The sequence below is a fragment of the Crinia signifera genome, chromosome 4 (genome assembly GCF_055691185.1).
Source record: "Crinia signifera chromosome 4, ASM5569118v1, whole genome shotgun sequence".
NCBI classification, from domain to species: Eukaryota; Metazoa; Chordata; class Amphibia; order Anura; family Myobatrachidae; genus Crinia; species Crinia signifera.
The window spans coordinates 251370727-251659084 of NC_139220.1; the positions used below are offsets into that span (position 1 = coordinate 251370727).

The window sequence follows — 288358 nt, forward strand, 5'->3', positions numbered from 1 at the left end:
GCCCCCTCCTCTCTGTCGCCACCTCACACAGGGGGAGATTCTCTAAAGCAGAAATGCGGTAAAAACCGTATTAATGGGGTTTTTACCTCATTTCTGTATGCTGTATGGCCCCTCCGTAGTGGCAGCGCTGTGGAGGGAATCGCCAGCAAAAGCTGGCGATTCCCTGCAGAAGCCTATGGGCTTCTTACCGCAGCGCTGTTTGAGGGATCCGTCACGGATCCCTCCCAGCATGCCCTGCAGCCGGAGCCGTCACTCTGCGCATGCGCACATGCGCAGACCGGGAAGTCACAGACCCGGAAGTCACAGACCCGGAAGTCCAGTGCCGGCACCGCATCGCAAGGGTACAGCTCTTATCGCAAGAGCTGTCCCTTGCGTTAATAACCGCATAAGTTAGAGTATATGCCGTTATTAATAATGCGATGCCCAGCGATACAGGGCTGCGGATGTTACAACATCCCGCCCACACTACTTATTCTACCTGATTCTGAGTGGGATGCATCTGTGGTTGCATTTCCCTACTTCCCTACAGCTATGCCAGCCAGCTTAGTCGTTTATGCTAATGTCCGTACTTGCCTTTATATACTAAGAGTCATATTCAATTATCCATGGAAATTTACCATGGGGGGGGAGATAGGTTTGAAGATAGTTTTTTGCCACAGAATAATATTTATTTACAGCACATTTTACTTGCACAGTAAATTTGCTACTAGTGTACGTTGACCATTTGGTTCCCTGGAAAAATATCAGAACGTATATGTTAAGGAATTAGCTGCATTCACAACAAGAGAGCTTACCATGGATGGTCCAAGCCTCCCTCAGATTGGAACAGAAATGCTGTACAGCCTGAAAGCTTATCGACAGCTGTAATTGGATAGCTCCAGCTGACCAATTAGCTTGTTGTTAATCACTGTGGCTTATTGCATCTGGCTATAAAAATCCCTGCAACTGCATGGTAAAGCCCTTCCCACACACTGTCCTAATATCTGCTGCTGTCATCATTAGTTCTGAGGCATACACCAACCATATGCTGGATGCAAAAGAACCAGCTGAAACAGACTTCCTATCCCAATCTGAACAATACAGTCCAGCAAAGTAGTCCGCTTACATGCAATAAGACAGAATAGTTCTTTGCTCTCATATAATTACCGCCAGGAAACACACATTTCACAAAAACTGTGACCCAGTGACAGATGGAGCAATCTGTGTGCACAAGCTATCTCCACCAGGGTTGCCTCCCCTCTCCTTCAGGGCGAAAATGCTCTGTTACCAGACTTCCCTGGTAATATATGATTGCCATCACCTGTGGGGAGTTAGGTAATTGATAAGAAAGATGTTTCACCACAGGTGACGGCAATCATACAAGACCAGGGAAGTACAGGAACAAAGCATTTTCTCCCTGAAGGAGAGGGTCATGTAGGCAGCCCTGGCAGATTTCTGATATGGCACATGTGCACAAAGCAAGTTCTTTCTTTGGCGTGTGTGCAGTATGCTGAAATCCACAACATCTGTGAACAATGTGAGTTGCATGCAAGTTCTAAGCAGCCCCCAGTGGTGGATCCTGGCTCACATGCATGCTGTCATTAAAAGAGGGCTGTCAGACAATTGACTGGTTAATACTGAAAGAGTATCAAAGCTTGGAAAGATATTGAATGGATGGAAAGAGATGTGTTACAGTCTGTGCTTGAAAAATGCCAGTTAGGAGTTGGTTGGTATTATATCATCAGCCACTTTAGCTGTCTCCAAGCTTGTATAAATCTACTCCTCCCTCCCTTAATTTGGGTGTTCTCTTAAAAATGTAGAGGTGTTAAGGTCCCCATACACTAGTCCTTAGGACAAGGCAGACCAAGTTTCCCCTGAGCTCCCCCGGCAGCTCCCCAGGAGGGCTCACTTACAATTTGGCATTGATGTGCCATTTTTTTTTACATGCGATAGATCAGCGGAGGGGGCCAGGAGAGAAAAAAAAACTTTTAAAAGACTGGCTGGCTGCTGATTGGCTGAGAGAGCTCTCTCCCTAGGCACTCCTGCGTTTATTCTGGTATGCCTGTGTTTTTTTAAGCATGCCTGTTAAACGCCAGGTTACAAGCATCAGACTCCGGCTTCCTGTCAATCACCTTGCAAACTGCTAGTGAACCAAAAAAGTACCTGGATTGCATCGCTGGAGAGCGTTGCACACATTGCATTACCGCCCAGCCGAATGCGCAATCTATACTTGATTAAACTTAAATTCGCACAGCAGCAATCAAGTCTGAATCGGCCCTTTGTGTCACAACTAGAATTCCATTATAATATTGCTTGATATGTTGGTCATGTATTCCTTTTACGCATTTCATTAATATAAGTATGTTGGGTAAAACTGAGAGTTATTTAACAGAAAAAGCAGTGTTTATATGCACATTTTCCACATTAGGGGATTGTTCCTGACAATAACATTTTCAGCATTTCTTTTCTCTAAGTGGCGAGAATTGTGTTTTAAACAAGGAACAGCATGAACTTCAAAGATTAATGACATTTCTACTGCTGAGCCAGGAAATAAAGTAGGCTGGGAGATAACATCCTGGTTACGTGATGTGGGAAATAATGTTTGTTCCTGTGCTATGCAAAACGTCAGTGACACATGTAATTAGCAGGTTGCCATCTATCAACATAAAAACAATAGTGGTACGTATCCCTAAGCATGGGGCACTCTCTACTAAAGAAAGAATCATCAGCTGCCAGAGCCTGTAGAAGTTCAAACTTGGCAAAAAGACTGACTAGACTCAACAAGTTATATCCCGGCAAGATGGTGTCATCACAATAGTGAAATATACAGTATACTTGTCTACGTTTAAAGTCTCAGAGAGGAGACTCAGCTGTCAGCAGCACTTCTGGATGCGGGGCTTAATGTAGATGTCATCAAACCCCGCCCCCAGTACAGAAAATGCCGCAATTAAATGGTCTTTGAGGAGGGGGGGCTAAAATTATACGATTTGCATATTTAGCCCCCTCCCCCCCAAAAAATTGCGAATCACGGTAATTTAACGCTGCCGCAGGGGAGATGCAGGGGGGTCCGGCGGTATCTGGGAGTGTTGCCCACCTTTCCGGGGGGCCGGGAGGGAAACCTCAGCCAATCAGAGGCCAGCTAGTCATTTGACACATTTTTTTATTTTTTAAATTCTAATACCCGCCACTGCCCGAGTTGTCCGTCCCACTAATCACACAAGCGCCTACTGGTTTCCCTGTAATAGAACACAAGCTGCTGCTGGTTTCCGTGTAATGGAATGCAAGAAACTTTAAAATTCCAATTTGTGGTCACATGCAGAAATTGTAAAGTGGTCATTGTTAAAGTTGTGTTCATACTCTATCCACTTTGAGAAAAAGGGTGAGATTTAATGAAGTGTGATTTTTAGTCACTTTCCGAAATCACACATTATTGCACCTTTTTTAAATTGCATTTTTTGCCATGAATTCGCATATTTAATGAGATACGAATTCCGGGCAAAAAAGTGCGATAATGTAGGATTTATAGTCATGAAAATGTGCGATTTATAGTCACGAAAATGTGCGATTTTGAGGACGTGCGATTTTTACTCATGAAATTTGTGAATTTGAGGAAATGTATGATTTTGTGTTAAAAAAATGGCGTGGGGTCCCCCCTCCTGAGCATAACCAACCCCAAGCTCATTGAGCCGGACCTGGTTCCAAAAATACGGGGGACAAAAAGTGTAAGGGACCCCCGTATTTCTGAAACCAACTCCGGACTCTTGGACCAGTCATGGTTCTAAAAATATGGGGGACAAAAACACTGAGCCCCCCCGTATTTTGGAACCAGCACTGGGCTCCAACAGCCCGCCGTGTCATGCCACAGCCGAGGGACACTTTTTACATAAGGTACCCCAGCCGTATTATGCTCACCATGGCTGGTCTGCCATGGAAGAGGTACCTGGGACCCCCCTCCCCCCCCCCAATAAAGGGAGTTCCCCCCAGGCTTCACCTGTCCGGGGCTGTCACTGGCATCCGTGGGAAGTGGACGCTGGCCTGATACGTTTAAATCACACAAAAAACATTGCTTTTTACAGGTGAACTACAAGTCCCAGCAGGCCTCCCCGCATGATGGGACTTAGCGAACCACAAGTCCCAGCATGCGGGACTTGTAGTCCACCTGTAAAATGAATGTTTTAAAAAAAACATAGACACTTAGAACAGTACAAGTTTATTACACGCACACACACACATTAATTTTACACCAATATTACACCAAGAAAAGATAGGGAGGACTAGCACAGACCATCAGCAGGATATTTCACATCACAATATAAAACCAACGTTTTTCTATCTCAGGACCTGACGTCCCTTAAGAATTTCCTCGTTGGTGGTGCTCCCAAAGTCACAATTAGTATCAAGAAGGAAAAAGAAGAAAGGGGTGACTTTTTTGTCGGGGCACGACTTAGTATTTCTATATAGTTTATATAAAACTTTATAAACTGGCTTAACCCTATACCTAATCTATAGGAGGAAAGTCATACAGGGAGAGATATTTTTTATGTATTTTTCAATTATGCAGTGTTAGTGTGATTTTATGTGTACTAGACTTAATAGTATTGTTTATCACGAATTCACAAATTAATGTGAATGTATCAGCCGTGATCACTTCATGATCTCAATGGCGGGATATTCTCCCATGAGGCATCAATTGGCCTGGCTGATTTTTAATGGAGTGACAATACTTAAATATAAGTGAAAAAATTTTTTTTTTAAGAAATGTGCAATCAAATTAATGATTGATGTGTTTTAAAAGATAAAAAATGGCGAAATATCTATTTATCAGGTGCTTTGTCACAGAGGGGTTACCACAGCATATGGTTCTGTGGTTTGTAGGGCTAAATACCCAAGATCTGTTGGTGTTATATTAATGAGGTTTTTATCTAGATAATTAGGACAATTATTAGCTGATTTCCCTTAGTCTCCAATCTCTCCTACTTTCTGGCCGTGTGTCTCAAGGACAGTGAACGGACCAGATGAGGGGATGATTGTAGGGAGACCTGTGGTCGGATCAGTGAAAAAAGATAGCAGAAGAAGAAAAAGTGAACAAAATAGGGATCTGCTGTTGAAAACCAGATTCAGTTTCTCCCCTGATAGTTAACCCAGTGCAAGGGATCACCCTGGTACTGGAACCAATGAGAGTCCCTTAAATTGAGAAATAATAGTCTTTAATGAGAAGAGAGTGTCTTAGTCTGCCTGATGGTCAATTATATAACTTTGAATTACCTCCTCCTTTTAAGTATAGATCAAATTGGATTCAGAGATACATATCTACTTAGAGAGTTAGCTGATTTCCCTTAGTCTCCAATCTCTCCTTCTTTCTGGCCGTGTGTCATAAAGGCAGTGAACGGACCAGATGAGGGGATGATTATAATGGAGACCTGTGGTTGGATCAGTGAAAAGGAAAGGAGGGTAAAGAAAAATAGGGATCTGCTGTTGGAAGCTCGGGTCCAGTTTCACCCCTGATAGTTATACCAGTGCAGAGGATCACCCTAGCACCGGAACCAATGAGAGTCCCTTAGGTCAGAGAAATAATTGTGTATATTTCACTCTTACTATTTCTCAGTAGTATGCGACGGTACAATAATTCCTCACTTATGCAATAGTTCAAGAAGAATTTTGCTATTAATTAGTATTGTTGCATCCTCACCACAAATATGGGGTATTAAGTCGTTATATATATATAAGATCTTAGGTTAAATTTCAGCAGCTTAACTATAATAACAGCAATGTAGTAATTCGGGAGAAAGCAGCCAATAAATTTTGCACACAAATTTCACTGAGTCTTGTTTGATACACCAATCTGAATATTCAACTCAATACAAATTGCTGTCAATCTGTGTGTTGCATCCACACCCCAAATCTTGTATAGTTAAATGCTACAATGTGAGTGTTTTTACCATAAGGAGAATAGCCCATACATAGTATCCTCCTATATTGCGCTGGATCAATTCCAGCACTTAACCCATAGCCACATTGTATAAGGTAAGCAACAGAATCAGATAATAAAAGACCAATAAAAACACAAAAATAAGCAAATTGATACTTATACAGCCTTCACTGGATCCTCCTTAGTACACCAGGTTCCCCTCTGTGACATGCAGCCCTGATACTGGACGCGCATTTCGCCTGGAGGCTTGTTCACCAGTACCTAACTGTACCTGCCTTACGTATATTTATACTCCCCCTGTTTCGCGGGTAATCCCTCATTTCTATTTAATTGGATCCTCCATTCGTCAGGGCAGCTGACGCTATTGGTAGCGCCAGCTGTCATTCACTACGTGAGCTCATTCTCAGTGGTCTGCGCTCTCATCTTCTGCCGAGACGCGCAGCCACACCTCCTCCGTCAGGACGCCGTCACCGTCTGCACCATGGCAACGGGTCGGCGTCCCTACGTAACCTATTGTCGGGGCGGTCGGAAGCATACTTGGAACAGTCTGTGCTCTCACCTATTGTTGAGACGCACAGTTTTTTACTTCTATGTCATGACACCGTCGCGGTTTTATGCAGCAGATCTGCATGATCACTCAGTCCAGTGTCGGAGCAGGTACGTCAGTACTCTGACGTTTCTTGTTCCACCCCTTGGGGCGGGCTTGTTTCATCTGCCCTAAGTTAGATAGGTGCTATGATAATTTTGGGCGGATATTGTTATTCTGTATCCTAGCAACAGGTAGCGTCTCTATATCGTCAGCTGTTTATCGGATCTCTTTGTTAGAATACACTCATAAGCTGTATGACACTGCTCGATGCTACGTTTGCAGCCATAGGATATGGAATGAGATTGCCTAAGAAGGGATCTTTTACTATATATTTTTATTGGGCTGGATTATAGGAAATTTGTGGGTTCTCATACTCTGTATTGATCTTTATTGGCTACATTTTAATCAAAATCAAGGATCTGTCAGGGGTGTGCTCCTTTTTATGTAGTCGCACCCTATTGATATTTGTTAATATATACTAAGTTTGAGTAGTCAGTGTTTATTATGATAATGGTTATTATATATGAAGAGGTGAAAAAACTAAACGACAACCGATTGTGCGCCAAAGTGAAAAAAGTGTAAAATTAGTGTTAAGTGAAAAAAATATATATAATAAATTGTTAAATATAATAGAAAGATATATATATAGTATTAGCTATATATCTATAGTAAATCCTACATATATAGGAGTGAAAGAAGGATATAGGAGTATATCTGAGTATAGTGGACAGAAAAGTGGTGACCACTATTATGTGGCATTTTGATGCCCCGCTAGTCTGGGCCTCCAGTGATGAGTGCCTATCCCTTTGAGGGGATAGTATTGAATAGTAAACCAATTTACACAAGAAATTGGTATGTGAACGTGAGTATTAAGGTATAGAGATTACCTAAATCGTGAATTGGTGTGAAATAGTTATCCTGACCCCAAGATTTATAGAGACTTCATTATCTATTTATATGGTAAAGGGTGCATACCATTCCTTGATAGAGATATTACAGAAATACTTGATAATTTATATATTCATTTAAGCCTGATGGTGAGAGGGCATCTAATTTGAATGTCCACTCACTTTCTCGCTGTAAGAGGTTCTTCTGGAGATCTCCACCTCGAATTCCTAGTCTTACTCGTTCCAGACCGATAACTTGTGTTCCCTTGAATGAGTTCTTGTGGTGGCGATGATAATGGCGTGCCACTGAGGTCAATTTTTTAAATTTGGCCATATCAGAGATGGAATTACGTACTGTTCCCACGTGTTCTAATATCCTTTGTTTTAAGGCTCTGGTGGTCATGCCCACGTATTTCCTTTTACAGGGGCATATAATGCAATATATAACCCCTGTTGAATTACAGTTTATGAATTGTTGGATTTGAATCCTATTACCATATTTATCGTCCACTTCCCCACATTTATGCATGTATTCACATGCTTTGCAATTCCCACAGGCGAAGGATCCCTGTGCAATGTCCGTTTTCAGAGTTTTTTTATTGTTGTAGTGACTATGGACTAATTCGTCCCGCAGATTTTTTGAACGTCGCCAACTCATGGCTACTTTAGGGTCAAGTACTTTGGAAAGGTCTTCATCAAGTAGGAGCACTGGCCAGTGTTGTTGAATAATTTGTTGTATGTTCCTCCATTCTCTGCAGTAGTTGCCTACAAATCTGATTTTATTTGTGTCTTCCTCGGCCTTCTTTTTGGAGAAGATCAAGGTTTCCCGATTGATTTGGGTTACTGCTTTCTTGGCCTTCTTTATTGACCTTCTACTGTACCCCCTTTCCATTAGTCTACTCGTTAGATCTTGACTCTGTTCTTTAAAGATCTTGTTATCGGAGCAGTTCCTTCGTAACCGTAAAAATTCCCCTTTGGGGAGATTCTCCACTGTGGGAGGAAAGTGGGAGCTGGTTTGGTGTAATATGGAGTTGGTGGATGTTTCTTTTCGATATAATTGGGTCTGAATAATTCCATTGGACCCTCTATATATCTCTAAGTCCAAGAACGGAACTGATTCTGTGCTCAGGTGGTGGGTCAGTTTGATGTTGAGACTGTTATGGTTCAAATGCTCGATGAATTTGAGCAATGTGGGTTGATCTCCTTCCCATATTAGCAGTATATCGTCGATATACCTCCACCATGCTATCACATGGCTGGTATATCGATCGTTTTCCTCATTGAACACATATTCACGTTCCCACCATCCTAAAAACAAATTAGCATACGTGGGGGCACAGGCGGCCCCCATTGCAGTGCCCCTGGTCTGCAAGAAATGTTGATCACAAAATGTGAAATAGTTCCGTGTTAGGATGAAATCCAACAACTCCATAATGAAGGTATGGAATTCAGTATAACCTTCCATCCGGAGAAAATACTGGGCAGCAGATAGGCCTAAGGAATGTTCTATGCTCGTATACAAGGACTCAACGTCCAATGTTACGAGTATATGATTTTCCTCCAGTTGTATGTCATCCAATTTGCGCAGAACATCAGATGTATCCTGGATATACGATGGTAGTCCTAATACGTGATGGCGTAAGTGTAAATCCACAAATCTGCTTGGATTTTCTGATATGCCACCGATCCCCGAGACTATCGGGCGACCGGGAGGTTCCAACAGGTTTTTATGAACCTTTGGCAGCAGATAGAATGTAGGCGTCTTGGGATGTTCTGTTTTTAGGTATCCATACTCTGGTTTGGTTATAACTCCATTATTCAAGGCTCTATCCAAAATTCTCACTAATGCCGTATTGAAGTTCTCCGTGGGATTGAACAGTATTTTCCTGTAGCACCCTGTATCCTCCAGCTGTCTTAGAGCTTCTTTTTTATACATGTGGGTTGGCCATATCACGACATTACCACCCTTATCCGAGGGTTTGATCTGTATGTCCTCCCAAGTTTTAATCTCCTGTAGTGCTTTGATTTCCTCTTTCTGGAGGTTACTCTGGTATTGTCTTCTGTGGGTTCTTTTATATAAGTTGTCGAGATCACGTGACACCAATTCTTGAAAGACTCTTACTTGCGGACAGGTGGTATCTTGAGGAAAGAATTGTGATTTCTTTCGGCATTGTGGTCTTATTATGTTGAGAGTCTCACTGCTATGATTTGATTCTTGTTGCAGTTCTTCTAGGGCTGCCAGACATTCGGCATCTCTGCTGTCTAATACAGTGGGCATTTCATGATCTTCATTGCTGTTAGCGTAGAATTTTTTTAGAAGCATTTTCCTGCCAAACAGCTTTAGATCTTTTTCCCAATGAAAGCGATTAAATGATTTTGTAGGGGAAAAGGAGAGACCCCTCTCAAGTACTGTGATCTGTGGTATTGTGAGTTCTCTATCGGACAAGTTGATAATCCTAAGATTATTTGACTCACATTCTACGGTTTCTTGGTTCTGGCAGGGTACTTCGATGTTCTCTGGTACACCACCAGGCTCCAGCGCTGATTTCCTCCTCCACTGCAGGATCATCCCGTACTGACAGCAGGGCGAGCCGGATTCCTCCATCCCTGTCACAGCGCTATAGAAGCTGTTAGCATGGTTGGCTCTATGCAACACATGGAGACACTTTCAGCAAATCAGGGCTGAGCTATGCATCTGGAGAATTAGATAGAGAATTTGCTTTTAAAAGTGAACTAGAATCAGGCCCTTAATGTGAATGTTTTTTCCTAAACGTTAAAGAACCAGTAACTGAAACAGACAATAGTACACCATTTATTAAGTTTGATTCAAAGGTGCCCCATTATCATCCTAAGGGAGGACGCATTGCCTTAAGGGTACCACAGAAGGACAATTGAAGTGTGTTCATCTTTCCACAATTGATATATAATAGAGTACACCCTTTCACTGGGAATCATACTTTGGGCATCTTCATTTCATTCACTTATTGTTTAGGACAACTCAAGGGTCTGTTTTATGCATGTTCATTACCCATTCTCTAAGGAAGTCCTGGAGGATCAAACAGAATTTGAGAAAGAAACTCCATGGAGTACTGCTATGCTCAAATATAAACCTGTCTAGATTTTGGGGGAAATTTACTAAGGTAAAATCGTATAAAAAATTTGTATTCCTACAGCAAGATACAATGTTTTTATGCGTATTCGTATTTTCAGGATTTTCTATCCTGAAAATACGATGATGTGTATTCGTATTCATGGTGTATACATGGCGTATTAATATTTTTGAATACGAATACGAATAAATACAACATTAATAGAATACGCCTATTTTTAACATGAAAGAAAACCGAGGGCTGATTAAGCTAGAGGGACATAAACTACCGAAGGAGTCTGAGATGCCTGCACTTTAAGTTGTGGTTTTGATAAGGGCTATGATGCTGCAGCAATAGCCAATTAGGGAGCTAGGGAGGAGTTTCCTGTAGTAGGAATAGCCAGAGAGTCAGGTGATCTGCCCTCTGGCCTGGTTTTCCCAAGGAGCAGGTTGGTTTCCCTCCTGCAAAACCCCCCTTTATTGCTACTTATTCTCTATTCTGCTAATCTCTACCTTTCTTCCTTTCATTTATCTCTCTCCTTCTTCCTCCTGCTCCTTAGGGCTTTTTCTCAGATCCCTTGTAGTCTGCCTGCTGCTGCCCGCCCTACCAATGCCGCGCCCGCGTAGAATCACGCACCCGCCCGTTTCGCGCATCCCCACTCCCCCTCTGATCCGTCCCCGGCTAGCGTCGTGCAGGCCGGGCGGGGAGGCAGAGAGGCGGCGAGATCGGGACCACGGCGGCGGGGCGCGAGGGGGACCGCGTCGTCGGCTTATGACGCGGTCACCCGCAGCGCTAGGCCGCAACCTGTCAGAGCGGCTAGCGCTCCCGCCCGGGGTAGCGGAGGCACCCCCGGCGGAGGTAGAGGGCGAAGAGGCAGGTGTACATGGTCACGGGGGAACGCTGCAGTGGGGGCACAGAGGGGGGATGCGCCTGGCGCGGACACGTCCATCCAAGATGGCCGCCGGGCGCAAGCAGCGGGTCTCATCCCCCAGCTTGGGGACTCATCCCTCCCGGGCACCCTTAGCTCCCCATCGACCATCCCCATTCTAAGTCACCCCTCCGGGGGGTCCCCCATAACTCCCCTATGGAGGGCAAGGAGGAGGTGGCTTAGCAGGACGCGCCTGCTGCCCCAGCGCTTCAGGCCCTCCAAGGCTGCACAGGTGGCTACACCCCCAACTCAGGGACCGGTTCTGCCTGGCGTTGCGCAGGCGTCTGCCCCTGATGTCGACATGGCGGTGGTCCGGCAGTTAGTGGCGATGCTGACGCCGCTGGCGGGTCAGCCATCTCCGCAGAACACTAGGTCAGGGTCTGGGGCCCAGTCTCCAGCCATCCTCTCTTCTGGGGCTCTTTCTACCCGGGGTCCTGCTTCTCATGTGCTGGCCGCTCTGGGCAATCCACCCGCGGTGGCGGGTTCCACCCCTTCAGGGGACGCAGTCCTATCGATGCCGTAGCATCAACAGTCGGATGGGGCCGTTGCCGGGCCGGTGGAGGTAGCCGGTCCTTCCGGGTCCGCAGGTGCGTCCGCAGCAGGAGCTGTTCCAGGTGGGTCCTCCAGTGCACGCAAGAAGCGCAGGCGTCGGTATTCCCGTACCTCCTCCTCCTCGGGGTCTGAATCGGTGACCTCAGGGGAGGAGGGGGGACGTAGGTCCAGACACAGGTGCAGACGCTCTAGGAGACACCGTAGGCGCTCCCAGTCCTCTAGTGGCGACTCGGGCTCCCCGCTGTTTCCTAGAGGGCAAGTGGTCCACTGCGAGAACATGGCAGTGCTGAGAGGCCTCCGGTGCAGCGTAAGGGATAGGATAAGAGATGGCAGATACGTCAGCTTCTTTACCATGACTGCGCAAGATGAGAAAGATTATCGCACAGCAAAGCGTAAAGGGGGGATAGGCAAAGCTGCATATTGCACGTATCAGAGGTGGCAGGTGGGGCTGTTCATGTTCGATGCATGTTATCTGGAAATCAGAACCCAGGAACATATGAATGTGATAAGATACATCCATATGATGCACGCCATGTACATGGACGACGGCGAGAACGTATGGCGGGCCTATGATGAGCAATTCCGACGGAAACAGTCGGGTTGCGATATTATGGCCCTTGGGGCCAAGGATGTCGAGGTGTGGATGGGTAAGAAGCCGTCGGTTTCGACCTCCACCACCTCTGCTTCTGCAGCCCCGGCAGCCCTGGCCGTCCCGCGCAGGGCCCCCTCGTCCTTTTGTGGGGGCGCCGGAGGGGGACAGTCAGCGGGCAGATGTTTTGCCTTTAATGGGGCGGGATGCGCAGCGGGTACTCACTGTAAGTTTTGCCATCAATGCTCAAAATGCTGGGGAGGGCACTCTGTTAAGGACTGCCCCCGCGACAAACAGGCGGGAGGGGCTCCCAGGCAAAATATTGGAGCCGCTCCGGCCCCTGCCCCTCCTCAGTAAGGCACCTTCTCCGGTGAGGGGTGACTGCCTGGCCGTCTGGCTGGGGCGGTATCCCCTCAGGGAGGAGGCGGAATTTTTGGCCACAGGTTTCTCGCGAGGATTCCTCCTCCCCATTCATGGGGAGGTGGCGTCCGGGTCTCTGAGAAACCTGAAATCCGCAATTGACATGCCCCAGGTGGTCCTGGACAAAGTTGAGAAGGATGCAACAATAGGGATTTCCAAGTCTCTGGCGCAATACTCGAATCAGGTGACTCTGAAGGTCTTTATCTTCAGATGTCTTTACACTTTTCAAGAATGTTCTCAATAATACATAGAAAGAGAGAGGGGATCAATGGTTATACTGATTCTACCCAAATTCGAAGAAAAAACAATATAGAGGAGATGAATGTATGGGCGTACCCCCACTCACGGTAAGTAGGGTGATGTATAGGCACGTAGCGGTTTCTTCTGTTCTCTTCTCTTTCTTTATTTCTTCTTTTTTTCTCTTCTTCTGTTTTTCTGCTCTTCTATTGGGTCTTTCTCCACTGGGTGAATTTATTGGTCTCCGTGAAGAATGGAAGTGAAAAAAGGGGAGGTTAATACGTGGATCTGTAAATGTCAACGAACACCCCGTGCAGATTAGATGTAGAGAGACGTGATGATCGTACCTTACTCACCCAAAGATAGAGCAAGATACATGTGTAAAGGTATCTTTAGATATCACGGTTTATACCAGAAAGAAATGGATGTGCGTACCGCACTTACGTGAGGGGATGATGGGTATATACCCGTAGCGTGTTCTTTGCCTGTGAATGATTCTGTTTCACCGTGAAACCAGATTTTTCTCAATTGGAAGTGTAGAGTGGATAAAATAAATAAACATTCACTCACTAATACCATTTTTATTATCTCTATCCACTCTACACTTCCAATTAAGAAAAATCTGGTTTCACGGTGAAACAGAATCATTCACAGGCAAAGAACACGCTACGGGTATATACCCATCATCCCCTCACGTAAGTGCGGTATGCACATCCATTTCTTTCTAGTATAAACAGTGATATCTAAAGATACCTTTACACATGTATCTTGCTCTTTCTTTGGGTGAGTAAGGTACGATCATTACGTCTCTCTACATCCAATCTGCACGGGGTGTTCGTTGACATTTACAGATCCACGTATTAACCTCCCCTTTTTTCACTTCCATTCTTCACGGAGACAAATAAATTCACCCAGTGGAGAAAGACCCAATAGAAGAGCAGAAAAACAGAAGAAGAGAAAAAAAGAAGAAATTAAGAAAGAGAAGAGAACAAAAGAAACCACTACGTGCCTATACATCACCCTACTTACCGTGAGTGGGGTACGCCCATACATTCATATCCTCTATATTGTTTTATCTTCGAATTTGGGTAGAATCAGTATAACCATTGATCCCCTCTCTCTTTCTATGTATTATTGAGAACATTCTTGAAAAGTGTGAAGACATCTGAAGATAAAGACCTTCAGAGTCACCTGATTCGAGTATTGCGCCAGAGACTTGGAAATCCCTATTGTTGCATGTTTGGTATTTGAAGGGTTATTGGGTGATAACCGGGGAAAGTACAGTTCTTAGGCAGCAGTGCGCCACTCCAGGTCATATCCTAAACCTTGTTTTGCAGTTGTAAAGTCGAGAAGGAGGTGACTCTGGGCAGGATGGTGGGCCCATTTCCTGAGCCTCCGGTGCAGGATTTGGTACTGTCACCTGTGGGGGTGATGCCCAAGAAAGAGCCGGACAAGTTTCGCTTGATACAGCACCTGTCCCATCCACCGGGGTTGTCCGTGAATGATGCAATTCCTGCGGAGTTGTGTCATGTACGGTACCAGTCCTTCGAGGAGGCATTAGTGATTGTGCGCAGCTTCGGGAGGCGGGCACTGCTAGGCAAGGTGGACGTCGAGTCGGCATTTAGGCTGTTGCCTCTGCATCCGGACTCCTTCAGGTTCATGGGGTTTAAGCTGCCTTCGGGTTATTATGTAGACCATTGCTTGCCCATGGGCTGTTCCGTGTCCTGCGCCTATTTCGAGTGCTTCAGCAGCTTCCTGCATTGGTGCGTCATGGAGTGTTCGGGCGAGACGGGGGTCGCCCATTATTTGGACGACTTCCTGTGCTTTGGCCCGGCTGATTCCCCGCGCTGCTGGGCTCTCCTGGCCACAATGCAACAGCTGTTTTCACATTTCGGAGTCCCAGTCGCGGCGGACAAGACAGAAGGGCCAACTGAGTGCCTTTCTTTCTTGGGTATTGAGATTGACACGCAGGCCGGATGCTGCAGGTTGCCCCCTGATAAGCTTGCACGGCTACAGGGGGCGATCTCCCAGTTCCTGGCCTCTGGCAAGCTCAGGGTATGCCAGCTACAGTCCCTACTGGGTCTGTTTCACTTCGCGTGTCGGGTTATCCCCATGGGTAGGGTTTTCTGCCGAAAACTGGAGCTAGCCATGGCAGGTCCAAATAGGCCTCAATTCTTCGTACGCCTGAATGCAGAACTCAAACGGGATCTTAGAGTTTGGGAGGTCTTCCTCCGCGACTTCAATGGTGTGTTGCTGTGGCCTAGCCCGTCACATAACAGCTATACACCGACGCTGCGGTAGGAATTGGCTTTGGCGCGTTCCTGCATGGCTCTTGGTGCGCTGCGACCTGGCTGGAGGAATGGGCGGGGGAGGGGCTCACTAGGAACATGCTACTGCTTGAACTGTTCCCAATTGTGGTGGCCTTAGAACTGTGGTGCGACCGTCTGCGCGATGCTTGCATCACTTTCTGGTGTGATAACCTGGGGGTGGTCCAAGCCATCAACAAACAGAGCTCTTCTTCACTGCCGGTGGTGCGTTTGCGGGTGCGCCTTGTGTTAAAATGTTTGCAGATTAACTTGCATTTTGTTGCCAGGCACGTTCCCGGGGTGGATAACTCGATTGCCGACACCCTGTCCAGGCGTGACTGGGCTAGGCTTCGGTCCCTGGCTCCGGGGGCCGACTTGATTGGTGAGCCCTGTCCTCCTTATGTTTGGCAGGTCATCAGGCCGTCATGGAGGAACTAGCCATGCGGGCTATTGCTCCTAGAACGCTGCGTTGTTACCAAGCTGGCTGGCTGGAATGGGAACAATTCAGAATGTCCGCATCACAACAAGGTAAGGCCCCGGGCGATGCCATGCTGGCGTTTGTGTGGAGTTTGTACTCCGGAGGGCAATCGGTGTCGGCCGTGAGACGGCTGTTGGCCGGTGTGTCGTTCTTCTCATCGCTGTATGGGAAATCGGACCCCGGTCGGTCTTTTCTCGTGTCTCGGGCCTTGAGGGGCTGGCGGCGCGCTTCCGCTGTGGCTCCGGATAGCAGAAGGCCCATTGACGTGTCCCTGCTGCCTCCTTTATTGGGGGCGGTTCGGGATGTATGTCACTCTGAGTATGAGGTCCAACTGTTTCGCATGGCATATGCCATGGCGTTCCACGGAGCTTTCAGGGTCGGCGGGCTGGTAGCCCCATCGAGGCATCGACCTTCGCCTCTGTTGTTAGAGGATGTGTTGATTCAGGTCGATTTGGTTTGGTGCCGGGTGCGGCGTTCCAAGACGGATCAGGCTGGGAGAGGTCAATGGCTGTCATTGCAGCCGTGCCCGGTGGAAGGGATTTGCCCAGTGGCGATGGCAAGCGCCTACGCTCTGTTGCGACCCGACCGCCCCAGGGCATGGTTAATGCATTCAGACGGCTCTTCATTGACCAAATACCAGTTCTGCCATGTTTTGCGACATGCCCTGGGATCGCTTGGCCTGGATCCGAGGGAGCTTGGAACACACTCCTTCCGGATCGGGGTGGCCACATCTGCTGCTGCTGAGGGTCAATCCGACACAGAGATACAGTCTCTGGGTCGATGGCGTTCGGCAGCGTTCCGCAGATATATTCGGCCTGGTCTATCTGTCCATCTGCATGACCGTAGCCGACTGGACGCATAAGTACTCGCCTCACTTTAGCGGGAGTCTTGAGGTGGTCCACTTTCCCCCGGGGGCACAATTCGGCTTAATTCCAATCTGACATGGCGTCCTGGTTAGTTTACTCCGGGGGTTTTCTGTGCAGTGTGCCTCAAGGTCTGGTCGGCTACGGTTTCCTTTTTCTTCTCTCCCTCTCCAGTGTGTTTGAATTGTTGAGAGCAGCGAGATGTTGATGGCATGTGTCCTAACCTGTTTACATCTTGCAGGTCGCAGAGACGCCAAGACGGTGTGGGTGATGGGACACTCTTTTGTCCACTGGGCATCGAAAGCGTGTTAAAGTCTGAATGAAAGTATGCGGGTGAAAGCTCGGAAGGTGCTATGGTTGGGTGTGCGAGGCATGCTTTGGGGAGCGCTGCAGGGCCTGTTGATAAGGTCAGTGCGGGACTTTGGAGTCCCTGAGGTGCTAATTTTGCACCTGGGCAGAAATGATCTAGGCCGATGCACTGCCTTAGAGCTGAGGTCAACTATCGTCAGAGACCTGCACCTTGTGGCCCAGGCGCTCCCCTGCTGCCGACTGATCTGGTCCTCAATGATTCCTAGGTGAGTCTGGAGGAATGCTAGGTCAGGGCCCCGCTTGGATAGCGCACGGAGAAAGGTGAATGTTGCGGTGCAGCGATTCCTGTTGGCCAATAGCGGTGGTGTCATCAGGCATGACTCCATCGTCTACAAGCGGGGACGGACGGACGGTGTCCATCTTAGTCCTGAAGGAATGGCCATATTCCTGGACGATCTGTTTAGAGGTTTTAAGTTGAGGTTGTTGTTGTTGGTAGAAGTGCTGAGCGTTGTAGGGTGGCGGTGCTGCAGCCTAAAGCTTGGCTTGTGGCGGTAAAGAACGGTCCTTGTTCAAATGGAAGTGATATGAGGATAGTGGGGTGTGCTCTCCCGTCAATGATACGCTAGTAGCCCATGCCCCTTGGACAGGGGTGGGATACACCATCTGCCCGGGTGGGTAGCGTGGGAGAGTTGAACACTAATGATGTGTGAATGGTGTGATGTCATCTTACCCCTCTTTTCTCTATGACCGTTCTTTAGGGCCGCCACCCTCTTTTATAGAATAATATAAATAGTTGTCAATCAATAAATTTGACATTCATATTGAAACGCCAGCACTTGTGTCTGTCTCTTTATTTGTAGTGTTAAGTTAGATAAGATTAGATAAGTTATTAAAGTGTTGGGGCATAAAGATTGCCGATGGTAAGTTTAAGAAAACCGAGGGCTGATTAAGCTAGAGGTGACATAAACTACCGAAGGAGTCTGAGATGACTGCACTTTAAGTTGTGGTTTTGATAAGGGCTATGATGCTGCAGCAATAGCCAATTAGGGAGCTAGGGAGGAGTTTCCTGTAGAAGGAATAGCCAGAGAGTCAGGTGATCTGCTGTCTGGCCCGGTTTTCCCCACCCTCCCTCCCTATTTTTCTATCTTTTCTTGGCGGCGGTAAAAAACGGTCCTTGTTCAAATGGAAGTGATATGAGGATAGTGGGGTGCGCTCTCCCGTCAATGATACGCTAGTAGCCCATGCCCCTTGGACAGGGGTGGGATACACCATCTGCCCGGGTGGGTAGCGTGGGAGAGTTGAACACCAATGATGTGTGAATGGTGTGATGTCATCTTACCCCTCTTTTCTCTATGACCGTTCTTTAGGGCCGCCACCCTCTTTTATAGAATAATATAAATAGTTGTCAATCGATAAATTTGACATTCATATTGAAACGCCAGCACTTATGTCTGTCTCTTTATTTGTAGTGTTAAGTTAGATAAGATTAGATAAGTTATTAAAGTGTTGGGGCATAAAGATTGCCGATGGTAAGTTTAAACAACGTACTTTAATAATTAACTAACAATTCAAATCGTAAACGCATACGAATCGTAAAAAAAATACGCCTTGATTTGGAAGTGTATTTCACATCTTAGAATTTTACACATGAGGAAAAAATTTGAAAATAATGGGCCCCAGCTGATCAAAATCACAAATGTGTGACTTATAAAAGGCCACTAAGCACACATACACACTTCTCAGCTTCAAACATAGCACAAGGTTTGCATTCACAGACCATTTCAGTGTAGGCTATGAGATACCTGGGCCGAGATTTAATGGAATATGAAAAAAAATCGCATTTTCCGAAATCACACCACATCGCACTTTTTTAAATCGCATTTTCTTCCGCTAATTTGCATATTGAATGAGATGTGAATTTGTGGCAAAAGAGTGAGATATGGTGCGTTTTTAGTCCTGAAAACATGCAAATTTGAGGACATGTGGGATTTTGTGTAAAAAAAGGTTATAAAGAAAATGGCATGGGGTCCCCCTGCTGAGCATAACCAGCCCCAGGCTCATTGAGCTGGACCTGGTTCCAAAAATAAGGGGGACAAAAAGTGTAAGGGTCCCACATATTTCTGAAACCAGCCCCGGACTCTTGGACCAGTCCTGGATCTAAAAATACGGGGGACAAAAAGTGTAAGGGTCCCCCATATTTCTGAAACCAGCCCCGGACTCTTGGACCAGTCCTGGTTCTAAAAATACGGGGGACAAAAAGTGTAGGGGTTCCCCCTATTTTGGGAACCATGCCTGGCCCTCGGGGCTGGTCTTAAAAAATCAGCGGAGCCCTATTTAAATGGTTTTCTGATGTTTTAAAACCAGGCCCGGCTCTTTGAGTCTGGGGCTAATTATGCCCGTGGGGAAGGGAGACCCCATGCCGTTTTTTTTTTTTTTTACACTGCAGCCTGCACGGATCTGACTGATCCATGCAAGCTAAAACTAATATGAATTTGTATTTTAAAATACAAATTTGTATTTTAAAATAAGAATTTGTATTTGAAATACGTATTCATATCAGAGAAAATACAAATCAATACGCCTGCGGATAATACAAATGTCAAATACGACTGATTAGTAAATTATCCTCCGGAATACGAATGAAAATACACCTACACCAGTCGTATTCATTCGTATTAAGAATACGAATACAATTTTTTGTATTCATATTCTTAGTAAATTTCCCCCTTTGTGTCTTCTGGAGAACCTACCAGGGCCTGGATTGCTGCTTAGGATATTCTAGATGACCACTTCTTCAGTCCTTCCTATTGCTGGTAACCATTTCATTATGTGAGTCCATGTCCAAGGATGACCTCTCTTTATGGACTCACCATATGACCCTTCCTTTTTTTGTATATCCTATTGGTGTAGGGATTCAGTATTGAATCCCGGCGGTCGGGATCCCGGCGTTCAGAATCCCGACGCCGGAATCCCGACAGCCGAAATGCCGACAAGGGGGGGACGTGGATCGCCCCCCCTTGCGGGCTCGCTGCGCTCGCCACGCAGCGGGCCCGGTGCCTGGCTACGCTCGGCACGCTATTTTATTCTCCCTCCAGGGGTGTCGTGGACACCCCAGGAGGGAGAAAGTGTCGGCATTTCGGCAGTCGGGATTCCGGCGTCGGGATTCTGAACGCCGGGATCCCGACCGCCGGGATCTTAACTGCATCCCTGGTGTAGAACCTGTGTTGTTTTCAGTAGGTACCAGCAGAATGTGATTAGGATTTATTATTCGATAACAATTATAAAACCAGATAAAATAATTTGGGGGTGTTTTGTTATTACCATATTAACCTCAAAAACATTGATTTCCACTAATTTACATCTACATCTATTCTGAACACCTCCCAGCTCACAATATTGTCTTTAGATTGACTAAATTAAGCGATAGAAGTGGGCGGCACAAACACGTGGCATCTAGGATTGGCACTGCATTTCACAGAGTAGGCAATCCTCTGTGTCTCCCTGGTCTTTTCAGGATAACAGGTGAGCATTGTTAAAACATGTCCCTGGAGTCCACTATTAGCTCTCATCTGCAGGAGGTCATGCATTCCTCCAACCACTCCTAGTGGGAGTTTGAAATGGAGGCATTTGCTTGAATTTGACATGGATCACTGGCAAATACATTCTGTCCTATTTTGTGCACAAGATGCACGTGCACCACACCCCCTAACCCTGTCCGTCTCACTGAAGTGGAGATGGGCAGGGTTTACATCCTCAGCTACAGAGTGTCTGGGATGCTCGTGCATATGAGATGCTCGCCCGTTCAACTAACATGGAGTGCCTCTCTGCCGGCATCCACCAGGGTTGGGGTTCTGGTGGTTCCCAGCACTGTATGTGAAGCGCGTCCTCCGATGCTATTCTGGCGTCTGCTAGCGCACTCGACCCTGTGGCAGCTTTACTCATTACTTTACACTACATTGACTATGCTTGCTATGCTGCCTTAATACGTCTACACTGGCTGACGCTGACAACATAGCTCTGACTACGTCAACTACATTGCACGTCACTGCGCCATGATAATACACAAGTACCGGTTATTATTAGAGTTTCCTGAAAAAGGGGGAGGGCTTTGGGTGGACATTGAAGGGGCCATGGTAAGTTTGGTTTGTGCTTTTGGGGAGGGGCTGTGACATGATTATTAGAGGCGCTGTGGGAGTGCTTTGGGATGTACATTGAATGGGCCAGTGGTTAGTTTGGAAGGATGGTATGGGGTTATTAGGTCAACAGTCAATAGGTCAACAATTAATAGTTTGACCACTATTGGACCACACACAATAGGTCAACATACTGTATGAAAAAGGTTGACATGCATTAGGCATAGGCAAAATGTTGACACAAGCAAAAGGTCAGAAACTGGGTGCAGAATAAAGAACAGATGGATAGAATTAGGAAGCAGTGATAAGTGTAGCTCCTAACTGGGCATTTTTAAACCCAACCCGTAACTTAACAGTCAGGAGCTGATTGGCCTGTGATAAAGTATCCGGCACTTTATCACTTCTCCTCCCTTATCACTGCTTCATACTGTACATCTACCCAGGGAGTGGTTGTAAACGGTGAAGTGCCAAATATGATACTGTACCAGTACAAGTGGAGTGCTAGATGGTTCGGTCTTAGGGTCTTTATTATTTAACATATTCATTAACGATATTGGGGTGTGTATACACTGCAAAGTTTTCATTGTTGCTGATGACACAAAACTGAGCGGAGTAATTAGAACAATCAAGGTCTCCATGCTTCAGAGCGATCTAATTACAAGTAAGATAGGTTGAACTTGATGGCCTAACGTCTTTTTTCAGCCTTAATTAATTACTATGTTACTACAGTAATTACTCTAATTGGAAAATGAGGTTCAATGTGGTCAAATGCAAGGTTATGCATCTTTTGAGACATAACCAGTGTGCTAGTTATAACCTAAGAGGAATGGCATTGGGTAAATCACTGGAAAAGCATATAGGAGTTTAAATTGACAACAAACTGGGGTGTGGTACTCAGTGTCTTGTAGCAACAAATAAGACCAACAGGATACTAGCCTGTATAAGAGTGGGTATAGAGACTAGGGACTCATTTGCAATTATGCCTCTTTAAAAAGCATTGGTTAGACCACATGTAGAATAATGAGTACAATTCTGGGACCCGCACTACAAAAAGGAAATCATAGAACTGGAAAAAATCTAAAGCAGGGCAACCAAGCTAATAAAAGGGTAACAGAAATTATGCTATGAAGACAGAGTATACAAATTAGGATTGTTTACGCTAGAAAAGAGTCATTTAAGGGAAGACATGCTTATCATGTACAAATATATATGGGGCCCATATAAGGACTTGTCAGGCACCCTTTTTACTTTGAAGAAGGACTCTGGGACATGTGGGCATGTGTTTACACTAGTATACCCTTAGAAGGAAATCATTTTTTGACGATCAGGGCAGTTAATTTGTGTAACTCTCTTTATGGAGAGGTGGTGTCGGCAGACACATTAAATACATTTAAAATAAGGTTGGACAAACATCTATTAGGTAAAAACATCCAGGGGTACAAACAATAATCATAATCTCTCTATTAAATCAGAATACACAACTCGTATATAAACGGATGTAGCAAATAGATCAAACACTGTAACCAAAGATGGTCGCACATCTTTATTCAGCCTTAACTACTATGTAACTATGTAACTACTGTTCTTAGACCATATACTCCCATCATACAGGATTCCGCCTATTATGCATATTACCAGTGCCTGTACTCCCTTAGGTAAAAGCCCCGGTCACTAACCAGGTGTCATTGTTAATAGTGCACCTAGTATTTACCTGTCCCTTGAGTCCACTATTAGTTCTCATCTGCAGGAGGTCATGTATTCCTCCAACCACTAGAATCCAAGTCATTATACGGTGGCTACCGATATGCTGTCTCCGTTCGGTAAACAAAGGATGGCCTTCTCTAACATTTGACAGCATGCACAGCCTCTGGCGACAATCACATAAGACAGGTTATTCCTGTTGTTTGCTATTGTCTGATGCGTTTCCCAGTGCCGCTTCTACCACTGACAATCTTCTTAATTGTAATTGTTAAGTGAAAATTTTGCAAGACACAATGGCCCTTTTTTCAGAATCATCTTAATGGAGTCTTTCAATTTTTGTCATTTTGTAACTGAAGTGTTACTTATAGATAGATATGATAGCTCAACTTGAAAGAGTCAAAGTCCAAGTACTGTACAGATGGGGCCGGGCTCATCTTTGCAGGGGATGGCGATGGCGACGCCATTCGCCATTCCCTGCTCCCGCGCCATCTGTGTGTCGGAAGGGGACGCGCGCGCACGAGGTGCGCGCGCGTCCCCTTCCGACGGTGCTGCCGTCCCCTTCCGACGGTCGCCCGGTGCCCACACCGGGCGCCCGCACCCCCCCACAGCCTCCTCGGGTCCCCCCAGCCCCCCTCGAGCGGGAGGCGGACAGTATTGCGTCCGCCTCGCCCGCCGGCCGCCCGGATACTGAGACGCACGTGCGTGGGGGACGCACGCGCGTCTCAGTCAGATGGCGCGCCGTGTTGCTGGCGGATCGCCAGCAGCATGCTGCTGGTGATTCGCCAGCAAGCATAAGGCCTGCCCTATCTGTATGTATGCAAAAACAATGGCCAGCGTGTTGCTGGCTGAAGTCTGATATTTTTTACAGCAGTAAATATTTACAAGGCATTGTTTTGGACTGTAGACTTCCCACCACATATACTGTATCCAAAAAATGCAAGAAGTGGTACAGGTGGCTTTTGAGGAGTATAAAGGGGAAAACAGGTGCTGCTTTATATTACTGTAGCAATCACAATCAAATATATTCTATATATATTATATATTTGATAATTATTTTAATTTAATTTTTTGTTTCATCCTTCCATATTTTTATATAAGCCCCCAATATGCCAGTGTCTGCCCACCTATATCTGTATGCACTTATGTCTGTACGGTCCGTAATATTAGTTATATGTTCTGTGTTGTGCTTATCTACCCAACCCCCACCCCCATATCCACCATTATTGTGCTCCCCTCCATATGTTCAGTACTGTTCTCCCCTGCCCACATGTTGCATGCTGGCAACATTATACACCACTAATCATCACAGCAAAAGAATAAGATTTTAAAAAAAAATTCATATGATTTGCTCATGCTAAAAAAATAAATAAAAAAAACATATTTGCAAATGTGCAATTTTACCTTCAGCACGGAATGGAACTTGCGGTCCAACTAGATGCCAGGGAGCTGCCAGGTCAGTTGTTTATCACTTGAGATTCTAGCTTGCAATATTTCGGCCTAGTGCATTGCCACCTTAAGTCTCTAACATTCTAAGGGATCAAGTTCTAGGGCGTTGGCCAATGAGGGTGCCATATTGTATGCCTTCAAGTGTACATTTAATACACAATATAAGATATATAGATAGGGACCCTAGATTGCACAACCTACGCAATTATTTTTGCACTGTCTTTGGACAAATCTGCTATATGAAAATATGCTGATGCTGCAGAAGCCATCTCTGAGGAAAAATAAGCCTCCTGTTGACGTTGCAGATCCGAATTCTGCATTCTTATATGCAGCATCAGATCATCTGAGGATCTCTGAAGATACATAGGTTGGACCTTGCCCCACATGGCTGCAGCCTATCAATCAGGGCTTAGTCCTAGGGCATGGTTAGGGACCGAGGACAGGGGGACAGTAGACAGACAGTATCAGATCAAAGAACGGAGGCTGAGAGAGAAAGGGGGAAAACTTGTCAATGTTGGTGAATCACTGGTCAATAAACAATGGATTGGAAAGCAAATTCTGCCCTGGCAACAACTCAAGGCACTGTGAATAATCTAAAATGTTCTCATGTTTGTGTTAAGTATTTTGTCTTTGCTTCCCTGAGCAGATGTAACCACAAGTATGTACAACCTGTGAATGCTAGATCCAGTTCCACCGGATCATAACAGGAGATATTTGCTGTTAAACCCATGACTAAAAAGATTTTATATCAATTGTGAAAATGTAATTTGAGTTCTATTTAAATATCCCTTTTGTTGTTGGTTGGACAAGGCTTGTTATTTATCTTTTTTTTTCTATTTGTATTGTTCAGCTACACAAAGGAAATTTTGTCAACAATGTATTGATCTGCAATATGTTTGTTTAGCTTTGAATATATAGAACATTAAACGGAGAAAAAAATAGCAAACTTAAGATAAAGGTAATGTTCATTCATATTTACAATACTAATTATCACTGGTCTTAGAATCAGGGCAGTGTATTACCATTTTCCATAGAAATATTTGATCAGTTTCCTCTCAATGCCATTCTAGACTTCCAGGTCACTGCTGTCAATCGAGCAGAGTAATTAGAACAATCAATGATGTCTCTTTGATTGATCTAAATGATCTAAATAAACTAGAAGAGTGGGCAAAAAAATTGGAAAATGAGGTTCAATGTGGTCAAATGCCAGGGTATGCATCTTCAGAGACATAACCAGTGTGCTAGTTATAACCTAAGCGTGGTGGCATTGGGTAAATTGGGTAAATCAGAACTGGAAAATGGTATAGGAGTTTCAATTGACAACAAACTGGGGTGTAGTGCTCAGTGTCATGGAGCAACAAACAGGATACTAACCTGTATAAGAAGGGGTATGGAGACTAGGGACTCAATTGTAATTATGTCCCTTTAAAAAGCATTTGTTAGATCATATCTGTTACAAGTTGTAGTCATAGCTTGTGTCTGTGTTGCCTGGTTTTTGCTACGGTTTCCTTTCAACAAATACGTATACATAAGATGCATAAATATATCTTATGTATACTTATTTGGGATCATCTTGATATTGGGGTCTGTTGACCCCTCCTCAAGGGTGTGGGGGGGGGGGTACTGTCAATGGCTCATTATTTTTATGTCAGTTTCTGTGAGCTTTCAAAGATTCTGTTTCTGGTATGGGACTTGCTAGTGACCCCCTGTGGTGAGTCTGTGCTATTGCAACTCTATTCTGTGTGATTGTTCGGCACAAGAACTGTTGCTTAATTAGCTCGTTAAATTTAGGTCTCAGCTGCAGTAATTTGTGCTTCGGGAGGCCTGTGCCTCTCCCGCAGTGTTGATTGGTGCTTGCTCCTGTTATATTCTCTGCAGATGTAGACCCTGGTGCCAGTTATAGCTTCAGCTCCAGCTCCTGTGCCTTGTTTCCAGCTTCTAGTACCAGCTTCCTTCTTACTGATTCCAGCAGTCTAGTTCCACCTTGGTGGTATTCAATTGCCCTCCAGTTTGTTCCAGTTTCCTGCAGCAGCTTCTGGTCTCATTTGTTCCTGGACATTCCTGCCTGCTTCCAGTTCCAGTCCTGGGACACTGTAAGTGCTCCACCTGGAGCCCTGGTTTATTGCTTTCCTACTTGTTGCCAGTTACCTTGTGGACAGTATTTTTATATCTCTCTGGTCCATATTTTGTACATTCCCTCTGGGATCGCCAGAGGATTGCTACAGGTCTGCGCTACCTATTGGTTTATTCTGATCCATACAGGGTGGTTTCCTGGTTTCCTGTTTACGACTAGGTCATCCTTGGTTTGTGATGAGGTCGCTTATACATTTTGTTTACTCATTTCCCTGGGATTGGCTCAGGAGCGTTTAGTGTTTTTCCCAGTCAGGTCAGTGTTAGTCAGTTTCACCTTTTGACTGTCTCTGAAGGATCTCCAGTACCTTGTTCAACCATAAGACCTGGTTGCACTATAGATGGGGCAGACTAAATTTTCCCCTTCAATCGTGGCAACTGAAGATGAAGCCTTAGCATCTGCAGGTCCTGGCCATCTGTTGGGACAGTTCAACAGAGGCAGTGTAGGGTTCACTATTGCCATTGTAAACAGCGATCACAGCTGTGGGGTAACACCCATAAAACAACATCTAGAACATGGAGAACAATTTGGCCCCCACACTACAAAAAGGACATTATAGAACTGGAAAAAAGTCCAAAGAAGGGCAACAAAGCTAATAAAAAAGTTTATGGTGTCAGCGGCTTCTTTAGATCGTGGTGAAGAAGCCCTGACACTACAAAGGAGGCTGGGAAACGCGTCATCCTTAACTATAACAATTTTGGTAAGAAAAATTTATTGCAGGAAGCAGTTTTTCAATTGTAACACAAAATGTGCAGTACAGATGGAGCTGCTCCCATTGTGCCATCCAATGTGTGACATCCTGCGCCAGAATGGGGGCATGCACATCGAAATGCTTTCATGCCCCATTCTTGGCAAGAGACGCACGGGCATCTGAGATGCTTGCATGTCCATGTCCTCTCCCCTGCCACCAGATCGCCATCCGCCAGAAACCTGCATATGGAAGTCTGGCGGCAATGCTGAGCCTGGCCCAATCTGTATATTAACAATACATAATTAATGAATATGCATGAACTACATAGAGAAAGACGAAGTGAGAGGCCTACTATCGACATTGTGGATTTGTATGCAATTTTCATATGAAAGCATGTGAGTGGAAGCTTTGAACAATAAATAATATAATTTTTATACCAGCGATATTGCACCTAGTTCCCTTTCTTGTTTTTTTTCCAGGAAAAAAAAAATCGAGAAAAAAAGAAGAAAGGACATAAACTTTCTGTAAATAAAAGAAAAGTTATTTTTGTGTAATTTTGGTGTATAGTAGTATATGGTAACCACTGATGGCGCTATTTAGAACACGCTTTTTTATTTGCTGTAACAATCCTTGCTTATGCTATTTAACTGGCACTGTATGCTGTATACCGTACCTTCTACAAAATAAAGACCAAGAATTTTATCCAGTGTATGTGATGTCTTGCCACAGTATATTTTGGTAGTCAAGTTTTATTTATATAGTCATGTGATAACATAATAATTTCATGAGTATAAAGAATTTTATAACGCTCTATTTAAATAGAAGTTGGAATATATTAATATTGTTACATTTTGCAAAATAAAAGAAACTCCTACATAGCTTCATTTTTCTTAATGATTTATGTGCTCTATGAACAATTTCCTACAGTCATGTTGGGTATTTCTAGATTTCCCATTCAAGTGCCAGTATTATTCAAATTCATAAACAGCAGGTGATCAAATTTAATTTCCTACATTAAGTGTGATTCAAGAGAGACACAAGTCGTCACATGAACTGAACTTAGCTCCAAGTTGCATAACTACAGTATAGCATACATGTGAAAGCCTGCAGTGTAATTTTAATGTGGTTAACCATTTGACAACTTTTTCCACAGACACAGGGTCATTTGGGAAGTTGTCATTATGATATAAAAAGAGTAAGCATAGTTGTTTGACAATAAATGGCTTCACCCAACCACTAACCATGAGTGAAAGAAATGTTTGTGAGTTATCATTCATATTCTCTGACAAATGGCCAGAAAATCACAAATTCTGCTAGGGTATGTAAACTTATGAGCCCAACTGTATGTATGTATATATATTGTCAAAGTCGAGTTATATACACGCTATTTTAGAATGGTATGGCTGCCATTTTGGTTCGCAGAGTTACGCAAATAAAGTATAATACCCAAGTTTTAGTGACAAGGCGAACCTTGAGCGCTGCCATACTAATACACATAAATTCATATCCCACACTTACACAAAATAAAATACAGTTAAATATATGTTTAGTTCGCAGCATATAGTTAAACCAATAATACACGACCGTTTCTGTTCATATTTCATATCTTTATGTTCCGTGTCTTATGCGCATCACTCCGGTCTGAGCTAGAAGTCCATATCTTGTAACGGCCAGAAGTTATAGAACTAGTACATATTTCATGATTATTTCACCATGAGGACAGTGTAATCAGAAGACCCGGAAGTAACAAGTTTCTCAGGATAAGCCATGAAAGCAGGGGTGATACCTGAAGACAAAGGAACAAGTTTCTCTTGATAAGCCATGAAAACCTAGGGTGATACCTGAAGACAAAGAAACCAAGGTACATTCCCTCTGCACCAATCCACGTAAAGTGCATTCCTTTGCTCCAATCCTCAAGAAGTGCATTCTCTTGCACCAATCCACAAGAACTTGACTTTTGAACTCTTAGACCAATGGAGACCCTCACTGCCCTCTCTTTGGGCCTTATTCTGATCGGTGCAGCCGGATCCGAATATGCGGCCAGGACCGTACGTGCGAAACCCCGCCTTCCGTACGGATCGCCAACTCCGTCCGTACGCGGTAAGAAGCTGGCCGAACGGACCGCACGGGTATTTTTCATGGAATACGCCTCCTCCATCTCAGGGAACCTCCCCCATCATTCGATGGTCGCAGACCATCGAATGCAGGACCGAATGGTCCACCAGCTCCCGCAACCTCAGACCACACGGACATTTTTCCGTGCAAAAGCAGGGATCTGGGCGGGCAGCTGACATCCGGCGATGTCATATGTCCGCCCCCTACACGTGCGTCACGGCCGCATTACCATGCGTACGCCCAGCGTTTGCATGTGAACGCCCATGAAACGCGGGGCGTATGCATATGGTAATGAGCCCAAAAAGCCTTTCACGCCCCTCTCCACCCCCTGTTCGGAGTGTTCACATTTCATGCGGGATTTGGCCGTACACCCCGCTCTCACATGCGAAGAGACGCCTCTGCACATGCGCAGACACAAAACATCGGCGGCCCGAACGCACGCGGATATTACCGCACCAACCAGAATAAGGGCCTTTGTTTTGACACTATAAAGTAGCGACCTCTGGGCAGGATCAGGCAATACTTCTTCCCCTTCATCCTTACTGGGCTAAGTTCTATTAGAACCTAGTGAGCTCGACCGGACTGCGCTGCGCTATTAGATGAGATGGTAACATTTGTATTCCTGTTTGTAGTGTGGCTGATTGTATTTTATATCTGATTCTTTTCCCCCTAGTAGTGTAAAGCATATTTTGTATTGTTAGACAACTGTACAGTGTGTTATACTGTGTTTCTCTTTCTGTAACCCCCTGCTTTCTGCTAGGGACTAAATACATTATTTGGAGACTCTATCTCCTTATTTCTTGAGTTATACTTGAGTCTTGACTTTTATTCGCATTTAGCGACAAAGGTGTAATACGGACATTGTCCTTAAAAGGTGTACTCAAGTTGGGTACTAAGTACTGCGAAAGATACTGTTTTATAAGTATCGGTATAGCATGTATCATACACGGACAAGGTTCGCTACGCTGTGTTATGCTTGGTACGCTCGTAGCTAGGAGTAAAAGGTATTAGTTTACGGACATAGTACGTAAACTGCTCACTTCACTTATTGTCCATCTGGTCATATTTATATGGATATTGATAATATATATATATATATTGCCCTGGAATATATATATTGCCCCTGGCAATAAGCATGTAACATGTAACCTGCTGGCAAAGGACATGTAACTCTCTAACAATGAGCATGTAACTCACTGATAACAAGCAAAGACACACTGGCAATGAATATAAAACCGTGGCGCACGCAGAGGGGGTTTTGGGTTGCACAGAACCCCCCCAGACGAACAAAGTTCTTTCTTTGTGGGCCGCCGACCTCCTGCCGCAGCTGCTTCAACGGCTCAGTGCTGAAAAGCTCTCTGTAGAGCCATTTGGAAGCAGCAACAGTGGAATGTTGGCAGCGGCAGCGGCAGGCAAGCGCAGGGGAGAGCGGGGTTTTTGTGTGTGTTTGTGCGTGTGTGAAGCAGCGAGCTGGGAGCCGGCGCCAAGGGGTTCGCAGGGACACGGTGCAGCGCAGTCAATGGCCTGCCGTGCCGGGGCTGCAGGATGTAATCAGGCTGCTCCCTGGTTACAGATCTGGATGAAAGGTCGCTTTGTGGACCGGAGTGATATGGATAGTGGCACACTGCCTATGCAGTGTAGTTTTGTGAGGTGAGCAGCATGTGGATGTGCAGGGGCAGGGAGGGTATGTCTTTTCTTTGTGTTATTGAGGTGGGGTGTGTGCATGTATGCTGTGTGTATGCTTTGTATGTGTGTAAATATGTATGTTTGCATGGTGTGTGTGTGTGTGTGTGTGTGTGTGTGTGTGTGTGTGTGTGTGTGTGTGTGTGTGTGTGTGTGTGTGTGTGTGTGTGTGTGTGTGTGTAAACTCCCTCATGAAAATCCTGCATTTTCCACTGTAAAACCCCTGGAAATTATCATAAAAACCCTGGCTATGAGCATGTAACTCCTATGAACAAGCATGGAACCCTTGAAAATGGCCATTTAGGTAAAAAATAAATAAATGTATGGGGGGTGAAAGGGGGTACCAGACATTTTTTGTTGTAAGGGGCACACAATTTCTAGTTACACCACTGCTGGTGTGCCCTGAATTACATGCCATGCACATGGCATCTAACTGTGAAGGAAGCTGTTCAAAGAGCACTGAGCACACTCCCAAAATGATAAATGAAATAAGAGATGAGGATATTAATGCACAAGCAAAAAATTATGTGAAGTAATTTGACATTAACAAAGATCTAAACAATTTAAGTAATAGGTTCAACTCGAAGTGACACACATATAATATGCAGCCTCATTAAATCCTGTGAAATGTCACCACATCTCAAGAAAACCATGTAAACAAAAATATTTTGATTGGACACTTGGCAGCTTGCAAGTGCGAATAACCGTGAATACTTAAAATACAAACGTTTAATACCAGTACAGAACTACACAATTTATAGGGATGTGCACCGGCCACTTTTTGGGTTTTGGATCTGGATTTCTTTCGGGTTTTGGGTTCTAACGGGTTTTGCCAAAAACACCCTTTTTTCATTTAACTTAAAAAGGGGCACTGATATGGCAAACTTAACAGCACTTAAAAAACAAAACAAACAAACAAAAACACTTTTTTTTCTCTTCATTAAAAAAAATGGGGGGGGGGCAGCCCCCCCAGACTGATACGGTACACTTAATAGCCCTTGCAGTATTAACCCCAAAAAAAACACCTTTTTTTCTTTTAATTAAAATAAGGGAGGGGGGGGGGCAGGTCCCCTGGAATGATACGGGACACTGGGTAACATAGCTGTGACCTTGTATGACTGGCTCCTGCACAGTAACAGGAGCTTAAAACTGCACATAATGTTATTTTGCAGGGTTGCGGTATATTAGATCTACAATGTCTAGGGGTCTACATTCAAAAGGTTGTCCACTATTGGTTGATGGGGTCAAAAGGTCAACAGAGCCAAAATCTCGACAGTTATAAGGTCGACATAGTAAAAATGTTTACATTCAATAGGTCAACATGGTCACAAGTTCAACGTTGAAAAGGTCGACATGGGTTTTTCATCGTTTTTTTGGTGTCTTTGTCAACATAGTTGGCGTGGACACTGTCTGAGTGTACCGCATCCCCTCGGATGGCTTTCGTTTAGGCTCGGTGCTTCGTTGCCCTCGGCAAACTATTATATTCTCCCACCACACAGTAGTGGATGGTAGGGTATGAAATACTGCATGTTGACACATTTCAACTAAAAAAAAATAATTAAAAACTTGTGTTGACTTTTTTCATGTAGACCTTTCTCATGTCGAACTTTTGATCATGTCGACATTCTGACTGTCGACATTTCCACCATGTCGACCTTTTGAGTGTTGATGTTTTGGCCATGTCGATCTTTTGGCCATGTCAACCTTTTGGCTGTCGACCAATAGTTGTCGAACTTTTCACTGTCGACCCAGTCACTGTAGATCTAATGACTGCATGCCGTTTTGCAGTACCATGTTCCTGTCGCTAAGCAGGCATTTTGGTATCACCCCTAGGCCGTGATACCCCGGTGCGACTGACACCCTTCCTGTGAAATACACAATAAATGCATAATTATTGTTGATGGAGGGTAAAGCACTAAAAATAAACTGATTAATGGAATGTGCCCTAATAAATAATCCTAAAGACAGTATTTGATTTTGGATGAGGATTTTCCCTTTTAGAATTACACATATTATATTTTTAGTTCAAAATAAATATCAGGCCCTTGTGAAATAAAGACATATATTATATGATACAATCATACAGTAATGTCGGCTTTTAACAGAATGTACAGTATATTTTATGTGATCTGTTTAAAAGAGTGGGAGTTGGGTATAATACCTTAGGGATGTGAGTTGTTCTGGAATTTTATAAACTGTTTTCAAGGTTCATTTGAAGGTTTGGAGGCTACAGAAAGGTATTACATGGTAATTTGCTGCGTACAATATAAGGAATCTGTATTTTTACTAATGGAAATTACAAGACATTTAATTTTGCTTGCAAACCCTTTAAATCTGAAATTAAACTTTAGGAGTTTTTAGTTTGCAATAAGATAAAGATGTCTAAATTGCCGTATTAGGGCCTCTTACACTTGTGAGATTTTGTCAGATTTTACCCAATTCAGATAGATTGGGCCAATTTATCTGACAAAATCTGATGTGCCTGTCTGACAAAATCTGATGTGTAAGACCAAATGCACAATTCCGTGCCATTGGGTATACCCAAGAGATTGCAAGAGATTGATCCTCCTGCACATAGGATAAAACTTGAGTCAATCAGGTCCATCTTGTTGGACAACAAGTTCAACAAGTGGAAGGGGCCTATTTGAGTCCTTGATTTTAAAATGAGATACTGCAGAAAACTGCTGTACTGCCTCCATTATAAGCAGGATTTAAAGTAATCCCCCCCATCGGGGGAACCTGTGCCAGGGCCAGGCTTTTTGGCAGCCCTTGCAAGCTGCTATATATTTATAAAGGGACAGTGGCCTCATAATAGGGTCCCCCAATTCAAATTATGACACAGTAGGACAATCAGATTCACATACCACTACATGTAGTGACCCTGATTTCTATTACATCATAAAGTAGTGACCCTTATTCATGTTATGACATACAGCAGTGCCCCTTATTCAGGTTACACTACACAGTAGTATTCCTTATACATGTATGCCACACAGTAGTGGCGCCTACAAATAATGACCACAGTAGTATTGCTTATGCACATAATGCCCACAGCAGTAGTACCCCTTACACAAAATGTCCACAGTAAGTGCCCTTTATACACTTATCAATCTCTGTCCTTTTAGCAGCTTGCTCTTCTCTCTTGTTCACTTCAGCGATAAAGACGGCATGACATAACAATAGTGATAGCCATTTCCCACTGCCCAATTATATTACTTGTTTAAACTACCCCATGACTATGGATGTCTACATGGTGTCCACCGCTAGGCAGTGAAGTCACTGAAATGAAATCTCTGTTTAAGCAACTGCACTCAGGATGTCTCCCGGGGCCTGACTCTGATGCGATCACTGGGCTGCAAATCTTCGTACTCCAGTGATTAGGTAAACGACTTCTCACCAGAGTTTCCCCCCGCTCCTGTGCAAGACTGAAGTGCAGCTGCAATGACAGTGGGGAGATCAAGGCTGCTGGTGACATCAGCAGTCCTCCCTCCCAACGGCCAGGCACAGCCTGCTTTTTCCGGGGCACTCTCAGAAAATGGTGGGGTGCCGCCCACAAATGCCTGCCACCTATCAATCCACTTGCAAACCAACACCGATGACAAGCCATTGCTGGCTTTGTTTGCAGGAGGACCCTGTGCATGCATACTGCGTACCCTACGCATGTACAGTAGGGCTGCATATTCATAGACCCGCAAGGGGTATGAATCATGCCATTAATGTAAACAATGTATCAGTGAAATAATATTGATAAAAATGTAATTCTAATTTGTTTTTAAAAAAAATAACCATCTGTCATTTCAGGGTATCAAACCAAAGTTTAAGGGTATGCTAAGCATAGATGCTACCACTTTACTTGGAAAAATACACACAATCTGCACATTGCACAGCTTAATGCCAAAAAATATTTTTTTATGTGGGGATACTTCTACAGTAGTGCCCTAGTATAAACACAAATAAGCACAAATTGCAGTGTGTAATAAAACAAGTGCAAACTGTTAGAGGCCCCAGTAGCGGCGCTTGCCCGGCACAGCTGGGTCCTGCAGCACTGGTCCCGGCCGTTGATAAGCAGCTGGGACGACGCGTCACTGCCGGTTCCGAACTTTCATTCCTGGATGGCATCATGGCAACAGTTGCTAGATGCTCAGTGCGTCTCTCCCTGCCAGCAGCACCTCTTCCCCAGCAGTTGCCTTGGCGACGGGGAAGCCAGGCAGCAGCAGGGAGATAATTGGCCTGTACACCTGTGGCAGCATGCAGCTGCTCTCTGTTACTAATCAGGGGTGGACACACAGGAAGCAGCCTTTATAAGGGATTCATTTTGGCTGCTCCAATGCCGATTATAGAAGTGTTTGGAGACTGCTCTTATCTTGCTGTTATATCCGGTCCTGCTTGTTAACCTCTTGATACCTGAATCCCGGGAAGATACTTCTGGCTACCTCCAGGCTCCTCATTCCCTTCTCCCCTGCAAGCAAGTACCATCTAGCTTTTATTATACTGTTTATTGGCAGGGAGATTAGCAGACATTCCTAGTTAGCTGTGTGAGGTCAGCATCTCAGTTTGGGCCTGTGCTTAGGCTGTGGCTTTAGGCCACACAGTTCAGTGTATGTATATACCTTAGTTGTTACTGTTTGTCCATGTCTCTATAGTCTGCGTTTGCATTTATTCTTGTTTTTAGTCATTGCACCTTCCTTGTCCAAGTATTGTTCACTTTGTCATTGTGCTGTGGTCTGTCTCAGTTAGCCTGAGTTTATGTATCCCAGTCCTTGCTTCTTGTACCCCTTCTTGTCTCTAAGTCCTGTCATTTAGTTTTAGGTTAGTTTTTGTAGGCAGTGTAGTTCCATGCTTGCTGCTCCCTACCGGTAGCTGCAAGGGGCCCTTGGAGTTAAGTCCACACTGCCAGTTGCCGATGTAAGACCAGGCGGCATACAAGTACCGGTAGACGTATAAAGTCTTATGGGAAAAGGGCTGTTATTGGCAAGAAGGCTCACTTGTGTGCTCTGTGGACTTAGACATGGGTGGTTACCCAGAAGACGTCCAGAGGCCCCTCGGCTGAAGACCTGCTGTCTGGTATCCATAGTGGTCCTTTTCTTTCATCTGTTCCTTCACACTCCAGGCGTACCCCAGGAAAACCCTGCTAGGGTTCATCAACAATCCCTGATGAGTGTAACACAATCGTGGTAAGGCTTACCGATGGAAGCTGTGAGCATCGATTATGACTGAGACTATTGTCTGGAACTGGTCGTGGTTGTGAGTATCCATGGTGACTAAAGGAAACAGTAGATATTGCCTGGAATCCACAGAGACAGTAAATATCGACTGGAACTGTTGGTAGACTGTGAACATTGTGTAGGATCGATGGAGCCAGGTGGTGCGGCATATGGAAGATTGCACTGAAGTCACTGTACTGGATACATACCGCAGGGGCTTCACATGAACCACATAGCTAGGCCAATTAAATCAATACACTTTGATATGTCAGTGACTGTTGAGATGTACAGAATTCAGCATTCACACAGGAAGATTCACACAGGTGACTGGTGAACATCAAGGTTGATTCAATATTGAAAATCAAGTCCATTTATTTGACTTTGCATAAAAAGTCTCAAAGCCAATGTAATAAGGCTACTATCATGGCAGGATGTGGTAAAGGAGAGGATGAGTCAATTCCTTGCTTCCCTTTTTATCAACAGACATACCATTTGGATTCAAGAGATTGCAATTTCTAATCTGGCTCTCTTTTGCAGTGATTATCAATAAGGCCCAAGGTCAATATTTGAAGGTAACAGATATTTTTACAGTAGCGCCCTAGTACAAACACAGCACAAATTGCAGTGTGTAATAAAACAACTATTATCGTGCAAACTCATTATTTTCCTATGGGCAGTTGTTGTGGCAAGTTCAAGAGTGGGGGCTTCCAATAACCTTTTCATTCTGGCTCCTAATGGAAAAACAAAGTGTCTAAATCAGTAGTAGCCAACCCTAGCCCTCGAGAGCTACCAACAGTTCACATTTTCCAGACAACCTAGCTGCTGCACAGCTGCACTCATTAATCACTGACACATTTTAAAAGATACACAGATGGAGCTAATTAGCTCACTTGTGATTCTGTGAGGAGACCTGCAAAACATGCACTGTTGGTAGCTCTCGAGGACTAGGGTTGGCTACCCCAGGTCTAAATACTAATAATGCTACATAGGTTTTTTCGAAGACTAAAGGTCCATACACACGTGACTATGCCCAGCATGTATGGACTGCGATGATCGCTATCACCGCTGGGGGAAAGCCGCTCAGTGCATACACACTGTATGCCCAATGTGTATGGGCCTTTAAACCAAAAATTGGTGGTCTGTACATGTCCTACTTGTCCATACTCCATTCAAGAATGGAAATACTGTTAAATTCTGGACTGGCAGTAATAAATTAAGCATCCAACTGCCGCCCACCAGCAAGTGACAATACTAGGCATGAGTCTAATGGAAAATTCACCACTGATCCTAAAGAACAATGACTCAATAACTAGAGTGAACATAAGGGGAGTGAGAATGCATCCTTATCCAGTGTGTTAGTTAAACACTTCCATTTACCTGGAAAGAGGCAAATATACACACATATTACTCTCCTCCTTGGTAGTCAGGAACAGAGACTAGCACACCACCATTTCAATCATTTCAATACACATATTTCACAAAAAATGTTTTAACATCAAGCCACTGCAGCAGCTTATCCCAGATTATATCCACAATTAGAACATACTTGCCTAATCACCAGTAATGGTTAGGAAGCCCCCCAAAATCAGGTGGTACTCCTGCATCCCCCCCCCCCCCCATGCATCAGTCTCATCTTACGATCAAACACCAGCAAACGCGGCTCTTCAGGAGGGGCTAAAAATTATGCAAATTGCATCATTTTTCCCTTTCCCCTTCTTGTAGACCTGTGAATTGGGGCATTTGGCTAAAATAGGGTTGGGCTGGATGACATCAGACTCCACTCCCCAGATCAGCGTCTTCTTTCTTGGCTTCTCCCAGAGAAAATCAAAAGAAAGTGGGTGAGTATGAATAAGAAAAGTATGTAAAATATATAACATGCCATTTATCATTTTGTAAACTATTAATACATACATAATAGATTTTAATGAACCAAGTCATCTTCTGATACCTTGTAGGAACATGTAAGAATTCTTAAGTTCTCCGAAACCTAATGAAGGATTTTTGGCGTTATCATATTTCTTTATTTCCTGGCACAACGACGTGTTTGCTTCATTGTTGATTTTGCTCATGCTGCTATTGTTTTTCCATTCTTTACATTCTCTGCCCATGTAACACACCTTAGTATATCTTCTGCTCCATGCTCACAAAACATGTTTGTGTGCATAAATGTATCTATTTTATAGATTGCAGAAGTATGTATCTGCAAATGACAGACCAATATCTTTAGAACAAAAGGATTAAGTAGCATTATCAAATATCTACTGTTTCCAGGGCTGTCTTAAGGTCCATACACACTGGGCGACTATGCCCAGCGTGTATGGACAGCGATGATGCCAATAATCACTGTGGGGAAAGCCGCTCAGTGCATACACACTGAGCCACTTTCCCTCTGCACGGCGCCGATGAAGGGGGGAGGATGGTGTTGCATAGCGCAGAGCTATGCAAAGCTGTCCTGAAAGCCGCTCATCTGCTGGTATAAACAGCAGATGAGCGGCTTTCCCGGCAATGATGCGGGAGCGCGCAGCAGCGCTCGCCACTCGTCGCTGGGGCATACACACTGGGCGGCTTTGAGCTGAAAGCCGCTCAAACTGGGTGTTTTGAGCAACTTTCAGCTCAAAGTCGCCCAGTGTGTATGGGCCTTTAATAGCAATATGGACGCTAAGCAAATCAATGCCCCTACTTTAGTAAAAAAAAAAACATTCTGTGGTGTTTCTCCACCTATCAGCCATCCATTAATTGTTTGGCCGGTAGAGAATGTTTCCCAAAAGCTCAGATTTTGTGTAATTCACAACCAAAGCAGCAAGGGAGCAATCTCCAGAGGCACCAGCAAACCCCTGCTCGAAGGCTCCTATAATTGTGGGGCTCTAGGGCAGCTGCCTAATAAGCCCATGTGTTAAAATGGGCTTATTAGGCAGCACTATGGAGGGTATCGCCAGTTTTTGCTGGCGATACCCTATAGAAGAATATGGGCTTCTCTCCGCAGCGCTGGGTAAGGGATTAGTCACGGATCCCTCCCAGCATGCCCCGAGGCCGGGCCATCACTCTGTGTCTGCACAAAGGGACTCCCGGATCTCAGACCCGGATGTCCCGCAAAGCAAAGGTCAGCTCTTGTAGCAAGACCTGTCCTTTACATTGCTAATCGCATATGTTAGTGCATATGCGATTAGTAATTACTGTATGCATTACCTGGCGGAGAGAAGAGGTGGCAGATGGTAGAATATCCCACCCTGTGTCAGCTATTGTGTATTATCTAACAGCATGCTGATATGGCATGCTGTTATATGACGTTTTACAGGTTTCCAAATCCTGTGTTACAGCATACTTGCACATTATCCAAAATGTTTGGAGGTTTTTATAACCTATTTTAGACATAAGTAAATTTTAAAAAGTGATGTCCATCTTAGGTTTAGTTATGGTAGCAGTTATGAAAAAAAAACGGAAAGTGCCTGCGCTCAAACAAACTAGTGGAGTGAGGGGGGCGTGGCCTGGCGGCTGAACGGACAAGACGCATCCAACATCAGCTCCTCAGCCCCGGCGCCTAAAACCAGAGGAAAAATCCTTTTAACCCCACACACCCGCTCCCTATCCCACCCCTTCCTCTTCTACAACAGCCCAGACACCGAAGAAGCCAAGCCGCAGAGCCGGGGAACACTCCTAAGTGCTCCCGCAGGTTGCGGCCTAACGGGGACCTGAAGCCGGGGACCTCGATTTTCAAGACGTGACGCCGTCCGAGGCGTCGGAAACAGAGAGGCGCGAGAAGAGGCCCGCAGCACCGCCGGGAGCAGCGACAGAGGGGACAAACAACAACCCCACACCCGAAGCTCCGGTAAGCCAGACGGGGGCCCCACACGCTGACACACCGGAGCGCTCAGCAGAGTCTCCGGGGTCGCGTGTAGGCGGCCGGACGCCACTACAAACACGCTGCCCGACGGGGGACACTGCCGCCAACACTCACGCCGCAACAGCCCAGGGTGACTGCCAGCGGTTAGTATAGCCTAAGGCACCATCCACCCACACCTCAAACCCCCCTGTGCTGGAAGCCTGACAGGGGTGAAAACGCTGGGAATCTCCATTGGCGGCCATCTTAGAAAAGGCAACCCCCGCAGCCTAAGCCCTATCCAGGCCACACACAGGATTCTGCTCCCCATAAAGCCCACAATTCCAAACCCCACACCCATAAAAGGACCTCAGGTCGTACTCCACAGATCCTACGCATAGAGGGGTGAACGAATGCTCAACTGACCGGCAATCTCAGAGATATTTAAAATCAGGGCACCCACACCACCTGTACTGCTACCTCTCCTTGCTGGACTGAGACCTGTACTATCCATATACGATCCTCTGCCAGAGTTGCCCTCTAGACACAGAGGTGCGACACAGTCCGGCCAAACATTTCAATATAGTGTGGCCGCCACCACCCCCCACTGTATACGGCTTCCTTTCAACTTTATCTCTCTCCCCATTCTGGGAGAAGAGCCGTGTACGCAATGGAATAATCTGAATACCATATCTGCCAAACTGGTCCAACATGGCTGATGATGCTGCTAATGTCTACACTGTTTTTTCTCACTGACCGCTTGAACATGTGACTATAATACAATCAGCCTCGGATGCTTTAGCGGATACTAGCTATACCTCTCTATACATAATGTTTTCTCAGTGAAATGTGACTTGCTCCTTTCTCCTTTTCTGGCCTCAAGCACACCTGCAGCAGACCATACAGACATCCCTGCACTGGTTGGCACCCACCACTCATTCCTGTTAGAGGAGGTGCATGGAAAAATTCTTAGTGCCTTACTCAATGTCCTCTGCAGGCTCCTCCCGTATCCCACCTTCTGACCCCCAGTGTGGCTATTCATCAGACTCTGATCGCTCCGTTACCCGCCTAACCTCTCAAAATAAAAGAAAAACCACAAATACACCCAGATCTTCAAAAATGAAAGCTGCCGATATTGCAGCCGTTATAGGCCCAATGCTAGATGAAAAGTTGGCAGGCCTTAAGACATCCATTGACTCCACCTTGGCCCAACTTACTCAACACTCCCAACGCCTAGATACGGCTGAACAAAGAATCTACTCCCTTGAAGACGACCTTCAGACGGCCCAGACCACAATGGCTGCACACTCCAAGGAGATACTTACCTTGTCTGAGAAATTGGACGACCTGGAGAACAGAAATCGACGTAACAACTTGAGGGTGGTGGGCATACCGGAGTCGGTCAAGGGTCATGAGCTTATGGATCTGCTCGCTTCATGGATCCCAGAACAACTGGCACTGGACCTCAAAGGAACGCCTATAGCGATTGAAAGGGCCCACAGGATCGGCCCAGACAGACCTAACCCCAATGGCAGACCAAGACCAGTCATAATGCGCATCCTTAATTATGCCGATAAAGTCAAAATCCTAGACCACTACCGGAAAACGGACAGTATCACATACCAGGGTGAACGCCTCCTCATCTTTCAAGATTTCTCTAATCTGGTGGCCTCCAAGCGCAGGGACTTTGCACCAATATGCAAATACCTTATTGACTCTAAAATAAAATTTTCATTATTGTACCCGGCCCGCCTCCGTGTGTTTGGGGATGGCCAGACCCTCTTCTTTGAGGACCCTGCTAAAGCCAGGGCTCATTTCTCAATTCCTGAGACTTGACTGGGAGAACTGGCGTCCCTGGCCACATAGAGGCTCGCTGATAAGTATCCCTTTATTTTCTTTTATTGCTACAACCTTCTGTTGTAGGGTGTGCTCCTACTGTTTCTCTGCTGAGAAAATGTACTAATTTAACCGCTAAGCATCTGTTAGGCTTAGAATAATGACCTTTTTACTATTATTACAAATTTGTTTGTTGTTATGTTATGTGCCTGCCCGTCCTTTTAACGAACCCCGTCTCATCATGGGATCACCCCCCTCTGCTCGCTGGGACAGAGAGGGGCCCCTTTTTCAGCTACTATTCGTTTTTAATATGATCCGCCCAGCAGGAATTGGCTGATATGACCAGTCAAATTCCCTCTTTAAACCCACCAGGAGAAGAATCCACACTTCTTGCTTTTAATATAATTTCTTGGAATGTCGAGGGCCTTAACCATCCCATTAAACGTAAAAAGATTATGTCTCACCTCACCCGTATGAAACCCCATATAGTTTTCTTGCAAGAAACTCACTGGGTGGGGGGCTCCCATCCCTCTCTCAAAGCCCCATGGCTGGGAGAATGCATATCGGCATCCTTCACCAACAAGACCAGGGGGGTGGCAATTCTACTTAATAGGAACCTCCGATATTCCATCACTAGAAAATTTATAGATCCAGAGGGCCGATTTATTCTTTTAGACCTGTCTCTCGATGATACCCAATATACACTGCTTAATGTATATGCACCAACTAACCCTGATGCATCTTTCTTTGCCATTCTATTACAGAAGCTGCTGTCATGGGGTTATACTAACCTTATTTTAGGTGGAGACCTCAACACGGTCGTGGACCCATCCATGGACAGATCGGGGGTGAGTATGGCCAGGTCCCAAACCTTTTCTACTCTTCTATCTCCTCTATGTTCCCAACTCGGCGTCAGTGACCCCTGGCGTATATTTCACCCCCTACAACAAGACTTCACTTTTTACTCACACCCACATTCAACACATTCCAGGATAGATTACCTCTTTCTCTCAGATCATCTGCTTCCCAGGGTGACACATACGGCCATACATGATATAATAATTTCTGACCATGCACCTATATTATTAACTTTACAATTAAACAGACCCCAAACTTTCACTAAAAGCTGGCGATTCCCTGCACACCTGTTTCATTCAGAAGACTTTCTTCTACATCTTAAACAGGCATGGTCCAACTTTGTCATTGACAATACAGCCCAGGTTGATAATCACCACATCTACTGGACTGCAGCAAAGACAGTACTAAGAGGACACATCATGTCATACGTCAACTCCAAACGCAAAAAATTCACAGCCCAACTTCATACCCTCAGCACTGCATTGACCTTGGCATATAACACATATAAAAGACAAGACACCCCGACCCATAGAGAGGAATATCTGGCCGCAAAACAAATTTATGACACTTTCCTCACAGAACAAGCCCAATCCTCGCATAACTACTACCGTAATAAACTACACAGATTCGGTAATAAATCTGGAAAACTACTGTCCAATCTAATGAAAGGCCCCCAATCCCGCACATGGGTTAAGAGTATACACAACTCCGATATCCTTATCACTGATCCCAACCAAATAAGCAGTGAATTCTCTAAATTCTACGAATCCTTATACACTCAAGAACCACCAGACACACAGACTAGTGAGACATTCCTGGCGGGAACAGAACTACCCACACTGACCCAAGAGGAAAGGGACCTGTTAGACTGCCCAGTCACAGAGGAGGAGGTGCTGGACACCATTAAAGCTCTACCCAATGGCAAAAGTCCGGGCCCAGATGGATACGGGGCAGAATATTATAAATTATTAAAAGGAGACATAGCACCTACCCTTACATTACTATACAACCATATAATCACAACCGGAGAGATGCCTCTTAGATTCAACGAAGCCAGAATAATAGTATTATTGAAACCAGGTAAAGACCCCACTGCGATGGGCTCATACCGTCCAATTTCCCTGCTAAACCAGGACTTTAAAATTTTAACCAAATTAATGGCTAATCGCCTGCAGAAATGCCTACCCCGCCTGATCTCGCCAGCCCAGTTGGGTTTTGTAAAGGGCAGACAATCGGTGATGGGAGTTCGCGCCGCCATAGCGGCGATAACGCACACCCGACTTCACAACCTCCAATCCAATATACTTATTAATCTAGATGCCGAAAAGGCTTTTGATAAAATCTCATGGTCACACTTGCAGACCGTACTATCCAAACAACTCTTTGGGAGATCCTTCAGGGGGCTGATTCAGGCGATGTACACCCTCCCTACAGCCCACGTGATGGTAAATGGCATAGCGTCCCCGCCCTTCCTACTTGAACGGGGCACTAGACAGGGATGCCCCCTCTCGCCCCTGCTTTTTAACTTAGCACTCGAACCGCTTATAAGACACATCATTTCCTCCCCAGACCTTGCAGGAATAACAATTGGCAACAGAGAACTAAAAGTTGTCGCATTCGCAGATGACATTCTCCTTTTCCTATCTAACCCAAAACACTCTGTCCCTTATCTTATAGAAGCCATAACACGCTTTTCCTCGTTTGCTGGCTTTTCTATAAACTTCGCCAAATCAGAAGCACTGGCCATTTACGGCCAAGTGAGAACGGACTGGACTGCCCCATTTCCATTCAAATGGGCCACAACGTACATCACATACCTAGGCATAGCTCTTCCTCCCCACCCCCACAAACTATATACGTATAATATTACCCCGGTCATCCAAAAAATCCAAACAGAACTCAATCTATGGCAAAATCTGCCACTGAATCTATTAGGCAGATGCAACCTATTCAAAATGGCCAGCTTCCCAAAACTACTCTATGTGATGCAGATGACGCCAGTTCTAATATCTGATTCAGATATATCCTCACTCCACTCCATGCTAACCAAATTTATTTAGAATGCAAAAAGACCCCGAATTAGTCTGTATAAATTGATGCAGACAACTCAGAGAGGAGGCCTTAATCTGCCTAACATAAAGTACTACAACCTGGCATGCATCCTCCGCTTTGCAGTGGACTGGATCAATGACACAGCTATTTACACTGACGTGGCCTTAGACTCACAACTTAGTGCCCCTCTCTCACTAGGCTTCCTCTTACATGCGCGCCCATCACAGCTAACCAGCCCCCAATTTGATAACCCCCTATTGGCCTCCACAGTTCAAGCATGGCGACGTGCGAGAAAATCCCTAGGCTTAAAACATTTTTACTCCCTATCCCTTCCGTTGGTTGGTAACTTGGAGTTCCAGAAGGGAGAAGCCAGATCACCTTTCATAGCCTGGCGATCCCAAGGCATCTCATGTTTACGACATTTGCTTAATACATCTCACACTCCACTTACATTTGAAGAAGCGACACAACGCTTTAAGCTCTTGCCTAATAATGTCTTTTCCTACACTCAAGCTGTTCACTACCTCAGATCTGTCCTAAACAAACTCCAACCCCGGGATATTACGAATCCACTAGATTCGGTGATACGCACTCAAACACACTCAATTTCCAACATATATGGGCGCATACGTCCAGAGCTAGACACAGATACAGATCTACAGGCACTCACAAAATGGGCCTCCCAGTCTTCCTCTCTGGACTCGGAGGCAATATTAGACACTTTCCTTATCAATTTAAAACTTGTTACGGCCAGTTCCTACCAGGAAATGTTATATAAAATTTTCCACAGAGCCTACCTCTCACCCAAGCGTTGCTACCTGATGGGTACAACTGAAAGATCAGACTGCTCTAAATGCCACACACCGGAGGCAGATATACATCATTGCCTTTGGCAATGCCCACACATACAAACTTTTTGGCACGCGCTACATAATTACGCCACGACTACACTTAAAATATCATTTAGTTGCACTGATTCCTGGGCACTATTTGGATACATAGCGGACCAACCTAATATACCAAAAAATGACAAAAAATTATTGGTACTCCTCTCAGCGGTAGGACAAAAGGCAATTTTACAGCAATGGATACATACTGAGGCCCCAACGGTTGACATGGCAACTTCACGTCTTCTCTTCTTGTTCACGATGGACTGGCTGGAAACTTCACTTCACAAAGAACTCCTCACCCCTAAACTATTTGCCTGTTGGAATAAATTCATTCATACGCTCCCTTCCCGCACCAAACAGGCCATACAGGGATGTTTCCAAAATACATCCTGGTACTCTCTTCAGCAACTGCAGAACACCCCACCAATTACCATAGTTTGATGATTAAAGCTCCTTTACACTAACCTAGAAACATACCCCTTCTCTTCCCTTTTGCTCTTCCATCTCCCTCCCCCTCCTCCTTACTACATATTCCTACTCTATACCTTGTTCATTTTTTTCTTATTACTCCCTATTCTTACTCCTCGACTTTTCTTCTCCTGACTTTTACGCCAAGAGGATCTCTCCATGGATGGGTCGGCGGTCCGGGACGGCTGCTGGGCAGGCACTAAGGTTCATATTTTTCTGGATGCCTGCCATGTTGGGGTAGGACCAGAATATACGTTTACATACTTTTTTCTTGATACTACTCACAGTTAATTTATTTGTTGTTGGTTTGTTATTATATATGACTTAGGATATTTCCACTATATTAATTAAATGACAAAAACAGGCTGATAAATGGAGAGTTTCTCCCAACACCATTTGTTAAAAACTTTCAACACCCTAGGAACTCGGGAGTCTACTCCTTGTCTCATGTATATATAGTGAACTGTTATAAATATAGAAAATGTTAGAAAATGTTTTGAATCTCTATTGATGTTACTGTGCCAATATCATCCGAATTAGGATGTGATGTATCAATGTTCTATTTTACGAGATTCAATAAAAATATTTTGGAAAAAAAACTAGTGGAGTGAAGTTCTGCAAAGGTATAGGAGTTGTCCAGTCTCCTGGTTAGATACAGATGATGGATTTATACCTTGCGCTCTCCTGACCTTAAGAGTTAAAAAACAGAATTTCATATATAAGACATAATACACTGTATCAGCATAGGTGTTTGACTTGACTTCTGTACTCAAGTCAAACACCTATGCTGATAGAGTGTATTATGTCTTATATATGAAATTCTGTTTTTTAACTCTTAAGGTAAATTGTATACACATGTTTTTACAAATGTACTTTGATTTCATTTAAATACATCCATTTTAATTATATAAGGTCTATCTTTATTTTATTTTACTTTAGCACACACATATAGAATCAGGAGAGCGCAAGGTATAAATCCCTCCATTACAGTTATGGTAGCAGCTAGATCCCCTTCGCCAGGAGGACCTTTCCCATCATGCACTGGGTCCTCGTCTACCTTGAGGGGGAAGATAAACCTGTGGCAAGCAAAGCAAGCCACCGTGCTCCAAGGGTGGCGAGTGAAGAGAGCCTGCGATGGTCCACTGCAGCTAATATAAAAGAAAACAACAACCTAAATAACAGACAAAATAAAAGAATGCCGTAAGGGCATCTAACAAGTTCTGGGTCCTTTCCACGGAGGGAAAATAGTCACAGCTGTTGTTACTGCTACAGTTGTTTACTGGTTTGCAATCTATATAGTATTTGGTCTAAATGGATTTAGAAAACTGCATCCTTTAGAAAACTGCATCCTGCTTCGCTGCAACAATTAGCATTCATCTCTGCACTAGGCAAATCCTATGCAGCCTTCTCTAGCACTAAAGGGTTTAACTAATATGCCCTCGTGGTGCTCTGAGATTAAAAAAAGATTACTGCAGATTAGGGAAGGTCTCAGCAGCCCATGTTGTATTTTTGCCACATAAATGAATCCTACTGTGGCTCTCACTTACCTACACTTCATAATACACAGATTCCAAACAAAGCAGTGTTGTTTTTTTTAACTCCTGCAAGTAGAAATAGTATGAACAGGTCGGGAGGGCGCATAAGGCATCCGCTCACCATGCTCCGGGCTGGCGTGGATAGTGGGGGTTTGAAAAGGAGGCATTTGCCAGTATGTAGCATGGAGCACTGGCAAATGCCAGTTCAAACCCAGAATGGCCCAACATAGGCTGGCTATCCGTGCAGCTATCCTCTCTGGCACCAGCAATCAGCCGGTGGCAAGACATTATGCAGAGGCAGGGCACTCACCTACTGCATTTAGGCATATGGTAATTGACCATGTCCAGCAGGTTTGAATGAAACCATGGGCTTGCAATGTTTTTTATAAACTTGTATTTATTATATGTACAACATTTGTTAGAGTACATTACCATGTCGTTTTTGCCAATACCCTGTATTTTGTTATGTATTCAGCTTTCCCTTAAGCAAGATGGCGGTGGTGGGTTCACAGGGTGATGACTTCCGGGTGAGACACCGGCAGTGGCCGGATTCCGCCCAGAGGCACGGTTTGGTGAAGGCGAGCACTACATAAATGGTGAGTACTGTAATATGAATTGCTGCCCTGACGAAAATGCCATAAAGCATTGAAACGTTGGCATCATCTGGCGTTCTGTTTAATTTATTTCACTGAGTGCCGCCGATTACCGTACATATTGTGACAGACCGAGTCCGTGGACAAGCCTGTCAGCGGAAGTCACCGGGACCAGTATATCTACAGCTAATAGTGAGTGCCGGGGCCTCCCAAATATATATATATATATATCACCCAGTTGTGGAATGGCGCCTTAAATTAATAAAAGTCCATAAATATGGTGGTCCAATCTCCAGTGAAGCACTCAAAGCAGTTCTTTCGATATCTTTATTTTCAGAAAGTTGTTCCAGACACAAATAAAGATGTACAGAAACGTACCAACGCGTTTCGTCTTAAAAAGACTTCATCAGGGGAACAGTTTTGTGTCTTCAATTTAATACAGATTTCCAACAAGCAATGGAAATTTTGGTGAGGTGCCTCCTCCACTTGGAGTCCTTCATTAGGACTATCTTAGATCCGTTAGCCTTCACTGAATTCTAGGCCGCGGGTACTCAAATACTGATGGTGAGTATGCTTAAGTACAAATAACCCAGTGACTTTAATATCCACTTAAATGTCCTTCCCTGCCAGTACTTTATTGAGTTGCCAAGTATTACAACTTTAACAAGAAAAACAAAAAGAGAAAGAAACTCGGGTGGGGTGCACTCTTAATATCTCAATCACAAAAGTTGCTCAATAAAGATATTATTTAAAGTTTTTTTAGTATGATTTTTTTATATATTTGCTGGGTGTTAGAATTAGTAACCAATGTTACTTATTATTTTTACATTTAATCTGTTCTGGCGATTTGTTTAACTATTTACAGGATTTAGTGAGGTTGGTATGCGTGTATATAGCTTTAATTAAGAGAGCTGACCATCATAAATCCTTAATGCCTTTAACCAAGAGGCAATTCAATGTAGTCTCAATTAATTTTTGAGATAAGGATTATAATCATTGGTCGGCGTAACTCAAAATTTCAAGGGGGTAGAGAAATAATGATAACTCATTTATATACACACACATCAACAATTAGCATGGCATTATTTACATATATACAGTTTTAATTTTTAATTTTTAATTCCAAAAGCTCCCTTGGCTATCATTTGGTGCAATGGTTAGTATAATTTCCTCTGTGATTTGAAATGGCAACAAATCCACTATGTGGCAGACCTGCTGTCACACATTGTAACAAATTTTTTTTTATTTTATAAGCAAAGAGGTTAGCAGGTTAATTACCATAGCTAAAATACAAGTTGCTGTTTGGGAATGCTAGTGGGCTTGTAGGACGCTAGTTAATAATACACCTATGCCTCACAGATTGCCTTCAATGGCTCACACACACCCATACAATTTTGGGATGCAATAAACACTCAATGTCCACCAGATCAATTCTAACAAGCACCCCAGATGTAATCAAATAGGATTCACAAAGTCTAACAAGTCAACTATGTGGCAGACCTGCTGTCACACATTGTAGCAAATTTTGTATTGTATGAGCAAGGAGGTTAGCAGGTTAATTACCCTAGCTAAGATGGAAAATTGCTATTGCGGAGTGCTAGTGGACTTGTGAGACACTGATTAGTAATGCACCTATGCCTCACAATTGCCTTCAGTGGCTCACACACACCCGTACAATTTTTTGGATGCAATGAGAACCAGAACAATTTAATGTCCACCAGATCAATTTCAAACAGACCCCTCAGATATAACCAAATGGGATTCACAAAGTTTGAATCATTCAAGAGGCCAGGCTGCGCTTTTATTTAGCCCTCAGGCTTTGGTTATAATAAATAGAAATAATTATATTCACCTGACTGGATTACCCTAAGCGCTGAAACACACAGCGCTTCAGTATCCAACAGAGATACAAATTTAAATGCCCGGCATGAATGTCTACAAGACCTTATGGCTCTACCACACGGAAGAGAAACATATATGAAATGAAATAACAGACTGCTGATTAAATTGCCACAATTGTTGCCACTTCACCACTGTAATAATCAGGGAAGGGAAGCACCAAAGCTGCGCACAAGGGAAAATGCCAAAATCATACGAGTAAATAAATAAATAAATTGAAGGACCACTGCCCCGTGTCTAGAGCCAAGCCGACTGGCCGGCACAATAATACTCCACGGGGAGGGGGTCCCTCGTTACCAATCCTGTAGGTAGTGAGGTCTCCTGGAGTCGCTGGCGGGTACTTTCAAATTTCGTGCAGGAAGACGCTCAGACGGTCACGTCCAGTGCAGACTTCCCTCAATTTTTTCTTTTAGTAAGTATTACAACTTGTCAGATCCAATAGTTGAAATGGGTAACAGCATATCCAAAATATGCAGCAGCAAACCAATGGGTCTTTTTCAAAAATCACTGTGTCCTGAAGGGAAGATACAATACATATATATATATATTCTGGGAAGAAAGAGGGGACAGGGGGGCGCCCAACAGTGCAATACCGTTTTATTTAAAAAACACAAATATAAAAAACACAAGTGGTCACTCTATGTACAAAACTCGTACCGAGTTATACGTCTGGAGTGGACTGGTTACCACTAGATTCAATAATATTTCCACTGGCAAGTTCAGCATACACAATGTCACTGCTACAGAGTGGTTGTAACTCACGGGACCTCTGCAAGGCAGAACGGGGATAATTGCCTGCGTCTCCGGCTGCTGCAGGCTGGCGTTGGTTCGGCTGGAAGCGTGTGCTGGTTGCCAGGGGCTTGGATCACGTCACGTTGGCCACGCCCCTACGCGTTTCGTCAGAGACTTCGTCAGTGGGGTTATGAGCGCACACATATTCCGCATCGCTTTACAGAGAATATTTGAACATTCACAGTAGTCCCTGCCCCAGTGGAGCTTACAATCTATATTCCCTACTACATGTACACACAGACATTCTAGCTCAAACGGGGTCTCCCGTTTTCACAATTACTTCAGGTAAAAAGGATAACAAGCTCCCCCAGTGTGTTAGAGCAAGACCTTGACACCATGTCAGCTAAATTTAAGCAACGCGGGTATTCCCAAGAGACCCTTACTAAAGCAAGGAGCAGAATCGATGTCTTATCACGAGCTGAAATCTTGAAAAGAAAAAACAGAGACACACCTATCCCAGACAGACTAGGATGGGTGAGATCCTACAACACGGGAGATACACACATCTCGGCTGCTTCCAAGTTACTATGGCCGCTCATCCAGAATGACAAAGACTTGTCAAAACTGAAAAATACTCATCTCATGCCGATATACACTAGAGGTCGAAACATCAGAGACTGGCTGGTTAGAACCGATTTATCGACTAGACTTCCACCTGGCACCCACAAAAACCCGGTGGGTGCTATAGGTGTACGGGATGTACCACCTGCAATGCCCTGATCAGCACCAAATTCTTTATGCACCCCCTTTCCGGAGTCAAATTTAAAATCCACTATGCACTGTCTTGTACCAGTACCTACGTGGTCTACTTGTTGAAATGCCCGTGCGGACTTTGTTATGTCGGCAAGACCATCAGGACATTCCGTGAGAGAATAGCGCAACACTGATCTGCCATCCGGGCTGCTTTGGCAAATAGACCAAATGAACAACCTGTTGCCAAGCACTTTGCTCTACTTAAACATAACCTTTCGAGTCTCAGATACATCCTTATTGATCATGTGCCGGATAACATGCGTGGTGGAGATAGGAACAGACGACTCCTCCAGCTAGAGACCCGTTGGATTTATAAGTTGCAGACTGTTTCTCCCAGAGGCTTAAATGAACAAATTTCATTTAACATTTTTTCTTTGATATATTCATTGATATGCCTTTTCCCTGCTGCTTTATTGTATTTACACTGCTGTTTTCATGTTTATCACTATATATTCTTGTCACAATCAGTTTGTTTTATTTCATGCTCGAAAGAAAGAGCAGCAGCACACAGGTCTGCTATTAAAAGCGCCATCTCAACAGGGACTAGCGAGCAACCTGTGGCTCGCCACTTTGCCACAGTAAGACATCCGCTATCATCCCTCCGATATCGGATTATTGAACAAATTCCAAATCCCAAACGAGGGTGAGACAGGGGTTTGGCCCTTTGTCGAGCAGAGAGCCGTTGGATTTACCGACTTGAAACCTTGGCCCCCAAAGGGCTTAATGAGCACGCAGGGTATTCCTATTTCTTATGAAAAGGCCGGCAGGTGTACATGGCCTCATTCAGGAGGCAGAAAGTCCATCAAATCTGTTTTTATTGCATCTAGTGTGACCATCTGCTATTTTATTATCATACTGCAATATGAATGTATCAGAGATGGGAGGTAGCTTTAATACAAAGTCCCTATATAGATACATAGCACTAAACTGGATACATTGTCCCTACATCATGTTTAGTTCTAGGAACAAGAGTGGACTACGTCCACATTATAATGTCAATTTATGTGCCAATCAATATCTGACACAGTAAGCAATTGGCAGCATGCAGTGTGCGCAGAAGTTCACTATTTATCACTATGTCACTTTTTACACTTGGTTTTTAGAGTGGTTTTAAAGTTGTTGCACGGTTTTATATGCATAGCAATATGCTCTTACAGTATTTAGTTTGACATATGGTTTTGTATTGTATTATAACGCATAATGTGTTACAGTTTAAGCACTTACGCACTTTCATTCATAAATTTGTTACCAGTTACGTGTATGCCCGCCCTCCTCCCCCGCCTCTACTCGGCTGCTAGAGCAGCGGTGACGTCATCATACAGAGCCTGCAGATCCGGCGGCCGGTGTGGACAGCCCGGGAGCTGGAAAGGTATTTAAACTTTTCATGTATCACATGTATTTGTCTTCTGCACTTTGATAAAAGAGCCGCACCAGCTCAGAAACGTTGGTGACCATAACCAGAGTCCTGGTGTCTTTTATTCACTGAGTGCCGCCGCTCCCCTATCCTGCTATATATATATATATATATATATATATATATATATACACATGTGTGTTATGAGTTTCTTATAGAGCGCACACATATTCCGCATCGCTTTACAGAGAATATTTGAACATTCACATCCACAGGGCCATGGTGGGAATCAAACCAGTGACCTCAGCACTGTGAGACAGTAATGCTAACCATGCACTAGTCCTTTTGTGCCACTTTGACATAACTCCTCTGATAGCCATACCTTTAAGTCCCGTACACACGGGAGAGATATATTGCTCAGCAATATATTGCTAGCAATATGTTGCTGAGCAATATATTGCTCAGTTTCTCCTTCTCATCAGTGACCAGAGATGGTCGCTGATGAAAGGGAACCTCTGCCGGCGGTGCCGCAGAGGTAATCAGCTGCGACCAGCGATTATAACAGGGCTGAAAACGGGAGCGCGCACCCAGCGATTTATCGCTGGGGTACACTCCCATCACTGGCAATATGGTCGCCAACGACCATATTTCCAGCGATTTCAGCCCCTATCGCCCCTGTGTGTACACAGCTTAACTTTCCTTGCTGCGACTGCTCGCATAAAAAGTGACACATTGCATGTAATTTTCCTGCGATTGCGATGTGAGGCACTTTACCGTGCTCCTTACATTGCAGATCCTATGGGCTGTCATGAATATTTGTTGCAGCCCGTAGCCGTTGATAGGATTGCATATAGGACTGCATACAATGTATCATATGCGATCCTGCCAAACATCAGGGCAGTTTAAGAGCGGAGAGGGCTAATGTTCAGACCCTGAGCAGGCCTCTTTCCTCTCTAGTAGCACAGTAGACTATGGCACCTTCCCTAAAAGCACCTGGGCACACCTGCATTTTACCTGACACTCATTAAAAGGCCGGTTACCACCCCCAAACTTGTGAATGGCTTACGATCAGAAAAGCAGTATTTCTTTGCTGAATGACCTTGTGTTTGCGTGCTAAAATCCATATTTATGCATAGTTAATCGATAATTAATTCGTTTGCAAATTCACACACAGCGATCAAGTCTGAAAAACCCTCATGGTGCTCATGCTTTGTTCCCTGGGACTTCTCCACTGCGTGACTCACTGTGAACATGGTCATTGCGCCATTATCTCTGTGATCTCTGCAGTGCTGTGCCACCAAACCTGAGATAGTAGAGGTAAGTATAAGTACCTGTGGATGCAAGGTGTGCTCTGCGGGTCACTCTCACCCAAGGGCCCCTATCCACTACAGACCCTGCACCCATACCGTTTAGTATGTTATTGTTTTGCAGAAACAATTAGGCAAATAAGACGCACTGTGCCACAAAGGTTCTAGTGTGACATGTGGCGCAGAGTAGTCGCAAAGTACGTGGGTGCACTGACTGGGGCTATGTGGTGTGCGTGCCATGTGGGCACATCTGTTCCTTCCCTGTGCGTGATTTGTGCAATAGTCACATACGAAAAACTTCCTGTGCAACACAAAGGGCTTCTCAGCAGAGTGTGCTCAGGGCGCTGCCATGGCACAGCCAGCCCAGTGCAGTGTGTGCGTGTGATTGCTGGCAGTTAATTACTTTTCTATTTCGTTACAGGAGAGGAAGAGGTGCAGAAGCAGCCGGGGCTCAGTCACTGCCGGGAAGGCACCTGGGCAGGCAGCCCAATCCCCCGTGCTCCTCCCCGGGCTGAGTGAGGAGGGACAGGTTAGCCGCCTCCCCTTAGGGGAGGAAGTCAGTGAGTGTGGCTGGCAGCGGCGGGAGGTGGAGTGTTGCTGCCCCAGATACGGACTGCAGTTACCGGTGAGCGGAGAAGCCAGGGTGTGACAGCAACCCGGGGAGATGAGCAGTGAGCGGCTGGACAGGTGAGCACATGGTCGCCGGGATGATGGAGCAGGGGACGAGCTGGATCGGAGCAAGTAGTGACGATGTACCCATCACAGTGGTGGTGTGCTGTACAGCAACGCTGATGCTATGCGTCTTCTCTCACCACTGTGCCTGGGACCTGTCCCAGCACTGCCCCCTCTGTGCCCGGGACCTATCCAATCTCTGCCCCCCTCTGTGCCTGGGACCTGTCCCATCACTGCCCTCTCTGTGCCCGGGACCTATCCAATCTCTGCCCCCCTCTGTGCCTGGGACCTGTGATGGCATCACTGCCCCCTCTGTGCCCGGGACCTATCCAATCTCTGCCCCCCTCTGTGCCTGGGACCTGTCCCATCACTGCCCCCTCTGTGCCCGGGACCTATCCAATCTCTGCCCCCCTCTGTGCCTGGGACCTGTGATGGCATCACTGCCCCCTCTGTGCCCGGGACCTATCCAATCTCTGCCCCCCTCTGTGCCTGGGACCTGTCCCATCACTGCCCCCTCTGTGCCCGGGACCTATCCAATCTCTGCCCCCCTCTGTGCCTGGGACCTGTCCCATCACTGCCCCCTCTGTGCCCGGGACCTATCCAATCTCTGCCCCCCTCTGTGCCTGGGACCTGTGATGGCATCACTGCCCCCTCTGTGCCCGGGACCTATCCAATCTCTGCCCCCCTCTGTGCCTGGGACCTGTCCCATCACTGCCCCACCCCCTCCCCTGTGCCTGGGATCTGTCACATCACTGCCTCCTCTGTGCCCGGGACCTGTCCCCATCACTGCCCCCTCTGTCCCCGGGACCTGTCCCATCACTGCCCCCCGGTCTGGGACCTGTCCAATCTGTCACCCTCTGTGCCCGAGACCTGTCCCATCACTGCCCCTTCTGTGCCCCGTACCTGTCCCAGGAAAGAGTTTCTTGGCTGTGTGTGTAATAGTAATCATGTCTGTCTGTACCGCTATTAGCTGCTGTGCCCAGGCAGGGTAGCCACTGACCTGATGGGGTGCTTATACTGTACACACTTTAGGTACAACACTAGTACAGGAGCATGTTCAGTAAAACGTGTATGTTTATATATTTGGTACTATACCTTGTGTGTGACACACGGGCTTCTGACAGTGCTTAGTAAATACCAGCTGTATGCAGCATGTCTTTTATATGTGTCAGGTATGATGTGGCATACTTCCCTCTGGAGAACTATTAAACTGATAACTGCAAATTCATGATCTGCTGATTGTCATTCCAACAGTGCTCATCACAGGTCACATAAATATCATTGGCCTGATTTGGACACAATTCCAAAAGCTGACAGATCTCGGTTATCTGCAGAGAGCGCATGCACCACAGAAAGCATTAACAGCAGGTGGTGTACAATACATATGCACATGATTGAGTGGGGTATCCAATTACCTGAGGAAATTGTCTTGTCAGGGACTGTCCAATTAGCAACCAATAAACTGGTGGGGCCTTGGCTTTTTAGGGATTTTGTTACACCTGACGGGAGCAAAACCAAATCCCTGATGTCAGCGCCACTTTCGAGGGAATACAGACAGGTTTCACTGTGTGGTTTGGGGAGAATTTTATTTTTTTACAAGAGATCTAAATTGAATAGCTTTAAAAAAAAAAAAAAAAGGAAAAAAAAATATATTTGCAACACCGTGGACAAATCGCACCCAATGAATTTTCACCACTAATTGGCTACCCCCCGAAGTGTGTTTGTGATGGATCATTCTTCTTGTGTAATACTGTATGTTATAAGTGGCTACTGTGCCAATGCATGTAAGAGATAAGTCTTATTGCAGTGTTGTGGTTGTGTAGACGACTTCTGTGCTCAGTGTGTGGACAGCGTAGGGCCATGTCTCAAGTTGCATCTGTTATAATCAGCCTAGGCATAAATCACAATACTAATTATAATGACTGCAGATAAAGAATCCGCAGGTGGCATGGTGATTCCGTATGAAGATGGGCAGGTACTGGCATTATCATAAGGCAATAGGCTATCGCCACCGATCATAGTTATGTTATTGCTGGGATAAAAATAAACCGTCAACAGTCACTATATAGACATGAGAAAGCTGGTGCTGGAATGAAAGTTGGATTAAAGTGGTATGTTAAAAGTTATAAGGCCGCCAAGATACATGCTTTCAGTAGCGTTTGAACTGTGTTGGTATTCCAGTGGCTGCTTATTATGTTTACACATATTTAGTACCATTGTATACATTCCATTATCACTCATTGCACACATATTGCTTTAAGCTAATTTAATATAATTGTGTTTAAATTCATAACGTATCCATTATTTCAGCTGTAGTGCTAATATACTAACATTGCATTTAGGAATTTGCACTAATTGATAGTAACCATCATGTATTTAATGACTTATGTGCACTTGACAGAAAAATGCTGACTAGGGTTCAATGCAGTAGTGCAGCCACTTGTAATGTTAGTGTTCTGCAGTTAGAAAAGCAGCACTCTGGCACCAGGGCCGACTTTACCATAAGGCAACTGCCTAGGGGCTACAGAATCTTGGAAGCTCCCCTGATTATCACAAAATTGAGGATGACTCTGAGAAAGGCATCCTTTTTTGAACTGCTAAGACGCCAGCTCCACACTTTCACCTGAGGATCTGGAAAGTTGGTGGGAGCAGTAAGCTAAAGTTTTGCCTAAGGTTGTGAAAAACCTTACATCGGGCCCTGCACTGCACATTGCACTTTTAAAGCTCATGTCTCTACAGTTGCACCAAGGAAGCTAATACTAAGCAACTGCAACTAAAGGTCCATACATACCGGGCTATTTTGCCGAGCGTGTATGCTGACCGATGCTGGGGAAAACCGATGGGCTGAAAAATGTTTTTTGCACTTTTTAGCGATTTTCTGGGACATGGACGACTTTTCATAGCAGGACTCTCTGCAAAGCTGTCCATCTCATCGCTCATTGGATGACAATACCAGCAGATGAGTGGCCGCATCACCGATGATGCATCAGCGCTCACCGCTGGCCCGTACAAACTGGACAGCTTTAGAGCTGAAAACAGCTCAAATTAGTTTTACACCATGTTCCAGCATGTGATAAATAACCAACCAATCAGCTGCTGCCTGACATTTTTCAAACACCGTCTGTGACATGGCAGGGAGGAGCTGATTGGCTGGTTGTTTATCACTCTCCATTTTATCACTTTTGAAGTCTAGTGCATCTGGCTGTCTATGTGTAATCAACTAACTTATATTAATTGCACATGAAATAGCACTAGACACTGGCCGGTAACTTCCTGTCCTATCAAAACACCATTATATCCTCTCAGGAAGCTGCTCACATCACTTGATGGGGCAAGACCAGATTGATAAATAAAGGTGTTGTTACTTTATTTAGCATAGTCACGCTTGCACCATACATCTTGGTAAAGTGCAACTTTTAAAATGACAACTTTGGTCTAAATATTGTTTTATTATGTAAAGATGTTTTTGTGAAGTGATGTTTAAAATATTTGCAGAAAAGAGTTGTTTGTTCTTGGGTTTGAAGGAAGATGGTCATAATAGGAATAGATAAAAAATAAACACATTTGAAAAGGCTTATTTGCCAATTGCATTCTGAAATGAGCAGATGAGCCACTGTACTCTGAACATAATAACCACATTAGCTGTTGTGCATAGGCCAAATTGGCACCAGCCAGCATCTGTGGAAAAATAAACGTTCATTGATAGATAAATCTTCCTGACAGCAGTGCTGCCTAATAAGTGTGGGCTTTCCCTTTTGTCAGATATTAAAATTATCTATCCCATTAACCTGAGCATGCAGTGATTACATTTCACTAGGTCAAAACAAGCACAGTATAACCATCTTTTGTTTAATGATAATGTAAAATAAAAAGTAGTGTCTTATTTACAGGGTTGCCTACCTAACCCTCTCCATGAGGGAGAAAATGTTCTATTCCTGGCCTTCCCTGGTAATGTATGATTGCCATCACTTGTGGTGAAACACCTTTCTTATCAATTACCTAACTCCCCACAGGTGATGGCAAGCATACATTACCAGGGCAGTTTCCAGGTAAAAAAAACTTTTAATTTGTAATACTTGAGCCTTGTCTTGAAATTGGTGTTCTAGGAAATTGTAGCCTTCAGTAGTTTCAAGAGGGGTTATGGAACCACTCCATATTGTATGTAACTCTGTAACTGAGATTTGTTTCCCATGTTTTTGCCAGTAATGTGCTTTTTTATACTTCACTTCAGAGCGACAGCAGCTTTTAGTGAAGAAGGTTCCCTTGCTTTCGCACAATTATGCAAATGTCTAGCTCACGCACCTTCCTGCTGAGGTGAACAGGAGCTGCAGAGTTCTAAGTTATTAATGGCACGGAATAGTTTCAGCTGTTGCAGCTTATTGCTAAGCTTCTACGGTGATAGGATAATGTTAAATCGTTGTAATAAAATAGTACATGATACTGGGATAAGTAACTTTAGGAAATATATATAATGTCTTAAAGTAACTTATCCCAGTAACATACTACTTTATTATAATATATTATATTACATGTTTTTTTATTATTAGTGTTCATTCTAGCACCCACTATCTTTGAAAACCCATGCAGTTCCTCTTCCCTGCCTGGGGTGTTGCTGTCTGCTGTAGTGTTTCTAGCATAGTGTGGTCTGTATATCAGCACTGATATGCAAACCAGACCTGTGCTAGAAGCACCACAGTAGACAGCGACACCCCAGGTAGGGAAGAGGAACTGCATGGGTTTTCAAAGATAATGGGTGCTAGAATGAATACTAATTATTATTATACAAATGCCACACAGTTAGGGCCATGGTAGCAATCAAATCCATGACCTCAGTGTTGTGAGGCAATAATGCTAACCGGTACACCATCGTTGCTGCGCCACTGGGCATAGTATATATGTAAAACATTTGCCTATTTCTCAGCAGCCTATGATTGCGACTCATATGTCCAACTTGGAATCCACAGTGTTAAGCCATGTACACACGGCAGCGATAGAGGCTGATATCACTGGCAATATGGTCGCTGGCGAAATAAATCGCCGGGTGCGCGCTCCCTTTTTCAGCCCCGTTCTAATCGTTGGTCGCAGGAGCTTGCTCCTGCAACCAGCTGATTACCTCTGCGGCTCCCCCCGGCAGAGGTTTCTTTTTATCAGCGACCATCTCTGGTCGCCGATGAAAAGGGGGCATTGAGTGATATATCGCCGGGCGATATATCACCCCGTGTGTACGCACCTATAGTGAGCATAAAACGCTTGTACATACTGGCTGTGGTGAATAAAGAGGATCTGTAGGTGGCTGGGAATAGATTCAGAGGGCTGTATTCAAATATTTTTAGTGTCGTCAGCACTAGGGTGGCCAATCCCGGGATCGGGATCCCGGGATTTGGCCCCTAAAATGCCGGGATTTCAATCCCGGGATTGGAGTTTCCAATCTCGGGATTAGACTGCCGGGCAGCGTCTGAGCTAGTGCTCAGACGCTGCCCGGCTTCTCCCGTCCCGGGCAGTGCGGCTCTGCGCAGCGTGACGACGTCAGAGGTCGCACTGCGCAGGCCACATAACAGCAGCGGCATCCTGCGTGCACCGCGGCCGCGCTGACCTCCTGCCGCCTTCATTATACCGCCCACCAACCCAACCAGGCTGCCTGTCTGCCATCGCCTCTTCCCAGACCCCCATACCAGCGCCGGACGCCCGCCCAACAGCAGCCTCATCCTTGTGTGCACCGCGGCCGCGCTGACCTCCTGCCGCCTCCATGATACCGGCCACCAACCCAGGCTGCCTGCTTGCCTGGCATCGCCTCTTCTCGGAACCCCATACCAGCGCCAGACGCCCGCCAACCCACCCAGGCTGTATTTTACTGCCTAAACCCCCAGCTCCATCGCCCACCCACCCGGCCGCACCGCAACTGTAAGTAAATATTAGGGCGGCCGGGCCGGGTTTTTGTATAAAGGAAGCCGATCCCGGGAATCCCGGGATTGGGCATTTTTCGATCCCGAATTCCGGGATTGAAAAAATGCCTGGGATTGGCTTCCCTAGTCAGCACCCATAAAGAGTACCCAACAGCCCTATTGAAATGTAGCTCCCTTCTGGTGCATCAGGCTACTGGTATTTTAGTTCACACCCCCTGGGGGTGGTGAGCTGACATCTGCTGAATTTCACAGCGCTCCCATTGGTTTGCTGCACAAAGCGGCTAAACCCGACAAGATCAATTGCATATCGCCCCGCGTTCTCCCATCACTTTAGGTGAAGATCGGACGCAATATGACAATTGAATACAGCCCAGAAAGTGACGCTGAACATGTGCACCACAACATCACTTATGTGAAAAAATAAATTTAAAAAACCTGGTAGGGGGGATGGGAAATATAGGTGCGTATAGCTCCCCAACTCTGGCACTAGACATCTAGGGACACGCTTCTTTCTAATTAGAAGATAATGGTCACCAGGAAATAAGCTCTGTGGAAGCACCTGCAGTAACTGGCCAATAACCCTACACTACAGGAACATAACGGTGTCTGGGTATTTGGGGAATTTCATCTGTGCTGACATCCCTATATTCAGAGTTACAAACATTACATAGTGATACCTTCTTATATGAGTAGGTGCCCTTGTGATCCCCAGATTATTTTACCATGTGCTATATAAAACCTATTTACCTGTACTTGGGGGCACCAAATATGTATGTGTGTGCTAGCAGGCACTTCCTGGTGCCGGTAACTGGGAAATTGACCACCGGCGAGTCATCTTGTTGCCTGTATGAGCTACTACGGCGTGATTTAGTCTTTATAATTGATTGAATAATCCCTTCAGAGGCTACACGAGTTCAACCTTTGAGCACAAATTGAAATTTATCAGCTGGGTGACCCAGGTAATTGTACCAACTGTTTTGGCAAAGGTCTGTCAACAGACCAAACATTAACCCTTGCTATGTGATGCTGCTGTGATTTTAATAAAGCTTCACCTTCATCACTATATACCCTATATACATGATACAGTATACTGCAGCATGTTTAGTGTAATGTTCACCATTAAGTCCCACCAGCTGATAATGCTGATATACATGTATCGTGCTTTCAAATGAATGGCTGATATATTGTGAGCTTGTAGGCCGGTGTGCACCCCCCCCGATATGTCTGTGAACGGTGTTGTTCACTGACTTTTTGCGTCCGCCCTGCAGGACATAATGGTGTCTGTATGGCCAGCAATTGCTGCAAAAGGCCACGGGTGACTGACATCACAACTGGGTTGGCATGTGTAAATGCCCTGCAAGTTGTTATATCAGGCACACACCCCAGGTCGACAATCCGTATCAGGTAGGTCAGCTGATCTGAAGCATGGTGGATCAGTCGGTCTAATGCAGTGGTCTCAAACCGCGACAAAATAAACCGCCCGAAGAGCTACTAAAATAAAAAAAATCTACGTAACCAAAAAATGCCTTTTACACATTATGCCACACACCGTAATGGTCCTGACACATTAAACCACACATCCCAATGCCCCAGACACAAAATGCCACAAACTGCAATGTCCAATATGTCGCATACATACCTCCCAACACTGGAGGCAGAGGAGAAGGGACATCTATGTCATGCGCTCAAAATTAGGGGGCTCACCTACTACCGTGGTACTCCTGCGAGGCTGCATACCCCATTTTTTCCACTGTGGGGGCATGGTCAGTGCTCTAAGAGCTGTAGCCACATGGGGTTGCTGCCAATGCAAATGTGGGTGTGATACACATATGCCCCCAATAGTGCCAGATACACACATGCCCCCACAGTGTCAGGTATGCCCCCCCCCCCCACACACACAAACACACTCACCCTGTGCCCTCTAACGTTTAAAAGAAAGCCAGCAGATGTTACCAGATTTAAAAATAAAATTAGGAGACAACTGATTTTAATTAACAGACCTGGCAGGGTATATGCCCAGTGTGGATACTACACTCACACAGTGCCCTCTAACTAACATTTAAAAAAATTGCCAGCAACACGCACACATTTGCGCCAGCAAATGTTACCAGATCCAATGCACAGCTGGATAAAAGATGTCTGAGGCCCCTGGGAGCTGACCAGCAGTCCAGTAAATCAGTGGCGACGAAGGCGTGCAGCGCGGGCATGTAGAGACGTAGTAGGAGGTGTGAAATCTCCTTCTCACGCTGCAAGAAAGTGACCTCCTGCTGCAAAGTGAGTCACAGAGCCAGAGGTCACTTTCTAGTGCTTTTGACCTCCTGCCGCCAAGCAAGAACCGCTACACGTCGGCGGAGCGGCAGGAGGTCACTATCTTGCGCCTTTCACCTCCTGCCGCTCCAAGTGCGGACCTCAAACACGTCGGAGCTCAGCCGAGCTACCGCTAATCACCTGGCGAGCTAGCGACCGGTTGGCAAACCCATTTCTAATGTATACCCAGCTTAACATATCAATGCCAGGCAGAATGTTTATTTATTTTTTGACAATTGCTGTTTCTATCTACTTCACCTCTGAATGGGTTTATGAGTGAGATCAGGAAATAGAACTAAAAGGGACATGTATATTTAAAATCTCACTCCCCTTCTATTATACAGGAAGCACCAATTTGGTGTAGTATACACCTGTTTGTGAGTCACATGGAGTCGCGATGTTGGATGCAGTACAATGATCGGAGCACCTTGCAAAGGTTAATGTAATTTTATGAAGATGCACAGACTTAAAAAAAAAAAAAAAAACATGATAAAACTTGTATGAGTACTGCAAAAAAACCTTGTGATATTGGCAAAGGAATATGTTGTGCACAAACGCAGAGAAATGGTCTTTATACAGGTTAAACCCTCCAGCTGTGCAGGGGTTAATGTCTCTTTAAAAAGTACTAAGAGAAATAATGTTTACTTAACCTGATTATTAAAACAGAACAGGTTACTCTGTAAACTGCATATTGTGAGTAAATATTGGCTAGGTGAACAATGTATTCCCATGCAAGCCTACTTCACATGCTAAGAGGTTACAGTGCTGGGACTGTCAATCACACAACACAATCTGACATCACTGGTTAGGACCCAGCATGTGAGATGGCTTTGCCCTGTGCAGGGTGCCGCCTGCATGCTACCGCCGAGAGTTGCTGTTTGGTGGAAGTTCAACTCCTCATACTGTATTAGGCCCTAAATTTGCACAAGAGAAAATATATGCGAAGGCCTCCCATTAACAAAAATACTCCTAATATTAAACGTTTGAGAGATGGTTATTAAAATCCACTTGGAAATCCAAAGAAGATGCCTGATTATATCGGAAGCTTTACATCAGGGGTGGGGAACCTTTTTTGTGCCAAGGTCTGTTTGTATGGGAAAAATCCATCGGAGGCCATATGTAAAAATTTATTTTAAGCGGTGTACACACGGGGGCGATAGGGGCTGGCGACCATATTGCCAGTGATGGGAGTGTGCCCCGGCGATAAATCGCCGGATGTGCACTCCTGTTTTCAGCCCCGTTCAAATCTCTGGTCGCAGGAACTTGCTCAGCTTGCTCCTGCGATCAGCTTGCTCCTGCGACCAGCTGATTACCTCTGCGGCTCCCCCGGAGAGGATCCCTTTCATCAGCGACCATCTCTGGTCGCTGATGAAAAGGAGAAACTGAGCAGTATATTGCTGAGCAATATATCTCCCCCGTGTGTACGGGGCTTAAATTGTCCTGCTGCAGCTGTCCCACACTACGGTGGCTGCCGCTGAATAGGACTGACAGTCTCTGGCTGCTGTTGATTAAGAGGGATCTTGCGAGAACTACCGACCTCTTGCGAGAATTCTCCTGTACTTGACTCCTGGCAAAGCTGCCGGGCGGATGGGAGGACCACTCAGGCCTGAGGTTCTCCACCCCTGCTTTACATAAAGTTATGGGAGTTGCTTTAGCAAACAATTAATGGGGAAAAAAGTTCAGCTCCATACTCACTAGGCGATGCTGGCTGCAGAAATAGTTAAAATCGGCAATAGATGGCAAATATTGAGTGTACACACTGAAAAATATCGGTGCACAATATCATTCAGTGGCAGCACTGAGACCCACTGAAGATGCGGGTCACGTGAATACTTAAGAAGAGAGTGCTTTTCATTACAACTATATCCAAATTTAATTAAAGAAAAATATATTTAAAATAAATATGTAAAAAAACAATACAAATACTTAAAAAAACAAGCACATTTTAATCTGGTCGTTAATGCGATTCTGGTGCATATAAACCTCAAAGAAAGAGGCTTAAAGTCCGCATTTTATAGGAATTTTAGTTAACATAGCCTGCAGAACTTTTCAAGCTTAGTACAGGTTGAGTATCCCTTATCCAAATATCTGTTATCCATATAATTCTGAAATCCATACATTCCAGAAAGTGATTTTTTTTTTTTTATTTTGCTAAAAGCACTACTGGGTACACCTGTAACAGCACTACTGAGGGCATGATATGTAACTGGCACTAAATGTTTGCAAGACAATGATTGCATGGCATTTAAATTCAGTTTCTGAGATAGTAGTACACAAACTTTGTTTCATGGTTTCTGGCATTTAAATTCAGTTTGAGATAGTAGTACACAAACTTTGTTTCATGTTTTGAAACCTTGTTTTATGTACAACATAAATGCAAGATACATCATTGAAATATAAAAATATTCTGAAATACGGAATAATCCGTTATCCAAAATTCTTCTGGTCCCGAGCATTTTGGATAAGGGATACTCAACCTGTACATCTCACCCTACTGCAAAATACTCTTCCAGCAGCCCCCAGTCTCCAATCGGCTGTGCACTCATGGTTCCTCCCCCAGTGTTTTCTGATGTATGCTGAGAGCAGTGATCAACCAGCCTGTTGGCATTCCACACCTGCCAGTTGCAGACACATCTCTGCAGCTTCTGGGGAAAAGTAATCGGTGGATGGCTCTGTCCCTGTCTATTTACCCAGTCAATGTAATACTGACGCCGGATCCCGACCGCCGCAATGCCGACAATGGGGGGGGGGGGGGGGGGGCGTGTATTGCCTCCCCCTTGCGTGCTTGCTGCGCTCACTTTTTTTTTTTTCCAGTAGTGGCCGGCACTCACATAAGTATATGTGAGTGCCGGCCAATATGTCTGGTAAGCTGCCGGGGTGCCAATGCAAGGATATAGATGCAGCAGAAATGGATGTCACTCCTCCGGACTTGTAAATAATGAACACAACACACAGAATTGTGGTCAACGTTTCGGAAGCTTTACTTCCTTTTTCAAGAAAGTGCCTTCACTCCAATCATATTCCAAGCATCGTTGGCAGTGCACTCTAATAAACATACCAATCCAATAGAATATGCACACACACTTCAAGTTTTGCTGCATCAAAAGTGTATTGGGCAATACATCAAGCGCTTTCGGGGATAACAGCCCCAACAGACCACATGTGTATGACTACACTTGGTCTGTTGGGGCTGTTATCCTGAGGACGGGGGTGCTATCCCCGAAAGCGCTTGATGTATTGCCCTATACACTTTTAATGCAGCAAAACTTGAAGTGTGTGTGCCTATTCTATTGGATTGGTGTGTGTGTGTGTGTATGTATATATATATATATATATATATATATATATATATATATATATATATATATATATATATATATATATATATATATATATATATATATATATATATATTTTTTTTTTTATTATTTTATTTTTTTCAATTAAAATTGTGTAGAATATGCTTGAAGTTGTTCCTGACCATTAATAAAAACAGCTGTTTTAGAGCATATCACACAAATATTTGATTAATAAGCACCTACAGGTATTCCCCTTTTTAACTACAGGTAGGTGATGAGTATTTTGTGGAAAGGGAAATGTTCCTGTTCAGGTTAAAGTATAAATGTTGGTTAGGCTTTGCAGAGTAGAATCTTAGAATAATAACATCAATTTGTTCTGTAGTTAGTTATCCCACCTTCCCGAACTGTCCTATGACGCGAGCCTACAGCATGTACCATACAGAATCCCAGGATTTGTATCGCAGCTGGCTGTACAGATCTGCAAGTCAGAGTCTCTAGCGTTACTTTCCATCCATATCATCCTTTTGGAAACGTGTGCAAAAACTTAAGTAAATATAACTATAAGAATGGCAATGGGTAGTATTCAATGCCGCTCACCGCGAGGGTCTCAGAAAACCAGTGATCCTCGCTGTTTTACGCCCTCGCCCGGCGCTCGCCCTATTCAACGTTCCGGGGGAATCTTTGCCGTCACAGGACTGCGAGGATTCCCTCAAACTGCGAGATCCGCCGCTAATGCAGCGAACCCGCTGTATTTAGCCGCAAGTCTCGCTGCTTCTGAAGCCACATACGCCGATTCCCCCTTGCTCAAAAAACAGAGCGAGTGGGAATTGGCGTATGAGGGGGGTTACGTAGTTGAATACTGACAGGGCAAGCAGTGATAGCGAACAGGAAGCCCTGCTTGCTGTCACCGCTCACCCACGGCATTGAATAGACCCCAAATTACTTAGTCTGCTATATAAATATTTAAACACGATTTCATTTTGTAAACCACTTGAAGATGCATTTGGTGAACACATGCTAGCAAATGTCTGTGCGTGCCTGCTGTTCATTCATTATATGGCACAAACAACGTGTTTACATGGAGACGTGCTCAGCACTCGACCTCTCCCATACATTAACTTCTCTGACTAGAACCACCGAGGAAAGCTAGCAAAATAGGAAGCTGTGTTTTTTTTTTTTTTTTTTTTTTTTTTTTTTAAACCCCTGAAAAGAAAGATACAAAAACAATACAGTAAGTCATGGCAGGATGTATATGAATGACATGTATGTAAATGTATGCACACGTGTTTGCTATGGGAAGACCACATTTGAATTTTTAGTGCATTTTAAAGAAAAAAAATAGCATTTAGATGGTATGAGCTTTTCCAAAAAGTTGTTCTGTAATGCTGTGTTAATTATAATTCTGCATTTTTGATTTTCCGGAACTATATAGAATTTATGGTACTTGTGTATTATCACTGCGCCCGCGACATCGGTCGCAAATCGCATGCAAAAATCGGATGCGATTTAGCTGCCGATTTTCCGCCGATTTGCATGCTATTCCATCCTTGCACACCCCCACTATCCAAGTTAGCCCGAAGCGTGGTGAGCGTACGCGGTACGCGTCCTCCTGACCTGTTCATATCCCCACTATCCATATATATAAAGCTTGGCGAGCGCAGCGAGCGGACACGGATTACTTGACGTGTATTCCGCTGCGCTTGCCACGCTTCGGGATCGTTTTCTGCATCCCCTCGCGGGGCTCGCTGCACTCGCCACGCTTCAGGCTCGGTGGCTCGCTACGCTTTATAAAATCAACTCCACGCCGATGTGGATAGTGGGGGTATGAACAGGTCGGGAGGGCGCGTACCGTGTCGGCTCGCCGCGCTTCGGGCTGACTTGGATAGTGGGGGTGTACAAGGATGGAATACCAAATTTATATTTTATATTATTAACTAGTAAGCTCGCTCGAAGCAAAATCTTTGAAAGCTAGTCTGCTATCTTCTGTGTTTGTGCATACATGAAACAAAAATGTAGTTTCACTCTCTCTGCCAGCAGGTGACAGTATTTCGGAGACTCACGGACAGTAGATATCCTGTCTGTCTGTCATTGGTGGAAATAATTGAATTATCTCCCTGTTCTTCCTGTGTTTACTTTGTTTCATTAACTTTTCCTTCTCATTTGGCCACCTGTTTATTGTAAAAGAATCATTAAGCTTATGATATTGTCGGGGTTATTACAGTCACATGCATATTTGCCAGTAGCTTATCAGAACTCACTGTACTGGTGGTAAGCCTTATCTGTGGTGGCCTATCTCTTTCTGTGCACACAATACTACTTGTCTTTGTGGGCATTGTACTGGGTCTGTCAGTTTGAATTGGCTGATAACACAACAGTTAAAACTTGCATTGAGTTATGACCTGGAGATGTGATGGGCAATTGTTAATGTAATCCTTCAGTGATCACATAAGATCTGTGTCCTTTATTATCAGACTGCACAGCATTGATTTGCATAGTATTGTAGGCTATTAATTAATACTTATAAAAGATGAGTGCCTTAATTTAGTTATGAACATGTCTGTCAGTTGTGTTATTTAGTTGAATGTTGGCAACTATATTGATTTCATCAGTCTCCGGCCTGATGATTGATTGAATGTTAAAGTAGGTAACTCTGGCTAGTGTTACTTTATACTGCAACTCTTTTCACTCTGACCTGCCTATTGCACTTGGGTCAGCATTCCTTCCTTCAACCTCTAGACAATGTCTAAATGTATTGATGAGGTCGATCTTGAACCCAACTTGACTAGCATGTCTTTGAAACATGTTTTCCCTAGCACAACGGGGACAGTTCTTATCAGTTCCCATCTCAAGATTAGTACTCTCAATCCCACTAGCCACAGGAGTGCTGGGTGAGATGCAACAAGAGTTCTAAACAGTATGGAGAAGTTGCCCATTGCTTCTATCAATCATTTTATAAAATATACTTGATACATTCTAGTGAGAGCTGATTGGACGGTATGGAACACATGTCCACTTGTCCGCTTGTCCGCTCTTTAGAAGGCTTAATACATTTTCCCTTCAGTCAAGTAGATACAGCTTCACTTCCCATATATAACCATAGCTGCATCAGTAGAGGGTGCTGGAATAAGTATCAGCATGGCCTAAAACCACAGGATTTGGTGCCATCAAAGATAGTTTTAGTAAGAGAAGAAAACACACATAAGGGAAAAGGAGCCACCTGCATTTAAGAGCTTTTAAATGTAATTGCCAGTATGTCCCATTTTGAGTAGTATACTCTCTATAGGGCACATACATAGGAGTGTAAAGTCTATGGCTTCTCTTTGCTTCAGCTCTGTTCCATTCTCCAGAATCTAGATGAAGTGGAATTTTGAAAGACATGATAGATACCTGTGACAAATATAAATATTGTTCATACCACTACTCTGCCAATGAGGGATGAAAGGTCTACAGCCATAGTTCTCATTGGCCCTTATTCTGATCGGTGCGGCCGGATCCGATTATGCGGCCAGGACCGTGCGTGCGAAACCCCGCCTTCCATACGGATCGCCAACTCCGTCCGTACGCGGTAAGAAGCTGGCCGAACGGACCGCACGTGTATTTTTCACGGAATACACCTCCTCCATCTAAGGGAACCTCCCCCATCATTCGATGGTCGCAGACCATCGAATGCAGGACCGAGTGCTCCACCAGCTCCCGCAACCTCAGACCACACGGACATTTTTCCGTGCAAAAGCAGGGATCTGAGCGGGCAGCTGACATCCGGCGATGTCATATGTCCGCCCCCTACACGTGCGTCACGGCCGCATTACCATACGTACGCCCAGCGTTTGCATGGGAACGCCCATGAAACGCGGGGCGTATGCATATGGTAATGAGCCCAAATAGCCCTTCACGCCCCTCTCCACCCCCTGTTCGGAGTGTTCACATATCATGCAGATTTTGGCCGTACGCCCCGCTCGCACATGCGCAGAGATGCCTCTGCACATGCGCAGACACAAAACATCGGCGGGCCGAACGCACGTGGATATATCCGCACCGACCAATCGCCAAATATTGTGACCCCACGAAAAGTACTATTCAACTCTAAATGCACAAGTCTAGTCTGACTGTACGACCTCAGATTGCTCAGAGAAGCAGAAGCCTGCCTCATCATTAGGCAGGTGTTTTAGAGGGCATTTTGGGGGCAATGCAAATGGTAAAAGGGAGAAATTGGAGTGCTATGGAGCAGGCACTGGGAACAAACTAGGAAGGTGATGTCTGTATACTGTATGTAAGTAAAGTACGGTATATCTATATATGGTTTGTCCTGCCCCAGAATTGCTCACCACTCAAGGGTAGCCTCTGCAGCGGCCAGTCCTGACTCCCCAACCCGCTCCAGTCCCGGGCTCCCCTGCTGCTGCCATTAGCAGCTGCGACCAGGTGTATGATCGCCGGGTTGGGGACTGGCACGAGGTAAGCAACAGGAGGGGGGGAGTGATGGGGGAGGGGTGCCTCTAGAGGTGGTGCACAGCTGGCACCCACACCTCCTTGCTGGAAATTTTTCGGGAGAGCCCGCTCCTGCAAATTTCCAGGCCTGCCACCACAGTAGTTAATGCCGTTTTCACACTTCTATAGAGCATTTTTCAAGGAAGGTTTAAGTGTATGAAACTGTAATCTATGACAAAAGAGAGCCAAGCAGTGACTATTTTGTGAAGCAAGTTAAAGTAAAAACAGTTGTTCAAGCAGGATTGTCTTAAGAGAGGAGAAGGCCCGTGTGCAGCCTCACAATCTAGTGCTTAGGCCCTACAGTGCATGCGCGAACCTCTGCTGCGTTGTGGAGTCTGTGCACTAGAGCGCTCAGGCTCCACTGCGCATGCACAGATCGCGGCACTGCAAAATTCCGGAGAGGTAAGTCTTTGTAAAAATGGTACAGGCGCCCATTATAGATAAGCCCTTTGAGCACTTTCTCGGCTTATACTGCCTAATCAGACTTTATTTAATGCTACAGTATGTAGAGATTGATACATATTATCCTGGTTTCTCCAGAAACATTTCTATAAACCCTCTCTACTGATTAGAAATGAATCTTAGAAGCCCTCTGTTTATTGCCGTAAATGAAAAAATTCCGTTGTGTACTCGTACTCCAGTTGAGATGTGGCCTACTCCTAGTTATTATTTACTAGAAATGTTTCGATTGCCACTACCACTGGTCTATGGAGTATAGAAATCACATGTATTATTTTCCTTCCCTCCCCTGAATGCTGCTCCTCACGTAAAAGGGTAATACCGATGTAGTTTTTGATATTTTTGCTGATTGGCTTGTTTTAAACCAAAAATAAACAATTAGAAAAAAAATATGCGCTAGCTTTTTGCCCAATAACTGCACTACTAATACGATGCACCAATTGTTCATTTCGGGTAGTCCTTGGAGCTAATCTTTCTTTTCCCATGGGATGAGCATTCTGCTTTTTACATTTAGGAAGCAAATGGGATTTATCCTCAATTATGTGTATACCTATTTTATAGTTGAACAATGTACTTTATGGTTTTACACTCTTGACACTCCTAGATGGTTCTGTTAATGAAGTAAAAGGTGCGGTTAAATGGAATTTAGAGAAGTACTGCTGGATATGGTCCAATTCGTTGTGGTGCAATGTCCAATCCTGGAATGCCCTATCCATCTTACTGTGATTACAAAACTTAGGAAAGTATTCAGCCTGTTTCTGGGAAAACCTTTTCAGCTGAAAATGTCAGACTTTCAGCAGTCCCCACCTTATCCTTCCAGATCCTTGTAACAAAATAAACGTCCCATACCCTTGTCGATATGATCTACATTTTTCCTGGCATTCCAATTATTTCACTTCTACTGGAACACAGACCATATATATTTTTTTTTTCTTGATTACTTCAACATGCACTGCTCCATGTATTACAGTAAGCGTTCTTACAAATGCTATTTGTGGAACTGAATTAGATAACTTTTTTGCCATATTAGACTTTAGGGTTTAGTTACAGTAAAACCATATGCTTTTGATTGTGTTTATAACTATATTTAAATGGACGATCTGTTTACTATCTATCCTTCTAGTAAAAGCATTGTCCTTTTTAAATATGGGGCACAAGCCCAATGCTTGCTTAATAAACTCTTTGTAAGAGGTATATAATATTTAATTTTTATTTAATGTTTTTAGCCCAATGGAGCTGGAAGTTCACTATGTGTGTGTGTGTGATACAGTTGGCAAGTGTATACCTATCTCCACATGTGTGCTAAACGGGATGCAGTCATCAGGTCGACAAGCGCTAGGTTGACACCACAAGATCGACATGCCTCAAGGTTGGCATGGGGTTAGGTTGACCGGGTCATTAGGTCGACATGGGGAAGTTTGACAGTTAAAACGTTGACATGGGGTTTTTCACTTTTTTTGAGCCGACATGTGCCGACAATAGGGCGTGATGGGAGAATAAAATAGTGTGTGCCGAGCATAGCGAGGCACCATGCCCGAAGCATGGTGAGCACAGTGAGGGGGCGCGGTTCTACGTTTGTGTCCATGTCGACTGTGTCTAAATTCGGGGAAAAAAGTGAAAAACTACCCCTCCTACACCTTACACCTATTGTCTTTTGACTTTCGACCTAATGCCTGTCTGCCCAGTGATCCCATTCCGGCTAAACAAAGTAGCAGAATATCGCTCAGCTGAATTTAATAATAAAAATATATACAGTATATATATTTTTTCATAAGTGTGATCAGTTGCAATCAAAACTGCTGATGGCAGTACCATTTGTCATCCAATAAATCCCTTACCTTGGTGTTATACAGTAGTATCTGTGCAGTGTGTGGCTTTTTACTGAACTTCTTTATCTGCTTTTGATTTACAGTAGTATATTCCCTGATAATCATGCAAACCCTTCTATAGTCAAAGGGAAGGATCAGTAAAATTGAGCAACTGGGAATACCAACTTTAGGTGGCGTATGCAGTTAGGCAGGAGTGATACTAGTGACCAGCCAAAATGTGACTGCACAGGCAAGGCCAAACAGAGGCACTGTCATAGATACATCTATTCTAGACTAAACAAAAATATGGATAAGGCGCTCCCACTTGGGGGATAAAGATTACAATGATGTGACTGTCCTTTTTTTCCTGAATGTTGGAGAATCCTTCAGGGGTTCAAGTACCTCAAAGAAAACCAGAAAAAAGCACTTCTCATAGTGTAGATCATCTAGAAAGGATGTACAATCTTTTTCTTTTTTTAGTTTAAAAAATTTACTCCGTACCAAAGATGAGCCTTCACTTAGGCCGCAAGATGTTTCGTATATATTAATCTGGTGCTTCTGTCACAGTAAATCCTCTTCAAATTGCACCTCGGATTAGAAATTACACCACATAGTTTGAATATGTAAACATTTATTATATAAAATAAAAAAATATATAAAAGCGAACTGGCATAGTACCGTATCCGGCCTTCTGATCAAGGCTATTTATGTTGCATGAACAGAAGGGAAGTGTATCCTGGTCTCTGCAGAAGGTTCACCTCACAGAAATAGCTCAAATGTGTTAATTACCAGAAGGTCCAGGTTTACGTTCACTATGTCCTGTTATGCTGCTTTCAGACCGCAAAACTGGCTTTGACCCTGTATTTGGAAACGTTTCCAAAAACGGGTCTGCCAGGTAAAACCCCTTTCACACCGCATCTCTTAAACGGTATATTACCGTTTAAGTGCGTTTTTTTTTACACTGGCAGACCTGTTTTTGGAAACTTTCCAAAATCAGGGTCAAAGCCAGTCTTCAGCGCGCGCCGCCCCCGCCCCCCCCCTCCCCCGGGGGTTAACACCCCCAAATCCCCCCCACCCCAGGGCTAACACCCCCCCCTGTGCAGCCGGTACCTCCGTTGCGTGATCCGGCACTGCAGTTGGTCAGGAAGCACTTATGAAAAAAAGCGTCTTTCAGAAAACGGCTGCCCCATAGGAAAACCAGTTTTAAAAAACTGTCTTTCGTATGGGGGCAGCCATTTTCCGAAAGTCACTTTTCTTATAAGAAAAGTGACTTTCGGAAAATGGCTGCCCCCATACGGAAGACAGTTTTTTAAAACAGGTTTTCCTATGGGGCAGCCATTTTCTGAAAGACGCTTTTTTTTCATAAGTGTTTCCCCGACCATACTTCACTGCCGGGATCCACAACGAAGGTACCGGCTGCACGGCGGGTGTCGACACACGCGCCGCGTGGGGGGGTGTCGACACATGCGCGGGGGGGAGGCGGGGGGGCGGCTCCAGTGCTGCAAATATTTAATGAGTGCTCATTAAATATTCGCTGCTCTGAATTTAGGACCCAGCTCATTGGCTGGGTCCTAAATACCGTTTCAGACCCGATTTTGATGCAAAAATACCGGGTCTGAAACGGGTAGGACCTTTTTACAAAATCGGCTTTTGTAAAACGGTTAAGGGGTCCTGCACCTTTCAGACCGCACAGATTACCATTTTAAAACGGTAAAGAAACGGCAATATACCGTTTACAAAGTGCGGTCTGAAAGGGGCATTAGTCCTCACCAACGCGTTTCTGCTTATAAACAAGCCTTCCTCAGGGTGTATCATTGTGATAGTGTGGTGACTATCTTTTGCGTTAGGGCTGCACCCTTTGTTTAGAGCGCAGGTTTTCTTCTTTTATTTCTGTATTTATTATAGACTGCACAATAAATTCAGTACTGGCCAGATCAACAGTAGAATCAACTGCATATTAGCCATCACTCATTGTGCTCCCAATATGTCAGACCAGCTCACTTCCTTTTTCTTCCTTTCATTCCTTGAAAGCGATTAGAGCTGCAACAACTATCTCCGTACTGCAGCGTATGTTTGCAAGGCTGCAATTTTTGCTGACGTCCAAACCATGCTGCACTACAGGTGGGGCATACAGATGGAGCCGCTGCGCTCGCCACGCTTCGGGCTCGGTGGCTCGCTGCGCTCGCCACACTATATAAAATCAACTCCACGCCGACGTGGATAGTGGGGGTATGAAAAGTTCGGAGGACGCGTACCGCCGCCCCTCGCGGGCTCGCTGCGCTCGCCACACTTCGGGTTCACGGTCATACTGGGGGGTGGCGTGGGAGTGCATTTAACATTGTAAGCACCCATTAGGGTGCTTAAAAGCACCCATTAGGGTGCTTATACAATTTAACATCGTATAGGGGGCTTACATCGCATCGCAGTGCATCGGGTGTATGGCATGCGATGCGATAAAAACATTGTGCGACTTAATATCAGGGGCGCCGTGATAATACACAAGTACCGGATTTTTTTCTATTTTCTCGCTGCTACCCCAGACCCTGCTCTACGGTTCCTGCTCCCTGCCTGCCTCTACCCCAGACCTTGCTCTCCGGTCCCCGCTCCCTGCCTGCCTCTACCCCAGACCTTGCTCTCCTGCCGCTATCCCACCTGCAGCTCCCCTGGGTTTCATGTGATAAATCGCATCCGATTTTATCACATGCAAAAAATGGCACATCAACCGCCAAATCTTATCAAGCACTGACGGGGGAGATCAGGGCTGACTCGTCCTTACGACAAGTGAGCCTTATGTATGGGGGCCATAACTCTCTGCACATGTTACATCTGCCCCACCTGCAGTGCAGCATGGTTTTGACCATTTGCATAAAATGCAACCTTACTAACAGGTCTGATTCAGCCCATTTATCACACAGGCACATTTACACCAATAGATGGTTTTGGGGAACGATAGTGGAATTTTAGGGCTTATTTTAACCTTTTTTGTCACTTTGTTGGACTGTATCCTGTGAGATTTTATTTCTGGATTGGCTTATTTATACCATCACATTGTTATACTTTTAAAACTGCTATATAGCACCTGTAAAGTGTTCATGAACATTTAATGGATCAGTTTATGTACATGACTCAGCCACATGAGAGGTGCAGAAAGACATTTGTTTGAAGATAAACAGAAGGATTAAGGGCATGTGTTCCTCCCTCATAACCTTTCCTTGTGCATTGTCTAATTCTGCAGTATTCTACGTCAAAGCAAGCTGTAGTCCCTGTGCGCACTGGGAATGAGTCTCGCTCTGCAGTCTGTTTGATTATAGAAATGTATTAAGGTTACTCCACCTGTCAGAGAGAGAGAGGCCTTATCTGTGCTGCAGCTGTCACACTGGTTTAACTGTGCTAAGAAGCATTTGTTATCATTAGTATCTTCCAAGGATGTACCTGCCTCTGGGAGAGAGATGGCTGGTGTTTAATGTATCTCCATTCAGGTCAGACTGTGTTCAACATTTGTTGTATCCATTTTGGGCACTGTTGATTTCGGTGTACTGAGTGTTTGTTTTTACTGCCATTCTCCTGAGATGCTGGCATGGTAAACTGGTTTTCAAGGAAGAAAGACAGACTTGTCTCTTCTGTACTAAATGAAAAGCATTTCCTTTATTTAGTTAAACTCTCCTGCAATTGACTCTTGTAGAAAATATGAATTTACATTATTGGTTTATCACCTACGCACACCACCGAAGTAAATTCATTCAGTATTTCAGTGATTATACTGTGCTTCAGGGGACAGGTAGAGGCACAGAAGCCCTTAGGCCTTGGATACAAGAACATTTCTTTTAAGTGTTTTACATACTTTCTAAAAGACTGTTTAATGTTCTTCGCCAGAAAAATGATGTACGCTGGATCTGTATACACTGATAAGTGTTCACTTTCCATCAATGTTTGTGTTACCTATAGCATTCCAAAGCTCTGGAAAATACAATGGGAGCACTCACTAAGTACATTGAGAATAAGCTTCTATTGCTCTATAACAAGTGAGGCTTGGACTAACCATCTCCAACATCCTCATGTACAAGCTCGCACAGTTAATAAATGTTAGTGAATGCTGGCCGGCCATCCTGGACTCCAGTTGTTGAACTACACTTGTGGCAATGTTCCCTCTAATTTTACAAAGGCTGTGTGCAGCTAAAGATTTTGGCTGTGCAACTTTGGAATGAAATTAAAATTTTTGTGCGTCACTTATATATAACTGGAAAATGACGTTCAGCATTTGTGTTAACTTTACTTCAAAATGATATTAAACATTTAAACATTCAAAATACAGTACACAATGTAGTTAATGGGTGAAACACACATTAATTGAGTCCACAACTGCAAAAAGAGACCACTTCTGCTTTGTGCGCTCAGTTGTAATGGTTCCTCCTCAAGGTGTGTGCGCGCGCACGTGCGCACAGCTTAGAGGGAACACTGACTTGTGGATGTGTATTTTAACAGCTGGAGTGCCAAGGTTCTCCAGTGGGTATGGATAATTGGATAGACAGCAACTAGGTCGACATGGGGTTAGGTCAGCAGGGTCATTTGGTCGACAGTCAAAAGGTTGAGATGGGGTACAAAAAAAAAAAAAAAAAAAGTTCATTTTTATTACACGAACACTATTACACCAACATTTTCTTTCCTAAGAGTGAGCCCAAAAATCTTTTTATGTCTTTGGCTTGCTCATCTGCAACCCATTCTCCCCACCCCATATACTCAGTCATTCCCAAATATATTCTACATGGATCATGTAGCAAAAAAAAGTCCCAACAAAAGAAAAAAATTCTGAAAAACGAATTTTGACCTAGTGCATGTCGATCATATAGTGTCAACCTATTGACTGTCATCATATCACATGAATACCCAGTTAGACGTCCAAACTTATCAAAAGACACATCGACAAGCGATTTAAAGCATGGTAAAAAAACAAAACATGCATTTTTTGGTTGGAAATGGCGGATCAAGGATTTCCAGCATGTTGGATTTTGTTGATTACCCAACCCAGTCAGTTTGGCCTCCAATAGAATTTACATAAATATCTTCTGAACTAAGATGAGCTGTGACATACTGTACTGTAGGCTGACATAGGTTTGGTAGTATACAGGAAGTAGCTTCAGTTTTGGCTTCCATGGCAACAAACTTCTAGGAACAATAACACAAGTATGCAGTTCCTGTATGAATGCTTGATTATTTGACTACATGTTAGTTAATCCATACAGTCTGCTTTGATGGATCCTTGGACTCTGGTTTACTTTGACATTGTTTAGTGGACTCTTTCCTGTGACAGGTTGCAATTTGATTTAAAAACAGATTTTGCTAGACTGTGGTGGTTGCTTTACACAGACAACACATCCTGCTTTAGCAGCTCAACAATGGCTGAATAAATACAAGTTGTAATGCTTGCTCTTTGTGAATAAATACATTAAGGATCACTCAGGAATAGTCTCTGTTTCCATTGGAGCTTTGTGGAGGAAGTGATGATGTGGAGATATTGCGTGGCAATGTGTCTCACACTTACTGCAAAGACTTTGCACTTGATCAACTACAAGTTCCTTTGCTGGCTTCCGATGGAGGTACCTGCATAATGTGGTTATTTTTATTCATTCATTTCCTTTTTTTAATTTCTTAGTTACAATTTTGAAGAAGGGATTATTTCAGGAGTCTGTGGGGTTGATTCTATAAATTGTGATGAATTCGTGAGTGCTGGGATTCGCACAAAAGTGCTCGCTGCCCCATAGGATAGCGAGAAATTTTGTGTGAATTCGTGCTGAAACCAGCCTGAGATGGGTGCAAAATCAGGTGCGGTTGCTGACCTTTAAACGCCAAGGAACCTTGCACCCTGTGCAATTAATAGGACTGACCCCTATAAATAGCCTCAGTGTCAGAAAATTGTCTGTAGTCCGTTGAAAAGGCTGAGTAATGTTTTTTTTTCTTTGTCATTGTTATTGTTTTGTTGCAAGTGTTCTCATAAGAAGGGAAAAAAAAAATCCCAGCACTGTAGATTGAATCGCAAATCTTTTGCCACAATCATCTACAGTAACTTCAGTCTTGAAATTGCTTTGTAATCTTGTGTAATCCTGCAGGTCCGTGTGTGTGGGAGTTTGGGTTATTTATTGTATTTTGGCTAGGAAAAAATATATCTCAGGGATTTTTTTCCATTAATCTGTAAGGAAAGTGTTTACAATGTAATTTTTGGGATAAATTGAGCAATTAATGTTGCTTTCCTTTAAACCCTCTTTTGTTGTCTGATTACTATCTGTTAGGCATCATACACACCAGAAAGATCAGGATCGTCTAACGATCGTCTAACGATTTTGTGTGCACTTTCCTGCGGCGCTCTCCCGTGGCCTTTTAACGATGTGCTAACGATCGTGTTCTATGTTCCATACGATTTACTAACGATGTACTCACGATACGACATCGCACATGATGGTCGTACGACAGTCGGATGTGCGGATCGTGAGTGCATCGTGAGTGCACTGGTCACGGTCGTTTTTGGAATGTAAATAAAGGGCCGGGCTACCAGAGGGGAGACAAGGGGGGGACAAAAGAACACAAAGAATTATGGGCTGGGCTAGCAGAGGAGGGTAACAAGACTAGGAGCCATTTTGCAGGACCTCATTTCTGCTTTGTGACTAGTGAGGCTTGGTGTATACCTGCTGAACGCTGCACATTGCTATTTTTGTCTGCTTTGTTTTTGCATTCCTTCTGAATGCTGCACATTGCTATTTTTGGCTGCTTTGTTTTTGCATTCCTGCAGAACGCTGCACATTGCTATTTTTGGCTGCTTTGTTTTTGCATTGCTGAACAAAGTGTGTTTTTTTCCCCCATTTTGCTTTTTTGAATTATGGATTCGTTCCAGCAAGATTTCCTGCTTTCCTACGTTGTGCTCAGGGTGAGGAGGATGAGGGCCCAGCGTAGGAAGGCTCGATCCTGCTGGACCAAGCAGTGGCTCCTGGGACGACAAGCGCGGTCTCATATGCCCCTGCTGATGGAGATTCGCGAGAATAATCCCCAGGATTATCGCTATTTCCTTCGCATGGACGATGAGACCTTCCAGGAGCTGCTGCGTCTGGTCACCCCCCACATCCAGAAGCAGGATACCAAGTACCGGATGGCTATCCCTGCTGAGGACCGGCTGGTGGTAACCCTCAGGTTTCTGGCTACAGGACGATCGCTGGCGGACCTCAAGTTTGGATCCATCATCTCCCCGCAAGCGTTGGGACTCATCATCCCGGAGACCTGTAAAGCCATCGTGAAGGTCCTGCAGCATCAGTATTGCAAGGTAAGGAAAAATATACCACACACTTGTAGTGAAAAGATAACGTTTTTTATTTAAATAATGGAACTGTGAGTTTCACAAATACTGATAATTTTTTTTTTTTTTTTACAGTATAAATATAAAAATTGCCAAAAAAGTTATGCAAATATCAAAAATATAAAGCAAATGTATTGTCTTTGTTCGGACATGAGGTAGATCTCAGTATGACACATGGTGCTTGTGCAGATAATGCATGTCCCCTCCACCTCACGTGATGCATAGTGCAGATGCAATAGTCCTGGCACCATTGATATGCACTATGTGCCACGTGGCCATGTCCTTTGTCTGTACCACAAGTACCATGTGTCATACAGCACATTGAGTACACATAATTTTTAAAAGTGCTTTGTGTTGATTTAAATATTGTTATCCTAAATGCTTATATAGTAATGTTGTTTATTTAAATATTGCAAGAACATTATATTAATTGACTGGAATGCAGCAAGGGGGCAGTATGGCAGACGACGCATGTAGCGCGGACAACAAAAGCACCCTCATGCATCCATGGCGCATAGTGCAGAAGTAGTGGTCCCGGCCCCATTGCTCTGCACTCTGCGCCACTGTAGCATGAAGGTCCTTTCATTGTCTGCACAACATGCACCATGTGCCATACTGCTCCAAGCATGGACCTATAGAAAGAACACACATAGCATATAAAACATAGGCAAAGTGCCCTAAAAATAACAAGGCATTTCAAATGCTTCATTGCCATGCGGCAAGGGACAGTATGGCAGACGACGCATGTAGCGCGGACAACAAAAGCACCCTCATGCATCCATGGCGCATAGTGCAGAAGTAGTGGTCCCGGCCCCATTGCTCTGCACTCTGCGCCACTGTAGCATGAAGGTCCTTTCATTGTCTGCACAACATGCACCATGTGCCATACTGCTCCAAGCATGGACCTATAGAAAGAACACACATAGCATATAAAACATAGGCAAAGTGCCATAACTACTAAAATTATTTTAACTTAAAACCAAACCAGTGCCTCATTGCCTTGCAGTATGGAGCAGTAGAGAGACGGCGCTTGTAGCGCAGATAAAGAAAGGGACTCATGATTACCTGTTGCATACTGCATATACAATGGTCCCGGCCCCATTGTTCTACAAGTATGCAACAAGTCAGCATGGCCATTATCTCCGCCACAAGCACCGTGTTACATACTACTCCATGCCAACTGCGAAATAATTCTATGGGATGCGGTCATAAATCTTGCAAAACCGGTGTATCATCCAGGTTCGTGCTGTCTCCCAACAATGTTGTATACATGTGACTGTACCGGGGTGGGGTCTGAGGTTGGGTACAGGATTGTCTGGGCGGGGTGTTTAAAGGCAATGATGCAATGGCTGGTGAGGGTACGGCAGGCATCTGTTGCAGCGTCTGGTGCAATGGAAGAAGCCCCATCAGTGTGGTTTTGATTGACAGGCGGCCCTGTCGGCCCATAAACAGGAGTTCGCTTGTGACGCGTTCGAACGCCATCTGTTGGTCCGGATGTAGCTTCCGTAAGCCATCAGCCATGTACTTTCCAAAGGTGTCAAACTCATCAGATGGCCTACGCAGCACCTGTTCGGCTCGAACCAGAATATCATCGGGTTCTTGTTCAGGAACTGCCTTGGTTCTGCGTTTTTTCTTTTTGCCAAATAGTTGAGGCGGGGTGGGGGTTTCCGGAACTCCATAGATTGTTCCCGATGAGTCTTGTGGCTCTGGGGTTGGATTAGGGGTTGAGGTGTGGACCACCTCTATCTCTGTACTTGTTGTCTGTGGAAAAGAAAACAACAACAATTAGTTAACATCACCTTCTCTTTTTTTCAGTTCCCCAACACCGTTCAGGAGTGGCAAAACATCGCTGCTGAATTTGATGAGGCGTGGAACTTTCCTAATTGTGGAGGAGCCATCGATGGGAAACACGTCCGGATCAATCAGCCACCCCACAGCGGTTCGTACTACTTCAACTACAAGGGGTACTTCAGTATTGTGCTGATGGCTGTGGTCAATGCGAACTACGAGTTCCTCTTTGTGGATGTCGGCAGGAATGGTCAGGCCTCAGATGGTGGAACTTTGAAGGACACCAAGTTCTACCACAGGCTCGCCTCCAACACCATGCACTTGCCCACAGCTCAACAAACCAAGCATGGGCTGAACTTTGTATTTGTTGCGGACGAGGCATTTGGGCTTCATGAACACATCATGAAGCCCTATGCCAAGCGTGTACTGGACCACGACAAACGGGTGTTCAACTACAGGCTCTCCAGGGCACGCCGGCTTGTGGAAAGTGCATTCGGGATAATGGCCAGCAGATTCCGCATTTTCCACACAGCCATCAACCTCCGGCTGGATAAAATTGACTGGGCCGTCATGGCGTGCTGCGTCCTGCACAATTTACTTCGCCGCAAAGAAAGGGCACATCGCCCGGCAGGACCAGCACCGCCGGAGGACCCAGATGATCCCAGGGAGGTTGCCCCAATTGTGTCCCTGGAGATGCCGGCCCAGCAGTACCGGGGGACAGCACGAGCCAAACAGGTCAGGGACCAATATAAGGCATATTTCAATGGTGTTGGTGCTGTCCCCTGGCAGGAAGACCACATTTAAAATCTTTTTGGATAAAGGAACAAAAAAATGATTGAAAGAAAGAAATGGGGCAAAGGGGTGATATACACATTGGACCAGTACTTACTGATAACGGCTGGGAACTTTCATCCATGGCCGCTGTCACGTCATCCGCCTCGCCTTCCACCATCATGCAGAGCCCTCGCCTTGGCACCTCCTGGCTGAGTGTGAAGGTCAGCAAGTGGTAATACCACAGCGACGTCTCATACACCTCTCCTGCACCAGCACCGGACCTTTTGGAAGACTGTATTTTTTTATGTTCCTTAAGAAACACAGTCCGCAAATTCTGGATCTTTTTACGGACCCATTCCGTATCAGCCTCTGGGTTGTAGCTCTTGCTAAATTCAAGGAGATCTTGCAGCGCTTGAGCTCTTTTGATTTTATTGCTATAGTCTTTCGACTTTGTCTTCCAGAGGCATTCAAGTTCGCGGTATTTCTCTATGAATGCCTCCACAAACTCCTGTTCTTTGGCCAGTGCCTGGGACATTCCTGCCAAAAAAAAATAAAATTTGACAATAGTCTATGTACATATTTTTCAAATGTCAATAGTTTGGTTAATATAAATAGTAGTTAAAATTAAATGTTTCATTAAACTGTATATAATTAATAAAAATAAATGTTTTGTTTTTATACATTTAAGAAATTTTAATAAATCATATTTCTATACATTTATCATCTTTACATTACATTTAGTGGTGGTGGCATAATATTTGGTAGGTAGGCCGCAGGGGAAGATTGGCGGCTGGGCTGGCATAATACATCTGGCCACCTTTATTAGTGGGCAGCGGGGACCCAGGTGGGGTGTTGAGTTCAGCGGTGGCCTGGTATGGGCAGCGGGGACCCAGGTGGGGTGTTGAGGTCAGAGGTGGCCTGGTATGGGCAGCGGGGACCCAGGTGGGGTGTTGAGTTCAGCGGTGGCCTGGTATGGGCAGCGGGGACCCAGGTGGGGTGTTGAGGTCAGAGGTGGCCTGGTATGGGCAGCGGTGACCCAGGTGGGGTGTTGAGGTCAGCGGTGGCCTGGTATGGGCAGCGGGGACCCAGGTGGGGTGTTGAGGTCAGCGGTGGCCTGGTATTGGCAGCGGGGACCCAGGTGGGGTGTTGAGGTCAGAGGTGGCCTGGTATGGGCAGCGGGGACCCAGGTGGGGTGTTGAGGTCAGAGGTGGCCTGGTATGGGCAGCGGGGACCCAGGTGGGGTGTTGAGGTCAGCGGTGGCCTGGTATGGGCAGCGGGGACCCAGGTGGGGTGTTGAGGTCAGAGGTGGCCTGGTATGGGCAGCGGGGACCCAGGTGGGGTGTTGAGTTCAGCGGTGGCCTGGTATGGGCAGCGGGGACCCAGGTGGGGTGTTGAGGTCAGAGGTGGCCTGGTATGGGCAGCGGGGACCCAGGTGGGGTGTTGAGGTCAGCGGTGGCCTGGTATGGGCAGCGGGGACCCAGGTGGGGTGTTGAGGTCAGCGGTGGCCTGCTTACCTGCTGTCAGGTGCGCGCAGTAGAAGACGCCGTGTGCTCCTTCGCTGCTGCATCCACGGGGCAATATGGCTGCGGTAGGAGTGTCCAGGAACTCGCGCGAAAACACGGATCGGATGGATGGTCGCGACGACGGAAGCACACTCAATGTGCTAACGATGTGCATATGATCAACACACAATCTGCGGTCGGATCGGCTGATTCTGCTGCAAGAGGCAAAACCGCCAATGCGACATACGAGCTGACGGGAGCGCACATCCAATCGTTAACGACCACAATCGTGAGTAAAAAACAAACGATAGTGATAAGATTCATGCACAACCGTCGTTAAGAAGGACGAATTGTACCCTAATCTTGCATGAATCTTTCTGGTGTGTATGGGGCCTTACAGTTATTACTCAATTCCATTTTCAGTTCCTCTTCATAAACCACATGCTGTTAGGAGTATTTCTAAATGGTTTGCCTTGCCACCATTGTTTTTTTTTGTTTTTTTTTATGTAGTCTTTTTAAATGGAGTGTCCTACTATGCCAGCTGGGAGAGGCAAAAAAGGTGTCAGTTTTTCACTGTGTTCTGCCACATTGATACAGCTCTATATCTATCTATCTATCTATCTATCTATCTATCTATCTATCTATCTATCTATCTATCTATCTATCTATCTATCTATCTATCTATCTATTCTCATTTTGTAGGATGTCTAATCCATCATTTGCAAATTTATCTGTGTGGAAGTATTTTATGACTACTTCTCACCTGGAGTTCTAGTTGGTTCCTGGTAACCTTATGCAATTTATAGCCCTCTATCCATGTACATACATGTTAGCACAGGATGGAGTGGGTTGGGAGAATTGTGCTGCCAGTGAGCATGCTGAGAGATTTCCTAAGCGTCTTTGCTCTCTGTATCATATAGTGTAACTGTGGTTGTCATGGTAGTAGCATGAGCTAGAAGTCTGTACATCATGAACTTGAAGAAAAACAATAAGAAAATATTAGAACAACACCACGTACCACTTAAAGCAGTGGTTTCCAACCTCGATCCTCAAGTACCTCCAACTGTTCCCATTTTCCAGGACTCCAAACAGAATCGCAAGTGAAGTAATTAGTATCACCCATTAATCTTTTAAAATGTGTCTAACAAATTATCACATTTTCCAGGTCACCCAGCAGGTGCGCAGGTGTAATCGTTTGTTTGACACATTTTAAAAGATTAATGGGTGATGCTAATTATTTCACTTGTGATCTGTTTGGAGACCTGGAAAATGGAAACCGAGGTTGGTAACCACTGTCTCACAGTTTTTTTTTTTAATTCTTGGATATGCAGAATAACACTATGGGCATTTTCTTTAAATCGGATATAAAGTCTCAATATATGATTGTAACATACCTACAAACAGCCCCCCTTTTCAGGCACAGTCCCTCTGTTTAAACCTGTGGGCTGCCATGTCCCGCAGGTGGAGTGGTACTTTAACACTCTGCCTAAAACTAATGCATTAGCACAGGACTAGCAAGCCTGTGGCTCTCCTGTTGGTGTAATATGACAAGTCCCTGCATGCCTTGCCACAGATGTTCTATCAGAGAATGCATAAACTGTGGCAATGCATGTTGGGATGTGTAGTTTCACAACCGCTGGAGAGAACCACGTGTTGGCCAGGCCTGTACTAGCACATCCTCTTACAAGTGATCATCTGAATAGAAAATAATCTTATTTACAGGCATAGCAGTGCAGATCCATGAGAGGCTCGGACAAGCTCCCGGTGTAATGACAAATGGATGTGACAAGTGGTCACGCCTCCATATAGTTACACATACATTAAGGGTGCATGGCCTCATGTCTTCCATGCTTGCACGCCATTGACTCATGCTTGCTTTCACACTGCGCAGTTGTATATTTTTCTCAAGTCTTCAGGAATATAAATGCAACTTCAATGTTTAATTGGTCATAATGAAAGTACAGTATAGGCATGTTCTGGTCATCTAGTCTCAAGCGAAGATAATCCTGGCTACCAAAAAGTCTCATATGCTCTTCCATGCTTGCACGCCATTGACTCATGCTTGCTTTCACACTGCGCAGTTGTATATTTTTCTCAAGTCTTCAGGAATATAAATGCAACTTCAATGTTTAATTGGTCATAATGAAAGTACAGTATAGGCATGTTCTGGTCATCTAGTCTCAAGCGAAGATAATCCTGGCTACCAAAAAGTCTCATATGCAGCATCCTGTCTCCTTTTGTCTGGGTACACACTAAGGCAAATTAGAATTTGTTCCGAAATTGGAAAGAATGTCCGCCACCTCGGATTGTCTGTACACACTGGCATGCATGGTGTCTCTAGTTATATTGTTAGGTTTAATGTGCAGCACATAAAACCTAACATTGTTGCATGGGAGTGTGCATACCGTCAGGACACACTGAGCGATATAGGCAATATGCCAGTCCAATCATCCTGGCCAATCTGCCCGACAGTTGATAGCGATGTCTGCAAAGTTGCGAATGATAAAAACACCTATTTCTTCAAATACATGTGAACAGCAGGAGCAGAGCTTAGTAAAGAACCTTTACACGGTAGGGAACCCTCATTTTTCTGAAGTAACGTGTGATTCATTTATAATTGTGGAAGGGGAAGCCTGCATGTATATTTAGAAGTGTTGAAATAAGAATAATAATAATTATAAAAAAAAAAGATGTGAATAAAAAAGCATTTTTTTCCCCTAGACGCTATGCAGTGAACACCTGCTTCCTGCTAAATTCTGCTGGACAAGCCAGTATATACCTAGGGAGCTACTGGATGTACGTATCTATGGGGAAGGCACCTCGGTCTTCTAGATATTACCTAAATGCCTATACACACACTATGGGCCTGATTGTGGTTCACTCGCAAAAGCAAATTCTCTCTCTAATAGACAAAAAAAACATGTGCACTGCAGGTGGGGCAGATGTAACGTGTGCAGAGAGAGTTAGGTTTGGTTGTTGTTTTGTTTCTGTGCAGAGTAAATACTGCCTGCTTTATTTTTACACTGCAATTTTGATGTCAGTTTGAACACACCCCACCCAAATCTAACGCTCTCTATGCATAGGTTACATCTGCCCCACCTGCAGTGCACATGGTTTTGTCAATTAGAGAGAATTTGCTTTTGCGAGTGAACCAGAATCATGCCCAATATATGTGTGTATGTCACATGGGGAGGGATTTGCAGTTCCAGTTTTGCACGTGGAATAGGGTACAGGAAGCTGGAGGTGTAAGGCCGTATTTTTAAAAGCAGTAATCTGTTACAAGGCAAAGCCAACCTGGTTGTGAGTGTAAAAAATAAATCACAGATTTTTTTTTTTTTTAACTCACATTTTTTTTAAAATGTATGTAATGTACATATTTATTTGTAAACCCATTTAGGGGGTCATTCTAATCGACTTATTAACCTGCAAAGCTCACAGTTTACCGAGTCCATGTGATGCCGCCCCATAAAAGCCCTGCCCCCTTTGCCACCGTTTCCCCACGCAACCATGCAAGGGGACTTGTTATAAAGACCCATCACCTCGCATTTGCCCACAGCAGGAGAAATCATTCGATGGTCCGCGACCATCGAATGATTTCTCCTGCTTTCGCAAATATAAGTCAACAGACAGGGCGGACTGCTGACGTCATGTGACATCAGCCACTCGCCCCCAGCAGGCATCGGCCTGTCCACACACCCATGGAAACGCCATGCATTTTCATTAGGATCCTCAAGAAACGCTCGGCGTTCCCATGTCCCAATGCCGCCACTGCTCCCTTTCCCTCCCTCCCTTCTGCGAACGGTCTGGCGACAGTGTAAATTGCCAAGGCCGTTCGTAGTCAGAGATTGCACAAGCGCATACCCAGAGCATCGGAGTAGTGGGCGAATTTGTGTCTCTCTGAGTGAACCAGAATTGGCCCCCTTTATTCTGTTCTGTGGTGTTTGCAGCCGTCACTAATCAGGGGTAAAAATAGTTTCCCAAGGTATTAATTTATACATGTTAGTAGTTGACCTCTAACTTATGAGGCTGTAGTTCTATATTCTATCCAATTTAGGTTATTTTTAGCGTGTTGTACACTGCTTGTACAATACGAATGTTTGCAAAATTGCCATCAATTCCACAATTTTTGTCACATGTTTACAAAATGTTTCCTTTCCGGGCTGCAGGAAGGCACAACAGTGTGTCAGCTTCTTATATTAGCCAGTGTGATAGCTATGCTGGATACTTCATTTGTTGTCTGGCTTGCTCACTCTGAGCATACACTGGAGACACCATCCACCTTCCTATATGCTTTGAATGGCAGCCAAATGTATTTTCTTGGAACTGCCGATGTTGTATCTCATGCAATTTCCTTATTTCCAGCTCTCTGAAAGCCGTTTCGCTCTCCTGAGGCGGTGTGACGGCAGTACTAAATTACTTTTGCAGCTCTTACTGCTGAAAAGGAAATTTTGGTATTTTTGTTTTTATTTATTTTAACTAAAGTAGATTATATCAGGAAGGAACTTTAAAGTCTTCCCAATCCTTCCATGACAACGGCTGATCTAGCTTTCCTGCTACACCACAATATCCTCTTGTATTATGCAACCTGGTTAGTAATATTCCAGGTCAAGTGTCTCATGTGAATGTTGGTAGATACCTGATACCGAAGTTTGATTGTCTTCATGTCCTTCATTATTTGTGTGCACTTATATCAGGTGTGGGTGCATAAGGTTAAACAATACCTACAGGTAACATGAGGAATCTCCCCAGATCCCACCTGAAAATGCAGTTTTAGCTGGTCTAGAGCTTAAACCATTGATGCAGTATAATACCACTCTAGGCTTCATTATTTCACTGATTCTGTGCTGCAGGACCAGCAATAATCTCCTCATTTCTGCTGACAATGTGGTGTTTGTGTCTCATCACATTCTGGCTCATGAGGGTGCTCTGCTTTCCTACTGCGTGCTGCAGTCCCGGAATGTTTCAGTTGATGCCCAGAATTCCCATGCACACTGGAGCGATGCTAATGAAGGACAGAACGAACATCCACACTCATTACTCACTCCCACTTACACTTGCAGGATTTCTGTCGGGCAGCACCCACATGGAATGCCCTTCCACGCACACTAAGACTCTACTCTAGCCTCCAACCTTTCAAGCGTTCCCTGAAAACTCACCTCTTCAGGCAAACTTATCATATTCAGGAACAACACATATCCTCCAGTAGCATTCATATCTAATGCATCCCATCAGGACTGTCTTGTAATCTGGTGGGACTGCCATGCTATGGAATTCTATCCTTATTTATCCCTCCTATTATGCCTATATTATCCCTATAGATTGTAAGCTTGCGAGCAGGGCCCTCAGTTTGTTTCTACCCAGTTTGTTTAATCACTGTTGTTTCCAATTGTAAAGCACAACGGAATCTGCTGCGCTATATAAGGAACTGTAAATAAATAGACACTGGGGCAGATGTATTAAGCCTTAAAAAGAGAGAAACGCTTTAGTGATAATTGTCCAGCCAATGCGCATTCGCGGGCCCCCCAACATTGAAAAAGGGGCCAAATTCGTACCTGTACGAATGGGGCTGAAGCCTGAATTGACACCAATGTTCCTATTGGTAAAAAATCCAGCAGAAATCAACATTTGGTAAACCGCAGTGATATTAACCTCATGCTGCAACTCCTTTTTCTAGATAGATGTCAGTTTAGGTGCTGATTGACCCTTTGATTTGTTGAATGCCAAAACAACATGGTGCACTAAAAGCTGTAATTCACCTGCTGAAATGCATAGAGGTAGGTGTGCCACGTGTTAATGCTGTTTTACTGTATGCACACTTTGTTGCAATCCTTTATGTAAAGGCATGAGTCACTTTGTGTTAGTAACTATTTAAAGTATGCCCATAAAATGACGGTAATGTCAGAGCTTGGTACTTGCTGCATAACCTATAAAATAGTTTGGCATATGATGCACTGAAATTATGTTCTAGTCATCTGCCGTGTGGAATGTCTGACTCCTCCTAGCTCTTACATTTTTTATGTTTTTTATTTGGGATTAGTTGTAGTTGTGGTCACCTTTTCAACTTTAGGAAAAACATGAATGACTTTGTTTTGTAGAATGTTATTTTGTTTGTTTATATTTGTGTTCAACTAACTAACCTAAGGGATTAGTTGCATGGTCACAGCTGTTATTCATGGAAATTGGCATACATTGTTGCTGGTTCGTATTTGTAACCTCAGTATACCAAATCTTATTCAATCTATCCGGTACTTGTTTCCTAGCACGGCCACAAATCTTGGCCATCGGGGGTAATTTTAGTGGCCTGCGACGCGATGCCCCCGATTTTTCCATTGAAATGCATTGAAAACAGTGAAAAATCGGGTCGGTCGCGTTGTGTGCGCCTAAAAATGCTTAAATGGTCCACCCGCGATGGCCGCGATTTCCCCATAGGGAACAATGTTAAATGCCTCAATTTACCCGCGATGACCCCGATTTCCCATAGGAAACAATGTTAAATGGGTCAATTTACCCAAATCATCATAGGGAAGAATGGTAAATGGTCCAGAAAGCCCAAAAAAAACCCCTGACCAGTAAAATGTCCCCCCAAAAGTAGTTCACGCCACCCCGCGATGAACGTGAACCCGAAGCGTTGCGAGCGGCGGCGGTACGCGTCCTCCGACCTTTTCATACCCCTACTATCCACTAGGGCATGGAGTGAGAATAGAATAGTGTGGCGAGCGCAGCGAGGGGACGCGGATACCTTCACAGGTAAACGCGTCCCTTCGCGGGCTTCACAGGTATCCGCCTCCCCTCGTGGGGCTCGCTGCGCTCGCCACGCTTCGGGCTCGGTGGCTCGCTGCGCTCGCCACACTATTCTATTCTCCTATGATATTCATTGTTCCTATGATAATTTGGGTAAATTGAGCCATTTCACATTGTTTCCTATGGGAAATCGTGGTCATCGCGGGTAAATTGAGGCATTTAACATTGTTCTCTATGGGGAAATCGCGGGCATCGCGTCTGGCCCATCGCACCCGATTTTTTTGCGCATGCGATGCCCGCGATGGCCCCGATTTTACCCCCGATGACCGCGATTATGATCGTTGTGGCCGTGCTAGGAAACAAGTACCATCTATCCTCTTCTGATCTGATTTTTCCCCCCCTCCATATTTGGAAAAACAGTGACTATAAAACAATGGTCCTCTTTCAGATGTGTACAGAGTGGAGGCTCATGCAGAGATGCACCAATGTTCAGTACTTTGCATGTGCACCGCACTCGTACTGCGCATGAGTAGTACCGGTCTATGACATCGGTCATACTTGTGATTGTGATAGTGAGTGAGAGTCTTCGTGTTCATTCTAGCACAAGTTATATTTCAAAACCCATGCAGTTCCTCTTGCCTGCCTGGGATGTCGCTGTCTGCTGTAGTGCTTCTAGCACAGTGTGGTCTGTATATCAGCACAGATATGCAAACCAGACCTGTGCTAGAAACACCACAGTAGACAGCGACACCCCAGGCAGGGAACAGGAACTGCATGGGTTTTCAAATATAGCGTGTGCTAGAATAAACACTAAGTCTGATGCCATATGAGGGGGTGGGGGTGGGGGTGGTGATGGCCTCCATTTCTCCAAATAAGGAATGGGCAGGAGTGTTGTTGGCACCCATTATGTTTTGCCTATTTCAAGCACAAATTAATTGAGTTTAGCCATGTAAACCTAATAAACTTATGAATAGTGCTGGGTTTTGAGTGCATTACCTCTAACCACCTCAGATGGGTGCAGACTGTAATGGGTGCTTATCGGTACAAACAATTGAATTGCTGTTGGTCAGAATAGAACGAAGCAATGGCACCACTCAACAATTGAATTCCCCCCCCGGGGGGGGGGGGGGGGGATTTTGAGGGAAATCTTTTGTCTTTTAATGTCTCTTTAATGTGTAATCTATTATTGGTGGTTAGAGAATAATAAATCCAATCAGTACTTGAATAATTGTATTTGATTCTTTGTAACAGTATGCCATCCAGCATGCTTATGAAAGGCACAAAAGCAGTGTATGTGAATGCATTGAGTGCCAAAAGGTTTTCAGACTGAATGCCATCCATTAACCCCCTGGCTTAGGTGTTTCTTTTACACGCCCAAAAACAATGACTGTAGTTGATATAATCTCTACTAATGTGTTTCTTGTGCAGTTCTTAATTCGTCTGCTCTCGTAGTCGAAGTGGCATTCTTCACTAGAGAATCAATGAGGGCTGTTCCCTAGTGATCCCTTTTAGGAGTGTAGCTTGGCAGTTTTACATCTCTTGGATGGCACATGTATTACTGGAACGTATGACCTGACAGACCTTTATCAAGCTGATGTGACCCCAACATAGCTAATCCTCATAACCCATTTTTTTTCTTTTCTTTTTACTGCGTGACACTTTTTGTTTGATCCATAGTATATCCCCACCCCCTGTGCGCTCACACAGCTCTGTCCTGCCCACTGCTGCTGTATTTACCCATGGTTGTTTGTCTGTTCTCCCTCCATCTGCACATGCATTTGGGAGAAAGATTGGACCATGAAGTTAAGCTGGGTACACATATATACAATTGTCGGTCCGTTCTTCCGTTCTGGGTCGGACAGCCGTTCAATTGTATATGTGTGTACGCTGTCCCGTACGAGTGATAAACGGCAAAAAACTGTCTTGTCCGTCCATACTCGGTCGGTCGATGGTTCTTTGCAGTTTAATTTTCATCCAACAGGACGGCCTCATATCGGAACAAAAGTGCAGTGTGTACGCACGTTCGACCGATATGCTGCCGTCCTTGCGACTATACTGCCAAAGCTGGAACGCCCATGTGGGCGTTCCATAGCTACATGATCTCTCCTACAGATATAGTTACACTATAATAAGTACATTGCATTCAGAACGCACACATGAATAAATCATGTGTGGAGGTGACAAGGTTAATGTAGTTCACGGAGCCGCGGCTCCGCTGCTCATGATATATCAGGCTGTCACAACATAAAAGAATTTGAGAGGCACAAGCAGACCGACAATAGCCCTTAAAATGAAGGATAATACAAGGCACAGTTGCTAATATTTCAATATGCATTACATAATGTGACATACACGGAGCACCAAACTTCTATAAAGCCGGGTATGCGACTAGTCAGTTTGCGGTAGTCACCCTGACAAACTTCTATAAAGCCGGGTATGCGAGTATAGTCAGTTTGCGGTAGTCACCCTGTAGTCGCATACCTGGCTTTATAGCAGTTTGGCAGGGTGACTACCGCAAACTGACTAGTCGCATACCCGGCTTTATAGAAATAATGAACTACAATAGTTACACTATAATAAGTACATAGATTGCATTCATGAAGTTGTAATGGCTGGACGAACATGCATATTAGATGTAAATGTGTAGCAGCAAATGATATCAGAAATAAAAAGGGGAGATTTATGAGGTGAATATACTGAACACAGTTTATTTAATCAGTAATAGTGCAATGTTACAATGTTGTCAAAACAAGTCTAGATGGTAACAATTGGAAGCAACACATGTAACAATGTTAGATAAAAGGGTATGTGCACATATAATGTCTGAAAATGGTGAATGTTAATGTGGCTATTACAAAACAATATGCATTACATAATGTGACACACACGGAGCACCAAACTGCTATAAAGCCGGGTATGCGACTACAGGGTGACTACCGCAAACTGACTATACTCGCATACCCGGCTTTATAGAAGTTTGGTGCTCCGTGTGTGTCACATTATGTAATGCATATTGAAATATTAGCAACTGTGCCTTGTATTATCCTTAGCCATTTTAAGGGCTATTGTCGGTCTGCTTGTGCACATACCCTTTTATCTAACATTGTTACATGTGTTGCTTCCAATTGTTACCATCTAGACTTGTTTTGACAACATTGTAACATTGCACTATTACTGATTAAATAAACTGTGTTCAGTATATTCACCTCATAAATCTCCCCTTTTTATTTCTGATATCATTCAAGTTGATTCAGAAATATGAAAGAGGTCTGTTCACTCCAGCATTTTTTCTTTTTTTATATAACTTGCAGTGGTGATGGACTGGAGAGGGGCAGCCAGACTGCATTAGTCAGTGGAACTGCCTTTCCAACATCAGGAAATAGCAAGCATAGAACGCACCTTGAGATGTTGCCCGCATAATGCTGACCCTGAATATTGACAATTGGCATGATGCAGTTGTGTTTTTTTTTTATTTTATTTTATGAAAGTCCCAAATATTGTAAGAATACACACACCTGAGAAATACGAGATCCAATTAGGAAAAGCAAATCTTGGTACTGTAGCTGCTGAAAGTTGTCTGACTTTTTTCGTCTACAAAATGTCAGCGGCGAGAAGTGCCTGAAAACCATCCTGGACCTCAAAAAAGTGGCAACTGAGATAGTAGGATCATATAGAAGTTTGTTAGTACCCATAAAGAAAGTACTGGAGGTTTTACTGTAGTTGTCAAATGGATATTCTTTGCACTTTATTAATGGTTGAAAAATGACAGCAAGCAAGTGTTCTTCATCAAATGAATGTATTTTCATAGTGTTCATTCTAGCACCCGCCATATTTGAAAACCCATGCAGTTCCTCTTCCCTGCCTGGGGTGTCGCTGTCTGCTGTGGTGTTTCTAGCACGGGTCTGGTTTGCATATCAGTGCTGATATACAGACCACACTATGCTAGAAACACCACAGCCGACAGCGACACCCCAGGCAGGAAAGAGGAACTGCATGGGTTTTCAAATATGGTGGGTGCTAGAATGAACACTATTGTCAGTATTTTGGGGGTACACACAAGTTCATAAACCTCTCTCCCATCAATACCACACTTTAACGTGCCTAGTCCACCTCATTTAACATATTATTGAGTGCCTTGAACAAATTCTTCATACGGCCATGTCTTTATAGCCCAAATTATGCTGTTTAAATCTTTAAAGTGCATGATTATTTATTAGGAGGCTTGTACTGCCTTACTACCTGGTAAAAATAAAAATAAAGATTTCCCTTACCTTTACACCTGTGGGGTGCCAACAAAACCCAACAAATTTCATCTCGAAATTTTAAAGCGAGTTTGGAATTAAATTGAAAATGTATTGCACAGGGCAAGTTTGCCGGAGAACCAAACTCCTACCTTGGTGTATTTTAATCCTTGAATAGGTGGTCTGCCCCTGGCCTAAGCTCTACAAAAAAAATATTGAGGCATCTTCCTGTTTATAACTCACAGGCAACTTCAGACCTGCTAATAACTAGACCCTAAACCCGTTTAGTGGATTTTATAAGGATGCAAGAGAGCAACAAGGAAGCAGCTGTGTTTGGTAGGTTTTACTGTAGAGATGTCATCGATCATTCCGGACACGTTGAGGGGTGGCCAACTGTCCCATTAATCAACACAATGTTTCTTTTCCCTGAAGCTGACTAAATGTTGTCTGATATGATGGACTCCGATGAGTCCATATATTTAGTTTATATCATCCTGTGTACAGTCCCTGCTGCTTTCTGTAGGTTTATGAAATGTTATTGGGAGGAAGAAAAGCGAATGTTATTTTTAGAAGCAATATACAGTAGGTTGGGTGTATTTTCTGATGGGAAGATCTGACATTACTAACATCTGCTCAGATTTCTGGTAACACCTTTTACTCTTTGCAATCAAAATAGTTTTTCTTTCTGTAATGCATATCCATGCATAATGTATATAAGCGCAAAATATTCCTGTAATACTTACAGTGGGTCATCATTACTGTGTCTACAAGCCTGTGTCCACTAGGTGTAGTATTGTAGAGGCTCATATATTCGGGATGTTGCTAAGAGTACCCTCTCACCAACAGATTACCCGACAAGAAAAGGGCCCAATGGGATCAGTAAATAATTGACAACTTAATTAATTTTAAAAATAAATAAGGTGGCAAAGTATCCACAATTACAATTCAGTTGAAGTGATCATCTTCCATTCCTTCCACCACCCTTATGGATGTGAGCTCAATTGGCAGGATCCTGTTGCATTGTTCATGGACGGGGCCTGAAACCCTACATGTTTTGGACAGAAATGGATTTATTCAGGGATTAAAAAATCAAAAATGATACTGCAATGTTGTAATCGATGTAGTTTCTTAGTTATCTCAGTAAATCCAAATAGGAAAGAAACTGGTTGGTTGCACGGTAACTCAAAATGGGATATGGTCATATTGTCTACAGCATTTAGGTCTACACCACTAGGTTGACCTGCATTTAGGTTGACCTGGTCATTAAGTCGACTTTTATAAGGTCGACAGGGTCATTAGGTCGACATGGGGAAGGTCGACAGGCAAAAGGTCAACATGTGCCTACAGGTGGTATTTCATGCCCTACCATCCACTAGGGCGTGGTGGGAGAATAAAATAGTGTGCCGAGCGTAGCGAGGCACCGTGCCAGAAGCACGGCGAGCGGACGCGGTGCTATGTTGACTGTGTCGATGCTTGAAAAAATGGAAATTTTTCAAAAAAAAAAAAATGTCGACCTAAATGCGTGTCGACCTAAATGCAGTCTGACGAATGATCTTATTCCCTCAAAATTGGGAAGTCACATCCAGTGGATAAGTGGATCCCAAAAAATGGAGTGGATTCTGGGAGTCCTTTTGATCAGTGTAAAAATACCCTCCAAATATATGTTCAAAGAGAGAATTTCATTGCACTTGGAAAAGAAACATATATTTGGCGAACAGGACTTCCAGGGACACTTGTAGCACATTGCAGAAAGGTATTAGAATGCATGTAATAACATTAGTAATGTTTGGAAAAGTAAGGTGTAATCAGTGAAAACCCGCTTTCTCCAGAGAAAGGGGTTATCCCAGTTTTCTGTGGGGACAATGTTTAAACTTAAGGTGCGTACACACGGGGGCGATTATTGCAAATATCGCTGGAAATATGGTCGCTGAGCGACCATATTGCCCGCGATGGGAGTGTGCACTGGCAATATATTGCGCTTTTGTTTTTACCCCCGTAGTGATCGCTGGTCGCAGGAACATGCTCCTGCAACCAGCTGATTACCTCTGCCGGGCTCCCCCGGCACCCGGCAGTTTCTTTTTCATCTCTGGTCGCTGATGAACAGGAGACACTGAGCAATATATATCTAGCAATATATCTCCCGCGTGTTTACGCAGCCTAAGGTAGCGTAATGTTGAGATGATGTCACTAGATGGTAGTCAATGGAGGGAAGACTGCACATATATTATATATATTTGCAAACTGTACCGCTCATTATTTGTTTCTACTTCTATTTATTACAGGTGAAAGTAAAGTTTGAGTTGCAGCCATTTCAGCAAGGATGGAGTTGGATAAGCCATCAGTATGGGGATCTCTAAAAGAGAAAACCCGCCCTTTATTTCAGAACTTGTCAATTAAGAAAACTAGGAAGAGCTCACACAAATTACTTGCTATCCGGAAAAGACACCAACTTTCCCAGCGGATGAGTGTCTCTGTGCCGAATATGATGGAGATTGGGAACACTATTCAGGAAGAGAGTGACTTAACAGACTATTCGTATGATTCTACCTCGATTTCAAACAACCAATCATCTCCACTGATGCCACGCAGCAGGCCGAGGGAGTATATCACCCATTCAAAAGAAAGCAGTAGCTGGGTGCACGAGGAAAATGTCCATATGGAATTTACTGTTACAGAGACGCAAGTTATAGATTCATCAAACTACGACACAAAAGCAGAAGTGGACGAAAAATATGAGGATGATCAAGACATACTAGATTTGCTACATAATGAATGCATGTCTGACAACACGTTCGACAAGAAGCAGGACTTCACTGAGGTAAATACCAGGCAGCAGTGTTATAAGGTTTTCCTTTTATTTTCCCCACACATATTTTGGTTCTTTTTATGTAATGGAAATAAATGTGTATTACAATGTCTGGCACACCGGTGACAGAATTACCTGATACGTAATGGGGTGCATTCAATGCCGGCCGCTCACCCTATTCAACGCGCTGGGGAAATCCCCGCTGTGATTCCCCCAAACAACGAGGCTCACGGCTAATGCAGGGAGCCCGCTGCATTTACCGCAAGCCTCGCTTTTTTAGCGGGCGCATACACCGTTTCCCTGTCACAGCTCGCGGAAAGCATTGAATACACCTTTTTATATGTAGTGCACTTGAAATAAATGTCCTTTTTCATAAATATATGATCTTACGTAGCTGATATACGGTAGTACTTGCAGAAATTTCTTGTCAAAATTAAAAAGTGCAGTCTCAAATGACAAAAAAGACACCTTTTGACCGTACGGATTTCTGAAAATGCAATTTATATGGCCGAATCTTTCATTATGCAAGTCACCAGCCTAGAGGACTGATGGGCCCGAATTAGTTGACTAAGTTCTATGTTTTTTTTTTTTTTTTATTTGCACAGGTGCTCTCTATCCATTTACACTTTTTTGTTCTGTACTTCAGACAGTAACATTTTATCTATAAAGTGGTTATAGCTGGCTAATTTATGTACCAATGTTATGTTATAGAAATGATTGGCGAAGTACTTTTGGTTTTGATTGAAAGATTTGGCAGGTAGTCATTGTTTAACTCGAGGAGCGGTAGGTCATGGACCTGGCAGAAGTTGGCATGCAAAGTGATGTGGTGTGTGGAGGTGCTTTTATCCATTTCGCCCATTCTGTGCAGGCCTACAAAAGTGTTTAGCCCGTACATAGCAGATGCCATAAATTGCTTTGAGTTGGTTTATCAAGTGGGTCCTGTGGCATTCTACATGTTGCCCGAAATCTTGGCTATGTCTCTTTAATGCTAACGTTTTACGCACCAGCTTTAGTTTATGTATAAAAGCCGTATTTCCACAACATTCTTAATTCAATTGTTTCAAGGGGGAAAATATTTGTATATACTGTAGATTGTCTATTTAGAGCTTAATGTTTCCTGGCGCTATTGTTTGAAGATATACAAATATTAGCAGATAAAAGTCAATAAACTGAATGATGTTTTATGTTGATTTGCAAATTGACAGATCCAGACCTTGGGGAATGTCTTGGTGTGCCTATATACTTTTTAGTGGGTGAGGCTGTAGGAGCTGGCCAGGAAACTTTGTTAAGCAATGAACTGAACAGGATGTGTATTGTTCTGAAATAACATGCCCTTCGTCTGTTGGGTTTGGCTGCATGCACAGTATTTATAAGGTTCTGAACAAACTATTGAAAACAGACTATTCCAACCGAAACTTGGCAAAACGGGGTTTAAGCCAAGTGAAATGCATTGTAAGATTAATGAGGAACAGTCTGAACTTAGAGGTGGGGAACAAAGCCCATTAATACTCTCATTAGCCAGTTATTGATACACTATATCTGTACTTGATCATTTTTCCACTTGATCATTATAAAAGAAACTGATGAACTAACAGTATGCAGTTTTATGTTTTGTTTTTTACATTTATTTTGAAACTATTTAAATAATAAATGGAGAGAATTTGGCTTTTGTAGAGGAAATACGTCTAGTCCAGATTTCTTGAAGGAAGTTGGAGTGCTTTCACAATACTTGACATACTAGTCGCGCAGGGGTTGATTCAGTTGTGGCCAACAACACCTGCTGGGCATCTATAGGAATAAGCGTCTATTGGAGCTATTCAATTGTTTATTTGAAGAGTTGACCATTAGCACAGGTTAAAGAACTTTTGCACATACTTTTTTCCTTGCACTTTCGGAGACTTCGATAACATTTTTTAATACTGTGAATAATGGGTGTCTGATCGAAAAAACAATTGAATATCTCCGATAGATGCCCATTTGTATAGATACACACATAAATTTAATCACCTACATAATGTCAACATTACTGCACTTATTCTACTACAGTAATAAGCTGGTCTCTTGCACGCTAAACTTGAACACTTTAGTCCTACCAGAAGCCATCATTAAAAAAATTCCTAATAATTTGGAGGTGAACAGGTGTCGTGACCATGTTAATGCACAAATTCATAAACTTTTCATAGATCAAATGAGTTTACACCTGGGACCATGAGACTTCGGAATAGAGAGGGTGGCAAAGATCACATGGTCCTCCACCAAAGTACAGTTATTGGGAAAGGAGGATATTTCTTCCTCTTTCACACCCAAAAAATGTTGAACAGGAATCTATTCACACATTTCCCCACCATGCCTTCCGCTGTCCAATCCTGCTCTCTACCCAGGTTGGATTCCTGGGTCACTGGCATCAGGTTATTTTTTTTGGCATCTTTTAATACTGAGCCGCTATCTGGATTAACCCAACAATAACCTAGGATTTTGCAGCTGTGTAAAAGAGGTTTTAGTCTACATATACAAGAAGGCAAACACCCTACTATACTGATTATGAAATCCTATTTTGTGGGAATTATTTGTTATGCAAGAGTCCTTACATTACCCATGTGGCTGATATAATGGGAGATCAACCATGTTGCATGCCACCTACACAAATCTTTAATCAGTATAGTTGTATAACCGCTCTGGAGAACTTTGATATACAGTAGGTGAGGGTACAATTCCTCCCAGGTGGAATTTGCTTGTTGTAACTAAAGTACACTAGTGGCCAATCAGTTTTGCTGTCTATTGCAATCTGCTGGACTTCTTTTTTGATGGCGATGTCCATTATGTATATGAATATACATACATAGGTGGATCCAGAACAAAATCACAGGGCACCAGTACAAGTGAAAGGGAAGTATACTTGATAAGTGGGTATAGCCTCATTGGGATTATCGGATCCATGGTCTCCTTTTCAAAACACCTATTCACCTACTCCCCAAGCTTGTGTCTGTCTTTGCTTCCTCACAGGTTGGAGAATGAGCTGAGATATGGTGTGGAGGGTATATGGTCACTAGGTCGACAAAGAGAAGTTGGTACTTGTTTCCTAGCACGGCGCCCACGATATTCAGTCGTATGGCATTGTATACCATTGTATATGGCATACAATGCAATGCGATTTTAAATTGTATATACGATTTTTAATTGTATAAGCACCTTAATAGGTGTCCTCCGACCTTTTCATACCCCACTATCCGCGTCGAGCGCAGCGAGCCACCGAACCCGAAGCATGGCGAGTGCGAGGGGACGCGTATTACTTCACATGTATTCCGCGTCCCCTCGTGGGGCTCGCTGCGCTCGCCACACTATAAATTCAACTCCACGCCGACGTGGATAGTGGGGGTATGAAAAGGTCGGAGGATGCGTTGATAGTGGGGGTGGCGTGGGGGTGCTTTTAACATTGTAAGCACCTATTACGGTGCTTATACAATTATTTATCTTATAGGGGGCACATTTAACATTGAAAACACCCATTAGGGTGCTTATACAATTTAAAATCGTATACCATTGTATATGCCATACAATGGCATACAATACGATGGTATACAATTTAAAATTGTATGACATTGGCTAACATTGCATCGCATACCATCGTATGCCTTATGGTATTCGATGGGCGCCGTGCTAGGAAACAAGTTCCGAGAAGTTCAACATGCATTGGGTTGACCCATTGCATGTTGACCTTAGTGTTGTCAACCCTATCACCTATACCTGTGAGGGTCAAGGCTGGATTGGGTGTGGGGGGGGTGAGGATGACAGACACAGGGTGACACCGTGGGAGGGGTAAGGCTGACAGTGGGAGGGGTAAGGCTGACAGTGAAAGGGTGGGGAAAGAGGCTGATACACATGAAGGTGCTAGGCTTACCTAAACAGGGTGGGGAATTAGTCTGGAAGACAGAGTCCGAGGGGGGAACTGAGAGACAAAGGGAAAGATGAGGCTATGTGACACAGCAGATCAGCCAATGGCAACGTTCTGTATCCCTCTCCGGCTTGCTAATCCTAGGCTCTCTCCCTTGTTGTCCTCGCCACTCTCCCTTGTTGTCCTCGCCACTCTCCTGGCCCCTGTCTGCTGTGTCAGTCAGTAGCAGGGGTGGTGCAGATACCCAGCACTTAGATGATCTAGCTGCTGATCTCCTCCTACTTAGGAGCTGTGTCTCATGGGACAGCCTTCACTCATGATTCTTTCTTATCTGCTTGCGGCCAGGCTGTCTGTCATACCAGTAGTGGGAGCGGGACCACAAATGGAGGAAAAATAAAACCTCCTCCTGCAGTTAGCATTTTTCTTCTTCGCGGCCACTCCATACTAGAGATGGGCAGAGTGACTCACTAAAAAGAGTGGTGCACGTTTGATCGCTGAGTGAAAAGATCTAGTTATTTTGAGCGGTTCATTAGCTCACTTTGAATAAAATTCAAATTAATAAGATTCATACAGTTCACTGACTCATGAGTCAGTGCAGTACCTCTAAGCTACCATATGTGGCACTGCTGTGCTCATGCAAATGCATTGTATGAAGCAGAACTATGCTGCCATGCTTCCTTCCCCCAGTATATTAGGTTACAGGCTACACTCCCAATCGGCCAAAGACACAATGCTGGGTGCTGCACGTTATATACTGTAGCTCTGTTTAGTCCACAAGACCTAGATGGATATGTGTAAACCTTCATGATATATAGGGGGAAATTTTACTAAAATGGGAAATTTATTTCACAGGGGATGTTGCTATGGGCAACCAATCAGAATCTATTTATTTATTTATTTTCCACCTACTAGAAAATAATAGTACCTGATTGGTTGCCCATAGCAACATCCCATGTGAAATAGAACTCCCATCTTAGTAAATTTCCTCTATAAAGTGGTGCAATTGCCCCAAGCAACCACTAAGCTTCTGTCACATCTTAGACCAGGGCTGGGAAACACCGGCCCTCCAGATGTTAATGAACTACACATCCCAGGATGCTTTGCATTAGTTTTGCTATGTGGCCATGCTGAAACTGATGCAAGGCATGCTGGGATGTGTAGTTCATCAACATCTGGAGGCGTTGTTGCACAGCCCTGTCTTAGACTGTGTAAGATAAATGACAGAAGCTTACAGGTTACTTTGCAAACTCTCTGCTTTATCTCTCTCTAAGGTCTGTTGGGGCAAAGGGTCATGTTTTTCTTCTAATTACTGTATTTTAAAAGAAGAAAAAGTGACTTAAATTACTGAATTAGATCATAATGAACTAGTCATTTTAACTGAACTAGATTTCCAGCTCAGCAGTTCAGTAGTTCACGGATTCATACAGATCACTGATCAGTCCACTGACTCATACAGCCCTAATGAGTCAGTCAGTACAGTTCCTCTAAGCTGCCATGTGTGGCACTGCTGTGGTAAGGCAAATGCATTGTATGAAAACGAAACAGAACATACAACAATATGCCTCCAAGAAGAACTGAAGAACTATCGTTCACCTTTTAGCTCACTCACACTTTCAAAAGAACAGTTCACTCATGAACAAATATATAAAACGGCTAATAAATGACAGGAGGGGGGCATCTATCTTGGTGCCCACCCTCATTAATCCACCATTGTATACCTATAGTTTATAAAACGGTGTCGGATTACCTGTTTTACAATGCATGCTTTGTTGTAGTACAAGTTTAAGAAAGGAGAAGTATGAGAAAATGGCAAAGCAACACAGGGATCCCACTTCAATAATCATCACCAGGTAGAACCAGCCGTGACTGCAGGTGCCACAGCGAAGACGCACACAATGTGATCTTTATGCCATTATGGCAACCAGCCCCAATTTGGTCAGCCCAGAGTGAAAATCACCACTCCCAAAAATAGGGGTTTCCATCCCCAAGGTCAGCCAGCAATTGGCTTTTAGTCTATGGATTTTCTCCTCTTCCCCAGGCTTTGTTTAATAGTCTAGTTAAATAATAATGTTTAACTACCAGCAGGCCTACATCAGAATGATGTCACTTGTCAAAACTCCTGTAATAAAAAACAAAACTCCTGTAAAACAAAAGATAAGACACAACATACAGTATTGTAATATAATATTAAATAAACCATTGTTTACCAATTTGTGGGCAAGATGTACTAAGCCCTGGTGGTGGGTTTTTGGTGCAGCGTGTAATGCCAGCTTTTTCAGTGCACCAACGTTTTGGTTGCCAAACACATCTTTCATCAGGATATGACCCAAGGTGCATTAAAGAGAGAGTCCTAATGACCTGTTACAGGTGCTGTTAAGTTCAATGCTATATAAATCTGGGGTTTCTATTCTTCTTCTGTCTGTTAAATAATCATAAGTCCATCCAATGATGTATCGGGGTCTAAAATGTAAGTTTTCTTGTGAGTCCCAGCCAGATTTGCCCTTAGTAAACCTCCAGATTGCAAACTTAACGCTTAGTAAATCTATTCCTAGGTGTGACACAATAGAGGACACTTATTTTCTGTTTGATGACTTCACTGATCTGGGCCAGTATCTGTTCACGTGTTGCATGCTAGGGTTTGGTGCTCTGGAAGGTTTGGAGTTAAACTGATGTTGGCAGACTTTCCCTCAGAAATCCCTGACATGCTCTGACTGCCAGCAGGCTCTGCTGCCAGAATCACTCGGTGGATCAGCTTACTGTTTTGCTCGCTGACTATGAGCACTTAGAGTATCGGAACTGTCCCAGCTGTTGTGTCTTGGAGAATTGGCCAGTGAGATGTGTGTAGAGCAGCAGATGAAACTTTATCTAAATAAGCAAGACATTTTAGCATCTTGTAGTTTAAAATCCATTTTTAACACCCAGGACTGTTTCCGTGGAGGGAATTAAAAAGACATACAAACAAAACCCTTGGACTTTCTTTACTGTCTTTGGGGAATTTCATTCCTCTTATAAAAGATCACCAGTGCTGTAATACTGTATGACACTGCATCTATTACATAATGTAGACACCTCCAAGCATATGCCATTATGTAGATTACTATCTGATTTGCCTAGTTTTACCCAGACAGACTGAACTAAAAGGGGTTTTTCTGATGGTATTAGTGGCATACAGGGTATGAACACAAATTCTACCTGAGCACACCCGTGGCCTCGATGGCGTTCTTGTGGAGGACTTTCACTGGTAGCTTGGTGCTATTGCAGAGTTTGGGTGGGTTGTGTTTTTACAGAAATATCACTGGAAACCCCCACTTTGGGGAGATGTTTGTGGGATGGATGGCCTGTACTCATTTTCTGCCTCATCGATTGCATGAAGTTGAGTGGGATTAATGATGGTAGCCTTGTTGATCTTGGAATTCAGAATTGCACCCCTCAATCCAGATTTGCCCCTTTTTGAGGTTGATTAGGAAAAAATACTGAATCAATTTTTTAGGTATTTGTATGGGAAACATTTCTAAGCCAAAACCAATCTGATGGTGTTATATGGCCTAAGACCTATTGAGGAATCGGTGAAATAACATTTTACACCTTCCGGGTTGTATTTTTAAAAATCCCTGCTTATTGGGGTGCACTAAACGGTCTTTGTATATTAAAATGAATTGCGCTCAGATGATGACCTGTGACCTTAGCCTCAGTGGTCTGTATTTGCCAGTCTGTGTAGCAGTTGTCTGTTATTACCTGGCAGTGCACTGATCAGACATGCTCATACTTGCTCCCATGCACAGCAGAGTGAAATGCACTGTATAGAGAAGTCACCATTGCACTTGTGTGCACAAGCCCATATAGTAGGGCCTATATATTAAACAATGTTACATTATCTATCCTGAGAAAACATAATTTTTTTTGCAGGATTATACCAAAACTAGTTAAAAGCCTGTCAAAATGATGGCTTCTGCAATTTTACTTTCACTACAGCCCACTCCCAGTCTCTATCTGATCATACCTCCAATATCGGTCTTCACAGCCTCCCTCTCTCCATATCCAGCAAGTTTGAAACAGAACAGTATCTTTCCAAAAATAGCTTTTTCCCTTTCTGTTAGGACATCTTTTATCAGACAAAGGAGTAATTTGGTCCGTCAAGTGGCCTCTAGTGATCACTGGTGGTACTTCACCTGATAGAGGTGAGAAGTAGTTGGCAAACTAACTTTATCTATAGTTCATAGAAACATAGAATTTGATGGCAGATAAGAACCACTTGGCCCATCTAGTCTGCCCCTATAGGATTATTTTATTATGTTCTTAAATGCTTTTTTTTTTGTTTTGTTTTTTTTAGAGCTTTTTCTCTCCAATAGCTAACCCTGGTTCCGATTGTTAGGTGGACATTGTCTAGGCCAACAGTCAATTTGTCGATGACTATGGGTTGACATGCACAAAACATGAAACGGCCGACATGAGATTTCCAGGATTTTTTCATTTAGATAGCTTTTTTATACTTTTAGAACAGTAACCTAAAGCGTGGCGAGCAAAGCATGGTCACTAATTGGGGGTCCATGTCGACAGATGTCGTCAGACAAAAACTGTGCAAAACTTATGTCAACCTTTCCTGCCTCAACTATTTCTATTTTGCCTTATTGCTGGTATCAACATTTTGTCCATGTTGACCTAGTGTAAGTCGACCTTTCCCATGTGTGGACCTTTTCACTGTTGACCTTTCATAGTCAACCTAGACCTTGTCTAATGATCCACACCTTCTAACCACCCAATGCATTTTTTTTAGATGGCATGAGTCCGTTTTCCCTATGTTCTAAAGCCCTGTCAGATTCCCTAACTAGTACACTAGAGCTTTTTACACTTGGCAGCATACACTGACGGATTTAGGGGGGGCACCCGGGCACGTGCCCCCCGTCATTTCTAAGTTGTTGTTTTTTTCCCGGGCCGCTCGCGCTAACAGGGACAGCCGCTATAATTGGCCAAAAGGGAGACCAGCATATCCAGCTTTCTGCCATCTCTCCAAAGGAATGCCACCTTGCCACTCATTAGAGGGACTTGGATCCAGCTGTTTCCAAACAGACTTCGCTCAACAACACTTTTGAGAAATACTCATTGCTACATTGGACCACCTCAGGATCAGAGGACATGGGGGACTATTTTACTCACAAAATGCACCATACAACCTATTGACTAAGCATACTATTTTATAGTTCTTCATTTTGTTATTTATATATAATATTTTCATTGTATTAATATGTTTATTAACCCCTTCCTGACAGAGCCTGTTTTTGCCTTCCTGACAGAGCCCTTTTTTTCAATTCTGACATGTCTCACTTAAGTGGGGATAACTTTTTTTTGCTTTTACTTATCCCAGTGATTTTGAGATTGTTTTTTCGTGACACATTGTACTTCAAGTTAGTGGTAAATTTTCGTCGATACAGTCTGTGTTTTTTTGTGAAAAATACCAAAATATCGTGAAAAAATGGAAAATTTAGCGATTTGCAAAATGTTAAATTTTCTGCTTGTGAGACAAATAATCTTACCACTCAAAATAGTGAATAACTAACATAGACCATATGTCTACTTTATGTTGACATCATTATTTCAACTTCCTTTTAATTTTTTGGGACACTAGGAGGCTTACAATATGAATAGCAAATTCTCAAATTTTCAAGAAAATTTCAAACACTGATTTTTTTAGGGACCAGTTCAGTTCTGATGTGACTTTGAGGGACTTGTATGTGAGACACCCCCATAAATGATGCCATTTCAAAAACTGCACCCCTCACAGTATTCAAAACAGCATTTTGGAAGTTTGTTAACCCTTTAGGTGTTTCACAGGAATTAAAACAAAGTGTAGGTGAAATTTCAAAATTTCTTTTTTTTTGCAGATTTGCAATTTTAATACATTTTTCTAAGGAACACAGTACATTTTACTAGAGAAATGTGACTAAAAATTGATTCCCCCAATTCTTTTGTTTTCATAAATATCCTATATGTGGCCCTAGTGTGCACGGTGACCAAACCACAGGCTTCATAATAGAAGGAGCACCTACTTGATTTTGGAGCCTCCTTTTTATGAGATTATTTTTTAGGCACCATGTAGGTTTCTAGGCACCATAACATGCTAAAAGTTAGGAACCCCCCCACAAGTGACCCCATTTTGCAAACTACACCCCTCAGGGAATTCAGCTAGGGGTATAGTGTACATTTCAAACCCGCAGGGGTTTCACCAATTGTGGTACAACTGGGCAGTGAAAATGAAAAATTATTTTTTTTACACAAAAATGCAGTTCTGGCTCCAAATTTGTCATTTTCAGAAGGTATGAAGGAGAAAAAGCACCCCAAAATCTGTGCCCCAATTTCTCCCGAGTACAGCAATGCCTCACATGTGACCAAAAAATACCAGTTGGGTGCATGGCAGGACTCAAAAGGGAAGGAGTGATTTTTGGATTTTGCAGCTCAGATTCTGGTGGAATTTTGGTGGGTGCTATGTCGCATTAGCAAGACCCCCCAAGCACCAATACAGTGGAACCCCCCCACAAGTCACCCCATTTTGCAAACTACACCCCTCAGGGAATTCATCTAGGGGTATAGTGTACATTTCAAACCCCCAGGGGTTTCACCAATTTTGATACAAGTGGGCAGTGAAAATGAAAAATTACATTTTTTTACACAAAAATGCAGTTCTGGCTCAAAATTTTTCATTTTCAGAAGGTATGAAGGAGAAAAAGCACCCCAAAATCTGTGCCCCAATTTCTCCCGAGTACGGCAATGCCTCACATGTGACCAAAAAATACCAGTTGGGTGCATGGCAGGACTCAGAAGGGAAGGAGTGATTTTTGGATTTTGCAGCTCAGATTCTGGTGGAATGAATGGTGGGTGCTATGTTGCACCAATACAGTGGAACCCCCCCACAAGTCACCCCATTTTGCAAAGTACACCCCTCAGGGAATTCATCTAGGGGTATAGTGTACATTTCAAACCCCCAGGGGTTTCACCAATTTTGATACAAGTGGGCAGTGAAAATGAAAAATTACATTTTTTTACACAAAAATGCAGTTCTGGCTCACAATTTTTCATTTTCAGAAGGTATGAAGGAGAAAAAGCACCCCAAAATATGTGCCCCAATTTCTTCCGAGTACGGCAATGCCTCACATGTGACCAAAAAATACCAGTTGGGTGCATGGCAGGACTCAGAACGGAAGGAGTGATTTTTGGATTTTGCGGCTCAGATTCTGGTGGAATTTTGGTGGGTGCTATGTCGCATTAGCAAGACCCCCCAAGCACCAATACAGTGGAACCCCCCCACAAGTCACCCCATTTTGAAAACTACACCCCTCAGGGAATTCATCTAGGGGTATAGTGTACATTTAAAACCCCCAGGGGTTTCACCAATTTTGATACAAGTGGGCAGTGAAAAAGAAAAATTACATTTTTTACACAAAAATGCAGTTCTGGCTCAAAATTTTTCATTTTCAGAAGGTATGAAGGAGAAAAAGCACCCCAAAATCTGTGCCCCAATTTCTCCCGAGTACGGCAATGCCTCACATGTGACCAAAAAATACCAGTTGGGTGCATGGCAGGACTCAGAAGGGAAGGAGTGATTTTTGGATTTTGCAGCTCAGATTCTGGTGGAATTTTGGTGGGTGCTATGTCGCATTAGCAAGACCCCCCAAGCACCAATACAGTGGAACCCCCCCACAAGTCACCCCATTTTGAAAACTACACCCCTCAGGGAATTCATCTAGGGGTATAGTGTACATTTCAAACCCCCAGGGGTTTCACCAATTTTGATACAAGTGGGCAGTGAAAATGAAAAATTACATTTTTTTACACAAAAATGCAGTTCTGGCTCAAAATTTTTCATTTTCAGAAGGTATGAAGGAGAAAAAGCACCCCAAAATCTGTGCCCCAATATCTCCCGAGTACGGCAATGCCTCACATGTGACCAAAAAATACCAGTTGGGTGCATGGCAGGACTCAGAACGGAAGGAGTGATTTTTGGATTTTGCAGCACACATTCTGGTGGAATGAATGGTGGGTGCTATGTTGCACCAATACAGTGGAACCCCCCCACAAGTCACCCCATTTTGCAAAGTACACCCCTCAGGGAATTCATCTAGGGGTATAGTGTACATTTCAAACCCCCAGGGGTTTCACCAATTTTGATACAAGTGGGCAGTGAAAATGAAAAATTACATTTTTTTACACAAAAATGCAGTTCTGGCTCACAATTTTTCATTTTCAGAAGGTATGAAGGAGAAAAAGCACCCCAAAATATGTGCCCCAATTTCTTCCGAGTACGGCAATGCCTCACATGTGACCAAAAAATACCAGTTGGGTGCATGGCAGGACTCAGAACGGAAGGAGTGATTTTTGGATTTTGTGGCTCAGATTCTGGTGGAATTTTGGTGGGTGCTATGTCGCATTAGCAAGACCCCCCAAGCACCAATACAGTGGAACCCCCCCACAAGTCACCCCATTTTGCAAACTACACCCCTCAGGGAATTCATCTAGGGGTATAGTGTACATTTCAAACCCCCAGGGGTTTCACCAATTTTGATACAAGTGGGCAGTGAACATGAAAAATTACATTTTTTACACAAAAATGCAGTTCTGGCTCAAAATTTTTCATTTTCAGAAGATATGAAGGAGAAAAAGCACCCCAAAATCTGTGCCCCAATTTCTCCCGAGTACGGCAATGCCTCACATGTGACCAAAAAATACCAGTTGGGTGCATGGCAGGACTCAAAAGGGAAGGAGTGATTTTTGGATTTTGCAGCTCAGATTCTGGTGGAATTTTGGTGGGTGCTATGTCGCATTAGCAAGACCCCCCAAGCACCAATACAGTAGAACCCCCCCACAAGTGACCCCATTTTGCAAACTACACCCCTCAGGGAATTCATCTAGGGGTATAGTGTACATTTAAAACCCCCAGGGGTTTCACCAATTTTGATACAAGTGGGCAGTGAAAAAGAAAAATTACATTTTTTACACAAAAATGCAGTTCTGGCTCAAAATTTTTCATTTTCAGAAGGTATGAAGGAGAAAAAGCACCCCAAAATCTGTGCCCCAATTTCTCCCGAGTACGGCAATGCCTCACATGTGACCAAAAAATACCAGTTGGGTGCATGGCAGGACTCAGAAGGGAAGGAGTGATTTTTGGATTTTGCAGCACAGATTCTGGTGGAATGAATGGTGGGTGCTATGTTGCACCAATACAGTGGAACCCCCCCACAAGTCACCCCATTTTGCAAACTACACCCCTCAGGGAATTCATCTAGGGGTATAGTGTACATTTCAAACCCCCAGGGGTTTCACCAATTTTGATACAAGTGGGCAGTGAAAATGAAAAATTACATTTTTTTACACAAAAATGCAGTTCTGGCTCAAAATATTTCATTTTCACAAGGAATGAAGGAGACAAAGCACCCCAAAATCTGTGCCCCAATTTCTCCCGAGTACGGCAATGCCTCATGTGTGACCAAAAAGTGGCAGGACTCAGAAGGGAAGGAGTGATATTTGGAGTTTGCAGCACAAATTCTGGTGGAATTTTGGTGGGTGCTATGTCGCATTAGCAAGACCCCCCAAGCACCAATACAGTGGAACCCCCCCACAAGTCACCCCATTTTGAAAACTACACCCCTCAGGGAATTCATCTAGGGGTATAGTGTACATTTAAAACCCCCAGGGGTTTCACCAATTTTGATACAAGTGGGCAGTGAAAAAGAAAAATTACATTTTTTACACAAAAATGCAGTTCTGGCTCAAAATTTTTCATTTTCAGAAGGTATGAAGGAGAAAAAGCACCCCAAAATCTGTGCCCCAATATCTCCCGAGTACGGCAATGCCTCACATGTGACCAAAAAATACCAGTTGGGTGCATGGCAGGACTCAGAAGGGAAGGAGTGATTTTTGGATTTTGCGGCTCAGATTCTGGTGGAATGAATGGTGGGTGCTATGTGGCATTAGCAAGACCCCCGAAGCACGGTGAAATTATGAACCTAATATTCCATAGATGTGTGGTATAATTTAAAACACTCCTTTATACATAGGCCGGGTTTGTCGGGGCAAGTGTCACACTGGAAAATAGTTTGCTTTCTTATTCCCTTTTTATAGCAAACTTTGCACCTTTTTTGTGTCCTGCCCTTTTTTCCAGTGGAGGGGATTTCATCAGGAAAATGCTGCCCTGGTACAATACGGGGGCCAGTACTAGAAGTACTGGGGCCCTCTGCCTGCTGGTTCCCAAATATTAGGCCCTTTATGACTTCCTCTTGAAAGTGCATAAATGTCCCCCTCTGGCCGGTAGAACGGAATAGCACGTAAGCGTTATACAGTGCCATCTGGATGATATACACGGCCACCTTCTTGTACCAGATTTTTGTTTTCCGCAGGGCACTGTACGGCTTCAGTACCTGATCTGAAAGATCCACTCCGCCCATGTACCTATTGTAATCCAGGATACAATTAGGTTTTGAGGTGTGGGTACTGGTACCTCGTACAGGGACGGAGGTGGTACTGTCTCCGTGAATTGTTGTCAGTATAAGGACATCCCTCTTGTCCTTATATTTGACCAACAACATATTTTCGGTGCATATTCCCCTGCTTTCACCCCTTCTCATTACTTGGGCAATGTGCGTTTTTGGGAGGCCTCTTTGGTTCTTGCGCACAGTACCGCAAGCTGCTGTACCTCTTGAACCAAGGGCCTTAAACAGGGGGATGCTAGTGTAAAAGTTATCCACATAGAGGTGATAACCTTTATCCAGGAAGGGGTGCACTAAATCCCAGACAATTTTCCCACTAACACCTACGAGGGAGGGGGGGCATTCTGGCGGTTGAATTCTTGAATCCTTCCCTTCATAAACCCTAAACCTGTGGGTGTACCCTGAGGTGCTTTCACACAGCTTATACATTTTTATGCCATACCTTGCCCTCTTACTGGGAAGGTACTGGCGGAATTTAACCCTTCCTTTAAAATGTATAAGGGACTCGTCGATACAAATAAATTTTTCAGGGATGTACACCTCTTCAAATTTGGCACTGAAATGATCAATGACCGGCCTGACTTTGAATAGCCGGTCAAAGGTGGGATCATCTCTGGGTGGGCACTGTGCATTATCGGTGTAATGTATGAATTTAAGAATTGTCTCAAATCGAGTCCGGGGCATGGCCATACGGTAAAATGGAGTACTGTACAGAACATCTGTACTCCAATATTGCCTAATTTCTGGCTTTTTTACTATGCCCATATGAAACACCAGACCCCAAAACGTCATCATCTCTACTGCATCTACAGGGGTCCACCTAGCAAATGATGACGTGGGGTTTTGAGCAATAAACTGCTGGGCATATAAATTAGTTTGGTCCACCATTAAATTTATAAAATCATCAGAGAAAAATAATTTGAAAAAGTCAATTTCTCTGAGACCTGTGAAATCAAATTGGATTCCTGGCATGCCCAAAAACTCAGGAACCTGGGGCTCAAAATTGTCTGGTGGTGGGGTCCATACTAGATCAATTATTGGGGGGGGAATCTCAGCTGATCTACGGGGGCGTCTTTGAGGGGGTCCCTCATCAGCAGAGGAGGAAGAGGAGCTTAAGGCAAATCCTTCAAATTCCCCGCTTGCATCACTGCCTGTGTCAGAGTCAGAAGCAAGCATGGCATATGCCTCCTCCACTGAATACATTCTCCTGGATGATTGGGAGGACATTTGGGAGGACATTTGGGAGGACATTTGGGATGCCATTTTTATTTTTGTGTTACCGGTAGTGAAATGTTTCAACACGTGTATAGTGTAGGGGGGGGCACAAACTTTATTTCAATCCGGGGGGTATGTAGTGTGTAGTGTGTATGTGGTGCAGAAAAAAAAAAAATGCTTTATACCAATAAAAAAAAAAAAAAATGAAGGGGTTAAAAAAAAAAAAAAATGAAGGGGTTAAAAAAAAAAAAAGGAAGGGGTTAAAAAAAAAAAAGGTCCTGCGCCAAAAATTGAGCACAGATGTTGGTCAGTAACGTCTGTCACTGAACAGCGCTCAAAGGCAACAGGAATTTGATCAAAAAAAAAAAAAAAATAGATCAACCCTGTGCCGAAAGAGATGATCAGTGATGTACGTCACTGATCAGCGCACAGCGGCCACAGGACACCCACAAAATCACAGTGTGTGTAAAAAAAAAAATTAAAAAAATACCCCACAGCACACACACAAAAAAAAAAGGTGATCAGTGATGCGACACTGATTACCAGTGAGGTGCAGCAGGTGCACAACCTTTGGTGCAACTGACAGGTATATATAAAAAAAAAAACCTCTGTACCCCCAAAAAAGTTGCTGATCACCTCAGATATAGTGATCAGCACAAAAGGCGGGGACAGCAGACACAAAATTTAGCACTCTCTATCACTATCTCTCTCTATCTCTCTATCTCTCACTATCTAACACTATCTAACACTCTATGACACTGCAGCAGCAGCACTCACAGGTATATCTATATATAAAAAAAAACCTGCGCCCCCAAAAAGTTACTGATCAGTTAATTTATACTGATCAGCACAAAAGGAGGGGGCAGCAGTCAGTTATATAAAAAATAGTAGCACAATCTGTCACTATCTCTCTCTATCTCTCTCTATCTCTCTCTCTCTATCTCTCTCTATCTCTCTATAACTATCACACTGCAGCAGCACAAAATATAGCACTCTGTCAGTAGGCCTCTCTCTCTATCTCTCTCTCTATCTCTCTCTCTCTATCTATAACTATATCACACTGCAGCAGCACAAAATATAGCACTCTCTGACACTATCTCTCTCTCTATCTCTCTCTATCTCTCTCTATCTCTCTCTATCTCTCTCTCTCTATCTCTCTCTATCTCTCTCTATCTATCTCTATCTATCTCTCTCTATCTATCTCTATCTATCTCTCTATCTATCTAGCTAATACTAATACAGTGCAGCAGCACAATATCACAGTATGGCACAATTATTGCACAGGATCCAGGAAGCAATCAGCAGCGATCAGGTAAGTATTGCAGCAAGTATTTCTGGTCAGTATGGCGGCAGGGGGGTACGGTGACCGCACTGCACGCTTTCCAGACCGGAATGGCGTCTGCAGTGCAGTCACCGTTAGTTTAAATCTCCCTCCTTGGCTGTGATTGGTCCGTCGGTCCGACGGACCAATCACGGCCTTTGGGGGCGGGCGGGGTGAGGTGGGGTGACACCAGTGTCACCCTTACACCCCGCGGTGATTGGTGCTGTACTTTACAGCACCAATCACCTCTGATCCCGTGTCACCGGCGAACGTTATTCGCCGGTGACACAGGAAAACGCTGTGAATGGCTGTTCACACTGAACAGCCAATCACAGCGATCGCCGACGGGGGGGCGGCATCGCAGCCCCCCCGGGGCATGCACGGACATGTCTGCTGTCAGGGACAGCAGACATGTTGAAACTGTCACCGCGTCTATAGACGCGGTGACAGTTTAAATCCATGACGTACATTTACGCCATGTGTCGGGAAGTGCTTCCCGACCATGACGTAAATGTACGTCAAATGTCGGGAAGGGGTTAAATGTCATTTATTTTAAATTTATAACCTACTACATCACTCATCATTTATTATTATCATTTGAACAGCAAGCGCAGCATTACCCACTTTTCCTTTTTCTTTTATGTATGTATTATACAGCATAAAAATGAAAAGGAGAAATGTTTTTTGTATTGTTTATTAAAGAATGATGCGGGAGAGATGAGAGATTCACCGGTCAGTAACTCACCTTCTGCAGTTGGACGTTATCCCCGTGGTCCTCTATGGGTATGGCTAAATGACAGTTATCAAGCAGTAAAAAGCCTGGCTATTCACTGCTTGCATTTGAACCTATCTTAGGATGGGTGTTTGGTTACCTGGAACAACTTTTCAGCTCCACAGAGAGCATAGAATCAGAGAAGCAGGAGTTTCTCCCATGCCTCTCCGCCACCAGCAGCAGCAGCAGCACATCCTCCCCTCCTGGTCTACACAGCTGCCATATACTCTGCAGCATACAGCAATAGACCGAGGTGAGCAGTGGGGACAGTGTGATAGAAGACTCTGAGGCTCTTAAACCATGTTCATTTGTCTATTTTGCAGCCTCATCTCTTTGGCCCCTTATTAGTCCAGAAGGAAGTGTCCCACGGCACTTTTTTACATGACTGCAGATAGGAAAGTTCTTTCCCCCTGGGGTATTTAAGATTCTTCTGCATCAGTCAGTACAAACAGCTGCTTCTCCATAAAGATCTATTACTGTATGCCTCCCCTTCACAACCCAAGGGCCACCTATAGCTAGATACAGCAATCCGAAATTCTATGTGACCTCTGATTGATAAATAGCAGTGCATTATTTATGTATGAAAACACGGGATTTACACTTTTTATGAGAGCCTGAATTCCACATAAGACGTGGGAATTTGCTACAGATGGTCAGCTCTGTGGGTCAGGGTTTGAACTTAAAGGTATACTTGTTATACAATGTGTGTGTCAATGAATCAGATGTGTCTGCAACAGACTGTGGAGCTGCTTCCTCTTACGTACATGGAGCCTCAGTGTGACACTGCCTAGGTAAACAACATAATGCCCCCAAGCATATTCCGCTGTGAATGGGCTCTGTATCCCTTTGCTTTTGGCTTAGGCTGCTGAGGGAAGGCTAGAAGCTGCGAAGTGAGGAGAGATGTAGCTTTACATTGCAGGGTAAGGTAGGGGAAGATTGGAAAAAAATCCCTGGAACAAGTTTAAATTACAGGATGCTAAACACATCTGAACGCAGCAGTTTTATTTGATTAGTAATGTAAAGTAGCGACCTTCATCCTGACCTTTATCTTTTATACTGTAACATGATCTGTACCTGATCTTTTCAGTGCAATATTGTTTAAACCTAAATGCTGTGTAGTATTGTTTATTTCTCAAGTGGGAAAATCAGAGCACGACACACCACCACCCGTACACAGTTCTGTTACTTAATATAGTTCCTATTAATGTGACTTTTACAGCGCAGTAAAAGATACATGACCATCCACAGCAGCTGCGGCACCCAGCTCCTTTTTTGCTTTGTCAGATTTGTTGTGATATACTGATCTGACCTGGGAATATCCACTGCAGAGTTTACCATCCACCTCTTAGAACTGACTTCCGAAGAGTCTGATGTTCTAGTTGGTCACATTTATTGTCTTTATGCGCCTTAAATAGAATAAAAATATTGATGCACAATTAAATTCAGTAAATACTATATACAAGAGACAACATTTTTCTAAAACTTCAGAGAAAGGACCAGGATCAATATGTGTCAGGGAGTCTATAGTTATTAAAGGCAGCCCTGGATTTAATATTTTAATGACTTTTGAAATATGTCATCATTGTACTTTTTGTTTACATAATTTATGGTACTTGTGTATTTTTACGGCGCCCGATATATCTGATGCGATATAAGTACCTAATTTATTTATTAACCGTTTTGGTACTTGTGTATTATCACGGCGCCCATCGCATACCACTAATTAAGGTATGTGATGGGACCCGATTTGAGGGTTTTCAGGGCCGACTGTACAATTTTAATATCGCATCGCATCGTATGCCATTATAATGGCATGCGACGCGATCATAGCCGATTTTACATTGTACCGGCACCCTGATGACTGATTCCTATGTTAAATGCACCCCCAGACCCGATTTTTTATTGTATAGCCACCCTGATGGGTGATTACTATGTTAAATGCCCCCCCCCCCCACTGTCAACGCCACCCAACTATCAACGACAACCCGCAGCATGGCGAGCCTGTGATGGGCGGCGCTGCGCTCGCCACACTATATAAAATCAACTCCACGCCAACGTGGATAGTGGGGGTATGAAAAGGTCGGAGGACGCGTACCGCCGCCCCGCGCGGGCTCGCTGTGCTTGCCACGCTTCGGGTTAGCGTTGATAGTGGGGGTGGCGTTAACAATGGGGGGCATTTAACATAGTAATCACCCATCAGGGTGGCTATACAATTAAAAATCGGGTTGCATGCGATGCGATATGACCGCATGCGATGCGATACGACCGCATGCGATGCGATACGACCGATATTTGATTGTACAATGCCCTACGATGGAAATCGTGGGTGCCGTGATAATACACAAGTACCACCATTTTTTATATAGCGTACACATATTTCGCAGCGCTTTACAGATATTATTTACATCAGTCCCTGCCCCAGTGGAGCTTACAATCTATAAGTTATGAGGCATACACACTGGGCGATTCCAGGGCTATTTCTAAGGGATCTGACTAGAATTAAGCATGGATCGCTCCGTGTGTATACCCTCCCTGTTAGGGCGATGCGCAGTCCCCCGCGTCGCCATCACCTGACTAGATGTATACTACATTCACTATAAATTTAGTTATATCGCCAGTGTTCTCATGGTGAGAACACTAGTCCACACAGATCGCTCAGCACACATCACTGGTGCACCGCATGTGTGCTGAGCGATCTGTGCTTAGCTTCAGTTGCCCCATGTGTTTGCAGCATAATTGCTCTTTTAATTTCTCTTTTTGTGTTATGCTCATTTTTCCTGTAATATTCTTTTACAGGATGGGACGGAAAGTATTGATCTGAACTCTTCAATATCATCACAATACTCAGAAGAGCTTGGCGTAAGTATCTGCAGATTCATATCTCTATGTTTACAAATAGTAACCCATGGATTCAGATGTAATTAAGTTGTCTCCCAATAGTGTTATAAACCAAACCAGGGCTGGCCAAACCGGTGCTCAAGATCTACAACAGTTAGAAACATAGAAACATAGAATTTGACGGCAGATAAGAACCACTTGGCCCATCTAGTCTGCCCCTTTTTTAAACATGTTACCTCAAACCATATTTGATCCTTATTTTTTTGTAAGGATATCAATATGCCTATCCCAAGCATGTTTAAATTGTACTACTGTATTTGCCTCTACCACCTCTGATGGGAGGCTATTCCACTTATCTACTACTCTTTCTGTAAAGTAATTCTTCCTCAAATTTCCCCTGAATCTTCCTCCCTCTAGTTTCAGTGCATGTCCTCGTGTTCTGTTGCTCCTCTTCCTGTGAAGAATGTCTCCCACCTGTACCTTGTTAAAACCCTTGATATATTTGAAAGTTTCTATCATGTCCCCCCTTTCCCTTCTCTGCTCTAAAGTATACATATTAAGATCTTTTAGTCTTTCCTGGTACGTTTTGTGATGTAGGCCATGCACCATTTTAGTTGCCCTTCTTTGTACAGTCTCTAATGTATTTATATCCTTCTGGAGATATGGCCTCCAGAACTGAACACAATACTCTAGATGAGGTCGTACCAATGACCTATACAGTGGCATTATTACTTCTTTCTTTCTACTGCTGATACCTCTCCCTATGCAACCAAGCATCTGACTTGCCTTCTTCATTGCTTTGTTACATTGCCTACCTTCCTTTAAGTCCCCTGAAATAGTGACACCTAGATCCCTCTCTTCCTCAGTAGTTTCCATTATAGTGCCAATTATACTATATTTAGTCTTTGGATTTTTGCAACCCAAGTGCATGATTTTGCATTTTTTGGCATTAAACTGTAGATGCCATGCTCTTGACCATTCCTCTAATCTACCTAGATCATCAATCATTTGTTTTACCCCTCCTGGTGTGTCTACCCTATTGCATACCTTTGTATCATCTGCAAAAAGGCACATTTTACCCTCAATTCCATTTGCAATATCACCAATAAAGATATTAAAAAGCACTGGTCCAAGTACAGATCCCTGGGGTACTCCACTTGTAACCTTTCCCTCCTTTGACTGTACTCCGTTTACTACAACTCTCTGTTTTCTGTCCTGCAACCATGCTCTTATCCATTCAACTATCTTAGAATCCAATCCCAAGCTTTCAAGTTTATTTAACAGTCTGCGATGTGGGACAGTGTCAAAAGCCTTACTAAAGTCTAGATAAGCTACATCTACAGCCCCACCTTGATCTATTACTTTAGTCACCCAGTCAAAAAAGTCAATAAGATTTGTTTGACATGATCTTCCCCTAGTAAACCCATGCTGTTTTGGATCCTTTAAATTGCTGGTTTTGAGATATTCTACAACTCTTTCTTTTAAGAGTGTTTCCATCAATTTCCCTACTACTGATGTAAGGCTCACTGGTCGATAGTTGCTTACCTCTTCTTTGCTTCCACTTTTGTGCAGTGGGACTACATTCGCTGTTTTCCAGTCCTCTGGGATTACTCCAGTAGCTAGTGACTGGTTGAATAATTCTGTTATTGGTTTTACCAGCTCCCCTTTGAGCTCTTTTAGTATCCTTGGATGTATCCCATCTGGCCCCATTGATTTATCCACTTTCAGTTTTGAGAGTTCTGTGAGGACTTTCTCCTCTGTAAATGTACTTGTTTCTCCCTCAGTTATCTGACTATACTTGCAACTTAATTGTGGCCCCTTCCCCTCTCTTTCAGCAGTAAATACTGAGCAGAAATAATTATTAATATTATCTGCTATTACATTGTCCCCCTCAAGAAAACTTCCACTCTCTGTCTTTAGTCTTATTATTCCACTTTTTGATTTTCTCCTTTCACTTATATACCTAAAAAAAGTTTTCCCCCCTTTACCCACTGATTGGGCCATTTTCTCTTCAGCCTGTGCTTTTGCACATCTGATTACCTTTTTAGCCTCCTTCTGTCTAACAAGATACACCTCTTTGTCCTCATTCTTCTGCGTCTGCTTAAATTTCTTAAAGGCCAACTTTTTTGCTTTCAGTTAATGTTTTCCAGACCTGGATGGTGCTAGGGCCTGATTAAAGGTTTCAGGTGATGCCCTATGCTAATACAAATGTAACTCCCCTTCTAATGCTTTTAAACAGACCTGTATGGGCGCTCAGGGACTCGCCAGTCCTACTGCCCTTGTACATGTAACAAAGGTTATACAACTGGCACGTATGATCTAATGCTTGTGGGTGGGAAGGAGACTTTGGCTTTATGTTGCCCAGCTGACTCAGAACAACGATGTACATAAAGTAATGGTCCAATCAGTAAGCTCCTCAGCTGTCACCTGCAAGGCAGCCTAAGCAGCCCATTGGTTAATCAGGCACTGGATGGTGCATAGGTGTAGTAATCATTAACAGTCACATTTTTAAACCTATGGTGCATTTATACCTAACGGTCACATTCTATAGATCCACAGGTGGTCTGTAAAACATGAACTGTTTGTAGTTATAAACTGTTTAATATGTCTTAACGTTTAGTATTTTTTTTTTTTTAATACAAACCAAGGAAATATTTTTATTGTGAAAAATTGTAAAAAAATACCTCGCCAAAGAATTGTTAAAGTAACTGGTGTGAAATGTATGTGGTAGAAGTATGGAACATATAGATTATGTACAGTAATACCTGTTTTACCTGTGTCCTGACAACAATGATGAAAAGGACTTTCCGGATTCTGTTTGCAGTCTAACCACTTGTGTCACATGACATTGAGGCATGAACACCTGTTGTATTAAATATTAATCAAGGCCTGGTTGAGCAATAGGAGCTCCTTTTCTAGCTGATGAATAGGAGGATCTACTAGACAAGTTGAAGCCTGATGTGAAGTATGTCTTCCTTCAGTACCTATAGTGCGAATGGCATGTAATGTGTTTCTGGATGTGCAGTGCATAAGATTATAGCAGACACATACTAACTGACAGGTTGTGAACTATAATTTTAATGTGTGCCAAAGTGTGGCAAGGCGGATGGAGACTGTTTTTGTGGCCAAAACTGGTCATGTACTGTAGCTACCATACCACGTGCAAAGTCACTGCAAACTATTATCCCAACCAATGCCTGCTACAAATGCTGGAAGCCATTTCCACATGCCATCCAAGAACTGACACTCAAATGTCCTTCTACTGCTTGATCATGCATCTGGAAAAAATGGAATGTTCTTTTTGTTTTGTAAATAAAATACTTTTGTCCATCCAGAAAGTATTGCACACCATTGGATCATCTACTTACACTTTTGTTGCCTCCTTATTGTTGCCTTTCCCACATTGTCCACCTGGTCTACCCACCCCTTTCTTATGGTACCGTCCCCTTGATCTTTCTTTCTATTTCCAGTTATATCTCTCTTAAACTCTATGGGCGGTATTCAATGAGGCTGATTCGCCAGGTTTTTATGGCGATTTTGTGCTGTAAGGCGAATTTTTGACTAAAACGGTGAATCACCCTATTCAATGACCAGATGGCGAATACATTTCAAGGTTTTTTTCGCCATGATTCACCGAGTAGCAATCGCTATCTTTTTATGGTGAAGTGAAATGTGAACTTTTAAAATAGTGTTTTGTTTTTTACATTTGGTGTCTAAAAATCAGGAATTTTATTCTGAGGAGGGGCATGCTATTTTTATTCATGTGCTGTAAGCACATGAATATATATTTAATTAAAAATATATATATATTTTTTTAACACAGACTAGCCAGCAGGGGGCCGGAGCCGAGCCACTCATTAGATATTCATATATTCACTTCACCCGATCATTACATATGCATGATCGGGTGTAGTGAATATACCCGGTCCCCTGCTGGCACCCCCGGGGGGCAGCCTGTGCTGCCTGGCACCCGGGGAGCCCACCTCTCCCCCACAAACGTTCTGGGGCAGGCAGGGAGACTTCCATCTCCCTGCCTGCCACCGTCCTCAGGCTCCCTGCGGCGTCCGCCGCAGGAGCTCAAATTCGCCAGTCAGGGGCAGCGAGCCCCTGACTCGTTGAATACTGGAGCCGGCGAGGCTCCGGAACGCAGCGAGCAGTGGCGAATGTGCAGCGAATCCTAAACAGGATTCGCTGCACGTCGCCAGTATTCACATTGAATACTGCCCTATGCCTCTTACCCCCTCTGTTCCTTAATAAAACCATTCCAGGTGTTCTGTATCTCGGGCCACGTCTCGATTCTAGTACTTCTTGACTTAATAGCAGATTTTGGCACCACTGATTAGACCCTCTTTCTCAAAATACACCTATTGGCCTTGGGACACCTGGTTTTCTCATGGTCACCTCCTACTTGTCCAACCACTAATTGTCAGTCTCTACACTTGCTTCAACATTCTGTCCATTCCCATTTGTTATTTCCTCAAAGTTTCGGCTTCCTTCCTTCTCCCTCCCTGGTTCTTACACCACTTCCCTCAGTGAGGTTATCAGCTATTTTGGTGTCTCCTTCAGCCTCATCTGATGGTGATCATCCTCCACTCTGCCTTCTTTTGCTTTATCCTAAATGTCTAAATCAATAGTTTGGTTCCAGCAAGGATCAGACTGCATATATGAAGTGCCATGAAGTAAGGAGGGAATTGGAGATGGCAGTGCCAACCAGGTCTGACAGGAGCTGTGCATGGTGACATTTGAAATGATCCTTCATGTAATTCTACTATCCAGACAGGTTTGTTTTCCTTTGCTCTTGGATATGACAACTGATCTTTGCACAGAACACTACTGCATATCTATTTTCATATTCCAGAGTAAGAAAAATAATCTGCTCTGAGAAAGTGAGGTTTCTCATTAAGATTTATATAAAAAAATGAAAGCATGTGAAACAAGCAGACTTTTGTATTCATCTGATGCAAGTAGAAAGTGATACCCATGTCAGAATACATTTGATGAAAGTTAATTGCCATTTAACTATACAATTTAAGCATGAAAATATTTAATATTAAGTAGAAAAATTACCTTTTACTGTGTGTTCTATATTTTCTAGGGCCTTGAAAGCTATGACCGTGTGAGCAATCTTCCAAATCTCATGTCTTACCTCCTGACTATCCACTTGAGAGAAGGCCGGAATCTTGTCATCAGGGATCGCTCCGGTAATTTATAGTAACCTTCCTTTTTTTTTTGCTTTACATATCCAAAATGCTATTGAAATCAGTGGGACTGATGTAAAAGATCACCTGTGGTGGGATAAAGTTGGAGCACATGGTTGTCGAACTACATCAATGTGTGTGTGTGTGTGTGTGTGTGTGTATGACTGGGTCTGGGCAAATCTGATCTTTGCATGGGTAATCTGATTCAGCCTCCAGGGGACCTGGCTAAACTCCAGAACTAAACCCTTACTTTTATAGCTCACAAAAAAAAAAAAAAAAAAATGGCTGCACAGGAAGTCCAGGAGAACAGGTGTCCAAAAATCTTGGTCACATGGCAGTCCTAGAGAACCCTGTGGAGGTATTTAATGTAACTACTAGCTGGGAATCAATACAGGTATTGCCTCTATAAAGTATTTTGCGCAATTACTGTATTTTTTTATGGGCACTTGTTTTAGCCTTGTCACTATGAAATATACTTTACTGTGAAAAAGGTGGGAATTTCCTGACAATTTGGACACGTTGCGAAATACAAGTTTTAAGGAGCTTGTTAAAAGGCAAGTAAAGTCACGGCTCTACATTATAGTATTGCTCATTCTCTGATCCATGAGCTTAACATAAAACTTGACATCTAGAGTTTTTATACTTCATAAAATTCACATTGTTACAGAAGGGCTCTGTGTAAGTATGGATCTCCTTCCCTAGCACAGCAGACAGACTGACTGATCGTTTCTTCATCTAAAGCTGGCCATCCACTGGTGCGATTTGGCCTCTTTTGATCTGATTCTGACAGATCTGTCCCCGAAATCAGATGAAAATTTTCATAATCACATGTGTTTGGCATTAGATCCGATCTGATGCACGTTTCAGTGTGCATCGGGTCAGAGTTGGGTATTGGACCTGATGCACATAAGATCGGAACCTCAGGCATCAGGTGCACATTGTGGCTTCATTTTTAGAACCTGCGAATAAATTACATGCGATTTGCCAGCACCCAGATGTCCCGCTCACCAGCTATATCACATGCAATAAATTGCATTTAAAAATAGCACATTCCAAATCACATGGAAGGACTTCCGGGGAGCTGCCGGGGGAGTTCAAGGGGAATCGGATGCAACTTGAGCCTCAGATAAGTCGCGGTAATGTATTACTTTTCTCTGCAGATTAACAGATTCATACATGGTAGCAGGGCCAATGCTTTCTCAGTATCGGTAATGACTTAACCTTTATGATTTATATACTGCCCAATCAGGACGCCTGTGGAGGTGGAAGGCTGTACTACTGTCTTTAGTATAGTGGTGATGTAATCATTAACTTTTTACCAGAAGTTTTGTAAAGTTCTGTATACAGCGCCCTATGTACGGCCTTTTCACGGCACCATATAAATAAAAGATACAGTAAGAGCAGTGTATTTTCTTTTCTGTGGTCATATCTGAAAATGTCAGGTTAGTGTTCTTTGAGTTATCACGTCTTCCGAGCATTTATCAGAGTAAAATAGTTGGTGTAGCTCCTGTACCAGGCCTCCCACGTGCAGTATGAAAGTCAGTCACCGGTGTCATTGGTTACATTTGTGGTGTGTTTCCATATCGCTTTGTAGTTTTCACAAGGTAGAGAACAACCTTGTAAATGGAACAGGTCAATATAAAGTGTATATTTTGGGAATTATCAACACTTTTAATACATTCAGTAGATGGATTTCTAGTCATCTCCAATAATTGTACTGAAAGTGCTTGTAAAGGGTTCAGAGGTGGATGCAAAAAAGGCCACGACTGTGTGTATCGGTGGCTATCAGTCTGCAACTTTATTTAGATGCCAAAAAAAGTCCTTTTCTCGTATACATCGGATGTGCAAGCACCGAGATGTCCGCTTGCAGTATCCGTACATGCTGTATTGCCATTTGGTGCATCTTTAGAGGCCACTCTTGTTTTCCCCATTGATACTTGCACTAGCTCTATGGCAGGTGCAGTTTCGTTGCATCCCTTGTGAGTAGTTGAACATCTGTGTATGTAATCACTTTCACAGAGGGATTCAGTATGAAATCCCGGCGGTCGGGATCCCGGCGTTCAAAATCCCGACGCCTAAATCATCGCGCTCGCCACGCAGCGGGCCCGGTGCCTCGCTATGCTCGGCACACTAATTTATTCTCCCTCCAGGGGTGTTGTGGACACCCACGGAGGGAGAAACGGTCGGGATTTCGGCGGTCGGGATTCCGGCGTCGGGATTCTAAACGCCGGGATCCCGACCGCCGGGATTTAAACTGCATCCCTCACAGAGACACCCATGGCACTGCGGTCATGTTATATATGACAGACAATGTCTAGGCCGACACCTAAGAATGGTCGACATACCCTAGGTCAACATTGACAGAAGGTCCACACAAGCTATAGGTCGATATGGACATGAAAGAGGTTGACATGAGTTTGTCACTTTTTTGGTGTCTTTGTCGACATGGACACCGTATAAGTGTACCACGTACCCTCGCATGTCACGCTGTGCATGCCATGCTTCGGGCACACTATTATATTCTCACTATGGGTATGGATCATTGGATAGACACCAACTAGGTCGACATGGGGAAGGTCGACAGTCAAAGGTTGACATAGGGGGTTTCACATTTTTTTTGGCCCGAATGTCACCACAGTCGACAAGGACAATAAATAAGTACACCGAGTCCTCTCTCATGGCTCGCTGTGTTCACCATGCTTCGGGCACGGTGCCTCGCTAAGCTTGGCACACTATTTTATTATCCCACCATGTCCTAGTGGATGGTAGGGCATGAAATGTTGGCAAAAAAAAGTTAAAACCCAATGTCGACCTTTTGACTGTGGACCTTCTCCATGTCGACCTAATGACCCTGTCAACTTAAACTCATGGCGGCCTTCAGTCATGTCGACCTAATGCTTGTCAACCTAGTGACCATATCCCCTCGCTCTGTGCCCAATTGGATAGTAAAGTATGAATAAACACCTTTTAAAGAAATAAAAGTGAAAAACCCATGTCGACCTTATTCAGGTTGGCAATGTCCATGTTGACCTTAAACTTGTGTTGGCCTTGCTATCATTGTCGATCTAGGGTATGTCGGCCATTCTTAGGTGCCGAAATAGTCACTGTCGAGCATTAGTGTTGACTTAGACATTGTTGACCCTTTCACAGCATACCGGCACTCCTATAACGTGCCCATCCTTAGACACAGTCCAGGAAAACACACATATTTAAAAAAAAAAATTCCCTGCATGCACCTGAAATTGCAAATGCAGCTGTGTACATGCACAGTTGTAACACATGCCCTGTGCAAAACATTGCTCCACTACGTCTGACATCAGCAGAGTGTAATACTTTGAAACAGGCTCAACAGTTTTGTAGATGCTGCTGCTCTGTTAACTTGCATAATTAATCCCAAAATAGTTAATTAAATTATACTACCGTATATACTCGAGTATAAGTCGACCCGAATATAAGCCGAGGCACCTAATTTTACAACAAAAAAAACTGGTAAAACGTATTGACTCAAGTGGGACCCTCACTCGAGTATAAACCAAGGGGGGCTTTTTCAGCATAAAAAATGTTCTGAAAAAGTAGTCTTATACTCGAGTATATATGGTAATTAAAGGGAGGTGCACTTAAATGTATTGATAACGGGCAAGTACAGTACTTAAATATGCATATAGAATAAAATGCAGATATCAGTTTATCTGGTGTCACATAATAAGGAGGACTAATTATGTATCATCTTAACGGGATGCAGTCACAATCCCGGCGGTCAAAATCCCAACCCCCAAAATCCTGGCACTTTGTCCCTCTGTGGGTGTCCATGACACCCATTGAGGGAGAATAAATTAGTGTGCCGAGCGTAGCGAGGTACCGGGCCCGCTGCGTGGCGATCCACGTCCCCCCCCCCCCTTGTCGGAATTCCGGCGTCGGGATTTTGACCACCGGGATTACATACCAATCCCATGTTAACAGTGCAGTATTTAATATCATTGAGGCAACCACTCCTGGATACAAATTTATTTGGTGGTTTCCAATTTGTGAAGAATGACCAACTGTATGATGTGTTGATGTTTTAAAAGGTGAAAACAAATATCATGCAAACCCATACACAATCATTTAACCCTTTGCTACACATCCAGTTCTTGTATTTTAAATGGACATGTGTGCCCTCGCTCATCGTTGTTGCAGCCATGTTAAACTGCCCTTCTATTCATGAGCAGCAAGTTTATGAATGCTGGGTGTTTTTTTTTTTGTGCCCCCCCGATAGTGCATCTTATTCGCATCGCTATGCAAATAAGACCACAAGCAGACGTTGTTGATTTTAAGAAGTTGTTACTGCATTCTATTTAGAACCCAATGTGAGATGGTTAAAACCAATGGTGTATTCATATATTACTATAGAAAGAAAGCTATAGGCTATTAGCTCTTAAATTGAGTGCACACTGACCCATTATTTTGACAATTGGGAAGATTATTTGTCTAAATGAAGGTCCTGATATCTGTGCTACACTTTATATATATATATATATATATATATATATATATATATATATATTTTAATTTAAAAAATCACCTTATTTTTTTCGAGAAATCTGTTTATGAGGAAAATTGGGTTTATCCTCATACTATCCGATTTTTACACCTTAACTTATGGTCAGATTATTGAAAAGGTTTGTCACGCATTCAATCATTTTGATAAATAGTTGAATTTTCATAAGAAACTATAGTTTTTGTGGTGCACCGCATGCCCACAGTTTGGCTAGGGAATAGTGTTTTGCTCTCAATTTATTATCCTACGATAAGGTCAGGTTTTCGCACTTTGCCACAAAGCATTTGGCCAGCCCAGGGAGGAAATATGAAAGCGGTTTAGCTATCCTGCCCCAAGCTCTTTCATACCACCACTTACATTTTACTATCATACAATTTCTCTTGCGATGGTCTCTTACAATAGATCATTATTCTTCTGGTGAACGAGCAAAATGAAATGCACAAACAGCACCTGACTTTGCAAATTCGGTAAATCTTATTGAATTGCAGCTATAACACAGTGCATATTGCTGCAGTAAAGTGTTTTCATCACAAAGACTAACTTTTATACTACATAAACCTTCTGGAATGCTTCAGTAATTCATCCTGCATGGCTTGGTGGAAAAGCCGGTTTGTTTAGTTTAAAAAGGGCAGAACAGACGGTGTAATGGTTAGCATTACTGCCTCACAGTGCTGAGGTCCTCCGGGTGCTCCGGAGTACCCCCACAATCCAAAAATATACTGGTAGGTTAATTGGCTTCCAACAAAATTTAACCCAAGAGTGAATGTGTGTGCATGTACATATGGCAGAGAATATAGATTGTAAGCCCAACTGGGGCAGGAACTGATGTGAATGTTCAAATATTCTCTGTAAAACGCTGCGGAATATGGACCCTATTCTAGTCCATTTACTCCCCTGCGATGGTGTGCCACTATGCATACGCGTGAACGGTTATGCAAATGTGCAGCCACTTGGTGCGAGCGGCCAATGTGAATTGAATATTCGAGCGGTCACACCCATGCGAACGGCCAGAGTTTCATTTCATGGGTGCTCCCATGGAAATTCGGAGATGATGGGGGGGACGGGGGACGACACAGAGGTGTCTTAGGTCTGCGAGCGCAGTAGGAATCATGCAAAACATCCATTTGCATGCCTGCGGGGGATCGCAGCGTGCAAGGGGAGGGGGCGGCCTTGCGGACGTTTGGTGGACTCGCAAGGCTGAAATATGCATACTTGCGAGTCAACCAGAATAAGGTCCTATGTGTGCGCTATATAAATAACTAATCCTAGTCGTCTGAATAAATTGTACAGGTTTACTGACAATTTTACAACTTTCACAACTATTGGGCATTGGTGTCTGTAAACAATGTAGTATGTGAGGGGTGAATTTATGAAGCTTGGAGAAGTGTTATCTATCCCCATAAAGAACGTTATGAGCAAGGTGATAATGGTTCAGCCAATCAGCTACAATATGTAAATTGACTGGTAAGAGCTGATTGGCTGAACCATTATCACCTTGCTCATAACGTTCTTTATGGGGATAGATAACACTTCTCCAAGCTTCATAAATTCACCCCTCAGTCACTTATCTGTTAATGTGTGACTGTTGTCTTCATGAACTATACAAATATAAAGGTAATTCATTGTTTACAAGATTTGGCTACTTATTATTATTTTTTTTTGTATCACTGATTTGCAAAACTGAAACAAATATTTTTTCATATGTTTTAGATTTTTCCATCAGTAGAGCACTGCTGGGTATTAGCATCCAGGATACTGATAAAACTCACTGTGGCTTATCTAAATCCGTTTGTGTCTGTGCTTTCCACTAACTATGATTATAGAAGTGCAGTGTTATGTTTCCTGTGACTTTTGTGTATCTCTTAAACAAATTAAATAATTACCAAATATAGCAGCTTCATATAGGGAAGAGTGGTGACATTTGATCCCCTGGAAGAACTGATCCCTCGTTACAATCTCGTGTTAGAGGAAGCAATTATTCTTTCCTTTTTGAGATCACAAAATTCAATCTAGACCAGAGGTCCTCAAACTATTTTGTTCTGGGACCCCATCAGACAATAAAATTGATTATGGGACCCCAGCAAGTTACTGCAGAAGGTCATCCCATCACCTGTGTGGTCAGCAGATAGCTGGCAGCATTGTGGATGCACAAAATAATGTGAGTCTAAAATAACATACAATTCAACAGATTTATCAGACTCCTTGAATCACTGATTGAGATTAGAAAAATCATCAGCCTGATGGTCACAAATATAGTCGCGACCCCATGCTGAGAAGGTCAGGACCCACAGTTTGAGAACTGCTGATCTAGACTAATGTAATGCATACTTGCCTACCTGACCCTCTCCATGCGGGAGAAAATGCTCTGTTCCTGGACTTCCCTGGTAATGTATGATTGCCATCACCTGTGGTGAAACACCTTTCTTATAAATTAATTAGTTCCCCACAGGTGATGGCAATCATACATTACCAGGGAAGTCCAAGAACAGAGCATTTTCTCCCTTATGGAGAGGGTCAGGTAGGCAAGTATGATGTAATGCAACAACATGTTTTGTGCAATATTCGATTTGCTGTCCTAACAACTTGTTGGGCATTAGATGTCAGATATTCACAAAAAATAGATGTGATTGGTGTTAGTGTATTTGTGTTTCTTTGAAAGTGTGTTTTCACATTTAAGTTGAATTTTCTACGTTGAATGAGGTATTTTGCTTTTAAAAGTGCAGTAAAGTATATTTGAGGGAGACCTGATCACACACGCTGTTGGGAGATGTGATTCGGGATCATCGATCCCAATATGAAGGCTGAATAGCCAAGTGGTGACGTGCCGGGCTGCAAATAGTGAGGACTGCGTATCGAAATTCGCTGTAGATCAGTGATTTTTACTTCAACTGATATTGATTTCTAGAACATTCCAGAACATATTTGCATGTTTCTGGTGTACACAAGACAGGTTTGTCAAAAGACATAGGCCCAATTCAGACTCATTCGCTGGGCTGCGAATTCACAGCACAGAGCGATTATCAAACAACTGCACATACTCACAGAACACAGTGCTCATGCACGAGCCGTCCGTGCGTAGGCAGCCAGCGATGGCTAGCCACCGCTAGCTTATACCAAAAAAATATGCATCAACAATATGTTTCATCATCAAAAGTCCTCCAGACTTTAGCCATATCAATCAAATCTCCATGTATTGAAGTCCCCAGATGTATTCATGTGATGGGGCAAAACCGTATGTCATATGAACAAGTAAAACACCAAAAAGGGGGTAAGATAACATGCAATGGGGCAGCTGTATTAAGCTTGGTGAAGAGATAAAGTGGAAGGAGATAACGCTCCAGCCAATCAACTCCCAACTGTCCTATTTTAAACACCGCTGATTGGCTGGTATGTTTTCTCCTTCCACTTTATCTCCACTTTTTCTCTTCACCAGGCTTAATATATCTGCTCCATTGAACTATCTACAATGACAGGGGCAGAACCTCAGTGAAGGTCAACATACATTGGGTTGACCTCTGAAGGTTGATGGGGCTTAGGTCAACACCTGAAATAGGTCGGAAGGTCAACACCAGCATTAGGTCGACAACTGCAAGGTACACAGTCAAAGGGTTGTCATAAGTTTTTCACGTTTTTTGTCCTGAATGTTGACATCATCTAAGTCAGTGGTGGCCAAACCTGTCCTCATGATCTACCAACAGTTCATGTTTCTCAGGCAACCTGTGGCTCTATAGTAGGAATGAATGCAGCATGTTTGAAAAATGTGACAGTTAGTAATGACTACAACTGTGCACCAGCGAGGTGATCTGGAAAACGTGGACCGTTGGTAGATCTTGAGGACCGGTTTGGCCACCCCTGATCTAAGTGTACTGTGTCCCCTCGCATGGCTCACTATGCTTTAGGCATGTTGCCTTGCTGTGCTCGGCACACTATTTTATATTCACCCTCCATGCCTATTGGCTCAAAAAAAACAACAAGAAAAACACCATGTCGACTTTGAATGTCGACCTTCCCATTGTCTACCTAATGCTTATGTCACCTTTCCCCAGTCTAAATATTTCAGGTGTCGACCTAAGCCCTGTTGACCTTCAATGGTTAACCTAATGTATGTCTACCTTCATAGGGTCGACCTAGTGACCATTTCTTATTTTAATCCCAAATCAGAATAGGGCCTTATTAAAGACAAAAAAATCTTTAGTGGAGTTTTATAATCTATGAAATGGCTCCATCTTGTGGATCTTTGTATATTTGCAACCAGCCTGATGTGTTTAATAATAATAACGTGGAGTTAAAGGTTCATAAATGTGTTACAATAAAACAAGCTAGTTGAAACATGTGCTGTTAATAACGTGTTAGAACCTGCTCTCATTTTATATTCTACATATGACTGCAGCGATTTTATTTAATTTCCATGCACAGAGCAGTGCCAGTTACTAGCTTAACCCATACTGTCCAGAAGGTTTGAGAGCTAGAACTGGATATAGATATACTTTGGGAACCTGTGATGAAAAATAACATATATATGGGAATGGGCAGCATTTCATGGGCGTTCTCATGCTAATGCGGCCATGACGGACATGCGGGCGGTGGGGGGGAGGGGGGTGCGGTAAACTGACATCACCTGCTCAGAGCAACCTTACATATGCGTGTACCTTCCACATGTTTTGATGGTCGCCGACCATCGAAAGATGTGCGAGGGTCCCAGTGGCATGCGAATGGCTGTTTATGCAAAAAATCCATTCAATGTGTGATGATATTTCCGACAGGCGGAAATATCAGCACACACACCTATTCAATGTGGATGCGAAACTGACAAAGTTGCGGCTTCTTTTGCCAATGCAGATTTCGCCATTTTTTTTTTTCATTATTATTATTATTATTATTATTATTCCAATGGTTAGATTGGTCACATGAAGATTCAGCCGATTATTGGGGAAAGTAGCAATAATTCTGCACTAGTTCGTATTCTCTCTAATAAGCTGAATGTGTGAAATACTTTATTGGTAATGTCGCTACCTTTATCTGGAAATGGGATACGGTCAGTTGGTCGACCTAAAGATGGTCGACAGTCATTAGGTCGATTACCGTTGGGTTATCATACTGGAAGGTCGACAGGTGTCTAGGTCTATATTGGACAAGGTCGACACAAGCATTAGGTCGACCTGGGTTAGGTCGACAGTCAAAAGGTCGACATTGGGTTTTCACAGTTTTTTTGAGCCGACATGTGCCGACAGGCAGTATTTCATGCCCTACCATCCACTAGGGCAGGCATTCCAACCCCGGTCCTCAAGGCACACCAACAGTGCAGGTTTTGTAGATATCCAGGCTTGAGCACAGGTGACTTAATTACTGTATTATCTAAAGAATTACCTAGGGGTATATTCAATGACCTGACGACGAGAAGTGCCGATTGCTCACCCTCAGTGTATTCAACTCCCTCCCCTTCACTCGCTGCTTCTACCTCGCCTGTTCCCTGAGGTGAGGTGGAAACGGTGAGTGTGGCCGTAAAAATGGCAAGGCTTGCCACAAAATGCGTCTGCATCGCTCCATTTGCGGTAAACCTTGCCGTTTAATGGGATCCTCGCAGTCCTCTCACGGTGAGGATTTGGGTTGTACATTGAATACGGCGAGAGGGTTTGACAGTGAGAATGGCTTGTTTTCAGCGAAGAAAAGCCATCCTTTTTTACAAATCTGATATTTACAGAACTGCGAAGTGCAGGATGAGTCCTGTGCCATAGCTCGCCGATGAGTGGCGACCAGGACCGCCATATAAAACTGCAGTGGTGTCAGTCCCAGGGAGCTGCATTGTCATCGTTTCTTGGACCAGTTCGGACGGCTTACTTTAAAAGCAGCATTTGGATCACATTGCAGCTGGCAGGAGAATTATTTGTAACCATACTGATATGACTATAAAGTGAGTGAAGAAAAGAAAAGGTGCCGGGTTAAAATTTACACTTTTTAAAGAATTGAAAGATTCCAATTTAAATAGGTGGTAAAATTAACGGAGTCATGTAAAAAAAAATATTAAAATTAGGAGGCTGTTGTATTCAGTATTTCCTAGTAACTGATGCCAATGTGCTGGGGAACACTAGTCATGCATGATGTTGTTGTTGTTGTTAATCATATTAAATTTCACTGAAATATACAAGATATGCTCAAATATATTAGTTTGTCAGAAACTAGTGGGCTGACCTATTAGAGTTGTGGTTGAACATTTGGTTTTTATGATGGATGGAGACCTATTATATATATTATAGTGCATGTTTTAACATTCCCATTTCTGGAGACAAAGGAGGGTAATCAATTTGTCCCTATTTATCTGACTGGCTGAAAAAAACAGGACTTTTTCAAGCCCTTTGTATTCAGTTGCAGGCGTTTTTATTGATGCAGTTTCACTTTTTTTTGGGGGGGGGGGGGGGTCGAAACTGCATTGGCGAAAACCGAAGAGAAACAGGGAGTCATTCGCAGATCCACATGTTTTTTGACCTAGACAAAAAATCGTCACTTTAACTGAATACTGTAGCTCAATTTGAAATTCAACCGAAAAATGTCAAGTGCTGATTTTTCACCTAGGCAAAAAATTTTGGCCACATTAAATACACCCATCAGTTTTTTACTAACTTGCCCCAAAAAGAGAGCAAGAACCCCAGCTCTTGCTGCAATTGGTGTATGGTATACTTTTTTTTTCATTTTTTTTTGTTTCATTAGTTGACATCAGGGGCCAAATGTAATAGGGTGAGAGTTTCAGAAAGAGAGCTTTTGGGAGCGTTTTTCCATGTTTTTTTTTTTAAAGCCGCAATCAATTACATGGCAAAATCAACCTGGTTTTGCAGTGTAATTGATTGCTGCTTTAAAAAAAAAAGGGGAAAACTCTCCCAAAATATCTCACTTTCTGAAACTCTCACCCTATGACATTTGGCCCCAGGTGTGTTTTCGGGGAAGGTGCTAGAGTCTAAAATAAAGTCCTGTAGTGCAAGAGAGGGCATCCACAGAGAGAATGGTAGTCCAAAAATTATATAGTGGCAGTAGCAGGGTCCCCCAGCAGCACAAAGTTATTTATTTACAGTTTCTTATATAGATTCTGCAGATTCTGTTGCGCTTTACAATAGTAAGTATATCAGGAGATTCATAATGTGCTGCACTTTAACTGAAATGAACAAAAAATAATAATATTATTTGAACTGTGTGTTTTAATATTTAAATAGATTTTTGCAAACAAACCTTCTTAAAATCCTAGGCAACGCTGGTCACTACAGATAGTATAAACTGCAAAGGAAGGGCTGCATGTTGGTGAAAGTTTCTGAAAAGGCTTATTTATGTTAATCCTTACTATAGTTGTCTGTACAATAAAAATGGTACAGAACTGATCCTAGTGGTCCTGTAACTGTACAGGAAGCAAAAAGATGGTTTAAGAGATATATGCACTGGGAATGCTGTTTGATAGATAAGATAAGAACCAAGCTAGGGGGAGCGGGCCTGATTCATATTTCAATAGGATTGTACAGCCACAGAAAAGTGGCTGTGCAATACTTTACAGCTAACATGCAAATGTTGATAGAGGCATCTGTAGAAAAAGGACTCCACCTGCCAGTATATTTGATCTAAATGCTGGGTACTTGTGTATTATCACGGCGCCCCCCATTTCCATCGCAGGGCATTGTAAGACCAAAAAATCGTGTTGCATCGCATGCCATGCCATATAATCGGATGCGATGAGACGCGATTATACCCGATTTTAAATTGTACACACACCCAGACCCGATTATACATTGTACACCCACCCTGATGGGTACTGACAATGTTAAATGCCCCCCCATTGTTAATGTCACCCCACTATCAACGCCAACCCGAAGCGTGGCGAGCGCAGCGAGCCCGCGAGGGGCGGCGGTACGCGTCCTCCGACCTTTTCATACCCCCACTGTCATACCCCCACTGTCCCCAGATGTATTCATGTGATGGGGCAAAACCGTATGTCATATGAACAAGTAAAACACCAAAAAGGGGGTAAGATAACATGCAATGGGGCAGCTGTATTAAGCTTGGTGAAGAGATAAAGTGGAAGGAGATAACGCACCAGCCAATCAACTCCCAACTGTCCTATTTCAAACACCGCTGATTGGCTGGTATGTTTTCTCCTTCCACTTTATCTCCACTTTTTCTCTTCACCAGGCTTAATATATCTGCTCCATTGTACTATCTACAATGACAGGGGCAGAACCTCAGTGAAGGTCAACATACATTGGGTTGACCTCTGAAGGTTGATGGGGCTTAGGTCAACACAAGCATTAGGTCGACAACTGCAAGGTACACAGTCAAAGGGTTGTCATAAGTTTTTCACGTTTTTTGTCCTGAATGTTGACATCATCTAAGTGTACCGTGTCCCCTCGCATGGCTCACTATGCTTTAGGCATGTTGCCTTGCTGTGCTCGGCACACTATTTTATATTCACCCTCCATGCCTATTGGCTCAAAAAAAAAAAAAAAAACAAGAAAAACACCATGTCTACTTTGAATGTCGACCTTCCCATTGTCGACCTAATGCTTATGTCACCTTTCCCCAGTCAAAATATTTCAGGTGTCGACCTAAGCCCTGTTGACCTTCAATGTATGTCTACCTTCATAGGGTCGACCTAGTGACCATTTCTTATTTTAATCCCAAATCAGAATAGGGCCCTATTAAAGACAAAAAAATCTTTAGTGGAGTTTTATAATCTATGAAATGGCTCCATCTTGTGGATCTTTGTATATTTGCAACCAGCCTAATTTGTTTAATAATAATAACGTGGAGTTAAAGGTTCATAAATGTGTTACAATAAAACAAGCTGGTTGAAACATGTGCTGTTAATAAGGTGTTAGAACCTGCTTTCATTTTATATTCTACATATGACTGCAGCGATTTTATTTAATTTCCATGCACAAAGCAGTGCCAGTTACTAGCTTAACCCATACTGTCCAGAAGGTTTGAGAGCTAGAACTGAATATAGATATACTTTGGGAACCTGTGATGAAAAATAACATATATATGGGAATGGGCAGCATTTCATGGGCGTTCTCATGCTAATGCGGCCATGACGGACATGCGGGCGGTGGGGGGGAGGGGGGTGCGGTAAACTGACATCACCTGCTCAGAGCAACCTTACATATGCGTGTACCTTCCACATGTTTTGATGGTCGCCGACCATCGAAAGATGTGCGAGGGTCCCAGTGGCATGCGAATGGCTGTTTATGCAAAAAATCCATTCAATGTGTGATGATATTTCCGACAGGCGGAAATATCAGCACACACACCTATTCAATGTGGATGCGAAACTGACAAAGTTGCGGCTTCTTTTGCCAATGCAGATTTCGCCATTTTTTTTTTTCATTATTATTATTATTCCAATGGTTAGATTGGTCACATGAAGATTCAGCCGATTATTGGGGAAAGTAGCAATAATTCTGCACTAGTTCGTATTCTCTCTAATAAGCTGAATGTGTGAAATACTTTATTGGTAATGTCGCTACCTTTATCTGGAAATGGGATACGGTCAGTTGGTCGACCTAAAGATGGTCGACAGTCATTAGGTCGATTCCGTTGGGTTATCATACTGGAAGGTCGACAGGTGTCTAGGTCTATATTGGACAAGGTCGACACAAGCATTAGGTCGACCTGGGTTAGGTCGACAGTCAAAAGGTCGACATTGGGTTTTCACAGTTTTTTTGAGCCGACATGTGCCGACAGGCAGTATTTCATGCCCTACCATCCACTAGGGCAGGCATTCCAACCCCGGTCCTCAAGGCACACCAACAGTGCAGGTTTTGTAGATATCCAGGCTTGAGCACAGGTGACTTAATTACTGTATTATCTGATGGATTACCTAGGGGTATATTCAATGACCTGACGACGAGAAGTGCCGATTGCTCACCCTCAGTGTATTCAACTCCCTCCCCTTCACTCGCTGCTTCTACCTCGCCTGTTCCCTGAGGTGAGGTGGAAACGGTGAGTGTGGCCGTAAAAATGGCAAGGCTTGCCACAAAATGCGTCTGCATCGCTCCATTTGCGGTAAACCTTGCCGTTTAATGGGATCCTCGCAGTCCTCTCACGGTGAGGATTTGGGTTGTACATTGAATACGGCGAGAGGGTTTGACAGTGAGAATGGCTTGTTTTCAGCGAAGAAAAGCCATCCTTTTTTACAAATCTGATATTTACAGAACTGCGAAGTGCAGGATGAGTCCTGTGCCATAGCTCGCCGATGAGTGGCGACCAGGACCGCCATATAAAACTGCAGTGGTGTCAGTCCCAGGGAGCTGCATTGTCATCGTTTCTTGGACCAGTTCGGACGGCTTACTTTAAAAGCAGCATTTGGATCACATTGCAGCTGGCAGGAGAATTATTTGTAACCATACTGATATGACTATAAAGTGAGTGAAGAAAAGAAAAGGTGCCGGGTTAAAATTTACACTTTTTAAAGAATTGAAAGATTCCAATTTAAATAGGTGGTAAAATTAACGGAGTCATGTAAAAAAAAATATTAAAATTAGGAGGCTGTTGTATTCAGTATTTCCTAGTAACTGATGCCAATGTGCTGGGGAACACTAGTCATGCATGATGTTGTTGTTGTTGTTAATCATATTAAATTTCACTGAAATATACAAGATATGCTCAAATATATTAGTTTGTCAGAAACTAGTGGGCTGACCTATTAGAGTTGTGGTTGAACATTTGGTTTTTATGATGGATGGAGACCTATTATATATATATTATAGTGCATGTTTTAACATTCCCATTTCTGGAGACAAAGGAGGGTAATCAATTTGTCCCTATTTATCTGACTGGCTGAAAAAAACAGGACTTTTTCAAGCCCTTTGTATTCAGTTGCAGGCGTTTTTATTGATGCAGTTTCACTTTTTTTTTGGGGGGGGGGGGGGGGGGGGTCGAAACTGCATTGGCGAAAACCGAAGAGAAACAGGGAGTCATTCGCAGATCCACATGTTTTTTGACCTAGACAAAAAATCGTCACTTTAACTGAATACTGTAGCTCAATTTGAAATTCAACCGAAAAATGTCAAGTGCTGATTTTTCACCTAGGCAAAAAATTTTGGCCACATTAAATACACCCATCAGTTTTTTACTAACTTGCCCCAAAAAGAGAGCAAGAACCCCAGCTCTTGCTGCAATTGGTGTATGGTATACTTTTTTTTTCATTTTTTTTTGTTTCATTAGTTGACATCAGGGGCCAAATGTAATAGGGTGAGAGTTTCAGAAAGAGAGCTTTTGGGAGCGTTTTTCCATGTTTTTTTTTTTAAAGCCGCAATCAATTACATGGCAAAATCAACCTGGTTTTGCAGTGTAATTGATTGCTGCTTTAAAAAAAAAAGGGGAAAACTCTCCCAAAATATCTCACTTTCTGAAACTCTCACCCTATGACATTTGGCCCCAGGTGTGTTTTCGGGGAAGGTGCTAGAGTCTAAAATAAAGTCCTGTAGTGCAAGAGAGGGCATCCACAGAGAGAATGGTAGTCCAAAAATTATATAGTGGCAGTAGCAGGGTCCCCCAGCAGCACAAAGTTATTTATTTACAGTTTCTTATATAGATTCTGCAGATTCTGTTGCGCTTTACAATAGTAAGTATATCAGGAGATTCATAATGTGCTGCACTTTAACTGAAATGAACAAAAAATAATAATATTATTTGAACTGTGTGTTTTAATATTTAAATAGATTTTTGCAAACAAACCTTCTTAAAATCCTAGGCAACGCTGGTCACTACAGATAGTATAAACTGCAAAGGAAGGGCTGCATGTTGGTGAAAGTTTCTGAAAAGGCTTATTTATGTTAATCCTTACTATAGTTGTCTGTACAATAAAAATGGTACAGAACTGATCCTAGTGGTCCTGTAACTGTACAGGAAGCAAAAAGATGGTTTAAGAGATATATGCACTGGGAATGCTGTTTGATAGATAAGATAAGAACCAAGCTAGGGGGAGCGGGCCTGATTCATATTTCAATAGGATTGTACAGCCACAGAAAAGTGGCTGTGCAATACTTTACAGCTAACATGCAAATGTTGATAGAGGCATCTGTAGAAAAAGGACTCCACCTGCCAGTATATTTGATCTAAATGCTGGGTACTTGTGTATTATCACGGCGCCCCCCATTTCCATCGCAGGGCATTGTAAGACCAAAAAATCGTGTTGCATCGCATGCCATGCCATATAATCGGATGCGATGAGACGCGATTATACCCGATTTTAAATTGTACACACACCCAGACCCGATTATACATTGTACACCCACCCTGATGGGTACTGACAATGTTAAATGCCCCCCCATTGTTAATGTCACCCCACTATCAACGCCAACCCGAAGCGTGGCGAGCGCAGCGAGCCCGCGAGGGGCGGCGGTACGCGTCCTCCGACCTTTTCATACCCCCACTATCCACGTCGGCGTGGAGTTGATCTTATATAGTGTGGCGAGCCACCGAGCCCGAAGCGTGTCGAGCGGACGCGCATTACTTCACAAGTATTACGCGTCCCCTCGCAGGGCTCGCTGCGCTCACCACACTTCGGGCTCGGTGGCTCGCTGCACTCGCCACACTATATAAAATCAACTCCACGCCGAGGTGGATAGTGGGGGTATGAAAAGGTCGGAGGACGCGTACCGCCGCCCCTCGCGGACTCGCGCTCGCCACACTTCGGGTTGCCATTGATAGTGGGGTGGCGTTAACAATGGGGGGGCATTTAACATTGTAATTACCCATCAGGGTGGGGATACAATTAAAAATCGGGTCTGGGTGGGCATTTAACATTGAAATCGCGTCGCATCGCATTCCATTATAATGGCATGCGATGCAATATTAAAATTGTACACTCTTCCCGGGAAAAGCCTCAAATCGGGTCCACCGCATGCCATGGCATACCATCGCATACCTTCATTAGTGGTATGCGATGCGACGGGCGCTGTGATACTACACAAGTACCAAATGCTCCATATGAATATGCATCATTGGCTCACCATTGGCATGCCTGCAACAAGGGGGCAACACACCCACTGTTTTGTAGAATTCTCATTGAGACCGTCCCTGCTCCATCCCCCAAAGGAAAATTAAACAGAGCCGTGCCATTGAAATGAGGGATCACTAGCTCATGCAGTCTCTGCAGAGTGTTTAGAACTTTAAACATGAAAGTGTATGAGGCAGTGTAGGGATAGGTCTCAAAGGAACATTATATATGCAAATGTGTACAGTATGTGCTATAATATATATTCATTGGTACCAAAAAGTTCTGCAGCTTCACTAAATGAGAGGAGAAGGAACAGTAAAAACTGTAAAGAGCGCTTACCAGGGCTGTTTCACCTCAAGGAGCTGCTGCAACGGGGATTAGTTAGATCCCACAAGATTATATAAAGAAAAAAGGTTGGGTTGTGCAGCGCTCGTATTTTAATGATGAGTGAATCATATACGAAATGACATCATTTTATATAGAAAAAGTACAATATCACCTGAATAAAAATTAATAATAATAAATAATTAAGTATGAGTATAATTCATAAATTCACGAATAAAAAATGGTTAAAAACACTCAGTGGGACCTGTCAATGAGATGTGAATCTGCTCCGGACGATAGCTGTCCAAGTCCAATTTATATCCAAGTTGGTGGAACCGAATTTGAAAAGCAAGATGATTGCTGGAGGTGTCCCTGTCCCTTAGGGATTGGCTGAATCGTGGGGATCCTCTCTGAATGCAAACAATGGCTTGGTGCAATATGATGGAAGGTTCCTTGTATCCGCTGGAGGTGTCCCAGTCCAATTGGACTACTTTTGCGTGGGGGTCCTCTCAATAAAGTGCGCTGTGCTTGGAAATTGGAAGGATTGGATTCAAATGGAAGTCCAGAATTCTTAAGCAGATGAACAAAGTGAATGTAGTGACAGGTCAGCTGAAATCACCAACGCGTTTCGCTGTTATAAGAAACAGCTTTTCCTCTAAATGAGAGGATGGAGAATTGTACAGACAGAGAACAAACAAGCAACATATAATTCCTTCATTAATGTGGGAATGTAACATACATCGCTGAAAGGTAAATGGTCCTTAGGTCAACAGCTCTAAGGTCGGCCAGCATTGGGTCGACAATATAAATTGACATGCATCAAGGTCGACGTGGGGTTAGATCGACCGGGTCATTACTGTAGGTCAAAACATGCATTAGGGCAAGGTCGACATGGGTTTTTTCACTTTTTTTTAATTTTAGCCGACAGGCGGTATTTCATGCCCCACCATCCACTAGGGTGTGGTGGGAGAATAAAATTGTGTGCCAAGAGTAGCGTGGCACCATGCCTGTAGCATGGCGAGCACAGTGGTGCACCTTTTTAGTGTCTATGTGAACTGTGTCGACATTTGGGATAAAGTGACAAACCCCATGTCAACCTTTTGACCTTACCCCACGTCGACCTTTGTGCTGTTGACCCATATTGAAAAGGGGTTTAAGAAACAAGTTTACAGATACTCAGAGTTTGCATACAAGTGGATAAGAAGACCGAAGGACTGGGCACCCTGTTGTGAAACATATCTATGTAATGGGTAGTTTCGGGGGTATAACAGGTGAGAATGTGGGCATTAGTGATAGGGGCTATGATATTTGATATGATAAACCGTTAAAACTTTCGAAGTGGAGATCGATAGTCCACATGACAAGTCTTGAGGGCAGCAATGGCCCACGATCATGTCTGGTGAGAATAGGCACTCACATAATTGCAGTGGGCGTTGGATATATGTGGGAATGTCGAAGGCAGTAGTTCCAAAACCTCACTGTGCTGTTAACAAAAATAACTTTTTTTAAGACACCCCAAGTCCAAAATGTTTGATCATTTAATTAAGTAAATTGTGCTTAACTGTCACACTTAGGTTCAGTTATTTTGTTTTAGACATGGCTGTGGTCCCAATTGTCCACATGTTTGATTGGCAGTTACTAGCACTGGTTTTGCCTATCACTTTGACCATAACAAATTAGTTTTGGTCCTAGACTACCAATCACATGGCACCCCTAGAAGCCTACTTGCACAGTTTGGGAACCACTGGTCTAAGGGCCTTTAATTTTGTGATGAAATTTGGAAATGTAATTGTATGAAATAGGGAGTTACAATAAATATTGGCAAAACATGAAGGCGGGGAGAGCAACATCGTGTCTTGTTGCATTGTTGAGGATGTATTGAATTGTGGGAAACAATGGATGGTAGGTTGGATAGCTAAACAAAATGTGTTTGGCAGGTTATCCGGTCGGTGGGTTGACAATGAATAGGTCGACAGTCGCTAGGATGAGGTGAGTAGATCAACACCTGAGAAGGGATGACAAACAATCTGTCAACATTGATACAAGATTGACACAAATAAAAAGGTCGAAACAAGTACAGGTCGACATGAGTTTTTCATGTCTTTTTTTTTTTTAGCCAACTTCATTCTTTACCATTTCATTGGGCATAGAGGGAGAATAGAATAGTTTGCCGAGCGTAGCAAAACACTGTGCCGGAAGCTTGGCCTGATATGAGGGTGGTATACTTCTATGATGTCCATGTCGACATATGTTGACATTGACACCCATGCTGACCATTTACAGGTTGACATTTTACTTGTGTCGACATATCACTGTCGACCTAGTGTATGTCCACCCTTTTTTAGGTTTTAACCTAATGACTGTCGACCATTAGTGATCGACCTTAGTGACTGTCAACCTAGATCCTGTCTATCATTTATACCAGAACCACTGGGTAGTAGGAGATTTTGTGAACTATGATGTTTATTGTGGTGATGAAGTGGGTGGCAGAGGACCTGCTCCTGGTTAGTATATATACCTACTGTAATAGTTTGTGTAATACAGTTGTAATACGGTTGCTTGCTTGTCCTCAAGCTGCAGCATTGTTGACATGCCATGGCCCTTTGGGGGACAAAGTCATTTCAGTTTATTCATTTGTAGGCATACAGAGGCCAGGGTCTGTCTCTTCCAGCTTAGGTAGAGTACCGTAGTTCCAGAGGTTATTTTTACTCAGAAGTCTTTGACCATCTTGACCGATTACTGCAATGGTGATCCATGGCTATACTTTATACAGCAATCGGATCTGCAATGAGTCTTTTCTTCTTCAGATGCCACCTGCGGAATTTATATATTTTTTTGCATCCCTACTGTGTCCCTCTCTGATCTACCCCCACAGACAAAAAATAACGGGGAGATGAGGTGGTGGTGGAGCGAGGAATAGTTGATGGCAAACTAGAAACTTAAATCGGATAATTCAGTAAAAATAACATTGTTTTGCTTGAGGTGGGGAGGAGTTAAGCATCCATTTATACCGGAGCACATCTGCTGTAGAGGAAGATTTCCTCCAGCAGTAGTACCTTCAAGTTTGGTAGCACTTCTCCAAATGATTGGCCTGCTTTGGATTTATGGCATAAGAGGCTGTGAGAGATGGCAGTACATGTGCATGGCTGAATATCGGGATATATTTGTTTATATATAAAGAAGTCATGGTAAAAAAGAATAATGCAGCTTATGTTATTATGTCCTAGTATTTTCATTATCCGTTTATTTACTTTTTCCATAAACTATGAACATGATTCACATTTTAACCCCTTCCTGACAGAGCTAGTTTTTGCGTTCCTGACAGAGCCATTTTTTTCAAATCTGACATGTCTCACTTAAGTGGGGATAACTTTTTTTTGCTTTTACTTATCCCAGTGATTTTGAGATTGTTTTTTCGTGACACATTGTACTTCAAATTAGTGGTAAATTTGGGTCGATACAGTCTGTGTTTTTTTGTGAAAAATACCAAAGTATCGTGAAAAAATGGAAAATTTAGCGATTTGCAAAATGTTAAATTTTCTGCTTGTGAGACAAATAATCTTACCACTCAAAATAGTGAATAACTAACATAGACCATATGTCTACTTTATGTTGACATCATTATTTCAACTTCCTTTTAATTTTTTGGGACACTAGGAGGCTTACAATATGAATAGCAAATTCTCAAATTTTCAAGAAAATTTCAAACACTGATTTTTTTAGGGACCAGTTCAGTTCTGATGTGACTTTGAGGGACTTGTATGTGAGACACCCCCATAAATGATGCCATTTCAAAAACTGCACCCCTCACAGTATTCAAAACAGCATTTTGGAAGTTTGTTAACCCTTTAGGTGTTTCACAGGAATTAAAACAAAGTGTAGGTGAAATTTCAAAATTTCTTTTTTTTTGCAGATTTGCAATTTTAATACATTTTTCTAAGGAACACAGTACATTTTACTAGAGAAATGTGACTGAAAATTGATTCCCCCAATTCTTTTGTTTTCATAAATATCCTATATGTGGCCCTAGTGTGCACGGTGACCAAACCACAGGCTTCATAATAGAAGGAGCACCTACTTGATTTTGGAGCCTCCTTTTTATGAGATTATTTTTTAGGCACCATGTAGGTTTCTAGGCACCATAAGATGCTAAAAGTTAGGAACCCCCCCACAAGTGACCCCATTTTGCAAACTACACCCCTCAGGGAATTCATCTAGGGGTATAGTGTACATTTCAAACCCCCAGGGGTTTCACCAATTGTGGTACAACTGGGCAGTGAAAATGAAAAATTATTTTTTTTACACAAAAATACAGTTCTGGCTCCAAATTTGTCATTTTCAGAAGGTATGAAGGAGACAAAGCACCCCAAAATCTGTGCCCCAATTTCTCCCGAGTACGGCAATGCCTCACATGTGACCAAAAAATACCAGTTGGGTGCATGGCAGGACTCAGAACGGAAGGAGTGATTTTTGGATTTTGCAGCTCAGATTCTGGTGGAATTTTGGTGGGTGCTATGTCGCATTAGCAAGACCCCCAAAGCACCAATACAGTGGAACCCCCCCACAAGTCACCCCATTTTGAAAACTACACCCCTCAGGGAATTCATCTAGGGGTATAGTGTACATTTCAAACCCCCAGGGGTTTCACCAATTTTGATACAAGTGGGCAGTGAAAATGAAAAATTACATTTTTTTACACAAAAATGCAGTTCTGGCTCAAAATTTTTCATTTTCAGAAGGTATGAAGGAGAAAAAGCACCCCAAAATCTGTGCCCCAATTTCTCCCGAGTACGGCAATGCCTCACATGTGACCAAAAAATACCAGTTGGGTGCATGGCAGGACTCAGAAGGGAAGGAGTGATTTTTGGATTTTGCAGCACAGATTCTGGTGGAATGAATGGTGGGTGCTATGTTGCACCAATACAGTGGAACCCCCCCACAAGTCACCCCATTTTGCAAAGTACACCCCTCAGGGAATTCATATAGGGGTATAGTGTACATTTCAAACCCCCAGGGGTTTCACCAATTTTGATACAAGTGGGCAGTGAAAATGAAAAATTACATTTTTTTACACAAAAATGCAGTTCTGGCTCAAAATTTTTCATTTTCAGAAGGTATGAAGGAGAAAAAGCACCCCAAAATATGTGCCCCAATTTCTCCCGAGTACGGAAATGCCTCACATGTGACCAAAAAATACCATTTGGGTGCATGGCAGGACTCAGAACGGAAGGAGTGATTTTTGGATTTTGCGGCTCAGATTCTGGTGGAATTTTGGTGGGTGCTATGTCGCATTAGCAAGACCCCCCAAGCACCAATACAGTGGAACCCCCCCACAAGTCACCCCATTTTGAAAACTACACCCCTCAGGGAATTCATCAAGGGGTATAGTGTACATTTCAAACCCCCAGGGGTTTCACCAATTTTGATACAAGTGGGCAGTGAAAATGAAAAATTACATTTTTTACACAAAAATGCAGTTCTGGCTCGAAATTTTTCATTTTCAGAAGGTATGAAGGAGAAAAAGCACCCCAAAATCTGTGCCCCAATTTCTCCCGAGTACGGCAATGCCTCACATGTGACCAAAAAATACCAGTTGGGTGCATGGCAGGACTCAGAACGGAAGGAGTGATTTTTGGATTTTGCAGCTCAGATTCTGGTGGAATTTTGGTGGGTGCTATGTCGCATTAGCAAGACCCCCCAAGCACCAATACAGTGGAACCCCCCCACAAGTCACCCCATTTTGAAAACTACACCCCTCAGGGAATTCATCTAGGGGTATAGTGTACATTTCAAACCCCCAGGGGTTTCACCAATTTTGATACAAGTGGGCAGTGAAAATGAAAAATTACATTTTTTTACACAAAAATGCAGTTCTGGCTCAAAATTTTTCATTTTCAGAAGGTATGAAGGAGAAAAAGCACCCCAAAATCTGTGCCCCAATTTCTCCCGAGTACGGAAATGCCTCACATGTGACCAAAAAATACCAGTTGGGTGCATGGCAGGACTCAGAACGGAAGGAGTGATTTTTGGATTTTGCAGCACAGATTTTGGTGGAATGAATGGTGGGTGCTATGTTGCACCAATACAGTGGAACCCCCCCACAAGTCACCCCATTTTGCAAAGTACACCCCTCAGGGAATTCATCTAGGGGTATAGTGTACATTTCAAACCCCCAGGGGTTTCACCAATTTTGATACAAGTGGGCAGTGAAAATGAAAAATTACATTTTTTTACACAAAAATGCAGTTCTGGCTCAAAATTTTTCATTTTCAGAAGGTATGAAGGAGACAAAGCACCCCAAAATCTGTGCCCCAATTTCTCCCGAGTACGGCAATGCCTCACATGTGACCAAAAAATACCATTTGGGTGCATGGCAGGACTCAGAAGGGAAGGAGTGATTTTTGGATTTTGCAGCTCAGATTCTGGTGGAATTTTGGTGGGTGCTATGTCGCATTAGCAAGACCCCCCAAGCACCAATACAGTGGAACCCCCCCACAAGTCACCCCATTTTGCAAACTACACCCCTCAGGGAATTCATCTAGGGGTATAGTGTACATTTCAAACCCCCAGGGGTTTCACCAATTTTGATACAAGTGGGCAGTGAACATGAAAAATTACATTTTTTACACAAAAATGCAGTTCTGGCTCAAAATTTTTCATTTTCAGAAGGTATGAAGGAGAAAAAGCACCCCAAAATCTGTGCCCCAATTTCTCCCGAGTACGGCAATGCCTCACATGTGACCAAAAAATACCAGTTGGGTGCATGGCAGGACTCAAAAGGGAAGGAGTGATTTTTGGATTTTGCAGCTCAGATTCTGGTGGAATTTTGGTGGGTGCTATGTCGCATTAGCAAGACCCCCCAAGCACCAATACAGTGGAACCCCCCCACAAGTGACCCCATTTTGCAAACTACACCCCTCAGGGAATTCATCTAGGGGTATAGTGTACATTTCAAACCCCCAGGGGTTTCACCAATTTTGATACAAGTGGGCAGTGAACATGAAAAATTACATTTTTTACACAAAAATGCAGTTCTGGCTCAAAATTTTTCATTTTCAGAAGGTATGAAGGAGAAAAAGCACCCCAAAATCTGTGCCCCAATTTCTCCCGAGTACGGCAATGCCTCACATGTGACCAAAAAATACCAGTTGGGTGCATGGCAGGACTCAGAAGGGAAGGAGTGATTTTTGGATTTTGCAGCACAGATTCTGGTGGAATGAATGGTGGGTGCTATGTTGCACCAATACAGTGGAACCCCCCCACAAGTCACCCCATTTTGCAAACTACACCCCTCAGGGAATTCATCTAGGGGTATAGTGTACATTTCAAACCCCCAGGGGTTTCACCAATTTTGATACAAGTGGGCAGTGAAAATGAAAAATTACATTTTTTTACACAAAAATGCAGTTCTGGCTCAAAATTTTTCATTTTCAGAAGGAATGAAGGAGACAAAGCACCCCAAAATCTGTGCCCCAATTTCTCCCGAGTACGGCAATGCCTCATGTGTGACCAAAAAGTGGCAGGACTCAGAAGGGAAGGAGTGATATTTGGATTTTGCAGCACAAATTCTGGTGGAATGATGGTGGGTGCTATGTCGCATTAGCAAGACCCCCAAAGCACCAATACAGTGGAACCCCCCCACAAGTGACCCCATTTTGCAAACTACACCCCTCAGGGAATTCATCTAGGGGTATAGTGTACATTTCAAACCCCCAGGGGTTTCACCAATTTTGATAAAACTGGGCAGTGAACATGAAAAATTACATTTTTTTACACAAAAATGCAGTTCTGGCTCAAAATTTTTCATTTTCACAAGGAATGAAGGAGACAAAGCACCCCAAAATCTGTGCCCCAATTTCTCCCGAGTACGGCAATGCCTCACATGTGACCAAAAAATACCAGTTGGGTGCATGGCAGGACTCAGAAGGGAAGGAGTGATTTTTGGATTTTGCGGCTCAGATTCTGGTGGAATGAATGGTGGGTGCTATGTGGCATTAGCAAGACCCCCGAAGCACGGTGAAATTATGAACCTAATATTCCATAGATGTGTGGTATATTTTAAAACACTCCTTTATACATAGGCCGGGTTTGTCGGGGCAAGTGTCACACTGGAAAATAGTTTGCTTTCTTATTCCCTTTTTATAGCAAACTTTGCACCTTTTTTGTGTCCTGCCCTTTTTTCCAGTGGAGGGGATTTCATCAGGAAAATGCTGCCCTGGTACAATACGGGGGCCAGTACTAGAAGTACTGGGGCCCTCTGCCTGCTGGTTCCCAAATATTAGGCCCTTTATGACTTCCTCTTGAAAGTGCATAAATGTCCCCCTCTGGCCGGTAGAACGGAATAGCACGTAAGCGTTATACAGTGCCATCTGGATGATATACACGGCCACCTTCTTGTACCAGATTTTTGTTTTCCGCAGGGCACTGTACGGCTTCAGTACCTGATCTGAAAGATCCACTCCGCCCATGTACCTATTGTAATCCAGGATACAATTAGGTTTGGAGGTGTGGGTACTGGTACCTCGTACAGGGACGGAGGTGGTACTGTCTCCGTGAATTGTTGTCAGTATAAGGACATCCCTCTTGTCCTTATATTTGACCAACAACATATTTTCGTTGCATATTCCCCTGCTTTCACCCCTTCTCATTACTTGGGCAATGTGCGTTTTTGGGAGGCCTCTTTGGTTCTTGCGCACAGTACCGCAAGCTGCTGTACCTCTTGAACCAAGGGCCTTAAACAGGGGGATGCTAGTGTAAAAGTTATCCACATAGAGGTGATAACCTTTATCCAGGAAGGGGTGCACTAAATCCCAGACAATTTTCCCACTAACACCTACGAGGGAGGGGGGGCATTCTGGCGGTTGAATTCTTGAATCCTTCCCTTCATAAACCCTAAACCTGTGGGTGTACCCTGAGGTGCTTTCACACAGTTTATACATTTTTATGCCATACCTTGCCCTCTTACTGGGAAGGTACTGGCGGAATTTAACCCTTCCTTTAAAATGTATAAGGGACTCGTCGATACAAATAAATTTTTCAGGGATGTACACCTCTTCAAATTTGGCACTGAAATGATCAATGACCGGCCTGACTTTGAATAGCCGGTCAAAGGTGGGATCATCTCTGGGTGGGCACTGTGCATTATCGGTGTAATGTATAAATTTAAGAATTGTCTCAAATCGAGTCCGGGGCATGGCCATACGGTAAAATGGAGTACTGTACAGAACATCTGTACTCCAATATTGCCTAATTTCTGGCTTTTTTACTATGCCCATATGAAACACCAGACCCCAAAACGTCATCATCTCTACTGCATCTACAGGGGTCCACCTAGCAAATGATGACGTGGGGTTTTGAGCAATAAACTGCTGGGCATATAAATTAGTTTGGTCCACCATTAAATTTATAAAATCATCAGAGAAAAATAATTTGAAAAAGTCAATTTCTCTGAGACCTGTGGAATCAAATTGGATTCCTGGCATGGCCAAAAACTCAGGAACCTGGGGCTCAAAATTGTCTGGTGGTGGGGTCCATACTAGATCAATTATTGGGGGGGGAATCTCAGCTGATCTACGGGGGCGTCTTTGAGGGGGTCCCTCATCACCAGAGGAGGAAGAGGAGCTTAAGACGAATCCTTCAAATTCCCCGCTTGCATCACTGCCTGTGTCAGAGTCAGAGGCAAGCATGGCATATGCCTCCTCCACTGAATACATTCTCCTGGATGACTGGGAGGACATTTGGGAGGACATTTGGGAGGACATTTGGGATGCCATTTTTATTTCTGTGTTACTGGTAGTGAAATGTTTCAACACGTGTATAGTGTAGGGGGGGGTACAAACTTTATTTCAATCCGGGGGGTATGTAGTGTGTATGTGGTGCAGAAAAAAAAAAATACTTTATACCAATAAAAAAAAAAAAAAAATGAAGGGGTTAAAAATAAAAAATTGAAGGGGTTAAAAAAAAAAAAAAAAGGTCCTGCGCCAAAAATTGAGCACAGATGTTGGTCAGTAACGTCTGTCACTGAACAGCGCTCAAAGGCAACAGGAATCTGATCAAAAAAAAAAAAAAAATTGATCAACCCTGTGCCGAAAAAGCTGATCAGTGATGTACGTCACTGATCGGCGCACAGTGGCCACAGGACACCCACAAAATCAGTGTGTGTAAAAAAAAAATTAAAAAAAGACCCCACAGCACTCACAAAAAAAAAAAAAGGTGATCAGTGATGCGACACTGATTACCAGTGAGGGACAGCAGGTGCACAACCTTTGGTGCAACTGACAGTGCAACTGGCAGCAACTGACAGGTATATATATAAAAAAAAAACCTCTGCGCCCCCAAAAAGTTGCTGATCAGCACAGATATACTGATCAGCACAAAAGGGGGGGTAGCAGACACAAAATATACACTCTCTATCACTCTCTGTCACTATCTCTCTCTATCTCTCTATCTCTCACTATCTCTCACTATCTATCACTCTAGGACACTGCAGCAGCAGCACTGACAGTTATATGTATAAAAAAAAACTGCACCCCCAAAAAGGGGGGGTAGCAGACACAAAATATACACTCTCTATCACTCTCTGTCACTATCTCTCTCTATCTCTCTATCTCTCACTATCTATCACTATCTATCACTCTATGACACTGCAGCAGCAGCACTGACAGTTATATATATAAAATAAAACCCCTGCACCCCCAAAAAGGGGGGGTAGCAGACACAAATCTCTCTATCTCTCTACCTCTCACTATCTATCACTATCTATCACTATCTATCACTGTATGACACTGCAGCAGCAGCACTGACAGTTATATATATATAGAAAACCCCTGCACCCCCAAAAAGGGGGGGTAGCAGACACAAAATATAGCTCTCTCTGTCACTATCTCTCTATCTCTCTCTATCTCTCTCTATCTCTCTCTCTATCTCTCTATCTCTCTATCACACTGCAGCAGCAGCAGGAAGTCTCAGGAAGTCAGATCCAGGAAGCGTCCAGCACGCTACAAGCAGTGATAAGGTGATCAGGTAAGGTATTTGCAAGGATCAGGTAAGTATTAGCAAGGATCAGGTCGGTATTCACGGCAGGCAGGCACGGTGACCGTTCTGCACGCTATTCCAGACCGGAATGGCGTCTGCAGCGCAGTCACCGTCAGTTTAAATGTCGCGCCTTGGCTGTGATTGGTCCGTGGGTCCCACGGACCAATCACAGCCTTGGGGGCAGGTGGGGTGAGGGTGGGGTGAGGTGTCATCGTCACCGATGACCCCCTCATGCCCCCTGACGCCCGGCGGTGATTGACACCTGTGTTACCGAGCGTCCGATTCGCTGGTAACACAGGAAAACGCTGTGAATGGCTGTTCACACTGAACAGCCAATCACAGCGATCGCCGACGGGGGGGCGACATCGCAGCCCCCCCTGGGCATGCAGGGACATGTCTGCTGTCAGGGACAGCAGACATCGTCCCTCTGTCACTGCGTCTCGAGACGCAGTGACAGTTTAAACTCATGACGTACATTTATGCCATGTGTCGGGAAGTACCTCCCGGCCATGACGTAAATGTACGTCAAATGTCGGGAAGGGGTTAAAGAGACCTCATTATTAATTTGTCTTATTCCACCCATCTGATGTGGTTCAGTATACTGCAAGGGACAACTAAATAATGATTAACCTAGACATCAATTTCATAGAAGGACTAAATGAACTGAGCTTATCTCTGCAGACAGACTTAAGGTGCCCATACTCGGTGCAATGATCGCACCCGTTATGTGCTGGATTGAATCGCAACACATGCGTTTTGCATGCAATGCGATCTGAGGGCAGTACAAAAAGTATGTGCAGCACAAACTTTTTGTACTGTGCGATGAGACAGTGTATGGGCACCTATAGATGTTCCGTATAGTTCAGCGATTATAATTCAGCTCAATTACTATTGACCAGACCAGTTTAGTGTGACAGTTTATGTAACTGCGGTTATAGATGTACTAGTTAAAATCCTGTCCCACCTCAGTCCCTATCATCTCCTACCTTCAATCTCTGGCTTCACAGCTCCCTTTCTCCATATCCATCAAATTTGAAACAAATCAGTGTCCCTGCAAAAATTGCTTTCACTTTCCATAATTACATCTTTTAGCACACAATGGAGTAATTTGGTCCTTTGAGTGGCCTCTAGTGGTCAGTGGCACTACTTCATCTCATAAAGGTGAGTGTGTGTGTATGTATATATATGTGTGTGTGTGTGTGTGTGTGTGTGTGTGTGTGTGTGTGTGTGTATGGGGCTTGACAAATTCTAGGAGCCAGGAAGAAAGTGTAGGAGCCAGACTAACCAAAAATAGTGGCAGTGCGCACCGAAGGCGCGTCAAAGATTTACACCGTAATGCCGATTACACGTTGCACACCTATTGCATATTATTCCACATGCTGTAATGCCCATTACACATGCCACACACACCGTAATACCTATTACATATTAAACCACACACCGTAATGTCCATTACACGTTCTACCAAACACTGGCATTCCCATTACACATTATGCCACACTGTAATGCCCATTACATATAATACCTCACACCGTAATGGTTAGTACATATTATGCCACATAAGTGCTGCTTACCTACATGATGATTGCTACGGGTTGCATACTTGATGCCAGGGGAAACATGCCCTTTGCCAGGAGTTGCATGCTACAATCCGGGTGGCCCCCTCTAGTCCAGTAGCAAGAAGTGGTGGCACTGGTGGTGGCTCAACGCACAACAATGCCCCCAGGAGAGTGGAGGTGCAGCTGTGGGGCTGGGGCAAAGACCCCTGTATGAGAAGTACGTAGCCGCTTTCTCACTCGCTGATCCACGTAGCCGGAGAGTCAGGAGGAGCAGCAGCTTTACGTGTTCTCGGTGTCCGGCGTCTTGCTGGATGATGTAGCCAGGGAAGGAAGGTCAGAGGTCTCAGGCAGCACCTGAATGAAGAAGTCACGGCCTGCAGTGATTGGTTGAGGCAGCACTGCGGATTTTGGTACTTGTATAGTTTCACGGCGCCCGATATATCGGATGCGATATTGGCCGATATATCGATGCGATCCTATGCAATTTTTTTTACCTGTTCATAACCCCACTATCCACTACGCATGGAGTTAATATTATATAGTGTGGCGAGCGCAGTGAGCCCGAAGCGCGGAGAGCCCCGCGGATCACTGCACTCGCCACACTATAAAATCAACTCCATGCGTAGGGGATAGTGGGGTTATGAACAGGTAAAAAAATCGCATCGATCTATCGGCCGATTTTTGCATCCGATATATTGGCCGATATCGCATCCAATATATCGGGCGCCGTGAAACTACACAAGTACCGGGATTTTTATTGGATGCTGCAGGACCCACTCTGTTTTAAAAATTGGTTCCTCACTGCAGTGCCAGTATTTTGCAATCACTGGGGCGGGGACCACAGACCAAGCTGCCGCTGGCGCCCAGTATTTTTAGTTCCATGCAGGATGGAAAGTTGCAGCTGGCCCAATCCTATCCATTTCCTGTGATCTAGAGATCCCCAAATCACCTGTAAAGAGACAGAGGTTAGTGACCGACAATGAATGTTGGCACAAATCCAAGTGCTGTGGCAGCATATCGCCAAACTTTTTTGGCCCCATAGATTATTCGGTGATACACCCTTTGGGAGGGTTGATATGTGGATCATGGGGCTGTGTAACTTCTCTTATAATTCAGTACATGGCAGAGAATTCCCTTTTGGTATTTCCAGAATTAAAGTGCTCTGAATTTACAGTCTCTTTCCATTCTGTACACATTGCTGCTGATATCTTTGTTTTTCGTTGATAATATTTGATAAAACACGTGGTTGTGCTAGTTGCCTTTTACATGCTTTATTTCCTGGCACCCAGGTGACATGCTGTCAATGATCCAATCTCCGAGCTGGCTGTGCACCCCGCCTCTATAGACCAGTCTCACATAAGCAGCTAGTTGAGATGTTACTGTGGCTGACAGTAAGACAATATGGTGAGATGCAGCAGCTCTGTGTGTTCCACCTCAATTATTCCCTCCAACAATTAACACCATGCTAACCTGACACATTTCTTCGTTCATGCTTTTGTAAATCATTGCCCCTTCCACTATCCCAGAGATTAATATTTTTCTTTCACGCAAGTGCCGCCATTCACCCGTCAAGCAGTGTGAACATTATGTAGCTGTCAAGATGTCTGGGGATTACCCAGCATGCACTGCCTGTGAGAAAGTGACACCATAGAGCCCTACATTTTGAGATGTTTATTTTGAGAGTAAGCTGACAGGCATGAAGCCCTGATCCCAGAGTAGCAATCTTATTTAATTAAAGCCCTCTTTTATTAGAGATTTCCCCACTGTTTCCATTCTCTCTCGTTTTTTTTTTCTCTAAATATTTATATATCAACAATTGGAAATTTGGCTCTTGGGCTAACTGTCAGAAAGAGCTCAAGATGGTGCAGATAGTTTGTGCGATTTGAAAGTCTTAATTATTTTTCTTTTTGTTCCGTTCATGTTTGTGGTTGGTTAGTTTAGCACCAAAAATAGCAGAACATCTGCATTTTATAACATGTTATTTTGAATAGTTTTGTTAGACCAATTGGTATATTTATAGTGCTTTAAGCTGGGTGCACCCTGAGTGATGTGTCCCCAGTCGATATGTTGGACAAAAATATCGGATCATGGAAACACATTAGAATGATGTAAAGGGGAAGGAGGGACATAGTGCTCTGTCCTTCATTTACGTAGAACACGGTTGTTTGCGGCACTCAGTGATATGCCATTCAGATTTGGCTGGAAACGGTATACCGGGCCTATTTCTTTCCAGTGTGTCCATGGCTTGAGATGTGCCATCTATGCGATATTTGGAGATTGGAAATGTTTGGCTGCTAGTATGTATTCACCAAAATGTGTAGCTGGTACTTTCTATTTTGCCTTGTGTTTCCCTCTGTTCGTAAATACTGTTACAGGTTTATTCTCCCATTTCCAAAATACTTGAGACCAGAAGTATTTGGGAATATTTGCATACCATAATGAGATCTTAAGGATAGAAATCAAGTTATGCATGAATTAAATTTGTTTCATATACACCTGACACACCTATAGCCTGAAGATTACACAATATTTTTAATAATAATTTTATATACATTGATCCATCAGAAATCAAATATGTCACTCTTTTTTTGTGCTTAGAAAATTTTGCGTGAGATATTGGAGACTCAACCTGTAGTGCAAAAACTAGCAAAACAAATGTATACACAATTTAAGTGGTGTTTTAAAAAGGGTTTGTGAAAAGTATACACCTATCTTCTGAATATTTTGAGTGTCACTTTAATAACCTTCGCATAATACATATTTATTCTCTTATCCATAGGTACTAGCGATCCTTACGTAAAGTTCAAACTCAACAAGAAGACTTTATACAAGAGCAAAGTCATCTACAAAAATCTGAATCCAGTATGGGATGAAACGTTTGTTTTGCCTATCCAAAATCTTGAACAAAAACTACACATCAAGGTGGCTTATTAATGTCTTTGCGGCCTTTATTCGTAATTTATATACTGTACTTTAAAAAAAAAAAAAACATTTATGTTTTTCATCATATTTACAGGTTTACGATAGGGATTTGACAACTGATGACTTTATGGGGTCTTCTTTCCTATGCCTTCAAGAACTGGAACTAAATAAGTACGTTAAACGTAATTTTAGTTACTAATCATGTCAATTAGTATACTGCCTTCAATAGCCAATTTGTTTTAGAATTGTAACCGATCTTTCTTGAGATCTTGGCGGTTTCAAAACGATGCTCCCTTTTCGTACTCTTTAGCTGTGTAAATTGTCTAGGCTGTTTCATGGTCACTACACTTTAGTATTTGGATGGAAAGTTTCATAATCCATTATCCTATATAAAACTAACTTTCTGCGATACTGTACAGATCTGTCTTGATAGGTTTCTGTCTAAAGAGACATATACTTATCTGGTACATTATGTCCATAAAAAAATACATTAATTGAAGCGTTGACAGCAACTGGTATTTTTTTTTAAATACTTTTTTTGGCTCCTATATTGCAGGCGGCTTGTTCTGTGCCTTGGACCTGAATAATGACACACTATTGGGATTTCATTATGATTGTCAATACAGTTTACCGTGCTGCAATATGTCAGAATAATGTGAAAGTTGTTTTTTGAGCGATGGAGCGTGAAATTTTTTGATATTCCGATGTAACTGATGCAGAAACTCCTCGCTGTTAAGATGATCCACAACATTTCAAATGAAATACAGATATTTAGTGATTACTTGTGCCTTTATTTTCTTTTCTTGTAGGGCTGTGGAAAAAGTGTTCCGCTTGGAAGATCCCAATAGCTTAGAGCAAGACATGGGGGTGATTGTGGCAGATATCAGTCTTTCTATCAGGATGCGAGACATGAAAAACAATGTAAGTCATTTTCCTCCTCTGATAACTAAAACACTTTTGATCCCAAAACAACAAAACTAGATCTTTGTTCGTGGAATACCCGAACCAATGTATTTATTTTGGCAGAAAAGCTGAGAAATGCCACGTCACCAGGGATTCCCGCAAGTGACATAAGATTTATGCAGAACACATTGCTGATGCATCTTTCAAAGCGGCAGTCATGTGTAAAAATGCTAATGCAGCGGCAGTTGCGATCAGGGTGCTGCGTCCGAAGATGCTCCATCGGATCTCTTATTTGCTGCATTGGTCATCTGAGTGACCTCAAACTGCTCAGTCTGGGCCAGGACATCAGCATGTGAAGACACAGACCCTGGTCTCACCATGATTGGAGAAGAGCCACCTCTGACCACTCCTTGCCCTCAAACACTGGCAGTCTTTCCAGCTGTGCAAAACAATGCGCAGGATGGGTTCTGTGCATACGCAGTCCACCCAGCATCGGAGATATACACAACCTTGATTATCTGAATTAGGTCATATTTTGACAGAAGAATTTAAGTGATAAACCTGCTACGATCCTTCCATTCCCTCTGGCAGCCACAACCACCATAATTATTTTAATTTTTTTTGGGGGGGTGAGGTGCTGGTAGATTATTTACCAAGGTCCAGAATGCAAAGCTTGGTACCTGCAACTAGCATCATCTAAAGTGTATGGTATCCGTGGTGTAGCAAATGGAGCCCTAGTAGGCACAAGTCGGCTAAAAAGAAAAACGTGAAAAACTCATGACGACCTTTTGATTGTCGAGCTTCCCATTGTCGACCTATGTCATGTGTCAACCTAAACCCTGTCGAACTTTAGTGGTCATCTAATGTATGTCGACCTCCATAGTGTCGACCTAGTGATGGCTTATTCTATCTTTGTATACACTCGTGTACATAACTACTGCACGTTGCTTATGATCTGCTTCATTGTCTCTTCAGGACATTTGTGATATTGTGCTTTAAAGGCTGTTAGGAGTAGATGTATGAAGCAGTTATAAGGGAGAAGTGATAAAGTGCCTGGTACTTTATCACCGGCCAATCAGCTCTTGACTGTTAAGTTACAGGCCCGGGTTTAGAAAGGGACAGTCAGGAGCTGATTGGCCGGTGATAAAGTACCAGGCATTTTATCACTTCGTAGTTACGTGGCGTGGAGCTCAAGAATGCTCATGCACACGCTGTATACATTAGTAAGTCTACTGAGGCTGCGGTGTTCAACAGTACAATGAGTTATTGGTACAGTATTTTGGAATGAGTTGTTTTGAGAGGGGCATAACTTAAACAGCCTACCTTCGAAAATGTTCAGCAATTCAATATGGGAACTTTATATAGGTGTAGCTGTGTGTTGTACTTACTTACTTTTTTTTTTCTTTTCTTCTGCAGCAGCGGTGGTCGTCACGGAAAATGCTTGGTGTCTCCAAGGTAAATTGTCTGCATTACGTATGCAATGCCCTAGTGTTCTCTTTGTAGTTGGCCCCTTATATTTTGGTTATAACCAAGGCTGGTTTAGCAACAAAACCTTCTTAACCCTTTGAGTGCCAAGTGAATTTGTCAAAATTGGTGTGAAAATTGCCAACATTTTTATTCATCATAATGACCTGTAATGTTTACCTTCTATAGGAAATAATCTTTTTTTTTTTTCCACACAAGATTTTTTATTTGAAATTTGTATAACAAATGTGAGTGATACTGGCATGCTTAGCCGATATTTTGCACATCTTTCACAAAAATATTTTAGCAGATATGTTGGCACCCAAAAGGTTAAACGGTACTACCGTTGTGGTGGTCATTTTGTGGGTTGAGCATTGCAGTACAGCCCATTGCTTTGACACTACTGACAAGTTCGTGGTACATTAATTGGGTCTTAATTTTGGTACAGCCCACTTAGCACCTGTATTGTATGTAGGCTATAGGTACAATTTAATTTAAAAAAAATGTCTTTCTCTATAATATGGCCTTAGAGTAGACCTACAGTATGCAGAGCATCACTACGTAATCGAGAGATCCAGTATACATTAATATATCAACTTAAAAAGCCAACGATGCATAAACATAAGTCAGCGGAATTACTGAAAGGGTTAAGTTGACATGAAATGTTGTTTAGACAACAAGTATTTATGCTGGTACACTGACCCTCTGGGTATAGTCTGGGTCTAAAAATCAGACTGTTTGTGTGATCTGCTCTCTGGAGTCCAAATTAGCCAAACGACTGCCTGGTCTTATCACGGCCTGTCTTTTCACTAAGGAAAGTTGTTAATAATACAGATAAGCGCGCGCATCATGCTGGCAGGCCATTCCGTTCCCAAGGCTTCAAGGAACATCTTCCCATCCCTCTAATAACATGCAAGTGATGCTGACGAGTGGTAACTGATTAAGAAATGAACAGGGTCATTTGCTTGCCGGTGATTGTAGAAGCGTGTTGTATAACTGTACAGCACTTGACAAATGTTGTGCTAGCTTAACAAATGCACATTTTTGTGAAAGTAAGTAACATATGGCGTACATGGTGAACTGTTGCCTTTGTGTAATGTTCAACAGTTTTTATTTTTCTAAATATATAAATTGCAATATAGCAACGATCACAACTCTTTTTCGTGTGTAATATGATTGTACTGTCAGATGGCCAGCAGAGGGTAGCAAAGCATAACCTGTCCTCATCTGAAGTATGCAGCCACTTCCTGCAGAGCAGGGTTTACGGTGAATGAATGTATGGCAATTTAACTTGGAAAGGAATTTCCCATAATGCTTCAGATAACCTGACAAACAGTTGTATGCTCTAGTTTATTGATTCTGCTAGTGCACTAAAACAGCAGTACATCAATAACCATCTTTAGTTAGGAAACCCTGAGCTGTAGAGGAGTAATAGCAGTTAGGAAAACAGCATTGAGTCAAGAGCGGAAAAAATGTGAGCGTGGGGAATACTGGTTCCATGGGAGAGAGAGAGAGAGGCCGTCGAAGTGCAGCAAGCGAAAGTGTATACTGTGAGCGCATGCAGCAGCCGCAAGAAGCAGAATCTAGAAAAGAGAATCTCCTGGGCACAGCCTTCAAAAGCAAACCTAAATTGTTTGTGTTATACAGGGACGCCTAATGGGCAGCAGGTTTTTGTTGTTTTGTTCTTTGCTTGTGCTTTTGTTTTGTTTTTTGTTTTTTTGAGGGTTACTTTACATCTACTGGTATCTTCTTATAGCCTTAAATGTTTTAGAATAAAAAAAAGGAATCAAAAACTCTTACAAGTATACTTGCATGGTGTTTTAGCCTAGAACCTGTACTATAAAACGTGTATGCATCTATTATGTTGAATGAATGATGTTTTTGGTTTTACAGTAAATAAAATTATATGCATGTACAGTACTGTACACCTGTCTACATTACTGTACTGTATTTCCTTAAAATATCCTTCAACTTAGCAGCAATTGATTTAGTAAATTGGAGAGTTCCTGTTTCTTCCCCAGAATAGATAAAGTATTGTGCAGTCTTTTTTTTGCTTTAGCCATTGTTTCTTGGCAAGTTCATCTGTTTGCTGGACAAATGTGGGCCAACGATTGTCCCTCTTTCGATGTCATTGAAGCACTACTTGATTTCATAGAGCCTGATGCAGAAATGTTGGCTATGCTGCATTTGTACGCAACCTACAGATGGAGCAGGCTCCATCTTTGCCAGCGGCCGGCTCTCGCCAGGGGCGGGTGCGCACGAGACACTCGCGCGCCCCGTGGCTATGGAGCTGGCTCCGCCTCCCTCACCGCCCCCCCCCCCCCCATCTCTGCCCATCTCCCTGAAACAGGGACGCACGCGCATCCCAGTCAGATGGAGCACCTCTGTGCCGGCGATCACCAGTGCAGGCATGCTGGCGATCCCTGGCCAAGGATCAGAGGCGCTCCATATGTAGTAAACAGGTAAATGCCGCCCCCTTCCACCGCACGAATCCCCACATTTGCATGCGAGTGGATGTGTGGCTCACCAGCAAATGATTTTTTTTCCATGTCCACAGATAAGTCTGTCTTTACCCATAACACACTGGGCATTCCCCTGCTTCCTTCTCCTGCCTGCCCTCTCATATTGGAAAGAATGCCCCGGCAAGTTTAAAAGTCGACAAAGTCATTAGCTCCGAGGGTTTGCTGAGCATCTGTTTTGCCCAGAAATGCATCTTAAGGCCCTATCCACTAGGACGAGGTATCGCATGCACCTGGCAGCTGCCGGGCAGTAGGATCGCATATGATACATTGTATGCAGTACTTTTATATGCAATGTGTCGTATCCGACCCTAGCCAGGACTACAGGCTGCGACAAATATTCATGACGGCCCTTAGGATCTGTGACTAATTTTTTATTTTTTTTCATTAGTTTTCTTTTCATGTGTAGGTTGTGTTAATATATGTAAAGTATTAACCATAGTGTGGAATTGATTGTATTTGTGTACCAAATAAAATTTATCAAGTACATCACTTCAGCGCCCCTTGCTATTTGTTTTGCGTGCGGGAATGTGCCTCACATCGCAATTGCATGAAAATGACATGCAATGTGTCACTTTTCATGCAATCTGTCGCAGAAAAACGTTGAAATTGCGTAAAAAGTGGCCATATCACACTAGTGGATGGGGGCCTTTAGTTACAACTGGATGCAACAAACCATTCCAGACTGCACTATTTTAATATACAGCACCTGCATATCTGTGTGGGTTTGTGCCTGAAAAGCCAATTAGTGTGTATCGCCAGGCTCACTTGGGGTGAGCGGTGATGCGTGCTTCCATGCATCATTGCCAGGAAAGCCATTCATCAAGCCATATTATTAGCAGCTTTCTGGATGGTTTTCCATAGCGTTGCGCTCAGTGGGGGGTATTCAATCCAGGATCACGGCTGTCGATCCCTCCCAACAGCCGTGATCCTGTCCCGTTTGCGGTCTGATCAACAGCTGAATGACAAATGGGATTCAATGTCCCGCCTGCTGATCGGCGCAAAGGGGGTGTGGCCACAAAAACGTCTGTGGATTGTCGATCTGTGGCCGGGATCGCGACAATCCTTGCCCGTTATCGGCAGAATGGGCCCGACCGCTTCTAAAGTCAGGCCTGTTTTGCTGTGATCGCGCTTCAATGCTGTCGCTAAAGAAAGCATTGAATAGGGAGCCGCCGCTATTTCCCCCATCGGGAATAGCGGCGGCACATTGAATACCCCCCAGTGTGTATGCATTGAGCGGCTTTCCCCCCAGCGATGACAGCGATCATCGATGTTCATACACGCTGGGCATTGTGTATGGACCTTTACTGGCTCAGCAGTACTGCAGCTACTGTAGGCAAGCTACTCCTATTATGAGCTACAGGTTGCAAACAACTGGACTAATTGTTAGAGGACACATCTGTATGTGTTACATGATGCAGTTGAAATCCCGACGCTGGAATCCCGACCACCGAAATCCCGGCAATTTGACCCTTTGACCCCCCCCTTGTCGGGATGTCAGCATTGGGGATTCCGGCGTCTGGATTTTGACCACCAGGATTCTGAACCAATCACTGTGTTACTTATAAGAATCAACAATGTTCTTGCTGACCTGAAATCCATAACCACATATCCACACCATCCCTGTCTTGCAGGTGCTTGGTGTATTTCTGAACGGCTCTGCTGATGTGTGCATTATGTGCATATATTTCTCAGCACGCTCTGTATTTCTACATGTCCTCCTGATGGTTCAGTTTGTAGCACAGGAAGTGTAATAGTATAAGCTGTTCTTTCAGTTCTTTGCAAATCCTAGCGGCAGTAAAAGGGTTATGCTAGCACTGTTGTAAATTTTTATATTTGCAAAATAGGTCAGATATAAGTGTCTTTGGGAAAGTGGACAAAAGCAGCAGACGGGGGAAGGGTAAAAAAAAAAAGAAGATAAAATAACATGGAGAGCATCACTTCAAACATGACTGCGTTAAATGCTGAAATGTTCAAAGTACGACAGAGAAAGATAAAGCCTTTGATGGGAAGTGGATGTTTCCCAGGGACATTACAAGCAGTAATCCAGATGTTCTGGTGTAATGCAATGAGTGTCCATGGATATATGCCGAGCTCAGCCAAGTACAGCCTGCTGTAGGCCCTACCCCTCCACTCCCATGCTGTTCTGCCATATGGAAGTAATCTCCAGTCCCCTTTTAATAGCCAGCATTAGATTCCATTTTCACAAGGCTCGTACAGCTAAGTGGAGCTGCTTTATGGACAACTCAGATAGAAGCACTTCCAAGATAAACATTCAGTTAGAAATAAGGACATACCAAGCCACAGAATTATTTTAGGACATATTTCATAGACGAGCTGCCTTTTACTGCAGAAGCAGCTGCCAGACTGTAGGATGCGCTTTTGATCTGCGCTGGACAATGCCCCCAATCGCATTGCTGAGAATTTCCAGGAAATATGTACACGAAGAGGGGCACGTTCTGTGGCTCCTCACTCCTAAATTATCTGACCTATCTGTGCAAGATGCCAAGGGATAACTGACCGTCTTTTAAAAATAGAGAATTAAGTTTTTGTTTTGATATTTTTACTTTGCTAAATGACATATTTGAAATACTGTACTAAAAATGTTTTTTATTTTTTTTTATTATTCCTTCTGAAAATGAAACACGCTCTTCACAGCATAAACATCAGTCCCTGTTATTTATGTTATTTAGCGGCTGCCTTTTAGTGAGCGACTTATCATATTAAGAAGGTCTCCAAAACACTGAGGTTGCTGTATTCAGAGTACAGAGCGATGCAGGGGGAAACCGTTCCTCGTCCCTGTCAACAAATACAGCTAAACTGTGCGTACGCGATACGGTCGCTAGGTCCATATACAGTGGGTAGACCTCTAAAGGTCGACACATGAAATAGGTCAACAGGGCCAGCAGGTCGACACAAGCATTAGGCCGATAATTGGAAGGTCGATGGTCAAAAGATCGAAATGAGTTTTTCACGTTTTTCTGAGCCGACTTGTGCCAACAGGTGGTATTTGATACTCTACCATTCACTAGAGTGTGGACAGAGAATATAATAGTGTACCGAGCGCAGCGAGGCACCATGCCCAAAGCATGGCAAGCGCAGCGGTACACTGATACGGTGTACATGTCGAGTTACTTTGAAACTCGGGATGAAAAAATTAGAAAAATGCATGTCGCCCTTTTGACTGTCTAGCTTCCGACTGTCGAACTAATGCTTGTGTCGACCTTCTGACCCTGTTGTCCTTAGCCCATGTTCACCTATTTCATGTGTTGACCAAAGCCCTGTCAACCTGATGTATGTCGACCTTCATACAGCTGACACTGTGACCCATACCAGTGTGTACACAGGTACTGGTGTATAGGAGAAGCAGCCTGCAGCATTTTAACATTTGATGCAGTCTGGGTTGGAAAGGGTCAATAACTAAGTAAACTAGATGCTCTGCAGAAAGAAAGTAAATCTGCAGCAGGTGGCTTACCTCATATACAGTACAGTCCATATTAGTGTTACCGTATACAGGACCTGATAGCGATTATTGCAAATCTGTGTTCCTTACTGTAAGTGTGCGCTCTAATAAAAGCTTACAGGTCTTACGGGCTGGAGTCTATTGGGGGTAGTCAATGCCGATATTGCCTATTCAATGCTGTCTTTACCGACAGCAATGCTGCCAGGTCCAACTTTTTAAAGACGGATCTGCTTTGTCACAAATAGCAGTCGATTGGCAAATTCACGGCCTTTCTGCGATAATTCGCAGCAGTTTTCTCCAATTTGAAGACTTTTGACCATCGGCGAAAATGGACGGGATTCCGACTTTTGAGAATTTTAACAGTCAGAATCCCAGATTGAATACCCCCCTAAATTGCAGACTTGGAAGTGAACATGCTTGGCAACAGAGTTTGGACTTTCCAACCCTGTGGCAAAAGCGCCGGGCAGGGCTAACTGCAGAATATTTTATACTTTATTTTCAAGTTGTTCGGGTGCCCAGCTCTTTCTCATTAGGGCCAGATTCTCTAAGCTTCAAAAGTGATAAAATGGAGAGTGATAAACAGCCAGCCAATTAGGTCCTGCCTGATATTTTTCAAACACAGTCTGTGACATGGCAGACAGGAGCTGATTGGCTGGCTGTTTATCACTCTCCATTTTATCACTTTTGAAGCTTAGTGCATACTTAAAACATGCGAACATTAAATCTAATATGGATGCTTTTGTTTATAAATAATATTGATATAACATTGGTGTGATAAGATTTGTGCTTTCTATCAGACAACCTCCATGCAGTCCCTGCAGTTATCGGAGTCCCTAAGAAAGAGCCAGCTCTGGAATGGAACAGTCAGCATCACTTTGCTGGAAGGGATCAACCTCCCTGATGCAGGTGCCTTAGATTGCTTTGTAAGGTTCCGGCTCGGTGATCAAAAGTACAGAAGTAAGGTAAGTTTTAGACCTAAAATATCCATGCACTCCTTTTATTGTATTTCATTTCTAGAAGTGCTGATCTGGGCACATGTATACCTTACTGTACTGTATTTGACAGTAGCAGGATATTACAAAGGTGGGCACTGTGACTGGACATGTCATATCGGCAGAGAAATGCTATTGTACAGACCTCATTGTAGCTATAAGCAGTCGATCTATATCAAACTTGCCTACTTTTGAAAACTAGTTTCAGGGAGATTATAGTTGGAAATATAATTTTGCACAGCTACCCATTGACTGGGCGTGTCATGCTCCACCCAAAGGGTGTGTCTAGTTCCATATATGGAGAGATTGTGAAAAAAGATTGTGAACGTGGCACCTAGAAGCGTGGGTGTGTACTGCTACATCTGAGAGGAATCTTGTAAAATGACTTATATGCAATGTAGATGAGCCCCAAAGCAGTTAGTAAGAGATACTATACTTGGTATATTGCTGGGAAATGGTGCTGATGATTCAATGTAAATGTTTCTATCTCACATTCCTTTTTCCCCCCAAAAATTTAAGTCTAATGTGGGCTAGGTGAAATGAGGGAGATTGCTAGACTAATGAGGGAGAGAGGGAGATTGCTGCTTGTTAACAACTACCTAGATCATAGATGGCTGGGCTTTCGGACTTGGTGATCTACCCTAAAAGTTGAAAATCCTTTGTGATCTACCCTAGTACACAATGCAATACTGCTTAGGTCTCTTTGCTAACGAAATGTAGACTGTAAGGCACTGTATAAAATGCTCCAATACATTTCTGTTGTTTTTTAAAAATAAAGATCCAGAACATATACAAATCAGAATGGTCAGATCTCCCCACTTACCCCACATACCACTACACTGCTTTTGGTATGTTATTGGACTTGCCATCTAAATGAACCCACATGCCACTTACCATTGCTGCTTAATCCTAATCAGCAGAGTCTTCTACAACTGCCCGTTTGGATGAATTATGTGTTGTGACCTCACCGACCCTGCCATTCACTCTTCACAGGCCACTTCCACTCTAGCCTGGAGTCTTCAGGCACTACGCTCTGTTTCCTATGTGCTGCTTATCAGACAGAGGGGGTATTCAATCTGTGCGGATATTTACCATCAAGGGAAATATTGGCACTCACCTATTCCATGCTGCCGCTAACAACAACATTGAAGGGTATCAGATCCTACTTTTTAAAAAGTTGCTGCTGGTTTGTTGGACCCTGCAACCCCTTTCACATCGCACCAATGACCGGGTCAATAAACCGTCATGAACCCGGTAATTAAGTGCGATGTGAACGGTGTATTACTGTTTTCTGTGACACACTCCTTGTTGGTGTCACAGAAGTGACCCTTATAGTCCTATTAATTCCACATAAGTAGTATGTTTGTTATGACTTCTATTTGCATAACTTTATTTTTTTACGGTGTGTATTTTAACAGCAGCTGGAGGGACACTTACTTCCCACCCTTAAGATAGAGTCAATGAGTTGTTAAAGTTGAATGTCATTGTTGCATCTTCATCTATGTCTAAAAGGAGTTCTAGAATGAATTGTAATAATATTTCTTAAATGTCAAAATGGCCTGTTTTCTAGACTCTGTGTAAGCGTGCGAATCCTCAGTGGAGAGAGCGCTTTGATTTTCACTACTTCTGTGACAGGATGTTGATATTGGAGATTGAAGTATGGGGAAAAGATACCCGCAAGCACGATGAACTGCTGGGGATGTAAGTGCATTGATAATTTATATCTTTGAGAGGAGTAGCGGTCGGTTTTGAGCAAAACCGCCCTAAACATGTTTTTTCTCAATGCATGTCATACACACTGGAAAACACTTAGGATGATCAGCCCAGTGGAGCTCAAGGCACAGGATTTTTTTGGTGTGGGAGAATTGTATTTTGAAAATCCGAAGAGGTGCACTATGGAACCATTGCATCAAAGTCTACCATATTAGAACCCACCCTCTCATTAGATAAAACTTAAGATTTTCTTAAATGTTGCCACAAAATGTCAAGATTGTCAGACAGACTGGGATATTGGGCCACAAAACTGTAGACGCTTGTTGGGGTAGAAAAATCTTCTATTACAATATTTGTCATTTACATATTAAATCAGGACAAATTATAAATAAATGTTTATATGCACAGTTGGAGAGAGATTTTTAAGGATATGATCTCAGATAAATACACTAGTAAGCCCGCTCAAAGCAAATGCTTCGAAAGTTAGTTTGCCTCCGTGTTTGTGCATGTGTGAGAGAGAAAGAGATGTAGTTTCACTAGCTGCCAATAGATGGCAGCTAGTGAAACTACCTGTGTCCCGGCAGCCTCCTGATGTGCTGCCCGGACCAGTGACCTCCCCCTCCCTGCACCTCTTCCCGGTGCAGGGAGGAGGAGGAGGTGGAGCCCTGGCTGAGCAGCAGCCGGGTAAGGGTCCAGGGAGGGACCCGCCGCACATCGCCGGCCACAACGCAAAAGACAGCTCTTAACGCAAGAGCTGTCCTTTAAAATAATTATCGCATATGTTCGTGCATATGTAATAATTATTTCTGCGGTAGCCGGCGATGTGCGGCGGAAAGGGGCCGCGGATGTTAGTGCATCTAGATAGATAGATGATCTGATGTCCATACACAATAACTGGAAGCCTGCACATCAGATAACACCCCTTGTGGATGGAAAATACATGTCATCCAAAACTGGGAAAGGGGTTCTTAAGGTGCAGTAAGAGCGGGGAAACTAGAATACGCTCACAGGTGGTAAAGTAGACCTTTTAGGTATGATTTTGGAGAATTGATTAGATGTATTCATAGCAGAACAGAAAATATAAGACTACATTCAGTGGTGGATTAAGGCTTTGGGTGGACCAGGGCACTTAAGACTGTACATACATGCCCACCGATACAAGTATAATCATACATGCTTATATACATATAATCACACACCTACAGTATGCATTCCAATATCTACACATATATACAATTTTATTCATGTACACAATACAAAACACCTTTTTTTTTCCTAACTAAAGTAGAATACTGGTCTGCTTTCCTGTGTGATTTAATTTGGGTAAAAATTTGATAGATATTGGGCAAGGTTAGGTCTCCTTTATGTCACCTTGTCATGTTCCCAGCCTTACAATCCAAATTGACAACATGTATGTTCTATCCAGTAGTATTTTTGTCAGTACTTGCATATTGTAGATGACTGTAGTCTGCTAAGCTGGGTGAAGGATATTTATTTGTCCCATTAGATAATATATCTATATATGGGGTTTGATGTATTTTGATAAAATGTCCTTTTTATTTAGGTGTAAAGTAGATATTGCTGGATTGCCCAGTGAACAGATCAATCGCCTAGAAGTGCCTCTGGAGAGTAACCAAGGCTCCATACACCTGATGATTGCTCTTACACCCTGCACGGGAGTTTCCATTTCTGACCTCTGTGTGTGTCCGCTGGCGGACCCAGGGGAGAAGGAACAAATTAAAGAGAGATATGTAAGTATAGTATTTTACAGTTGTGACTGTCCAATTGGAGACTGAGGATATATATATATATATATATATATATATATATATACACTGTATACACTGCAGTATATACACTGCAGTATAAACATGCATGAATGCTGACAACACAAACATTTAAAAAATGACAAAGAATTTGCAAAGCCAAAAGAAAATGTATGCTTGACTTTGTGTTTTTCATTTTGGTGTAACTTTTTGGCAATCCTTAAGGTGCCTACACACCTAACATTTGCTCAGCCACAGGGACCTGGCACTGTGTCAGCATCGCCGAGTGCGTACAAACTTGCCGATTCGTACACACTTGCCGATTCGAGCGATGGTGTTGGCAGCAGCGGGGGTCATGCTTCATTCTGCAGGATGTCCCGAGTTAACGGTCTGCTCCCTCGTCTGTACATGCACAGAAGATGAAGGGGGTTAATACACACATGGGCTCTATGATGAGCAATATTGCTCAGAAGGGCTAAAATGAGCGATATCGCTAATTATATCACCCAGTCTGTTAAAAATAATTCCAATTAAGAGCAATCATGTGGGTAGCAGATTACCCCTGACTACTCAGTCTTCACTTACCCAGCAGCCAGAGAAACATGGTCCATCAAGGACCATGTTTAGACTCTCCATCTTCTGGAGGCCGGATCCTGTTTTACATCTCATAGTGTATTTTTCTACAGCATTAATGTCCAGCCTCCACCATCTTTTTCTGCACAATTTGTTGGGACCTGGGTTCTGGGCATTATTTCAGCTTGCTTTTATCATTGGCTAATTTACATACGTATGGCACCATAGGAAAATCGCATTGCATGCAATTTTGCTATGCGATGCAATTTTCCTTTGTTAATTTTTAGTGCCATGCGATTTTTTTATTGTATAACACTCATGCAATGAGATGTGATGGTATTTCATTTTAAAAGCACCCATGCACACCCCCACTATCCACGACACCCCGAAGCGTGGCGAGCGCATGCGGTTACGCGTCCTCCCGACCTTTTCATACCCCCACTATCCACGTCGGCGTGGAGTTTATTTTATAAAGTGTGGCGAGCGCAGCAATGCGAACGGATGCGGAATACATGTAAAGTTATCCGCATCCCCTAATAATGGTTTAAACATTCTACATCTGCCCCCTTAATCAGCCCGCATGAACCAAGTGTTGTAGGAGTTCAGCATCTTGATTATCCGTGATAGCAGGCAATCGTGAAAGTTTTGTTTGTTTCTTTATCTGTAGTGCTTGAAAAACTCTTTCCAGAACATGAAAGATATAGGCTTCCTGCAAGTCAAAGTATTAAAAGCAGAAGATCTCCTCGCTGCAGATTTTTCAGGTACTTCAGTGCGCTTCACATCCTTCTGTAGTGTGGTATTGATGAGCTAAAGGTCCATACACACTGGGTGACTATGCCGAGCGTGTATGGACAACGATGATAGCATTAATCGCTGGGGGTAAAGCCGCTCAGTGCATACACACTGAGCGGATTTCCGCCTGCCCATCGCCGATGGAGGGGGGAGGACGGCTTTGCGTAGTGCAGTGCTATACAAAGCCATCCTCAAAGCCACTCATCTGCTGGTATAACCAGCAGAGGAGCGGCTTTCCCGGCGATGATGCGGGAGCGCGCAGCTGGGCTGTACACACTGGGCGGCTTTGAGCTGAAAGCCGGTCAAACATGCTGTCGCCCATTGTGTGTGGGCCTTAAGGAACATCTTCAAAATAAGTACTAGTGTCTGGCATCGGGTGCTTTTCAGAGACGTATGAAGAGAGGAGAGGGCTCGTGTGCACCCTATGTCTGGGCCCTCTCCTCTCTAGCTGGAAAAGCAGAGGGACTCTTATCAATAGGGTCACTAGGAGACCCTAGTTCTGTCCACATATGTCTCCAGGGAAATGGCATGGTGGCTATATTCTTGACTCTCTTCCTACTGTTTGTGTTGAAAACACTGGGAGAATGTCCCCCTCACCATTTTCCCAGTGATTTGTTCCGTGCTGCTGTCGCTGACGCTGGACTCTGAAATGGTAAGTATTCAAGAAATAGGTGCAGGTTTTGCAGTGTGGGACCCCCTGGAAGGATCCAAACAACTTGCAGACAAGGTCTAGGTCGACAGTGACAAAAGGTCGACACATAAAAAGGTTGACATGAGTTTTTAATCATATTTTCCTGCTTTATTATCCACATGGCATGGGAATGGTAAATTGTGCCGAACTTAGCAAGGTGTCTGGACCCAAAGCCTGGCAAGCAAAGCGAGGGGACGCGGTACAATAATTGGGGGTCTATGTGCTGAAGTCACAAAAGAAACATAAAAAACAGATGTTGACCTTTTCATATGTCAACCTTTTCTCAGTGTCGCTCTTGTGGCTGTCTAACTAGATATGGTCTGTGAGCTATACCACCCCCCTCCCCACCCCTGGAACCAGAGGCCCATGAGCACAGCACAGCTTGCACCTATGTTAGATATGCTACTGGTGCACTTGTTGGTTTCCTGGACCATAAAATAAAGAAGGGATGCAGTCGACAGTCAAAATGTCGACATGCATTAGGACAACCTGATCAAAGGGTCGACACAACTAATAGTTTTACATGGAAAAAAAGTCGACATGAGTTTTCTATAAAAAAAAAGGGTGGTTTCTCATACTTAACCCTTTGTGTGTCAACGTTGCTGTGAGTGATTCTTTAAAATAGCCGCTAAAAAGCCCAGCATCCCTCACAGCAACTGTTCTTTTCCTTTAAGTTCAGTTCAGTTAAATATTGTACCCAAAACAAGAAAAGTCGCTGTTAGTGACGCTGCCTATTTTAGCTGATATTTTGAGGATCTCTCACAGCAACTTTAAAACTACACCACCGAACCCCCCACAGGCATGCAAATGGGTGATTTGCATAATCAACCATTCGCAGCCTTGGGTGCGGGGGAGAAAACATTCGATGACCGGTGACCATCAAATTATTTCTTCGGCATTCCCAGATCTCAGACACCTCTATGGTGTAAACAAGAAGGAACCAGTGTATTCAGCGCTTTGAGAAATTTGATTGCATATAATGAATATACAGACACTTACACTATTAAGTGTATAAACATGGGTGAAATGTCCATTTAAATCCTCCAATTTTCCTAAAACATGTCTACCTTTTTTCATATGTCGACCTTTTGCTTGTCAACCAATAGTGGTTGACCTATTGGCTGTCAACCTAAGAACTGTCGACCCATCCACCCCCCCCCCCCCCCTCCGAAAGGCACATTTTGGATAAAGATTTCAAATTCTTTGTTTTCCATCTTTTATCACAACCATAAGTGTTGCAACAGGTCCTCTTGAAATATTACTTATGCTTTTACACTAGGGTCAGTATGCAGAATGTATAGAATGCAGGCCACTACTGCAGCAGTATTTCCAATGTGTCCCTAGTGTTGCGTTACAGGAACAGTCCTGGCTGTGGATTTATACATTTCATGGTGTAATGTGTTTAATTGTGAATAACGTTTCACTTAGCCAAATGCAATGTTATTTAGATGCCCTACTTTGGTTGCTCCGACACTGCACAGTTCCCAGATTCATTTGGATTTTTCTTTCGGAACAGTGAAAAGCTATAAGCTCATCCTTATTTCATTTGGTGACTTTGAATTGAACACTCATTCATCCACCACCAGAACATGAGCAGGTTGGATTTGAACCACAGCAGAGTTTTTGATGCTGGAGATAATCGTTTTGTCAATGTGAAATGACTTTTCTGCCTCATTGACTAGTTTTTATACATGTGCATGTTATTTGCACAGATTGCATTTGTTCACTGACCAAAAGCAGTGTTCAGAAAACAAAATTGCAGGGTGAGATGGACTTTTTTTCTGTTGTGTTTCAATGGGTTCTCTCTCTCTCTCTCTCTCTCTCTCTCTCTCTCTCTCTCTCTCTCTCTCTCTCTCTCTCTCTCTCTCTCTCTCTCTCTCTCTCACTCTTTGTCTGTCTGTCTCTCTTTTTTTTTATGTAGTTCTAATCAACATACTGTATAGCATTTAGTGATACTTTTGGATGTTAACCCCTTCACAGCTGTAAACAAAAAGCTTTATTTGATATGACTTAAGGGATCAGTCCAATTATCTGCGACTTCATTGTGGCGTGTGTAGGTGTGACTGTATGCTACTTTTTTGTTACCACCAAAGTCACTAATATTAGTCCGCAGCATTGTAGGAGTGCATACAATAATCTGAAAATCCAGGATGAGATCAGGCAACACTGTAAGTGCTATTGCCGGTGTGTACACATCGCTGCAACAGCAACTTGCCCTCTTCACTTATAATTCAGTTGATCCCTAAGTCAGTGGTTCCCAAACTTTTTTTGCATCACGGCACCCTAGATTATCAGAATATTTGTCACTGTACCCCTAGGTGCAAAGTTTGCTACCGAGAATTTCAGAAATCAATATTAAATTAAATAAGTTGTGCTTATATTTCATCCTTAGGTCCAGTTATGTGGTGAGGGACAGGATTCACTTCTGTTTATCCACATATTTTAAAACTGGAAGCTACAAGCTCTGGTTTTGCCTATTACATTGACCATAAATAATTTGAATCTGTTCTGGACCACCAAACAGAGGCACCCCTGCAAGTGCACCCCAGGGAGCCTAGGCGCACAGTTTGGGAACCACTGCCCTAAGTGGTTAATTTGTAGCACTAATTCATAGGGGCCAATCCAAATACCCATGAAAGGGGTTAAGTCGGCATTGCAGGGGTATTAAATAGCACTGCAATTTCACCACCCCTTCGCAGGCTAATCTCCCCCCGGTCAATTGCAAAGATGAAAAAAAAAACAGTTATTTGAATATGCATCTTGTAAAATTATCATTTAAAACTAATTTGATATGATATCCACTATTATGCTTTTATTTTTTTCGGAATTCTTTGATCTCTTATTGAGAAACTAGGCTTCTTGAAAAGTTGCTTGTACTGCACAAGAACAAGGCCTTAAACATCCTTTTTCTCTCAACCTTCTGTAGATCAGGGGTGGTCAAACCTGTCCTCAAGATCTAACAACAGTGCATGTTTGTCAGGCAACCTGTGGATCTATATTAGGAATGAATGCTGCACATGATTGAAAATGTGACAGTTAGTAATGACTACAGCTGTGCACCAACTAGGTGATTTGGAAAACGTGGACTGTTGGTAGTTCTCCAGGACCGGTTTGGCCATCCCTGCTGAAGATTGTAAACTATTAAGAACAGTGCTCTTAACCCTCTTGTTTTCTCCCTGCACTATACATTTTCCCAGTGTGCCCCCGCCTACGCTCAGCAACTCTGATCCTTTCTGTCCACCTCTACAGGACCTGGTACCACTCATAAGAGATCACTTTGCTTTTATTATTTTGTGGAGATGCATGTACGAAGTTGTTCTCTCTTCACTTAAGCTCTGTAAAGGTTTTTAAAACATAAGAACCACAGAGGAACATGGATTGATAACACCGACACCTGATTATACAGTATTTGTCCCTGGGAGACAGTCTATTTGGATAATATATGTGGATAAATATACCACGCATACAGTACACTTTACCTGTTACATAAAGTGGAACTAAACCCTCAAAATTAAAACCCTATAAATTACAATAACAAAGGGATATTTTGCATGCTTTTAAGCATACAACAGTTCCAGCTGTTGCAGACTAGGAGCTTCCTTAAGGCCCATACACACTGGGCGACTTTGAGCTGAAATTTTTTATGGGTTTTTGGTAGAGTAACGTGGCGCTTATCTGATAGGGACCAGCCTGGTCTAATCTGTAGGGATATCCCAAAATATATAATAATTAAAAAAAAATGAATGAAAATAAAATGACTTCCCTTCTCCACTTGCTTTTTCCTTTTGGGTGTTTTTCTCCGGTCTTGGAGGATCACGGCTCCAAAAATAAATAAAAGTATGGAGGAAACAAATGTGAAGGACAGGCTTATATTGAATATTATTCCAATCAAATTTGCTTCTATAGGGGAGTAGATTGGCGTACCAAACTGACACAATATTATGTATAATAACACACATCAAGGTATCTTTGCATGCATAAACACAGTGGCATACCGTTACTCACGATCAAATGCAGGTATAAATGCTCATCAAGGTATCTTTTCCTTCATAAAATGTATTCATGGTACAAAACAGGTTTAAAAATACATAAAAGGCGGTCATGAAAGGTTTCTGAATACTGTGCACATAAGTAGTACCGTTGCATAATGTAAAATGTTTGCTAGGCATGGACTCAGTAGTTTTTGTGGTACTTGTTTCCTAGAACGGCGCCCACGATTTTGATCTTAGGCATCGCAAGGAAAAAATCGCGTCGGTCGCATCGCATGCGGCCAAAAAAATCGCATGCGACGCGATTACCGCGATTTTACATAGTGGACAATGTTAAATGGCCCGATTGACCCGATTTAACATAGGGAACAATGTTAAATGGCCCACAGACCCCAAATACCCACCCTGAAGTGTGAAATGGCCCCCCCCAATTGTTAACGCCACCCCACGATCAACGTCAACCCGAAGGCGAGCGCAGCGGTACGCGTCCTCCGACCTTTTCATACCCCCACTATCCACTTTGGCGTGGAGTTGAGAATAGAAAGTGTGGCGAGCCACCGAGCCCGAAGCATGGCGAGCGTACGCGGAACACGCTCCCGAAGCGTGGCGAGTGGACACGGATTACTTAACATGTATTCCGCGGGGCTCGCTGCGCTCACCACGCTTCGGGCTCGTATTCCGCGTCCCCTCGCAGGGCTCGCTGTGCTCGCCACACTTTCTATTCTCAACTCCACGCCGACGTGGATAGTGGGGGTATGAAAAGGTCGGAGGATGCGTACCGCCCCCCTTCGCGGGCTCGCTGTGCTCGCCACGTTTTTTGGGCCGCATGCTATGCGACCGACGCGATTTACATTTTACCATGCATTTCTATGTAAAATCGCGGACATCGCATCGGTCGCATCGCATGCCATTATAATGGCATGCGATGCCCGCGATGGGCGCCGTTCTAGGAAACAAGTACCGTTTTTGTTTCTTTTTGTATGTGTGCTCTATCAACAAAGCATAAAACTCCTGCACTGGCATGCCTTTCTGCTGACTGGGCAGTTTATTTATGATATAGTATAAAGTTTCATAGGCATGCAATAAAAAAAAAAAAACTTGAAAAAAAAACCCAACATTTTGAATCAACGAAGATTATGACATTGAGGGAAAGACGAAGTTAATACAGTTCTCTCCCCTCTAAAATATTACCAAACTGTGTTATTTTGCACTTTAAAAGTTATTCACCTTAATGCCTATTATAGAGTAGCCCATGTCATCCATTTTTATACAAGGAAGTGCTTATATCTGAAGTGCTGTAGTTCAATACAAAGATTTTAAAGCTGCAAAAGCGTTTGGAAATATCCCATTTTGTAAAAGGTTTTTAAAAACCAAGGCCCGGGAGCGATTTGTGAGTGTGTTGATGGGATCAATAAAGTGCATTCGCTGTCTTGAAACTAAGCCTTCAAAACAAATGACAGTGAAACGATTTTTAACCTGCATTCGGCAAGACCAAGCGATCAGTTTCCATTACATTTTTTTTTTCATCATTAACCACAGTTCAGCAATTTGGGAAAAAGCCACTAGTGCAACATATGTAGAAATAAAAAATCAATGTAAGAGTCGTGCGCTGCAGCTATAAACCTAAAAGGCAGTTATTCTGTCAAGATAATGTTTTTTTGCTGATAGTGTTTTTCGTGATGGCTGGTAAAGTTTATGGATTACCAGTGTAACTTTCGCTGAGGAAATAACAGTGCTAATATGTGGCACTTAAGGACAATCTGCAGCCAGACCCAGTGTTTGTATTTCGTTTAACTGCTTCAGTGCCTCAGTGGAGGACTTCACAGCGCGTCAACAGACAGATATGATCAGCCAGTTTAGATTCTTTAGCGTGTATTATGTTGTACTACGTGAGAGATACTGTGTGGAGTTCTGCAACAGTGCATGCATATGCACGGATTTGTTGAAATTGTAATGGAAAAAGTGAACATAGATGGTAAAGATATAAGCAGCCACCCTTTGTTTTGCATGTTTTTTTTTTTTTTTTTAATCTGCCCTTCGCAGCCCGCCAGGGATGCAGAGCGTGGAGAGCGCCACTCCTGCCCGGCACTTACCCACTCTACCGACAAGTGTGACATTCACCAAGTATCGGATGCGATACATCACAAGTGCTAAATAGCTTCCGAAATGTACCGCTGACTGCTTCACATATTACTTATTTTATGTTCAGCCTGTCCGACCTCCTATTCAAGTCTGATATGCACGGGACCGTGGATTGGATGTCATAAACGTGATTTGGCTTGATTTCACCCAATTTCTTGTCCCGATTTGCCAGAATCAGGTAAAATCAGGGCCAAATCGCATAGTGTATGGGGGCCTTTAACATGTTGGACTGTAATTACTCTATATGAGAATAAAAGAGGTTTGGATCTTCTCACAGACAATGGCTGCACCAAATGTCAGCATTAAAAAAAACTCCACAAGCACAAGGTTGGCATTGGCGAAAGGGCAACATTCGTTTTTCAAGTTTTTTGGTGTCAATGTCAATATCTGAGCACATAGACCCCCAAATAGTGTACCGCATCCCCTTACATGGTTCGCTTTGCTTGCCATGCTTCGGTCCAGGTGCCTCGCTTCACTACCACTGTACTCGGCATGCTTTACTATTCCCAATCTGACTCCACGTGGATGGAGAAGCAGGAGAAAGTCATAAAAATTGGGAAATCGTGAAAAACTCATGTCAACCTTTTCATGTGTCGACCAACGCCATGTCAACCTTTTGCTTGGGTTGACCATTTGTCATTGTTTTTGTCATGTGGTGTTGGCTTATAATGACAAACTACTAGCCGTTTTCTGTGAGGGATCCGGATACTGAATAAAAGCTGCTTCCTAAATAAGGATTAGGAGGGGTGAGTGGAGGGCTGGACGTTACAGGCAAAAGATAAATTTGTGACATATTTTCCTTTGCCTTTAATATTTCCTTACCATTATACGGTCTTGATTGTTTGGCTTTGCCGCATTTTGGTTTCTCAAATAAACTGTATAAGACCATAAGTGGTATTCTAGTCTAACTAGTAGAGGGAACTCCATTATGGGAAGTGTGCTCAATTCTGTATATATTTTAATATGTAGATAAAAGTCTGCTATGGAAATTCTATGAAAAAAAAATGGGTGACATCAATATTTAATGCAAGAACTTATTAGGCTTGTAATGGGACAGGCTGAGGTGGTGTGGTGAGGACGGTTTGGAATCTGACTGCATGGGTCATGGTGCTAGTTTCCAAACTTGCCTTTTATTTTCACTAGTAGCCAACCGCAATACCATAATCCCAATCCATAAACTAACCCTAATAAATTAACCCAAACCACTAAACCAACCCTAGAACCTTACTTCTAATACCCTATCACCCAACACAGTCCCCTAAACTAATGCTAATTTAAACCCTAATACCCTAACCAAGGGTGTAGTTACCATAGGTGCAGGCTGTGATGGGGCCCAAACCTGGGAGAGACCCACGTTCCCTGTCAAAATTACATGTGTATACATTTTTACCCATTGGGTGATGCATACAGGGCCTTACACACTTTTGCCTTGGGGACTACAATGTATCTAGTTATGACCCTGTTACTGCTCATGGCAATGGGGTCACTAATGTGTCATAATATGAACTGAGGACACACTGTATGTTATAATGTGAATAGGGGGTACTGTGTTGCATAATGTGTACTGGCAGCCCTACAATGTGGCTTGATGTAAACAAAAGGCACTATTATGGGATGTAAAATAAGTGACTGCTGCATTGAGGTATCACACTAGAAGCTTTAGGACAGTGGCTTCTTCAAAATGTTGGTGTGGGGCTAGCAGAGTTCTGGCTACACCCCTGAATCTGGATGGGCCATTTTTTTCTCCTCTGCTGTCAAATTCTGTGTTTCTATAGTGTTACAGTTCCGTATAACAATATGGTCTTTCCTGTTTGCCAGGTAAAAGTGACCCTTTCTGCGTCTTGGAGGTAGGGAACGATCGATTACAGACTCATACTGTTTACAAAAACCTCAACCCAGAATGGAATAAAGTCTTCACATTGTGAGTATCTTTCCATCTACAGCTCCCTTTTATGTCTTTAGACGCAGCTATTGAATCTGAAACCATGCAATTTCTAAATGCGTTTGACAATTGCTGTGCATTGTTTTACCCATGTATTACCACATGGCACAAACAAGCCATCACTGTCAAGTGATGGCTTTAGAAGTACATATGGAGTGACAATCTCCTACATTTTATTTTTTGGCGAGGCTCAACCTGGTCATGCCCTCAAATAGATTTGTAAACGTCTGTTTTGTTGCATATATTTCTGATTTATTGTTGATTAAAATGTTTATTTCTGGCTGGTGTGTGATGTTGGAAAGCAGTTATGACAGCAGAAGGTTACATCTACAGGGAGTCCCCACTTACTGACAGATCTGTTCACCCACCAGCTCAGTGGTACAGGAGTAAAATAGCTGCAGGTAATGCTACAGCACCATCTGATTATTTGCATAGAGTGACAACAGAGGAACCACCTACTGTGCACAGTGCAACTTTAGCATATTTGAGAGACCTGTCACTGGTGTGTCTGTACGTTTTCCGGGAAATTATGAAATCTATTTTCCTTTGGTGTCCAGAGGTTAGTTTGGGATGTACTTGACTGGTGGTATAGGAAAAATCTGCCAGATTTGTAAACAGAATTACTTTCATTTTATGTACAGTACAAGGGTCAAAATACATTAACTTTACTAAAACAAAGTGTTCAAAGAAGTGTTTTGAGGACCTGTTTTTTTTTCTGCCTTGTTAAATGGAAAGTGACAATTTGCATATGTAAATTAGCCGTAAAGTTGGAGTCTTTTCAGATTCCAGCTGAACATTTTGGCAGCATCTTATTCTCAGTTTCTGGCACCTGGTAGGATCTGAGACACTCAAGACTTGTTGTGCTAAATTAAGTGGCTGTGTGTGGTCTATATTGAAAACTTTTTGCGTTTATTAGATAGAATCATTTCTCCTGTGTCACAAACCTGGAATCGAATGCCTGGGTGTAAAAGCATTTCAGAAATTCCCTTTAATGCAACTGTCTGAATATGTTCTAGATATCAGAAAATAAGCTGGGAATTTAGAACATATGTTGTATATACCTGCAAAAATCTCTCGCTTATACCATGGACATCTGTGTTCTTGAAGCGCTCATTCGTCTACATTTTTCGTCATTATGTTTATTCACTTTGCTAGACTCTTGCGACATGAATATTCACGTGACAATAGTTCTGTGTCTACATGAATTGGGAGACCTTCCGGGGTTACCATGGTTTTCCGCAAATGTATCTAGGATAGTGTTGTTCTGTTCGAAGTATAAAGTGGACAGCCTCAATCATGTCTCCTCCCTAATTTCTGTACTAAGCTTTTTTACAGTCTTAGCTAAAATCAAAGGAAGTTGACACTGTTCTTTTTTTTTTTTTTTTTTTTAGTCCAATTAAAGATCTTCATGATGCACTAGAGGTAACAGTGTTTGACGAAGATGGAGATAAGCCACCTGATTTTCTTGGAAAAGTTGTTATTCCTTTGCTCACGGTAAGTGAATGCTCTCTGATATGATACAATGGGGAAGGTTTATCAACTTGGAGAGATTAAGTGGAGAGAAATATAGTATCAGCCAGTCAGCTTTTAATGGAAATTTTACAGTGTGTTGTGCTAGAAAAATGATCGAAGCGGATTAGTTGTTACACTCTCTCTGTGTCTCTGTCTCTGTCTCTCTCTCTCTCTCTCTCTCTCTCTCTCCCTCCACTTTCCTCTCTCCAAGATTTGATACATCTCTTCCAACATTTAGCGGAAATTATTATTAATCTAATTTTTTTTGTTTGTTTTGTTACGGAAATCTTCAAACTTTCTTTGAAAATTAGTTTGAGTCTGTTAATCCTACCACTAAGGTTTACTAGATCCACTTGGTTAGGACCCCAAACCGTACATGTTTTCCAACTGTAAATTCTTTAAAATGTGTCAGTGAGTAATGAACACACCTGTGCACATGACGGGTGACCTGTAAAACATGAATGGTTTGAGATGTCCTGGGGACCACTGCACTAGGTAGCTCTATTTTTCCGAAAGATGTAGGTTTTTGTTTGTATTGACTTAGGGGGAGATTCTGTAAAGCAGAAATGCGGTAAAAACCCAGTTTTCAGGGTTTTTACCGCATTTCTATATGCTGTATGGCTTCTTACTTCTTACGCTGTTTGAGGGATCCGTCATGCCAATGCGATGCCCGGCGATAATGGGAGCGAATGTTAAAACATCCCGCCCATAAACTGTAAATGTCCAGGGGAAATGCATATTTGTCTGTGTCATTCAGTATTGTAATTGTAATTTTATTGTTTTCAATTACCAGCTATACAGGTGGTCTATGGTAGGTGTCATCTACTGTCCCAACTGTAGTTAGGCACTACCCAGATTTGGGTGGACAGTTGGCAAATAACTGTGCCTTTACTGTATGTGCACGTTTGTGATTGTTCTTAAATTATTAAGATTAAGTTAATTTATGGTCCACTATCAATCAAGAGCAGTATGACTGATAATATACTGTATAGGTGAATGATGAATTCAAACCCAGGTGTATAAGGTGCAAAAATAACTCCTTGCTATGGGTATTGCACCTGGCAGGTCCAGTGAGGTGGAACTTGTACACAGCTGCAGACCAGCTTAAAAAATTCTTATTGATAAGGGGCCCATACTGTCTGCTTTACTTCGAACTTAATGATTGAGGCTTTTTTTCTGACCTAGGAATGTCTACTAATCCATGAGGCATATGCCCTAATAATCATTTTAAAGTGAGCACCTACTCTTACCTACTCTTCCTCTTTATAGCATTGTCCATTTGGTAGACCATACAGTGAGTGTCTCATTAACATTCAGACATAAAAAGGGCATCACTCAATGGGCGGTATTCAATGTGAATACCGGCGATGTGCAGCGAATCCTGTTTAGGATTCGCTGCACATTCGCCACTGCTCGCTGTGTTCCGGAGCCTCGCCGGCTCTGGCATTCAACGAGTCAGGGGCTCGCTGCCCCTGACCGGCGAATTTGAGCTCCTGCGGCGGACGCCGCAGGGAGCCTGAGGACGGTGGCAGGCAGGGAGATGGAAGTCTCCCTGCCTGCCCCAGAACGTTTGTGGGGGGGAGGTGGGCCCCCCGGGTGCCAGGCAGCACAGGCTGGCCCCCGGGGGTGCCAGCAGGGGACCGGATATATTCACTACACCCGATCATGAATATGTAATGATCGGGTGAAGTGAATATATGAATATCTAATGAGCGGCTCGGCTCCGGCCCCCTGCTGGCTGGTCTGTGTAAAAAAAAAAAAAACATTTTTTTTAAATTAAATATATATTCATGTGCTTACAGCACATAAAAATAGCATGCCCCTCCTCAGAATAAAATTCCAGATTTTTTGACACCAATTGTAAAACACAAAACACTTTATTTTAAAAGTTCACCTTCCACTTCACCATAAAAAGATAGCGATTGCTACTCGGTGAATCATGGCGAAAAAAACCTTGAAATGTATTCGCCATCTGGTCATTGAATAGGGTGATTCACCGTTTTAGTCAGAAATTCGCCTTACAGCACAAAATCGCCATAAAAACCTGGCGAATCAGCCTCATTCAATACCGCCCAATGACTGTTGAGTATCGTTGAAGGAGGATCAACTAACTTACAGAATTTGGACCAGGGGGTTCATGCGAGAGTGACAGGTGTTGATGTCTAATAACAAAAAACCATGTCAACCTATCTCAAGATTTGTTATTTTTGAGTTTCCATTTCTATTTTGGATAAATCGGCCCCTTTAACATATGTCTTAGACTGTTTGTTAGAGAGGCGTTTGTTTATGTATAAAAAAAAAAACCTTTTGCCTATTTTTTTCCACATTGTTTTGCCAATGTAATCACGCCATTGAAGCTTTATTGCATCTTAAATATTACCAAACCATTTGGGCTTCTTAATAAATTACAGACACACAAGGTAAGCTGTCATACAGTACGTTACATATTTATAGCACATAATACTGTAGTTTAGGAAACATAACCATCTTTGATGAAGCACCTTTCTTCTGTGCTTGGTTCTGCCTTCCCTTTCGACTGTAGGTAAGGCTGTCTGAGTGAACATGGCAATGTTTACAAAGGAATGGCTCCTGCTCCCTGTACTTTTATGTAGTTTCTGATGAGTTAACATGTCCCAAAGTTCCCATATCCGTGATGTTATTGGAAGCGAGAGGCTTGAGCAGATGCTCTTGTACAGCACCACTCTGTGCCAAATGTTCTGTGGGATCCTCTAGCAGACTGTGCAAGCTCATTTTAAAGAGCTGCCCAGTCTTTCAGCTATCTTTATGGACTTGTGGATGGTTCTTTAACTACACCTGTATAAAGGGAATGTGTCCGTAAAGAACATTTTGGCTGGAAGTGACACAATGCTCTCCATCAATACTGACATTAGAACACATTTATTAATATGCCTAAAGGGGCAGCTTGCCCGCACCTAAGAAGCATGTCCTCTTAATTTGAAAGTGGCATTTTTGGGTTATTAACCCCTTGAGTGTCAGGATAAGCTCATTAAATTCTTGGCAAGACAGAGTCACAAAGGCAGAGTAGCTGGGCAAGAATGTAGCTAAATGTTCATTTTATTTTATTTTTTTTAATTACTAGTTTATTATTTTCCCTGTCATAGAGAGAAATTGGATGCTTAATTTATTTTTTGAAAGCAGCTGCTGGATTCTTTTGTAGCCTAAATGAGCAATTATAATAACTGGTAGAGTAGGTATAGACTTGTGTTGCAGGTTATGATCGCTTTTTGTTTTTTTAATATTGGTATTTGTTTTTAATTTGTATTTTTTGCATCTCATATACATACATCTTTATGCAGATGTGTTGTAATTGGTTCATGTAAATCATAATAATGAAGGCGTTTGAAAGTCTATTTTTAGAAAGAAAAGTCATGTGCATTGTATTATTCCACTTTCATTTAGTTCATTGGACTAACGGTGTTTTCTCGACACAATACCTCCTTTTTTTTTTTTTTACAAACTCCCTAAAGAATAGGTGTGTTACTTAGAATCTTGTATAAGGCAGTGTCCTATAAATTACTGCATATAGGGTATAGCTTTGATAATCTTGTATCTTGCTCTGACTGTGAGAACCTCTCCTAAAACAAAGTAGATTTAACAAACTTTTCTGTAAATTGAGTTGTACAATTCCTATTGGGTGTGGAGCATCGATCAATCATAATTAGGTGGCAGTCTTATGGGGTCCACCCCAATCATATAGGGTTGATCCGATATGGTAGGATTGGGTCAGTAGGTCAAATGCAAAAGGTAGACGCGGAAAAGTCTAAAAGTGTAAAATAAGTCAACACCCTTTCATTTTGTTTGGATGCCATTTACCATTTTAACCACACATGACCCCCATGCTTGTTTGACCAGATGTGTGGCGACCATTGTCATACCAACCATTTGAACCTGTCGACCATTTGTACCTGTTGACCTTAAGCACAATCTTTTTTTTTATGTTGACACTTTGTAACCATTAACCGTCCACCTAGAATTCCGATCTCTTCCTTTTCCTACAAAATGTGACTTTTGTTTCATACAGATGAGATGTATTCTGCAACAAATAGTCTTACACTGTATACTGCAGTTTATTACACCAAACATTTTTTCTGGCATTTAGTACAGTCAGGTATCATTTACGTCCATGTGGTTCTGCTCAACTATTTTGTGGGTATGCATTTATTAAAATGGAATGCAATATCCCAATTGTCAGGAGACCAACAGCAGGATCCCATCGAACAGAATCCTGACACATGCCACTGGTAAGTAGTGTGGTTAGGTGCTAGAAGGGAAGGGATAGGTTGCCAGAGTGAGGGAGGTTGGGGTTAAGGGCTTTGCCCATTGAAATTCCTCCATCAGTCTTCTGACTACCCGGATTTCATACGCAACCCATTAAAACATTATTAAAAATCAATAATAAATGTAATCATGTTTTAAAAAATCAAACTGGTTTTGCAGTGTAAATGATTGCCGCTTTAAAAAACTGGAGATTTACCAAATCTCTCACTTTCTGAATCTCATCCTATTCCATTTCACCCATGATGTGGCTACATATTTGCATGTTATACCTCTAGTCTGCCTCATTTAAATATTGTGTACCTCAAAACCAGATCCCCCTTCAAATCCCTTCCAAGTACCAAGTGGTGCATGTCTGCAATTACTGAATACTTCAATTATAACAATTGTATCTCTATAATGCACATATTACTCTTGCTGACTAGTATTTGACAAAATAACTGTGGTTTATAACCAAAAATTACTTCAAATAAATGATATGGAAGATGCAGACTTTTTATTTTTTGCTTATGGATTTTTATAAAGGATTTTTTTTTTTTATCTCAAGGTGAGAAATGGACAGCAAGTGGCTTATTTGTTAAAGAACAAAGACTTGGCCAGTGTCTCGAAAGGAGTGATTTATTTAGAAGTTGATCTCATTTTTAATCCGGTAAGTTGTGAAACATAAAGTGACTATGTGTTTATAGAAAGAGTTTGCAAGTCCAACATCTGTGCTCACTGATCTACAATACTAATTTATTTTTCTGTCTTTCTTTCTTTTTTCTTTTTTTTTTACTTCTCAGGTCAGAGCAAGTATTAGGACGTTTAATCCAAAAGAAAATCGGTTTGTTGAAGATAACCCAAAGCTTTCAAAAAAGGTTTGTATTAAAATAATATTTTGGACTTTTTTGCACCTTACAAAAAAGACCAAAAGGCTCTTTAAAAAGCACATACTATGTGTCATCATTGGCTGTAAAATCCTTACTAGGGTTATTTTCGTGCTAACTGTATTTCTCAACATTTTATGTAGTTACTATATCCCGCATTGATTATTGCAATAGTCTCCTAACTGGTCTTCCAAAGAACAGACTCTCACCACTACAATCCATTTAAAATGCTGCTGCTATGCTGATCTTCCTTGCAAGATGCTCATCGTCTGCTGATCCGCTCTGCCAGTCCCTCCATTGGTTGCCTGTATCTTACTGTATTCAATATAAAACACTTCTACTAGCATATAAAGCTATTAACCATACTACACCAGCATATATCTCTCTATCACAAAATATCTCCCATCTCGACCACTCCGCTCTGCACAAGATTTGCGTCTCTCTTCTGAACGGATCACTAGTTCCCATTCACTATTACAGGACTTTCATCGGGCTGCTCCCATCCTATGGAATGCCCTTCCATGCACAATAAGACTCTCCACTAGCCTCCAAACTTTCAAGCGTTCCCTGAAAACTCACCTCTTCAGGCAAGCCTATCATATTTAAGTTCTACACGCAAAACCCTCTGAGGCACTTATGTATTATATAGCTTCCCTTCTGGACTTGCAACTTGGTGGGACTGCTATGCTATTATTGTCACCTGTCCTTGTGTTTCCCTCCAATATCCCTATAGATTGTAAGCTTGCAGCAGGGCCCTCTAACCTTCAAGTCTGTTGTTACCCAGTTTGTTTTATCACTGTCTACTATTGTAAAGCGCAACGGAATCTGCTGCGCTATATAAGAAACTGTAAATAAATAAATCATGCCACTTGTATTACGCAACCACTCCTCACAGCATTGAGGTAATAAGTGTCATTCCCAGTAAGTCCCTAACTGTGTAAAGTTTATATATTCTGCCTATGTTTGGGTTCATCTCGGTACTCCGGTTTCCACCCACAATCCAAAAATATTCGGTTAGGTTAATTGGCTCCTGACAAAAATGAACCCTAGTGCGTAAGTGTGTATAGGGTCATTATCTGCCACCACATTCTATGTTTTTAGGGTTCACCCTTAAAGAGGTTATAATGCAGTAGCCCAAACTGAATCTGCTGCGCTATATAAGAAACTGTAAATAAATAAACTGCTACAACGGAATATGGTGAACTATATATATATAAAAAAAAAAACCTGTAAATATATATTTTCTTTTAAATATTTATTGCGAGGCATTTTAGTTTAATGACTAAGGAAAGTGAAGATGAATTTTTGGAGTAAATAAAAAGTTTATTTTTCTGTATGTGAGGAAAGCTCTACATGTGTCTCTCAATGTGTCAGGAGGAGCCATACATATTTCCAAATTGTTCATTCATGTATCTCTTTACTAGATCTTATCGAGGAATGTTTACCGTGTTAAAAAAATCACTATGGCAATCTGGAACACAATGCGTTTCATTAACAGCTGCTTTCTGTGGGAGTCTACCAAAAGAAGTTTAATAGCATTTTTGGTAAGTTCTTTCCCCCCCAACTGAAGTTTATGAATGTCAAGAGTTATATGCTACTTTAGTATAAATAAGCTGTATACTGTAAGCATTTTATTGTTTTCAAAACCACATTTTAAACTGTTTAGTCACTTAGGATTTTTGCTTTCTAGACAAACTTCTTGCATTACTGTGTCATGATATAGTGAAGTAAAGCTGTAGTGTTGAAGAGTCTTGTGATTGGCGTTCTTGATTTATAGTTTATATTTTATTTGTACTTCTTGTCACACTGTGAGAGGTCGGTTTCAATTCCATTGCTGGCTGCTGATTATGATAAAGGCTGGGCTTCGGTTGGCTCTGAGAAATTGCGCTAACAAAGATATATAAAGGGGCACATCTGTATGATCTCTATAGGATCCAGATGATAGGTTGACCATGTCTAGGTCAACACCATATGGTCAATAGACAAACCTCAACACAAGCAAAAGATCAACATGGCAATGGCCAACACTTGAAATGGTTGTTATGAGTTTTTCATGAATATTTTAATGTTATGACTTTGTCATACTTTACCATCCATGTAGACTTTGATTGGGAGTGGTGAAGCGAGCCATGCTGACTATGATTTGGAATTATCGGCCTTTTGGTTTTTACTTATTGACTGTTGACTTCACCCTTTACTCCAGTTCTGATTTATTCAATAGAGGTTGCAACAGGGAAAGAAAACTGGAGGGCCACTGCCCATCAGTGTATAGGTGCTTAGGTTAAACCTGGTCAGTGTCCATGTTCATTTCTTCATGATATATATGTTAAAATATGCCTTGGATTAAAATCAAATTTCACTGCACTTGTTACGAGGCATCTTTTTTCTTAATACAGGTACACCACCGATTTTCCGGCATCATCGGTTCCAGCACTGAGCCGGATTACCGATTTTGCCGGATTTTCGGTGGTGTACCCTGTATGCAGGGAGACCCCCGCAGCGTGACCCGCCGCAGCTTGATTCCCCCCTCCCCCCCCCCCCCCCCCGCAGCTTGTATAATGATTACAAGCCTCCGCAGCACATCTCAGGCTCACCTAATCAGCACGGCGCCGCCCTTCCCCGCAGCGTTACTCTCCCCTTCCGCACTACAATACACTCCCACTTCCCTTCTAAGCCCTCCTGCTGCTTCTGCTGCTGTCCTAAGCCCTCCCACAAATTATTTTACAGACAAAACACATTAACTCCTACCTTCCCCCTGGCAACCGATGTGTGCGGATTAAAAGAGGTTCCGGACCATCGGTTTCCGGAAAATCGGGGTTGTACCTGTATTCCAAAGATAAATTGCTGAGAGATTATTTCAGTAGTTATTTTGGCGGTAGGGAAAAGAAGTGGCCTCTGCAACAAACTTTCTTGTCCTTGGTTTCTATGCTGTCAAATAAACCTCCCTGGCTGGTTTTCTCACTTTGGGTGGTGTTAGGTTCTGTATTGTCTCATACTTGGCAAACTGCAGCTCCCTTTTATTGCCATTTCATGTGGGCGTTTTCAAAGCATAAGCCTGTAATTATACCCACCACAGGTAACGGCGCAGCTTTGTAGTAATGTTAGCTGCCCATTCTGTTTATGAAACTAAACCCTTGTTGTGGTCTGGGGAGAACACCAGCGGGGTGTCTGGCTTATTGTCCAGACATAGCCTAGTTAGTTCTTTGTTCAATAGGACTGCAGCTTGTTCTGTCTTTGAATGGCTGACTGTGCAGTTGTGCTGAAGGTATTTGTAAAACATTACACCATTTAATACACTTCAATAGTTGACAGCCCTTCTTGGGTTTGACCACATGATCTGAACAGCGCCATTGGACATCATGTCGACATTTTGTATCTGGACATAGCCTATAACTAACACTGGGCAGCATGGACGGTGTAATGGTTAGCATTGCTGCCTCACAACACTGAGGTCATGGGTCCGATTCCCACCATGCCCTGACTGTAGTTGAGTTTGTACAGTATATTCCGGGTACTCCGTCTGGTTACTCTGGTTTCCTCTGACAATCCAAAAATATACTGGTAATTGGCTCCCAACAAACATTAACACTAGAATGTGTGTGTGTGTGTGCGTGTACATGTGGTAGGGAATATAGACTGTCAGCTCCACTGGGGCAGGGACTGATGTGGATGTTCAACTATACTGTAAAGTGCTGCGAAATATGTATGCGCTATATAAGAAATGGTTAATAAATGAAACACTGACATGTACTGCCAACATTATGTGCCTCCATGTCCATATTGTAAATGTTGACATTCTAGTGTGGAAATTGTACATAGCTGTTGAACTTTTTTTTCTTTTTTGAGAACTGCAAATCTATCATTTTTGGGGGGCAGATTTCAATCCATGAACACAAGTTTGAGGTTCTGACCTGGTGATGAGCTTTAAGGCTAAAGCAAACATCTTCCCCTCTCCCTAATAACTTATTGTTATCGGTAACTTTTATTTTTAGGGTGCCACCAGGTGTCTCTTGCGTCATTCAGTGGAAAACATTTATAAAAACTATAACATGAAATACAGAATATTAACCTGAAAAGGCAATAATAAAACCAGAGATGGGGCAACATTGGTAGAGTAGTGGGTAGGATAGAGAAACACACTATGGCTTGTAGGACCAAGCAACAAGAATTTCCATTGGGACGAGGGGGGGTGGTAGGGAACAAGTGTCACTCAGTGAGCCTGCACCAGTAGTGCAATTACCAAAGTTGCAGCCTTTGTGCCTCTCTCCCCTATGGAGTAAGAGGGGTCCCCTTTTGCTTTTAGCAGTGGTTCCCAACCCTAGTCCTCGAGTACCCCCAACAGCTCACATTTTCCAGTTCACCTGTGAATTTTTAAGATGTGAAAGTTGGATGATGCACAGTGCTCCGGCTGGGTGACTTGGGAAATGTGAACTGGTATGGATACATGATGACCAGGGTTGGGAACCACTGGGTTATAGGATCATCATCATTAATGATCAACAATGAATACCCACCCATCCAAGATTGCCATGGACCGCCTGGATTGTCATCAATCCCAGACATGGCCGTGCTGCTGTGTACACTCTGGCTGCTCTAGAATCTTGGAGGTGAGCTCTCTGAATAGTCTGTCCACAGCCACCTGGACTGCAGTCTCAATGGTAATGGTAGTTCTACACGATAAGATGTATCAATGATCGATGTCATCAATATTATCAGTGTAGTTTCTCCCCCTTTTATCCACTGCATCTCCCCTGTCACTCTCTGAAAGCAGACCCATATGTGGAGCCTCAAAGCAGTACTGCCAACATCAGGAAATGGTGAGTTTGAAGGAGACACAGATTATATTGGAACAGATTATTTGGTACTAGAAAGCTGTCTGTATTATCTGGCGGCCAAGTGGCGTACTACATGTGGCTTTTTTGGACTTGGGGTGGGATAAAATGATGGCGGCCCAAAGCATATTTTTACACTTGGGACACATCACTCAAATGTCGACATGGAAACATATTTGCAATGAGGTAATTTTGAGAGTAGAAGAGGATTTACAGTACAGTTGAAGCCAAAGGTCCTGAGACTGATATGCTTGTATAAAGTCTCATCTGAAGATCTGGAGACTAGCAGACCATCTGTTAGAGCAACTGAGCTCCTGTTTGAAGTGGTGCTGGAGTGAGAGGAGGTGAGAAGAGATGTGGTAAGTGGAGGAATAGTGAGACTGAGTGTGGAGGGAAATGAAGTCTGAGATGTCAGACGGAGTGGAAAATTGGTGGCTTTATAGAGAAGTTAATGACCAGAGTACAAGGTTGCCAACCAGTTGACTAGATGCAATGCTTACCATTAACACTGCTAGTTCTGCAACTGCTTTATCCTTTATCACCAAATAAACGTTATTTTATAAGTATGAACTGTGTTTTGATGGGGGACCAAATGCAGCTTCTCAAGCTATATTGTACTTTTTCGGGCTGCTTTTTATTACAGCTTGTTCTTCACAGAAAGATACTGTATGCCTAGATACCTAGAAGTTGGCTCTATGTGGAAGAACCCTTGTTTCAGCTGTCACAACTGAGAAAGAAGTTGGCAAAGGCAATATTCTTATCATTTGACTTCTGTGTAGATTGAGGCGCATAATAAGAAATTTGTCAAGATAATTATTCCTCCAAACAAATATAATTAATTTCCACAAAGTAATCGCTCTGCTTGGTCTGATTTCAGCACCCGAAGAGAGCACTTCTTATTTTGCTTCTGCATTTAATGAGGCAGAAAGGCTATTTATTTCACTATGCAGAGATAACACAACAGAATATCTGTTATTAAAGCTATTTATTATTAAGTTATTAAACAAACAGCTGAGAGATACCCGGCCGATCTCCGATACTTGTTGCCTGCAGTAAGAGAAGTCTTGCTTCTGGCTGCTGTCCAGTTTTGGTGCATACAGTATGTGCATGATCTGAGCTTTCCGCATGGTGACACAGCCCAATGTGTTTAGAGACAGATTCATCTGTAGGCCATATGGCCACCTTGTCTGTCTAATCTCACACCCCTAGATGATTATTGGTGGGGAGCAGTCCACAAACCCTCCTTGAATTTAGGAAAGCAATCACAACATTCATACACCACGTCTCTTCTTTACTGTATCTGTCCCAAGTATTTACCAATAAGATTATAGGTTAAATGTATACCTATATGTATATGGGGAGAAACTTTGACATCTCCTGGAAGATGTTATAATGTAGATATTTTATATTGAATACATTATTTATTCTAATATATGTATTAACTGCTTTAATTATCTATTAAAAGTTTATTCGCTTATAAATGGTGTGTGATTACATAAGAACCAATGATCACTCACAAAACATTAGCGCTCAGTCTCCTGTGCTTCTCCCAACCTTAACTACAATCTGTAATCTCTCTTCCTCTCTATACTGGGATCTTAACATCGCTATTTAAGCATGCAGTGATTAAACCCTTTACTAAAACATAGAATTCTGACACTAGCACCCTCTCAAATTTCCATCCCATCTCTCCGCTCCGATGCCCCTCAAATCTACCTTAGAGACTTGGCTGTACCACCTTCACACACTTTCTCTGCCCCTACAATCTATTGGACCCACTTTAGTCAGGCTTTTATACCCAAAACTCCAGAGACTGCACTGACTAAGGTACTGAAGTAAATAATTTGGTCACAGCCAAGTCCATTACTCACTACATATTCTTTTAGATCTCTGCTGCATTCAATGCTGTTGGCCACTCTTCTTTTCTCTGACAAACTTGGAAACGGGCCTCTCCTAGTTTTCATCCTACTTATAAAATCGTTCTCTGTTCTTTTCTCCGAATCCACCTGCTAGGTACCTTGCTTTTCTCAATCTCCGCCATGTCTCTTGGAAAGTGCATCATCTCTTTCACATTTCAGTATTCTCAATATGTGGATGATGCACAAATCTACTTATCCTCTCCAGATTTGTCACCTCTATATTGTTCAGCGTAACTGAATATCTTTCTGCTGTTTATCTTGGATGTCATCTCGCCACCTCAAACTAAATATTTCCAAAACAGAGCTGATGATAATACCGCCAGTCAGTAGTAGTTACCAGTCTGATCTTTTATTTCAGTTGATAACATGACAATCAACTGTACCACAAAAAATATATCCAGAACGCGCTCATATCTTGTGCAAAATCTCAAATTTATACCCTCACTAGCTGAGGTACTTGGCGTTGCTCAAGTTTAGTTGTGCAATTAGCATTACTTGAACTTTCTATGCCATGGTGTGACTGGCATACACATCTCTGTGGTGGGCCCCAGATTTGACCACAGTTTTTCTTTCTTAAACCCCATGTATCTCCTTTATGTTATTCAACTCTCTAATATCTTGCATGCCTGACCCAGTTTGTGTAGTGGACAGCCCCCTTTTGTGCCCCTGGCGGGGTAGAGATTGGGGGTCTAAGTGCCCTTCAACCTAACTTGGACACAATCAATGTCCTCTACCCCCTCTATGTTATGCAACTTTGCCATATCTTGCTGCACCCCTTTTTGGACCCCAATGGGGTACAAGGGTATTTTACTCCCACAGTATTTTTTGATAATGCTATTGCGTCCTTACTGGCAGTCTCTTTGGTTATCTCAAAATATTTTCCAGCCTGACTTCTCCACAAGATCTGAGTCTCTCATGCACTTTCTTTACCTACTCCCATTCACCATTCTACGACATATATTGGACCTCTGTGGACTGCCCAACATAACACATTATAAGACTTGCTTCTAGTCTCTAAACCAGCGGCATAACTATAGCACCGCAGCCCCCGCCACCGCGCGGGGGGGGGGTTGCTGTGCATGTGGGGGCGCCGGGGGCTGCGGTGCTATAGTTAAACCCCCCCCCCCCTCAATTCCCCGCAGACTTACCTATAGCGCTGGTCATGGCGGCTCCGTTCTTCTGCTGAGGACCACCAGAAAATGGCCGCCCCCATAAAGCACACAGGAACTGCTCCCTGAAAACAAATTTATTTAGACTAGGTTATCAAAATCCCATATCGCCCACATAATCTCCACAAGTTATCCTATCCAATTACTGTTTATCCCCTCTCTATGTACAGTACACACGTAACTCTACATATTTTATTAACGTTCATATCTCGCTGACCGCAGGCACAACAGGATTTTGTAGCCCAGCAAGAACCTCTGCAGTCAGGTTGGACCATTACACAGTAGTTGGCACCTATTCTGTATAGGATTTAGGTGATAGGTTGACATTGAAAAAGGGTCTACACAGACTAAATGGCAACATGGTGAAAAAGTTGATGTGAGGTTTTCACTTGGACTACGACTGGGAATGATAAAGTGCGCTGAGCACATCAGTTGCAGATTGGGGCACATGGGGGTACACTAATTGGGGGTCCACATGCTAAAATGTCAAAATTGACAAGATTGAAAACTGGTTTTCTGCCTTGTGACCCATACCCTTTGTGTATAGATGTCCATTTCCATTGTAAGCTTGCAAGCCCGGGCCCTCTTCGCTCTTTCTCTGTTATTACTCAGTTCTTTTTTATTGTTGTGTGTATCCAATTGCAGAACGCAGTAGAATATGTTGACGAGGGTGGATCAATAAGTACCTGTGTTTGAATACAGGTGGTGTTGCTGAGGAAAGTTGGTATAACTATCGTGTACTACCATCTTTCAAAAAACGCCATACCAAATTTCAGATTGATTCTTAGGTTAGTTTTTACACCACAACAATGCACCCGCTCCCTCATCCACTTATGTTGCAGCCAAATTGCATGAATTGCGCTATAAAAGGTTTCCACATCCACCGTACTCGCCCGACTTGGCTCCCTGCATCTTATTTCTGTTCCCTAACCTGAAAACGTGGCTCGCGGGGAAAAAAATTCAGCTCGAACGAGGAGGTCATCGTCAAGACAGAAGCATACGTGAGTTTGACAAATCTTATTTTTTAGAAGGTTTAAAGAAATGGCAAGGACGTTGGGAAAAGTGTATTGCCGTTAAAGGAGATTATACTGTAAATAAAAAAAAATTGTGAAAAATGTTCCTCTTCATTCTTAACACAGGTACTTATTGATCCACCCTCGTATAAGTAAATTATGATAAAAAAATTTAACTCCAAAACAATTTATAGTTTAATGCTTGTGTCTCACTCGCCCTGTACAAAGTGAGTGGTATCTTTGTTCCCAAAATATATATTAAATAATAATTTAGAAGGAGCAACTTCAGGTGTACATGATCTTGGCACATAGACCATGCACCTGCTGTATTTATTTATGTGGTACAGAAACTTTTAGTAACGTCTGTTACCGTATACTGCAAAGATTGATTAAACATCATAAACTCCCTTATGTAACAATATATTGCGTGTTTCATACTAGTTTGATGGTAAATGGTGGAAATATTATTTTAAAATGAGAAACTAGATATACTTTATTTATACCCAGTTTTAAAGCCAACACATTTTCATATCTTTTAATTACTTAAATATTCCAGTAGGTGGCGCCAAAATACCATGAATGGATTTCTGTTTTATTCACCATCTGAGTTTTCTTAATTTATTTGATTTTTTTTTTTTACTTCATTGGTTTTTAGCTAGTTTCTAATCTTAAAACCACTTCAGGATATGTGTAATTTTTACAGTGTTCCAGCCTTACCAAGGTGCTGCTATCCTGAAGCTATGTTGGCTTTTATTGGAACTGTCTGGGTACAGTGATAGAATTTTGCATTCTAAAGCAATATTTTCCAGAACTGTAGCACCTCGCCAGGTGTTTTTAAACTAAGGCTGATTGTTATTAGATTTCTAGACTTAGGACACCTTTTTGTGGGGGTTTAAAAAAAATTTTTTTTGTGTAATTGTTTTTGGAATATACTGGACATTGTTTCTATTAATTCAGTTACATGTGCTATAACTAGTGGAAAGTGACTTTTGATTATTTTAGTAATGTCTAAAGCTGAGTACACACACACAAAGATTTATCTGTCCAATCTGCCAGGTGGGAACAAAAATCTGGAAACGTATATTAGCAAATTACAGGCAAAATTTGCTCCCAAATGCTGGAAACAGACAAAAACAATTGCTTGGAATTTTTTTTTTATATCAGATTAAGGTACTTATGTAATATCTGGGCTCCCATTTTTCTTATGAGACCGCGTCCCCTCATGGGGCTCGCCACGCTTTGGGCACGGTGGCTCGCTGCGCTCGCCACACTATATAAAATCAACTCCATGCGTAGTTGGATAGTAGGGGTATGAAAAAAAGGGGTGCATTTAACATGGGAGCCCAGATAATACATAAATACCCAGATTGATGTAAACCGTTTGACTGACCATTGTTCTGTTTTCCAGCGTTTGGGAGCAAATTTTCATTGTCCTTTGCTCCCATACTGTATATTTCCAGGTTTTTGTTCCTACCAGGTAGATTGGACGGATACATCTGTAGGTGTGTATACAGCTTTAGACAAGTATCCTATGTTTACTGCTTTCACCTGTGCGGCTTAATTTAAAAACAATCTCAGTACAGATGGGGCAGGTCCCATCCTGGCTGGCGGATCGCCAGAACGTCTGCGCTGGCGACCCGCCAGCAGCCGCGCCAGCAAATACACTGAGACGCGCGTGCGTCTCACGCACACGCACGTCTCAGTCTCCGTCGCCAGCGCGACGGAAACCCTGTCCGTCTCCGCCTCAGGGAGACGGACAGGGTTAGGGGGGGTTAGGGGGGGATGCGGGCAGGCGGCGGGGACCCGGGGGAACGGATGGAAGCGCCGTCGGAAGGGGACGCGCGCGCCTCTCGTGCGCGCGCGTCCCCTTCTCACCATCGCCATGGTGCTGGCGGGGGATGGCGGCTGGCGACGCCAGCGCCATCCCCTGCCAAGATGGGACCTGCCCCATCTGTATATATTTTTTAAAAACTTGGACTGTGATGCATTCAGATTAAAATGTTTAGCCGTAGTGGTCCTTAAAACTGTTTTACTTTACAAGTTGAGCCTTCTGTATCCAAATTTACATTATATCAAATATGCAAAAAAAACATAATTTTTTTTTGAGCGTGACTGATGGCTCAGTGTACACGCTATGTTTAATGCACAACATGAATAAAGATACTGTATTGTAAAAGGTATGTATGTATTTTGTGTTTACATTTGGGTTCCATAACAACATACAGCATTATGGTCTGCAAATATTGCAATATATGGAAAAAAAATACTTCTGATACCAAGCATTTTGGATATGGGAGACACAGCCTGTACATGGGAGTCACACAAACAGGGCCTGAACAAAATAACAGGTCCTTTTTGATGAGGTTACATATAGCCTCCTTGTGTGTTATTAAACATCCCTTCTATATACACAATTCCATAGTGTGACTCAGTGGCATAAGTTTGTCCCAGTTGCCCGGAGGCAAGATAAATTATTGGTGCCCTCTCCCCCACACACACACACAGCACCTTATATAAATATATGTAAGCATGTATGTATGTACAGATGGGGCAGGTCCCATCTTGGCAGGGGATGGCGCTGGCATCGCCAGCCGCCATCCCCCGCCAGCGCCATGACGATGGTGAGAAGGGGACGCGCGCGCACGTCCCCTTCCGACGGCGCTTCCATCCGTTCCCCCGGGTCCCCGCCGCCTGCCCGCATCCCCCCCTAACCCTGTCCGTCTCCCTGAGGCGGAGACGGACAGGGTTTCCGTCGCGCTGGCGACGGAGACGCGCGTGCGCGTGAGTCGCACGCGCGTCTCAGTGTATTCGCTGGCGCGGCTGCTGGCGGGTCGCCAGCGCAGACGTTCTGGCGATCCGCCAGCCAGGATGGGACCTGCCCCATCTGTATGTATGTGTGTATGTTACGTATATTATGTTTTGCTTATTTTTTTATGTCCTCTGTGTATGGATGCTGCAGTATTATAAGGATGATAATATTATTTTAATAAAGCATACGTACTATTCAAAGTTATACTTTTGAATGAATGCTTTAGGTAACATTACGACTACGTTGTCATACTCACCATTGTCAATATGACTACTTCCCAAATCAAAGTCCTTTTCTATGAATACATATTAGCTGACCTTGTAGGATTCCGCTTGAGAAATCCAGTTGGAAATCATATAATGTTGTGAATAGCATACCTTCCACGCTGCAAAATTCCTCATATTGTGTCTTCACAGCCATCTAGTAAACTTCATAGGGACAGATGCACTAAGCTTCAAACGTGATAAAATGCAGAGTGATAAACAGCCAGCCAATCAGCTCCTGCCTGACCTTTTTCAAACAGTCTGTGACAGGGGTGGGGAACCTTTTTTTGTTACACGGGCCATTTTAAATGGATGAAATCCTTCCGGGGGCCATATCAAAATTTGCACCTTTAAAAGTACCTTGATTCCCCCGACCCAAGCTCTGGCTTTTGCAGATTAACTGCTGCCGGCTGCTGCTGCTGGACGCCTGCCGCCGCATTACTACCTCACGCGAGACTCCCGGGGTGGGCCACACAAACTGCCTAGGCCCGCGGGCCGGAGATTCTCCACCCCTGGTTTATGACATGGAAGTTAGGAGCTGATTGGTTTGTTGTTTATCACTCTCCATTTTATCACGTTTGAAGCTTAGTGCATCTGACCCATAAGCTGCAGAGGTTCCAAACATGTGTGAGTCTCCCAGACCATATAGTAGAGTAGATATAAATGCTTTAAAATATGTACTGGACAGGTAGAATTGTCAGGTGAGTACAGTAAGCCATACGGTGAGCAAATATACAATATACTGTATTGCACAATGTAAATAGGAGAACCAGAAACATTTTTTTTTTCTTTCAACCAGATCAAATCAGTCCCTATATAGAACAGTTATGTTTTTTTCAATGGAAGCAAAATGTTGTATGAATGACTTTTCATATAAATGAAAAGTCTGTATTATATTTGTCCGATTTATCGACATTCATTATGTCGACAAAACAATGACCTAGTCAAATGGACGACTTTCATCATGTAGACAATATTGCATCTGGTGGCCCCGTGGCGATTCTCCTGCATTCTCCTGGTGGCATTGGCATCATCTTGTGGGCCCTAGTTATTGTGTGACTGTCAGTTCTCCAATCCCCAGGCATTACAGTAAGTATTTCTCCACAATCCCTAACCCTCCCTCTAGTCTAGTGCCTAACCCTAACCTCCACCTCCCACAACTTGGACCTTTCCTCACCAATCTGACAATGTTGGCAAGATAACTGTCTGTTGATATCAACATTGTGGTATTGATTTTATGAATGTTGAGATGGTATGTGCATCCTCACACTTGTGATGCCGGCAGTCAGTAGACCAACAGGTAACACCCCACTGTGGCCTAACCCTGATTATCCCTGACATACTGGCACTGGCATTGTATGCAGTGTCAGACCTCCGACGCCATTCCTTACTGCATTGTCAGCATTCAAGTATCGGTGTTCCGACTGCGTGCATCCCTGAATGGTTGACATTGTTATTATCAACCTTATGGCAATAATCTATACTAACATCTGGAAGTCATTCTGTAAATTACTAGATTTATTGGTAAACTTGCCTTTTTTAAGAACAAATGGGAGCTGTCATACCGTGGAGATAAAATTACATTTGTTGGGCGGCTCCCATTGCATACGGTTCAAGGGTTGTCTTAAGGATAAGACCGCCCCTATCCTACATTGGACAGTTCGCAACTCAAACAACTGTTCCAAAGGACTCCGGACAGCCTGTTCCCAATGTTGTTGACAAAGGGCTTTTCCAATGCCTCCGGACAGCCAAGAGAGCTCTGGTTTCACCCCACACCACATTTTGCCACATGCACCCCCATCCATACTGTAATGTTTGCAAAATTAATAAGACATAATGACCTAATGCAACTTTGATACAGGAGATCTGCGGGTTCTAAGGAATTGATAGGCTGCAGTCTAATGACTTTTGGTTCAAACTCAAGAAGTGACTGCCCCCCTTTATAGATTTAAATGTCTCTTCTACTTTTTCATCTACAACATGTGGTGTCGACCACCGCAGCTGACCAGACGTTCTCCATAACCATTTCCTGCCAACTTGGTTACTCCCTGTAAATTCTACTGTCTGGCCCCAGTGGCATAACTTGAAATTTTGCAGACCCCTGCAAAAAAAATCATAATTCCTGGCGCCCCCTCAATACATTTTTTTTTATCATTTTTTTTTACCTATTGCTCATTTCCAGGGGTTACGTGGTCATGCTCTTTTCCAGGGGCTTCTTATTCATTGCCAAGTTTTTTTTTTGCTGTTGCTTGGTACTAGTGAGTTACATGCTTGTTGCCATATGCTACCTCTATTATGACTCCATCTGTCCAGTAGGACCTCTAGCATCTGTTTCCTCCAATGCTGCGTCCATTTTTGAAGGGCCATTTTCAGCAGACTCCATACAGATGGCCAGACCCATTGGAATCTGTAGAGATCCTGCGTCCCCACAGCTCTAGCTCCCTCAATCAGTGCCATTGTGACGTCACTGTCTGGCCCGATGGCTGACCTTGTTTAACTGCATGACTCAAGGCTACAGTTTCCAATATTGCACAGCTTCCAAGAGTTCTAACTTTTATTTATTTTTAATTTCCCTATGTAAGATATATCTACAAGTGTACTACTCTTGTCTGGGTGGATATGAATTTCTATAATTCTAATGTTTCTCTCCAATTAAAAACCTAATTAATGACCAGCTGAAAATGCCATTTTTATTTCTTCCAGTGTTAAAAGGCAATTCACTTTCTTAAGTTGTGAAATCTGGATAGAGATGGGTCCAGGTTTCTGTGATGGTTATATCTGGTCCACATGAGCCATAAACATCAGTGGCCATTGAAGATCTGATTGCCATGGGTTATATAACATTATACTACCTTTTGTGTTGGGTTTTATTTTTTTAAAACGTTATTTAATTGTTTGTTTATTTTGGTCAACATGTATGCTGTGCAACCCAGAAAAAGAAGAGGTGGATGCGAGTCCTTCATGCCATCAAGTGTATGGTGCAGTGCATAGGAGGAGGAAGTCACTCCACCCCCCATCATGGTGCCATATTTGTCATTGGGAGGTTCAAACCTAGTGATGTTTTGCGTAGAGTTATCTGGCATGTCCCTGCCCACTTTACATGTCATTTATAAGTGAACACCTTATAAACAAACCTACTGTGCTCACTTCATTAGTCTAACACTTATATGTGTTCATGAATTAGGCCAAACAGAAACGCTGCCTGATACCATTCTTGTTTTACATATTCTGCTTAGAATTTAATACAATACAGAGTTATTTTTGTAGAATGGCTGACCAACTACCTGTAGGCAGAACGCAGCATGATGGTGGGACTCTCCTCTGCTGCCCCCTACTGTTTGTTTTCTATACTCCTAGCGTCAGTGTTAATCCTTTTATTTATCATATAACTTGTAAAATAAATAGAACATATAGTGAAGACATTGGCAAGGTTAGAAATAATAATAATGATGGATTGGCTTGATGGGCACTTCTTGCCTATCATACGGCCAAGCTGCTCCCACAACAGCTCTATGGGGTTGAGATCTGGTGACTGCACTGGCCACTCCATTACAGACAGAATACCAGCTGCCTGCTTCTTCCCTAAATAGTTCTTGCATAATTTGGAGGTGTGCTTTGTGTCATTGGCCAGTTAAAGTAGTAAATTGGCTCCAATAAAGTGTTGTCTACAGGGTACAGCATGGCATTGCAAAATGGAGTGATAGCCTTCCTTATTCAAAATTCCTTTTCGTCTTATACAAATCTCCCACTTTACCCGCACTAAACCATCACATTACCTCCACCATGCTTGACAGATGGCTCTGGCAATCTTCCAGCATCTTTCACTAGCTCTGCGTCTCACAAATGTTCTCCCATTCCCCGGCTCCACCCTCACGACGTTCCTGCTTCCCTGCCGCCTCAACTCTCCTGCTCCCTGCTTTGTGGCTGCTGCTCCTCAGCCTTCAGCTTACGCTGCTTTCTTTGGCCTCCAGCAGCCGCCGCTGCTACAGCTCTCTTCAGTCTCCGGTAGCGCTGCTCCTTGGACCCGGACCATTGCGGCCATGTAAACAGCCAATCAGGTGCCACCACTGCCTAATTGATTGGCTGCAGAGCTATGAGCTCCGATTGACTTACGACCACTTCCAAGCTGTCTGTCAGTTATTGCTGCCGGCCAGGCACCTTACTCAGCCAGATACCCGGCATAATGTTGGGCAGTCCCTGTCCTGTGCCCCTGTGGTGCCAGCTGCCACCACCACCGCTAAGGCTGTCCCAGTGGGATCTAGACTACATCGCGTTTAACACTATTGGGGCCTACACACTTAACGATTTGCACCAGCGTTTTAGCATGGACGACTTCCCTTGAGTTTCCCGGAATCTAGATCGAGTGTCAGCGATGTGCCAGCAATTGTTATAAGCTATTAAGTATATGCGATTTCGAACTTAAGCAAGGGGGGAGGGGAAATTAATTGACGTTAATCACTATCACTAGTTTCACAAAACAAGGGCAATACATAGTCGCTTGCTAAGCGATGTTACAAGGTTTATACTGCATGCATGATCTACATCTCCCGGCGCTATCGCTATGGGCCTTACACACACAGCAATGTGTGTTTAATGTCTATGTAATATAGTCAGATCCCTTGGAAAATAGGACTTTATCGCCACGTGTGTAGGTCCCATAAGAAAGCATTCGTTCTGTATTTGGGCTGTTTTTCCACATTGTAATGCATTTGGGGGAAATTACTGTAAAAAACAATAACTACAGTAATTTTTTCGGACCTCTGCTCACACCGCAATGCAGACACAATGGATTAAATTGTTGGAGATTTTGTGTTATAGAGATAAAAAGCAGTAATAATGCAATATTTGTCTTTTCAGTGTGCACATTTGAAATAACCCGATGTTGACATTTTTTTAATTTGTACAAAATATAGGGAGAGACATGATAATGAAGATGAATTAAACTCTTTGTCCAGAGAGACAGAAGAAAAAAAATTCTGTTTGATGTATAAAACAGTCCGCGTCAGCAGCTTCACACCGCCTGCGCATGACATATACTCTGCATAGCATAGCTATTTTAAATAAGATAACTGCGTGCTTTAAAGCCTAAGGGATGCATTGCAGGTTCGAGGTCTAATCTATTGTATGGGAGGTCAAAGAGTGTTAATGCACTCATCTGAGATTAGACTCCCTGCCTAATTGCTCCAGTCCCTGATTTGAACAGTTTATAAGGTGAGGCTGCTTTTCAGCATTTACAGAATGTCTGACAGTCTGTAAGGATGAAGTAACTGTTTGAATACTTTCTTTTCTTGTTACTGTTACCCATTGTAATAGACTATACATTTCTGTTTTATAAGACCTTCTTTATATGTTATATTTTATTTATGGGTTTACTTGCCAATGTGTCAGTGGTCTAATGGAAGGGATGTAAGTTACTGCAGCGATTGTGGCACCATTCGATAAGCCCACAGTCTGGTCAATCAGAATCAACTTTATTGGCCATGTATGCTTGCGCACACTAGGAATTTTTTGTGGATTTACAGTGCAGCATCAAGCAGGGATGAAGGGGGGGGGAGGCATTACATACATTACATTAAGACATTACATGTGGGGAACACATGCCCACCGAGTTGCACAGCGCCTAGGCAGCCATCAGCGGCGCCACTGGTCGCAGAAACAGCCAGGTAGGTAACATTAAGCAGAGACAGTACAATTATCACACAGGGAACACATACCCACCAAGCTCAACAGTGCCTAGGCAGCCATCAGCGGCGCCACTGGTCGCTGAAACAGCCAGGTAGGTAACAATACAAGCAGAGACAGTACAGTTATCACACAGGGAACATATTTGGCTGAGCTGCACAGCTCCTAGGCAGCCATCAGCGGCGCCATCTTGATCATGCTGCTCAAAGGCAGCAGTAATAATAATATTTGTATTTACAGTATGAACCACTTTTCTTCCAAAGCTGACACACCCTGCCAGCTTGTTGCTGGCAGGGTGTGCAACCAGTGAAGGTACAGCATACAGGCTTTGCATACAGTGGGGGTAGAGGTATATGATGAAGATCATGGTAAAGAAACAGTAAAACAAAGAGTAATACATAGCTTTTCTCAGCTCAGAGGCGGAGACAGATAGTAATTTGGGAAAAGCAAAATAGAATGTGGCAGTGTTTCGGTTTATGTCCAAATCCAGTCCAAACTCCAGTTCTAACTCATTGCTTGCTTTAGATGAATCCACCATGCTCTTGGGCCATTCCTGGTTCCAAAAATATGGCGGACAAAAGACTGGGGGTCCCCCATATTTTGGAACCAGCACTGGGCTCCAACAGCCAGCGGTGTCATGCCACAGCCAGGGGACACATTTTATGCAAGGTCCCCCAGGACTGTCCCTGGCGTCCCTGGGCAGAGGACACGGGCTGATAATTTGGTGGTGGAAATAGATATAAGATTTAACACTGGGTTTTGTTGTGGAACAGTAAGTCCGAACAAGCCTCCCCCACATGCAGGGACTTGGTGAACCACAAGTCCCAGCATGTGGGACATTAAAGGGCTCTCTGTGATTTGTAGTCCAACAACATTTATTTATTAACAGTTTCTTATATAACACATACATATTCCGCAGCGCTTGACAGTGAATATTTGAACATTCACATCAGTCATGACAAATGTTACAAGTAAATAAAAGTTTGACGCCCGAACCCTGAACTATAGAGCCGGCTCTTTGTATACTCACAGGCAGCTCTCCCCCAGGTACTGGGGGAATCAGTGACATCAATCACTGGAACTCCTCTCACCCAAACAGGGCTGAGCTTCAGGGGAGTTCACCACTTGATTGGATGTAGCCTTCTCCATGGGTGGGTGAGAGGATTCCCAGTGACTAACATTGCTGGGATTGCTGAATTAGTCGGGAAGGACCGCCAGTGACCACTAGAGGCCACTCGTTGGACGGAAAAAAAAAAAACGTTTTTGTGCTAAATGATGTCCTACTGTAAAGTGAAAGCAATTTTTGCAGCAACACGGATTTGTTTAAAACTTGCTGGAGAGGCAGCTGTGAAGAAAGATATTGGCGTTCGGAGCAGATTGGAACTGGGGGTGGGATGAAGAGTTTGTGGTCACAGCTCAAAGTAAAAGTACACTGCAGAATCTGTCATTTTGGCAGTCTTTTTACTAGTAGATTATATTGAAGATTATTTACACATTACATAATAGTACACACTGTCTCTTTTTAAACAGTGTACAGTACCTTGAATACATTGGGTCAAAGTAATACAAGTGCAGCAACTTGGGTATTTCTGCACACAGGATTGTGCTGATCATTAGCTTTTGGCTAAAGCAGTGTGTCACAGAAGAGTGGATGCATAAGACCAGAAGAACCAGGTCGGATCACTTAGCATGAGTAGGTGTGAGTGCTGGTGATCGTTATGGCGGCCTCTGCATCACACGGAACGAGGGGGTGGTGCAGCCACTGTGGCCCCATTGAATACAGGTGGATACTCATATTAGACTTTCATGCACCCCCCAGGGTGCAGTATTTTGGCAGAGATCTGTGTGACCAGAATCAGGACCCCTGTCTAGCTGTCACTGTAGACGGTACGGTGTAAGAGTCTCTCAGGTTGACAACCCTTCATACAGCAAATTAGCTGTGGCATGTATGTGTGCATCATGCTGTGCTGTTTGTTGGGATAATATGGGGTATAACCTGGAATAACTGTTACTGTATGGGAAACCAGTTACAGTAAGCTGGATATACTTGCAGAGAGTAATTCATCCTTCCCCAAACCGCATTCTTGGAATGGATTTCACTGCATCATTCCCCTAAAAATAAATAAAACAAAGGTCGGAAGTTCATAGTCCACAGATGATCCATATTCACACTCTGAAATGGGGAGAAATATTTCAGCAGCATAGCACTGTAATAGACTGGGTGTTTCATCTGTATATAAAAATTAAAAATTCAAACAAAAATCTGGCCTTCATAAAGAACAAGTCCTTTGGGCATATGGCTCATTATGCATATCCGTTTAATTACTAGAACACTTGGGATAGCTTCTCTGTTGCCCTTCCTTTCAACTTCCAGTTTGAACAGTTTCTTCGGATGGAATATGTTGAACAGGCCTGCGTAATAAGTCCAGCAGGTCCTCTATAGAAAGTCAATATCCCGGCAAAACAACAAAGAGGCAGAGCCAGAAATAGCTGAGAGAAAAACAAATGTTGTCAGTGCAATTTTATCATATCCTTTCCCCCAGAAAGATATGTGCTCTAATGTTTTCTGAGATGCTTTACTGGCACAAATCTAGGCTCATCTGTTGGCAAACTAACTTTAAGTTTTCAAACCTCACCACTATGAAGTCATTCGCACAGGACAGTAGCATGACAGAAGAGGCCTGTCAAATGAATCTTATTTGCCACGCAGCGGTAATGTGGTAAAGGTATGCCAATTTATGCCTTGCTACTGCATCTATGTCCATGTAATATTGGATTAGGGGGCCTGATTCCAAATTGTAATTAATTGTACAGCCACAGTAAAGCGGCTGCACCTCTGTACAAGTAATATGCAAATTCAACCGGGGGTGTCTGTATTCATCAGTATCCGGACTGATCATAGAATGACTCAAAGTAGACATATGGTCAACCACTAATGGTCGACAGTCAAAAGGTCAACAGACAATATGTCGACAGGGTTTAAAGGTCGACAGGCAATAGGTCAACATGGTCAAAAGGTTGACATGAAAAAGGTTGACGTGCAATTTTTTTACTTCATTTTCAGCCGACATGTGCCGACAGGCGGTATTTCATGCCCGACCATCCACTAGGGCGTGGAGGGAGAAAAAAAAATAGTGTGCTGAGCTTGAAGCATGGCGACATAGACACCCTTAAAACATTAAAAACTCATGTTAACCTTTTTCCATGTCGACCTTTGGACCCTGTCGACCTTTGGACCCTGTCGACCATTAGTGGTTGACCATATGATTGTAGATCTAGACACTGTAGATGTTTTGTACCATAACTGTATGCATCTGTGAGATCCAAGTGCCATGTGGAAGGTTGCATCATTAGCTAACAGGACACCAGACTAGCCATAGGATCCAGCCAGGTCCAGCATGTCTGTATCCGACGACATAGACTCTGGACCCAGCACAACTATAAAACATGGACAAGAAGCCCCATGTTGCAGCCCTCACACATTCCTCCAAACTCCGCAGTACGTTATTCATGAAAATAGGGGAGGTTATTCACATTTTTTTAGGGAGAGGGGGTGTTGATCATATACAGTATGGTAGAACTACAACTGTTAAGTTTTGATTTTGTATTTACACTGTTTCAGTAATCATTTCCTAGGGATTGAATCCATTTATATGGGGCCTGATTTAGATGTGGACAGAATGCTGTCCTTCAACACAAAGTACCGATGTTCATCAATTTTGGAATGTGTGGGACCTGTTCTGCACATGTGTGAAGGGGACCTATTACGCAGGATGCAAATGCCAGCAAACTGTCAATGATTGGGAGTTTGCTGTTGTTTGGATGTCGGATAATGGTGGCAACGACTTCTGTTGCTCAAAACGGAGGCATGTTACAACCATTGCGGTTGAGGGAGGAGTCCAGGATCTCAAGGGATGGAGATTTTCTAGCCACTTGTTAGTTCCTGCGGAAGCCGGCTCGCACTGCCCCATTGGTCATGCAGCCAGCCAATGGTGGCAGAGATCATCAGATACTACATCCTAGGACACCGTTCGGGGCATTTTTTTTTTTTTAATTCAATATTCTTTATTAAACATGTTTCCAAATAGCATACAAACGTTTACATTCTTGTTTTCTTATATTCTTTATACCAATATACTTTATACATAACAAACATACATCTTCTATAAAATCCCTGGCGGCGCCTTGTGACCCTCCCTGAGTCTACAGGGGCCCCCAATACGCATCCGCCTAATCTGTCCACATCTTCTTCTTCCATCTCACTCCCCCCCCCCATCATTCTCCCGCATTCATACCCCCCCCCATCCCCCCCACCCCCCCTATTTCTTTTCTGTGGTGTTATTACTGGGTTTCTTTGGTTCACTTATCTTATCCTTCCTTTTTTGGTTTCCACCTATGTTTTTATTGCCTGTTTTACACTAGTGTGTCTCGTTTTATAATCCCACCTCAATTATTTTTATATACAAGTGCCACCTTCCTTTCATATTTCTATATATGTATATGTGTTTTGATTACTGTACCTTTCTATTGAGTTTTTAAAGTGCTCTTTGTGCCCTAACCTTTTTATAACTATACATTTGCTGTTATTTCTCACATCTATTTATGCTTTTATTTATTTCTAAGTGCATTTATGCATAAAATTATAAAAAAAAAAAAAAAAAACTGGAAATACGAAGCGCTGGTGTGGAGAGGCCCAATGGAACCCTCCTTTCTATTCTACTCTACAGTGTGGTTTTAATTCATTGTGTACTCTCCCCTTTGCCATTTTCACATTGGTGTGCGTCTTTGTTTTGTGCAATGTGTAATTTATTCAAAATATTTTGATTTCATCCATTTATCCCATATTCTATTGTGCTCACTTATATTATCCATTTCTCTAATTGAGGCATATTTCTCGTGGGCTATCGTTTTATTTACCAGGTTTATCCACTCATTCTTTCTCGGGCTTTCATGTGACATCCAGCCTCTCGCTATTAGTACTTTTGCCAGGGCCAACATTCTTTCTGTTAGTTTATTATTACACCCCTTCCTACCTTCCTTGATATTGATACCTAACAAGCAGGCTTTAACACCTATACATTCCCTATTGACCCCTATTTCGGCCATAATGTTCTTCACTTCTCCCCAGAATTTTTGTGTTTTTCTGCACTGCCATAACAGATGGAAGAAAGTCCCCTTCGTTTGGCTGCATTTTGGGCACTGGTCATTTTTACTTCCGTCATATTGTCTCAACCTCTCTGGTGTGATATAAGATCTATGGATTATATAGTATTGGATTTGTTGAAATCTAATCGACCTCGTCGCTCTTGTATGCGACGACATCGCCTGATCCCACTCTTGGTCCGTCATGACCCCTAGGTCTCCTTCCCACTTTTTCCTGGTTTTTTCAATCTGGGGGTTTTTTAGTTCCTTTATTAATATTTTGTAGATCCCTGCCACATTGACCTTGTTCCCCTGTTTTAATATCTTTTTTATCGGAGAGTCCTGGATATCTATTATTTTTTCCCCTAGCACTTGTCTCAGTCTACTCCTAAGCTGTAGATACCTAAAACCATGTCCTTTTGGGATATTATATTCCATTTCTAATTGGTTATACGTCTTGAGTCCCCCGTTATGATACACCTGACCAATAGTTTTTATCCCTACCTTCTCCCATATTGTTTTAATCTCCTTGGTCTTATTCCTTAGTTCTACTTTCCCCCTGTCGTCTCCGACCCATATTGGGATCTCAGGATCCAGACTATCATTCCCCAGCATCTTGTTCGTATAAGTCCATATTTTCATTGCTTGTTTGAGTATTGAATTTTTTACTCTCAAGATATTACTCGAAAGAAGTATTTGCCTCGGGTCATAATTACCATATGTCTGCATAATCAATGTTTTTATCTGCTCTGTCGCCTCTCCTTTGATCCATGTCTGCAGGTGGCTTAATTGTGCTGCCACGTAGTATAACCTAAAGTGGGGAAGGCCCATTCCTCCCATCTGTTTTGGTCTCCTGAGAGTATCCAGTTTGATCCTAGCTCTCTTTTTCCCCCATATGAACGATGTGGTTATACTATCTAACCATTTAAACAATTTTACGGGTATATACCAGGGGGCTTGTAAAAATATGTACAATAATTTTGGGAGTATTACCATCTTTATTAGATTTATTCTACCTGTCATCGTGAGGGGGAGCTTACTCCATGTTTTAACCTTTTCTTGGTATAATTTAATTGCGGGGATAACATTTAATGTAATATACTCCTTGGGGGCGTTTGATACTATTATACCCAAATAACGCGTATTGTCGGTCCATTTTAGCACTGTACTTTCTATGTTCTCTGGGCATTTCCCCACCATTGGCAGAATATTGGACTTTCCCCAGTTTATTTTTAACCCGGAATACTCTCCATGTTCCTCCATAATTTCCAACACAACCGGTATTGCCTGCGTGTAATTGGCCAAATATATCATCATGTCATCCGCATACATCGATACTAGTTCTTTTTTCTGTCCCATTTGTTCCAACCCCCTTATTTCCTGATTGTCTCTTAGTCTACATGCTAGGGGCTCCATTGCCAGATTAAAAAGTACTGGGGAGAGCGGGCACCCTTGTCTGGTTCCTCTAGTCAGAACAAAGGGTTCTGTAGTGTACCCGTTCACCTGGACTCTTGCCATTGGCGATTGGTACAATAACTTTATCCACTTTATTATTTGTGGGCCAAATCCAACTTTCTCCAATACTACCCAAAGGTAGTCCCACTCTACGCAGTCATAGGCCTTTGCCGCGTCCAGGGTAACCACTGCTGCTTCATCTCCATTTTCCCTTTCCACCTGGGTATTAATAAAAAAACGTCTGATATTTATGGCTGTACTTTGCCCCTTCCTAAACCCGGTTTGATCGGGGTGGATAATTTTATTCACCACTCCCTCAATTCTATTTGCTATTACCTTTGCTAAGATTTTTGCATCCAAATTGATTAAGGATATGGGTCTATAAGATTCAGGGTTCATGGGATTCTTCCCCTCTTTTGGTATCACCACAATGACTGCTTCATTCGTTGATATTGGTAATTTCCCCTCACCCCTACAGACATTAAATACTTCTGTCAACCAGGGGGCAAATACTTCCGTATGTTTTTTATACAGCTCGGGTGGTAACCCATCACTGCCAGCCGCCTTTCCTTTTGGCAGTTCCTTAATAGCCCATCTAACCTCCTCTATCTTTATATTTTGCTCCAACCCTTCACGCTCTTCCTGGCTAATGGCAGGGAGGGACACCTTATCCAAATATCTTCTTATCTCCTCCTCATTTTTCTGTAGCCCTGATGTATATAACCCTTCATAAAACTGGGTGAATATCTGTGCCATTTCCTGGATCTTGTCTGTTACTACCCCATTCTCATTTTCCATCCTTAATATATTTTTGGAGGGAGTGTTATTATTAATTAAGTGGGCCATATAACTGCCTGGTCTATCACTGTTTAGGTATCTGCTGTGGGATTTAAACATTTCCTGTCTCACTGCTATTTCTTTGAGTTCATTAACCCATATTTTATTAACCCGCGCCCACTCACTCTTATCGCTTTCTAATTTAGTTTGCCAATATTTAATTTCCAGGTCCTTACTTTCCTTCTCCAACTCCTGTTTTTTTTCCCGAGAACCCTTCTTTATATTTGCAATTCTTTTGATTAGTGAGCCCCTGATTACTGCTTTCCCTGCATCCCATACGATATCCTTTGTTGTGGTTTTGTCATTATACTCGAAGTATTACTGCCACTCTTGTACCAATTCGAGCCCATTCCCCATTTGACCCAACCATACTGGATGACATTTCCAGAGGCTGCATCCTCTCTCCACATTCTGTTTTAGTTGTATCATTATGGGTGCATGATCCGAAATACCTCGGGGAAGATACTCTATTTTTTCCACTTTAGCTAATGTCCCGTCATCTACAAACGCTATGTCAATGCGGGACAGTGCCTCATATGATTGGGAGTGACATGAGTATGCTTGGGTGTTTGGGAATTTCTCCCTCCATGCGTCCCTCCATCCAATGTTTATCATGAATTTATCCAGGCCCTTATTTCCCCCTTTCCCCACCCCTAATTTCCTTGACCATCGATCTATTTGGGGATTCATGACGTTGTTGAAGTCCCCGATGCAGATCATGTCTGCCCCCTGGGACCTCGACACAAAGTCCACCGCACGTAACAGCACCTCGTATTGAAAAGGAGGAGGTATATACACCGCAATCAGGCACATTGGTTTGTTAAATATCTCACATTGCAGAAATATATACCTCCCCTTCTCATCTATCTCCTGTCTAATGCAGCGGAAGGGTGTATTTTTATGAACGATAACGGATATACCTCTTGAGTCATGGGTGAAGCAGGCGTGAAACATCTGCCCCATCCATGCCCTCTTTAATGCCATAACCCTATCCGGTACCAGATGAGTTTCACTTAAACATGTTATATGAGCCCCGTATTTTTTAGCCTGGTTTAAAACTGTAGCTCTCTTAATTTTTTCATTTAAGCCCCGAGTGTTCCAATATAGTACCTTAACCATATCCTACTGCGATTTTATAACCATTTTCAATACATACGTGGAACCAACCCATCTTATCCCTCGACCACTGTTTGTGAACCCTGTATCCTCCCTCCCTCCCCCCCCTACCCCCCTCCCTATATGCCACCCCCTTGCCAGCATATCTTAGACCTCCCCCTCCCCACTCAATCATATCCCCCCCCATCCCCTTTCACCCTGGGTTATAAGGCTGGATTTTTTATGTCCTGCCCTATTCCAACATCCACTCTTCACCAGGGGCACCTTCTACCCTGATGACCTCCCTGGATGACTCGCTTTCCGGCGTGCTGCCGATTTACCCCATTTTTCCTTGCTATTCTATTTCTTGGTACAGAGGACCTATCTAAAGGGACATCGAGGAGACAGGTATGGCAACACAGATATAGGTGAGGGATGAGGGAGAGAGGAAAAAAAAAAAAAAAAAAAAAGGAGAAGGGGGGGGGGGGGGGGGGGGGGGGAAACCTTTGGAGAACACCCATCACCAGAAATACCATTTATCTCGAGGGGGGGGTCGGATCAACCTTGTTTCATCCCTGTTTAACACCAATGTCACTCACTAAAGGTCCAAACCGGCCTCCTACTCCCGAAGACAAAACACAATGAATTTTTAAAGAGACACAGTCCTAATACAGTACAAGTTATCTCGTGGGGATCTGATTGACCATATTTTCATCCCTTTTATCACTTAAAGTCAATACCCGTCCTCCTGCTCACAATTTTTCCCTCAGACACCAGGGAAACTTTTCTTTTCTTTTCCCCCATTTCCCCTCTCCTCCCTCCCCCTCCCTCCTTCCCCTTCCCCTTTACAGAGACACAGTCCAAAACGTACAAGTTTTTCTCGGGAAGATCGAGTTACCGTTCGGGGCATTAATGTAGTAGGAGGCATGAAGCTATCACTGCTGCTTTTATGTAAGCAGCAGCAATTCCAACTATATATGAATCTGGCCCATTGAGCACCAACTTGCGATCCTTCCTTATCGATTTATCAATAAAGCTTAGGGTTTATTGAATGAAGTCTGAAGTGGTTCTCCTGTGTTCTCATGTCTTTTGATTCTTCTTTTCATTGTAGATATTTGTTATAACCCTATGGAATCTGGAGCTTTACATGATACCACTGTTCCTGCTACTCCTCTTCGCTTACAACTTCACCATGATCACAGCGGGGAAGGTCTGCACCCAAGACAATCTGGTGAGAAAAGACGACTACTGATTTTTACTCTGAATTTTGCAATGACATATATATATATATACATATATATATATATAGTTGGTTGTTTATCACTCTCCATTTTATCACTTTTGAAGCTTAGTGCATCTGGCCCTCTTTGTCTTATCTCTTTGGCTCTCATACAATATTCTGGGGTAGATGATTGAAGCAGTGATAAGGGAGGAGAACTGGCCCATGGCTACTCTGTAAAATGTTCTATTATGCAAATGATAGATGTTACTTCCGTGCTGATTGGTTGCCATGGGCCACTTCTCTTCTGGCTCACTTCTCCTCCCTTATCATTGCTTCATACATCTGCACCTGGGTGAGCGTTTCATTCAGTAAACATTAAGCCTGACTGTTTTCAAGCTGTGTGTTGTAATAAATTACAGAAATATTGAAATTTTCTTAAATAAACAATATATAGATATAGATATAGGAAGGCCTGAAAGGACCCAAGGGGTATTTACAGAGATGTCTCCTCCTGCACTTTGGCTGCCAATATTCCATCTTGGCGCACCAGGTACCATGTGCGTCTTTTTTGCCCAAATTGGCATCTTCATCACAATACAATGTGGCAAAACCACTTGATGAGGCTGCACTTATTCATTTGATTTGACTCCTACAGCTGTGTGCGGCAGAGTCTGGATACGAAGTGATCTCACATTGCAAAGTTCTATTGTGCTCTCTCTAAAGACTCCGCCAGATGTAGCAAGCTTCAAAAAGTGATACAATGGAGAGTGATAAACAACCAGCTACAGTGGCGTAGCTACTTATTATGCGCCCCCCCCCGCCGCTAAAAAAAATTCGCCTCCCCTCGGCAGCCCCCTCCCCTATGCCCATACCTGCCCACCCGCTGCTGTCTGCGGTACCTGCCTGCCGAGCCGTCACGGTCCCGTAGCGCTGGCTCCTGCTGCTAATAATGAAACGTGACTCTTAGAAAATGGCTGCCCCCATACTGCAGACAGAAAACTGTCTGCAGTATGGGGGCAGCCATTTTCTAAGTGTCCGTTTTCATTATAGAAGCAGGAGCCAGCGCTAGGAGAGACGGGACTATGACGGCAGGCACGGCAGGCAGGTACCGCAGACAGCAGCGGGTAACTATAGCCCCGCAGACCCCCGGCGCCCAAACTTGCTCTGCGCCTCCCCGCCACCGCGGGGGCTGCAGAGCTATAGTTACGCCACTGACCAGCCAATCAGCTCCTAACTGTCATATCACAGGCTGTGTTTGAAATATGGCAGGTAGGAGCTTATTGGCTGGTTGTTTATCTCTCTCCACTTTATCACATTTTGAAGCTTGATACATCTGGTCCTCCGCACCCAGATATACAAGTGTCACAAAGATGCAAAAAAAAACCCTTGCACAAGCTGATTTGCGCAAGACATGGTGGCTCATACACACCAGGCAACCTGCGCCTTATGTAGTCTAGGTTCATGAGGACGCTTCTGTATGTAGATGGAATAACAAATAGCTTGATTCCACAGTTCTCAAAACCGTTTCATAAGTGTTGTCGCAGACACCGATATATCCTGTATACTACTGTACATGTATCTGAATACTATTTATGTTGTCTAACTGGCAGTATTACATATACCTGTACGTGTGTGTGGGGAACACAGTGTATTATGAGCTAATCTTTGTTTGATACTGTAACTGAAAATGAAAGAATGTGTATGTCGTGAGTTCTGTATATTTATTTATTCTGACTGTTACATTTTTTTCTCTCCCTTACAGGAAGGCATGGATATTGGTGAGGACGATGAGGATGATGAAAAAGTAAGTTAAATACAGAAATCAGCATGTTTGAGCCTCAGTATTAATAACACTAAGCAAATCTTGAATTGCAATCATTTAAAAATAACAATACTTTCACACTGCAGAAATAACCCATGTCCAACCTGGGTATGTTGCCAGACCGACCCTGGTCTCAGTGCGGTGTGAAAATGACATTTGGAAAAACCTTGGTCCAGTAACCCAGCATTCCGACCTGGGTTAAAAGAAGGGTTTTACCCGGGGTGCTGGGCAGTGCAAATGGATAACCCAGGTTGATCAACCAGGTTCCCATTTACACTATAGGGAGGAGGCAGTGTCCATTTCAAGCACTGCCTCCTCCCCCGCACCCCAATGCTGCCCCTCCCCTGTGTGATGTCAGCTCCCAGGACCCGCGTCCAAATCCTGTGTGCGAACCTGCATTTGCGATATAAAAGGGTATAAAAATAATAAAAACAGATATTAATTTTCTTTTCCTAAGGAAAAAGTAAATCATGTCAATGCTGTCTATATAATGATGGGTATATGATAGTTTGAGTTTTAAATTGCAAAGCATTATGGGTATTTTCTTTTATTTATTGCAGTTTGTGTCTTTTTTTTTTTTTTCTTTTGTGTTTGTTACTGCAAATGGAACCTACGCTTCTGTTTGTCGCAAGCGAACTACAATGTTTATAAATATAGGCAAATTGCTGAAACATTTTCAATGCAAGGTTTGCCAAGCAGACATAAATATTAATGAAGGAGAAATCTGCCGCACTTTTCCTGGTGTCGGCATTCAGCAGGTGTGGGGGTGACTCTTTGGGGCTGTGTGCAAGCAACTATTTTTAAAACCTGTTCAATGCATTTAGATTGTTAATACGTTTTTACTTTAACACGTATACCTAAAGAATATAAATCACAATGTATGGTACATAATCACGGAACAGACCCTGTATATAAATAGAATAGGTATTTATTTGTGTGTATTTAACTGTTCATGTTAACGGTGCGTTACTATCAGTAGAGTGTAAGTATGTGCATCGGAAAGTCTAAAATCACTTAGTGCTCCCACAGGTATTCTGCTTATTTTCTTCTACAAGGCTACTGTAGCATGTGCTCAGTCAGATACCAAACACCATGTACAACGATATTGATGGATTGATAAAAATAGTCCAAATGAGTGATCCACATAGTGGAGCCAACAGCCGTGAAAAAGCAAAAAGCATGTTTACCAAAGTGGAGAAACAGAGATGTCTGTGAACCTTCTATATAGTGTGAGCATTAGCAGAAGCTCACGATCCTCATGCTTGGTGCTAGGAACATCTGTTTCTTGGGGATAGGGTTGATAAGTGGAATGACTGGATATACATGCTGCAAATAAGTGTCCTATCTCTAAGGCTGCTGCTATCGTGGTGGCCGCTGCAGGGAGATCCGGTGGTACTTGTTTTCAGTAGCCACGATGAGACATTAGGTAGGCTGCTGGCCTTGTTATGTGTCAATGGCTGGCCTGAGATGAATTATCCAAAATGTATGTTTAATAATGAAAATATTGACAATGATTTCATTAGAAAAGTTTTACAAATCGCCAGCTTTTAATATGTTTTCTGTGTGCGGGATACCTATGACAGGCATAAGTTGTACAACTGGGGAAGGGTCACCAAACTGTTGGTAATGGGCATAAACATTTTTAAGGTTTCAGTTTTAGATTTCTAATACTCTACACTCCTTTGTGTATACCTTGCTTCTGCTTGGAGCACTGTTTGCGTATTCCTTGCTTCTGCATGCTAACCTATTGCATCCACATGAGTGGATGCAGTTAGAATCCCGACACTTTCTCCCTCTATGGGTGTCCACGACAGTTTGTCCCCCCCTTGTCGGGATTCCGGCGTCGGGGTTTTGACTGCCGGGATTTCGTACAAATCCCCACATGAGACCCAGAAACAATTAAACCCCTGAGGGTGCCTTCTATTGCAGACTTGCCTCACAGGTCCTGAGCCTTAACCTGCGGGGTAAACACTGGTAATTTGCTGCTGTGGGTAACTGATATCTCCCCCATATGGGTCCATACATCAGTTCAACCTTACAGCTGTAATAGTTCCGAAAATGATGAAGTTGGTTCTGTTAATGTATCTTAGGGCCTAATTCAGGTCTGATCAGAAGGGGCTGAATTCAGCCCTGTTTTGATGGTTGTGGGTCTGTGCACAACCAGACCCCATGTGTGAACGCCTTTGGCAAATATGACACTTGCTTAGGCGTTTGCATCGGTAGGGGAGGGGGGTGGGCAGGGGCGGCATCAGGGGAAGACCCAACAGTTTATGGGCATCGCTATTAAAAAGGCTGGGCGTTTCCCCTGGAAATGCAAACTTGCCAATGTCTGCTCGGAGCAGCCAGCTGACGTCACATTACGTCAGCGCCCCCTCCCCCTTATTGGTGTATAGCGACTGTTCTGAAAGTCAGTTTAGACTTTTATTACCTGCGGCAGGAGAAATAATTCAATGGTGAATGGCCATTGAATAATTCTTGTGCTAGCAGCCGCATGCGAGGGGATGTGTTAGCAGACACATACTCTACCCTACCATGCTACCGAGGGGATTCGGACAGGAAGGGGGCATTTGATGGGGCAGCGCTTACGTACTCGCTAGGCAGTGAGTGTACGCTGCCTAGCAAGCAGGTCTGAATTACATTAGGTCCTTAGTGTCTTCGCACTGCACATGCAGGGAGTTGTGCAAACACCTAATTACACCTATTCTCATGGAGATCTTTTGCAGCAGGTATAGGGCTATGGCTAATTGCTATGAAAGCAAGCACACAAATGGGGATAGACCAGCTCCAGAGATGTGTACACAACTGTTGGTTACGTCTGCGTCTGCCCATAAAGCTTTTTTGAAAAATGATTTACAAATTAATATAATTAATATCCCATCGTATACATGGTTCCAGATCCTTGCTGTAGTCTGTCCAGGGGTCGCATAATGGATTGGAGTCCACTTGTGGGAACTCTACTTTTCAACTGCTATTAATATAAATACATCTACAGTATCTGTGCGGTGACTCTTGGTGACTTTATTTACAAGCAACTGCTTCGTTGTGAAGATCAAATAACATTTAATGCAAATATAGGTTACTGAAAGCCATAATCGGCTACGTTCACAAGTATTACAGGTAAATAGGATTTATCACCTGAAATAATTGATAATTTAATTAATAAAGTAACAATTCTGTGTAACTTTTATTTTTTTTTTATCAAATATTTAGCATTTGTAATTGGATAATTAAAAGCTGGCAAATTGTATAAGTTTGGTGAGAACGTGTGTGTGTGACAAACCTTCATATCTCAGAAATGTTTAATTGAACCAGTTTGCGGATCAATTTGCAGCCTGTCTGAGCATTTCTCCTAATCAGGGGAAGTGATAGAAGATTTCAAACAACATTTAATTAACACTGAGCATTGTCATGCTAATCATAAGAAATACTGAGCTATATATATATATATATATATATATATATATATATATATATATATATATCTCAATAATGATTGGCCCTTGTTAATGAGTAAACAAAGAGTCCTATGACATCTGTGACCACTTTATAATATAACCCTCCCTCCCCCCCCCCCCCCCCCCCCCCCCCCCCCCCCCCCCCATCTAGATAAATTGATCCACCAGCAACAATAGACCGTCAGTGGCATTAGCCCATTCCCCACTAGTGGTTCTATAAGGTGTGCCCAAATTAAAAAGGAGACTACGGTTGTATGTATATAATATTTTAATGAAAGAATGTCATTACCCTGCTCTCTACACCGCCTTCATCCTGCGATCAATTTCTGAAGCAAGCTCGCCTTCTGCGCAAAGAAATTGGACAAGCGCTCTTTGCACTGATCTGGAGGAATCCATCATGCATCCGACCGCGCAAAATAAACTTTCCAGGAATGAAGAAACTGAGGTGAAGTTGTTAACTTCACATGCGCAACTGGGAAAAACCCAGGCCACCTATCGCCAAATGCACACAGTAACCCACTGCGATACACCACTACAGAAAAGTCGCCTTTTTATTTAGGCACGCCTTCTAGATCCCCAGTGTCCCGAAGCACCTACTGTGACACTAATACCCTGGTTCTCCATCAGCAGTTGCAGTTACCCCATGCTTGGTGCCAGCGATGAGACCCAATGTGGTGTGCACTGTCCGTATGCAAGAGTCACAGTAGGTCACAACTCACCCATTTGTGTGCAGATGCACTGTAACTATCCAGTAGAATTAACCCAACAGTCATAAACCATTGAGATGCATATGGATTAGAATCACTTAAAAGTACTTTAATGTATGTATGAGCTTTTGACATATGCGCAGTATACTAAAAAAAAGCCACTAGATGTGCGTGAGTGCGTATATATCTGTCTACCAGAGCATGCAGCTAACCTGTCCTATGGGCTAGTCTAGGCTCTTATATCCCTTGTCGCTTCCTCGTGTGTAAAAGTTGCATGCACAGGATATAGAGAACAGTGATGAACTTTGAACAATAAAGCAACCCTTATTTGACATATTTTTCCCAGATGAAACACTCTTTTACTAGATTCTCTACATGTTCCGTAAGATGGGATAGTTCAGACTCTGTCCTGTCAAAAGCGAGGTCTCTGTGGTCTGGCATATAACGGAACAATTACATCATAATTCTGTTCCATTGAAATGGTGCTACATAAGAACTTCACTGTTGAACATCTGGCTACAGAAACAATATGCAAAATGTAACTTCAAGATGTTAATTAATTCTGAACCCTCTTAAGAAAACAGACTGTTCCTAATTTTGCCTTCCTGAATGGCTTGACCCTTTTTACATGTGTTTTTTATTCAATGAATTTAAGCAAATATTGAATATACCAGTGCATGCTTCACCATTAAATTATCGGAGTATAATAGTAATTCTCCCCATCCATGGCTATGCCCTGCCTTTGTCAAAGATGTTACTTGGCATTTCAAAGAAATATAATTGAGTTTCACCTCTTCATATTAAATTCCTATTTGGGATGTCATTTATTAATATCATCTCAAACTGTTTGGTATTTGCCAGATAAACTTTCTTCTGATCTATCCATTCAGATTATCAGTTTTCTTTTTCACCAATAGCTACAAATGTGCCGAGGTTCATCTAGCAAACGAGTAACGGTAAACATGACTCGTTTGCGGCAAATAGCGTTTTCTTGACTACTTGGGGCTGTGTGCGTATGCTTCCGTTCCGATTGAAATCAATGGAGCAGTTGCAGGCTGTGACTGCATGCAGGATAAGAGGGGACACGTCTTTATGTGCATAATCATTTTCTATATAAAGAATGTAGTTAACAAAAAAGCAGAGTGCAAGTTGCCTGTAATTGCTAGAACATTGCGTGCGCAGAAACAAATGCAAATATAGACATGCAGACTTGTATGTGACGGTCACACGCCTTTATCATCCGCTCACACAGTATTTGTACCAGCCATGTCCTTGGTGCCAAAGATGTGTCTGAAAAGAGGGGGCATGTCCACCGTCAGCATCACGGAACATGGCCTGTATACAAACACTCCGATACCACCCAGTTCTGCCTACTCAGTCACAAGTGAAGATGCAAGTGGGCAGTACGGATGGTGTAATGGTTACTGTCTCACAGCGCTGAGGTCAGGGGTTTGATTCCCACCAGGGCCCTAACTGTGCAGAGTTTGTATATTCGTCTCGTGCTTGGGTGGGTTTCCTCCAGGTACTCCAGGTTCCTCCCACTATCCAACAGTATACTGGTAGGTTAATTGGCTGCAAACAAAATTAACCCTAGAATTTCTGTGTGCGCTTGTACATGTGGTAGGGAATATAGATTGTAAGCTCCACTGGGGCAGGGACTGATGTGAATGTTCAAACATTCTCTGTAAAGTGCTGCGTTGCGCTATATAAGAAACTGTTAATAAATAACATAAATAACTGTATTGTGTATGATTCGCCATACCCTGTAATCGTATGCACTTATCTCCAGAGCATGCACGGGGCAAAAATAAGATGCATCCCTCTCAAAATATTAAATGGACTTGAATGTATATGTTGTCCATATTTTTCTGATACTTTTTTTTTTATTCTTCTTATTATTATTCTTTTAAATACATGCAAATACAACCTTTTTCCTGTTTTAACAGCCTTACTTTTTGAGTGGTACCATATTTGCGTTCTGTACAGCAAATACATATCTTATTGTTTCACCAAGCTGCATTTACTGCACGTATATATATTTGATGCAACCTTAGTGCAGGGGTTGGACAATGATAGAAAATAAATAAAACCAGATGCCTATTGTTTGTCTTGTTAGAAGTCCATAGAAATGCCCTGGGATCAAAAAAAATTAAAAAAATAATGAAAGTTCAAAGAACACCGAAACATGTAAATGTAACATAACTACATTGTGCAGAATTCAAGATGATACAAATATGGCATATTATACATAAAAAAAAAAAAATCAATATGATCACGTAAGTAACAGACATTCATAATCACATATATCCAACTAATTATAAACACAGTGTGGATATGGACATGATGCCCCTCTGTTATCGGGTCTCTCTAAATACTGTTGATGCTGCCTGCCTGCTGACTTTGGTACTAAAGTGCCAATTGTCCACAGATCTTTCAGTGACGGCCATGTTTTTTTATTTGCTCTTTTTTTATTTGCTAGCGATGGGAGTGGTTATTTTTTTAGGTTAGAAGGAATCCCCTTTATTCACCTTTGGAAATCACCTTGTCCAAACATTGTTGTATTTTCCATCACTGACCCAAATATAACAATTTATTACTAAGGCGTTCTCTTTCCCAGACATGGTTGCAGACTCACCAATTTTTTTTACATTTGTTTTTAATACCAATATGTTTCTGGGTGTGGATCATTGGATAGACCGCAACTAGGTTGACGTGCAGGAAGGTCGACATGACTGAAGGTCAACAGGGACATTAGGTCGACAGTCAAAAGGTCAACATGGGGTTTTTCACTGTTTTTGTCCCTAATGTTGACATGGACACTGAAATGTAGCACCACGTCCCCTCGCATGGCTCGATGCACTCGCCATGCTTCAGGCACAGTGCCTCGCTAAGCTTGGCACACTATGTTATTCTCCCACCACGCCCTAGTGCAGGGGTAGCCAACTCCAGTCCTCGAGAGCTACCAACAGTTAACGTTTTCCAGCTCATCTTGCAGGTACACAGGTGCACTCATTACTGACTAACACATTTTAAAAGATCCACAGGTGCAGCTAAATAATTCACTTGTGATTCTGTGAGGAGACCTGGAAAACTTTAACTGCTGGTAGCTCTCGAGGACTGGAGTTGGCTACCCCTGCCCTAGTGGATGGCAAGGCATAAAATACCGCCTGTGGACTCAAAAAAAAAAAGGTGAAAAATCCCATGATGACCTATTGACTGTCGACCTTCCCCATGTTGACCTAATGCTTGTTGACCTAATGCTTGTTGACCTAATGCTTGTTGACCTAATGACCATGTCGACCTTCAGTCATGTAGACCTTCATGCATGTCGACCTAGTGGTGTTGGCTTAATACTTGTAGACCTAGTGACAGTATCCCATGTTTCTGAAATCAACGTTGTTACATTAGGAATGTGCAGTTAAGTAACATCTATGCAGGATTTATCAAAGGCTAAAACGAACAGAAGTTCTTCAGTCAGCTGATCATTTACAGTTGCCAATGGGGAGTCATGTTTATTTTCTATATTCCTTTAAATCACTTTGCATCTCTTGGAATATGCATTCCTATATGCTTCTCTGTTGTACTGTAGCAGAATGTCCACACAATACTTGGTAAGGAACCCATATGAGTCTAATAAATCTGAAAATTGTTTATTCACCTCTAAGTCTAAGGGCCACTTCAGCATTGTTATCCTTCATCTCTCCGCTGCCTTTGATAACCCTGATCACCCTGCTCTCTGACATCCTCCATTCCATTGATGTCTGAGACGCTGTCCTCTCCTGGTTTACCCGCTGCCTCAACAATTGCTCATGTTCTAGTCTCCCAAAGATCTTACTCTTCTCCCACTGCACCTTATCTCTTTGTGATCAAATCAGCAGCTATGATTACTAATATCACATGTACGCTGGTGACATCCAAATATATCTCTCCTCATAAGGCCTCCTGCATTGCCTACTGACTCCTATTTCCATCTGGCTTATGTCATCTTATTCTTGATGCCCCAGTACTTTCTGAGACTGAATGAACCTGATTCAGAGATACAGTAGGAGCAGAAGCTACAATTGGCGGTCGCCTAGTTGTGACTTTATGCACATATATGTTGCCATACATGTAAATGAGATGCCCACTTTTAGCAGCTGCACATACTGAAATACCCATTGACATTACCTACTGGTTCTTAGAAACCACCATTGAACCTTACACCAGACTTAAGGTAGATGCAGTCTTTCCATGTGTCTGTGGCCTGCTCTGTCGTTTTTTTTTTTTTAGATTGTTTTCCTTTTATACAAAATAATTGTTTGTATCCAATATTTATTTATGCCATACCATCTCTAGACAATTATCTTTTATTCAACCAGCTGACATCGTAGCAGGCACTAGATGAGATGGAAACAAATATTTTCTTGGAATACAAACACTGTATCTGATTTGTTCAACATTGTCCATGTTTAATATGTAAAATCTTTAATAAACTAAAAAACAAACAAAAAAAAAAGGAGTATAATCACTTCCACAATAGATCTTATACTCTGCATCTTGATTGCAACAGCTCCAAACAAGATGCGGAGCATCACACAGGGAAGCGTGTTATACACAAGGGCCTGACACACTGCACTGCATCAGGTCTTTGTACACTACACACAGCCGGGCATGCATATAGAATCTATATATAGATTATATATGCAATGAGGCACAGCTGGGCATGCATATAGATTCATATACATGCCCGACCATCCATTACCCCCAGGAAATTCATATTTACCCCATTTGAGGTAAAAACTCATGTTGACCTTTTTACTGTCGACCTAATGCTTGTGTTGACCTTCCTACCTGTCGACCTTAGCTATGTCGACCTATTTCAGGTGTCGACCTAAGGCCCTGTTGACCTTTTTGTCTTATTTTTTTATTTTCGTCTTTTAGTATAATTGTCAATATAAAAGACAAAATAATACTAGCCTTGACAAGTAATACAAAAAATAAAATAGATAAAAGCCTGTATTATCTTCTGCAAATGTAATCTAATACTTTTTTTTATTATTTTTAGAAGTGTGCTTTTTTAAAAACTTTCCCATTATTAATTTTATTAATTGTCCAATTAATTATTCATTGATATGGTGATGCACAAACCCTGTGATCTTGCGGCGTAACTTGGAAAAATTCAGCGCAAATGGATATTATAAAGCTGGATAATTCTGACATCCCACAGGTTACTTGCAAAAGAAAAGCAATGCCGGTTATTTCATTAACACTTCCTCTAAACCTCTTTCGTTTTTCACAATCTCTTATTGGTTGCATAGTTTGGATGTAACAGTGGTGTAACAAAACCGTTGCGTTGGAAATGGATTCCTTTTTTTAAATACACAAAGTGATCTTCCCTGCATGTTTATTATAAATAACAATAATACAAACAATAATAAAAAGTGATTGCTCTTATGTTGCTCGTATTGAATCAGCCCTGCTCTTCTTGAGCAGCTTGATAGTTACAGCAGAAGTAATGTTGTGCTTGTTAAACTGTGTTATCACCACATTTCTTGGTTCAATCTGAAATGTGTAAATAAAGTCAGCAGGATGTCGATGCCATTGCCAGATGAAGTGTCACTGCAGCAGCACGAATAGTCTTGTACTGGCTGTTCAGTCTTTGCCGTTTCCGATTACTGCCGCTGACTAACTTGGGCACAATATCTACCAGACCTGGTCTTGCAGCAAACCCAAATAAGCACTTGCTGCAAATAGCTCCCATCTAGTGGTATTTTTAATAAGTGTTTTTTTTTATTTATTTTTTTCTTCAGGAGTCTGAAAGAAAGAGCATAAGAGACCGAATTCAGATGGTTCAAGATATCGTTATTACAGTTCAGAATGTATTAGAAGAAATTGCCTGCTTTGGGGAACGAATAAAAAAGTAAGTTTCCCCCCCTACCTTCTCGTGTACACTGTTGGTACACTCATCAGGTGGAATATCGGTTTAGGCAGAAGAATTGCTACAGATGTGTACAGTAGGCTGTTCATCTTCACATCGTGGCAAATGGCCACACCGGTGCGTATGCATGGGCACGGCCATAAAGGTGAATGGTGCAGTCACAAGGCGCGGATAGTCGCAGCCTGGTGCGCTATGCAGCATGCTGCAATCTGTAGGCAAAAATACGGTATTGTGGCAAGCAATATTAATAAACTTGATAAAGGATGAAATAAGGTCACATGGTGGCTTCTATAAAAGCTAAACTGATTAGGTGCTATTGGATCCCAGTTGCTAGCATTATGTTATATAGTGCTCTAAACTGTGACGTTATTGGGGAGTGGTCTCTGTACTTTTTTTTAGAAATAATGATTTATACGATATCAGAAGTACCCACGTTCCTTGCTGTTCAAAACCAGTATGGCTCTTGGGAGCAGATGGAAAGATATATAGATACTGGCCGGTTAGCTGGCGGCTTAATTTAAGTTTTGTTTATTTTCATGTATTGCCAGGTGTAATATAGTTCCATTGCGCTTGGCATTGTTTCGGTTTGGCTTTGTGTTCCATTGTCCGTGCCTTTTTGTGTAAAGTGCTTCTAAAGTCATTCAAGGAAAAAACACTTCCCGACCTCTTTAAACTCCCCTGGAGCCAGGCTTAGTTCAGTCCTGATTACACCCGTGTGTCTTCTGTTCAGCAGGCATCTCAGACACACACGTTTATTTTGAGTAAAGCGCTGCACCATGGGGCTTAGAGTAAGAGAGCCACTGTGAAGCAGCAAGTGCAGTACAGAACACTTAAATGGTTCTGGGAGGTAGACCAGGAACTAGAAGCCACAAGAGTTCCAAAGCTGCTGCTGTCAGCCTGGTGTTTATAGATAGGTGTGTGCTTTCATGTAAGGGCATAGGATGGAGAAAAAGGCATAGTCAAACAAGCCAGCCTGCCTCCATCTTGCTTTATATTAGCATTACTGTAAATACTTTATAGCGAGAGGTAATGGTGTGGGAGGGTGTCAGGGGCTGAAGTGCCCAGCGTACTTTTAACATTAGTCCTGTTCCTTATTCACGTCATGGGAGAGAGGTTTTTGAGGAGATGTAGGTTTTGAATAAACTACTAAGCAAAGTGGAGGGAGGGTTATGAGGAGGGGTGCGGGAGGGTTATGAGGAGGGGTGCGGGAGTTACAATCAGGCACTAGCTGGGAGGTTTAGGGAGCAATATAAAATAAAGAATGCTACATTTCTAGAGTTGGTACAGCATTGCCTGTGCTTTATAGGTTATCGAAATGTAGAGATTTTGTTCAGGTTAACAGACTAGTCCTCTAAATTCTCACTCTAAAGCAGGGGTCCTCAAACTACGGCCCGCGGGCCACATGCGGTCCACTGAGGACATTTATATGGCCTGCCAGACTTCCTGCATCTTTAAATACAAACACAGCTGCTGCCCATTTTTTATTCCACCAAAAAGATGGCCACGGGAGGGCTGCGCGCATGCCCGACTGCATGCAGCTCCTCCCATGGACCTTTTCTCCCGTCCATGGGCAGGACCGCCCACCTACATGTGGTGTGTCGGGCTGCAGCAGGAGGCAGGGAAACAGCTTCTGCTTCCATTCCTGCCATACACCAGGCTCCGCGGCCAAGCAACCCCGAAGCTGGGCTGTATGTCTGGTGGGCTGCAGCAGGAGGTAAGAAGGGAGAAAGCTCCCTGCCCCCCGCCCCCCCCCCCCAACATGAAGATGCACTGATATATAGAAGTCGAGGAATGGTGCGCGGCCACATAAAAAAAACGCACACCACTTCCTCAGTGCATCGGCGCAACCCCTCTCTCATGTTTTCCGGTGGCCACTGGCTGCTGCTGGCCTGGGTAGCCTTGGCAGAACAGCGCCAGGCTGGTAGTATGTGCTGGCGTGTATTCCTCCGTGCTGTGGGCAAGTGAGGCAGAAAGGGCTGCTACACGATGGTACACGCAGCTCCCGGCCACCGCTTGTGATCCTAGACATGAGCAAGTGCTGGGGTGGGAGACTGAAGGAGGCAGCAGTGCTGTTTATGCTGGGAATGCAATGAGCATTTAACCCTTGGGGTACAAACATGTAAACATCCTGTATAGGCAGATAATAAGATATATGCAGTGTGCATAGGAATTTGTTCATAGTTTTTGTTTTCCTATAGTCCGGCCCTCCAATGGTCTGAGGGACAGTGAACTGGCCCCCTGTTTAAAAAGTTTGAGGGCCCCTGCTCTAAAGCTATGTACACACACTTCGTTTTGCTTTAGATTAGGTGTTAGACTTGATTTTGTATTAGATCTGACATTATATCTTTCCATTCAATTTGGCATTAGATCTGTACTTTTGCATTAGATATCGATATCGAATTCGATTTACATTCATGGAAATTGTACACATTCGATTTACTGGATCGAATTCGAGATTTCCTTGGCTGCACAATTGAATTTTTTTGTTCGATTTTGAGAAAACGGGAGCGCGCATCGACTGCAGACCGAGAGTGTCCTAAATACCATTCGATGTGGATTTGATTTTGCTTCTATAAGCAAAATCGAATCGAAAATAGCCAAAAATCGATGCATGTGTACACAGCTTTAGTGCACACAATGTATGGTTACAGATATATTATGCATGTAAGTGTATTGCAATGAGGGCGTCCTCTTGCGTATTACACCTATTAATATTTATATGGCTGCTGTGATAGACCTGGAATTAGCATTTTTCAATGCTGAATACTCATATATTGAACAGGTGTGAACTGGAACATAGAGAGTACCATATATATAGGCAGGCAATAGGTTGACACCAGATAGGGTGAAAAGGTCTAGACCAGTGGTTCCCAACCTTTTTTCTCTCCTGTACCCCTTAATTAGGCATTTAATTTATAAGTACCCCTTCTCTCAAAACATCCACAGTAATTATGAGTGGAAGCGAGTGGTATGCGTGTCCTAAAATTAAGGATTAGCCGTGGACTAGTATATGGTCAGGAATCGGGTCCCTCAGTGTCTGGCCGCTGGCTGTGTATGGTCTTTAGAGTTCCCGCTAAGGCCTGTAGGATTAATGCTTCTTCCAGCCATGTCAGTGTGGGGCAGATGTTCGCTGATGTCTGAGGACAGCGCAGGTAACTCTCAGTGGATTGCTGGTTGGGCAAAAGCACGAGGAGACGCCGATGACGCTGTAGATAGAACCGGAAGTGACACAACGTGGTTCGTCTCCATGGCAATGGTAGACTTGTTTTACCATCGGGAGACTTTCTTCTTCCGCCATTACCAATATTATTTTCAAGTACCCCCAACTGGTCTGCAGAGTACCCCCAGGGGTACTAGTACCCCAGGTTGGGAACCACTGGTCTAGACCAAGTGTTTCCAAGCAAAGAAAGAGGACCAGGAGAAGATCAAAAGTTCGATGGGTACAAATTGTCGACATGCAAATGGTTGACATGATTTTATTTTAGTTTTTTTGCCTATTTTAACCATAAACCTTAACTTATTCCCTAACCGTCACCTTAACAGCCTAAGCTTAAAGCCGCCCACACACGGTGAGATATTTGCTTGATGCACTATTTTCTAGTTTGCATCGCATACAATACATGTGATGCGTTCTAGTACAAAAAGTACTGCACATACATTTTTTATGACTTGCGAAAAGAAACACGATGAATGGCATGCGCTGTGTTTTGAACTAAAACGTAAAAAATGCATCCGACCATTGCACCTTGTGGGCACCTTAACAATCCGCCACGTGCCTGGCCCTAACCTTCCTTAAGTGTCTACCCCTACTCTTGAAATATCATAAACACGTCTTTTTTCTATGGAAACTGTTTAACATTGTCGATCTAAGTTCATGTTGACCATTTACCTTTTGAAATTGCGATTATCTCAACTTATTGCCTTTCTGTCAACCATCTGTATGCCATATTGAACATCTATATTGTTAAATTTGTGTAGCTAAAAGAAAGGATAGATGCTACAGTGTTTGTTTTTGAAAATCGAAACAGTAGCTACTCAAATGTGTTGCCTGCCCTATTTACTGATTAATTAGCCAGCAGGTGGCATGGTTCTGTACCATCTACATCAGGGGTGGCCAACTGGTCAGAGGTAAAGAGCCGAAAAATATCGGTAGTCAAGCTAAAGAGCCGGCATCATGCACGCACCGAAGGCGCATGCGCCAAAAAAAGGGGCGTAGTCTATTTTGACCCCTTGGGTGGGTGTGATACAAATATGCCTCCAATAGTGCAGTGCCATATATACATATGCCCCCAATAGTGCCAGATACACATATGCCCCACACGGTGCCGGTTATGCCCCCACAGTGCCAAAAAGCTGGTATGCCCCCACAGTGCCACAAACTGCTATGCCCCCACAGTGCCACAAACTGCTATGCCCCCACAGTGCAAATTTCCCAGCAGCAGCACTCACCGTTGTTGCTGCCAGGCGGGGAGAGGACAGTCTGGTGTCCCCCTGCAGTCCTCCTGTCATGTCACCGATGGGAGGAGAGCACAGCACACAGCGTGTCTCCTTCCCCCTCACTTCCCTGTGACTGGGCCGCCCACCAATCAAAGCTCGCTGGCAGGCTCCTGATTGGCTGCTGGCCCACGAGCTCTGATTGGCGGACGGCCCAGTCACAGGGATGCACAGTAAGGGGTAGGAGAGATGCGCGATGCACGTTCTCCTCCCCTCAGAAGGAGAAGGGATTCAGGGAACCGGCAGCAGGGGGGACTGGGACAGACGGTGGGCGGTAGGCAGCAGTGGGAGCAGGAGCCGCACTTTACAAGGGGGAGAGCCGCATGAGGCTCAAGAGCCACAGGTTGGCCACCACTGATCTACATCCATGTAAGGAATTGTTTGTTTTTTTGTGCTATCTTGCTAATACTACTGCAGTAATCATGCAGTTCAGTGGGTTATCATGGAATAGCACCACAGTACATTGTTTAACATCAGTTGCTGATTGTTATGCATTACTTCATATTAGCACTTGGGATCAACCCCCCCATGTAATTATCATGCCATGTGATCACTTAATTTAGGCTGAAAGCACGTGGTACAACATTGCTCAGAAAATCTGTAATACTATGAAAAATTATTTCCCTTTTACTTTTGAATTGTCCCGATTAATGCATCTTGGTATTTAGTGAACGTTTTGCCGGTTGACCATAAATGCAATCTACCCATTTTTGTTGTTTTTATTTACTTCTTTCAGTACGTTTAATTGGAGCGTTCCATTCCTCTCCTTTCTTGCCTGTTCCATACTCTTGGTTGCAACAACTCTTTTGTATTTTATACCTTTACGATACATCATTCTTATTTGGGGTAAGTGATGTTTTAAATTCAAAATAATACATTGTGTTTTTAAAAGTGAAATTATTTGCTTTACACCAATGAAACTCGGTGTGAGTGTGCGCCCTATAGTGATGCGCAGCCCCGCATGTCGCAATTGCCATTCTAGACCTTGCAAGCCTGCTTGCAATATCTAGTCATCGCCAGTGTTCGTTTGCTAATGCAGTGCTGAAGCTGCCCATTCACGCTGCTAAGCGTGCTGTCCCGATGTGTGCTTTGAGGTGCGCGCTCCCGCGGCACCTCATCGCACAGTACAAAAAGTATGTGCTTGCACAAACTTTTTGTACTTAGGTTTCATCACATTGCATCGCATTGCATGCGCAACGGATGCACATGCAATGCAATGTGATCCGTGCTAGTACAGCACGGAAAGCACGCCCACAAAGCAGCGTGTATGGGCAGCTTGAGTGCTGAGCGATCTGAGCGATTCAGTGTTGTTCAGTACAAAACTCAACTTGCCCTGTGTGTACGGGGCAAAACAAACAAATACATTACCCCAAGAATCTGTTTAGCATGCTAAACCCTCCAGCCAGCATGCTAATCAGCTCAGCTTTATGTCAACATAATACACTGTACAGTGAGGGGAGATGGTTAAACAGCTGCTCAATATGGCAAAAGCATAATTCTTGTTGGGACTTATCCAAGTCATGGACATTTTGAAATGTAAAATATGTTTTCTTTTAGAAAATATATATATATATTTTTAAAGTTTACCTTAAATTACTTTTGAGACTAAAATTAATGTTCTAGACTCTGTGGAGTACTTGATGTACTGCACTGGTGTGTCAAATATTATTTTGACCATCTGCATGCTTATTAAGCAGTGTGACATAGGTGTTATCACACCTTACATAGGTAATGACATATTCTTTTACAACTGACGTTAAATACTAGAAGGGCACAGATGTATGTCATTCTATAAGAAGGCTGGATGTTCTTTTTTGCTCTGGAAAATTAACATGTGACCAGCAGAAGAGAAAAAACAATAATACCCACTCATTCCTAACCTGTAAATTTGCTCACGCTGTCGCGGTTGATGTGCCGGCATTCATTCTTTTTAAAGTCGGAATAAGCTCAAATGGATTTTTCTTGGCAGGCATCAATAAATTTACAAAGAGACTTCGGAACCCATACGCCATAGACAATAATGAGTTTCTAGATTTTCTCTCCAGGGTACCATCCGATGTTCAAAAGGTAAGTTGATTTTTATTTTCTTTGGTATGATCTTGCATAATAGTTTCATAGAAAATCTACCAAGACATAGCCACTCATTATTAGTATTATGTACACAAATGACGTTTACATGGCTCCTCAAGTTATGTAAGCAAATGTGATTAGCGCCTGATGCTGGTATTCTATTCTCACACTTGCGCTGACCATGCATGCTAGAACACCCACCTTGATGTAGTGCTGTGGTTCATAGAGCACCAGTGCATGGCTTGTCCAGCATCCAGGAGCAATGCAGAATTCTGATGATATTGCAATCACTCACAGGAGCTTTGCATCTTTAGGGGAGTATTAAATCCTGTAGGAAGTAGCGGCGGGCTCCTATTCAATGCTGTCGTTTCTGACAGCATTGAAGAGGCAGCTCGACAGAACAGACCCGACTTTAAAACCAGTCGGGTCCGTTTTGCAGAAAACGCCCGTGGATTGTTGAGTTCACGGCCTGATCTCGACAATTCACGGCCGTATTTGCAGACATGCCCTCTTTTCTCTGCTCGACAAGCGGAACATTGAATTCCGCCTGCCAATAAACTGGCAAGCTGGCTGACAACGGGGCAGTATTGCGACTGTAGAAACGTTCAGACAGTTGGAATCCAGAATTGAATCCCTGCCTTGAAGTACAGTAATTAAGCAGGCAGAGCGCAAATAATACATGGGTATTACAGGGAAATCTTTTTTTTACAGTATTAAACAATCGATAAGAAAATGCAGAATGCAACATATGAAATGTTGCCGCTTTTTCTGTCACCAAAAAAGACTATTGATGCTTTCACCACCCCGGTTTAGTTTTCCTAGTTTGTCTTTTTTTGTGGTGTACATTACCGAAGGCAGGAATCGCAGTTTCTGACCGTATGTACTTAAGAAACGCAACCCACCTACTTCCAGAATAGCATTCTCCCAACATTTCCGCAGGAGAACTTGCAGCTGAATCAGTCTGGACAAACATGCCTAGCTATGTAGAGCAGCTCATGCAATTAATTTGTTTTATGTAGGCTTTTCAGTTTGTCATCCTTATTTATAGATTTGTACTGGGGTTGTTACAGTTCACTTATGTGCGTTTTTTGTTTGTTCCCCGGGGCCTTTTTAATTCACTTGTGCAGTACGTTGTAATAGCCTTAAGTCAGTAAAGAGACACCTATTTGCCATTGCTAAAATCTGTTAGAAACCGCTCTGTCTCATTAAAATAATTTCTGCACTTAATATTTGCACATGTTGAAGAAACTCCATTCCGGCTACCAATTAATTCTCAGTGTTCTTATGTTTAGAAAATGATTCATTACTCAGAATGTTCTGTAGATTCCCTGAGTGTCTCCTTGGGGAGCCATTAGCTCACTCCGTAGAAAGCTAGAACCGCTTAATGGCAAACGTCATCTCTGTTTACTTTTACAGGTGCAGTACGCCGAATTGAAACCTTGTGGCAACCAAGGTGCCTTTAAGAAAAAGCGAAGTGGCTTGTAACAGAGGACTGTGTTACCAAGCGTCTCTGCTTTACAGTGGTAACATCATGCACTAATTTATGCTCCAAGCCTGGACTCTACTGATCTCACCTTAAGGACAAAGGCCAGGGGGGCAGGATACCCCCAGAGATATGCTGTCTTAGGTGTGTCAGAGACCACACCGTTCTGCTGACTGGTTTCAGTTAATCCTCCACCATGTACCAAGGATTTGCCAGTAGGAATTGGGAATAAATGTCTTCTGCACAAAATGAATTGGAAATGAGGGAGTATGTGTATGTTATATTAATGTTTCATTGGTCAGTCTTTCTGTTTGTCTTTTGGTGAGAGGGTAAGATAAAGAATTCTAAGGTACTTTTGATAATTCATGACAACGGCCTTAACGATTTATTCTGATGGACCCGATGATAAATGTTTGCTTAATGTGCTAAAGGCTTTCTACATTAACAGAATATTCCACGTAATGTCAATCATGCTTCTGACCAGCTACAGTCTTGAATGCATGTCTATCACATTCGGGTGTAATTTTGTGGTTGCTTAGATTTCCCTTTCCTGCACCGTACAGGATGCAATATGCGTTTGTACGTTACAGTACATACCAGTGTGCAAACAAAGAATATATTTATTTGAAGTTACTGTAACTGGTTGAAGCCTGTATAATTTTCTTAGAAAAACTGTTGCATTTGCACCTTACTGCCAAACTGTACATAGCAATATAAAATAAAGATGTATATTTATATAATCTGTATCTAGCACTTTTCAGTACACTACAAAATTCATATGACGCAATCTTAACAATTATGTTGCTAAAGTGTCATTGGTGGAAACCACCCGAGTTTAAAGGTTTTCTATTAGAAAGCTTCCACAAAAGCAGAATATAGGCAACAATGGGGCAGATGTATTAGGCCTGAAGAAGAGATAAACTGGAGATAAAGAGAAAGGAGATAAAGCACCAGCCAATGAACTGTGTTTGAAAATGACAGTTGGGAGTTTATTGGCTGGTGCTTTATCTCCCTTCCCTATATCTCCAGTTTATCTCCTCTCCAGGCTTAATACATATGCCCCAATAATACAAAGCTATTTTTAAACTGTGGCATTAATATAGATTATTTTTAAATACAGTTTTATCCAAAGACTTTCTAGAATTTATAGTAGTTTGCAATTTTTGGAACGTTACACACCGGTGCCAAAGATTCGTAATTTTATATATTAATCCTGGAATATCTTCAATGTGCGTGTCATTTCTTCCTAAACCAACCAATATCTGAGATGTACACATACATTAACGCTCAGGATTCATTTTATGTTTCTGGATTATTTGGGTGGCTTGATCTAGAATTACTTTCCATGGTGTTATATTTGATTTAAATTTAGGTACGTTTCAGTCAGTAGTCTGAAAACAACTAATATGTTGGGTTATATATAAATCCGTTCTCTACTGATTGCTCTGTATAATCTGTAAATAATCTAGTGTTATGATGTATATTTAAAAATAACTGCATTTCAGATTTTGTTTTTCATAACAATCAAGGGATATTTTATTATTGAATTTTATATTGATTTACTACTACTCGTCACATGTTCTTTGTAAGACATGGACTCTACATTGTCTACAAACAATCTTCCCTAAAGGTTGTAGTCTGTATATTGTTAAAAAAAAAATGCATTTATAATTATAGATGTATGGCTTTGTTTCTGGTTAGAATTGTATTTTTGTATTAAATAAAAATATTTTGTTGTAAGTTTTAATTTCTGTACATCTTATACATGTGGCTCAGTGTAATTCTATTAAAAGAAAAAATAATGTGTAGACTGTGTTTGTTACTCTGCAGGTGGAATATGAAATGATTTAATAAAGTTTTAGAAAACCCAGTGACCATAACCTATAGCAACCAGTCATAAATGGTTTGTAGACACGACAATGGTTTGTAGCACTGAGTCGGTGACATCTGTTTAAACGTAATTCATCACATTTTGCTCTGTAGTGATGGCACTTGTCCATAAAATAAACTATCTGCATGTAATGTATGATGCGGTAACTGATTAAAAGACCCAGTTTGAGCTTATAAATAGGCCATTATAGATAGATAGATAGATAGATAGATAGATAAAAAGTCTGAGTTCGGCCTGGGATTCCTTATCCCGGGCAACATTATATCCGCCCTCATAAGGGAATCACTTTATATATACCTACAGTGGTCCACTTGGTAGGTAGTAGTATATGCGTCTACCCAGAAATGCAATTAGATATGCCTGTGTGCTTTATTAAACACCCGTGTCACCTACACCTTTCTGTAATGCAGGGCTCGACAAATCCCGGTCGCCAGGTCGCCACGGCGACCAGATTCTGCTTCCTGGCGACCAGATTTTTTTTTATGGAGGAAGCAGAATCTGGTCGTGGCAGCCCGGCCTTCCCCATACACAGCCCACCGCAGCAGCCTGGCCTCCCCCGCGCACAAACCCCAGCAGGCAGCAGCACGGCCTCCCCCGCACACAAGCCCCAGCAGGCAGCAGTCCGGCCACCCCCGCACACAAGCCCCAGCAGGCAGCAGTCCGGCCACCCCCGCACACAAGCCCCAGCAGGCAGCAGTCCGGCCACCCCCGCACGGCGGCGCACACAAGTCCGGTTTTTAAGTTTCTAATGTGCCCTCCCCGGAGAGCTGCCACGCTGCCTCTGTTCAACAGAGACCTCAGCGGTGTTTCAGCGCAGTGGAGGAATTGCTGACAGCCGCTCTCAGCAGAGGGAGAGGTGGCGTGTCAGCATAGTTAACAGCGACTGTTAGCGCATACAGGTGCTCCCTGCTGTGCTGACATGCCACTGATCACCTCTGCTGAGAGTGGCTCACTAGGACAGGACATCGGCATCGGCTCTTGCTGGCTGTAGGGTGCCCCTTCCGAGCAGCCTGGGGCGCGGGGGACGCACAGCCGGCTTATGGGCTGGCACCATATTTTAAATGGCAGTCGGGGTCCATTGGAGGGAGAAGCTTGAGCCCTGCTTCTCCCCTCATAAGAGGCCTGCCAGGGCAGTGGGTATTATTTGTGTGTTATCCATGGGACTGCTGGGGGGCATTATATCCAAGGCACTGCTTGGGGGCATTATATCCATGGCACTGCTGGGGGGCATTTTGTCTGTATCACTATTGGCGGCATGGCATTACTGGGGGCACTTTTTCTATGGCACTCCTGGGGAGGGATTGTAAATGTGTTGCCAGTTCAAATGCCCTCCCAATTGAAAAAAATGTGCCCTGCTTGGTGATTACAACCCTGCCCTAAAAAAAAAATCCTATAGTGAACACTACAAGCCCCAGCAGGCGGCCTCCCTTGCACACAGCCCCAGCAGGTAGCATCCTAGCCTCCAGTGCACACAGCCGCAGCAGCCCAGTTATCCCCACACAGAGCCGCAGCAGGTCCAGCTCCTCCTTCCACTGCGAAGCCACCATGTACCCGGCTGCTGCTACCACTTACCCCCAGCCGCTGATGGAGCAGGGAGACTTCCTTTCCCTGGTGACCAGCAGCTGCTCAGCCGAAGCCCCGTGGGCTGAAGGGAGAGACCTGACCACTCCAATATAGCACACCTCCAGCCTTAACTACAGCCTACTACAGGCCTGCCCCAGGGAAGGCGAGGCCAGGGGGCACCCACAGTGGCACCCATAGAAACAAGAATTTACCCCTGGCAGAGCATGTTAACCTATGGCATCAAGCATTAAACCCATATCAATGAGCATGTAGGTAAGTGGAACTTATGTGGCATAATATGTAATTACGGCATATGGTATTATACGTAATAGGCATTAGTGTGTGGCATATTGTGTAATGAGCATTAGGATGTTTGGTATAAATGTGTAATGGACATTACGACGTGTGGTATATGTAATGGTCATTATGGCATGTATAGATGTAATGGGCATTATGGCGTGTGTACATGTAATGTAATGGACATTATGGCGTATGCAATTTTTTTTTTTCGGTGCACGGCTTTGGCACGCACTGTCTCTGTTATTAGTATATCTGGCTCCTACATTTCCATCCTGGCTCCTAGATTTTATAGAAATTTGTCGAGCCCTGCTGTAATGAATAACATATTTTATAGGGATGCGGTCATTTGGTCTACAGCATGATGGTCGAAAGTCATTAGGTCGACACCATTAGGTGGACATGGGTCTGGGTCGACATGGTTCTAGGTCGACAGGTCATTAGTTTGACGATGTCTAGGTCGACATGGGGTTTTTCACTGTTTTTGAGCCGACAGGTGGTATTTCATTCCCTACCATCCTCTAGGGCAGGGCTGGGCAACACTGGCCCTCCAGATGTTGATGAACTACACATCCCAGCATGCCTTGCATCAGTTTCAGCATGGCCACATAGCAAAACGAATGCAAAGCATCCTGGGATGTGTAGTTCATCAACATCTGGAGGGCCGGTGTTGCCCAGCCCTGCTCTAGGGCATGGGTCTTCAACCTGTGGCCCTCCAGATGTTGTGAAACTACATGTTCCAACATGCATTGCCACATTTTTTCCTATAAGAGCACGCCAAAAACCCTCAGGGCATGCTGGGATATGTAGTTCCACAACATCTGGAGGGCCACAGGTTGAAGACCTGTGCTCTAGGGCGTGGTGGGAGAATAAAATAGTGTGCCCGACGCATAGCGAGCGATGCGAGGGGATGCTGTGCACTTGAAACTGTGTCCATGTTGACTGTGTTGACATTCAGGTAAAAAAAAAACACTGAAAAACCCATGTCGACCTTTTGACTGTCGACATAGACATTGTCAAACTAATGACCTGTTGAACTAATAACCTTTTGAACTTGAACTATGTTGACCTAGACCCATGTCGACCTTTTCCCATGTTGACCTAATGACTGTCGAACCATCATGATGTAGACGAAATGATCCCAACCCATTTTATAATGCACCCAAGCAGTGGCTCACACTTCAATTACTGCATACCACTTAAAGCAGCCAAGTAATTATCTGTGGTCCCTCTATAAATCTTATAAAGGCAAGTACAAATCATGCTGTAAGGACCTTCAATATAGCGATAATCAAAATATGCAGTACTAACTGTAAAATTACATTTATCTTTTAAAAATATTCACTAAGATTTGTATGACTATTTGCTCTGTAAATTCTCCCATTTACATTAGGATAAACTTCAGATTTTTCCGCACATCATTCTACTTGTCAAGAACATGTATTTCATGATCCATGTCTTGTCACAGACCACAGACGCTCATTAAAATAAAAACCTCCATACAAAACAAGACCTAAAAAGTATGTACGAGTCTAGCCTAAGTCATTGCTAGACATTTGCATTTATCACTGCCAGTCTTAGCTCTTCATAGCTGTGGCATTTCCCATGCTTTGTTAACAGTGATTGCCACCTAATTAAGCCACGGCTCATCAAAAGATGCCTCTTTTTATGCTGAGAACGGCATCCAAAGTCTGCTCCCTCAATCAATAACAATGTTTCCTTTAGTATTCCAGAGAGATCTCTGCTGAATAGAACACCAGCGTGAATAAGGAGATATACTTAATTTAAACATTTTATACAACTTACAATTTTGGTATAGCTAACCCTCAGATCTTGTGGTATGGTTACAGATGGTGCACGTAGCTACCAAATCACTCCGCATTCAGTGCCAGAACAAAGTTATTGTCTACGGGCAAGTTTCTGTATTTGTGGTCTGTATATGTCTCAGTGACTATGATATGGTCTTCAACTGAAAAAGAGAACTCAAATAAACAGATTAAAAAAAATTGTTTCAAATTGGTAAAAAAAAATGATCTTAATTGATGTTGTGTTTCAGGGGCCACGATACACAGTTACTAAAATTTCACAGTCATTATTTTAAAAAATTGTCTGTTAGTAAATGTATGTTAAAGCCCCTGAAACACAGCATAGATTTAGGCCAATATTTAGCATTTGAAATCAATAAAAATGTATCTACAGTAAATTGACCTTTAGTTAATATATTCCCAGGACCATAAAATAGGTTATGAGCAACCGCCATCAGATGTGCCACTACTTTACTCTAGGGAGCATATTCAATTGGTCGCAATGTTTTTGTTGTAAAAGAAAAAAAAACAACAGCAGAACTTGCAACAAATTACACATTACCTCAGGTAAGTACACTTTTGATACACACAGTATGCAACTGAAAAAAAATGTTTGCCCCCAATTGAGAATGCCCCTAGAGTTTCAGTAACACTTGAGGACATTTGAGCATAAATTGGCAATTTCTGATCCTGACACACAAAGCTTGGATTTAGGTTTGGATTCTAAACGCATTTATAGTTTTTTTTGTTTTTTTCTTTATTATATGACCATTCTTGCTGGTGTGTTTTAGATTGTCTTTCTGCTCCACCATGGATGGATGGTGTATCTGAGGAATGTGTCAACTTTAAAATAAAATATTTAGAAGAGTCCTCTGAACATGGCAACGACTTCTTTTAAGAACCATTTATCTAGCAAAGAAATGTTAGAAATTAATTGGTGGCTTCTTTTCAGCAAGTTCTGTGCTTTATCTCTCTCCAAGACCAGATATTTACATTACAAGATACAGCTACATTTCTCCCTTGGTGGTAAATGTGTTGCTACAGTCTGTTTTTTTTCAGCTTTTCCCCTTTGTAAAGGAGAGAGATGGCATCCATGTTTGTAGTGACATTTTCAGCAGATTTTCATGCAGAAGGCTAGACTACTGTACATGGAATCTGCATAGCACAGGCACCGTTGTCCCCAAGCCACTGTGAGAGCCATTGCTACATCACTGGGCAATATTGTGTGTCAGAATTTTCATTTACAAAACAAAAGAGCAGAAACCAGGTAGTTTAGCAGTATTGCTGCTGTTTTTTTTTAGTTTTTAAGGGGCCTACACACATGGTGACTGTGCTGAGCAATGCTACTGTAGACTACACGGCAAATTCGCTCAGAAAACAGCACTGCACGACAATTCTCCGGTGAGAACACTGGCCCTGGCCGGCGATGTACGTAGATTTATCCAGCATGCTGGATATTAATCGCTGGGCAATAGCAACATGCAAGGCAGCGCATTGCTATCGCTGTGGCCCCTACACACGGAACGATGGAGGTGCATTTTCTAAGCGATCTAATTTGATTGCTTAGAAAATTACCCCAAATCGCAATTTCAGGTAATTTTTATGCAATCTAACTAGATCGCTTAGAAAATGTGTGTAGTCCCCATTAAGCTCATGACAATCAGCAGCCAATATCTACCTCTGGCCATTTTTACCAAATGCATGCATGCGCAAGGACATTTCCAGTCTATCTGTGTACAGAAGGTTCTGCAGGATCCGCTATAGTGGCAGATCCAATGAGCTATAAGGGTCCCCTGGGACCTAGTGCACTACTACACGAGTTTTCTGGAATGACAGAGCTGCAAGCCCAGTATTCCTGTGGTAACACCCCGATCTGGGCCACACCACTTGTTGCTCTACATCTTCATAATTGTCATTCTTTATACAACTTTAGTTACTTTTCTACTATCTCCTAATAAAGCACTATAGACCCTACACAAATCAGTGAAGACTTGTTTGTGAGATATATCCATCCAATAAGGACAAGTAGCTGTTGCAATAAATCCCATTATTAAACTTGTCCAAAAAGAAAGGAAATGCTGAGGGGAGAGCGTGATGCATTGTGAAGGTTAAATCTGCTCTTACATCGTGTTCTTTCTCCCTTTTAATGGTGTTTTAATGTGTCTGTCACTGAACACCTTTCATATCTCACAGGTAGAGCATTTCCCAGCCAACAGTAACATTTCATTTTGTTACAGTGGAAATGTTTTTGTTCTACCTAAATGCCACCTTCTAATGTTAGACATGCCAAACACTGGTTCATTTTCTGTCTTTTTTTTTTAAATTCTTGTTATGACAATTAATTTGAAAAAGCTGCTGTTTAGCGACTTCCAGCCAATGTCTTAAACAAAGGTAACATGATGCAGATATTACCTTTCTCACAAGATGCATATACTGTAGGAGCAGATGACCTGTCAATCTTTCATACACCTTCCTATCCCTGACCTACAGTATGTTGTGGTTGCCTGTCACACGGAGCATTCACTGGCAAACTTAAAGGGAAGTTTAACCTTTTTTATAAAGTAGGTTTTATTTTCACAATACTTTTCTAGAAATGGAATGAAATAAATGAAAAGATGTAATATGTCAGAAATGAAGTGCTATTAAAAAAAAATTACAAATCAAGCCGAAAAAACAAGTACCGGTAATGTTTAGTGTAGAGTTTTCCAAACTCTGCCACTAAAATCCAGGTTTTAAGGATATCCATTCTTGAGCTCAGATGGTTAAATCAGATTGACTGAGGTCCCAGGAAAGACAGGTTCCTGCCAGGAGCATCACATACCCCAATGATACCAAGTGCGACAATCAGAGATCCTCATGGGTGATGCCAATGATCCCCACAGCTTAAGGCCATGCAGGACAAGTACATGATAAATGTATTTATTTATTTACAGTTTCTTATATAGTGCAGCAGATTCCGCTGCACTTTACAATTGTAGACTGTGATAAAACAAACTGGGTAACAACAGATAGATTTGGAGGTAAGAGGGCTCTGCTGCAAGCTTTCAATCTATAGGGACATAGGAGGGAAACACAAGGACAGGCACCAGTAATACTGTAGCATAGAAGTCCCACCAAGTTTCAAGTCCAGAAGGGAAGCTATACATAAGTGCCTCAGAGGGTTATTCGTGTGGTACTTAAATATGATAGGCTTGCCTGAAGAGGTAAGTTTTTAGGGAACGCTTGAAAGTTTGGAGGCTATTAGAGAGTCTTATTGTGCGTGGGAGTGTATTCCACAGGGCAGGAGCAGCCTGAGGAAAGTCCTGTAATACTGATTGGGAGCTAGTAATCTGTGCAGAAGACAGATGCAGATCTTGTGCAGAGCAGAGTGGTCGAGTTGGGAGATATTTTGAGATAAGTAAAGAGATATATGCTGATGTTGTATGGTTAATAGCGTTATATTTGAGTAGAAGTTTTTATATTGAATACTGTAAAATACAGGCAACCAATGGAGGGAATGGCAGAGCGGATCAGCAGGCGATGAGCGTCTTGTTGGGAAGATCAGCCTAGCAGCAGCATTTAAAATGGATTGCAGTGGCGAGAGTCTGTTCTTGGTAAGACCAATTAGGAGACTATTACAATAGTCAATGTGGGATATAATGAGTTCATGGATGAAAAATTAAGTAGTGTCTTGTGTGAGAGAGGGTGGTAATTTGGATATGTTTTTAGATTCATATAACATGATTTGGAGACAAATTGAATGTGGGGAACAAAGGACAGTTCAGAGTCGAGAATGACCCCTAGGCAACGAGCTTGTGGGTAGGGTAGATTGTCGAGTTGTCAATAGTTCTGAAGATATCAGGATAGTAAATGTTCACGGCTGGTGGGAATATAATTAATTCTGTTTTGGAAATATTGAGTTTGAGGTGGTTAGAAGACATCCAAAATGAAATGGCAGAGGGGCATTCAGAGACTCGGCCCAAAACCACTGGTGACAACTCTGAGTTGATAGATAGATTTGAATATCATCCGCATTCAAGTGATATTGAAATCCGAAAAAGCTGATTAGTTTACCAAGAGATGATGTATAAATTGAGAAAATCAGAGGACCTAAAACTGAGCATTGTTGAACTACGACTGACAAAGGCTGTGAAGAGGAGGTAGAGTCAGAGAAAAGAACACTGAAAGAGCGATCAGATAGATAAGATGAGAACCAGGAAAGGGCTGTATCATTAAGACCTAGGGAATGTAGTTTTGTATGAGAAGAGTGTTATCAGCAGAGTCAAACACAGCAGAAAGATCTAGAAGAATGAGTAGTGAGTAATGGCCTTTCAACTTAGAACAACACAAAAAGAATACCGACAATCTTTCAGGCGCTCCTTTAAAAATGCTTCTCCCAATGTATCACTGAGGATTGCTCATGTAACATGCAAGAAGAGAAACAACAATATAGTGTAATAACGTTAAGACACTAAATTATACTGTGAGGTCACTTTAAGGTAGGAATCGTACCCTCTTAATTGTCCACTAGATAGTAGACAAAAGTCGCTTTTTGTTAATAGGTGTGGAAAAATAGGTCCTCAGGTGGATCCTTCAGGTTTATCCTTGGGTATTCACCATGTAAAACATTGAACAGAATATCTCCAATGGTGAAATACCGTTTTATTTTGCATGAATCCAGTTAAAAAGAAGTACAATGTACATAAAATGGGTATAAAAGGTGGACTCTCACCAGAACATTTTGTCCACAGAAGTAGACATAAACAGCTTAGATGGTAACCACAGGCGTCCCTGGATGCTGGTAGATGTCCTGGAGGTCCGTCCACAGTTTATCAGCCCCTTCCGCCAACGCGTTTCAGACACAATGTCCTTTATCAAGGCCTTTCAACTTAGCAGTGACTAGATCATTCACCACTTTAGTCAGTGCTGTCTCAATGGAGTGTTGGGAAAGAAAGCCTGACTGAAGTGGGTCCAATAGGGTGTGAGAGTTGAGAAAGTTTGTGAGGTGAGAGTATTATTATTATTATTTTATTTATAAGGCGCCACAAGTGTTTCGCAGCGCCGCACAAAGGAACAATACAGGGAGACAAAACTTGGCATAACATTGAATAAATAACAAAAATACAGTACAAATAAAGAGCGCCACAGTTCAATACACATTACAGCTTAATTGTAAGTAGTGAGGACCCAATCAACATACAACTAGAGGCTTGAGGCCAATGATGGAGATAAGTATGAAGATGGTCAGTGAGTGTTGGAGTAAAGGAGAGCTGTGAGTGAAATGTGAAAAGAAGTGGGCTTTGACAACAGGAGGGATGAGGGCCCTACTTGGAGGAGCTTACAATCTAGTAGATGAGTCTCTTGAGAGGCATGGGAGCTGAGAGATTGGACGGTCGTTAGAGAAAGTTGGGGTCATTTTTTTTTTCAGAATGGGAGTAATGTTACTTGTGTATTATAATGGCGCCCATTAAGTTGTTTATGTACTGTCCTATTCCGCGTAGTGTCCCTTCAGCATGGCGGTGGCGGCAGCAGGTAGGTAGTCAGCATAGTGTCCCTCCAGCATAGTGTAAGCGCTATTTGTGTAGTACGACTGTGCCTGTTTGTATGTTCGCTTCAAAGTGGAGCTAGCAAAGCTTTACACAGTCAGCGTAGTCCATAAGAGTGCTTACACAGTCAGCGTATTCAGTCAGAGGTGAAGGTGAGAGCCCCATGAGGGGACGCATTACGCATCCTCCCGACCTGTTCATACCCCCACTATCCACGTCGGCGTGGAGTTGATTTTATAAAGTGTGACGGAAAATGAGCCAGAAGCGTGGCGAGCGGACGCGGAATACATGGGAAGTAATCCACGTCCGCTCGCCACGCTTTGGGCTCATTTTCCGCAGAAAAGATTTAAATGTGTTAAAAAATTGCTTAGGGTTGGTGGAAGAGATAAGAGATTGGAAGTATGTCTGTTTGGCAGTGTCTGCGGGTTAGAGTAGGCTTGCATGATTTCAGTGTCAGTGAGTTTGGGGTAATGGAGGAGAGCAGGAGGGTAATGAGATTGTGTTCAGAAAGAGGGAAGGGAGTGTTAGTAAAATCATAAACTGAGCAAAGCCTGGTGAAAACAAGGTCAAGGTCAACTTCAAATGATGTGTATGTGAGTGAAGGAACTGATGGTAGAACGGAGTATGTGAAGACTTGGGAGAGTTAATATACCTACCTCACCTCCTTTACATTTACCAGGCGTGGGGGTTTGAGAGAAGTGGAAACCACCATGTGACAGTGCTGCAGACAAGGCTGTATCTGATTGTGTGAGCCAAGTTTCTGTAATAGCCAGCAGGTTAAAGTTGTGAGAGATGAAGAAGTCGTGGATGGATGTAAATTTTTATCGAAAACAGCGTGCATTCAATAGGGCAAATTTAAGTTGCTTGGTGGTAGTGGAGGCATTTGATATTTATGAGGTTAGCTGAATTTCTAAAAGGCTTTAAACCAGTTAAATCTAAATGGGATAGGTGGTTGGGGCCTGGGTTTCATTTCATTATCAGTATCGGCAGACATGACAATTAAATAATCATCAGGGTGGTAGAAACCGAGGGCTAGATTCCATTGTACATAGCATGGAGTAGAAGTTAGCCTAGGTAAGAAAAGGAAAAGCACGTGAAGGGACAGGGCCCTGCCCATGATAGCTTACATTCTAAAAGGGAGGAGGCAAACAGGGGAGACAGGGACGGGGAAAACTGAGCATAGCACAGACCGTTACAATGGCCCTTATTCTGATCGGTGCGGATATTCCCGCTTGCGTACGGCGCGCCGATGTTTTTCGTCTGCGCATGTGCAGAGGTCACTCTGCGCATGTGCAGGCGATTTCGCCGCATGGACTCTTTATACGCCGCACAGGGGGCGTAGAGGGGCGTGAGGGGCTACTTATCCTCATTACCCTATGCATACGCCCCGCGTTTCATGGGCGTTCCCATGCAAACGCGGGGCGTATGCATGGTAATGAGGCCGTGACGCGTGGGTACGGGGCGGGCATCTGACATCGCCGGATGTCAGCTGCCCGCCCCCATACAAGATTTCACACGGACAAGTGTCCGTGTGGTCTTGTGTTGCGGGACCTGGTGGAGCGTGCGGCCCTGCATTCGATGTTCGGCGACCATCGAATGCAGGGGCTGCTCCCACCAGGGAGGAGGCGTATCCCCATCCACATTCATGCGGACCGCCACATATCCGCATACGGACGGAGGTGGCGATCCGTATGGAAGGCAGGGATTCGCCAAGACGGACATCACCGCATATTTCTGATCGGGCCGCACCGATCAGAATAAGGGCCAATGAGAGATGACTGGGATTGAAGAAGTGGGTCTTGAGAGACTGTTTTGTAGAGAGGTTGAGAGTCTTAAAGAGGGCACCATGGCCAAAACCTGATAGGCAGAAATTGGAGGAAGGAAACCAGTGTAAATGGGAGAGGAATGTGTGAGAGCTTTGTAAGTGAGTATAATAAGCTTGAATAGGATTCAGAAGACGAGCAAGTGTAGGGCTTGGAAGAAAAGAGAGTTAGCGGTAGTACTTTGGGGAGGAAGATGAACCTAGCAGCACTGAGGGATTGGAATAAAGAGAGGCAACTGTCATGGTATGTAGTCCAATTTGTAGATAATCAATGAGTGGACAAGAGTCTTAGTAATATCCTGGATCAGAAAGGGTTTTATCTCAAAATATTTTTGAGATGGAAATGGCAGGACAGCGAGAGGTAATGAATGTGTGATTTGAACGAGAGGGAGGAATCCAGGAAAACTCCAAGACTGGGGGATGGAGAAGAGATGTGCCATCATTGGATAATGAAATTGTAAGCGGTGAAGTTATGCGAAAGGGTTGAAAGATAATCAGCTCAGTATTAGACATGTTAAGTTTAGGAAAGTACTGGGACATCTAAGGAGAGATAGCAGAGGGACAGAGATATGAGTGAGGAGAGAGAAGAAGGTCAGGGGTGGAAATGTAGAATAAAGTATCATCAGACTAGAGATGATATTGTAAGTCGAAAGAGTGAACAAGCTCATCTAAAATAGAAATAAAGAGAGAAAAGGAGAGGCCCAAGAACAGAACCTTGGCGGACACCAACTCAGGCGAAGTCATTAGAGGATACAGTGTAGAAATGATCAGAAAGGTAGGAGGACCACAAGGAGATGACAGTATCATGTAGACCAAGAAGGTGAAGGATTTATAGGAGGAGAGAGTGGTCCACAATGCCAAACAGCAAAGATTTCAGGGTGTGGAGAGGGTGGAACCATTGCTACATTTCTAAAAATGGGACAAAGAACTAAGAGTTGATGAGATGGGTCAGGGAAACGAGGGGTGGATTGCTGAGTGTCTATTGGGATGTGATGTCCTGGCATAAGGAGTCAATTTTGGATGTGACGTAGGTTGCAAAGGCAGTAAGAGAAGAAAGGTGTCAAGGTTAAGTGAGCAGATGAGGAAGCTGACAGCGGCAAAGAGACAACTGCATAATAACAATAGTAATGATGACGACGACCACAACGACATGATTGTAAGTCTGGTACCTTTTTGCTTGTTCTTTAATGTGTGTACTACAGTATATATTCCTGCACACTTCTCTGTAATCTATAAAGATACAGTAAGTATTTGAACCACTAATGTACAGTAGTTATATTAATGTGGCTAATAAGAAAAGATTCCTTTGGATGTCCATCTGTATGTGACACCCATAAAACAACAAAATATAAAGCGATAGTTCTTCTGTTTTGACTTCAAATGAAGAAATAATCAAGTCATTATAATGAAAGGGTTTCCTGGCTTTTGTTGGGATAAAAATGTATTTCCTGCCAAATTTTATATCTGAATCCTTAGTGGGCCAGCTAATATTTGGGTGTTACATAAAAAGGAAAGTACTGTAGCTGCAATGTGTTCACTCGAACAAAACCTAATCCTCCCTTCTAATTAAGGGTGTTTTGTAAGTCCACTTATCTGACGTGTACATGAGACACATAAATAGAGTCGTGTATGAAAGGCTGGCTCATGCTTTGTTTCTGCTGCCTTTATAGTTCCTTGCATTGTTTTACATCCATGAGGCTGGAAGTGTGGCTGGAGATACTATTTCTCAAGCTCGATAGGTTTCGGTCAGCATGATTTGTTATGAACATCTTACAATTAGCATCCTCCTGCTATGTGTTAAACCAGTGATGGCTAACCTTGATACTCCAGCTGTTGTTAAACAACACATCTCAGCATGGCCAAATAGTAAAACTGTAGCAGGGCATGCTGGGATTTGTAGTTCAACAACAGCTGGAGTGTCAAGGTTTGCCATCACTGTGTTAAACTGTCACATGACAGAATCCCAGAATGTCTAGTGTGCCTGGGAAAGGCTAAACCCTTATTGTTGGACACTGCGTACTGTATCGGATAACGTCTATTACAATACCGTACTTCTGACTATGAAGATAATGAACTTTATTTAAACTAAATGCCACACCACCATGATTACACAGGTTTCTGAAAAAATGGAATTATCATAAATGAAAATATACAATAATAACCAGTGGCGGCTCCATGGGCGGGGCTACAGTACAGTCCAAAATTCAAATAGGGGAGCCACACCCACTGAAAGTGAGCCAATTTGGAATGGCAGTTGGTGGCAGTGGGTGTGGCTCCCCTATTTGAATGTTCAACTATGCTGCAGCCCCTCCTCTGTAGCCTCCCCTGGCAATAACCATAAAAAAAGAACACCATATACAGCTAAATCTATTGTGACTCAATTTAATAAAAGAGAAAAGGCTTTTGTATAACTTGTAGATGACCTTGTTTCTATATGATTCCATGAAAGCCATGTTACTGCATGGTCTGTATATCGGGGAGATGTATAAAAGCTTGGTGAGAGCTAAAGTCACGCCATTTCAGCTAGACGTTGTTTGCTTGGTACTTTATCTCTCTCCGAACTTTGAATCAAATGCTCCAAAGTACCAACCAATCATGTTATAGGCTGTGTTTGAAAAATGACAGGAGCTGGCTGTTGTCTATGTACTGTACTAAGCCGTGGATGGAGATAAAGTAGACATAGTTAAAGTACAAGCCAATCAGCTTCAAATACAGCTAGTAATTGGGGGCATATTTAATATCATTTTTTATCTCATCAATGCTTTTTAATGTGATCGTGTGAAGTTTTTTTTTTTTTTTTTAAAGATATTTTACATTTAAATACCCTCCAACATGACCCATTCCAGGAGGCACAGAATGCTCTTTCTTGCCAGTGGCAGTTTCAGAGGTGGGGCACAGTCCAAAATTCAAATAGGGGAGCCCTACCAACTGTCACACCAATTTTAGCCAATCATAACCAGCTTGAACTCACTGGCAGTTGGTGATGCTCTCCAATTTGAATTTTAAAACTTGCTCAGAGGTTGAAGTTGCAGAGCTATGTATACGATGGTTACAGATACATGCAAGTAAAGAAGCTAACACTGCTGGCTTTCAGTATCTTCAGTTCAAGGCGTCAAACATCTTGCTACAGTCCCCGCATTGTGGGCCATACTTTTTTTCCCCTGTTTCCTAACAAGTGTCCCTTAGCATCTGGAATTAATGTTTCCTGTCGTTTTCAATAATGTGACAGAGAAGTCCCATATTTAATGTGCTGGCATTTAGCATGCCACAATATTTGAGTTATTTTACATTCGTCCCGCTGCTGTCCTGTTATTACAGCTGTTATGAAGTTCTGACAAAAGGGCACATTTCTTTCTTCTCTGTTTCTCCATAATTGCTTTTCACCGTATCTCTGAATCGTAACCATGGTGATCGGCCGCAGTCATCACAAGAACCTTTGTTATTTCCCTTGTGTGAATGAAAGACAAAGTGGCAGAAATATCTTGTACATTTGAAAGGGGACAGAGATACAGATCCTACATTCTTTGGGAAAATGGGGGGGAAATGTAAGCTTTTTATATTCTAATACTCATTCATGGATAGAAACAAATTCATTCGGATCAATTTTTATTTCTGTGGGACCAAATGGGAAACTGGAAACCAATGTCACTGACCTTAGTGAAAAAAGGTCCCGTTGTTATAACAGAAGTGACTGAAAGAAAAGACCCAGTCATATGCAGCCTGGTGTGTGCTGGGCACAAGATTCACATTGTCAGGTTGCTGAATAAGGGGCACTGTTATCATCTTATAGGAGTCCAGTAAATTATAACTGGGAGACATTCTCAGTCATAATAAAATTGAGTGTGAAAGTTGTAAAACTTGCTTATTCTATATGAAACTTGTCTCTGTCTGAAACACAATGGCAATAAGTTAGAGAAATGGGAAATTATACCATAAAAATAGAGGCCGGGTTTAAGGAAAGAAATTAGCCTGAAACTACGCAAACATTTGATTGCTCTTTTTACATGTCTTCAATACATAGTTATTATATATATATATATATATATATATATATATATATATATATAGAAATTTGAAAGGAGGGCACTCACCAATTCGCAGATAAAATTTTCAATTTATTCAATTCATTAAAATATTGAACCTCAAACAGTCGTCAACGTTTCGGTCCGCATTTCAGACCTTCTTCAAGACTGACAGCAAAGCAGCAAGAGATCATACTCCAACAGAGACCTAATTCACACTGGGCCCATGGTGAACCTATATACCCGCCTTAACAGGAAGTGCTTTACCCCAACCAATGGGGTTGCACTTAAATCAATTAATTGATTTAAGTGCAACCCCATTGGTTGGGGTAAAGCACTTCCTGTTAAGGCGGGTATATAGGTTCACCATGGGCCCAGTGTGAATTAGGTCTCTGTTGGAGTATGATCTCTTGCTGCTTTGCTGTCAGTCTTGAAGAAGGTCTGAAATGCGGACCGAAACGTTGACGACTGTTTGAGGTTCAATATTTTAATGAATTGAATAAATTGAAAATTTTATCTGCGAATTGGTGAGTGCCCTCCTTTCAAATTTCTATATTGTGGACTAGTGCCTTGGAGTGAGCACTACCGGGATGAACTTTCGAATTGTGTGCGGATTCCTATGCATATATATATATATATATATATATATATATATATATATATATATATATATATATATATAAAGATTATATTATTATAAAATATCATATTATGTATATGATATAAAATGAGGTCACATCAAATTTCAGCTCTAAATCTAAAAATGATAATTCAGCCAGTCTTCAAAAACCATTTTAACTGGTATTGAGATGCTCTAGAAACAGAGGCGTAGCTACCGTAAGGCAGCCACCGCGGCTGCTTGGGGGAGCAAGCGCCAGAGGGGCGCCCCCGGTGCCCGGGCACTCTGGTCAGACCCCCCCTTACCCCTCCGCATGCCGCCGCCGCCACCGCATTCAGTCCGGCACCGCAGATAGCCTCCGGGCTCCGTCTCCTGCAGTAATGAAAAATGACACGACAAAATGGCTGCCCCCTAATAGCAGACAGTTTTTAAGGATGCTAGAGGAGGCCGCCGCCGCCTCCTCTAACATCCCTAAAAAAACTGTCTGCTTTACGGGGGCAGCCATTTTGTCGTGTCATTTTTCATTACTGCAGGATACGGAGCCCGGAGGCTATCTGCGGTTCCCGGACTGAATGCGGGGCCGGCGGCAGCGGCATGCGGAGGGGTAAGGTAATTTTTTGGCGGGGGGGGGGGGGGGGGGGGGGGCGCCACAATATTAGTTACGCCTCTGTCTAGAAATTATTTAACTGACTTTTATCTTTTGTCCATAATTAATGGATAGCAAGCAATCAATAAATGTATGCAACAGGAAGGTACTGTAGGTGTGTGGTGCGCAAATATCAGCAGCTGGCAAGGGGTAGTCACTCCCCTAAAAAAAGCATACAAAGAAATGGGTATGCCAGTGCTGGCTGAATGATTTCACACAAGACGGTTCCCAATGATAAATATTTTGTAATAACTATAATTGAAATTTTAATAATAATAATAGAAACCATAAAATAAGAAAGGTGAATGTATCACATATATATATATATATATATATATATATATATATATACAGTATATATATCATACTTTCTCTATCGTGGTATATGTTGTAGAATAAAACATTTTAAAAAGTCATATTTTCCAACTGGATAGATGATAAGGTTTATATTACCATTCCTATGGTGATCCACTGGTGGGCACTGAAGAAAGGGAAAAAGGTGTTGTAATCCCAATTGCAGTGTTCCCAAAGGGTTGCTCTTTAATTTCAAGAGCTCAAATATCCTGATGGCAAGCCACTCTGACATCCATTGTGTTAGGGATTGGGCTAGGTATCCCATATGATTGTTCAATCACAGAATCCGTTCCTTGTGGTGCTCTAGATCAGCGGTTCTCAAACTGTGGGTCCTGACCCCAAAGTGGGTCTCCACCTTCTCAGCATGGGGTCGCGACTCCATGTTGCTGACCATCAGGCTGATGACTTTTCTAATCTGTCAGTAATTGAAGGAGTCTGAATAATCTGTTGAATTATCTATTTCTTCAGACTCCTCACATTGGGGTTTATTCTAGTTCATTCTTTCTGACAAAATCCTTCTTAGATGGACAAAACCATGTGCACTGCAGGGGGGCAGATGTAACATGTGCAGAGAGAATTAGATTTGGGTGAGTTATTTTGTTTCTGTGCAGGGAAAATACTGACTGCATGATTTTACACTTCAATATAGATCTCACTTTGAAGAAAAACCCCACCCAAATCTAATTCTCTCTGCACAAGTTACATCTGCCCCACCCGCAGTGCACATGGTTTTGTCCATCTAAGAAGGAGTTTGTCAGAAAGAATGGACTAAAATAACCCCCATTATTTTGTGCCTCCACAATGCTGCCATGTACTGTATGTGCTGTCTGTTGACTACACAGTAACTTGCTGGGGTCCCGTAATTATTTTTATTGTCTAATGGGGTCCCATAGCAAAATAGTTTGAGGACCCTTGCTCTAGATATTCAGGAGGTAAGTGTTGGACCACAAATAGGTAGGTGAATTCAGAACTTGTAGTTTTAATAATCATAGATAACTGACATATTGCTGGAATCTAAGTACAGGTCATGTCTCTTACAGTATGTTAAAGAGTAGCATTTGGGCAAAAGTATTAATTTCTCTTCTATTCCTGACTCCACAGGTCAGCCATATGTGGAAGGTTGGATGGTATGTGGTCTCAATCCACCTGGAGGGACTTTAATCAAATACAATCAAATTCTGGAACATCTGCAAAATGTTTCATTAGCATCTTTGGAAGGATTAAACATTTTGGGGTAGATGTTTTTTTTTTTTTTCCTCTTCTTTTCTAGCCTTGTTTACAGTAGTTAATAGGGTGTGTTAAATCAATAAATTGTAAAGAGATGGGAGAAGGTATTAATTCACGCCCAAGCCCGGAGTATAGATCACTATAGAAGGATAGGTTAAGGGAGGGTGGGAGAGGGAGGGGGGGAAGATGGGGAAAGAGGGAAAACCGTATTAATTTAGTTACTTCTTACTTTATTCATTTTTTGTTTATAGCCCCTTCTCTTTGTAATAATCTGGGATATAGCCTAGAACCAGTACGCGTGTATACACATACACTGTTTTTCCGTTGAGCCCCTATAAATCTAAATCTAATATATAAGAAAATTAGGGAACAATAAATAGGAAACTTCTCCACTCCGGGAGATAGATGGGTTGTTTAATGCCTTGCCTCATGCCTAGAGGAAAAAGAATAGCTTAAGGGTAACAAGAATAGTCGGGTAATTAAGGGCCAAATGTATGTAAGTCTGTATGTTATATGTGGGGGTGGGGAGATGATATTTTATTGTCTTTCCTTGTATATGTCACAAAACGGAAAAAAAATCAATGGCAATATGTTATATAAATGTATGTTGAATTTTTTACTTGAATAAATAAAACTCAAATTAAAAAAAAAAAAGGAAGAAGAAGTGATACAGCGCCTGGTACTTTATCACCAGCCAATCAGCTCCTGACTGTTAAGTTAAAGTCTGTGTTTAAAAAAAGGGAAAGTTAAGAGCAGGGGTATAACTAGATATTCAAAGGCCCCATAGCAAAAGTTTGTAAGGGCCCCCTATTTAGCAACTGATAGTGATAAATGTATATAAAACATATTACTTAATGATGGGCCCCCATTCAGCTCTGGGCCCCATAGCAGCTGCATCCCTTGCACCTATGGTAGTTACGCCCTTGGTTAAGAGCTGATTGGCCGGTGATAAAGTACCGGGCACTTCTCCTCCCTTATCACTGCTTCATACATCTACCCCTATATTTTTTCTCTAGTCTGGAATGCTGGAATAAAGAAAACATAGCCAAAGTGGATTAGCATTGATGTTGCTTGGCCTAACCTCATGTTTAATAATGCTGGAACATATTTGCCTAGTTTGTGAATAAACAGAAGGTTGGGGAAAGTCTAGGGGGTTAGGAGGAAAGAAAATATTTTCATGGAAGTGAATCAATGTGGACTAAGGCCCTTATTCTAGTTGACTCGGACGGATGCGTATTTTCGAACGGACACCGAGTGTTCTTAGCCCCGCCTACCATACAGACCGCTCACACCGTCCGAAAGTGGTAAGACGCCGAGCGAACGGACCGCGAGTGGATGTTTCATGTGAACAACTCCCCTATCTGTGGGAACCTCCCCCATCCTCCGATATGGCTTGTTGATTCTACTGTTATACTTCATAGAGCAGCATAAAAGGAGCTAAATTCATTCATCATAGGTATTAATGCATCATAATGAGATTGCATCAATTATAACTCATAAAATGTAACCTTCGTTTGTATAATAAGTCCTCTTTTTTTGCACCTTTTTTGTAGCTTTCTCAGATAGTAAAGTATTACACGTTCTTTTCTGGGAAATTATTTTATTGTATACTTTATTAATGCGTTTAGTGTTTTAATGAGGTGACTTCACTGCCTGCCTCTAGCTCCTCGGCACTCTTATGGAACTATCCAGCTGTGCCACTCATACTGTATACTCATATACTAAGTTCTTGGTTTGTTTCCAGTTAACACTGACCTACTTATTTATAATATACAGGACATTTCACATTGTTTTCTCAGCGGTACTTCTATTTTGAAACAATTGATTTACCCCTGGCTGAATTTTGAGCCTTTAGCCACAACAGTTAGGCTCCATGCGAGATTGGTATGATTACTGAATGTGCACATCAACATGTTCACATAGATGTAGATGCAGTACACACGCCTGTCTTAGGGAAGTGAATAGCAGATGAGAGACAGAAGAAGGTTGATCAAGCTCTACTCTTCACCATCACTGTTTCATCCTCCTTTACACAACTTGTGTAATTAGTTCAATAGGCCATCTGTATCTCATCTGCACACTTGTCAAAATTGAGACAAGGAGGAACTAGTTTAATGACATGACAATGCAACACAAACATAGAATTTGTAGAGCGGTGTTCTCAGTGGTAGTCTAGGTTTTATCACTCTAAACCAGTGATGGCTAACCTTGACACTCCAGCTGTTGTTGAACTACACATCCCAGCATGCCCTGCTACAGTTTTGCCATTTGGCCATGCCAAAACTAATGCAGGGCATGCTGGGATGTGTAGTTCAACAACAGCTGGAGTGTGAAGGTTAGCCATCACTGCTCTAAACATTACCATTTTCAACTAGCCCTACTGAAAAAAAGGTGAAGCTGTGCGACCGACCAAACCATTAGCACTGGGCTATGAGTGAGAGCCTTATGCTGTACATCAAATATTATCAATGTTTTATTCAAAATGGCCTTTCACATACAGTCCAAGAAACTTTTATTTTAACTGTAATGTGCCTTTAATTATTCAGTGACAGTTCTTTATACAGTACTGTCAGTGTACCCTTGGATCAGTAAACAAACAACAGTCAAACAAATGCAATCTTAGACCCTTAGTCAGTGAGTAAATCCTGAAAGGAATATTAACACAGCGACAAAGGGTCAAGCTGAGCGCTGTTAATGCACCTGCAGCCTCACTTAATGGCTTATGCCTGGAAATGCCTTTACTGTAATGTGTTAATAATGAAAGATAATGAGTCTATTGTTCTAAGACCCTGTAAAGTATTTATGCATTTATACTGTTTTAAACCGATCACCCATTTCTAATACATTTTATTTTCAGTTCAGCAAACTAGGCGATCTAGTGCTGATTTAATTATAAGTGGTATTGTTCATATGGGCATAGAAATTCCTAGTGGGGTCACAGGGCAAAATTCACATTACAAAACTCTTTTTTTTTATTTTTGCCTTTGTATGCAAATTTTCATTACTTCCATTTATTACAGCTAATATAATTCATGCATCTTCTTAGCAATTTTTGACCTTGAAATTAAAATTCTTCTGCAATAAGAGATCAGCCATTAACCGATCAAAAACATTCCTTTCTTTTTAAATATTGAGAATGCATTCTGCCGCCCTTAGTCATAACGCAGGTCTATAGAGAAGTGCAAATACCGCGCGTGTTTATGTGTTTGCTAGAGTGAAGGATACCACTCTTCATTCAATTACCCAAGTACGCAGGCACAGAAATGTGAGACCTATGGCTTCTGCAAAGTCCTTGGAGTAGCTTGATGTTATTATTGCACAAATGGGTTTATGGTAACAGCAATGAAGTTTAAAAAGCTTGTTTCTGAAAGCCTCAGTTCTGTGAAATTAAACTGTGTTTGCTTTCTTAAGCTGATTTGTGCGGCATTCAGTGCACTCCAAACACAAAGCACAGAAACATTAACAACTGATTCCAACTTCTCTTCTTTACGTGGTAGTAACGCAATCTCCAACACCTACACAATTTTAAACACAGGGCTGTGCTTAGAATTGATTCTGCCATAGAGCTGAATTTAAATATTCATATGAGCAAGGATGCTTTGCATACTTGCATTTCCATATCTATATTATAGGTTGACAAATCTTTGCAGTCTTAAGCCTAACATATAGATATAAAGCAATGATATAATCATCATTATTGTCATCATCATCAACTCTGAAAGTTGGAGCTAGTATATGTAGGGTGATCAATGGCACTCTTTGCTGGTCATATATTTAGCCTCCCGTTTATTGCTCTAGGTTAGTTGTTCCCAAACTGGGGTGCTTCGGGGCACATGCAGGGGTGCCATGATTTTGTGGTCCAGGACCAAATCAAATTATTTCTAGTCAAAGTGATAGGCAAAACTAAAGCCAGCTACTGTCATTTAAATACAAGGCTCTTTGCATTTCTGCTAGAAATACTTGGTGCATCAAGGGAATAGTCAATTCCCAGACAAAAAGAAACCGCAAAAGTTACAACAAAATGTAAAGAGCAGCGCTTCAAAAACATAACAAAAGTTAGTATCCACAAGTGATTATGTAACACCAACAATTTAATAGTTACTCATAAAATTATTAAATCAAAATAAAAGGTAATATATACAGGAACCAAACAGTATGTCATATAGTAAACCTGCACTGGGTTTTCAGTCCATCTTATTGGAGCATAGGCCTTTCCTAAAAAGTTAATTTACCACAATGGACCACTGGGGGAAGGAATCGGTTACAATGAAGCAATCAATCCATAGTGGAAGTCCTCACTAGAAGTACAACATCAACATCCAAGGCTAACAATGTGGGGGCTCCAAGCAGTTGTAAAGGTATCCGGATATTAAAAGCCTCTGTGTCTTGATCCAGATGGCACACCAATGTGTTTTGCGGCATTGACCTGGCAGCTTTAAAAAATATGGAACCTGCATGCTGACAGCATACGGGAACTAGATGTTCATTTTCGACATCAAAACGGATATGGCACCACAGTTGTTTGTGTTTCCCATATGAGGAAACATGTCAAGTCTGTTGGACATCTCAGATGCTCTGTTGACATTGTCACATGCAGGCATTAGTGTATCATCTCTGAGCTCACAGAAATTCAGGGAGGACAAATTGTTGGTGCCTGCCTAATGGTTGCATCTGTGACTGCAGTAGTCAGTTTATGCCATACACCATTTCTTGAAAAACATCATCATTTAAACACCAGTATGGATGAACGTGTAAACTGAGTGCCAAAGACAGAAGGGCATTGAGGATTATTCTGGGAAAGAATATGAAGACAACTACTGCAAAAATGACTGCTGAGCTGAATTCCTGTGTTCCGCACCCCATGACTACTAGAACATTGAGGAGGGAACTCCACAAATGCAGTATTCACTGGCCAGCTGCAGTTGCCAAACCAACTGTAAACCTGGCGAATGACAAGAAATAGAAAGAGTGGTGTAACATTAATAAATTGTGGATTGCTGAGCAATGGAAGACTAGATACACAGACAGAAGAATTAACCACTTGAGTGCACAATTAAATCAAGGTGCAGCTGTATTCCTATTCACAAAGTAGTACCACCTTAGACTACCATAGTACAGAATGCAAACAAAGTGAAAACTATGTTACAAGGTGTTAGTGAACCCTGTATGTAAACAGAATACAAAACCAGATCAAGCTTTAGCAGGATCGACAGGTATATTGCATATATTGCTCCAGATTTATCCAATCCAAATTCTCCCCTATTTACAAACACAGGGGAGACATAATAGAAAGAAACATAGTGCAGGTCAATATGGTAACTGTCACATTAAATACTTGTTTTACCATATTGACCTGCACTATGTTTCGCCAGCGATGATGTGGGATGCACATCAGCGCCCATCACTGGGCCACACACACACTGGGCGGCTTTTAAGTTGATAGCATCTCAAACGATAAAACTGAGCTGCTTTCGGCTCAAAATATCCCAGTGTGTATGGGCTTTAACTTTTCTTATCTATGGGCATTTGCTTAAAACCCAATTAAAGTAAATGAGTAGGAGAATTCCATAATAAAAAGTAACTTTAAAAATAGATTTACTGCCATATATTCCATTTGACACTCTTTCATTATGTTACCTTCACTCCTGAAGTGCACGACATTGTCTTTTACATGGTTTCAATGGCTATGCCAATTGGCTAGAAAGGGAAGTCTTGACTTTCACTTAGTAGGGCTAGGGCCAGATTGGCCATCTGGCACTTCTGTCAGATGGTTAAGTTGGTCAATTTCTTCTTGTAATTGGAAGAGGCTCCACCTCCCGATCCGTGCACAGAGAGTGCTGCTGGACTCATGGCGGGTCCGGCGGCTCTCTCTGTGCGACGCTGAGGTCCATGAGAGAGGGGGGGCATCACACGCCGCTATTCCCCTCTCTCCTGCAAGCCGGGAGAGGCAGCGCATGCATGAGCGGTACATGTGTGTGTGTGTGACAAAGGTTGCACGCATGCACAAATGCCACGGCCGACTTGGCAGCCCAGTCCGTTGCTAAGTAGGTCTGTAATTATTTAACATGAATTGGGTGTTTACAAAGAATTCTAGATAAAGTTTCGGAAGGAACAGACAAATATTATATGTAAGCAGTACTTACTGCACATTAAATGTGCCCATAGACGGTCCATTCCCAGACCGTCCATTCTGTACTATGAGATGCGCGCTCCCGCGCATCTCATCGTACGGTACAAAAAGTATGTGCTGCACATACTTTTTGTACTAGGTACACATCGCATCGGATCACAGTGCATGCACAAGGGATGCGATGCGTGCTAATTCAGTCCCAAACGGATCCGTTAAACGGACCGTGTATGGGCACCTTAAGAAAACTCTGAGGTATAATACAGATCATTTATGCTCCACCCTTATCCTAGGCGGTACTTAGCCTCTATCACCTGTTACACTTAGCGTTGGAGGGTTCCTGTATGTACCAAATCGCTATACTGTATGAATGATTTGCAGTCAGTCATTTAACTTTAATCCCAGCAGAAGCAGAATATGGCAAACACCTACTGTATGAAAGATAAATCTGCTAGATCTCTAAAAATGCACATATTGTAATAGAAAAACTTGAACAAAATGACAAACACGTGAATAGATAAGACTTCCATTTTGTGCTAAATGCTCTCATTCAATGTAAAACATGTCTACAGTGAATATCTATTCACTGCAAAGAACTAAAAGTATATTAATTAGAAATCTTGAAGCTGGTATTATATACAATTATTCCTATTGCAGACCATGATGGCTTCATTTATAGTCCTGAATAAAACATGAAATACCAGTAATGAGAAATGGATATTCCTGTCAGCAGGGAGTAGTAGTGATAATGCTACTAGTTGAGATATCATAAATGAAGACATTATACAAGCAGCTTCTATTTTATAGACAAATTATAAGTGTTAGATAAAGAACGCGCTCTTCAGAGACTCCATTCTTACATTATATAGAAAAAATATTTTTTTTCCCAGATAATCCAAATGTGCTTCAGGGACATCACTGAAAATCTATGCAACAATATATTTCAAGTAGTTTCCTGGCTTCAATGATGATGTGCCTTCAATGGGAAAGCTGAAATTCTAGTTATTTATAATAAAACGCCACTAATAACTGTTGGTATGAAGGTTCCGTCAGTTCAGCTCACCTCTGTTGCAGAATTATTAATAAGATTTATGGCAAATATCATTGTCCTTCCAAACTGTGATTAGCTTTGAATTATGAGCTTACCTGCCTTACTCCTTACCACTTACTAGCAGCCAATTGCAGTTTGCATTTGACAATAGTCATCAGGTGCAGAACCTTTAATGCGAGAAGGTTCCATCTGAACATCATTGCAACCCACATCACCACCAGCGAGGTCATCAGCAGGTTTGTAGAACAATTAAATTAGCAGGAATGGCACTGTAAGAAGTAGTTGTTTTGGGCAGATGTTTAAGGAGCTTTAGGCAATAGTAGGATTACTAAGGAATTATGCCAAACACCATAATTCCAATTAAAAATGATGCTGCATAAGTGATGCTTACCTACGTGCTCATTGCCAGGGGTTCCATGCTCATTGCTAGGGGTTCCATGCTCGTTGCCAAGGGGGAATACATGCTCGTGGTAACTGGGGGACGGCTGCTGCTGGGCAGAAGTGACAGCCGGACAGAGAGAGGGGGGCTGCCCGGTTGTATTCAGAGCACTGCAGGTCCCGGCTATTTGAAATAATACCCCACTCCCACCAGAAAATGCAGGGACTTACCCAGGAATATGGTCCCTTGATCATGCAGAGACATTCTCAAGCTGGCCCCTTTTGCACCAGCCTAGTCCCTGCATTTTCTGGTGTGAAGGGGAGAGAAAACAACCCCCCTCTCCCTCCCCTTTAACCGGCGATATTGTTTAACCGGCTATATCTTTGGACCCAACTGACCCATGATCAGCATCATTACATGAGACCAGTATCATATTGAAGAACTTTTAAGTGGGTTTCCAATGATTTTGGTCCCATGAAACTGGGCCATTTGGTTCTAGAGAAATCTGCTTTCAAAGAACATGAACAGCCATGAAATTATATTTCAGAAATTAAAAAAAATTGGTTTACCCCGCAATATCTTTGGAACCAATTCACCCATATGAACCAGCCTGGTATCAGATTGAAGGCCCATTTGGGTTCGAATGAGCTCAACCTCGAGCTTCTGTGATGTCGTCAGAACTGGGTGTGGGTCGGAATTAGTGGGTCCCATGTTATCCTATGGGGAAAACGTTCCTGCTTTGCCTGGCGGTATATCCGGTTCCCGGGGGGCTAGTGACGTGGGGCTGGGCTCCTTGGAAAGCCCCAGTCCTCATCTACAAAATGAGGATTTGGAGAGTGGGCCTGGAGCTGCAGCTCCATCAGGCCCATTGTTAAGCTGGACCTGATTAAATGTAGAGAAAACCTTTTTAGAAAACATTCAAATATTTTTAGGATTTTTTTTGGCAATAAGGATAAGAGATTTTTTTTTTGCAATTCAGTCTGATGGCTGTAATATATGCCCCATCATTACTCTCAGGGCCAGTTGTATCAAGCTTTAAAAAGTGATAAAATGGAGAGTTATAAGCAGTCAGCCAACCAGCTCCTACCTGCCATGTTACAGGATGTGTTTGAAAAATGACAGGTAGGAGCTGATTATCACTTTACACTTTCACTGTTGTAGCTTGATACATCTGTCATCTGTCCCTCAGCCTGATATGTGTGATGATTTTATACATACAGACACGCAGATGAGCCCCAGTCACCTAAAAGGCCAGTTTTACCCTTGGAAAAACAAGGATAAAATACTGTGTGTGTGTGTGTGTGTACATGCTAAAATAAAGATCATTCATGAACTTCAATAAAATCCCAATTTGTCCTTCTAGTACATTGATACTGTAGGTACGTTCCAACATCCCAGTTTTGGGGACTACCCACAAATACCATTCTGATTCTGATTTTATGGGACTGAATATCTGACTGAAAATGTGCTTGATGATAAGAGCTAAAAAATGTTTTCATGTTTGGCCTACTATTACTATAGGTATTACTATATGAGCACTGCTTTATGGACTGGTGTTTGTGATACTATACTGCTCAGGCAATTAGATGCATCAGCACATCTGTTACTTTTCTGTTGCTTGATAGTATTGGTCACAATGTCTCTGGAAGGACAAGTAGGCGCATGAAGAAAAATATACTAACGATACATATAGAAAAACAAATGGGCTGTAGGATACACAATTTACTTTCATTATCTAACCTTAATGCCCCTTTTATTTACAAGTCACAGGGACTTTACAAATAACATCAATACATATGCATTTTCTCTGCTGTTAGATTTAAAATAATTTTGGGTACTTGTGTATTATCACAGCGCCCACGATATTAGGTTGCATGATGTTTCATTTATAAGCACCCTAATGGGGGCTTACAATGTTAAATGCACCCCCACGCCACCTCCACTATGAACGTCAACCCAAAGCGTGGCGAGCGCAGTGAGCCCGCGAGGGGCGGCAGTACGTGTCCTATGACCTTTTCATACCCCCACTATCCACGTCGGCATGGAGTTGATTTTATATAGTGTGCGAGCCTGAAGCGTGGCGAGCGGATGCGTATTACTTTACATGTATTCCGCTTCCCCTTGCGGGGCTCGCTGCGCTTGCCACGCTTCGGGCTCGGTGGCTCGCTGCGCTCGCCACACTATATAGAGTCGACTGCACGCCGACGTGGATAGTGGGGGTATGAAAAGGTTGTAGGACGCGTACCGTCACGCTTCGGGTTGGCGTTGATAGTGGGGGTGCTGTTAGGGGTGCTTTTAACATGGGCCACTTTTAACATGGAAAAACCCATTAGGGTGCTTATACAATTTTAAATCGCATACCATTGTATATGCGATAGAATGCCATACAATGCGATGGTATACAATTTAAAATTGTATAACATTGGCTGCCATCGCGTAACATCGCATACCATCGCATGCCTTATGGTCTGCGATGCGATGGGCGCCGTGCTAGTACACAAGTACCTAATTTTGTTATGACTTCAGATTCTTTCTAATTATAAATTCATAATTAATCTCTACATATTTTAAAATACAAGCTTTGTTATCTGTTCGGTCAGGTGTATTGTAACACTGTATATCGATGTTAAGCTATAATTTATTAACTATAGTGAAAATAATGATTTCATATAATACAGAATAAATACTCATTTGTTCACACAGCTGAATTTACCATAGCTATGAAACGAATATTTAGCAATGCCTTCCGAAATAGCATGCGCAAATGAAAATCACCATTGCTGTAAAAATTCTTACGCCATCATGACAGAATATGTATAATATAAGTAGTAGTAAATAATAATAATAATAACAACAACAATAGTAATGTTATTAATAATAACAATAGAAGTGATAATACTACGGTAATAGTGATTATAATAATAATAATAATAATAATAATAATAATTAAAGTAAAAAAATATAATACCATTAATATTAATAACAACATTATTCATTTTGCATTTGTGTTATTCATTTTATTACTTCTCTGTAAAGTTTTAATAAATGTTTTCAAATCAGTGCATTGTGTAAATGTTGAGCTTGCTCTAATTCTATCTGAAACTCACTGCAGTACTTTGACTATTCTAATTTTGAAGCAACATATCAAGGGAAACTCATTGCCACTAATTCTGAACACTTTCTCAGCTAAAATTAGCCAGCATGCACCTTCAGGTAGCAATATGTGCACTTATATTATATTGGAGGTTTACTGCTTTTCTTGTACACTGACTGGTACATGAACAGAAAAGATGGTCTTTGAAAAACTGACAGAAGTTCCTCTCTGTCTCATCCGTACACTATAAATCTGCACACTCCTGCCTTCTGGAACTCACACATGGAATTAAAAGTCTGATCCCTCAATAAACAGCACAGTAATAACAGCACAGCCTATAAACCAGGGAACCCAATGGGCCGGCTTCTGCTCATCCCGGGCATATTATTCTATCTCCTTCAGCTTGGGACAAAGATTGCATGGATTCACTATACCTCTGAGTACTAAAATGTACGGCTGTAATATAAAAAAAAGACTGGTAAAATAAAGTGTCTGCAGAAATGAAATCAGACGACTTCTGTCTTTTCTGGGAACATTGAGTACTTTTGAGTTCATACATGTGCGTGTCTGTCTTTCTACTGTATAAACTCATCAGACAGCTTAAGAAGTTCCTCAGTTCAAAGAATATTTCTGGATTAAAGTCACCTGTCATGTAAGGTGATAGATTTGTTAAGTCTTCCAAAGTGGTTGTCAAGTTTTCTGAAAGATTCAGAATGTTACAGACCATATCTTACTGTTGTACCAATTAGATTGCTAGTAAACTGTTAGGACTCTAATGTGCCAATGTGATATATTGTGAGGTAATTGATCGTTTCCATGGTAGACCCAAGGACTACATTGGCCATATGGCGAGAGGCAATGGTGGAACTTGTGAGTGGCGGGCCCAGGTGCAAAAATATAATTTGAGCCCACTCTTCTATCCCAACCCAAGAAGTCATTGCTAGTCTGGGCAGCAATGCGCCCCTTACTCCTGAGGGGCCGTGGTGCAATGTAACTGCTGCACCAATTGTAGTTCCGCCTCTGGCTAGAGGGTGGCTAGACCAAGAGACAGAGATGTAGAGGAAAGCCCGCAAATCTGTGTAGGTGGAGTGTTGTGTTCATATGGTGGTGTGGTTGGACATCAGTGAGCAGAACAAGGTGACGCTGAGCAGCTGTAGTTTGTTAGAACCAGAGGTTGCCATTCTGCAATATGTCCCATAAGTTCAGCTAAATCATCTTATTTGTGTTGGTCATCAAAACCATAATGTTAAAGTCATTTATACTGTTAACAGTGATTTAACAAGACTGTGTTTATTTGACATATAAGAGCCCCATTAGCCCCCATTTGGGCAGTACAGATGGTGTAATGGTTAGCATTACAGCACTGAGGCCATGGGTTCGAACCCCACCATGGCTCTAACTGTGCAGAGTTTGCATATTCTCCCTGTACTTGCGTGGGTTTCCTCCGGGTACTCCGGTTTCCTCCCACAATCCAAAAATATACTGGTAGGTTAATTGGCTCCCAATAAATTAACCCTACAATGTCTGTGTGTGCATGTACATGTGGTAGGGAATTTATATTGTAAGCTCCAATGGGGCAGGGACTGATGTGAATGTTCAACTATACTCTGTAAAGCATTATGGAATATGTATGCGCTATATAAGAAACTGTTAATAAATAGTTAATAAATAAATAATTAGTCACTTATTTAAATATCCCAAATGTAGTCCATTCAACCAAGATTTAAGTGAATTCCCGAAAAGCTGTGATATAATTATACCCAGGCAGGACCAGACTTGCCTTCTGGCTACACGGAACACAGGTGGGCTGGCACATGGGGGAAGGGTGAGCAGTTGCTCCTCCAAGTGTTTTGCCCCCATGACTTGTAGCACACCTACTTAAGTCTTGACCATGTCCCCTTTTCATGCACTTGCTTCACAGCCACAGTCTAGACTGTTACGGTAGACGGTGCCATCTATTTGGAATGGATAGTATGACAAGGGATGCTGTAGTCCAATGTTTTCTTATACTAACCAATCAAGAGAGAGAGAGAAGAGTAAATCTCAGAGTGACACCTTATTGGCACAAATAATGTACACAGGCTTCATCAAGCCAAAGGATAGCACTGGGGTAAAAGAAAATCTATAGCAATGTTTGGAGCTCCAGAGTTTGCATTATATATATATATATATATATATATATATATATATATATATATATATATATATATATATATGATGTCCAATTGACCCAGCACTCCAATCAATGGGGTAATTGCCCAGGTGCATTCTCAGAGATACAAGGTAAGTATATGTCCGAGATGTCCGGTAACTGGAGAGGAGTGGCACTCAGAGGACTCAGTTAAGCAGAGAAATGTGAATCACGATCAACGTTTCGGTTTATTAACCTTTGTCAAGATCAAAAGAAAATACATACAGTGCATGCCTTTATTCCTTCACCTAACGCCGGCCGTCCGCCTCTGTCATCCAGGATCACGGATGTCACCCTCCGGCGACGTGCGTTCCAAGACGCCATTTGATGAGGTCACACCACAGGCGACCAGTGGATCCCCACTTCCGGGTTCGGCAGGACGGGTTGCCAGGCAACACCTAACAATGTGAAAAATAGACAATACTGATTAAAACTAACCATTACACATGGAACAAGTATAAATTGACAATACCATGTAACATATAATTCAGGTGGAGTCACTTGCGAGATCCTGGGAGACGGAGGCATTAATTGAAGGAATAAAGGTATGCACTGTATGTATTTTCTATTGATCTTGACAAAGGTTAATAAACCGAAATGTTGATCGTGACTCACATTTCTCAGCTTAACTGAGACCTCTGAGTGCCACTCCTCTCCGGTTATTGGACATCTCTGCTATATATATATATATATGGAAACAAGAGGTATAGAGAGCGCTTAATAGAACTTCCACCAGTTACAGTCATGTACAGTACAATAACCCAATACAATGTGTAATCTTAAAACCAGAATGCTTTATTTCCAGAATCACATCTGGACATTGTATCCTTTTCGGAAATGCGATATCAATAACCCGATGCGTTTCGTCTTAACAAAGACTTCATCAGGGGTTTTACACTAGATTTGATTCCAAACGCTTAAAACATGCGTGTTAGGCCTTCAAAGTTTGCAGGCTGTAATAACCTTCCCCTCGGTAGAGCAGATTCCCAATATCCGAAGTTCCCCAAATGGGGTAAAACGGTATACGGGGTGTCCACAACCTTCTTTGTGCACCTTTAAAGGGTGCAAGAGCTTGATGTAATAATTTAACGGGACCATCCCATCTATAGAGTGGATATACCATATATGGGTATCAGCTAAAAACACTGCAGACAGCGTTGTCCAGCATTTTTCACTTGGATCAGAAATTGAGGTGTTTTTTGCTGATACCCATATATGGTATATCCACTCTACAACTGAACATCGGATACTGTGGATCAGGCCAACTATACTGCTCAGATCTTGCCGGCAGTCCTCTATAGATGGGATGGTCCCGTTAAATTATTACATCAAGCTCTTGCACCCTTAAAAGGTGCACAAAGAAGGTTGTGGACACCCCGTATACTTCGGATATTGGGAATCTGCTCTACCGAGGGGAAGGTTATTACAGCCTGCAAACTTTGAAGGCCTAACACGCATGTTTTAAGCGTTTGGAATCAAATCTAGTGTAAAACCCCTGATGAAGTCTTTGTTAAGACGAAACGCATCGGGTTATTGATATCGCATTTCCGAAAAGGATACAATGTCCAGATGTGATTCTTGAAATAAAGCATTCTGGTTTTAAGATTACACATTGTATTGGGTTATTGTACTGTACATGACTGTAACTGGTGGAAGTTCTATTAAGCGCTCTCTATACCTCTTGTTTCCATTTCCATTATTGCCTCCCACTAACAGGGGGGGGTGTTTAGAGTAGCTGCTTACACTTTAAGGGCGCACGTGGGGTCATTCTTTGGATATATATATATTTATATATATATATATATATATATAGAAAAAGGTCCGGCACTCATCACCTGCCCCTGCTCCACTGGGTAACTTGACCTGGGTGCCCGCTGATCGCTGGCTGCGCCAGCGCTTGTCAAATAGCGTTGAAGAAAAAGCGTCACTCCAGGTTCTAATTCAAAATTCTAAGCAGTAAATGAATTTTGAATTAGAACCTGGAGTGACGCTTTTTCTTCAACGCTATATATATATATATATATATATATATATATATATATATATATATATATATGGAAGGAAGAAGAGATAGATGTGCGCTCTGTCTATTTATGTGCGCTCTGTCTATTTCACCACTTTAGTACATTATAAATCATACATTGGTGCATAAGATTTATATTTATTCAGATTTTACAATGATAAAATATCGATAAAAATAAGTTTGTACAACATTTGATGCAGGTTACAACTTCAGATACAGTTTAGTTCAGGTGAATGTCAACAGATCCAACTTCAAGGTACATACAGATGTAGCGGGTCTTATTGTTGCTGGCGATCTGCCAGCAACATGGCGCTCCATCTGACTGAGACGCGCGTGCGTCCCCCACGCACGCGCATCTCAGTATCCAGGCGGCGATGCGGACGCAATCCTGTCCGCCTTCCGCTTCAGTGGGCTGTGGGGGGCTTCAGGGGGCTGTGGGGGGGGGGGGGGGTGCGCTGACCCGTTGTAGACACTGGGCGACCACCGGCAGCACCGTCGGAAGGGGACGCGCGCGCACCTCGTGCGCGCGCGTCCCCTTCCGGCATACAGATGGCGCGGGGCAGGGGATGGCGGCTGGCATCACCATCGCCATCCCCTGGGTAGATAAGTCCCGCTCCATCTGTAAGACTTCTTAGGATACGAAACCCTACGCGTTTCGTCCCTTAGGACTTCATCAGGGGTAAATGAGGATCCAATCTGGTTTGTACCATAAAGATAGGTTTCTTCCAATAGTGAAGAATGAATATAAAGGGTTACTGACCACATCAGTTTCGGTAAAACCTCTGTCCTGCAGAGGTATAGGACTTCAAAAAGCCCAATTTCTGCCAAAAATATCTTGAGGTGAACTGCTCAACCACAGGGATCACTTCCACGTATGTGTGGTTAAAATACGACTGGTGTATAGTATGCATCCAACTCCTGTGGGTGTGCAGTGAGCTCACTGCACACCCACAGGAGTTGGATGCATACTATATCAGAGGATCTTGCATACCCGCAGCTGCTCTGATTGGCTAATGATACGAGAGCTCTGATTGGCTCACCACCCGGTGCCACATATTAATTGGCTTCATTCCAGGAGCAGGACTTTGTTCAGCCACTGAGCAGTGCAGGCAGCACAGTGGAGCAAAATGAGTTACCCCCTCTTAGAGAGGCTGGGCCTGGGGCAGCTGTACCCACAGCACCCCCCTGATGGTGGCCTTGACCTTGATAAAACTTCATGTCAACCTTTCTCATGTTGACCTATTCCTTGTGTCAACCTTTTGACCATGTGTCGACTTTTTGCCTTTTGGCCATTAGGGGTCGACTTATTGACTGTTAACCTAGACACTGTCCACTTAACGATCCACACCCATTAATTAGTACTGTTTCAGTACTTCAGAATTACGCCATCAACTATATACAGCTTATTTCTTACATACAGTATATATGTTTCTTTTTCAACTTTTTTGTAAATATTCTTATTTTCTTTGATCATTTAATGCCTATACTGCATGAGACTAAATACATGTTCAATATTCTTTCTTTCTAGTACTGTGCACAGCAGTTTAACCTCTAGGGATTGATTTCAGCTGGTTGCATTGATTTTCCCCATGCCCCATCTACGGAAGTTACAGTAGCAAAATATAGCTGAAATGTGATACCATAACAGAAATGACCAATTGTGCATCAACAGTATTGTATCATACTATAAGCTAAATAATAAATACAGAAAAAATATTGTACATACAGTACTACACAAATGCCATTCATGTTGTTTTTATTTTCTTGTAAACATTTTTGTTTTACTATACAGTATTTAACATGTAATATATCTCTCTATCTCTCTATCTATCTATCTATCTATCTATCTATCTATCTATCTATCTATCTATCTATCTATCGCATGCAAACAAATCATTTGTTAGTTATAGATCTGAATACCCAGCAGTTTGACCTTACTACTGGGTATTCTCTTATACTGCTTTCACATTGCAAAACCTGCTCTGACCCGGTTTTTTAAACGTTTCTTTAACCGGGTCAGAGCAAGTTTAACCCCCTTTACATTGCATATTGTAAACGGTATATTACTGGTTAATTACCGTTTTTGTACCTTTCACATTGTGAAAGGTACACGGTAATTAACCAGTAATATGCCCCCCAGCATCCCCCCCCCCCTTCCCTGGTGCTTGCCAGCGCACACTGCGCGCACTCACCACAGCAAAGTACCCCGGCACTGCCAGGCATAAGAGCTGCATTGCTCAGGGGGTGACCCTATCTCCCTCCCACGGGCAGAAGCCCCACTCGCGCCTGCCGCCGCATCTCTCTGTGCAGCCGCTGCCTTCACCCCCGCCGCTCCGACCTGCGGGAGCTGGGGCAGAGCAGCTGGGATGATTTGTGGAGAGGAGCGCTCCCGGAGCGGCCGCTGCTCGGGACCCCCAGCTCCCGAGGCGCCCTCACCCATGCCTCTCCTGACTCCAGTGAGAACGGCCGGACAACACCTCCCCAGCCAAGCCGGCCGCAGGCAGGGAACAACGTGCGAACTGGCTGATCGCCGCAGGCAAAAGTAGGTACCTAGGGAGACGCCGTGGTTCCAGGGGAAGGGGTGGCATCTTGCGAGGGGCGCGAGGTGCGAGATCCCGCTGGCCAAGGACTATTGGCGTCCAATGTGTAGGGTCCAAAATACCGGTTCAGACCCGTTCACACTGCAGAAATAACGGGTCTGAACCTTCTTTTTAAACGTTTTGAATTACCGGTTCTCTTGAACCGGTAATTTAAAACTGGCACTTTCACACTGCATCTATAACCGTTTTGAAACGGTTAAAAATCTGCAATTTACCGTGTTATAGCTGCAGTGTGAAAGGGGTATAACTCTTCCAGTGGGGCCAGGGATGCTTGCATTCACATGAAGCTCCCGGCTCCCATCCCCGAGGCTCCCATCCCTGTCCCCCTGGAAAAGCAGAGGTGCTCCATCACCACGGGGAGGAGATGGAGGTGAGGATGGAGGGAAGTGAACGGCCACCGGCGGGGCAGCCCCCCAGCCTGAAGACGGGACACTCCATTTTCGCACCAGAGGAGAACAAACTTGCATTGTCGGGACTAGGGTTACCACCTCATCCCTTTAATTCCAGACACATATTAATTACACAGGTTCTGTGGCTGACTGACTTCAAGACTGCATTTCATCTGGTTTTAAACTGCCACAAAACCGGTGTAATTAATATGTGTCTGGAATTAAAGGGATGAGGTGGTAACCCTAGTCGGAACATCCTGCTGGTGTGCACATGTCTTCTGCCACACCACCACCGTACGTGCACCCAGGTGAGGATGGAAGGAAGCGGACGGCCCCCTACACGGCAGCCCTCCAGCCTGGAGACAGGTGCAGCAGCCCCCCGGCCTGGGACAGATGGCGCAACAGGTGGCCATGACCCCCCCCCAGCCGCGGCCTCTAGTGGAAGGATGTGGCACACCCCCGGTGGCCCGGAGACATAGGTGCCGATTTATGTTTTTGCTGGTGGGTGCTCAAGCCAAAAATATAGGGGAGTGGCATCACGGGAAATGGGTGTGGCCACAAAATAATACTGATTTATATTATGCAGCACAGTTGTCTCCAATATTCAAATTATGGCAACAGTGCCAAATACATAAATGCCACCACAGTGCCAAATACATAAATGCCCCCACAGTGCCAAATACATAAATGCCCCCACAGTGCAGGTACATAAATGCCCACACAGTACCTGTGCCAGCGACGAGGGTGGGGGAGTGCAGTGGGACACGGTCAGTGGGACACGGTCAGGTGGGTGCTCATCAATTTATGTTTGTGCTTGGGCCCTCAAGCACCCACAGAATCAGCACCTATGCCCGGAGACAGCCTGGTTCAGCAGCTGGACAGCAGAATAATTGTACTGTCTCTGCTAACTGTTGCTTGGTAGGCTACAGTGGCACCGCTGATGGCTGCCTAGGTGCTGCGCAGCCTCTGCTTGTATTGTTGCCTGCCTGGCTGTTATGGCAACCAGTGGCGCTGCTGATGGCTGCCTGGGTGCTGTGCAGCTCGGCGTGTATGTGCTCCCTGTGTGATAACTGTACTGTCTCCGCTTGTATTGTTGCCTGCCTGGCTGTTGCAATGACCAGTGGTACCGCTGATAATGGCTGCCAGGGGCGGATTGGCCATTAAAGCCACCGGGAATTTTCCCGGGAGGCCGGCCGACCCTGAGGCCGACAGCTACCTGTGACACTGTGACTGAATCAGGGGCCGGCCACCACGGAGTGTACTAGCGCCGGTGGCCGTGCCCGGAAGTGGTCCCCGTCTCCAGCTTTGTTTGTACCCGTAGCTGCGCACTTCCTGCTTCAGCATTTTTACCGAGGAGAGGACGGAGGCCAGCCGCAGCGAACACCAGCAGCTCAGATGGCGGAGCTGCGGCTGGGAAGACAGCGGGGGTGCCAGTCAGTCCGTGGAGTCAAAAGCCAGAGAGAACACCTCCCCCTCCACCCCGCTGCTGCTGCTCTCAGTGGCTGCTGCTGCCTGTCACACTACAGGCAGCAGCGCGAGCAACATGAAGCCCAGGGCGGCTAAGCTCCTTCCCAGCACCCATATCGCAACCTCCCCTGTACATCAGTCACGATCAGTGAATTGATTGTCAGCAGAGACTTGACAGGGGTCGGAGCTACACGGAATGGATGGGTGGAGCCACGCGGGCCAAGGGGGCGGAGCTACACGGGAGCACAGCACCAGCAGGGATGATGAAAGGAGAGGATGAGGCTGAGCTGCCACACACATTTTAAGGTAAAAAAAAAAAAAGTGTGTGAGAGCAAGTAATACTGTCAGCATGGGCCTCATTCAGATCTCATCGGTACAGAGTGCATTCGCATGCAGTACCGATGTTGCACGTCTGTGTAGACGGGTATCTCTGCGCATGTGCAGGCGTATGGTGCGTGCACCCACGGCGACCTTTCGGTTCGCCGGATGCACGCACCCATGGGGGGGGGGGGCGGAGATGGGCGGGGGGCGCTGGGCTGCCCCATTACCATATGGGAACGCCCAGTGTTCCATGGGCGTTCCCATGAGAACGCTGGGCGTTCTCATGGTAATGAGGCAGTGACGCGGGTGTGGGGGGCGGGTAGCTGACATCACCGGATGTCAGCTGCCCGCCCATATCCATCCCAGCGTGCACGCAAATGTACACAACTGAAAAGTCACTTATATATGCGTGCACGCTAAACATCATTCGATGGTCAGTGACCATCGAAAGATGTGGGCGGATACCCGAGGCATGCAAATGGATGTTTATGCAAAACATCCATTCGCAGCTGTTCGCCGGGCGGGGTTTGGTGGACTCGCGAACATGCGAACAGCCACACTGACAGCGACAGGCTGGGGCTGTTTAGGGCTTGCCCAGTCCCTGTGTGCGGCCCTGCCTCCTCCGCCTGTCATTGGTGGGTGGCTGCCGTCAATGAGAGTGGACCCGCCTCCTCCTGCACGCTGTTGTACCTGTCCACTGCCTGAACCTCCTCCTCCAGCTTCCTCAACATGGACCATGCCATGCCAAGAATAATGAATAATGCCATGGTGATCCCATAATGTGTAAAATAAAAATATAAGTGATTCCCTGAACAGTGGCAACGCCGCACACAGTGCCCTGCTGGCTGCTGCTATATGCGGCCCCGCCTCCTCCCGCCCGGCCTTTCTCCGAGTGACCGAGTCCCATTACTACTGTTCTCCGGGACTCGGTCACTCGGAGAACAGCGGGCGGGATGAGGCGGGGCCGCATATAGCAGCAGCCAGCAGGGCACTGTGTGCGGCGTTGCCACTGACAGGGAATCACTTATATTTTTATTTTACACATTATGGGATCACCATGGCATTATTCATTATTCTTGGCATGGCATGGTCCATGTTGAGGAGGAGGAGGGGGGCAGTGCTGCACTGCTGGGTGCGATTCCGGACTAAGATTGGCTCCGCCCTTTACACCACTCCTTCTGCATGGTCACTGTCTTCTCTCTCTGCCTGGGATCTCCTGAAGCTCCGCCCCTGGTCAAAGTATGCGATGTATGCCCTTCCAGAGGTATAAATATGGCGCCAAACAGAGCTGTGACCTGCCCTTGGTGGGCATGGAGGCTGCAGCGGGAGCCATTGGCGAGGCTGTGTGGGAGCAACTCGGGAGGGCTACTGCTAGTGCACATCTTCTCTTTGCTGCTGAGGAAGAGAATCAGGTGAGAGGGTCCTGCCTGTGCATCCATCTATGCCCCATCCCATCCATCCATCTCTCTCTCTGTGGCCCCTCACATCCATCTCTATCTCTCTGTGGCCCCTCCCATCCTCGCATCCATCTCTTTGCGGCCCATCGTGTCCGTCCCTCATTCTGTGCCCAATCACGTCAGGCTTTCTCTCTGTGCCCTCTCCCAATGTGTACTGGGCATAATGGCGTCTGTTGTAATGTGTACTGGGCATACCGGCGTGTGCTTTAATGTGTACTGGGCATTACAGAGTGTGCTGTAATGTGTACTGGGCATACCGGTGTGTGCTTTAATGTGTACTGGGCATTACAGAGTGTGCTGTAATGTGTACTGGGCATAATGGCATCTGTTGTAATGTGTACTGGGCATACCGGTGTGTGCTTTAATGTGTACTAGGCATTACAGAGTGTGCTGTAATGCGTACTGGGCATACCGGCTTGTGCTTTAATGTGTACTGGGCATTACAGAGTGTGCTGTAATGTGTACTGGGCATAACGGCGTGTGCGATAACATATACTGGGCATTACAGAGTGTGTTGTAATGTGTACTGGGCATAACGGCGTGTGCGATAACATATACTGGGCATTACAGAGTGTGCTGTAATGTGTACTGGGCATAACAGTGTGTGCTGTAATGTGTACTGGGCATAACAGTGTGTGCTGTAATGTGTACTGGGCATAACGGTGTGTGCTGTAATGTGTACTGAGCATAATGGCGTCTGCTGTAATGTGTATTGGGCATAACGGTGTGTGCTATAATATATACTGGGCACAACGGCATGTGCTTTAATGTGTACTGGGCATTACAGAGTGTGCTGTAATGTGTACTGGGCATATCGGCGTGTGCTATAATGGGGCGTGCTATAACATATACTGGGCATTACAGAGTGCGCTGTAATGTGTACTGGGCATGACGGCATCTGCTGTAATGTGTACTGGGCATAACGGCATGTGCTATAACATATACTGGGCATTACAGAGTTTACTTGGCATAACGTCGTGTGCTGTAATGTGTAATGGGCATCACGGCTTCTGCTGTACTGTGTACTGGGCATAACGGTGATGTGATCCTGGTTGGTGTACTGTATATAGTGTTTTCTGGCTCTTTCCAGAGAGAGGCAATGTCCAGTATCAACAGCCTGAAGTTGAGAGTGTGTAAAGTCAGGGGTTAGGGCCAGATGTATCAAGCTTCAAAAGTGATAAAATGGAGAGTGATAAACAGTCAACCAATCAGCTTCAACCTGTTATTTTTCAAACCCAGTCTATGAAATGACAGGTAGGAGCTAATTGGCTGGTTGTTTATCACTCTCCATTTTATCACTTTTGAAGCTTGATACATCTGGCCCTGAGTGCCAGACAACCATGGGTCCATCCACATTTTACAGTCTTACCAACCAACACAAGTTAATATTGATGAATCTGATATTCAGACACTATGATGCTTTAGTTTTGCCTGTCAACAATCTATCTAAGTGCATACCTCCCAACTGTCCCACTCATCACGGGAACGTTGCGGTATTTTGGGACATTCCCGCGTCCCGCCCACCGCCAGCAGTGTCCCGCCGCGGGGGGGGGGGAGTAGTTGGGATTCCCCCCCTGTCGTCCGTGAATAGACGTTGTGCGCATGCACACAGCATCTATTCTTGGAGGTAGGGGGGCTGGGAACTGGGCAGCAGCTTATAGAGCTTCTGGGCATGCCTCCACCGCAGCGAAAAAGGGGCGCTGCAGCACCGTGAGTATAGACCACGCCCCCTTTCCAAGAGGCCACGCCCCCGAAAATTTGATGCGCCCCCCTGTCCCTCCCCGGTGTCTCCAAAAGTTGGGAGGTATGTAAGTGTAGTGATGTGGTAATCCTGTCTACTGTTATGTTGGCTCCGCCCAATATTGAATTGTTGCCGCCCACATGAGGCCACTTCCAGAAATATTCCAGGGCCACTTTTAGTCCCCAATCCGCCCCTGATGGCTGCCTAGGCACTGTGCTGCCCAGCAAATAATATGTTCCCTGCATCTACAATCCCCAGGGCACATCTAACATATACCTGTATGTGTTATATATACTGTATCTGTACAGTCACTGATGAACTATTACCTAACCGACTGTTGCACAGCAATCCACATCTAATTCCTTGTATACCCAAGTATACCTGGCCAAAGAGGCTGATTCTGATTCTGACTAATCCATTGCTGATTGTTTTGTCTTTGTGTGCACACACACAGCGAAGGTAGGATAATATAATGTGGTGTCACTTCACGTGATACCATAAAGCTAATTGGCTTAATGTAATGCACTTTTTTTTTATTGTTCTACTGGTGGCCTACAGGTGTTTGCTGAAAATGAATACAATTTCTTACATCCACTCTGAATTGGGGGTGGGTGCAGATGTCTCTAAATCTGTTATATAAGTATCTTCTTCTGTGTTGTGTGCTGATGACAATGATATTGGAACATTTAAACGGAACAATTGAAGAACATGACCCATTGTTATACCAGTGCAATTCATTGCGATAGGCAGAACTATAAACAGGTGATTCATCACATTGTTGTAAGTCTTTTGTTTGGTGCTTGTATCAACAAGTTTTAATTATTGTTGGCTGAAATTCTTTGTTTTTAGGCTTTGACAGCTCCCTAATATGTAATTTTATATATGCCCAGGCTAATTAAATAGAAATAAAGTAAAGTGTATAATAAAATAAAACTTGTTTATTATTTAACCAAAGACTATTACATCAGTATTCAGGGCTGTACTATAATATTCTGAACAATAACTTTCTGAGAATCTGTACAGATACAATTGATGAAAAGCATGTTATCCACATGCAAGGACAAGAACCATACACATAATTGGATTCTGGGGAAACTGTACCACAAAATTAAAAATTTATCATAAAAAGCTGAATTTACAATTTGTAATGCACTTTTTTACCCTTTCACATACTAATGGTTTAATAATGGTTAACATGCATTACCCCACTGTACTGTAGTAGCAAAAAACTCTGTTGGGTGCCATAAATATAGGCACGTGCCCCAGGAATCAGATAGTAATCTGTAAAATGCATTGCATCCATATTTTGAGGTTGGTATATTCTAATCCCCATTCAATGATTTCATTTTGAAATTCCTGTTGCTCCAGCCCTGGGCCCTTATTCTGGTTCACTTGCAAAGGCACATTCCTTCTCAAATGGACAAAACCATGTGCACTGCAGAGGGGGCAGATGTAACATGTGCAGAGAGTGTTAGATTTGGGTGAGTTATTTTGTTTCTGTGCAGGGAAAATACTGACTGCTTTATTTTTACACTGCAATTTAGATCTCACTTCGAAGTAAAACCCCACCCAAATCTAATTCTCTCTGCACAAGTAACATCTGCCCCCCCCCCTTGCAGTGCACATGGTTTTGTCCATTTGAGAAGGAATTTGCCTTTGCGAATGAACAAGAATAAGGGCCACCTTCTGTGTCTAGAGGTCTCCAGTATCTTGTGTCTCTCCACATTGAGCTTCTCATTGCCTGGAAAAAAAAAAGTGATGGAAGTTTATGATAGAGATATTCTTCATCCCTCTGATCAGCGTGCATGGAGGTCCCCGAATCATCCAATTTCACCTCAGAGGATGGAAAGTGGTTACTGGGTTTGTGGTGTTGGGCCAATGTTTTGCCTTGCAAAGGCCCATAAATACCTGCATAACATACCAGCACATGGGTAATTACAGTAAGAAGCCAAATAACCTTCTTGTATTCGTTTAGAAAAAATTAGGTAACCATAGGAAACCCACATAAGAAAATACAAACTCCACACAGATAGGACCCTGGTTGTAATTTAAACCAGGACCCAGTGCACTGTTGCAGCAATGCTAACCACTGTATCATTGGGTTGCCTAGAAAGAAGAAAACATTTGTTAAGGAAAGATAGACAGCTGTGTATAGGGGTATGGACGATGCAATTAAGGTTGAAAGTCAATATCTTGACCATTATTGGTCAACAAGCAAAAGGTTGACACATGAAAAATCTTGACATGCATTAGGTCGATTATGGTCAAAAGGTGGACACACGCAAAAGTTCGACATGGGAAAGGTCAACATGATATTTCCATATTTTGGTGTCTATGTCGACATGGGCACCATATGAGTGTACCGAATACCCTTGCAAGGGGACCTTTTAACTGTCCACCTAGACATGATTGCATCCCGTGTATTGTACACAATGAAAGAGAATACAGGCCAGATGTAATGCACTGCGAGTCCGTCAGCCAGCTGAGTTTTTTTTAAAGGGTAGTCATTTACAAGGCATGGTTTTGCCTTGTAAATGACTGTCCCTTTAAAAAAAAAAAAAACTGCGCTCGTCCAGGCATCCCGCACAGCCGCCAGAATCGCACCGCAATACATCCGGTCCTATTTATTCTGTTATGTGTTAGTGTTATTCTCCTTCTTTATGCTTTATATGCCTAACGTGTCATTCTTGAGTACTCTGCTCAGTGCTAAGTACAATAGCTGCAGCACAAGTAAAGTAATATTATACTGGCCCATGAGAAACAATAAACTTTATACTTTGCACTTTATTTTATGCGCAGCCTTGTGAATTTCCCCATGATATTAAGTTTTGGAATTTAGAATTCTTTTTATTGTAATTTATATGGGAGAGAGCTTCTATCTCTAATAGCTACCTGTGGGAGCTGGAGCAGTGCATTAAAAATTAAAGAGCTGAATGTAAGATTGGTTCTCAGTCGTCGTTTTATGGACAGGAAAATGTTTAATGACAGGTGGTCCTGGCACAGTGTGCTGGCCTCGGAGAGACATATCTCTTTATTTTATTTTTTAATTAACTTTTTATTTTCAATATTTTAGCTTGGTTTCTGCTGATATGTATTTTAAAATGACGCTTGAATGTACTTTTAAAAGGAGAATTCAGTGTACTTTTCTTTGCCCCAGGGGTTATTCTGCTGCAGAACAGAAAATACAAATGACTTGTCATAGTGTCTGCAATTGTACAATGATACAGTACTCAGCCAAGCAAAGGGAGGCTTTAGACAGAAAAACAGTATTAGGCAATGTTTAGCACTGACAAACTTCTATAACTACGTCCCTCTGGTTTGTAAGTACAGTATAGGAAATGCATACCCAATAGGGTGACCAACTCATCCCTTTAATCCGGGGCACATATTAATTACACAGGTTCTGTGGCTGGCTTTCACCTGGTTTTAAACTGCCACACCTCAAGACTCCATTTCACCTGGTTTTAAACTGCCACAGAACCTGTGTAATTAATATGTGTCCCGGATTAAAGGGATGAGTTGGTCACCCTAATACCCAAAATATATTGTTTATGGTGGAAGCCCTTGTAATTGAGCAAACAGAGGCTTTAGAATGTTATAGGTTACCTTGTAGAGGTAAGTCTGTGAGGGAAAAGCTGGCATGCAGAGAAGTCTGTGAGGGAAATGCTGGCATGCTGATGGGCATGTGAGGGAAAAGCTGGCAGGCTGAGGGGTGTATGAGGGAAAAGCTGTCAGGCTGATGGGCATGTGAGGGAAAAGCTGGCAGGCTGAGGGGTGTATGAGGGAAAAGCTGGCATGCTGATGGGCATGTGAGGGAAAAGCTGGCAGGCTGAGGGGTGTATGAGGGAAAAGCTGGCTGGCTGAGGAACATGTGAGGGAAAAGCTGGCAGGCAGGAGAGTCTGTGAGGGAAAAGCTGGCAGGCAGAGTAGTGTGTGAGGGAAAAGCTGGCAGGCTGAGGAGTATGTGAGGGAAAATATGGCATGCGGAAGGTTGTGGAGGGAAAAGCTGGCGGGCAGAGGGGTGTGTGAGGGAAAAGCTGGCAGGCAGAGTAGTGTGTGAGGGAAAAGCTGGCAGGCTGAGGAGTATGTGAGGGAAAATATGGCATGCAGAGGGTTGTGGAGGGAAAAGCTGGCAGGCAGCAGAGTGTGCGAGTGAAAAGCCTGCAGGCTGAGGGGCATGTGAGTGAAAATATGGCATGCGGAAGGTTGTGGAGGGAAAAGCTGCCAGGTAGAGGGGTGTGAGGGAAAAGCTGGAAGGCAGAGGGGTGTGAGGGAAAAGCTGGAAGGCTGAGGGGCATTTGCGGGGAAGGGTGGCGGACAGAGAGGTGTGTGAGGGAAAGCTTGTGGGCATAAGTACATGTGAGGGAAAGGATGGCAGGTAGCATTGGGTATGTTAGTGTGGTTGGAAAATGATCTTATACAGCTATCTGTGCACATAAGCCAATAACCTATGGATTTAGTGTTACAATCACAATTGCTATACTAACTTGTTGCAGTTGTTGGCTCCAGGTGAGGCTGCAGTGCAGTCCAGAATTCAATTGTGGAGCAACACCAACTATACCCAAAATGCTGCCAAACATCACCAGCTAGGACTCACTGGGAGTTGGTATGGCTCCCATATCTAGATTTTGGACAATAGAACTGCTACAAAATCAATTAGGAAACATCTGTACAGTAGGTGTTAATGTCACTTGCTGGGTATCCTGAGATTAGAACCTTAATGTTTATATTCTTTATTGCCCCCCATTCCCCTGTCTTTGCCAACCTCTATCCATGTCCCTTCGCTATGCCTCAGTAGTACACATCTGTGCTATTCTCTCTCCCATCCCTGTCTATGCCAATCTCTCGGTGTTGGTGTGTTTCTGAATTGTGGGATTATGTCCCGTCTTTGTCCCCTTTTCTGTGCCCCCCTCTTATCATATATATTCATGGACAAACTAATACCCCATGTGACCCTAGGTAACATTCGCTTATTGCAGGGTGTAACTGCAATATCTTATATATCTATCTATATACTGTATTATGATTTACTCTGTAACAGGTAGTAATACTAAGATGGGTATCTGTTTGTTGCTAATTTTCCAGATGTTTGGCTGTTTTTTAATCAGGTTGGGTTTGCAGACATTGACGCCTAACAAAATAAAATAAAAATACTATTTATTTCACCACTGCATACTGCAAATTGTATTATTAACACAGAGACCACACACCCACCCACACATTACCTAACACACATCATCTTACCCTCCCCCCATCCTACTCCAATACCCACCCCACACTGACATATGCTTGTCAACTGAGTGCGCTATACCAAGCGCAGTACCAAATAGCCGATTGGGTCACATGATATAAAATCCACTTTGCGGCAGAAACACACAGGTTAAGTGAAACCTTTGTGTTTTTGCCCAATGTAGCCCCGTTGTCAAGCAAGCAGCATTGTATTGATAGCAATTCCCAAAGATCTCTTCTCATTGTTCCAAATAGTATGTATAGATTTAATTGTTTGATTAATATCAGATACTAATTTTAACAAAGAAATAATTTTTCTGAACATTAATGTCACTATGGGCACATGGTATATGACACAGAGAGAACCTTGGCTCTTTTATTATGAATAATTAGCCATCGAGTGTTGTGACTGATGAGTTTAACATTTAGCAGCAGGAACACGATTTCCCAATAAAGATGACGTAATCACAGCAATTCAGTCAACCTATCGTAGTTTATCCAGGTCACCCAGTACAAAATATGAAATACATTACTACTTTATCATTGCCATCAATATCTATAGAGTACCGTATACACTTACAATGATCAATTCATTAAATATAGATTAAAAACTGCACAGCACAGCCTGCTACTGAGCACGCTACACAGTGCTTAGTACGGCAGATATTGCTTTGCTGCACAGCAAGTGCTCGCCGTTGTCGCCACTCTAAGTAACTGTGTTAACAGCTGGAAGCGCATATTAAATAAATTAATGTCTACCAGCAACATGCCAAGACTGGAGCTCTGCCTGTAAAATTCATTGCCTTGTGCCAGGTTAAATACACAAAATGACCATTCATAAAACCTGTTCAATCTATTCTCCCCAGTCATTATAAGGGATAATAGGAGGATAGAATCTTTCCATGGGAGTGACAGCGCTTGTCATTTTTCTGGTTCTCAGTATTGGAGGTGTTCATAGGTAGTGTCTGGCCAACTCATCCACCTGGCTCTATTCCAAGTCTCTGTGTTATCTGGGAACGATTCCCATGCACAATGATAACAGGTGTGCCACTGGGAGAACAATGCCCAGAAACAGGTGTGTGCTCCGCTCAATGCAATGCCAGGAACTCTGCTTCCTCAACATACTGCAGACGCCATTCTCAGCAATAATCACACAAATAAAAGCTTACCGGACTGAGCAGACTTTTAGGCCAGAATAAGCATATGTCTTACACAAGTACCAGAGTCTCATAGAGGACATTACACACCGTGTCAGAGGTTCATGTACTAAAGCAAGCTTTGTATTTTTGGTAAATAACACTTTGCGATGTCATGTCTAATACAATGAATACTTGAAATGTGGCAAATCACTTTTTTGTCTAGATTGGTGAAATCATTGTAATGCATACTGTAATATTAATGTCTGATCAGACCAGCATCCTGGATCCCTAGGGAATTAGGTGGTTTGGGGACATGATGGAACTGCTATTTTGCAGAAGTGGAGGGTCAGTGATGATTAATTTGCTTGCCCCATGTGCACATTCCCCTCAGGAACACCCCCTTCCTCTTAGTTTCTACTTGGACCTCTCTTCTGGGATATCCCAAAGGGGAAGGTTAAAAAGTCAACAAGTGTTCCTTAGTGCAAATGACAACTACAGTACATTTGCTTTGCCCAGGAACCAGATCTACTGTGCCAAGAGGGCAAAACATATGTAGTCTGCTTTAAATCTAAGTGCACTGAGGGAGACAATGAGATCCCCAGTCAAAGTGTGCTCATGCCTTGTATCTCTTTTCTCCTCTTGTGCTCATTAAGCGAAAGCTGTAAGCACAGGATACTGGGCCTTATTCAGCTTGGATTGCATACGATGGGCTGCAAACTAGGGAAGCCAGTACCACACCTTTGGGAGCACCAGTTAATATAGCTGCTATATAAGGCACTGACTCATTTGATATTTAATTCATTATAATACCTATTATTTTTGTTTTTGTTATAGGTTGTAAACAGGCTTTCAAGCATACTGGGTACTATAGTTGCCTTTCTTCATCATATGTTTACACTTTAAATTGCCAATCAATAGTGTGGTGCATGTGCCAACCACTCCCATTTACAGTAGCTGCCTACAGTTAGCGTTGTCAGTAACCTGAGACATGCAACACAGTGCAACAAGTGTCTCAGTGTTGCCTGCCCTCTGGTAAAATCTGAAAGAATGGGTTACCAAGGTAAATCAGGCCCTACATGGGGAGTGCTGCCAAGCCGCTAACTCAGGGAAGGGTCAGTTCACAAAAAAAACCCAATCAGTATTACCGTTGGATAAAATACAAACTAATTTATTCATTAAAACAATAATTTATATAGTGAAACACTTAAAAATATAGCTTGGAAAGAGTCAAGAGTATAATGAATAATGACCCGACTGGAGGAGTAATGTTTCACTTGTTCCTAGTTTACGCAGACCTCTCTTAGAGCTGTGTATGGCAGGAGAGCCCCACAAATGATCCACCTAAATAGTATACATCACCCCTGGAATCCGTGACCAGGCTTTGGTTGGCAATCACCGGTGGGGGAATTAATGTTCCGTTTTTGTAAGATGCAACCTCCTAAGAATGTGGATATTTGGATCCAGTTCGGTGCTGGTGGAGAAGTCGACAAGGTCCCAAATGCAGAAGATGAAGAAAAACTCTCAGTCTCAATATAGATGGTGGAGTATCTGAGCTGGTTCACTTTGGTTTTGGTGCTCAAATGGAAGTTTATAATACCCAAACCAGGACTTTAGGTGGGGTTAGCCACTTTGAGTGGTGAAACCTGTTGGTAATGGGCATGCGCACCCAACAACAGCAACAATTAATTAGCCTTGATGAGAACCCAGTATATTTGGGTGCCCTCAAAACAACTGAATCTGTAAAAAACTCATGCCGGCCTTAATTTGGTCAACCCATATACCCGGATTATCGGCATATCACTGCAATTTTCCAATTCACGTATTTGGGCCAGGGAATTGGAAATGTTAACCATGCTTACAAATCTAAATTCCTAGATCACAATCAAAAATAGTTTGGTTTTGCAATTTTTTAATAATGAATAATTTACCAGTTTCTCCACAGGATTGGAAATAATTTTTAGCGGATCTGATCTTTTGTTTGGAACAGGGAAAAAGGACTTTATGGGTGCCCTTACACTGACGGTGAGTTTTAGCAAAACTTGGAGAGATAAAGTACTTGTAACTGCCATTTTTCAAACACAGCATGGACAATGCCAGTTTGGAGCTGATTGGCTGGTACTTTATCTATGTCTACTTTCTTTCTCCAAGCCTTAGAACCTAGACCCCTAAGAATATCTCTCTAAGCTTTGATAATTCTACCCCTATGTAACCAGAATATTAAATAGAGATGAGTTACAATGTTAAAATCCTTAGAAATATACGCAGTATATACAATATTGTTGTATTAGTTCTAGTTGCCAAAGTAATATTATTTGTGAACTAGTCAAAGTAAGTACATCTCAGTGTAGAAGAGTTTGTCACAGGAACAATTTAAGTAAATATGTTTCATTCAGTACATACAGTATTGTCATATTTGTCATAAGGTTTATATTTCCTAAGGGACTGCAATTAGTGTCTTGAAATGTTTGTGTAGACTTTTATACCTATGGATCACTTGACAATGTTTTTTTTTTTTTTTTCCGATAGTTCTCATGGGCTTCTATCCAAATCTCACTGAAGGAAATAATGGCATGTTGCCATGACAGCCGTCTCAATACTACATGTCAGACAGAATGTTGCAGTTTCTTCAGCATACAACGTGACAGCTGCTATACTTTGTGCTTTGAGATTGCTACACTTTGTATCTTCAGTAAATGAGTAGCGGGAAAAAGCGATAAAAAAAACTAGGCTCCTAATTTAAAAAAATATATTATTCCTCTGCATAATTTCATTATATTCTCCAATGCTTTAAAATGTAAAGTTAGATTTAAAATAAAACTACAATACATAACAATTAAGAAGATGTAGAAACATACTGTACAGTATAACAACATTAATAAAAAATGAAAGATTTTTCTGCTGTGATTTAAAATAAATAAAAACACTTGGACTACCACATTATTGCTTCCCTAAATATACATGCAAAGTAGTAAGGGGATCTATAATATAGGTGAGTAAGTGTAAATGAGCACCCTTTAAAGAGGCCCTCCATGCAGAATAGCACACCATCATGCTTCTATTCCACCTACTAGAGAATCTAGAAAGCATTGTATCAGTTTCCATCCTTCATTACACTTTATCTCTGTATCTCAGCTGCAGGGCCCCAATCAGCTTTATTGACAGCTGTCAAGTAACCTGTTCTTATTTTCAAGATTCATCTGATTGTAGTGTAGGAAAAAAGCTCGAGTGGGTGTATTGTCCATGGGAAATGATGATATGTGTGAGTGTGTGCTGTGGTGTGTGGTGTATGTGTGTGTTTCTATGTTTCTATGTAATATACAGTACAGTATAGATCTATCTATCTATCTATCTATCAAATTTTAGATTGTCGTGTCTACATGTCTATGTATATAAATTAGCCCTGCCCTTAATATAATGCCCCTGGTATTCTCTTCCTAATTTTGTCAGTGCTCCTCACAATGATTGTGCAAAGATACACTGGATTTCACACAATAGTGACAGTTATTTATTCAGGCTCCATATTGTACGGTCTACAGTGTCCAGACAGACAGTCAATAGGTCGGCCACTATTGATCGACTGGCAATGGGTCAACACATTGAAAAAGTTGACATGCACTAGGTTTGCATTGACAAAAGGTTGACACAAGGAAATTGTTGACATGGCAATGGGGAAAGTTTCACTCGGGTTTTTCACATTTTTTGTTGTCTATGTCGACATTGATCTACATGGACCCCCAATTAGTGTAGTGCATTCCCTTGCATGGCTTGCTTCGCTTGCCATGCTTTTGACATGATGCCTCACTGCGCTCGGCACACTTTTATGTTCTCACTTAATATTTCAATTATGTATTTTGAAGTATCTTGCATTTATGTTGTATAAACACATCAACTACAGGAAATACACAGAAATATATTTTATTTGTTCAATAAACAAGGTTTCAAAACATGAAACAACATTTGTAGACTGTTTCAGGCACTGAATTTGAATGCCAAGCAATCATTGTCTTGCACATATTTAGTGCCAGTTACTTATCATGTCCCCAGTAGTGGCAGTTACAAATCATGTCCTCAGTAGTATCAGTTACATATCATGTCCCCAGTAGTGCCAGTTACATATCATGTCCCCAGTAGTGGCAGTTACATATCATGTCCCCAGTAGTGCCAGTTACATATCATGTCCCCAGTAGTGGCAGTTACATATCATGTCCCCAGTAGTGGCAGTTACAAATCATGTCCTCTGTAGTGGCAGTTACATATCATGTCCCCAGTAGTGCCAGTTACATATCATGTCCCCAGTAGTGGCAGTTACATATCATGTCCCCAGTAGTGCCAGTTACATATCATGTCCCCAGTAGTGGCAGTTACATATCATGTCCCCAGTAGTGGCAGTTACATATCATGTCCCCAGTAGTGGCAGTTACATATCATGTCCCCAGTAGTGCCAGTTACATATCATGTCCCCAGTAGTGCCAGTTACATATCATGTCCCCAGTAGTGAGAGTTACATATCATGTCCCCAGTAGTGCCAGTTACATATCATGTCCCCAGTAGTGCCAGTTACATATCATGTCCCCAGTAGTGCCAGTTACATATCATGTCCCCAGTAGTGCCAGTTACATATCATGTCCCAAGTAGTGCCAGTTACTGTACATATCATGTCCCCAGTAGTGGCAGTTACATATCATGTCCCCAGTAGTGGCAGTTACATATCATGTCCCCAGTAGTGGCAGTTACAAATCATGTCCTCAGTAGTGGCAGTTACATATCATG

The 288358-nt window shown here is 43.0% G+C and overlaps 2 protein-coding genes across 2 annotated transcripts; one reads left to right on the forward strand and one right to left on the reverse strand.

Moving 5' to 3' along the window:
• The first annotated feature begins 54361 nt into the window (after nt 1-54361).
• MCTP2 (multiple C2 and transmembrane domain containing 2) lies at nt 54362-235545 on the forward strand. Its single transcript, XM_083184241.1, has 24 exons — nt 54362-54423; nt 54835-55100; nt 98014-98549; nt 119009-119071; nt 124146-124251; nt 157458-157600; nt 157695-157771; nt 158410-158521; nt 159920-159958; nt 166747-166911; nt 168512-168642; nt 170219-170405; nt 171661-171754; nt 180426-180528; nt 181941-182043; nt 186905-187006; nt 187140-187214; nt 188648-188767; nt 214551-214670; nt 216424-216465; nt 226435-226544; nt 231793-231902; nt 233026-233123; nt 234543-235545. Exons 3-24 carry the CDS (start codon nt 98052-98054, stop codon nt 234609-234611), a joined length of 2667 nt encoding a protein of 888 aa, XP_083040367.1. The 5' UTR covers nt 54362-54423; nt 54835-55100; nt 98014-98051; the 3' UTR covers nt 234612-235545.
• Nucleotides 80408-84159, reverse strand: LOC146075236 (uncharacterized). The gene is made up of 2 exons (XM_083184240.1): nt 83363-84159; nt 80408-82446 (listed from the first exon to the last, which is right to left on the reverse strand). The coding sequence occupies exons 1-2, from the start codon at nt 83780-83782 to the stop codon at nt 81892-81894; spliced, it is 975 nt and encodes a 324-aa protein (XP_083040366.1). The 5' UTR covers nt 83783-84159; the 3' UTR covers nt 80408-81891.
• Nucleotides 235546-288358: the final 52813 nt, after the last annotated feature.

Coding starts and splice junctions, on each gene's coding strand:
- LOC146075236 (XM_083184240.1), bottom strand. CDS start 83,782: ATGTCCCAGGCACTGGCCAAAGAACAGGAGTTTGTGGAGGCATTCATA. Junction 82,447..83,362: donor AAAGTTCCCAGCCGTTATCA/GTAAGTACTGGT, acceptor TCTTTTCCACAG/ACAACAAGTACAGAGATAGA.
- MCTP2 (XM_083184241.1), top strand. CDS start 98,052: ATGGAGTTGGATAAGCCATCAGTATGGGGATCTCTAAAAGAGAAAACC. Junction 166,912..168,511: donor ATCAAAAGTACAGAAGTAAG/GTAAGTTTTAGA, acceptor CCTGTTTTCTAG/ACTCTGTGTAAGCGTGCGAA. Junction 187,007..187,139: donor TTGATCTCATTTTTAATCCG/GTAAGTTGTGAA, acceptor TTTACTTCTCAG/GTCAGAGCAAGTATTAGGAC.